The sequence below is a fragment of the Macaca mulatta genome, chromosome 16 (assembly GCF_049350105.2).
Source record: "Macaca mulatta isolate MMU2019108-1 chromosome 16, T2T-MMU8v2.0, whole genome shotgun sequence".
NCBI classification, from domain to species: Eukaryota; Metazoa; Chordata; class Mammalia; order Primates; family Cercopithecidae; genus Macaca; species Macaca mulatta.
The window spans coordinates 50,441,368-50,665,220 of NC_133421.1; the positions used below are offsets into that span (position 1 = coordinate 50,441,368).

The 223,853-nt window shown below is 44.8% G+C and overlaps 1 protein-coding gene, 4 long non-coding RNA genes and 1 other non-coding gene across 12 annotated transcripts; 3 read left to right on the forward strand and 3 right to left on the reverse strand.

Annotated features, from left to right (window-relative positions):
- The first annotated feature begins 14,483 nt into the window (after window positions 1-14,483).
- Window positions 14,484-14,624, forward strand: LOC114673362 (U4 spliceosomal RNA). The gene has a single exon (XR_003724068.1). It is a non-coding gene; the product is annotated as a U4 spliceosomal RNA (small nuclear RNA).
- A 10,408-nt stretch (window positions 14,625-25,032) lies between these two features.
- LOC106994073 (uncharacterized) lies at window positions 25,033-123,818 on the forward strand. 3 transcript variants are annotated; one of them, XR_013406410.1, is made up of 8 exons: window positions 25,033-25,444; window positions 47,787-47,902; window positions 54,585-54,773; window positions 55,753-55,890; window positions 98,676-98,805; window positions 101,131-101,153; window positions 117,988-118,202; window positions 120,520-123,818. It is a non-coding gene; the product is annotated as an uncharacterized LOC106994073 (long non-coding RNA). The 3 variants fall into 3 exon arrangements; XR_013406409.1 differs by lacking the exons at window positions 25,033-25,444; window positions 101,131-101,153; window positions 117,988-118,202 and adding an exon at window positions 30,383-30,473 and having other exon boundaries at window positions 122,060-122,632; XR_013406408.1 differs by lacking the exons at window positions 25,033-25,444; window positions 47,787-47,902; window positions 101,131-101,153; window positions 117,988-118,202 and adding an exon at window positions 54,387-54,495 and having other exon boundaries at window positions 122,060-122,814.
- Window positions 123,819-131,892: 8,074 nt separating this feature from the next.
- Window positions 131,893-139,337, reverse strand: LOC144335508 (uncharacterized). The gene is made up of 3 exons (XR_013406418.1): window positions 138,679-139,337; window positions 135,939-137,357; window positions 131,893-132,030 (listed from the first exon to the last, which is right to left on the reverse strand). It is a non-coding gene; the product is annotated as an uncharacterized LOC144335508 (long non-coding RNA).
- A 12,751-nt stretch (window positions 139,338-152,088) lies between these two features.
- YPEL2 (yippee like 2) lies at window positions 152,089-218,616 on the reverse strand. 5 transcript variants are annotated; one of them, XR_013406407.1, is made up of 6 exons: window positions 218,447-218,616; window positions 198,481-198,794; window positions 163,757-163,800; window positions 162,662-162,770; window positions 156,437-156,822; window positions 152,089-155,179 (listed from the first exon to the last, which is right to left on the reverse strand). XR_013406407.1 is itself a non-coding variant. In XM_015119122.3 (5 exons), exons 2-5 carry the CDS (start codon window positions 198,595-198,597, stop codon window positions 156,733-156,735), a joined length of 360 nt encoding a protein of 119 aa, XP_014974608.1. In that variant the 5' UTR covers window positions 198,598-198,794; window positions 218,447-218,616; the 3' UTR covers window positions 156,360-156,732. The 5 variants fall into 5 exon arrangements, 4 of the variants coding, with proteins under 4 accessions (XP_014974608.1, XP_028692088.1, XP_028692090.1 ...); XM_015119122.3 differs by lacking the exon at window positions 152,089-155,179 and having other exon boundaries at window positions 156,360-156,822; XM_028836255.2 differs by lacking the exon at window positions 152,089-155,179 and having other exon boundaries at window positions 156,360-156,822; window positions 217,884-218,524.
- LOC144335501 (uncharacterized) lies at window positions 165,015-193,054 on the forward strand. Its single transcript, XR_013406411.1, has 2 exons — window positions 165,015-165,314; window positions 192,870-193,054. It is a non-coding gene; the product is annotated as an uncharacterized LOC144335501 (long non-coding RNA).
- On the reverse strand, window positions 174,652-187,839 carry LOC144335505 (uncharacterized). The gene is made up of 3 exons (XR_013406415.1): window positions 186,114-187,839; window positions 175,369-176,336; window positions 174,652-174,724 (listed from the first exon to the last, which is right to left on the reverse strand). It is a non-coding gene; the product is annotated as an uncharacterized LOC144335505 (long non-coding RNA).
- Window positions 218,617-223,853: the final 5,237 nt, after the last annotated feature.

Genomic DNA, 223,853 nt, shown 5'->3' on the forward strand with positions numbered 1-223,853 from the left:
GTACCTGTAATCCCAGCTACTCAGGAGGCTGAGGCAGGAGAATTGTTTGAGTCCGGGAGGCAGAGTTTGCAGAGGCAGAGGTTGTAGTGAGCCGAGATTGCACCACTGCACTCCAGCCTGAGCAGCAAGAGTGAGACTTCATCTCAAAAATAAATAAATAATAGGCCGGGCGCGGTGGCTCAAGCCTGTAATCCCAGCACTTTGGGAGGCCGAGACGGGCGGATCACGAGGTCAGGAGATCGAGACCATCCTGGCTAACACCGTGAAACCCTGTCTCTACTAAAAAATACAAAAAACTAGCCGGGCGCGGTGGCGGGCGCCTGTAGTCCCAGCTACTTGGAAGGCTGAGGCAGGAGAATGGCGTGAACCCGGGAGGCGGAGCTTGCAGTGAGCCGAGATCTGGCCACTGCACTCCAGCCTGGGTGACAGAGCAAGACTCCGTCTCAAAAAAAATAAAAAATAAAACTAAAATTAAAATAAATAAATTAATACTCTAAGTTGAGAGTGTTTTTGAAAAGGTGAAACCAAATTACTATAATAACAGGAAGAATGGGAGGAATAAAGTTTCTCAGATTGTATGTTGTTCAAAAGAGGCTGACAATATCTTAGACCAAGTTGAGCCACACATGTTATAAATTTAAGAGTAACCATTGATTGAATAAAAGAAAGTGATATTGTTTTTATAAATAAAAAAAGCAAAAGTAAGTTCTTGTTAATTTTACCACTGTGAGGAAAATATACTTGATAACTATGAACTTCCCACCAAAGGGAAAGTATACAAGGAAAAATGGATGAAACAAACAAGAAAAATTTTAAGCTTCTATGTAATTACAATGAGGAAAAGATTGATTTCAAAATTGTGTAAGCCTGTAAGAAAATAGCAAGCTTTGTTTACTGATACTTTTTTCTACATCACATAAAACTTTATGTTATAAACCTGAAACCCCACTTTTTCTATCAGAGAAACTCCTTTATAATCCATAATAAGTAAAGGTTAATTTTTAAACACAAGTTTCAAGTCAGTAGAGGTGAAAAATAAATCAGTAACTCAATAGAAGGTAGGAAAGTATAAAAAAAAGTAAAGAAAATACATAGTAGATAAAGAACATTAAATAAAAGGCAGTAGAAATAAATTACTTTTGCAACTTTACTGACAAAATAGAGAACTTATTTCTACTGTATAAATAACTTAGAGATATGTGAAGGAGTGAAGAATGTGCCATCCCCAAATATGCCAGATTGGTATAGTAATTATTTCAAGTTGAAAACAGTTGAGAAATTGTAATTTCAGAAAGGGTGAGCTGACCTGTCTCTTCCTCTATGCAGCAAGAGATACAGATTCCTCTGGGAGGGGCACCCTGTCCATACCAGGGCAAGAAAACCCTTATCACCAGAGACTTAGAATTGGAGGCTGCAGGCCAGTCACAGTGGCTCACACCTGTAATCCCAGCACTTTGGAAGGTCCAGGCGGGCAGATCGCCTGAAGTCAGGAGTTCAAGACCAGACTGGCCAACATGGTGAAACCCCATCTCTACTAAAAATACAAAAATTAACTGCGCGTGGTGGCAGGCGCCTGTAGTCCCAGCTACTTGGAAGGCTAAGGCAGGAGAATCGCTTAAACCTTGGAGGCGGATGCTACAGTGAGCGAGATCGCATCACTGCACTCCAGCCTAGGGTGTAGAGCGAAACTCCACTTCAAAAAAAAAAAAAAAAACCAAAAAGAATTGGAGGCTGCAACGGACCTGCATAAATGTACTTGACGAAGTAAACCTTATCTTCCACCTGTTGCACATCCTCCATACATCTCCTAGTAACTTCCCTAGAAAATTTACTGCCCCTGGCCGGGTATTCTTTGTCCTGTCATTTCTTTTCAAACGTATCATTTTTTGTCTAAAAATACAAAAGCATCTTGCTTTGGCTACTTATTCAGACTTCACGCTCTTGTGAATATCACCATGTACATGTAGAACTAATACAATTTGTATGCTTTTCCCTTGTTAATCTGCCGGGTGTCAGTTTGGTTTCCAGATCTAAAGAGGTCACTAAGAGCAAAGGGGGGTTGATCTCTGGCTCCCCTAAACATGCACTCTGGTATAGAGACAAATTTGATCCTGAGACCCCCACATAGATGTGAGGCTCTTCCTCTCCTTGCCATTCTAGATTACAAATCCTTCTATATAACTAGACGTTGTTTTGAAGAGAAGCAGAGGGAAGCAAGAAGAAATGTGAAAGATTCTGCATTTACCCAAAAGAAAATGTGTTATTCAAAAGTGATCATTTATTTATTTACTTTATTTTTATTTATTTTTTGAGACAAGGTCTCAGTCACTCAGGCTGGAGTGCAGTGGCACAGTCATAGCTCACTATAGCCTTGAACTCCTGGACTCAAGCAATCCTCCTGCCTCAGCCTCCTGAGTAGCTGGGACGACAGGTGTGTACCACCACACCCAGGTAATTTTTAAATTTTTTTGTAGAAACGGGAGCTTGCTATGTTTCCCAGGCTGGTCTTGAACTCCTGGCCTCAAGCCATTTTCCTTCCTTGGTCTCCCAAAGCACTGGGATTACGTAGAGAAGTAAGCCACCACACAGGGCCAAAATAAACTATTTAAACTAAAAAAGGTTGTTGCCTGGAATTGACAAGTTTAATGTTTGGTTGGTTTTTATCCTCTCATTAGAGCACAAAGTGGAAGCTTGCAAGGAAAAATTAGGTCCATGATAGAAATTAAAAAGTAGTATTTTCTTTGCACATTAGAATTATAATGTGGGTAAATGTTTGACCCCACTATAAACATTTTTGTAGGATTATTTTTGCACACTGTGTTTTTCCTCCTGGTGTTAATATTTTTCTGCAATTTGCATGTGTTACCCCTTTTGAAATTAATTGTAGTCCCCATTGTATAGACCAAGGAGCCACCAAAGGCTTTGTCCACTCTGGAAATGGCAGGTGTAAAGCATAAAGCAAGGGGCAGAAAGGGTAAGAATAGACCCAGTTCTTTGCAATCACAAGAAAGTGTCCACCCAGCCATTCTGCCCTTTTTAATTTGTTCCTTTCCTCGGATCTAAATGCACTGACAATTAGGACCATAGAAAACCATATGCATCGTGACCACCATTACTCACTGCCCTGACCATTCCCCTGGGTAACACAGAACATTTAATAGGCCTGTCCCAGCATCTGATAACAAAGGAAAAACATATGGCAGATCACGATAATGATTTTGTGTCTTTCTGTAATGATGAAAGAAAAACCTGATCCTGCATAATAATCGCTTTGTTATTCATAGAACTTAAATGGCATTTCCTCATGAATTTTAATGTGCTATCCATTTTCTCACTACTTATCCCGACAATTCTTTGTGAGCCTTTGCAGAACATTATTCTCTTATCTCTGTCTTTCTTACAGTGATGTAATTATTCTGTCTAAACTATAAGACTTTAGGATGTCTTTTTGCTGCATTGGTCACACAGGGCTGGTCTAGGTTGCCATAAATAATCTGAAAAGATCAAGCTGTGAACTTAGGATTTCTGCACTTCTGTTTCCTGTACGCATGTTACTTAATTTTAAAGAGTTTACTTTTTAAAAATTATCTGGAAATCCTGTAATCATAAATTTGTGCCTTTTAAAATAAATTATAATTAATTAGTGGCACTCATGAATCTTTTGTTTACTATTCTAAAAGTTCAGGGAGCATTTGCAATATTTTTTCTTCCTTATTCTTCTTTAGTGGGCATAATTCATATTGAAATTCAGTCCCATATTATGTGTAGACAGAGTAATCTCAAAATTATATATGACTAGACTAGATTTTTAGCTATTTAAGGACATAAACTGAGTCTTACTTATCTTTGTGTTCTATGAAGTATCTATCCAGCTCAAGGACTTCTAAATAGAAGGCCCTCATAAATAGTTGCTTAGAAAGTAAAAAGTATCGTTTGCAGACAACAAATCAGTGGTTGCCAGGGGCTGAGGGTAGAAGGAGAAAATTGCTTTCAAAGAGTTACAAGGGAACTTTTTACAGTGAGAGAAATATTCTACATATTGATTGTGATGCTGATTACGGTGTGCATTTGTCAAAAATTACACACTGAAAATTGGTGAATTTAATTACATGTAAATTATATTTAATTATGCATAATTATAATTAATTTATGCCTTAATAAAGCTGATTAAGGCAGAGATCTTGTGATGACATCATTATTTCCTTATAGGAAATAACTAACAACAAATGTTATTAACAAATAACTACCACTTTCTTTTTTTTTTTTTTTTTTTTTTTTTGAGACGGAGTCTCGCGCTGTGTCACCCAGGCTGGAGTGCAGTGGTGCGATCTCGGCTCACTGCAAGCTCCGCCTCCCAGGTTCACGCCAGTTCTCCTGCCTCAGCCTCCGAGTAGCTGGGACTACAGGCGCCCGCCACCTCGCCCGGCTAGTTTTTTGTATTTTTAGTAGAGACGGGGTTTCACCATGTTAGCCAGGATGGTCTCGATCTCCTGACCTCGTGATCCACCCGCCTCGGCCTCCCAAAGTGCTGGGATTACAGGCTTGAGCCACCGCGCCCGGCCCACTTTCTTTACATGAATGAATAACCTGGTTTCAGATCAACCTTAAAAATTCTTAATGTCTTGATTGAATGACCAACAATTTATTAAATATTACCATGTATCTGGTCCTGTACTAGATTATTTATTTATTTATTTTATTATTTATTTTTTGAGACAGGGTCTCACTCCGTCACCCAGGCTGGAGTGCAATGGTGCCATCTCAGCTCACTGCATCCTCAACCTCCCAGGCTCAAGCATCCTCCCGCCTCAGCCTCCTAAGTAGCTGGGACTACAGGCACACATGCCCAGCTAACTTCTATATTTTTTGTAGAGATGGAGTTTCACCATATTAGCCAGGCTGGTCTCAAACTCTTTGGTTCAAGTGATCTGCCCACCTCGGCCTCCCAAAGTGCTGGGATTATAGGCATGAGCCACGGCAACTGGTTCTCTTTTCTTGTGCCAATAAATGCTGTCAAGTGATTATTGTTTCTGATTTTTACAGGAATAACAATTTTACACTTAGGCTCTGAGAGGTTAGGTAAGCTTGTCTAAGTCCAGATATTTTATTTTTTTAAAAAATCAGCTGGGCACGGTGGCTCACGCCTGTAATCCCAGCATTTTGGGAAGCCGAGGCTGGCAGATCACCTGAGGTTGGGAGTTTGAGACCAACCTAACCAACATGGAGAAACTCCGTGTCTACTAAAAATACAAAATTAGTCGGGCATGGTGGTGCATGCCTGTAATCCCAGCTATCTGGGAGGCTGAGGCAGGAGAATTGCCTAAACCCTGGAGGCGGAGGTTGTGGTGAGCTGAGATCACGCCATTGCTCTCTAGCCTGGGCAACAAGAGTGAAACTCTGTCTCAACAACAACAATAACAAAAAATCAGTGCATGCAAGAATATGGTTTCAAAGAGGCTAAACTAGCTGGATGTGGTGACTCCTGCCTATAATCCTAGCTACTCCAGAGGCTGAAGCAGAAGGATGGCTTAAGCCCAAAACTTCAAGGCTGCAGTGAGTTATGATTCTGCTACTGCACTCCAGTCTGGGTGACAGAGGGAGACCCTGTCTCTAAAAAAAAGAATACTACAGCTACACTAAATATGTATTTGTGATTAGCAATTTTGAGGAGTCAGGTGATTTTCTCCAAAACGTACCCATGGTAATAAAAATAAAAATTTTAATTCAACAAATAACTATTTACTTTGTGACGGGACTGTACTAGATATTTCAAGGACTATCATGCTAAAAATATGTAGACTTTGCTTTCAAAGCGTATACCACATTAGTCAGGCACCATGGCACATGCCTGTAGTCCCAGCTACTTGGCAGGCTAAGGCAGAAGAATCCCTTGAGCCCAGGAGTTTGAGACCAGCCTGGGCAACATAGCAAGACTGCCTCTTAAAAAAAAAATCATATGCCAAATTAAATGGGTATGAGATGTGCAAATAAATAGCAATAATATCAGACAAAGTGTAGGGCTAGAATAAGACTAGAAGTAATTTTGGGCAGGGTGCACTGGCTCACACCTATAATCCCAGCACTTTGGGAAGCAGAGGCAGGCAGATCTCTTTTTTTTTTAAAGACGGAGTCTCGTTCTGTTGCCCAGGCTGGAGTGCAGTGGTGCAATCTCGGCTCACTGCAAGCTCCGCCTCCCGGGTTCATGTCATTCTCCTGCCTCAGCCTCCTGAGTAGCTGTAACTACAGGCATCCGCCACCACTCTTGGCTAAATATATATATATATTTTTTTTTTTGTGTGTGTGTGTGTGTGTGTTTTTAGTAGAGATGGGGTTTCACCATGTTAGCAGAGGCAGACAAATCTCTTGAGGTCAGGAGTTGAAGACCAGCCTGGGCAACATAGACCTCGTCTCTATTAAAAAAAGAAAAAAGAAAAAAAAAAGTAATTTTGCATTCAAGAAGGAAGACGTGCCTTCAACTTCGGCTAAATTGACTAACCAGCCAGAAAGAAGAATTTAGGAGAGATTCAGCTTAGATGCTTTTGTGATTAACAAAAAAAGAAGAAGGAAAGGCAAAAACTTTTCTTCTTCTCTTGCTCTATGTATTTATTCTCAATTCAAAGCGAATCTGACAAACAACCTATGAGTATACATGGTTAAAGTAGATGCTATTTCTTAGACTTCTACACTGATACTTCCCTCATTCTGATCTCTGCTTAAGTTTCTTTCCCAGAGAAGCCTTTCCTGATGATGCTACCTAAAAGAGTATCTCATCACTCTTTATGCGTTCTTCTTTATTTTTCTTTTTTTTCTTTTTTTTTTTTTGAGACAGAGTCTCGCTCTGTTGCCCAGGCTGGAGTGCAGTGGCACGATCTCAGCTCACTGCAAGCTCTGCCTCCCAGGTTCACACCATTCTCCTACCTCAGCCTCCCAAAGTAGCTGGGACTACAGGCGCCCACCACCACGCCCGGCTAATTTTTTGTATTTTTGGTAGAGACAGGGTTTCACCATGTTAGCCAGGATGGTCTCGATCTCCTGACCTCGTGATCCGCCCACCTCGGCCTCCCAAAGTGCTGGGATTACAGACATGAGCCACCACACCCAGCCTATTTTTCTTCTAATCGTTGATTACTATTTGATTATATATACATATACACACTTTGTTTTGTTTTTTTCTTTTTGAGACGGAGTCTCATTCTGTCACCCAGGCTGGAGTGCAGTGGCACGATCTCAGCTCACTGCAACCTCTGCCTCCCGGGTTCCAACGATTCTCCTGCCTCAGCCTCCCGAGCAGCTGGGATTACAGGTGCATGCCACCGTGCCTGGATACTTTTTGTATTTTTAATAGAGATGGGGTTTTGCCATGTTGGCCAGGCTGGTCGAACTTCTGACTTCAAGGTATCTGCCCACTTTGGCCTCCCAAAGTGCTGGGATTACAGGCATGAGCCACCGTGCCTGACCAATATTAAATATTTTTTTATTTATCGTTTGTCTCCCCACATTGTTTTTATGCTCCTTTCAGAAGGATCCATATGTCTTGTTCACTGTTGTGTCTCCAGCACTTAGATTAGTACTTGGCAGTCTGTTGAATGAATTAATTAATTTTACAAAAGGGTCTTTCTGACTACAACAACTCATCTCCAAGTATTCCAGTCTTCACTTGAAGTTCTACCATTTTTTCATTTTATGGTTATTTGACTTTTGCTACAGATTAATATCTTAACTATATCGAAGTAGGCCGGGCGCGGTGGCTCAAGCCTGTAATCCCAGCACTTTGGGAGGCCGAGACGGGTGGATCACGAGGTCAGGAGATCGAGACCATCCTGGTGAACATGGTGAAACCCCGTCTCTACTAAAAAATACAAAAAACTAGCCGGGCGAGGTGGCGGCGCCTGTAGTCCCAGCTACTCGGAGGCTGAGGCAGGAGAATGGCGTGAACCCGGGAGGCGGAGCTTGCAGTGAGCTGAGATCCGGCCACTGCAACTCCAGCCCGGGAGACAGAGCGAGACTCCGTCTCAAAAAAAAAAAAAAAAAAAAACTATATCGAAGTAGAAATATACATTTTTGAAGCAAGGTACATGAAAGAAGATTTGAACCCTAAGACATGCCTGTGGTTTCATGTAATCTTTCTGAAAGTGAATTGTTTCAGAATACTTCCCTCTTCTCTCGGCTGCAGCCTGGGTTCCCTGGAAAACAGAACCTGAAAAAACGCTCATAGAGCTCATTTTTATTGTATGTAAGGAGAGGAAAGAAGAAGAGTACCATCCTAGAGAAGGAAGAATCAGGGCTACAGCTTCTCAAAGAAACACAACTGGCTGCCTGATCAAATGGGAACATCTCTGGAATGGCTGTATGGGTCTCAATAATCTGTTGGAGGACACAGAAGAAGAGTAAATAACTCATCTCCCATGAGTCATTACCTGACTTCTCCAAGAAGCCACTAGGGAAGCCAGAGCCTGCATACATTCAGTCATGAGAAACTAGGTTCCGAAAACTGCTGCTGCAGCCCAGTTCTCACCCCCAAGAGGTTGCCTCTCCCTATTCCTTTGGTTGTAAAGCCCTGGACTCAGCTACCATCTCCTAATACTCCTCTGGCAAGGAAGAAAGCCAAGTGACCGAGATCCTGGGAGGAAGACGGAGTCAAGCAGATCAAGGAGGGCATTTTTGTTTGTTTGTTTTCTTTTTGTTTGTTTGTTTTGAGATGGAGTCTCACACTGTCGCCCAGGCTGGATTGCAGTGGCTCTCCGTTCACTGCAATTTCCACCTCCCGGGTTTAAACAATTCTGTCTCAGCTTCCCGAGTAGCTGGGACTACAGGCATGTGCCGCCATGCCTGGCTAATTTTTGTATTTAGTAGAGATGGGGTTTCACTATGTTGGCCAGGATGGTCTTGATCTCCTAACCTCGTGATCCAACCGCCTCCACCTCCCAAAGTGCTGGGATTACAGGCATGAGCCACTGCGCCCTGCCAAGGAGGGCATTTATAAACACATCCCATCCCCAGAAATTATTCAGGGCAATTATTTCTAGCAACCAAAGCCCAGGCACATGTGTGACATATGGATACATGTAGATTGTCTCCAAGTGCTCACTCTTCGGTGATATTTTTAGTATAAATTCCCTAATTCTACACCTCGTTTCTTCTAAATGCCTACATTTTCTTCCAAAGTAGTACGTTTATTTTTGTTTTTTAACTTTGAAAATTTTGTTCAGCAATTTGAAATGATGAAAAACCCTATGCATGGTAAAGTTATGCTTGAATATCCTTTCTTATATCGATTTGGCATCATTAATTCATTCAACAAATATTTAGTGAGCACCTACTATATTGTAGGTACTATATTAAGCGCTAATACTACTACCGTGAATAAAACAGACACACATTCCTGGATCCCTGAAGCCTACATTTTAGTGAAAGGAATCACAATAAACAATGTAAACAAAATATGTATATTATGTTGGATGATTATAAGCGTTAGGGAAAAAAATAAAGAAGGGTGATTTTCTTTTTGATTCAGTGATCTTTTGAATAGACAATCCATAAAAGCCTTCAGGGAGAGGGGAAGAAGATGTAAATGGGGCATTTAGGGAATGAAGTGTTCTGTAGGATTAGAACTCTGAGTTAGGCCTGTGACCAGGGAGTAAGGAAGTAGCATGGAAGATGTAGAGCATGGTGGTGGACACAACTTTTCATAACTTTCTCCAAGGAAGTAATAGGCAAGACACATGACACAGAGCAATGTCTCTGTGTGAGATACAATTGCTATTAACTCAGCTTTACTCCACAGATTATAGGAAGTACACACTACAGAGAGCTGGATTCTATCAGTTATACAGAAGGAAAATACACGTTTTTTTCTATATAACTGATGAAGCCGCCTAATAACTCTAAATTACTCTTCATGCATACAGCATGAGGTGTAAAGCTACAGAACTGGAGTGAGATACTGAGAAGCAATACTTAATTCTCCAAGATTTCCTGAAGTATGTGCTGCACCAAGTTTTATGTTCCTTCTCTACAAATACTAGAAACAGAGCTATCATTTCCAAGCAGGGCACCTGAAATGCCCTTAATCATGAGAAGAACTTGGAAAACCTATAAAGGACCCATATTGTTGGTGACCAAGAGAGCTGAGGGGAAGAATTCTCATGTGGTAAATATCAGGTTACTCTCCTAGGTGGAGATGAAGGACTTTTCAGAGAATCAGACAGTAGATGTCAGTCATTGATGACCTGTTTGATGTGGACATCTAGAAATGAGTATCTTCAAGGAAGACATCATGTAAGCTGAATAGGTATTTGATCCCAGAATGGTAGAGCTGAATGGTCTTAACCAAACTAGATGATCAACTCTCATGATGCCAGGCTCAGAGTAAAGTTTGGAGTCCCGGAAGCCAAAGAGTACAAACATTAAAGTTTACTCTCTTAGACCACTGTGTAGATAATTCATTTCCTAATGAAGGATCTCATTTGTTCATGTATTCAAATAATCATAAGTGCTTACAAATTACCAGTGCCAGGTACTTTGCTAGGTGTTGGAAAGACAAAGGTAAGCAAAAATTGACATGTGTCTTGCCCTTACAGAGTTTAGTTATAACTATAATTCTAACAAGGGCAATTAAGGAAAGCTTGAGACGGTGCTGTGGCTCATGCCTGTAATGGTAGCACTTTGGAGGCCGAATCAGGGGAATCGCTTGACCTCAGGAATTTGAGACCAGCCTGGGCAACATAATGAGACTTCTCTACAAAAAAATTTTTAAAAATCGACCAAGCATGGGGTGCATGCCCATAGTCCCAGCTACTCAGGAGGCTGAGGTGTGAGGATTGCTGGAGCCCGGGAGATTGAGACAGCCGTGGGCCATGATTGCACCACTGAACTCCAACCTGGGCAACAGAGCAAGATCCTGTCTCAAAAAAAAAAGAAAAAGAAAAAGAAAAAAGATTGAGAGAGAGAGAGACAGACTAAGGATTAAAGTTTTTTTTTAAAGTCATTAGTAATTTTGATTTTTATTCAAAGATCAGTTGCAAATCTATTACAGGTTTTTAAGTAGGAGATTTGAATTTTGAAAGGATCACTCTGGATGTTCATGGAGAGAAGATTGCAGATGGATAGGAGGGGTTCACAGACACCATTTAGGAGGCTGTTGTGGCAGTTTCAGGCAAGAGATAACAGTTGCTTTGACCAGGGAAGTAAGCCACTTACTCAGCAGAATTGCTTTTGAAGTGAACTTTATAATCAGCATTGTTCTTCAGCCTCCATCTCTTTCCCACCACTCCCCCGTCTACTTTGTGTTTGTTGTTGTTTTGTTTGTTTGTTTGTTTGAGGCTCCCAGGCTGTAGTGCAGTGGCACTATCTTGGCTCACTGCACTTCCGCTTCCTGGGTTGAAGTGGTTCTCCTGCCTCAGCCTCCTGAGTAGCTGGGACTACAGGCACATGCCACGCCCAGCTAATTTTTGTATTTTTAGTAGAAACGAGGTTTCGCCATGTTGACCAGGCTGGTCTCAAACTCCTGGCCTCAAGGGATCCGCCAGCCTTGGCCTCCCAAAAATGCTGGGATTACAGGCGTGAGCCACCATGCCTGGTTCCCCATCCACTTTTAAAACTTGTTTATGAGGCCGGGCGCGGTGGCTCAAGCCTGTAATCCCAGCACTTTGGGAGGCCGAGACGGGCGGATCACGAGGTCAGGAGATCGAGACCATCCTGGCTAACACGGTGAAACCCCGTCTCTACTAAAAAATACAAAAAACTAGCCGGGCGAGGTGGCGGGCGCCTGTAGTCCCAGCTACTCGGGAGGCTGAGGCCGGAGAATGGCGTAAACCCAGGAGGCGGAGCTTGCAGTGAGCTGAGATCCGGCCACTGCACTCCAGCCTGGGTGACAGAGCGAGACTCCGTCTCAAAAAAAAAAAAAAAACTTGTTTATGGCCGGGCACGGTGGCTCACGCGTAATCCCAGCACTTTGGGAGGTCGAGATGGGCGATCACCTGAGGTCAGGAGTTCAAGACCAGCCTGATCAACATGGTGAAAACCGTCTCTACTAAAAATACAAAATTAACTAGGCATGGTGGCATATGCCTGTAATCCCAGCTACTCGGTAGGCTGAGGCAGGAGAATCGCTTGAACCTGGGAGGGGGAGGTGGAGGTTGCAGTGAGCCGAGATCGCGCCATTGAACTCCAGCCTGGGCAACAAGAGTGAAACTCTGTCTCAAAAAAAAAAAACCAACCAACCAGACAAACAAACAAAAAAACTTGTTTACAAGGACATCCAGCCCTTACCACTGTGAGGTCACAGCCCGCAAAACACAGATTACTGGCCGGGCGCGGTGGCTCACATCTGTAATCCCAGCACTTTGGGAGGCCAAGGCGGGTGGATCACGAGGTCAGGAGTTCGAGACCATCCTGGCTAACATGGTGAAACCCCGTCTCTACTAAAATTACAAAAAAAAATTAGCCAGGCGTGGTGGCGTGCGCCTGTAGTCCCAGCTACTTGGGAAGCTGAGGCACGAGAATGGCGTGAACCCGGGAGGCGGAGCGGAGCTTGCAGTGAGCTGAGATTGTGCCACTGCACTCCAGCCTGGGCGACAGAGCAAGGCTCTGTCTCAAAAAAAAAACAAAAAAACAAAAAAACAAAAAAAAACACAGATTACTAAAGGTTTTTAAATGTCTTTGTCTCCATTTTGTACTGATTCCAATAGATGCTCTCTACAAGCATCCACACATTCTATGAGGTCATTTCAGGCTAATGTGTGTTCCTTGAACAGCACTTTATTGCTCTAAATAAAAAAATTGAAAGAACATAACATATTTTGTAAGAACTTAAATGGAAGGTATTGCCCTCTTTTCTGAGAAACTCTTTAAGGAAAAATCCTGCTTTCTATTCAGTCATATAAACCACCTGCTTACTATGGACACTGTACAGCTGTACGAACTGAGGCTGCAATGGTAAAAAATAAAAATAAATGAAAAATTTAAAAAACAGCCCTTGCTCTCACAGATCTTATATTCTAGAATGGGAGGAAATTATAATAAAATACATTAAGCACTATAGGATATGAAGTATAGGAGACTAAGGAGACAGGATAACTAAATTCAATATGCTATCCAAGATTAGATCCTAGAACAGAAAGGGGACATTAGTGAAAAAAATTAGTGAAAGCTGAATAAAGTCTGTATTTAACAGTATCATAACTGTGTTCATAACTTAGTTTTGATCATGGTGCCATGGTTATGTAACATGTTAACATTAGGGAAGCTGGATGAGGGGTACATGGAGCTCTGTGTACCATCTTTGTAGCTCTTCTTTAAATCAAAAATCATTTCAAAATTAAATATGTAGTAGAAGAAGGAGAAGGGGAAGAAGAAAGAACAAGAACAAGAAGAAGGAAAAAGAAAGAAGAGGAGGAGGAGGAAGAAGAAGAAGAATAGGATGAGGAGGAGGAAGAGGAAGAAGAAGAAAGGGAAGAGGAAGAAGAAAGAAGAAAAGAAGAAAAAGAGAAAGAGGAGGAGGAGGAGGAAGAAGAAGAATAGGATGAGGAGGAGGAAGAGGAAGAAGAAGAAACGGAAGAGGAAGAAGAAAAAAGAAAGAAGAAGAAAAAGAGAAAGAGGAGGAGGAGGAAGAAGAAGAGGAGGAGGAGGAGGGGGAAGAAGGAAAAGGGAAGAAATAATAATAATAATACAGGATGATTTGGGAGCTCCTAGCAGGGCACTCAACCTAATCTGGGGGTGGGAAAGGCTGTCTGGGGAAGGGATGTTTAAGCTGAGAACTGAAGGACAAATAGGAATTAACCAGACAAGAGATATTGAAAAAGACATCCAGAAATAGTATGTAGAATGTTTACAGTGCCAGAAGCAAGAGAAAGCATGACAAATTATAGATATTAAATAAAATTAAGTATGGCTAGAGCTTAGAATAGGGTGGGAAATGGAAAGGAGAGGAGTGATAGAAGATAAACCCAGAGTGGTAGGACACCAAGTGCCTTAAAAATCATGTTGAGAAATTTAGAGTCTAAGGACAATTTCAAGAAGAAATAAAAATGACTAATAAATATATATATTTTAAAACCTTCTTTACTGGTAGTCAAATAAATGGAAATTAAAATAATTGGATAATATTTTAAATTACTCAATTCCCAAATATTTTAAAATTATAGTATTCTTTGCCTCCAAGAGTATGAAAAAGAATTTCTTACATTCTGCTGATAATATTAATATTTCTGGAATGCTATTTGGCAATTTAAATACAAAGTTCCAACAACAATGTTCATATCCCTTTATCCCTTCAGTTTTATGTCTGGGATGTTATTTTAAGGAAATAGCCAGAAATATATTTTTAATTAATGTAAAAAGATGTTTCTCATCATTATTTATAACAGTACAAAATTTAAAACAAAATTTTAAAAATTTAAAATTTAAAACAAAATAGGGACATAGTTAAATAAATGGTTATGTTTCCATATGATGAAATAGTATGTATTAAAAATAACATTTACAGCTTTGTGCAGTGGCAGTATTGTAGCCAATGAGGTTTATCCGAGGTGCGATTATTGCTAATTGAAAACTTTTCCCAATACCCCACCATAATGACTTGAAATATAGTTGGCATTGGCAATTTTTGACAGTCTCTATGGAGACTGAACATAAAAAAGAAAAAAAGACAGATTACAAATATAATGTACATATTATGTATAATATATATCTTACATGTATATGTTAAGTGTATATATAATTTGTGTGTGTGTGTGCATCATCTGTAGACAGAACTGGCTGTGTAATTTGCAGGGCCCAGTGCAAAATGAAAATGCAGTTCAAAATTATTAAGAATTTTAAGAAAGCAACAACAGAACCTCAAATCAAGTGTAGAACCTTTTTGAATAGGGGCCCTGTGTGACTTCACAGGTTGTACGCCCTTGTAACTGGCCCTGTCCCTAGAAAAAAAGATGAAAGTAAATATCCCAAAATGTCAATAGGGATTATCTTTGGTTTGGGGATTACTGATGATTTTTATTTCATGAATTTAAACTTTTTCACAATAGACATCTTTTATAATCAGGAAAAAAAAACCAGTCTGTATCTTTTTTTAAAAAAAGTCCCAAGTTACACTAAAAGCAGCACTACAATGAATTACATTATATTTTGCTTTTAGGTTCTTTTAAATATCCCTTTTGGGCCACTGCGAATAACAAACTCTATTTTTAAAGTTTCTATAATGTGTTTTTAAGTCACTGTAGAGAATAGAGCAGGATATAAAAATGAAATCAGTTCTTTGCTAAGTTTAAAAAAAAGCAAGCACAAGTTGAACTACAAATAACACATTTCCATCTATTTTTGTCCCATATAGAATTAGCTATTTGGTTGGACATTGAACATTTGCTTGAATGGTGTAATGCTGAAAATTCCTTCTCTAGCCTCCTTAGACCTATATTCATATAATTGGCAGCCCACACTGGCAAAAAGAAGGCCTGCACCTGCAAGAGGCCTATTGCATCCTCGTCCAATGAAGGATTTAGCAATATTTTTTTATTTTAATTTTTATTTATTTGTTTTTGAAATGAGGTCTCACTCTTTCACCTAGGCTGGAGTGCAGTGGCATGATCTTGGCTCACTGTGACCTCCGCCTCCTGGGCTCAAGCAATTCTCCCACCTCAGCCTCCTGAGTAGCTCGAACTACAGGCGCCCACCACCATGCCGGGCTAATTTTTGTATGTTTTTGTAGAGATGGGGTTTCACCATGTTGCCCAGGCTGTTTTTTTAATGAAGAAAAGTTGTGTCTGAAAGGCAATAAAAGACCCCTTAAATAAGAGCATTAAGTGACTTAAAAAATCATACAGATAGGCTGAGCACAGTGGCTCATGCCTGTAATCTCAGCACTTTGGGAGGCCAAGGTGGGCAGATCACTTGAGGTCAGGAGTTCAAGACCAGCCTGGCCAACATGGCGAAACCCTGTCTCTACTAAAAATACAAAAATTAGCTGGGCTTGGTAGCGGGCACCTGTAATCCCAGATACTAGGGAGGCTAAGGCAGGAGAATTACTTGAACCCAGGAGGCAGAGGTTGCAGTGAGCCGAGTTTGTGCCGCTGCATTCCTGCCTGGGCCTGGGCAACTGAGCAAGACTCCGTCTAAAAAAAAAAAAATGTACAGATGGTATCTGCAATGTGAGAAAGAAAAGAAATTTTTTATCTGAGAAATGCAAGCTCTGCTTTAAATTATCAGGCCCAGAGCACTGAAATGTGACAAGAGTCACGCTTCACTCCCCCTTGAGCTAGGTAATCACTTCATGAAGCTACTTGCTATTTGGGCTCTAGATTTACTGACCCCAAGTAGCTATAAATTAACCTAACAATGCCATACGCTGGACACCATAACTCATACTCTATAGTTCAGCAATGTATATTGCCAATCATTAATCAATATTATTTCTATAAACCAATGAAAATTCCTCACAAACAACTTTTGTCGTCACCCCCTCTCTTGATTCATTATTTTTCTTTAAAAGCGTAAGCCTCTCCTTTGTTCTCTGGAGCACTTCCCAAGGTAACTACGAAGTATTTCCAGGCTGCAGTCCTCAACCTTGGCCCAAATAAGCTCTCTATATTAATTTTGCCTCAGTTTCTTTCTTTAGGTAGACAAATGCATTCTTTTAGAAGTTACATAGAGAAGCCTTAACAAGTTGAGCTGCTAATGACATAACTAGCAAGTTTGGCACAAATGAAAGCCAAGACAAATCATTTAATACTTTTAGTGCCCCCAAAGGACAATCTGCCTAGTTACACAGGATTGTCCCTGCAGACCTCTTGAATACAGGCTTCATATACACACACACACACACAGGCTTCATATATATACACACACACACACACAGGCTTCATATATACACACACACACACACACAGGCTTCATATATATACACACACACACACACAGGCTTCATATATATATATACACACACACACACACACAGGCTTCATATATATATATACACACACACACACACAGGCTTCATATATATATATACACACACACACACACAGGCTTCATATATATATATATACACACACACACACACAGGCTTCATATATATATACACACACACACACAGGCTTCATATATATATACACACACACACACAGGCTTCATATATATATATACACACACACACACACACACAGGCTTCATATATATACACACACACACACACACAGGCTTCATATATATATATACACACACACACACAGGCTTCATATATATACACACACACACACACACACAGGCTTCATATATATATACACACACACACACAGGCTTCATATATACACACACACACACACACAGGCTTCATATATATATACACACACACACACACACACAGGCTTCATATATACACACACACACACACACACACAGGCTTCATATATATATATACACACACACACACACACAGGCTTCATATATATATATACACACACACACACACACGCTTATAAATATAAGTTATACATATAAAACAAAACTATATATACATCGTTTTGTTTTGTTTTTTGAGACAGGGTCTTGCTCTGTCACCGTAGCTGGAGTGCAGTGGCACAACCCAGGTTCACTGCAGCTTCAACTAACTGGGCCCAGGTGATCCTCCCAACTCAGCCTCCCAAGTAGCTGGGACTACAGGCACACACCCACCTCGGCCTCCCAGAGTGCTGGGATTACAGGGGTAAGCCACCACACCCAGTCTTTTCAGTATAATTTGTATTGTTTTGCACTAATGCACTACTGTTTTACGCACTCAATCTGCTGCCTCACTTTGTGTAATCTCCAACAGAAGAAATATGAAAAAGAAAAAGAAAAATGATTATTTGTCATCCCTTCCGCTTTCCCATATTCTATTAATTGTGTATCCTAAAGAAAAGCTTTTCTTTAGAGTATTTACTGAGGAAGTAGAGATGCAAACTGAATAACCCAGAAGGGGGTCACTTGTTTCACTTCAGAAAAGGGAAGAGACCTACAGGGGAAGATAATGGGGAAAAATAGGAGAGGGAGAGGAAGTATGAGAGTCAAAGACAGGGAGGGAGGCTGAACAGATTTGAGAGAAAGAAGACAGAGGCCGGGAATGGTGGCTCACACCTGTAATCCCAGCACTTTCAGAGGTTAAGGTGGGCGGATCACTTAAGTTCAGGAGTTCGAGATCAGCCTGGGCAACATGATGAAACCCCATCTGTACAACAAATACAAATTTAGCTGGGCATGGTGGTGCACATCTGTGCTCCCACCTACTCAGGAGGCTGAGGTAGGAGGATCATTTGAGCCCAGGAGGCAGGGATTGTAGAGAGCTAAGATCATGCCACTGCACTCCAGCCTGGGTGACAGAGCGAGATACCATCTCAAAAAAAAAAAAAAAAAGAAAGAGAGATTGAGAGAGAGAGAAAGGTGTGTGGCTCTCTCTCTAGGGAGAGAGAAATGCTTCAGGTAAGAATTGTTTGTTTGTTTGTTTGCTTTGAGACAGAGTTTCAGTCTTGTTGCCGAGGCTGGAGTGCAGTGGCATGACCTCGGCTCACTGCAACCTCCACCTCCAAGGTTCAAGCGATTCTCCTGCTTCAACCTCCCAAGTAGTTGGGATTACAGGCATGTGCCACCATGCCCAGCTAATTTTTTGTATTTTTAGTAGAGACGGAGTTTCTCCATGTTGGTCAGGCCAGTCTCAAACACCCAACCTCAGGTGATCCGCCTGCCACGGCCTCCCAAAGTGCTGGCGTCACAGGTGTGAGCCACCGCGCCTTGCCTCAGGTAAGAATTTAAAAGGTGCTGCTAGTGGTGTATTTCATAACTTCCTCTTCTGTCTCCCTTGAAACCTTCAGTAAAAATATTCGTTACTCTCCAGTGTTTTTGTAGTGGAATTTGCATTGTTTGGATGAGATGACATTTGAGAGTGGCCTTCCTAGGGAATCACAGAGTGCCGAGGAGGCTCAGGTACATTCACATTACAGATCAGAGAGGGGAAAGGAAGGACTCCATTCTTTCGTGTTTATTTGTCACAGACAAAGAGGAGATGCACACTCATTTGTGTTTAAATTCATCTAGTCTGCAAATGTGCACACATTTAAATTTAATTCATTCACTTATTACTCATCAGCTTAACAAATATCACTACAGCTCCCATTGTTTGCCAGGTACTGTGCTAAGTTGTTCCTAGGGATAAACACCAAGTAATACAAACCTGCTTGCTGTCTTATTGTAGCTTACAGTTTAACACTATATAGTCTAGTGTAAGCACAAGACCCAAAAGAAGTTATGAATAAATATAGTGTGTAAAGATACTATAATGTATGTTGTTGTTGCTGTTATTTTTAAAAAAGCAAAACTGTCCGGGTGTGGTGGCTCATCCCTGTAATCGCAGGATTTTGGGAGGCCAAGGCGGGTGGATCACCAAAAGTCAGGAGCCTGACCAACATGGTGAAACCCCGTCTCTACTAAAAATACAAAAATTAGCCAGGCATGGTGGTGGGCGCCTGTAATCCCAGCTACTTAGGAGGCTGAGGCAGGAGAATCACATGAACCCAGGAGGCAGAGGTTGCAGTGAGCTGAGACCACGCCATTGCACTCCAGCCTGGGCAACGAGAATGAAACTGTCTCTAGGCCGGGCGCGGTGGCTCACGCCTGTAATCCCAACACTTTGGGAGGCCGAGGCGGGCGGATCACGAGGTCAGGAGATCGAGACCATCCTGGCTAACACAGTGAAACCCTGTCTCTACTAAAAATACAAAAAATTAGCCAGGTGTGGTGGCGGGTGTCTGTAGTCCCAGCTACTGGGGAGGCTGAGGCAGGAGAATGGCCTGAACCCAGGAGGCAGAGCTTGCAGTGAGCTGAGATCGCGTCACTGCACTGCAGCCTGGGTGACAGAGCGAGACTCTGTCTCAAAAAAAAAAAAAAAAAAAATTAAACTTTGTCTCAAAAGTAAATAAATAAGTAAATAAAAATTAAAAAATAAAAAAGCAAAACTTTTTCAGGCAATTTAGTTATAAGCAAATTACAATGTTTTGTTACAATCTGACTGCAAGAAAAAGGCCTCTAGCAGACCAATCCAAAGATTCACTCTTGGCAGAAATATTTTATAGGAAAACAGAAAGGTTAATCACTTTCAGATTAGATACAAAAGAATGTTTGTTTAAGGTCACTCTATCCGGTTAAATGGCCGGGTGATTGGTTTTCCCAGAACAAGTTGTAATTTAAAGTTCAGAAAAATTCCTTAAGTAATTTATCAGGAATGCAATTCTCTCCCCAGAAGGAGCTTGTGAATTGTATTCCAAAAAATATTCCATCCCAGTCCGGGTTTGGAACAATTTTTCTCCTATTGAATATTTTAAAATATATTTCTACAAGATGGTTCAATGTACTTCTTCAACTCAATTTTTAGCAGCAAATACGTGTCATTTCCTTATGTCAGTCCATATTTAAAACATAGTAATTGTTCCTTGCAGTTGTGAAACAAACAAAGAGTTGAGATGGAGAATCCAAATGGAAGCCCTGGTTTAAATAGAACGGACTGGGAAGACCTCTCTGAAGGGGTAAGTTTGAGTTGTGGAAGTCATATTTAAGTTGAGGTCTAAAGGGAGACAAAGAAGCTACTCAAGTGAGATGATAAGGAAACATATTTCACAGGGAAACAGCTTATACAGAGGCCCTTAGGAAAGAAAAGTGACTTTGAAGATGGTGTTACCTAAGGAAACCAACACAGAAGGTTGAAACTGATGCAGACAATTCAGAGATGGGTTCTGATTGGTCCATTCTGATGGGTTTTCTCTTCAAACCAACCCTTCCAGGTACAGTACTAAGAGTAGTACGGGAAGAATTAGGATGAGGTACTATTAGCAGAGGAAAGGGGATCAGAACCCAAGAAATGGGGAGGAGGAGGGAGTGACTCTCCTTAATATTTCCATATCCACAGACAAAAAGGAGACTTTTAGAAATAGATTCCCTGGCGGTCCACAGTGCACTATCCTTGCCTGCTCCTCTTTCAGGGAAAGATGAGTGACTTTCCTGATTGGTGACATCAGGACAAGTCATTAGAAGCAGGAACCAGGAGCCGGGCATTGAAAAGGGGGCTTGCTGTCTCACATACGCTTGCTATTGCTATCTCTTCTGCAGTGCCAGGGTTTATGAAACAGATCTTGATCCTATGCACCACTGGCTTAAGGAGTGTCTTCCTGGCAGAGCCAACTCTTTTTAAAGATAGATTGGAAAGCCTGGATGTGAATAGAATTAGTGAAAGCCCTACTTCAGCTTTGGGCTTAAGCCACATTGCTTCAACACAAGTTATAAGGAAACTCTTCCCAGATCTGCTTTCGGAGGGGTGGGATAGAGCTTGAAGGGAAAGAAAAAGAAGAGCTTAGCCCTCAGATCCCTAACATGTGGATTTTGGTTAGATATGTGAATTTCTTTCTTTCTTTTTTTTTTAAGCTGGAGTCTTGCTGTGTCGCCCAGGCTGGAGTTCAGTGGAGAGATCTTGGATCACTGCAACCTCCGCCTCCCAGGTTCAAACAGTTCTCCTGTCTCAGCCTCCTGAGTAGCTCGGACTACAGGTGCACCCCACCACACTAGGCTAATTTTTGTATTTTAAGTAGAGACCAGGTTTCACCATATTGGTCAGGTGGATCTCGAACTACTGACCTCAGGTGATCCACCCACCTAGGCCCCCCAAAGTGCTGGGATTACAGACGTGAGCCACTGTGCCTGGCCAGATATGTGAATTTCTTGAAATACGGGGCTATATTAGTTGGGACTCTTCATTATAAGGACAAAAATTCAACTCAAAGTAGCTTAAGCAAAGCAAAAAAAAAAAAAAAAAAGTGGTTTATTGGCTTACATACTGGGAAGGACAGGGTTGTGTGTGTCATTACGACTTTCTGCCTCTTCTTTGTCATCTCTACTTGGCTTGACTTCGTTCCCTGATTTCTTGGTGCCTTCAAGCTTTCTTCAGGATGACTTCAAAGGTCGGGGAAGATAGCTCCAGTATAGCCTAAGTACCTCAGCTTTTCTCTCCAAACATGTACACATCAAATCCTAGGGAAAGTCTATGGATCAAATGGGTAAGAGTTAGTTCCCACATAGTAAGGGGCACTCAATTATCAAAATAAGGGGAGGAAAAGGGCTGGACACTGTGGCTCATGCTTGTAATCCCAGCACTTTGGGAGGCCAAGACAGGCGGATCATTTGAGGCCAGAAGTTCAAGACTAGCCTGGCCAATATGGTGAAACCCCATCTCTACTAAAAATACAAAAATAAGCCAAGCATGTGGTGTGTGCCTGTAATCCCAGCTACTTGAGAGGCTGAGGCACAAGAATCACTTGAACCCAGGAGGCAGAGGTTGCAGTGAGCTGAGATCATGCCACTGGACTCCAGCCTGTGTGACAGAGTGAGATTCTGTATCAAAAAAAAAAAAAAAAAAAAAAAAAAGGTGGTGATGGGGGTGGGGTAGGGAGGAGAAAACAGATGCTGAAGAGACAAAAATGACAAAATTTGGAATAATAAAGGAAGTTAAGGATAAATTGTCTTACAAGAGCAGCACAAAAGAAGTGTAAAAATCATATGCTTTACTCTTCCAGCACCCAGTTAAAATACTCTTCCTAAAGAGTAATTTTTTTCATGAAATGAAACTCAGGTTATTGAGAAACTGCAGCAGGATGAGAAATAATCTTGCTTTCCTCAGAGGTGTAGAGAAGGGCAAGAACTGGAAGAGTTCCTCCACCAAGGTAAAATAGGCATGGAAAGGGACAGCAATGGGCACAGGTATCGGGGAGGGTAAATCGACTTTGGGCAGGTACAGCAAGAGACATTAGGTAACAATCCAAGAAAAGTCAGTACCCATAGCCTGGGCAACATGGAGAAACCCTGTCTCTACAAAAAATACAAAAACTAGCCGGGTGTGGTGGTTCAAGCCTGTGGTCCCAGCTACTCAGGAGGCTGAGGTGGGAGGATCTCCTGAACCCAGGTAGGTCAAGGCTGCAGTGAGCCGAGATCGAGTCATTGCACTGCTGCCTGGGCAACAGAGTGTGACTCTGGCAAAAAAAAAAAAAAAAAAAAAAAAAAGAAAGAAAGAAAAAAAGAAAAAAAAAAGGCCAGTCTCAGTGGCTCACACCTGTAATCCCACCACTTTGGGAGGCCAAGGTGGGTGGATCACCTGAGGTCAGGAGTTCAAGACCAGTCTGGCCAACATGGCGATACCCCGTCTCTACTAAAAATACAAAAATTAGCTGGGTGTGGTGACACATGCCCATAATCCCACCTATCAGGAGGCTGAGGCAGGAGAATCGCTTGAACCCGGGAGGCAGAGGTTGCAGTGAGCTGAGATCGCACCACTGCACTCCAGCCTGGGTGACAGAGCAAGACACCATCTCAAAAAAAAAAAGAAAGAAAGGAAGGAAGAAAAGTCAGTACCCGTCATCTCAATACAAAGAAGATGGAATGTCTCAGATGGTAGAGGTTAAGTGTTCCCCTGCATAGATCTCCAAATATGGAAAGTTATCTGTCAGATATTTAGGCTGAAGTTGTGGAGCACACCTTCTGTCCCTAGGTATGATAAGAATAGAGACTGATAAGAACAAGGCAGGCCTCCAGGTCTAGAGAAAGTGTGGTTCTCAGTAGGTTTCTAAGTCAGGGATCCAGGCACAGGGAACAGACAGGGATGTAGTTACAAAAACTGGTTACCAGAAGGCCTGGTCTTGGAGACAAGTAGGAAGTCCAGTTATTGGAGCGTGTCAGAGCTAGTCTAGCAATGAGTATGACTTTGTGTGCCAAATCTCTGGATGATGGACATGAGTGCCCTCCTGGGGCTGAGATTTGTTTTAGGGGCCGGAAGGTTGGTATCTGTTGGGAGATGAAGGATATAGAAGTAGGGAGTTAGACAGATTCTGACAGACACAAGGAAAGATTTTACCATGCAAGTTGAATAGCATGTATTTTGATCAGATCAATTCTGAAGCTATAAAGTACAATAAACGAGATGTTTTAAAAATAAGAGGCTGGGCGTGATGGCTCACACCTGTAATCCCAGCACTTTGGGAGGCTGAGGCGGGTGGATCACTTGAGCCTGGGAGTTCAAGACCAGCCTAGGCAACATGGCGAAACCCAGTATCTACTGAAAATACAAAAATTTAGGCAGGCATGGTGGTGCATGCTTGTAGTCCCAGCTGCTCTGGAGGCTGAAGTGGAAGGATTGCTTAAGCCTGGGAGGTCAAGGCTGCGGTGGGCTGTGATCATGCCACTGCACTCCAGCCTGGTCAACAGAGTGAGATCCTGTCTCAAAAAAAAAAAAAAAAAAAAAAGAGGAAGAATCCACATCTAATTTGAAACACCCAGAGCTGTGGGAGTATCATGACGAGCGCAAGAAGTACAATATTGGGGCACATTTAGATAAGGATAATTTGTATTATTGATTTGTATTCATCTCTAAGATGTGCCTCTCACTGTGAAGTTCCATGGATAAAGATTTGGCTTCAGTTTCTGTCTGGAAACCTGGCACCATTTACTTACAAATTAAAAATACAAGTGAATCATTTACATATCTCCTAGAAACCAAAGAGTTTGTATGTTATACCTCAAGTAATTTGGATAATGCTGTGGGTTGCGTTTTTTTTCTTTTTTAAATTATAATTAAGCCATCCATCACTTCAAGGTGATAATTTTCTCAAGTATGCTCTTCTTAAAACGATTGCATTTTATTTAGTATGTTATAGCGTGAGGAATTTTGACTCCTAGGGAAAATCTCATGTAAGTGATCATCTGTTATTTTGAGGGGAGATGATGGGGAGGAGTCTTTTCTGATCCTCTTCTTTTGAAAGTTATCACCCTCCCACTCTATGGGATTTAGGTGGGTCTGTCAGATACATGGGTTTAAATCCAGAACCTGCTTGATTCCCAACTTCTGTATCCTTTCTCTCCCCACAGATACCAACCATCTGGCCCTAAAACAAATCTCATCAGTTTATGAACCAAGCAGCCCAATCAGAGTGCCTAATTCTCCCTACCACACAATTGGTCAAGGAGGAAGCAAGTGACATAATCTAAATTCTTTCCAAAGATGGATGCAAATGCTAGGAAAGCAAGAGTTGAATTGCTAGCCATGAGGAAAACGTAAGCCTGAGCTGTTTGCTGGTCATCTTTGCTTCCATATGGAGACAGCCTGCGTGGAAAGGAAGCCACACAGAGAAAACAGAAGAGCAGTGAAGAGAAAGGTAAAAGGAGAGATCCCATGACATGATTTGCACTCTTAGATCCAGTTATGCCTGAAGCAGGACCCACCCCTTGGACTTCCCATTTCCAGGAGCCTATGCATTCTCTGTTGCTAAAACTAGATTGAGTTGAGTTTCTATCACCTACAAGTTGACAGAAAATATCAACAATCCAGCCACATGGAGCCTCAAGGCAGTACCACTAACCCTGGTCACCACACAAATACTGACCAGAGGTAAGCATTATTAGCTTCTGCTTTGTTGGAGGAACATTTGAGAGTCTATTTTGTGTTATGTAATTTTACTTTTTGCCTCCAATGTCTACTTGTTGCAATTGCATGCAGTGAAGGAACACAAAATAGACTGAATAATAAACAGGTTTCATTTTAATTTAGCACCAAGGAGTTAATATCAAGCCACAAAACTTTAGACGTTAACTTGCTTTGCTAATCATTTTTGATGACAATATTTTGAAAGAATTTAGTTCACATATGTGCTTGCAAATAAGGTGTAATCTTGCAAGATATTCAAGATTGCTCTGTCATTGGTCGTGAATGAAAAAGGTTTCTCTGTATCATTGGGCATTTGAAAGAATGTATAAAAAGTGCAGGATGTCTCCTTACTGGTATATAATGTTTCCAACTTTGCTGTTGTAGAGTTCAAAGCCAGTCTGACTCTTGATCCTTAAATACATGTTTTTTCTCCTCTCCAGAAGCTTTGAAGATCCCTTTGTCTCTGATGTTCTGAAGTTTCACAGTCGTGTGTGTTGGCATGAGTCTTTCCCCATTCTTGTTCTGAGTGGATCCTTACACTCCGGAAATTGATTTCTTGCAGAACTATTTATTGACGGTCTATTGTGTGTCTGGTTCTATTTTATGCAATGATCAAACATACAAAATCCTTGCCATGGAGGATTTCACATTATAGGCAGATATTGGACAACCTGCGGTGATCCAATAGCTTCCTTATTTTTTTTTTCTCTTCCATTTCCACCTTCTTGTCTTTTCTTTCTTCTTTCTAAAAGAGTCTTCATCTTCCAACTTCTTTATTAAAGTTTTTGCTCCTGCTATGTGTTCAGTTTCCAAGGGCTCTGTATTATTTCATAAGTGCGTATCTTCTCTTATCTCTCTGAAGACGTCTCTAACAGTTTTACTATTTATTTATTTTACTTCTTGCTTTATCTCAATACCTCTACATTTTGTTGTCCTGTTCATTTGATTGGTCTCTGTTTTTTAATGATAAGAACTTTCTTTCTCACCTATTTGTATTTAGGGGGCTACAGAACTGAGAACGTACTGACAGCTCTGTTGAGAGTATGGGATTTGTGAACTGGGCTTCATTAGTAAAGTGACTGGGCAAAACTTAAATTTCACTGAGGTTTTCCTCCCTCCATATTGTCTTATCTATAGTTAGTTGCCAGTGTTTATACATGATATTCTAGCCTCAAGGTGGATTTACTCTAAAATTTATTTTACTCAAGCTTGACACAGAATGTTTTAAATTTTTGTTTGTTTGTTTGTTTTTTGAGACTAAGTATCTGTCATCCAGGCTGGAGTATAGTGGCACCATCTTGGCTCACTGCAACCTCCGCCTCCTGGATTCAAGCAATTCCCTTACCTTAGCCTCCCAAACAGCTGGGATTACAGGCACTCGCCACCATGCCTGGCTAAATTTTTTTGTATTTTTAGTAGAGATGGAGTTTTGCCACGATGGCCAGGCTGCACTTGAACTCCTGACCACAGGTGATCTGCCCACCTTGGCCTCCCGAAGTGCTGGGACTGCAGATGTGAGCCACCATGCCCAGCCTTTAAATTTTTATTCTACATAATAAAATCAAATTACAGAGCAGCTGCCTGGTACAATTTGTATAAAAAACTTATATTTGGGCCAGGCATGGTGGCTCACACCCGTAATCCTAGCACTTTGGGAGGCCGAGGTGGGAGGATCACTTGAGGTCAGGACTTTGAGACTATCTTGGCCAACATGGCAAAACCCCATCTCTACTAAAAATACAAAAATTAGCCAGACATGGTGGCACACGCCTGTAATCCCAGCTACTTGGAAGGCTGAGGCAGAATTGCTGGAACCCAGGAGGTGGAGGTTGCAGGGAGCTGAGATCGTACCACTGCATTCCAGTCTGGGCGACAGAGCAAGACTCTGTCTTGAAAAAACAAACAAACAAAACAAACAAAAACCACTTATATTTGGAAAGTAAAAAAACAAAACAAAACAAAGCAAAACAAACAAACAAAAAAAACAAGACTTTATTGCAGAGCTGCCCAACAGGTATGCCACAAGCAAGTTATGAATGTTCCAAGGTATGGACCCCTTCCCTTGGGTCAATAAGGTAAGAAAGTACATGTGTAACAACCAGCTCTCCAGGAAAAAAGCCTTGATTTGTAGCATTTGTTAATTTTATCTTACTTTTTAGAGATAGAGTCTTATTATGTTGCCTAGGCTGGCCTCAAACTCCTGGGCTCAAGTGATCCTCCTGCCTCAGCCTCCCAAAGTGCTGGGATTATAGAGGTGAGCCATTGGGCCCAGCCTGCATTCAATAATTGTTTTTATTTCCGTTGTGTAAGTACTCCTACCACGGACAATTTCAGACTGCCAACAAGCTGTCATTAAATTCAGATTGGGGAAGATATATGTACACAGTTGGCTCTTGGGAGCTGGTAGGAGCTGGCTCCAGCACATTTCTGAACACTTAAACTCTCGGGAGTGCTGGTGGATGTCTCAGGTGAGCAGTGCCTGCCCTGGGTTATTGCCTTCTGCTGAGAACAGTCTTGTCAATTTACCCCAATGTGCTGTTCAACTATTATCATTCATATATATATATATATATATATATTTTTTTTTTTTTTTTCTCATGACATGAGAAAGGCTGGGAAGCCCTGCTCCATTGGATTTGTTTTTTTTTGTTTGTTTTTTGTTTTTGTTCTTTCTTTTTTGAGACAGAGTCTCGCTTTGTCACCCAGGCTGGAGTATAGTGACACAATCTCAGCTCACTGCAACCTCTGCCTCCTGGGTTCAAGCGATTCTCCTGCCTCAGCCTCCCGAGTAGCTGGGATTACAGGCATGTGCCACCACGCCTGTAATTTTTGTATTTTTGTATTTTTAGTAGAGACAGGGTTTTGCCATGTTGGCCTTGCTGGTTTCGAACTCCTGACCTCAGGTGATCAGTCCGCCTCAACCTCCCAAAGTGCTGGGATTACAGGCATGAGCCACCATGCCTGGTTGGATTTGTTTATTTCTAAAATATTGTATGTTTTATGCAATTCATAATTGCACATGCAATTCAATTCACTAAAATATATTAATATTTTCTTACAAGTGTATAGATGATATTACTTTTGTGGCCATACAAGAAGTTTCTTGAAGTTCAAACAACAATTCATATAGAATATTCGACAACCCTGTTTTTCTGGATAAAGCTTGAAACCGTGGAGAAATGAAACATCATCCTACCCTCAGAGAGCACACAGTCTAGGAAAAATGATTCCATTTGAAATAATTCAAATACATTTTAAGCTCAGTAGGTTTATTAATATTAGGCAACAATAAATGACTGCTTAGTATTCTTCATTTTATCCTTTAAAAATTTTGGCATTTTGATTTTTCTTTATTAAAAAATATACTTTAAAAATTAGGGAAAATGTCTTTTAACCTCACTGAATAAAAGAAAATAATTGAAACTTTAATTTTCATTTTAAAAGTAATTACATGCAGTGATAGCCTAATTTTGATGGCATGGTAGTTAACAGACAGCTGCTTTTATTTTAAATGGAATTGCATTTTTAACAGAAACTACTCTCATTGTTTGCTTTCATCTTCTAAATAGGAAAGCCAATTTGAGGGTTGAATATTTATCTGGTGCGTTTGATGGAGCCAATTAAGATAATTCAGGTTAATAGAAAAAAAAAATTTAATATGTTTCTCACTTAGCTGATTCATAAAGTTGACAATGACTTCTATCTACAACAGCTATTCCAAAAAAGTCTGTGATAAATTCAGCCTTCTTCTTAAAGGAAAAACAAAATACTGTAAATTTTACTCAAAACTCATATTTTTAAACTTCATTAATTGTACACAATAAATTGAAGTGACAATATTTATATAATATAGAGTTCAAGATTATCTTCTCAGCATGTATGAAGATTGATTATGATGTTTCATTATAGCTATGCACCTACTTACATTAAAAATTAATGTATCACAGCAGTGTCTTTCAGGCAGTAGTTAAAATAAAAAGAAATACTTCACTAGATAGGATAAATACTAACAAGAGGTTACTGCAGACCCCAAAGTGCAACTTTTTTTTTTTTTTGAGATGGAGTCTCGCTCTGTTGCCCAGGCTGGAGTTCAGTGGCGTGAACTTGGCTCACTGCAACCTCTGCCTCCCAGGTTCAAGCGATTCTCCTGCCTCAGCCTCCCGAGTAGCTGGGACTACAGGCGCACACCACCACGCCCAGCTAATTTCGTATTTTTAGTAGAGACAGGGTTTCACCATGTTGTCCAGGATGGTCTCGATCTCTTGACCTCGTGATCCATCTGCCTCAGCTTCCCAAAGTGCTGGGATTACAGGCGTGAGCCGCTGCACCTGGCCTGATGATTGGGTATCTTAATTTTTACCTGGGAGGCTAGAGTCACTCGTGTGACTACAACAGGGTGGGTATTTGGTTATTTTTGTGATTGTTTAATGTGTTTGTCTGTGTTCATGTTCAGATTGAGTAAGTTGCAATCTTGTTATTGTCTTGTTCCACCATGGTGACAGAGTGACCTTGTATGATTATCGTTGTTATTCTGTGAAAACTGCTTATCTTGCGTGAGGGAACACTACAGACTAGTTAGCTGCCAGCTGCAGGCTGTCAGGGTCATCTTGTTGTTTATCACATTCTCAATCAGCTATTAAGCTTGGACTCTGACATGTGCTTGTTTCCACAGAGGACTTTAGGAAACCCAGGTCACAACGTGTGACCAAAAATTGGGAAGAGGGATAGTTCCCCTGTTTCCGTAGAGTTTCCATGCAATGACTTTGAGAGTTTGCTGCTTCAGGAATGCTCTGGGCCTGATGGCAGCATCCTCTTCAGGGCTGGGGTCAGGGGGTGAAAGGGAGCTGCTGCCCTCCAGTGGCTGTCTGGGAAATTACATCAGTGACTGTTCCCTCAACTCACGGTTAGATTTTCTGGGAACTTCCCTGAACATGGCGAGGCAGAGCAGAAGGAAAGAAGATTTGCCTGGGAGTAAAAGCCAGCAAGTTTTCAGGTATTACTGTTAATATGGCCCCGTTAGTACTCTCAACTTGGTGAAGCCTGGAAAAATGTGGATTATGTGACTGTAGGTCTTGGGTAATTATATATTGTGTTGCTTTTATAATCAGAGAAGGTATCTGTTGAAGATAGAAGAATAAGAACTTAAATATTTGTGGCCAGGCCGGGTGGCTCATGCCTGTAATCCCAGCACTTTTGGAGGCCAAGGTGGGAGGATTGCTTGAGGCTAGGAGTTTCAGACCAGCCTGGGCAACAAAGCAAAACTCCACCTCTAAGGAAATTCTTTTTTAAAAATTAGATGGACATGGTGATGCATATCTGTAGTGCTCGCTACTTGGTAGGCTGAGGCAGAAGGATCTCTTAAACCCAGGAGTTCAAGGCTGTAGTGAGCTATGATCATTCCACTGGACTCCAGCCTGGATGACGGAGCAAGACCTTGCCTCTCTATAAAAGGACCATGCAACTTAGAAATACAGCACAATTAAAGATAAGAGGGTTAGAAAAGTCTTTAATATCAAGGGTTACATAAATAAAGATTAAAATTTCACTTAAGTTGGAAAGGATGCTGAGAAATTGGAATCATTCTGCATTGCTAATGGGTGTGTAAAAATGTGAAGCTGCTGTGGAAAACTATGTCAGTTTCTCAAAAAATTAAACACAGAATTACCATATGATCCAGCAATTTCACTTCTAGGTATATGCCCCAAAAAATTGAGAACAGGGATTCAAACCGATATTTGTACATCTGTGTTCATGGAGGCATTACTCACGGTAGCCAAAAAGTGGAAATAATCAAAATGTCCATCGACAGATGAATGGATAAATAAAATGTGGTATATCTATTCAATAGAATATTATTCTGCATTTTCAGAGGAAGAAAATTCTGGTACATACTACAACATGGATGAGTCTTGAAGACATTACGCTAAGTGAAATAAGCATAAACAAAAGGACAAATAGTGTATGATTTCATTTCTATGCGCTACCTAGCACGGTTGAATTCATAGAGACAGGAAGTAGTATGGTGGCTGTCAGGGGTTGGGGAGGGGAGAATAGAGAGTTACTGTTTAATGGGCACGGAGTTTCTGTTTGGGAAAATGAAGGAAGTTCTGGAGATGGGTGGTGGTGACGGTTGCACAACAATGTAAGTGCACTTAATAACACTAAAGTGTACACTTACAAATGATTAATATGGTAAATTGTATGTTTTGTATATTTTACCACAATTAAAACAACAAAAACAAAGACAAAAAAACCTGATTCTGAGCCCTAAGCCAAACCAATTGAGTTGGGAAGAACAAAGGGGGAGCAAGGGAGCAGGGTCTGAGTGTAGGCTTTTTAAAAAGCTTCTCAGCCAGGCACGGTGGCTCATGCCTGTAATCCCAACATTTTGGGAGGCAGAAGTGGGTGGATCACCTGAGGTCGGGAGTTCAAGACCAGCCTGACTAACATGGAAAAACCCCGTCTCTACTAAAAATACAAAATTAGCTGAGCGTGGTGGATAACGCCCGTAATCCCAGCTACACGGGAGGCTGAGGCAGGAGAATCGCTTGAATCTGGGAGGTGGAGGTTGCAGTGAGCTGAGACTATGCCATTGCACTCCAGCCTGGGCAACAAGAGTGAGACTCTGTCTCAAAAAAAAAAAAAAAGAAAAGAAAAAAGCTTCTCAGGTAATCCTCCCATGCATAATGAAAATAGAGAACCCCTGACCCAGGTGATGTCTAAGATCCTGTTTTACTTCAGCGGTCCATGATTCTAAGTAAAATGACCCAGCAAGACTGCCAACATTTTGCCCAGTTTCATAAATAAAAGTAGCAGCTTCGTTTGACAAATTGTCTGAATCCAAGTTGCTAATGAACGTACACTGCTTTTTTTCTAAGCTATTTTTTTCTGCTTATTAATTTTACTTCTTTTCCTAAAATGAATTGATCTTTTCCACAAAGTTTCATTTGACAGATGTACAAGTTTCCACTCAAATCAGACTTTTATATGCAACAACAGATTCTGACATACGTTGTTCTTATAGAGAGAGGATGCGGTATGTCTACATTCAGCAAGATGTTTCTTTGCCAAAGCTAATCTGTTTTGAAGCCTGGCATTTCTGTTTTACTTGTCACAAATATCCAAATATGTTTTTTACCCAAGGCTTTATTTTACAGTAATACTTTCGAATAATTTTTTTTCTTGATAAGTTCTTGTAAAATAATTGATTAGTAAGCATTAAAAGCACTGAGAAAGTGTTCAATAATGAACATTTGAAGTGACATGACGGAAGAAAAACATAGGTTAGTTTTCCAGAAGTTTAATTGTTTTATAAAATAGTTGTTTTGAAATATTTCATTGTCCTTATGCAATAATCACAGAATGTTGAGAAAGTCTACAAAATCAGGGCTAAGTCAAATTAAAGATGAAATGGAAATTATTTTTAAATGTTTCATATCTAAAATGAGAGAATTGATGCATGTGAAATAAAAAGTAATAGCTTTCCATTCTAGGAGATTTTTTAAATGTACATAACATATACATCTTCTAATGAGTTTCTTTGCATTTTCTAATGAGTTTTGAGTAAAAATTATTCTTAGCAAAACAAGCTTAATTGAATTCAAGCTTCTAGAAGTCAATATTTAAAACTTTTTGCCTTTCTCTGTTAGAATTCTGACTTGAAAATTTCACTTTAAAACACATAAGTTCTCAGTGAACTACGTGGCTTAAATGTGCTTTATCCCGACGATCGCTATGGAATTATTGAATCAATTTGCACTAACAAAGGAGCATATTTTTGTGCTTTTTTTTTTTTTTTTTTGAGACGGAGTCTCGCTCTGTCACCCAGGCTGGAGTGCAGTGGCCGGATCTCAGCTCACTGCAAGCTTCGCCTCCCGGGTTCACGCCATTCTCCTGCCTCAGCCTCCCGAGTAGCTGGGACTACAGGCGCCCGCCACCTCGCCCAGCTAGTTTTTTGTATTTTTTAGTAGAGACGGGGTTTCACCGTGTTAGCCAGGATGGTCTCGATCTCCCGACCTCGTGATCCGCCCGTCTCAGCCTCCCAAAGTGCTGGGATTACAGGCTTGAGCCACCGCGCCCGGCCTTGTGCTTTTAAACCACATCAGATACTGGATTCAGACAAGGCATTTATTCTTGAAATCAGTTCAGAGCAGTCAAAAGTCCTGATAATGAAATGTATGATTTATCTGCTTCCTGTCCTGGAAGGAAAAAAAGGTGTGGTTTCAAAGAATAAACACAGTATTCGCTCTCTCAATCTCTTTCTTTTTCTTTCAAAAAAAAATTTATTGAACATTTATGTGCCTTTGCTCACTCCTATGTATACAAAAAGAATATATCACATTCTTTGCCTTCAAAGAGCTCACAATGACATGGAGGAAGCAGACAAATAAACATATAATATGCAATGATAAGCCTAAACAAATAAATACATACTATGCGTATATGCACTGTGATTAGATGCACATGGTATTTCAGAAGCACAGAAGAGAGGTACCTATACTGGGAAGAGAGAAAGGGAAGGACGCAGAGAAGGCTTCCCTGGAGCAGGGCGCATCTGAGCATGTGCTATTTCTTTGAATTAATATAGAGAGTTTCTTATAATTTGTGATTAAAAAGCACAAAATATACTTTTTTTTTTTTTTTTGGAGGCAGACTCTCACTCTGTCACCCAGGCTGGAGTGCAGTGGTGTGATCTGGGCCTCAGCCTCCTGAGTATCTGGGATTATAGGCGTGCACCACCCTGCCTGGCTAATTTTTGTATTTTTAGTAGTTTTAGTAATTTTTGTAATTTTGTATTTTTAGTATTTTTGTATTTTTAGTAGAAACGGGGTTTCACCATGTTGGTCAGGCTGGTCTTGACCTCCTGACCTTGTGATCCACCCGCCTTGGCCTCCCATAGTGCTGGGATTACAGGCATGAGCCATCCTGCCCGGCCAACATACTTTTAATGTATTTTGGGGTTTCACTATTTTACATTTAAACATTAAGATCTGGTTTTGTATAGAAAGCATTTAGTCTTACAAAAACAAAGTAGAATGTCCTCTTTGGTTTGAACAGAAAAGGTCTCAAGAAGGAAACGACAGCCGCTCCAGTCTTTCTCAGCCATTGCCTGTGAGGCCCACCTCTCTATCTGGGCTCTCTCGTTTTGATTCCCTTCACTAAAATTACCACCCCTGTTCCCAGCAGTGTGGCAAATGCCCTTTTGCTGAGAACCAGAGAAACAAGTCTCCCGTTCCTCCATGATACCCCACTGAGTCTCGTCTAAAATTTAAAAATAATTAATTTCAGTAAATAGGCCGAGCACAGTGGCTCATGCCTATAACCCAGCACTTTGCAACACTGAAGAGGGCAGATCGCTTGAGCCCAGGAGTTCAAGACCAGCCTGGGCAACATGGTGAAACCCTGTGTCTACAAAAAATACAAAAATTAGGGAGGCATGGTGGTGCACACCTGTGGTTGTAGTTACTTGGGAGGCTGAGGTGGGAGGACCGCTTGATCCTAGGAGGTTGAGGCTGCACCACTGCACTACAGCCTGGGTGACAGAGAGACCCTGTCTCAAAAAAAAAAAAGTCAGTAAATATAAATATAATAATATATTATAGTATGCAATATATAAATATATACTAATGTATAAATATATAAAATATATATGATATGATAATATATAAAATAGAAATAAGAACCAAGGCAGTCTAAAAAGCATCTCCATCGATCTATATTTCTTCACATGGCATTCCAGGATTTTCATAGCCTGGCCCTCGCTTTCTCTCCAGCCTTATCCCTTGCTATTTCTCATTGTATATTTTGCACTTCCACAGTGTCTGATTGCTCTCAGTGTCCTAAATAGGTCAATGCTTGCTCATACTTTCACACCTTGGAACACAAGGATAGGGTCCCCTGCTGGGGTGTGAAATAACTTCTGTTCCTGCACCTCCTCTTCAGCTGTCACCTTCTCTGTGAGGCCATCCTTAACTTCCCAGGCTGAGTAGACACCCCACCTTAGGTTTCTTGAGCATTTGGGCACACACCTTTACATCTATGCTTCCCAGACTTTCCTGAATATACAACTCAACTATAGTGTTAGTTAAAAAACAGATTCTGGGCCGGGTGCCATGGCTCATGCCTGTAATCCCAGCACTTTGGGAGGCTGAGGCAGGCGGATCACAAGGTCAAGAGATGGAGACCATACTGGCCAACATGGTGAAACCCTGTCTCTACTAAAAATACAAAAAAAAAAAAAAAAAAAAATTAGCTGGGTGTGGTGGCACGCCTGTAGTCTCAGCTACTCAGGAGGCTGAGGCAGGAAAATCGCTTGAATCCGGAAGACAGAGGTTGGAGTGAGCAGAGATTGCGCCATTGCACTCCAGCCTGACAACTGAGTGAAACTCCGTCTCAAAACAAAAACCAAAACACAGATTCTATAACCCCAGAATTTCCATGGCAGAAGTCTGGCAAGTTAAGTTCCATATTTAACAAGCGGTCCTGGGGATTCCCATCATGAGAAAAGTTTTGAAAACATTGCTCTGTGTCATGGCACTTCTCATATTGCATTACAACTATTTGAATTACTGGACTCTTAATAACCTGTGACCTGCATCTGTTCATTATTGTATTCCTAGTCCCAAGACAACGCCCAACTCATGGAAGGAAGCACAATTTGAATGAATGAAAATTTGAATGTGTATGTTTAATTTATTTATTCATTTTTATTTTATTTTGAGACAGAGTCTCACTCTGTCACACAAGTTGGAGTGCAATGGCATAATCTCAGCTCACTGCAACCTCCGCCTCTTGAGTTCAAATGATTTTCATGCCTCAGCCTCCTAAGTAGCTGGGACTACAGGAATGAGCCACCACTGCCAGCTAATGTTTGCATTTTTAGTAGAGATGGGGTTTCCTGATGTTGCCCAGGCTGGTCTCAAACTCCTGGGCTCAAGCAATTCTTCCACCTCAGCCTCCCAAAGTACTGGGATTACAGGCGGAGCCACTGCACCCAGTAAGTTGCTCTAAACTCTGTTTGTTCCTCTTTCTTAGCACCTCAACTAGCGACTTCTTTTCCAGTATCCAGATGCTTCACCTCACCAAAAGCTCACCAGTGGTAGGATTATGACTCAGTTTTCTTTGTATGAAGAGAACGTTAATAGTTCCTACTTCATGAGTTTTTTTTTGTGAGAAGTAAATGGAATAATATATGTAAAACACTTAGCACAATGTCTAATATTAGGAAGTGCTAAATAAATGAGGTAATAATAATGACAAAGACCAGTCAGAGTCACTTGGGAGCTGTCATTCCCCTTGTGAAGCCAAAGTACAAAAAAGGAGCCCACAAAGTGATGCTTTCAGCCATCTTGAAGGATACACTGGAAGATTTAAAAACCCTTTCTAGCTGATCACGGTGGCTCACGCCTGTAATCCAGCACTTTGGGAGGCTGAGGCGTACTGATTGCTTGAGCCCAGGAGTTCAAGACCAGCCTGGGCAACATGGTGAAACCCCATCTCCACTAAAAAGACAAAAATTAGCAGGGGAAGGTGGTGCCTGCCTGTAGTCCCAGCTACTCGGGAGGCTGAGGTGGGAGGATTGCTTGAGCCCAGGAGGTGGAGGTTGCAGTGAGCTAAGATGGCATCACTGCTCTCCAGCCTCCGTGACAGGGTGAGACCCTGTCTCAAAAAATAAATAAATAAAATACAAACCCTTTCTTCTGTTGCCAAATTTCAACATCCTTTCTGATTCAGCCTCTCTTCCCCATCACTGTAATAACCCACATTTCATGGCAAAAAATAGTATTATCAAGAGAGACAAGAAGAGTTGGCACACAAATACAAACTTTGTTCCTACCTGGAAGAGTTTGTTCTTGGAGATTTTCTCTAAATATTTGTCTTTTGAGTTCTTAGCTTCTTATAATGTTTAGTACCTTCCCATAACCATAAACACTGATTTCCAAAGGATTAGAACTTTAATCACCATCTTGACATCTCCCCACAATGTCCGGTACCAATACATCAATACCAGAATGTCATTGTTTCTGTGCTAGGGGAAAGATGATGGCCAAGTATTCTGGGTCCAAAATGAATGCAGGTTATTGACTCTGTTTAACAAAGAAATGCAAAATGACAGAAGGCTGCATTGTTGCCTAATCCTGGACAATAAAGAAGAAACATTAACCCAAGAGATTTGGCCGCATGCCCAGGCTGCTTAAGTGCTAATTCACAATAGCTCTCTGCTCTGACTGCACCCCCTTTTAATCTCCTCACACAGCACAATTTTCCCCTGCTAAAGGCCGATCTCCTTGAAAATATAATCTTTACCTACTTTAAACTGCCAAGATCCTTTAGGAGCTTCCTAGTTAACCTTTTGACGTTGACACTTCACAACATATTTGCAGAGTCTTTCCAAGCCTAGGCATCTGCTCCAGGCTACTCTGGTGCCTTCTGTAAGATTCAGATCAGAATGCCTAGGAGAAGATCTAGGTCTAGGGGGAGTCGTCTCCCCAAAGTATATCTATCTATCTTACTACATTATAATGTAATGAGATTTGAAATGTAGAATCTATAATAAGACACGAGGTTCTTTTTAAAAGCCTGAAAGCCAGCTGGGCAGGGTGGGTAATGCCTCTAATCCCAGCACTTTGGGAGGCCGAGGTGGGCGGATCGCTTGAGGTCAGGAGTTCAAGACCAGCCTGGCCAACATGGTGAAACCCCGTCTCTACTAAAAATACAAAAATTAGCCAGGCGTGGTGTCACATGCCTGTAATTCCACCTACTCGGAGGCTGAGGGAGGATAATCGCTTGAAGCCAGGAGGCAGAGGTTGCAGTGAGCCGAGATTGCACCACTGCACTCCAGCCTAGGGAACAGAGTGAGACTTTTTCTCAAAAACAAAACAAAGCAAAAGCCTAAAAGCCATTACATTTTATTTATTTATTTATTTATTTATTTATTTATTTATTATCTTTTTTGAGACAGAGTTTTGCTCTTGTTTCCCAGGCTGGAATGCAGTGGCATGATCTTGGCTCACCACAACCTCTGCCTCCCAGGTTCCAGTGATTCTCCTGTCTCAGCCTTCCGAGTAGCTGGGATTACAGGCATGTGCCATCACACCCGGCTATTTTTATATTTTCAGTAGAGACGGGGTTTCACCATGTTGGCCAGGCTGGTCTCGAACTCCCGACCTCAGGCGATCTGCCTGCCTCAGCCTCCCAAAGTGCTGGGATTACAGGCGTGAGCTACCGTGTCTGGCCAGCCATTACATTTTAATGTGAAACCACCATAATAGCAACACTATTCTGAATATGTTACCATCCTTATCCCATCTTGAGACACACTCAAGTGCTTTTAGTTGGAAATGCAGCTAACTAGAAACATTTCCTTTTTTCTGATATTTAAAGTTGTGAGACTGAATTTAGACAGAGTATAGACAGAGAAAAGACATAATAAATCACTTCTCAAATAAATGAAACTTCCTATATCAAATGACTTAATTATCTGCATTCAATTTGTCTGCCATTGTGTGGTCTGGCTCATGTGACCCTTCCAGATTTACAAAGCATTTATTGAATGCCCGTTATGTACTGGACATGGTTCTGGGTAGAATCTCAAATGTTATCTTATTATTATCCATCATCTTTTAAGCATAAGGAAACAAAAGTTTAGTGAGTTTAAATACCTTGTCAGATTCTGAACATAATTCAAAACTGGTGCTACACCATTACTTCCTCTACCAAAATATAAAAAAGCAAGGTATCTTTGTACAAAGAGGAATTGAGAAATAAAATTTCCTCTTCTTTGTTTTCATAATTTTCTTTCTTTTTTTTTAAAGACAGTGTTTTCGCTCTTGTTGCCCAGGCTGGAGTGCAATGGCTCAATCTTGGCCCACTGCAACCTCTGCCTCCTGGGTTCAAGTGATTCTCCTGCCTCAGCCTCCCGAATAGCTGAGATTACAGGCTTGTGCCACCACGCCTGGCTAATTTTTTGTATTTAGTAGAGACAGGGTTTCACCATGTTGGTCAAGCTGGTCTTGAACTCCTGACCTCAGGTGATCCACCTGCCTCAGCCTCCCAAAGTGCTGGGATTATAGGCATGGACCACCATACCTGGCCTGTTTTCATAATTTTTTCATTCAAGAATTTTTTTTTTTCTTTGAGAGACAGTCTTGCTCTGTCACCCAGGCTGGAGTGCGGTGGCACAATCTCGGCTCACTGCAACCTCTGCCTCCTGGGTTCAAGCAATTTTCCTGCCTCAGCTTCCCAAGTAGCTGGGACTACAGGCGTGCACCACCACATCCAGCTAATTTTTGTATTTTTTAGTAGAGACGGGGTTTCAGTATATGTTGGCCAGGCTGATCTCGAACTCCTGACTTCAAGTGATCTGCCCACCTCGGCCTCCCAAAGTGTTGGGATTACAGGCGTGAGCCACCGTGCTGGCCCATTTGAGAATATTTATTGAACACTTATTATATGCCAGGTACTGTCCTAGACAATAGAAATGGAGTAGCAAATGAAATAGAATGTCACAGAGCTTACAGAGCTTACATAAGAATGGGAGCAGACAGAAAATAAGCAAATGTCAACAGGTAGTATATAAATAAGATAGCGGTAAGTGTTAAAAGCTCCACATTGCTCAATCTAGTAATAAATTTCCTGTCCTCATTTTTCTTGTCCCAGAAATCAGCACCTAGCGCACCTCGTACACAGCTGATCACTCCCTCCTTGATGCATTTTCTTCACTATATACAGCGGCAGCTACCCCAATGGCTGTTCTTTCTTAGTCTGCCTTATTGGTTCCTCCTTATCTTCCTGACCTCTAAACATGGGAGTCCCAGGACTTGGCCCTTATATCTATTCTCTATCTATACACATAGATATTTCATTCAGTCTTGCAGTTTTATTTTATTTTATTTTGTTTTGAGACAGAATCTCGCTTGGTCATCCAGGCTGGAGTACAATGGCATGATCATAGCTCACTGTAACCTCAAACTCCTGGGCTTGAGTGATCCTCCCGCCTCAGCCTCCCAAAGCACTGGCATTACAAGTGTGAGCCACTGCACTGGGCCTCATTCAATCTCACAGCTTTAAATACTATCATGCACTAATGAGTCCCAAATATATATTTCTATCCTAGTCCTCTCCTCTGAATGTCTGAGTGTCAGACCTTGGATATCTAATAGGTATCTAATAAGTAACAAAAAAGAACTGGCCAGGCACAGTGGCTAACACCTGTAATTCCAGCATTTTGGGAGGCCGAGGCAGGTGGATCACTTGAGGTCAGGAGTTCGAGACCTGCCTGGCTAACATGGTGAAACCCCATCTCTACTCAAAATACAAAAACTTAGCCGGCTGTGGTGGCATGTGCCTATAATCCCAGCTACTCACGAGGCTGAGGCAGGAGAATCACTTGAACCCAGTAGGCGGAGGTTGCAGTGAGCCGAGATCATGCCACTGCACTCCAGCCTGGGCAAGAGAGCGAGACTCTGTCTCAAAAAAAAAAAAAAAGAAAAGGACTGAAACTTTATCCCAAACTTCCAGTTGCTTAGGACAAAAACTGTGGAGTCATCCTTGACTCTTCTCTTTCTTTCATCCCAAAATCCAATTTATCAGCAAATCCTCTTTATTCAGCAATCAAAATATACCTCTTATCTGTCCGCCACTCTTCATTTCCACTGCTACCACCCTGCCCTAGCCACCAACATCTCTCATCCAGATCATTGCAATATTCTCCTCCCTGTATTCCTGGCTTCTGCCCTTGCCCCCTCCATTCAACAACCAAATTAATTCTTTTAAAATATTTTAGCACATGTCATTTCAAAAAGAAAAAAACCTGCCCAGTGGATTCCCATCTATGTTGAGTAAAACCATAAAGCTCCAATGTCTGTGAAGGGCTTGGATGGTTTGAACTTGTTACTTCTCTGAACTCATCTTCCATCCCACCTTCCTTCCCACTACACTTTTAACACTCTGAGTTTTTTGTTTTGTTTTGTTTTGTTTTTCTTTTTGTTTTAGTTGAGGCAGGGTCTCACTCTGCTGCCCAGGGTGGAGTGCAGTGGTACCATCATGACTCACTGTAAGCTCGAACTCCTGAGCTCAAGTCATCCTCCCACCTCAGCCTCACAAGTAGCTGGGACCACAGGTATAGGCCACTGTCTCCAGCTAATTTTTAAATTTGTTGTAAAGACAGAATCTTGCCCCGTTGCCGGGGCTGGTCGTGAGCTCCTGGGCTCAAGTGATCCTCCTGCCTCAGTCTCACAAAGTGCTGGGATTACAGGTGTGAGCCACCATGCCTGGCCACATTTAACACTTTGGCCTCACTGTGCTGTAAGCATCCACTCCACTCAGGGCCTTTGAATTTTCTGTTTCCTCTTGCTGGAACCCTGCAACCACTCATGGCTTACTCTCTCACATATTTTAGGTCTCTTCTGAAAGTTACCATATCTGTGAGATGTTCCCTGAATCCCTTATAACACTTCCTTCCCCTTGTCCAGCGTACAGAACTTTTCATAACTGATTCACAATATATCTATTTACTTTTTCTCCTTCTTCTTTTCTTCTCACTAGAATGTCAGTTTCTTTTCTTCTTTTTTTTTTTTTTTTTTTTTCTGAGATGGAGTCTCACTGTGTCACTTAAGCTGTAGGGCAGTGGCATGATCTCGGCTCACTGCAACCTCCACCTCCCAGGTTCAAGTGATTCCCTGCCTCAGCCTCCCGAGAAGCTGTGATTACAGCCCCGTGCCACCATGTTCAGCTAATTTTTGTATTTTTTTTAGTAAACACAGGGTTTCACCATGTTGGCCAGGCTGGTCTCAAACTCCCAACCTCAGGTGATCTGCCCACCTCAGCCTCCCAAAGTGCTGGGATTACAGGCGTGAGCCACCACGCCCAGCTGAGAATGTCAGTTTCAAATGCGAATCTAGGCCCACAGGGTGTTGTCTGTCTTATTGACTGCTGTTTTCCTACACTTGGATGATACCTAGCACACTGAAGGTATTGAATATTGACTGACTGAATGATTCATGGCTAGGAGTTAGTTTCAAGTAATAGAAATCCCAGCTGCAACTATTTAAAGCAGCATTCCCCAACCTTTTTGGCACCAGGGACCCGTTTTGTGGAAGACGATTTTTCCATGGACCATAAGGGATGGTTTCTGGATGAAACTGTACTGTACTGTTGGCAGTACAGTTAGTACATCAAGCATTAGTTAGATTCTCGTTAGTAGCCTGCAACTTAGATCCCTCGCATACTCAGTTCACAATAGGGTTCGTGCTCCAATGAGAATCTAATGCCGCTGCTGATGTGACAGGAGGCGGAGCTCAGGCGGCCATGCTCGCTCCTGTTTGCTTGCCACTCACCTCCTGCTGTGCTGCCCTGTTCCTAACAGGCTGTGGACTAGTCCATGCGTAGAGGTTGAGAACACCTGATTTTTTTTTTTTTTTTGAGACAAAGTCATACTCTGTTGCCCGGGCTGGAGTGCAATCTCGGCTCTTGCAAGTCTGCCTCCCAGGTTCAAGCAATTCTCCTGTCTCAGCCTCCTGAGTAGCCAGGATTATAGGCATGCACCACCATACCCAGCTAATTTTGTATTTTGAGTAGAAACGGGGTTTCTCCATGTTGTTCAGGCTGGCCTCAAATTCCTGACCTCAGATGATCCACCCACCTTGGCCTCCCACAGTGCTGGGATTACAGGCGTGAGCCACCACACCCGGCCAAGGACACCTGATTTAAAGGAAGAAAAAGGAATTTATTGGCTTGTGGAACTATCAAAGAACAAAATTTCAACAAATCAAGTTTAAAGACTCTTTTGTTGGTAATTCATGAATTGGGCAGCATTTCTTCTATAAAATACAAAGGCACCCTGAGGAGCTGAGCAGAGGAGCTGGGCTTTACAGGCAGAAGAGGCAGAAGAAAGCAGAAACAAGGAATAAAAAGCAGTTTGGTTGTTTCAAAGTCACTTTTCTTATAGGATTAAAGCAGAAGGGACTTCCTTATCATGCTGGCCCAGGTTGATGGGGCCTCTTTGGATTGGTTGCTGTGAATCTTCCTTTTCTTTGGAAAACTGATCCACTTCTAAGTTCAGTTTGACTACGTAACAGCTAGCGTGAGTGACTCCATTCTGGCTTGGTCTGATATGTTGGGGCCCAGTGCAGGAGCTCAGTCCAAACCAATGGCCTCACTGTAAGTTTTACTTAACAGAACTAAAAAGCCAAGGAATATACAGGCTTCAGGTATACCTGGAGTCGGGGCTCAAATGATGTTACCAGGACCACTGCTCTGCTGATGTCTCTGTTTTTCCTGCCTCTATTCTAGCTTTATTCTGAGGCATACTTTCATTTTATGGGAGGCAGATTGTAACCAGTAGTGGCAGATGGTTTATGACCTTATAGAGCTACAGGCAGAAAAAAAGAAAGCTTTTCATTGCCATCAATATAAAGTTAAGTCCAAGCTGGGCTTGGTGGCTCACACCTGTAATCCCAACACTTTGGGAGACCAGGGCAGGTGGATCACTTGAGCCCAGGAGTTTGAGACCAGCCTGGGCAACATGGTGAAACTCTGTCTCTACAAAAATTAGCTGGGTAGGGGGGCGTGCACCTGTAGTCCTAGATACTCAGGAGGCTGAGGCAGGAGGATCAATTGAGCCTGAAAGCTCCAGGCTGCAGTGAGCCATAATCACACCACTGTACTCCAGCCTGGGTGACAGAGCCAAGACCTTGTCTCAAAAATAAAATAAAATAAAACAATATAGCCGGGCGCGGTGGCTCAAGCCTGTAATCCCAGCACTTTGGGAGGCCGAGGCGGGCAGATCACGAGGTCAGGAGATCGAGACCATCCTGGCTAACCTGGTGAAACCCCGTCTCTACTAAAAAATACAAAAAACTAGCCGGGCGACGTGGCGGGCGCCTGTAGTCCCAGCTACTCGGGAGGCTGAGGCAGGAGAATGGCGTAAACCCAGGAGGCGGAGCTTGCAGTGAGCTGAGATCCGGCCACTGCACTCCAGCCTGGGCGGCAGAGCGAGACTCCGTATCAAAAAAAAAAACAAAAAAAACACAACAATATAAGTTAAGTCCTGGGCCCGACATGAATTGGCCTGAATTGTAACATGTCTCCTCTCCCCAAAACCCATCACTGTGGCTGGGAATGCCATGATCTGATTATCCAGGTGCCATGCACATGCCCCCTCCCAGAGCTGAGGGTGGAACCAACATGGCAGAATTCCATGGATGAAAACCATGATGCTGCCAGTTGACTAAAGTTTGATAGATGCTGAGTCAACAAATAATGAGTGTCCGTTAGATCACCTATTGCTCACATTAGGCAGTCTCTAGTCTCTAAAGTAGCCACACAGCAGAATCACAGTGGTACCAAAACCAAAGGAGAGCCCAGCCTAGCTGCTGGAATGGGAATCCACAGGAAAACTGCAGCCTGGCTTTGCTGAAACGGGTCAGCCACAGTGCATTTTCAGTGTTGGCAGTACAGCCTAAGGATGTGACAAGATCCTCACAAGGTGACTCACAGCCACATGACATTTCTAAATGTGAGGAGAAAAGCTGAATGTCCCGATTGTGGCCATCAACTTATTGCCTCTTTGAGGATAAAGTAATTCCCAGCTTTGGTTTCCTCCTCAGGAAACTGCAACTGGTAATACCTACCTTGTGAGTTATTGCAAAGATTAAAGAGGGGATCATGAGAAAATAGTGTTATAGCACCTGGAAGAGAACAGTCATCTAATAAAAGTTAGTTTCCTTTCCCCAGACTTAACTACTCTGCTCTATTTTAATATAATGTATGCGAGTCATGTGTTTATGACATGCTAAACAGGCAACGGTTATAGGGCACTGACGAAGGGTTGGCCAATGGTCTAAGGACTTTATATTCAATAATCCATTTAATTTTTGGTTCCTCCCCACAAGTCTTTGGGGAAGAAAACATTATCCCCATTTTAGGAGATGTCCTGAAAGGTTGAATAACTCACCCACGGTCACACAGCTAGTTCGTGGCAGAAATTATTTCAAACGCAGGCATTCTGACTGTAGGGCAGATGCTCTAAACCAGGACACCATACAGCCTCGTCCTGAGAACATCTATTTCTTCCACTCTGAGCTGTTTGTCTTATGTCTCCTGTCAAAGGACGCCACACAAACCAGCACTTAATAAATGTGTGAATTTTGCCCTGGCAGATGGTAGAGGAAGGAGTAAAGATGCAGAGGGAAGTGGACACGTTGGAATAGATATTTTCTGTGAGGCCAGAAGACCTCCAGAGGATTATGCTACACACATAGGCCCAGAGCTTATGCTTCACTTGCCAAGGCCATCAGGAATACTCCAGGGAGAAGGTGCCAGCATCAGTGAGAAGTTCAGTGCTAGCAAGGGCTGTGGGTAGGAGATGCTGTCACAGAGCTTGGTTCATGGATAGCAATGAGCATGGTGGGCTCCTGAAGCAAGAGGCCAGAGGGCAGCACTTAACCTCTAGAAGCCAGAGGGTTGTAATTATAGTAATGACCAGCAAAGCAGAATGGCAGCCAAGGGAGCTTGATCCAAAGAGAGTTGTGGAGATAGTTCACAGAGTATGGTGTCCCAAAGGACAAAGTCAATGACCAGTCAATGGGGATGCTGCTTAATATGCACCATCAAAAGAAAGCAAGAATGAGGCTGGGTGCGGTGGCTCACGCCTATAATCCCAGCACTTTGGGAGGCCAAGGCAGGCGGATTGCCTGAGGTCAGGAGTTTGAGACCAGCTTGGCCAACATGGTGAAACCCTGTCTCTACTAAAAATACAAAAATTAGCCGGGCATGGTGGCAGGCACCTGTAATCCCAGCTACTCGGAAGGCTGAGTCAGGAGAATTGCTTGAGTCCGGGAGGAGGAGGTTGCAGTGAGCCAAGATAGCGCCACTGCACTCCAGCCTGGGCAACAGAGTGAGACTCCGTCTTAAAAAATAATAATAATAATAAATAAATAAATAAATAAATAAAAGCAAGAATGGAGGAGCAGGAGGCTGCAAGAGGTTGCCCTAATGAAACGTCATGGTTGGGGAAACAGCAAGAGTTCCATTTGAACTATAAAATATGGCTCCTGCCCTGGCATTTTGAATTCTTTGTGACCATGAATCAGCAGGTAAGAAGAGTTGCCTTCTTGGCAAGGGTAATTGCTCCTGATTAGCAGGAGGAGTTTGTGTTGCTATTACAAGTGGGGGCAATGAAGAATACGTAGAGAACTCATGCAGTCCACTTGGGTGCTTTATGATACTCCCTGGCCCAACTGAGAACATACATGGATGAGTACAGCAACCTCAGCTTGAGATAAGTATGGTTACCAGTGGTTTCATTCAAAAATGAAAGTTTTGTCACACCACCAGCAAGTCACTGAGACCACTAGAGATGGTAACTGAGAGAGAGTAAATTTGGAATGGATAGTGGAGAAGGGAGAGGATAAGTATCAGTTGCAATCCCAAGATCAACTGCTGTGACAAGGGGTATAGTTCATCCCACTGATCTGCCTCTTTTAAGTTTATCTGCAAGAAGAGAGGCACACTGGAACCCTGGAGGAGCTGTTCCCTAAATGGGACGGGAGTTGCATGGTGCACGGGGTGGACCATGGTAGTTGTGAAGACACACCACTTGGCTCTCCGTTCAAGAAATAACTTCCATTCAGCTGCAAGGAGAGTGGTTAGTTGACAGCCTCCAACTGCAGCAGCTTCAGACCACCTCAGTTTTCAAGCTAAGGCCACACTCTTCCTGAACCGTCTCCAGATAATAACCAAACATAGTGGAAGTACTAGGGGCTGGCTATTTCTGGCCAAAGCGGATATCTTCCAATCGGCAGTCTTTGCTCTGGTGTTTCCCATTGAGTTGGCCAAAACTGTCAGGTGTGCATTGTATTCTGAGGTGCTCCTGTTCAATCCTGTTTCTTCCCCACTTTTTTTTTTTTTTTTTTAATGAGACAGAGTTTCGCTTTTGTCGCCCAGGCTGGAGTGCAATGGCGCGATCTCAGCTCATTGCAACCTCTGCCTCCGAGGTTCAAGTGATTCTCCTGCCTCAGCCTTCTGAGTAGCTGGGATTACAGGCATGTGCCACCATACCTGGCTAATTTTGTATTTTTAGTAGAGATGGGCTTTCACTATATTGGTCAGCCTGGTCTCGAACTCCCAACCTCAGGTGATTTGCCCCCCTCGGCCTCCCAAAGTGCTGGGATTACAGAGTGAGCCACCGCGCCCAGACTCTTCCCCACCTTTTTTGTTTGTTTGTTTTTCACAAGTATCAGATTAATATCATGGCCCAAAGGCTTTATCTGTCCAAGCTGCTGATTCTCCCTTTTTTCTTTAACAGGCTTTTCACCTGAATCAACTGTTTGTGTTCTTCACTCGGTCTCCTCACCTGCTTCCTGGAAGACCTAGCTGACACAGATGGTTACAAGAAATGATTTCCTCCCTATAAAACTTTAGGTAAATAAACTCTCTGAGCTTCACTTTTCTCCCTGTGGAAGAAGCATATTATTAACTCTCTCGCTGGGTAGTTGGGAGGCTTAAATATATAAATTTTAGATTTTTATGAGAATTAAATAAGGGAATGTGTGTGAGATGTTTTGCAAACAACCTTGCACATAGTAAATTCAATAACTTATTCAAATGGAAGAGATAAAGGCAGCCATGTGTGGAACTTACTCGTTTTCTTTACTCCTGATGGATATGGCCGTTTGCCTAGCACTGGAGAAGCGTTATTTTTTCCCCATTGCTATTAACATCTTTGCCTGCAGTGAGAAAAGAAGTAATGGTTATGCCAAACCAAGAAGATGAGAATAGACTTTAAGTACAAGCGATTGTAGTGGTTTTTTAAAATATATATATAGTATATAATATTTAAAATATATATATACATATATATTTGCTGATAATATTTAAAAATATATATACATATATATATACATTTTGAGATAGGGTCTTGCTCTGTCTCCCAGGCTGGATGGAGTGCAGTGGCATGACCACAGCTCACTGCAGCCTCAAGCTTCCAGGCTCAAGTGATCCTCCGAGGTTAGCCTCCCAAGTAGCTGGGACTACAAGTGCATGCTACCATGCCCAACTAGTTTTTAAATTTTTTTGCAAAGACGGGGCCTTGCTATGTTCCCAGGGCTGGTCTTGAACTCCTGGGCTCAAGTGATCCTCCTACTATGGCCTCCCAAAGTGCTGGGATTACAGGCATGAGCCACTGTGCTCAGTTATATATTTTTAAATGATATAATAATGACAATGAAAATTTCAGTTGGAGATTGAATTGTGATTATGTAACCAAATGATTTAAATCCGCAATGTTAAAACAGGAAGAACACTATATATTTTCCATATCTGAAGATTCTATTACAAGATTGGGTAATTTATTCTTCTGCAATGAATTTTGATGTAGTATTCACAAGTCCATAACCAAGATATATTTTAGTTTTCAATAATATATGGTTTCCTTTTTAAATCACAACGTTTCATTTGATTTCATTCTCATGTATAAAAATGTACACATCACTTTGGGCTAAGTTTTCAGCAAAGGTAGAAAGAAGTGGAATACCATTAGGAACTTTATCCAAATGCTTCGAAGAGCATAGCTCAGCAAAAAAAAAAATTTCCCCATCTAGGGGCTATAAACTGCCTATGATAAGGTTTGTACTGAGTTTAAGTCACATCCGAAGTACATTTATGGTACAGGCATTTATTAAAGTATTTATTACTTCCTCTAGCAAGCCCTTCAGCTAGTGGAATTTTAAGACATGTAACCTGGAGGATTGACTTAATTATATTCTGTATTTGATTTTAATGGAGAAACTAATCATTACAGTGCATGAAACTACGAGACAGAAATAATCATCCTTTAGGAGAGAGGCTAAGCTTTTTATGTTTAATTTGGTAATTTTCTGATAGCCACACCATTTTCTGCACCTGTTGTTTAAAAAATTAATTTGGAAGAAATTTCCTTACTGTAGGTGGACAATTTGAAAATGAAAAATTCTTACCCTGTGAATTTCTCACCCGGAGCACTTTAACTTTTCCACCAAGCATGTCCCCCTCCCTTCAACTCAAATCAATGAATTAACAAGTTTGAATGCACATGCTCTTCCTGAAAAAAAAAAAAAAAAATTTTTTTTTTGTTATCTCTGTTGGTCTTGCCAATTAGAATAAGAAGACTGCTCTTTCTGTTTCTTAGAATATCATCCTAAATTTCTGTTTCAACCACTGTCCTAATAACTTCCCTGAATGATCAGTTGGATATAAAATCATAAAGACATACCTGGTTTGGAATAATAACCACATTTCCCCCACTCTTCTACTTTAAAAAGACGTTAGACCTTAACATCATATAATCCACATATTCCATACCTAGTCATTAGTTGCTCTTCACAAAAGTAAAGTCATGTCACTCATGTAATATTTCTTTCTGTTCCACTGCTCCTGCCTGCAAGTGTTTAGAAGCTCTTCCTATCCCTGTCCTTGCTTCCAACATTGCACACATTTTCTTCTCGTGCTTAAAAATAAATGTCAAGTTCTTGATCTTTTGTTAAAGATTCATTGCCAAAGATGGTTTCACAGCAGGAGCCTTCCTAGGGAGAGAGTTGGCTCACATTCCTGCTAAGAATGTAACCTGGGAATGATGGAAAAATAATTATAATCAATGTCAGAGAGCATATGGGTTTCTACCGAGAAGCCTGCCAAGTAGGACCTGCACTAATCCTTTCCATCCATTATCAGCCAGTTGACTCTAACAGACAAATTCCTCATATTTGGATAAATGAAAGTCCAAATCTCACACATATTTCTCCCACATCTGAGAGGTTTCTGAGTGAAACCAGTGAATGCCTTGCATTTCTGAAGGTTAGTTTCCATAAAACTACATTATTGTGTTTTCTTGTCTGTAAATGTGGGATTGCCTTATTTCTACTGCATCCTTTAATGTGGGTGACCCTCTAAGGTCAGTACACACATAGTGAAAGACATGAGGCCATTCTAATATGTACATTGAAAAGAACCACATTTTAAAAGCTTTGTGGTGATGTGTGTTTCGGCTGGATACACCCCAACAGTATGTGTCGTGTTTTTAAAAGAGGAATTATGCTGAGTTAATTAAGTGGAAGCAGAAACACCTGGTGCATATCATTATGGAATAAGGCTCTGGGTGATTTAATTAAGATCTTTATGGTTACCAAGTGGCTTTCCAAGTATTTTTCCACTGAACTTATATTTTACTTTACCTTCCACCCTGCTTCTCTTCAGATATATGCCAGGTGGTATATAGTTTTTTTTTTTGTTTGTTTGTTTTTTTTTTTTTTTTGGTGAGACAGTCTAGCTCTGTTGGCCAGGCTGGAGTGCAGTAGTGTGATCTCGGCTCACTGCAACTCCTGCCTCTCAGGTTCAAGCAATTCTCATGCCTCAGCTTCCCAAGGAGCTGGGATTACAGGCGCATGCCACCAAGCCAAGCTAATTTTTGTATTTTTAGTACAGACAGGGTTTCACCATGTTGTCCAGGCTAGTCTGGAACTCCTGGCCTCAAGTGATCCACCCATCTTGGCCTCCCAAAGTGCTGGGACTACAGGCGTGAGCCACTGTGCCTGGCCAGTATATAGTTCCTTTTAGGAGAGAATTTTCTCTCTGTAGAATCTCTGAATATGGGAAACCAGACATGAATTTGAATTCTCCTTATAAGCCTCTGTGATTCAAGGATTAGAGCAACTTGCCTCTTTTCTATATAGCGGAAAGATAAAATTCAGTCCATCCTAAACCAACATTCTTTTATTTTCTAAGCATCAATAAATCAATAAACACAATAAATATATTGTATGCCTTCTTGTTAAAAAAATGCAGAGTAGACAAAGCGGGGCATTCTAATTTAGAGTAGATGATTCTTCCAATATTTAGAACACTTCCAGCAAGGAGAAAAATGAACTGGAAATGAGGTTGCTGTTTGCTAGTATGGAACCCCATTCATAGATCTAGCACTCAACACAGACACAATAAATTGGGCAGTGGCCTCTCAGTCCTCTCTGCTCCAGTGGAAATATTCAGTATGGCTGTCCAGCTCTCAAGTCATATGCTAAAACAAAGATTTTAAAAGATGAGTTGTATATTGATATTGTGATGCCACTCCGCCATATAACTTGGCCCCAGATCCCACTGCTAAAGTTGTAAAAATGAAATGATTTTTGGCTGGGAACAGTGGTCGCATCTGTAATCCCAGAACTTTGGGAGGCGGAGGCAGGTGGATCACTTGAGCCCAGGAGTTTGAGACCAACCTGGGCAACACGGTGAAACCCTATATCTATTTAAAAGAAAAGAAAAAAAAAAAAAAAAAAGAGGCTGGGCTCAGTGGCTGAAATCTGTAATCCCAGCACTTTGGGAGGCTGAGACAGGTGGATCACTTGAGCCCAGGAGTTTGAGAGCAGCCTGGCCAACATAGTGAAACCCCTCTCTACTAAAAATATAAAAATTAGCTGGGCGTGGTGCTGCGTGCCTATAGTCCCAGCTACTCGGGAGGCTGAGGCAGGAGAATCGCTTGAACCTGGGAGGCAGAGGTTACAGTGAGCTGAAATCATGCCACTGCACTCCAGCCTGGTGACAGAGTGAGACTCTGAATCAAAATAATAATAATAATAATAATAATAATAATGATGAAAGAAAAGAAAGAAAGAAAACAAATCATCGACCCCAATGCTGCATTATCAGCTTTCAGGAAGACTTGTATTTTACTTCTTATTCACCCCCGCTCCCACCTCACCAGCATGTATCTGTAAAACCTATGAAAACTTCAAGGTGACCAATACCCCTAAAATACGCCTGGGTGCAATTCTGTATTTGTAGAGTAAAATGAGTCAGATATGGACATCCTCACACAGCAACTGATCAGAGGAGGATGAAAACCAGAACTCAAAGACTTAAAGCATTTTTAACTGAGAAAAAAAATTCTAGCTATATCTCTGCAACTGGTTTGACAGAACCTAGAAATCAAATTTGGCAAATACTGGTCCCATGTATTTTGTGAGGATACTATTTATATCATCAAAAGACTCCATAGTTTGTTTGATGTGGTGGCCAAATAAGATTATAGAAGTTTTCTTTTTCTTGAGTAGGCTGTACTGTGCTTATTAATAATAAAAACACTTCACCCCCTTGTTCGGTATAAAGGCAGGCTCTAATGCCCTAGTGAATTGTGTCGTCAGGTTTATTAGTAAGTTGTTTATTTAGAAATCAAAATTCTATAAACCCAGTGGTATAAATGGTAGTTAAATTCCAAGCATAAGTCCCAAATCAGATTGACTTCTAAGTCATGGGAGCAAAACCAAGGCTGAGTTCCAGCTGCTGGGAGTGAACACCTGTGCCAGTTCTTCTCCATTTATCACCTGCTCAGTGCTCTGGAAGGCCGGCTTCCTACAGACTGATTTGTTCACCTGGGCTTCCTTGCTGGCTGGCTTTCAGTTGGCTTCAGTCAAGAAGGGGCACAGACTAGAAATAGGAGACGAGATAAGGTGGGGTAGTTCTTCATCTGTTCCTCTCCTGCTTAGCTGCCAGCAACCTGGCAATGGCTATGTCCCTCCAAGACTACATTTCTAGGTGGGAAGCCTCTTCCACAGCCCCAGCTCTTACTGGGCTCTGGGAATATGGTTCCCTCCCTTTGGCCCCCAGTCTTGGGGGTATAACAACTCCTTGCTCTTGCTCCTCTCAGGTATCTGAACAGGATGTTTTATTTTTTTGAGACAGAGTCTCGCTCTGTCGCCCAGGCTGGAGTGCAGTGGCCGGATCTCAGCTCACTGCAAGCTCCGCCTCCCGGGTCTACATCATTCTCCTGCCTCAGCCTCCCGAGTAGCTGGGACTACAGGCGTCTGCCACCTCGCCCGGCTAGTTTTTTGTATTTTTTTAGTAGAGGCGGGGTTTCGCTGTGTTAGCCAAGCTGGTCTCAATCTCCTGACCTCGTGATCCGCCTGTCTCGGCCTCCCAAAGTGCTGGGATTACAGGCTTGAGCCACCGTGCCCGGCCGTGTTGGTTTTCTTAACCCTGTCCTTGCCTCAGAGAATAATCTCTTCATTACAGTTTCTTCATTTGTGCCATCTCAGGAGAATTTCATTCATCAAGATCCTGACCAGCTGGGCGTGGTGGCTCACACCTATAATTCCAGCACTTTGGGAGGCTGAGATGAGGAGTTTGAGACCAGCCTGGCCAACATGGTGAAACCCCGTCTCTATTAAAAATACAAAAATTAGCTGGGCGTCGTGGCTTGAGCCTGTAATCTCAGCTACTTGAGAGGCTGAGGCAGGAGAATCACTTGAACCTGGGAGGTGGAGTTTGCAGTGAGCCGAGATAGCGCCACTGCACTCCAGCTTGGGTGACAGAGTGAGACTCCATCTTAAAAAAAAAAAAAAAAAAAAAAAAAGGCCCTGACCAAAAGAGTGAAGGAGGAAAAAGAGGAAAAAAATATTTCATGTTTCTTTCCTGAGTGCAGGAATCCCTGGTGGAATTTCAGACAGGATAATTCATGAATCTAACAGGTATTAATCATGTTCCTCTTATATGCCATTCATAATGAATAAAGTAGATCTAGTTCCTGCCCTCAACAATAAACACACACATGAATAACCAAAATAGGTACATGTTTTGGAAAATCTTATGTAGAAAATAAACAGGGTGCACTGACAGAGAGTCACTCATGGGGGAGAGCAGTTTTGGATAGGGTGGTCAGGGAAGGCCTCGCTGAGGAGGTGCCATTTAGCTGAGACCTCAGGGTTGAGAAGGAAACAGCCACCGTACAAAGATCAGGCAAAGCACAGGGAACATGTATTCCAGGCAGAAGGAGCTGAAGGTGTAAAGGCTTGGAGGTGGGAAAAGAGCTTTGTGGGAAAACCAGGACGTATGGCAGCTGTTTGACTTTGGAGGAAACAAAAGACATATTTGCAAGCCACATGGAGAGTGGAAGGAATACAAATGTGACTGGAGGAGGGGCCAGGTGGAGAGTGGGAGAGACGAAGCTGGACAGGAGCTCAGAGAACGCAGGGCAGGCCCTGTAGGCCAAGGTGAAGACGATGGTTTTTATTCCAAGTATAGTGGGAAGCCAAGAAGAGTTTTAAAGAGCAGAGTCATACAATCTGGTTTATCTTTTTAGAAGATCGCGCTTGCTGCTCTGTGAAGAAGGACTGGGCGAAAAACAAATAGAATCAGGGAGAACAGTCCGAGGGTGATCAAAATAATCCAGACGGAAGACGACTACGTTTTAGTCTGAAGTGGTGGGAGTGGTGATGGAGAAGAGCAGACGTCTGCGAGTTTTATTTTGGAGATAGAGCCACAGGACTTGGTAAGGATTGGGCATGCGGGGAGGCAAGGGGAAGGGAAGAGTCAGGGAAGCCTCCCAGGTTGCTGACTTGGGCCTCTATCTGGAGGGTGAAGCTGTTTATGGAGAGGAGGAAGACTAGGGGAGGAATAAGGATGGAAAGATTTTTTTTTTTTTTTTTTTTTTTTTTTTGAGATGGAGTCTCGCGCTGTGTCACCCAGGCTGGAGTGCAGTGGCGCGATCTCGGCTCACTGCAAGCTCCGCCTCCCAGGTTCACGCCATTCTCCTGCCTCAGCCTCCGAGTAGCTGGGACTACAGGCGCCCACCGCCACGCCCGGCTAGTTTTTTGTATTTTTAGTAGAGACGGGGTTTCACCATGTTAGCCAGGATGGTCTCGATCTCCTGACCTCGTGATCCACCCGCCTCGGCCTCCCAAAGTGCTGGGATTACAGGCTTGAGCCACCGCGCCCGGCCATGGATGGAAAGATTTTTAAGATGAAGATGTCCACGAGACATCCAGGGAAATATCAAGCCGGCAGATGGCTGCCTGAACCTGGAGCCCAGTTGACAAGTTTGAGCTGGAGGATCTTTTTTTCTAATCTGTTAGTGGTCAAGTAGGCATCTCAGGTCAACCCGGCTTATGCCAAAAGAGACCTCCATGAGGTCTGTATGAACCTGTTAAAACTCTATTCGGGGCTTAGACATGAAGCCCCACTTAGTAAAAAGCATCCCTATACCCTGCTTTGTCATAAGTGCACATATTTTCTTTGAAGAAAAGGATTGCTAGTCAAAAACAAGATTTGAGAATTCCTAGGTCCCTGACTAAATACTGTCATAATCTTGCCCCTCGAGTTCCAATTTTAACATTACTTTATGGTATATTTAAAGAGCAAGCCCCAGAGTCCAGTTGGAGTGACAGACAATAATGTCCTCATGGGGAGACATAGGCCCATAGTAAGAGATAAGGTTCCAAAGCTTTTCCTTCTGGCTGTCATGGCAACAGCAGCAAGAGCTCTGGAGGTGGGAAGGAGGACAAGGAGGAGAGAGGAGCAACCAGAAGCTGTGGTGGCTGTTAGTCTGCAGAGAATAATTCAAGACAGATATTTGCAAGCTGCATGGAGCACAAGCCCTGTACATCCAGGTTAGTTGTAAGTATACAGTTTGTAAGTGGACAATTTATTCATTTTAAGAACCAGAGATACACATAAAAGCTTTGTCAGACTAGGGGGCTAGGAGTACATCATACATCTGTTTTATCCCTTGTACTCAGTGTACTGCCTGGGGCTCCATGTACTTGAATAAATGAACAAATGAGGTCTCAAAAGAAGAGTCACTACCCTGCTTATTTCATATGGGTTCAAAAGTTGCCAGGTGGATAGAGACTTTGGATAAAGATTTTAGTTTACATCAGAACCATATGCATATGGTGGTCAGTGATTACAGAGTGACAAGCCTGAAAAGAAAACTAGCCCCCAAGCCAAAAGCCCGACTTGGTCGGGGGTGGGACGCAGGTCTCGTTCTCCGAGACTGAAGCTGAAATTATTCACTAACCATGGATAAGTTATATAATTGTATACTTCCCATCAGGATCCAGTTTATGATAGATTTTGGACTACTTTTTTTTTTTTGAGACAGAATCTCGCTCTGTTGCTCAGGCTGTAGTGCAGTGGGGTGATCTTGTCTCACTGCAACCTCCGCCTCCCAGGTTCAAGTGATTCTCCTACCTCAGCCTCCCAAGTAGCTGGGACTACAGGCGTGTGCCACTATGCCCCGCTACTTTTTTATTATTATTATTTTTAATAGAGATGGGGTTTCACCATATTGGCCAGGCTGGTCTCAAACTCGCGGCCTCATGTGATCCTACTGCCTCGGACTCCCAAAGTGCTGGGATTACAGGTGCGAGCTGACACGCCCGGCCTGGACTAGATTCTTGAGGTGATTAAATATCATCTATAACTGGGAATGTAACAAAGGCTGTGGAAGTAAGGAAAGGTGATGGTGTGATAAAAGAATACAGACAAAAGGGCATGGATTCCTGCCTACCCTAAAAACAAGGAGACTTGAGGAGTTAAACTTTGTTCAAGAGAGTTTAGTATATCTGATGCTCATAAATATCCAGATATTTGAAAAAGAAAATCCCCAGTGCTGTGGACCCTTGGAGAGCCTATGTCAAATATCCCTCAAGACCTTTCATGTGTCTTTGCTCTAATTCTGTACTCACCAAGCAATCAATATTTTCATCACTAATTCTGTTTCTTTATATGCTGACAAGGATACCCTGAATAAAAAACATGCATATCTGATAATAGGAAAAGTACATTCCCCTCTCCTAATTGCACTGATAATAAAATTCAGACACCTGATTATCAAGGTCTTCCAGCCCTCCTGATTTGCCTCTGATGACCTCTGTGATCTCAGCTGCTGTCACTCTTCCCTGTGGCACTAGGCTCTAGTCACCATGGCCTTCTTTCCATTCCTGCAATACCATAGATATCGCGCTCAGTCTTCCCCTTCCAGTTTCACCTGCCAGCCCTGCTCTTCCCCCGATATTCTCATGCTTGGTTACCTCTTACCTGCCCATCAGATCTTAGTTCAAATGTCACCTCCTCAGAGAGATCTCTGTGCCCATTGTTGCAACCTTTCCCCATTTTACCTCCCCTAATGGTCACTTTCTATCCCTTAGCCTGTTTTCTGTTTCACTAAATAATATCTTATTTGTGTACTTCCTTATTATCTGATTCTCTCCATTGGAATACAAGTCCAACGCCACTGTAGCCCCAGCACTTGGCAAAGACTCAAGACTCAACAAGCATTTGTTTAATGAATGGAATGTGGGAAAGAATAAAATATGAGCTGCTATAGATGAGAGAGAGGAGATACAAATAGGGACCACATATGAGGTAAACAGAACCTTCCCATGCTCCCATACTGTGACTTTTATAACACACCACTCATTGCTAATACAGCTCATGCATGTAGCTTGTCTGTCTGTGTATGTCCCTTTACCCCTACCCTACTTTGTTATTATTATTATTATTATTATTATTATTCTTTTGATAGAGACAAGGTCTCACTCTGCCAACCAGGCTTGAGTACAATGACATGATCATAGCTCACCGCAGCCTCAAACTCCTGGGCTCAAAGGATCCTCCTGCCTTGGCCTCCCAAGTAGCTGGGACTTCCAGCATGCACCACCATGCCTCGCTAATTTTTAAATTTTTTGTTGAGATGGGGTCTCACTATGTTGCCCAGGCTGGTCTCAAATGCCTGGCCTCAAGTGATCCTCCCACCTCAGCCTCCCAAAGTGTTGGGATTACCGTGAGCCACTGTACCTGGTTCTACTTCACTTTAGACTGTGAACAACTTGAGGACGAGGACCATCTTGTTCATGTTGGCATCCCCATGGCCACATAAATGTCTGTGGCACCCTTTAATGCCCCTCTGATGGAAATGGGAAGTTCAGAGACAATTTTGAGGTTTCCTACTGGGTGAGCTTGGCTTAACTGGCTGGGTGAGAGCCTGCCAGAATGAGCAGTTTTTATAAGACGAAAGAAAAAAGATGTGCGTGGGTAGTGATAGCACCAAAAGATAGCTTTGGGTGGGTCCGTTAGCCCTTCCTCCTCTGTAATCTCCATCAGCATCCTCCAGATCTAAAAAGATTCCAGGGAATTGCCTCAAGCTTCCCCCATTGTGCTGCCCTGATTGCCCCCAGATTGCTGCCCTGAGCTTTTCCTGGCTAAAAATACCATAGCCTCACCTACCACCAGGGATAGGGTTAAAAACATAAAAATAAAAATAAAGGGCCGGGCGCGGTGGCTCAAGCCTGTAATCCCAGCACTTTGGGAGGCCGAGACGGGCGGATCACGAGGTCAGGAGATCGAGACCATCCTGGCTAACACAGTGAAACCCCGTCTCTACTAAAAAATACAAAAAAGTAGCCGGGCGAGGTGGCGGGCACCTGTAGTCCCAGCTACTCAGGAGGCTGAGACAGGAGAATGGCGTAGACCCGGGAGGCGGAGCTTGCAGTGAGCTGAGATCCGGCCACTGCACTCCAGCCTGGGCAACAGAGCGAGACTCCGTCTCCAAAAAAATAAAAATAAAAATAAATAAATAAATAAATAAAAATAAAGAAGGAAATGCCAGAGCCATCCCTGTACATAAAAGTTAGACAGGGCTGTGTGCGGTAGCTCACACTTGTAATCCCAACACTTTGGAAGGCCAAGGTGGGAGGATCACGAGGTCAGGAGTTCGAGACAAGCCTGGCCAACATGGTGAAACCCCATCTCTACTAAAAATACAAAAAAAAAAAAAAAAAAAAAAGCCAGGCATGGTGGCATGCGCCTATAATCGCAGCTACTCAGGAGGCTGAGGCAGGAGAATTGCTTGTACCCGGGCGGTGAGGTTGCAGTGAGCTAAGATCACATCATTGCACTCCAGCCTGGGTGACAGAGTGAGACTCTGTCTCAAAAAAAAAAAAAAAAAAAAAAAGAAACAGCTCTCACTTGACCAAAGTCCAGAAACGGACTTAAGAAGACAGGCCAGCTGAAAACAAGGGTGCACAAAAGAGCACCAGTGAGAACCAGCATTCAACAAGGAGTGACTGGAAAGAACTGTTTAACGTTTCAAACATTGCCAGCTGAGTAACATGAGAGCGAACTCGTTATTTAGCTCAACTATATATAGTTTGCATCCTGGAATCCACTCATACTCATACTATATATAGTAGAGTTTTATGCGTGCACTTGAATTGATTGTGTGTGCTGGACTGGACTGAAGTGTTCCTGTGGTGCCAGAAATGAAGAGAAAATGGAAATCTTCCATGGGCCTATGGGTATGTTCATTACCACTGTTGCCATTTTCACAAACGTGTGACGGTGGCAGAAAGCTAATTGAGACCAGCCATGGAATAACAGGGCAGAAACTGGCTAAGGAATACTTTGGTTTGAGAATTTCTCTTGGAAAGATGCCTCCTTTCCATCTATTCCTTGTGGAGTATTTAAAGACTGCCTATGGTCATTGATCAGAAATAATACATATTAAAAGAAAGTTTCAAGGTCTAAATAATACCGAGGTGTTATACCAAAAAAAAAAAAAAAACCCACAAAAATAATTTATTGTCGGGTCTAACTCAACAAAACAGTTCTATCAAACTACTCATCATTCCCTGGCTCCTAAACTTCAGTTTTTGGAATATAAGCACTTTTCATGAACTTCTGCTTTTTCTTGATTAGAACAGCAATTTTTCTGACCTGCTTTGAAAAGTACAGTGTACTCTGGATAGCCCATTTCAGGCCAAAAAAATCCCTTATTTTAAATCAGGAGTCTCAAATCTCTTTTGAAAAGCTGCTTTTTTAGGTCAGGCGCAGTGGCTCATGACTGTAATCCCAGCACTTTGAGAGACTGAGGCGGGTGGATTACTTAAGGCCAGGGGTTCAAGACCAGCTTGGCCAACATGGTGAAACCCCCATCTCTACAAAAAATGCAAAAATTAAGCAGGCATGGTGGCTCATGCCTGTAGTCTCAGCTACTTGGGAGGCTGAGGCAGGAGGATCACTTGAGCCTGTGATGCAAAGGTTGCAGTGAGCCGTGATAGTCCATTGCACTCCAGCTTGAGAACATGGTAGTGTTTTTTGGTTGTTTTTTGTTTTGTTTTGTTTTGTTTTTGCGATGGAGTCTCACTCTATCGCCCAGGCTGGAGTGTAGTGGCTGCAATCTCGGCTCACTGCAACCTCTGCCTCCTGGGTTCAAGCGATTCTCCTGCCTCAGCCTCCTGAGTAGCTGGAATTACAGGCACCCGTCACCATGCCTGACTAATTTTTGCATTTTTAGTAGAGATAAGGTTTTGCCCTGTTGGCCAGGGTGGTCTCGAACTCCTGACCTCAGGTGATCCGCCAGCCTTGGCCTCTGAAAGTGCTGGGATTACAGGCGTGAGCGACCATGCTCAGCCAAGAGTAGTGTTTTTACTGTCCAATATCTAACATCCCTTCCTGACAATATACCCCAGTTTCACTTTTCTACCTATGCACTTCAAATGAAGCACTTCACTCCTGTACCCACAGTGGGGCACGTAACCCAGACTAGGCCAATGATGGCATGCTCTGTTTGGCGACAGTGATTGATGAGATGGGCAAAGGATTCAAACTGGGCCAATCAAAGCCCGTAAGACTCAATTCTGGAACTTTTATGGAAGCTATTAGAGGAAAAGTGGATCTTTCTTCTGTAATTGGTTGTCGTAATGTTGATAGCCTGTAGCTGCTGGTGACCACTGGCAGGGTCTGAGAACAGAACCAACTCTGAGGAAGCAGAGCTGTGGACTGGATCCTAGTGTTCTCTAGCTTAATTCCTGAGTCAAGCTGTGCCTGAAGGTCTAGGCCTGGACTTTTCAGTTTACCTCAATCAATTCCCTTTCTTTGCTTAATCAGTTGGGGTTGAGTTTTCTGACACCTGCATCAGATGCACGTGGAGCTTGCAGGAAAATGTGGTGCTTGAGGAGGAGAGGATTCACTGGGTTGAGAATTCATGGAGCCGGTGGGAGCAATTGGCATGAGGGTCTACCAGGAAAGGCCTAGAGATAGCTCTATGGATCTCAGTCTACTGATTGAAGATCCTGATCTTCCAAGTAATTTTTATTTTAATTGTGTGTTTCATGATTCAAAAATCAAAACTAAATAGGAAGGTATACACAAATAGGTTCCATTCCTTCCTTTGCCCCTCTTTCCTCCATGGGTAACAATTCTTGTTTTTTGGTCTATTCTTCAGTGTTTCTTTATGCATCTACACTCAAATATGAATATATTTTTAAAAGATACTATGCTTTGCTCTGTTCTACATGCATTTTGTTTCTTCAATATATGTTCATTCAAAGAGTATCCTTCCTTGAAACTCTATAGTGCCTTTGAATATTCCTGGTCACCTGCCACATAATACTTCAGGTGGCTCAGAGCCTCATCTATCAAGCCCTACCACTTCTCTGCTCTGTTACCCTAGAGACACCTTGGTTTAATACTGGAGAATCCTATTTCAGTGGTGTCACAGAACTACAATCAAGCAGCTAAAATATGGATGTGACTGTAAGTTAAAAAAAGAGAAACACATTTAGAAAGTCTAATATGAATAATACTAACAAATAGAGACTATTACAAGGGGAAGGGAATTGCTACAAAAATTAAAAAGCTATGAAAAAAAATCTAAATTTTTGGCCAAAGAGAGATTAACATTGACGGACAGGTACATTGGCAAATATCCCAGAAAGAAGAGTACTGTATTAATTGCCACCAAATGATCTATGATTTTGAATTCAGTCAAAATTCAGTCCTCTTAGTTGGGCAAAAATCCCTGATCAAAGCAATGCACTGACCCACATGCTTTTAACATTCACAGATGTCTTACTGACCCTTTCAACAGACTGACTTAAACAGGGCTTAGATCCGGCCTGACAGCCTTGGAACTGAAAACGCAGGATAATTCACTTAGGGCAATGTGAAAGAGAACATTTCAAACTGAGCCTACACGGTGGAAGATCTAAAATTAGTCTTTTTCTTAAAAGTTATATTCAGCCTTTAGTATGCGAGAAAATATCTAAAAATAGGAATTTCAGTGAAACGATGGAGTGAAAATGAAAGGTAATCTACAGATACACGTAAGATTCACTGCAGACAGACTTGATAATTCACCCTATTCTGTTAGGCATTTGGCATTTGGATGGACTGAGCCCAGTGCTTGGCATGGCCTGGTTGCTGACTACGTCTTTGTGGGTGAATGAACACACGAATGTCTCTGCATATTTTCCCGTAATACGTAGGGGCAAACCACCATCTGTAGATGATAACTTCGTGTGTTTGGGTTCTTATGCAAGGGCTTCTTAGCTGTATTTGAGAGGAAAAAACTATTGTAAGAAAAGGAAATTGCCATTGGATCTCATTTTTCTGGCCACGTTTTTTTTCTTATATTACAAAACTGTGTATTGATACACCTAGGAGAGGTTGATGTTTTCTCTGGATTTGGTTAGATTTTAAATGAGTTACATAAACATATTTCTATTTTTATGGTCTCATGCAGGTCTTAATTAGAAGTAAATGAGTCAGGGATTATGTTCTTTTATCCTATAATAAATTAGTGTTTATTTTTTCCTTTCCTTTTGATCTTCTGAAATTCTAACTAGGGAGTTAGAAGACTCAGGAGAAAAACATTTTTAAATTTTTTTTTTTTTTTTTTTTTTTTTTTTTTTGAGACGGAGTCTCCCGCTGTCGCCCAGGCTGGAGTGCAGTGGCGCGATCTCGGCTCACTGCAAGCTCCGCCTCCCGGGTTCACGCCATTCTCCTGCCTCAGCTGGGACTACAGGCGCCCACAACCGCGCCCGGCTAATTTTTTTTTTGTATTTTTAGTAGAGACGGGGTTTCACCGTGGTCTCGATCTCCTGACCTTGTGATCCGCCCGCCTCGGCCTCCCAAAGTGCTGGGATTACAGGCGTGAGCCACCGCGCCCGGCCCCATTTTTAAATTTTTGATAAATATATTTGCCATTTGTGTTTTACCAAGCTACAAAACCCAAGGAATAAATAAAAACGCAAAGCAGACATTTTCAAAGAAAATAAGCCTTATAACAATATATTGCAGTTTCTGTAAATCATAGCCTTAAAAATTAGGGTTAAAGTTTTATCTTTTTGGTCTGAAAAATGAAATACTTGTTTGTTGTACAGATGATACTGTGAATGCATTTCCAGATGCTAGGATCTTGGGAACAATTGTGGAACATACTTTATTATATAATATGTGCTATTTTTAATTAAGATATGTGGTTTATGGTATTGCCAAATTGCAATAACTTTATTTTGGGTGCAATAAGGCAATCAAATAACATGCATTTTGGAGCTAATGCTATTATTCTAAGAAAGCACATTTACAAGGGTTAATTCAGCATTAAACTTATTCCAGTCATAAATCCATAGACTCAAAATGTGATTTAGCTCATGGATTTACACTTGTAAAATAAGCAAGGTTTTAATTAAAAGTCAATAGATTATGTCTAAGCATCAATGAATTTTTTTGCCCTCGGGCATAAACCATTTCTATATTAGGTAGCCTAATAGAAAACACTTTACTTTCAAGGTTTTATTTCTTCACCAACACACCATGTGTGAAACAATCCATTCTTGGCACAATATATTATACAATGTAGCTTGATTATTTACATATGTTTCTGCCATTTACAAAACCCATACTGTCCTCAGAAGGTAGTACAGAGTATATTAGGCTACAGACTACAAACAACAGAAAAATAAGTTGGTCCACAATTTGAATAGACTAGAATGTGTAACCAAGGAACAATGGAGACACTCCTTGTTTGTGGCTTTTTTAGAATGTAGTAAACAACTGTCTTTCAGGATGGGCCACCAACCAAAAATTGTAACAAAACAAAATCTTAAGGAAGCCTTGCAGAAGAGAAACTAGTGCATTAGATGAGCAATCCAAAGAGAAAAAATAGAGACAATGAAATGTGCAAGAAGGTTTGGCCATGAGAAATCAGAACTTTATGTTTACTTAACTAATCCAAGTCTGATTCTGTTATGATGCAGACCTAACAATCTAAAAACAAGTACCAGATCTAAAACCACATGGATCTAAAAACAACTACAGCAATTAAAACCTTCCACTCTATTTCTTCTCTCCTTTTTTTTTTTTTGAGATGGAATTTCACTGTTGTCACCCAGGCTGGAGTGCAATGGCACGATCTTGGCTCACTGCAACCTCTGCCTCCCAGGTTCACACTATTTTTCTGCCTCAGCCTCCCAAGTAGCTGGGATTACAGGTGTCCACCACCACACCCAGCTAATATTTTGTATTTTTAGTAGAGACGTGGTTTCACCATGTTGGCCAGGCTGGTCTCAAACTCCTGACCTCAGGTGATCCACCCACCTTGACCTCCCGTAGTGCTGGGATTATAGGCGTGAGCCACCACGCCCAGTCTATTTCTTCTCTCCTAACAGCTAACTGTGCCTTTACTGAGGTTCCACTTCATCATACTTTGCTCATCAAGGATCTTTGATTCACTTTTACTCTTTACTGATTTAATTGACAATGATGGTGTTATAAATATCAAATTATTCTTCATGAAATTATCTACTTTATAATGACTAAATGTCATCATTAAATTCTAAATCCACTTCCCTTATAAAAATGTCTTTGTGGAATGAGTCATATTTCTTTCACTGTTTCTTAGAGCTTCTTATCAGGCATAATTTAAAAAATAGTATCAGGGCACAGATCTGCTAGGTCTCCAATCATTTTACTGGGCATTTAAGTCTAATACTGCATTGTGTTAGGGCATGCAAATACATGCAAATACTGTTGCATTTGTGTTAGGGCTGTTTGTACTGGACCTGAGGTTTTATGAAGCAGCCAATGCGGGATTAAATTTAGTTTAGGTTAGGTTTTTAGTCACTGGCTATCATAATATACGTTTTCTTTTTTCTTTCTTTTTTTTTTTTTTTTGAGACGGAGTCTCGCTTTGTCGCCCAGGCTGGAGGGCAGTGACAGGATCACGTCTCACTGCAAGCTCTGCCTCCCGGGTTCATGACATTCTCCTGCCTCAGCCTCCCGTGTAGCTGGAACTACAGGCGCCCACCACCACGCTCAGCTAATTTTTTTGTATTTTTAGTAGAGACAGAGTTTCACTGTGTTAGCCAGGATGGTCTTGATCTCCCGACCTCGTGATCCACCCGTCTCAGCCTCCCAAAGTGCTGGGATTACAGGCATGAGCCACTGCACCCGGCCCTTTTTTTTTTTTTTTTTTTTGAGACAGAGCCTTGCTCTGTCGCCCAGGTTGGAGTGCAGTGGTGCAATCTTGGCTCACTGCAACCTCCACCTCCCAGGTTCAAGCAATTCTCCTGTCTCAGCCTCCTGAGTAGCTGGGACTATAGTCTCATGCCACCACACCCAGCTAATTTTTGTATTTTTAATAGAGACGGGGTTTCACCATATTGGTCAGGCTGGTCTCGAACTCCTGACCTCAAGCGATCCACCCACCTGGGTCTCCCAAAGTGCTGGGATTATAGGCGTGAGCCATTGTGCCCAGACTTACATTTTCTACTATGTGCATATTTCTGTACATTTCTATAACATCATGTTTTTGCTAACTTTGTGGAATTTGCAAATCTAATTATTTCAGAGAATTTTTTAAATCCTTAAAACAAGATTAAATCACTTACATTTAAAAATATAATACATATATTTTTAAACAAATATATACATTATACCCTCTTTGTAGAGAGAAGGAATAACTCCAAACTAAATTCAAATAGATGTGGACATTTCTTTCCCCAGATTCAGTTACTTAAAACAGAGAACTCTTTGTGTAGTTCTCATGGTAAAGGAGAAGTCCTAATGATCAATATTCCACAGAATTCTATCCAACCAACCTGTGTTGAGTTGCCTTTTTTGGGAATGTTGTTTGCATAGTTTAGGCAAAAAAAAAGAGGTAATGTCCAGAAAGCAGCAATGGGAGAGGAAATAAATTCCTGTAATGTTAAGTTCGTATACATGCACTCTAATGATTTAAACATTACCCAGCACACGTGCTGGTCAGCTCAAGTTGCTAAATAAATATAGGTCCCAGGAGGTTAATAAGCCTACCTGTCACCTTTGGAGAACTCTTGTTACAGGTCAACCATTTCCTCTTCCTGTCCCTACCTCTCAATAAGTGACTTCTGTTTTACATTATCCAGAGTAGCAAAGTCCAACTTAAGTAAAACTTCACGGTTGTTGTTGTTTGTTTCTTTTGAGATGGAGTCTTGCTCTGTCACCAGCCTGGATTGCAGTGGCGAGATCTTGGCTCACTGCAACCTTTGCCTCCTGGGTTCAAGCAATTCTCCTGCCTCAGCCTCCCGATTAGCTGGGATTACAGGCATGCGCCACCACACCCAGCTAATTTTTGTATTTTTAGTAGAGATGGGGTTTCACCTTGTTGGGCAGGATGGTCTCAATCTTTTGACCTCATGATCCACCCACCTCGGCCTCCCAAAGCGCTGGGATTACAGGGATGAGCCACCGCACCCGGCCAACATCATGGTTCTTAATGAGAAGAGTTTCAAACGGCTTCATAGTTAGCTTTCCGTGAACAGCCAGGACTAAAGAGCTGTTACTGAAATAGCTGTATTTTCTTTATAACCAGTTCTTGCCCTGGGACTAAATCATGTTTGGTTAAGGATACTAAATTGAGACAGGCTCCTTCATTTAAAAAAAGAAAAAAAGATTAGGACAAGTTCTGCAATGTTTTTGTAATAATTCAAACCGAAAGCAAATGTTCCATTTTTCAGCCATACAAAAAAGAACGAGTGTATACTTCATCTTATTTATTTTTCAAGTTATTGCCAAGAAAAGACAGTTCTTTACACAAACCTATCTGGACTTAGAGGTAAAAGAAAATGGACTCAGTACTTGTCTTAAGAAGAAGGACGCTGTGGACCCAAAACAAAGGAGATTGAGAGGAAATGGCAAAAATGTTACTCACTCAGACCTGAAGGGGCAATCCCTGATTTGAGATGCTTTAGAATATCTTTAGAATATGTACTTTTTTAAAAAAAAAAAAAAAGAATATTCTGGTAGTGTTTACCTTTTTATACTTTTCTCCTTTGAAACCTGGCACTCTCAAATCCAATTACTGTGGTGATGATGATGATGATGATGATGATGATGATGATTTGAGACGGAATTTTGCTCTTGTCTCCCAGGCTGGAGTGCAATGGTGTGCTCTCTACTCACTGCGACCTCTGCCTCCTGGGTTCAGGCGATTCTCCTGTCTCAGCCTCCCCAGTAGCTGGGATTACAGGTGTCTGCCACCACGCCTGGCTAATTTTTGTATTTTTATTAGAGATGGGGTTTCACCATGTTGGCCAAACTGCTGAGATTAATGGCGTGAGCCACCATGCCGGCCTATTATTATTATTATTATTATTTTAGTGGCATGGTCTCGCTCTGTTGCCCAGGCTGGAGTCCAGTGGCGTGATCATGGCTCACTGCAGCCTTGATCTCCTGGGCTCGAGCGATCCTTCCACCTTAGCCTCTCAAGTAACTGGGACAATAAGCGTGCACCACCATACTCTGCTCATTTTTACGTTTTTTTGTAGAGATGTTGGGGTGGGGGTCTCACCATGTTGCCCAGGCTGGTCTTGAACTCCTTACCTCAAGTGATCCTCCCACCTTGGCCAATTATTATTTTTATTCTCACTCCTGGACAGCTATACATGTCTCCCATTACCTTCCCTCCACCTCTCATACGATATGGCTTCCTAGCTCTTCCTTGATCTCTTCATTTTACCCTTCTTTCCTCTTTCTTACCTTTCCTCCTGAAGACGCTTATTACTAAGCAGTGTTTCCAGGTCGTCTGTCATGTCCCAAGCACACATCTTAGGATCGCCTCAGGCTTTTCCTTTCCTCTGTCCACCATGGGCAGCCATGTGCTTGCTGCCCAGTCCTGTGATTCATGAATTCCTCTTAACCTACTCTGTCCCTTTTCAAATGATAAAGGCGCTCTACGGCTGAAAACACATCCAACTAGAATGAACATGAAAACTGGTCAAAGAAAGAGCCTTCATTTCCCCTTCTCGTGTTTAGGAGGAAATACATGATGTGAGTCTACATCTGTGTTAGCTCGCTTAGTTTATACAGTTCGTTCAAAAAAGAGTTTTGATTCTTGGCACTGCCACTTACTGTCTGGGTGATCTTGGACAATTTACTTAACCAGATGCCTGAAATCCTTTCTGGAACAAGGCAATGCTTTAAATAAATGAACTCGCTCAAACTTAATTTCCTAATTATGGAGGAAATCTAGCATAGAGATTAAAAGCATAGGCTCTGGACTTAACTCTAGTTGGGTGGGAGTCCTGGACTTTCCAGTGACTTGATAGGTGGCCTTAGTTTCCTCATTTGTGAAGTAGGTCAAATAATTATGCAGTATCAACCTAATAAGGTTGTGGTGAGCACTGGATGAGAAATGCATAGAAAGCTAAAACAGTGCCTAGCAGTGCATAAATGTTAACTATTACTATCACGAAGGCTGTTATTCTTAATATGGTACCATTGGGCTGGGCACGGTGGCTCACGCCTGTAATCCCAGCACTTTGGGAGGCTGAGGCGGGTAAATCACCTGAAGTCAGGAGTTCACAACCAGCCTGGCCAACATGGTGAAACCCCATCTCTACTAAAAATACAAAAAATTAGCCAGGTGTGGTGGCACGTGCCTGTAATCCCAGCTACTTGGGAGGCTGAGGCAGAAGCATCGCTTGAACCCGGGAGGTGGAGGTTGCAGTGAGCCAACATCACACCATTGCACTCCAGTCTGGGCAACAAGAGTGAAACTCTGTCTCAAAAAAAAAAAAATAGGGTACCATCATGACAATTAAAAGCTCACTGGCGGCCGGGTGCGGTGGCTCACACCTGTAATCCCAGCACTTTGGGAGGCTGAGGCGGGTGGATCATGAGGTCAGGAGATGAAGACCATCCTGGCTAACACGGTGAAAGCCCGTCTCTACTAAAAATACAAAAAGAAAATTAGCTGGGTGTGGTAGTGGGTGCCTGTAATCCCAGCTACCCAGGAGGCTGAGGCAGGAGAATGGTGTGAACCCGGGAGGCAGAGCTTGCAGTGAGCCAAGATTGCGCCACTTCACTCCAGCCTGGGCAACAGAGTGAGACTCTTGTCTCATAAAAAAAAAAAATGCTCACAGACTGTATTGTAAAGTTAAAAGTGAGATACCATACTTCTAATCACCAGGTCTATAGAAGAGTTTTTAAAAATGTGAGAGATACCATTTTATGGAAATAATCTATATCAAAATAATTTCAAGCACATTTAAATAATGAGTCTACTTTGTTAACACTCTCTCTTTAGTTTTTGATTTTCTGATTTTATTTTATTGTTCATTTATTAATTTACTAATTTATTTATGTTTTAGAGAGCAGGGTCTCTAAATGACCATAGCTCATTGCAGCCTTGAACTCCTGGGCTCAAGCGATCCTTCTGTCTCATGCTGCAGGCATACGCCACCATGCCTGGCTGATTTTTTGTAGAGATGAGGTCTCACTATGTTATCCAGGCTGGTTTTGAAATCCTGGCCTCCAGCAATTCTCCCTCCTCAGCTTCCAGAAGTGCTGGGATGACAGGTATAAACCACCTTGCCTGGCCTTTTCTGATTTTAGAAGTGAAAACACGCTTGCTTGCCAAAGATTTAAGTTCTTTTGAACTTTAAAAATACATATATAGGTCAGGCACTGTGACTCACACAGGTAATTCCAGCACTTTGGGAGGCCAGGGCAGGCAGATTGCTTTAGTCCAGGAGTTTGAGCCCAGCCTAGAAGCGTGGCGAAACTCTGTCTCTGCAAAAGACACAAAAATTAGCTGGGTGTAATTATGCATGCTTTGGTCCCAGGTTCTTGGGGAATTGAGGGGGAGGATCGCTTGAGCCCAGGAAGTTGAAGCTACAGTGAGCTGAGATCGCATCACTGCACTCCAGCCTGGGTGACAAAGTGAGACCCTGTCCTCCCCTCCTCCAGAAAACAAAACAAAACAAAAAATGCATACACATATATGCTGAGTGTGGTGATTCATGTCTCTCATCCCAACACTTTGAGAGGTCAAGGCAGAAGGATCTCTTGAGCCCAGAAGTTCAAGACCAGCCTGAACAACATAGCAAGACCTCGTCTCTACCAAAAAAAAAAAAAAAAATTAGCCAGTTGTGGTGGCAGGTGCCTGTAGTCCTACCTACTTAGGAGGCTGAAGCTGGAGGATTGCTTAAGCCCAAGAGTTTGAGGCTGCAGTGAGCCATGACTGCACCACTGCACTCCATCCTGGGTGACACAGCGAAAGACCCCGTCTCTTAAGAAAAAAAATTACAGGCTGGGAGCCATGGCTCACACCTGTAATTCCAGCATTTTGGGAGGCTGAGGTGGGCAGATCACTTGAGGTCAGGAGTTCAAGATGAGCCTGGCCAACAAGGTGAAACCCGTCTTTACTAAAAAATATATAAGAATTACACAGGAGCATTGTTTGAACCTGGAGGGAGGCGAAAGTTGCAGTGAGCCGAGATCATGCCACCACTGCACTCCAGCCTGGGCAGCAGAGTGAGACTCCATCTCAAAAAAAAAAACAAAAAACAAACCATATGTATATTAATTTTTTAAAACTAGGGTCAAATACTGTTTATAGCCTACCTTTTTCATTTAACAATACAAAATGGACATGTATCCATGTAAACAAATGGGAGTCTACAACATAATTTCTAATGGCTATAAAGCACTTCAACATATGGTTATATCATCATTTATTTAACACATTTCCTATTGTTGGCAATTAGGACATCTCCAATTTTGCTACTGTAAATAAATAATAAAATAAACAACTATCTTTATTTTTGCTCACTCAATCGATTATTTTCCTTAGAAAAAAATCTTAAATGTGTTTCTCGATTAAAGAGTATGTACAAAAAAAAAAAAAAAGAAAAGAAAGAAACAAAGAAAGAAAAAGATTTGGTATGTTATCTAATTGACTCCCAGAAAAAGCAGGAGCAATTTATTTGCAACAGTGGTGCATGGGAGCACCTATTTACACACTTCTGCCTCAACAACAGGTCTTAGTAAACATTGTCTTTGCCAGTCTGGCTGCACTGATTCAGTCAAAGAGTTGCCATGTAACCCAAGCTTGGCCAAACTCCCTCCAGGACTTTGAATCTTGTTTGGAGTGACACAGAGATGGAAGAAACCATAGGGTTGAGCAGTGGGTGAGCAGTTCCTATTACCAAGACATTCTGGAAGTGCCCGGTCATGTTCTGTCTTCTTCGGTCTCCTTAACCTCTCCCATTCCTATTACTCTGTGAGGTCCTCACAGCTTTCCAATAAATTTCCTTTTTTTTTGGTAGCTAGACTTAGTTTTTGTAGCTGGTAATCAAACAGAAATACCAAGTTGGTTGTTGAATATGCAAGTCTGGGGCTCAGCCAGGGGGTAGCCTGGGCAAGAGATGTAGATTTGGGAGACACTAACAGTGCTATAACTGATAAACGTACTGAAGAGAATATGAACTCCAGAAGGAGATGAAGTTCTTTTTTTTTTTTTTTTCTGAGATGGAGTCTCACTCTGTCGCCAGGCTGGAGTGCAATGGCACAATCTCGGCTCACTGCAACCCCCGCCTCCCAGGGTTCAAGCGATTCTCCTAGCTACTTAGCCTCCGGAGTAGCTAGGACTACAGGCACGTGCCACCACATCTGTTAATTTTTGTATTTTTTGTAGAGACGGGGTTTCACCATGTTGACCAGGATGGTCTTGATCTCTTGACCTTGTGATCTGCCCGCCTGGGCCTCCCAAAGTGCTGGGATTACAGGCGTGAGCCACCATGCCCGGCTGAAGTTTTCTTTCTAATTCCTTTTGTTGTTGCTGTTGTTTGAGATGGGGTCTCACTCTGTTGCTCAGGCTGCAGTGCAGTGGTGCAATCTCGGCCCACTACAACCTCAGCCTCCTGGGTTCAAGCAATTCTCCTATCTCAGCCTCCCAAGTTGGGATTACAGGCACCTGCCACCATACCCAGTTAATTTTTGTATTTTTTTAGTAGAAACGGGGTTTCACCATGTTGGCCAGGCTGGTCTGGAACTCCTGATCTCAAGTGATTCACCTGCCTCAGACTCCCAAAGTGCTGGGATTACAGTTGTGAGCCACCGCCCCCAGCCCCTCCTTCTAATTCCTAACCTAGTTCTTAGTAAAGTACTATATATATATTTTAAAGACATGATCTTGCTCTGTTGCCTAGGCTGGAGTGTGGTGGCCCAATCATAGCTCACTGGAATCTCAAACTCCTAGGCTCGAGGGATCCTCCCGCCCCAGTCTCCCAAGTAGGTGGGACTATAGGTGTGCACTACCACACCTGGATAGTACTAATTTCTTTAGAACAAGTTTGATTTTGTATTTATTTTGCTGCCTTAGGAAACTATCAGAGGAAGCAAACTAACCATATTGGTTGACTTAAATAGCGTAGATGTGTTTATTTATTTATTTATTTATTTTGTTTTGTTCTGTTTTGGTAGATGTGTTTTATATTGGAAAAAATACACACATGCATTCATAGGATAAACTTCGTAAAACTGTTTTTTGTTTTTTTAATAAAACCACGTCAGGCAAACAACATTTTTGAACTAGAGCCCAGGTTCAAATTAGTCTGTCTTAGGCCTGTATTCTCACAGTATCACCTAGCAAAGACATTAATACTTCATTTGATTTAGATCTTCTCATTTCCATTCTGAAAAGAAAGCCCAAACTCCAAAATATCAGTCCAGAAATGTACCCTAAGAATCCCAAACAGTATTGTGCAGAATAATATATTTTATTTGTTTTGAAGCAGTTTTGCCATGGAACTACCGGGAATGTAATGCCAGTTTCCTCAATATTTATATGCTCAAATGAACAGAATTCAGTATCATATATGGTAGTTACTGAAGAAAAAGATCTTCTCTTCTGAAAAGATGAAAAACCATGAAAAGAGTGTCATAGTGCTGACTCTATTAAGCCTGCAAAAGCATGAAGAGGGTTGGGAGAAGGAGCAATTAGAAAGTCAGGTGGCCTAATCTGGTTATACCATGCCTAAATTTGGATAAATGAGTGCCCTTAAATGATCTAAGAACAGTGCTTGGCAACTAGCAATAGTTCCTGGGTCAAATATATGTTGAAAGAATGAATGTTTGTTAGTTATTAATAAATAAGAAATGTTTAAATAAAAGTTTGCATATAAGTGAAAACCCAGGTAAGATAAACATCTGCCTACTTGTTATTGATTAGAAAAGTCTTGGCGATGCACTATGGCTCACATCTGTAATCCCAGAGCTTTAGGAGGCCAAAGTGGAAGGATCACTTGAGGCCAGGACTTTGAGGTCAGACTGGGCAACATACGGAGGCCCTATTTTTACAAAAAATGGGAAAAAAATAGAAGTGACAAGTCTCTTTCCACACCTCAATTTATGAGTGAGAATATAAATATCCAGAGAGATTAATGACATTTTCAGTCACAATGTTAATACTTTTGAAAAATGAAAAGCAATTTTATTGTTCTGTATATCCTTAATTTTGGTTCTTATAGTTGATCATGGTTTCAGTTACTATTGCTGCATAAAAAATTACCCCAAAACATAGTGGTGTAAAAAAAAACTGTTTTTGTTTTTTGTGGGTTTTTTTTTTTTTTTTTTTGAGAAAAGGTTTTGCTCTGTCACCCAGGCTGGAGTGCAGTGGCCTGATCATAGCTCAGTGCAGGCTCAACCTCCTGGTCTCAAGCAATCCTCCTGCCTCAGCCTCCTGAGTAGCCAGGACTACAGGTGCATGCCACAATATACAGCTAATTTTTTATTTTTTGTAGAGACGAAGTCTCACTGTTATGTCGGCTGGTCTCACACTCCTGAGGTCAAGTGATCCTCCCACTTTGACCTCCCAAAGTGCTGGGATTACAGGAGTGAGCCGCCACACCCAGTCAAACAAAACCACTTTATTTTGCTCATGATTTTGACAGTCAGGAAATTAGGAAGAGCACTGATGGGCAGTTTGGTCTCGGGATCTCTCAGGTGGCTGCAGTCAGATGCTGGCTGGAGCTGCAGTTGCTTGAAGGCGACATTGGGCTGCACATCCAAGATGGCTCCCTGCCTTGGCTGGCAGCTAGTTGATGCAGGCTATTGGCTGGGAGCTCAGCTTGAACTATCTCCTGGATTGCATACACATGGCTTCTCTAGCAGGTGGTCTCAAGGTTGTCAGACTTCTTACATGGTGGCTGACTTCCCACAGGACAAGGGTCCCAAGAAAACCAGGAGGAAGCTGCAGCACCTTTAATGACCCAACCTCAGAAGTCACACACCAGCACTTCCTCTGTACTATATTAGGCAGAGCAATCACAAGATTCAAAAGGAGAGGACATAGAGCCCACTGCTTAATGGGATGAGTGTCAAAGAACTTGGGGACCATTGTCCTAAAACCACCACAGCCAGGTTGAGCATTTTTTGGCATAGGTAGCCCATGCTTTAGAAGAGCTAATTTAGTTTGCGGTATAACTATCTCTAGATTACATTTTTAAACTTTTTATTATGGAGACTTTCAAACATATATTAAAGCAAGCAGAATGGTATAATGAACCCCTGTGTGCCATTTCTCAGCTTCAATAATGATCAACTTTGTTTCGTCTGTACCTCCACCTGCTTGCCCCGTCTCAAACTCCCCTATTATTCTGATGTAAAGATAATACATCATATTTATTTATCTGTAATTATTTCAGTACATGTCTTTAAAAGATAAGGATTTTTTAAATAGTTGGATTAGTTATAAACAAGAATTGCTTAATATGATCAAATTTAGTTGGCACTTAAATTTTCAATGTCTCAAAAATGTCATTTTTTTTTTTTTTTTTTTTTTTGAGATGAAGTCTCGCTCTGTCATGCAGGCTGGAGTGCAGTCGTGCGATCTCAGCTCACTGCAAGCTCTGCCTCCTGGGTTCACACCATTCTCCCGCCTCAGCCTCCCGGGTAGCTGGGACTACAGGCGTGTGTCACCATGCCTGGCTAATTTTTTGTATTTTTAGTGGAGACGGGGTTTCACTGTGTTAACCAGGATGGTCTCAATCTCCTGACCTCGTGATCTGCCCACCTCAGCCTCCCAAAGTGCTGAGATTACAGGCGTGAGCCACTGCACCTGGCCACAAATGTCATAATTTTATATTTGTTTGAGTCATGATCAAAATAAGGCCCACATATTGCAATTTGTCAATTTATCTTTAAAGTCTCTTTAAGGCTGGCTGCAGTGACTCATGTCTGTAATCCCAATATTTTGGGTTACTGAGGTGGGAGGATCATTTGAGCCCAGGAATTCGAGACCAGCCTGGGTAACTAAATAGTGAGACCCTGTCTCTAAATATTAAAAAAAAAAAAAAAAAGAAAAGAAAAAAGAAAAAAAGAAAAATTAGCTGGGCATGGTGGGCCTGTGGTCCCAGCTACTCAGGAGGCTGAGGTGGGACGATTGCTTGAGCCCAGTAGGTTGAGGCTGCAATGAGCCATGATTGCACCACTGCACTCCAGCCTGGGTGACACAGTGAGACCCTGTCTTAAAAAAATATATATATATATAATTATACAGGCCGGGCACAGTGGTGCCTATAGTCCCAGCACTTTGGGAGGCCAATGTAGGAGGATCACTTGAGCCCAGGAGTCTGAGACTAGCCTGGGCAACATAGGGAAACCCCATCTCCTCAAGAAATACAAAAATTAGCCACGCTTGGTGGTGCACGCCTATAAGGAGACTGAGGCAGGAGGATCACTTGAGCCCTGGAAGTTGAGGCTGCAGTGAGCCATGATTGGGACACTACACTCCAGCCTGGGTTACGGTGAGACCTTGTTTCAAAAAAAAAAAAAAAAAATTACAAAATGGTGTTATTTTAGGCTGGACATGATGGCTCATGCCTGTAATCCCAGCACTTTGGGAGGTTCAGGCAGGTGGATCACCTGAAGCCAGGAGTTCAAGACCAGCCTGGGCAACATGGTGAAACTGCATCTCTACTAAAAATACAAAAATTAGCTGGGAATGGTGGTGGGTACCTGTAATCCCAGCTACTCAGGAGGCTAAGGCGGGAGGATCGCTTGAACCCCGGAGGCGGAGGTTCCAGTGGGCCGAGACTGTGCCACTGCACTCCAACCTGGGTGACAGAGCGAGGTCCATTTCAAAGAAAAAAAGGTGTTGTTTTAACTCAAACATTCTTTTTTTTTTTTTTTTTTTTTTTTTTGAGACGGAGTCTTGCTCTGTCGCCCAGGCTGGAGTGCAGTGGCCGGATCTCAGCTCACTGCAAGCTCCGCCTCCCGGGTTTACGCCATTCTCCTGCCTCAGCCTCCCGAGTAGCTGGGACTACAGGCGTCCGCCACCTCGCCTGGCTAGTTTTTTGTATTTTTAGTAGAGACGGGGTTTCACCATGTTAGCCAGGATGGTCTCGATCTCCTGACCTTGTGATCCGCCCGTCTCGGCCTCCCAAAGTGCTGGGATTACAGGAACTCAAACATTCTTACTTGTTGGATGGAAGAGTTTAATAAAGAGAAAATTTGGCCGGGCACAGTGGCTCAAAGCTGTAATCCCAGCACTTTGGGAGGCCGAGACGGGCGGATCACGAGGTCAGGAGATCAAGACCATCCTGGCTAACCCGGTGAAACCCCGCCTCTACTAAAAAATACAAAAAACTAGCCGGGCGAGGTGGCGGGCGCCTGTAGTCCCAGCTACTCGGGAGGCTGAGGCAGGAGAATGGCGTGAACCCGGGAGGCGGAGCTTGCAGTGAGCTGAGATCCTGCCACTGCGCTTCAGGCTGGGCAACAGAGCGAGACTCCGTCTCAAAAAATAAATAAATAAATAAATAAATAAATAAAGAGAAAATTTTCCTCAATTTTCCTCATCTGTAAGTTTGTTACTCAAGGATACAGTTAGAACACAAAAAGTTGAACGGCAGCATTATGCTTGGTTTGCTCTCTTTAGTTTCCAATTGTTGAAACAATGAGTTCGTAGATTACTTTAAAAAATCAAATAGGGATTTACTTTGAAAAAAAAACAAACTTTAGAAGGTATAGTTAAACACTGGGGTGTGTGTGTGTGTGTTTCAGTTGGTTTTGTTTTCTACATTTTAATGACTCATAAAAATAAAAAGCTAGGAATTCTCAGACTGTCAGTTGCATGCAGCTCTTGAGAGCACTCTGCCCAGACAGAACAAAGGAAGGTTCTGGAAGAGTTCCAGGAAAACTATGGAAATTACATGTGTGAATATTGGGGAGACATTGTGATATGTAAGTGACAGAGGTATTGAAATGCTTGGGGAAAAACTGGATGGGTTCATGGGCAAATAGGAAAATGAAAAAACATGGCAATTTTTTTTTTTTTTGAGACGGAGTTTCACTCTTGTTGCCCAGGCTGGAGTGCAGTGGCACAATATTGGCTCACTGAAACCTCTGCCTCCCAGGTTCTAGCAATTCTCCTACCTCAGCCTCCCGAGTAGCTGGGATTACAGGCATGCACCACCATACCCGGCTAATTTTGTATTTTTAGTAGAGACAGGGGTTTCTCCATGTTGGTCTCGAACTCCCAACCTCAGGTGATCCGCCTGCCTCGGCCTCCCAAAGGCTAGGATTACGGGCATGAGCCACCACACCCGGCCAAAACATGGCAATTTTTAATATAGGAAAAATTAAAATACAAGAAAGGAGGTGTGGTTGAAAATAGAATACTCTTTAATACTGTTTGATTTGGTTGTCAACAATATTTGCTTGGCCATAATAATATAAACACTGACTTTGAATATAACATAAAATGTCAATATGCTTAGGTAGAAAAAGAGATATAAGATGTTGATATGCTTACGTAGGGAAGGTGGAAGAAAGGGAAGTGGAAAAGGTGATATGGAAAAGGGAAACCCTCATCTATGATGGTGGGAAATCAATAGATTATACCTCAAATCTATCAGCTAAGAAGTTAAATAAAAACATATTATTTAGAAAGCAGTTATAAATGTTAGAAGGAACAGCTGAGAGTTGAGGTGATTGTCTCGAGAGAGTAGAAATGTATAGGGATCAGGCAGGGAACTGATTTTTTTTTTAAATTAGAAATCTTTAGGCAATGCTACCCTTTTATACTATTGTGTACAGTCATGCACTGCTTAATGATGGGGAGACATTCTGAGCAATGTGTCGCTGGGCGATTTCAACATTGTGTGAACATTGTAAAGTTTACTTACACAAACCTAGATGCTATAGTATAGTGTACTATACACATAGGCTATATGGTATAGCCTATTGCTCCTGGGTTACAAATCCGTACAGCATGTTACTGTATCGAATACTGCAGGCAATCGTAACATAATGGTAAGTGTTTGTGTATCTAAACATATCTAAACATGGAAAAGATGCAGTAAAAATATGGCATTATAATTGTATGAGGCCACTGTTATATATGCAGTTCCTCATTGCCCCAAACCTCATTATGCAGCACATGACATTACATGTATAAAAACAGAAATTAACCTGAAGGCTGGGTGCAGTGGTTCACACCTATAATCCCAGCACTTTGGGAAGCTGAGGTGGGTGGATCAGTTAAGCTTAGGAGTTCAAGACCAGCCTGGGCGGCATGGCGAAACCTCTTCTCAACAACAACAACAAAAAGTACGTGGGTGTGGTGCATGCCTGTAGTCCCAGCTACTTGGGAGGCCAAGGCAGGAGGATCAATTGAGCCCAGGAGATCGAGGCTGCAGCGAACAGTGATCACGCCACTGCACTCTCGCCTGGGCAAGACCCTGTCTCAAAAAAAAAAAAAAAAGAAAGAAAGAAATTAACCCTAAAATACAGGGCTACATTTTCTGTTCAATGTGAAAAATGTAGAAAAAGGAGAGCTACAAAGTAAAGATTACTCTAAGGTCAGAAAAAAAAACACACAAATGTTTCAGCTTGTATTTTACATGTGGATTTAATGATGATCTCTTTTCACCAGATGGACTTAACAGTGATTTCCTACCACTTTAAAAACCAGGATCATTTTTTTTTTCTACTTCTAGTGCGTTCTCAGTCATAATCACTAGCTTTCATTTCACCTCTTCACAGATTATTCAAAGTCACTTCATTTTATAATCTCATTCTTAACCCTAAGCATGATTTCAAACTAAATCCTTTCCTGGAAATGACCTATATTTCCATTGATCTCACTGGACTACCCCAGGCCATTACGGAATAGTGGTTAAGGACTTGGAGCTCTGGAATCCAACAGACCTGGTTCCATCCCCACTGGGCCACCTGGGGATTAGATGACTTCAGGAAAGTTGCTCTCTATAGATGCCTCAATTTCTTCCTTCATCTGTTCATGGAGGTAGTAAGAGCACCTATCTCACAGGTGCAAGGATTAGAAGAGGTAGTATCGGTAAACAGAGTAACACTTCCAAATAAAGACCGAGCTAGTGTGCATTCAGGGGCACCTCTGCTAACTCTCATCTAGAGAAATTCAATGCAGTGTATTCCTGAGCAGGTGAACTGGAGAAGTTGGTTTACAGAATGCCTGTGAGGGACCAGCTCATGGTAGGCACTGGAGGTATCAAAGATGAGTAAGACACGTCCGCGTCCTTCAAGAGGCCTAAGACCAGAGCCGGGCGCGGACAATAGTCCCCCCAATTATTCGTGGTTTTGTTTTCCCAGATTTTAGTTACTCATGGTCAACAGGGGTCTGAAAATATTAAATGGAAAATTCCAGAAATAAATAATGCATCAGATGTTTTAAATTGTGTCACTCTGAGTAGCATGATAAAAGCTTGTGCTGGCTGGGCACAGTGGCTCATGCCTGTAATCCCAGCACTTTGGGAGGCCGAGGTGGGTAGATCACGAGGTCAGGAGATCGAGACCATCCTGGCTAACACGGTGAAACCCCGTCTCTACTAAAAATACAAAAAATTAGCCGGGCATGGTGGTGGGCGCCTGTAGTCCCAGCTACTCAGGAGGCTGAGGCAGGAGAATGATGTGAACCTGGGAGGCGGAGCTTGCAGTGAGCCGAGATCGCGCCACTGAACACCAGACTGGGAGAGACAGCGAGACTCAGTCTAAAAAAAAAAAAGTAAAGAAAAGCTTGTGCTGTCCTGCCCTATCCCACCAGGAACATGAATCATCCCTCCGTCCAGCGTATCCAGGCTGATAGGCTCCCCGCCCTGTTAGTCACTTAGTAGCCCTCTTGGTTATTGGTTATCAGATCAACTGTCATGCTATCACAGTGCTTGTGTTCAAGTAACCTTTATTTTACTAATAATGGCCCTAAAGTGCAAGAGTAGGGAGGCAGTTGATTTGTGCAAGGGCATTTGAAAGGCAATTGTAGACTCTTCCCCTAGTGCCACAAAGGGAAACTCTTTTTTTTTTTTTTTTTTTTTTGAGACGGAGTTTTGCTCTTGTTGCCCAGGCTGGAGTACAATGGTGTGATCTTGGCTCACCACAACCTCTGCCTCTCTGGTTCAAGCGATTCTCCTGCCTCAGCCTCCCGAGTCACTGGGATTACAGGCATGTGCCACCATGCCTGGCTAATTTTGTATTTTTAGTAGAGACAGGTTTTCTCCATGTTGGTCAGGCTGGTCTCGAACTCCTGACCTCAGGTGATCCGCCCATGTTGGCCTACCAAAGTGCCGGGATTATAGGTGTGAGCCATCACACCCAGCTGAGAAACTCTTTTGTAAAGCAGATGTCCCTTCCCAACAATGGAATAAAGACATGAAATTTACCACCACAGTAGCAGGGATAGTGATTGCAGTGGTGAATCTTGCAATGGGTAAGAGCTGGTAAGCTCACCATAGACAGAAGCAAATGTCTCCTGAGCTCCATCCCACACTTGAATGGACACATGGATGATAATAGCACAGTGCTGGCCAGGCAAGACAAACACGAAGAATACAACCAAGTGGGAAAGTCTGGTAGATGCTAAAGGAGCAAAGTAGTTGTGTAATGAAAAATTAACCTGCCCCAAAGAGAGGTCTGGCCATTGTCCATGGCTACCAAGAGGTGATCTCTAGACCCCTGGAATGTCCTGCCTTATAGGACTGTTTTTGTTTACTTACAGGCTTTGGCCATTGGGCAGTCTAACTGTGATTTATGATGAAGGCTTTGGGTCATGTCACATCAGTTCTGATCTCTGGAAAGAACTAGATACCAAAATTTGTTATAATTGAATTCCCATAAAAACTCTGAACACCAAAGTTGTAGGTGACCTTCTCACGTTGCAATACAGAAGGTCTCTGACTTAGGATGGTTTGACTTAGATTTTTTGACTTTATGGTGATGCAAAACTGTCACAATTTCTATGCAGTATTCAGTATTTAATAAATCACATGAGATATTCACCACCTTATTACAAAACAGGCCTTACATTAGATGATTTTGCCCAAATATAGGCTAATATAAGCATTCTGAACACAATTAAGGTAGGCTAGGCAAAGCTGTGATGTTCCATAGTTTAGGTGTATTAAATGCATTTTCGATTTGCAATATTTTCAATGAGTTCATCGAGAGGTAATTCCATTGTTAAGTCAAAGGGCATCTGTACTATGTATTATCATACATTATGGTCAAGACTCCATGATTCCATGGGGAGATGATAACCAGAAGCTCCTCAAGTGGATATCATTTGAAATCTGCTCTTGCATCTCTTCCCTTGGCTGATTAGAGTTTATATTCTTTGCTATAATAAAATGGTAACCGTAAGTATAGCACTTCCTGAGTTCTGTGAATCATTCTATGAGGGGGGTTTTGAAAACCTCTGAGTCTGTAGCCTGATAGTCTGAAGTGAGGGTGGTCCTGCAAATCCACAAATTTGTGGCTGGCGTCTGCAGTGAAGGCAGGCTTGCAGAGACTGTTCCCTCCAGCTGAACAGTTAACTAAACTCCAGTGCAGCAGCTCAGCACTGGGGAGCTGCCAGAACAGAAGGACCACATGGGAATGGGAGGCCCTTGTAGGTGAGTGTCAGGCCCTGCTTAACTCTCCAAACTCTGCCGTGCCCTCTCCTCACATTTGTAACCACTGAGTACCCACCTCAGGCTTAGCACCTCTTTCCCACAGCTCCAAGTCTCAGAGACCAATGCTGACCTTAGATTGCAGGCGTTTAAGGAACACTGATCTGGCTGGGCTGGGCATGGTGGCTCACACCTATAATCCCAGCACTTTGGGAGGCCAAGGTGGGCGGATCACCTGAGGTTAGGTGTTCGAGACCAGCCTGGCCAATGTGGTGAAACCCCATCTCTACTAAAAACACAAAAATTAGCCAGGCGTGGTGGCATGCACCTATAATTCCAGCTACTCGGGAGACTGAGGTGGGAGAATCGCTTGAACCCAGGAGGTGGAGGTTGCAGTGAGCCGAGATTGTGCCACTGCACTTCAGCCTGGGCAACAGAGCAACACTCTGTCTCAAAAAAAAAAAAAAAAAAAAAAAGCACTGATCCAATGCTCTGGGACTCAAATCACTATGCTGGCTGGAAAACAGGGAGAAGAGTAGCATGGGAGTTCAGGCTAAAGCCTTCAGCAGTACACAGACCTGGTATAGCAGTCACAGTCTTACTAGAAAGACCATAAGTCAAGAAGGATTTATTATAGAGAGGCTTCCTGCAAAAGATGGGTACTGGACAACCACAAAAGATAGAGCAGTAGCAGCCCTAGATTCAAACACACAAAAAAGGAAATGGAGAAGATTGTATAGAGAGAGCCACTTTGTGGCACTGCAAGCCAAAAGCACCCTCTCCTTTCTTCCCTCTTGTCTGTGGGGCTCTCCACTAACAGACCCAACTGGTGCTAGTGGGGAAAGGGAGGCTGTTGATGCAGCTCATAAGATCAGCCTCTGTGGTGGAGAAGGATGGCAAGCTCAGCTGGAGGGATAAATGGAAGGTATTCAGCGCCTGGGTTCAAATCCTTGTTACCTACTGGCCGTGTGATCTTCAACGTGTCACATGAGTCCTCCATCTATAAAACTGAGTGCTTTGGTAAGTAGGCAAGGACCAAAGGAGGGAAGGCACATGAAGTGCTTGCTGTAGCACCTGCTTCATAGGAAGGGCTCAGTGTCCAGCCGACAGTAATACTAGGTTTGCTGCTCTGCCTCTGGCTCCATGCCCAGCTATAATAACTGGGCTTCCAACTTGCTCCTGAAACACAGTTACCCCCAGTATCCCATTCTGATAATTGGATCCAGATTATTTTCATTGTGCCAGAGGCCCCCCTGTCTTGCTATTTGCTTAATCCAGGGGTCTCCTAGGAATGGCACCTTGCTGCTTGCTTGTAGGTAACCATGGAAACTGGCTGCCTTTGTCAGATAAAAGGCAAGTTGGTAACAGCCTGAATGGTGATGGGGAGAGAGGCTGAGAACAAAGATTTTTATGAGTCATGTTAAGCAAAATCCATGCTCCAGACTTGAGGTGAAATATTTTCATCCCTCAAGAGAGTTAGTACCCAGTTCTACATTGGGAACCCTCTCCCTTAAACCACATTGAACATAGGACACACACTATCTACACCCTGCAAGGTGGAGTGTAAGGTCCCTATACTACTCTGCCTGCTGACTTCCGATGAGCTCTGCATACCCACGAGCTCTGCTGGAGCCGTTTTTATTGAAAAGCTGCAGATCTGCCTCCTCTGAAGCCTGGGTTCAGGAAACCAGGACTAGATTGGCCAGAAGCAGACTGGAACAGGCCTACGGTTTTAGAGAAAAGAGGTCCATTTGTTTTCTAGGGCTGCTGTAAGAAAATACCACAAACTGGGCCGGGCGTGGTGGCTCACACCTGTAATCCCAGCACTTTGGGAGGCCGAGGCGGGCAGATCACGAGGTCAGGAGTTCGAGACCAGCCTGGCCAACATAGTGAAACCCCATCTCTACTAAAAATACAAAAAATTAGCCGGGCGTGGTAGTGGGCACCTGTAATCCCAGCTACTCAGGAGGCTGAGGCAGGAGAATCGCTTGAACCTGAGAGGCAGAGGTTGCAGTGAGCCAAGATCACACCACTGCACTCCAGCCTGGGCGACAGTGCAAGACTCTGTCTCAAAAAAAAAAAAAAAAAAAAAAAAAGAAAGAAAGAAAAGACCACAAACTGAGTGTCCTCAACAACAGAAATGTACTGTCTCACAGTTCTAGAGGTCAGAAGTCCAAGGTCAAGGTGTCAGCCGGGTTGGTTCCTTCTGAGAGCTGTGAGATCGAATCTGTTCCATGCCTCTCCCCTCGCTTCTGGTGGCTTGATGGCAATCTTTGGCATTCCTCAGCATGTAGAACCATCACCCTGATCTCAGCTTGGTTTTCACACAACCTCCTCCCTGTGTGTGTATCTCTGTTTCCAAATTTCCCTTTTTTAAAAAGAAATTATCTATTTATTTTGAGACAGGGTTGTAAGACTGGCTAATTTTTGTATTTTTGGTAGAGTCAGGATTTCGCCATGTTGGCCAGGCTGGTCTCAAACTCTAGGGCTCAAGCGATCCACCCGCCTTGGCCTCCCAAAGTGCTGGGATTACAGGTGTGAGCCGCCGCGCCTGGCCCAAATTTCCCTTCTTATAGGTATACCAATTATATAGGATTAAAGCCCACCTGAATGACATCATCTTAACTGCATACATCTGTAACAACCCTGTTTGCAAGTGAGGTCACATTCTGAGGTACTGGGCCTTAGGACTTCAACATAAGAATTTGGGGAAGACACAATTTAACCCATAACAGGGGGGAAAAGAGGAGAAAGTCTACCCTATGACATCTATCCTGGCTCTTAAATATTGACCCTTCTTGAATTCTCAACCCAGTGCTACCTTGTTATCAGAAAGCCTCTGATATTCTACGTTGTGCCTTTTGCCCTATGACATCTAGTCCTGGCCCTCTACCTGTCCACTTCGGCAATCTAATTCTATCTAGTTCCAGCCCTCACTGCTGGACAGGCATCTCAGTATCCCCTTTCTGCCAGTATTTGTTCTGCCAGCCATAGGAGACTTCCTCCGAGTTGAGCATGTTCCCCTTAGAACTGGCCTTGCCTCCAGCTGGGCACAGTGGCTCACACCTGTAATCCTAGCACTTTATGAGGCCGAGACGGGTGGATCACCTGAAGTCTGGAGTTCAAGACCAGCCTGGCCAACAGGGCGAAACCCCATCTGTACTAAAAATACAAAAATTAGCTGAGCATGGTGGCGGGCGCCTATAATCCCAGCTACTCAGGAGGCCGAGGCAAGAGAATCGCTGGAATCCAGGAGGCAGAGGTTGGGGTGAGCTGAGACTGTGCCACTGCACTCCAGCCTGCTGGGCGACAGAATGAGACTTCGTCACAAAAAAGAAAAGAAAAGAAAAGAAAAGAACTGGCCTTGACTCACAGGGTGCAGCTAATCCAAGTCCTTGTTTGTTTAGTTCTGCCCCAACCTCTGCAGGGGCCAAACCCAGCTGCACCCTAAGGGAAGCCAGTGGGGTTTGAAATGCAGGGTTTGAAGTGCCTGGAAGTAGGGACAATAAGCAGGTATTTAGAGGCAGACAGGCAGGGTTCAGAGCTGGATAGAAGCAGGCTGCAACGTGGCACAGGGGCAGGGCTAGAGTGCAGCCTAGTGGATCCAAGGGTGTTTACTCTTGGCTCTATTTCTACTGCCCCTTGTATGGATGATCCAGGCCCACAAGGTTGGACATGGTGGCCACAGGAAGGTCTGCAGGTGAGTCTTGCCCAGAGTAAAGCAGGAACAGTCTGGGGGTGGTTAGAAGCATCAAGTTTGCTCACTGAGCCTCAATTTCTGCATCCATAAAATAAGACCTTTAACAAAACTCATCTGATGGGATTTTTGTGAGGATTAAATGAGTAATGAATATATAGCCTTTTCTTTCTTTTTTAAACATTTGTTTTATTTATTTATTTATTGGAGATGAGGTCTTACTCTGTCGCCCAGGCTGGAGTGCAGTGGCACCATCTTGGCTCACTCTGGGCTCAGGTAATTCTCCCACCTCACCTTCCCAAGCAGCTGGGATTATAGGCATGTGCCACCACGCCCGACTAATGTTTATTTGTTTGTTTTTGTAGAAATGGAATTTTGCCATGTTGCCCAGGCTGGTCTTGAACTCTTGGACTCAAGCCATATGCCTCTGCCTCCCAAAGTGCTGGAATTACAGGCGTAAGCTACTGTGTCCAGCCAATATATGGCCTTAACTCAGGGCCTGGTACAAAGTAAGCATTCAAAGCTGGGTGTAGTGGTTCATGTCTGTAGTCCCAGCTACTCAGGAGGCTCATTGGAGCCCAGGAGTTTGCGGATACAGGGAGCTATGATTGCACCACCGCACTCCAACCCGGACGACAGAGGAAGACCTCTGTCTCTACAAAAAAACAAAGTAACTGTTCAGCACATGTTAGCCATGGTGATCATCATGACCCCTTAACACACAGTATTTTATCGCCTCCACAGTTTCACGATATTGGTTATCAGGTAGTTTCTGGGTATGACAGAATAAAGCAGTTGCTCCTTTCTTGTTGAAATACTGTACTCACACAAAATTAAACAGCCTCTCGGGAAAATGATGGCACTTCTTTGAGATATTTCTTCTTCTTCTTCTTTTTTTTTTTTTTTTTGAGACAGAGTTTAGCTCTTGTTGCCCAGGCTGGAGTGCAATGGCACAATCTCGGCTCACCACAACCTCCGCCTCCCAGGTTCAAGAGATTCTCCTGCCTCAGCCTCCCGAGTAGCTGGGATTATAGGCATGCGCCACCACAGCCGGCTAATTTTGTATTTTTAGTAGAGATGGAGTTTCTCCATGTTGGTCAGGCTGGTCTCGAATTCCTGACCTCAGGTGATCCGCCCGCGTCGGCCTCCCAAAGTGCTGGGATTACAGGCTTGAGCCACCGTGCCTGGCTTCTTTGGGATATTTCTCGGTGTTCTTGGATTATGACCACTGATCCAGGATAGGAGCTATCAATGTGCAATTTACTTTGTGTGTGTGTGTGTGTGTGTGTGTGTGTGTGTGTGTGTGTGTGTGTGTGAGAGACAGTGTCTCACTGTGTCACCCAGGCGGGAGTACAGTGGCACGATCTTGGTTCACTGCAACCCCTGCCTCCCAGGTTCAAATGATTCTCCTGCCTTAGGCTCCTGAGTAGCTGGGATAACCGGTGCTCACCACCACGCCCAGCTAATTTTTGTATTTTTAGTAGAGGTGGGTTTTCTTTTTTTTGTTTTTTTTTGAGAGGGAGTTTCACTTTGTCACCCAGGCTAGAGTGCAGTGGCGCAATCTTGGCTCACTGCAACTTCCGCCTCCCAGGTTCAAGCAAGTCTTCTGCTCAGCCTCCCGAGTAGCTGGAACTACAGGTATGTGCCACCATGCCCAGCTATGTTTTGTATTTTTAGTAGAGATGGGGTTTCACCATATTGGCCAGGCTGGTCCCGAACTCCTGACCTCGTGACCTGCCCACCTCGGGCTCCCAACGTGCTGGTATTACAGACGTGAGCCACCATGCCTGGCCTACCTTAGTACTTTAAGCAGCTTACTGCCACGTGTAGATATCTTTTCTTTCCTCCCCAGGAAGAGGAGGGGTTTGTGGATTCCTGATTTTTTTTTTTTTTTTTTTTTTTTTTTTGAGACAGAGTTTCACTCTTGTCACTCAGGCTGGAGTGCAATGGCATGATCTCGGCTCACCGCAACCTCCACCTCCTGCGTTCAAGCGATTCTCCTGCCTCAGCCTCCCAAGTAGCTGGGACTACAGGCACACGCTCCCAAACCCAGCTAATTTTTTGTGTTTTTTTTTTAGTAGAGATGGGATTTCACGATGTTGGCTGGGCTGGTCTCAAACTCCTGACCTCAGGTGATCCACCCGCCTCAACCTCCCAAAGTGCTGGAATTATAGGTGTGTGCCACCACACCCGGCATTTTTTTTTTATTTTTTATTTTTTTATTTTTTTGAGACAGGGTCTTGCTGTGTCTCCCAGGCTGGAATGCACTGGTGCAGTCTTGGCTCACTGCAACCTCCACATCCCAGGCTCAAGTGATCCACACACCTCAGCCTCCCCAGTAGCTGGGACCACAGGCATGCACCGCTATGTCCAGCTAATTTTTGTATTTTTGGGTTTCGCCATATTGCCTAGCCTGATCTAGAACTCCTGGACTCAAACAATCCTTTTTCTCAGCCTCCCAAAGTGCTGGGATTACAGGCATGAGCTACTGTGACCAGCCGGTTCCCAAGATTTTAACATTGGGCTAAAACTAGGTCCTCTAAGTGCTAGCAATTATCCTTCACACTTCCAAAATTAGCTCAAAAATGCCCACGCTCTTAAGAACAGGGTCAGGAGCACCTGACCATTTTGGAGAGATAATTTCCTCAGATGAGAAGCCACAGAAGTAGTCATTATGTGCATCCCCTCCTGCCCCATCTTAGAAGCCAAGTATGATTTAATGTATTTTAGGAACTAAAGTTCAAAATGTGAATTTCCGTGTAGAAAAAAAAATCTGTCAGAAAGCACTTAGGAAAAGGCATGGCAGTCAGATCAAATAGTGTTCAAAAATCTGTCCTTGGCCCTCTTTTCTGATTTTCCTTGACAATGTCATTCAAACTCGAGCTTGTGATAGAGGATCACTCCCCTGCCTGTGGCAGCAGCCTCGCCCCATCTCTGGAGAGCTGGGTTCCAAGTCTCTACCGCCCACTGGAGATCCACCTGTAACACTGTGAAATCAACATATCTCAGAGGGAAGAGACCATGTCTCTGCTCTTCCAGCCAACCCTACCTCCTTATGTCTTGCCTGGGACCCCTACTTGCATTCATGTTACTACCATCCTATTGGTCATCTAGGCTTGAAAACACTAAGTCCGTGATTTTTAACCTTTTTTTTTTTTTTTTTTCTTGAGATAAGGTCTGACTCTATCACCCAGGCTGGAGTGCAGTGGTGCAATCTCAGCTCACTGCAACTTCTGCTTCCCGGGCTCAAGCCATTCTCCCATCTCAGCCTCCCGAGTAGCTGGCACTACAATACAAGCACGTGCCACGACACCTGGCTAATTTTTTAATTTTTTGTAGAGATAGGGTTTTGCCATATTGCCCAGGCTGGCCTCAAACTTGTGAGCTTAAACAACCCACTTGCCTCAGCCTCCCAAAATGCTGGGATTATAGGCTCCAGCCACCATACCCGGGCTTCCTTAGCCTTTGTTGAAATCTCAGACACCTTTGAGGTTGGATGGGAGGTATGGACTCTCCCCAGGAAAAGCAGCATTCACACAAATATTCGCTCAAAATTTCAGGAGGTCTTTAGGCTCCCCTAGCTAAGCAATCTTGATTACTCTTTTATTTCCTAATAATACCTGCTCAAAAACCTTCAGTGGCTCCCCACTATTCATAAAATATGTCCATGTTTCTTAACTTAGAGCAAACCACGATCTGACTGCAGCTTCTCTTTCTAAAATAAATGGGTTAGGCTGGGCACTGTGGCTCACACCTATAATCCCATCACTTTGGGAGGCTGAGGTGAGTGGATCATTCGAGATGAGAAGTTCAAGACCAACCTGGCCTATATGGTGAAACCCCATCTCTACTAAAAATACAAAAATGTGCTGGGTGTGGTGGTGCATGCCTGTAATCCCAGCTACTGGGGAGACTGAGGCAGGAGAATCGCTTGAACCCAGGAGGCAGAGGTTGTGGTGAGCCGAGATCGCACCACTGCACTCCAGCTTGGGTAACAGAACGAAGCTCCATCTCGAAAATTAAAATAAAACAAAACAAAACAAAACAAAACAAAATAAAACAAAACAAAATGAAATAAAATAAAACAAAATAAAATAAAACAAAACAAAACAAAATAAAATACAATAGTTAACACGTGCAAAACCCGGTAATGGCACCAGGTGAACTGTGGAAGTGTTAGCTATTACTGCAGTTGTGTCCTGTGTTTCAGCCCACCTAATGTCTCACTTGTCCCTTTACCTTTGCATGTCCTGTGTTCGCTCCCTCTGTGTCTTTTTATTCTCTCCCTGCCAATCACGTGTCCCAGTATCCCTAAGTCCCCCAGCCTTCTCAGATCAGTTTCCTTAACTGGAACCCCCATCCTATAGGAAACTCGATCTCTTCTTCAATATTTCTGAACCCACCCAGGGCTATTTCACCTTCTCCAGAAGTAAGCATTCAGTATATGTTAGCTGAATGGTAAGTGGTCATCATGACCATCATAGCTAACCCGTGCCCAATGCTTACTTCTGGGGTTTATCTCCTGCTATGAATACCTGTCCTGGCTTTTTCTCCAGAGACTCTGGCTGTTGCACAGCTGTGGGAACCCCCAACTCCTTGTCACCAAAAACATGAACACAGCCTCCCCCTCATCTCCCCCACTATGCTGTGTTATTGTATGTAACCTGGCAGCCAGAGCCATCTTTTTAAAATGTCATAAATCAGCTTGTCATTCGTCTAATCAGAACCTTTTAATAGCTTCCCATCATACGTAGAATAAAATCCAAATCCCTTCTTTAGCAGCAAACCATATATCTTCTTGCACCTAGGGAAAGATTTAGGTTTTATGGGTCCTGGAACTTACACAATTTATGGAGGGAGGAGCCTCTTTACGAAAAAATAAAATAAAATCACAAATATTCCTACTTTTATTTTTATTTATTTTAAATTTTTTTTTTTTTTTTTTTTTGAGACAGAATCTAACTCTGTTGCCCAGGCTGGAGTGCAGTGGTGCGATCTCAGCTCACTGCAACCTCTGTCTCCTAGGCTCAAGCGATTCTCCTGCCTCAGTCTCCCGAGTAGCTGGGATTACAGGTGCACACCACCACACCCAGCTAATTTTTATATTTTTAGTAGAGACAGGGTTTCGCCATTTTGGTCAGGCTGGTCTCTCTTGAACTCAGGTGATCCGCCCACTTCAGCCTCCCAAAGTGCTGAGATTACAGGTGTCAGCCACTGCGCCCAGCCTAAACACAAGTAAAAAACTAAATTGAAAATGAATACTTAGGCCGGGCGCAGTGGCTCACACCTGTAATCCCAGCACTTTAGGAGGCCGAGGCGGGTGGACACGAGGTCAGGAGATTGAGGCCATCCTGGCTAACAGGGTGAAACCCCGTCTCTGCTGAAAAAATACAAAAAAAAATAGCCGGGCGTGGTGGTGGGCACCTGTAGTCCCAGCTGCTCGGGAGGCAGAGGCAGGAGAATGGCGTGAACCCGGGAGGCAGAACTTGCAGTGAGCCAAGATCGCACTCCTGCACTCCAGCCCGGGCGACAGAGCGAGACACCGTCTCAAAAACAAAAAGAAAAAACAAAATGAATATTTAGCTGGGCGCAGTGGCTTACGCCTGTAATCCTAGCACTTTGGGAGCCTGAGTTGGGAAGATTGCTTAAGCCTAGGAGTTCGAGACCAGCCTGGGCAATGCAGGGAGACCCCGTCTCAAATAAAAAGCAAATAAATTAGTTGACTATAGTGGTATGTCCCTGTAGTCCCAGCAACTGGGGAGGCTGAGGCAGGGGTATCCCTTGAACTTGGGAGATCCAGGCTGCAGATCTCCCAGGCTACAGTGAACTATGATTGTGCCACTGCATCCCAGCCTGGGCAACGAGCTAGACCCTGTCTCAAAAAAAAAAAAAAGGGAAGAAAAGAAAGAAAATGAATATTTGTTTAGAATCCAAGAAGAAACCACAGTAAATTTCACATTTTCAAAAACTTGCAAAAAAACACCAAGTTTAGGAAAATAACTATAATTATATATTTATTACTATATTATATATTTGTTACTACATATATATGTATATAATTTTTTTTAAATGAGACGGGGTCTTGAACTCCTGGGCTCAAGCAATCCTCCCACCTCAGCCGACCAAAGTGATGGGATTACAGGTGTGAGCCACTGCACACAGCCCAAAATATATTTTTTATGAATTAACTTATTAACACAACTAGAATACTTTTTTTTTTTTTTTTTGAGACGGAGTCTCCCGCTGTCACCCAGGCTGGAGTGCAGTGGCCGGATCTCAGCTCACTGCAAGCTCCGCCTCCCAGGTTCACGCCATTCTCCTGCCTCAGCCTCCCGAGTAGCTGGGACTACAGGCGCCCGCCACCTCGCCCGGCTAGTTTTTTGTATTTTTTAGTAGAGACGGGGTTTCACCGTGTTAACCAGGATGGTCTCAATCTCCCGACCTCGTGATCCGCCCGTCTCGGCCTCCCAAAGTGCTGGGATTACAGGCTTGAGCCACCGCGCCCGGCCTTAGAATACTTTTTGCTACATTTTTTGGCTACATAGTCTTTGTCTCTTCATATGACAATTTAAAATATCTTTTTTTTTTTTTTGTAGCTTACTGCAACATCAAACTTACGGGCTCAAGTGATCCTCCTGTCTCAGCCTCTTGAGTAGCTGGGATTACAGGCACATGCCACCACGCCTGGCTAATTTTTGTATTTTTAGTAGAGACGGGGTTTCACCATGTTGGCCAGGCTGGTTTCAAACTCCTGACCTCGTGATCCGCCTGCCTTGGCCTCCCAGAGTGCTGGGATTACAGGCGTGAGCCACTGTGCCCAGCCTTCACCCTGTCTTATGGTGCTTATATTCTACTAATTTTTAATCTGAAAGTTTTACAGTTTCCTAATAAATAAATGTAAAAATTTCAAAACAAGGTACCCTTCATATTCAAGTCAGGAGTCTGTGGCTTCTTGCTTTTCGGTTGACATGTTACAAAATGTCATTTCATTCGCTTCATGGGTAAAAATCAACCTCCTTGTGTTCCAGTGCATGTTCCCAGCCTCCCCCACGGGGTGCTGCAGCCACCTGGCCATTGAGTTCTTTGAGCAAGCCAAGCTTCTTCCAGCCTTGGGGCCTTTGTACTGATTGAGATCTTTCCCTAGAATGCTCTTTCCTCCAGATTTTTACTTACCTAGCTGCTGATTACCATTCAGACCTCAAATGGTGAAAGTTCTGGGATTACAGGTGTGAGCCACCTCTTCAGAGAGGCCTTTCCTGGCCATCCTGGTCTTAAGTAGCCACCAGTGCTATTATATCAACCTACCTGAAAGCTTTACAATGCAATTGTTGCTATCTATCATCTGTTTATCTTTCTGTTTCCCTCGCTAGAATGTAAGCCCACAAGAACAGAAATCTGATCAGTTTTTTGGTTTTTTTTTTTCTGAGATGGAGTCTTGCTCTGTCACCCAGGCTAGAGTGGCAGTGGAACAATCTCGGCTCACTGCAACCTCTGTCTCCTGGGTTCAAGCGATTCTCCTACCTCAGCCTCCCAAGTAGCTGGGATTACAGGTGCACACCACCATGCCCAGCTAATTTTTGTATTTGTGGTAGAGACGAGGTTTCACCATGTTGGCCAGGCTGGTCTCAAACTCCTGACCTCAAGTGATCCGCCCACCTCGGCCCCCCAAAGTGCTGGGATTACAGGCGTGAGCCACTGTGCCCGGCCTATTTTGGATAACATAAGTGTTTAACAGGTACCGCCATTGCTGAAGTCGTTGGCTCCTCCTGCCATGGGGAATTTAGTAGCTGGCCCGCTCTTCTTGACCCACAACAGGTTGCCCTTTGCTGACTTCTCTTTTTTCATAGAATTTCATTGCCTCCTTCCTCCTTTCAGTTCTAAGCCTCCTGAACTTCTGTTCTGAGGCCCGCCCAAAGGACATAAATATCATTTTACATTGCAACAACATCTGTCTCAAGAAAGACAGATTCATTGGCTTCTCCAGAGGAATTCAGCTTCCTCTAGACTTCTACTTTCCCTCTCTTCCCTAGGGCTTGCTTTTCAAAACCAAAAGACCCATCCATGATTTCTCCTACAACAGGAGGAATTCTGTAGCATCCCTCATAATGTGAAAACTGTTGCCATCAATTTTTTTTAATACAAGTAGTAATTTTTCCTTCCTTTGACACTTATTTCTGCACATCCAATTTTTTCCTCCAGTCTCTCCAGTCCCAAGTGTGAGGACTACCTTTTCCACAAGGCCTTTCCCAACTTTCCAAGTCAAAAATCAATCTTTTCTTGAACTTCAATTGTACTTTTTCTGTATGTGCCTTATAATACTCACTACTTTCCATATTATGTTTCTTTATATACATATCTTATCTCCCCTGTAACATTTTAAACTCCTTCAGGTTAAGATCCGTGTTTGTTTGATAGGGCACAGTGACTTGAAAACAGTGGATGCTGCCTTTAGGGTTAATCTTGACCATCTAGAAGATCTCAAGGATACCCCTAAATAGTGCTAGGATATTCTCAGCCGACACAGTTTCCACTTCCTGGATAAATGAAACTGGGATGATCTTGGAAAACAGTTTCTCTTGTGAGTGGGACAAGTGATTTTAATCTCCTCACCATTACTTAGTGTTTTTTTTGTTTTGTTTTGTTTTGTTTTGTTTTGAGACGGAGTCTCGCTCTGTCACCCGGGCTGGAGTGCAGTGGCTGGATCTCAGCTCACTGCAAGCTCCGCCTCCCGGGTTTACGCCATTCTCCTGCCTCAGCCTCTCGAGTAGCTGGGACTACAGGCGCCCGCCACCTCGCCCAGCTAGTTTTTTGTATTTTTTTAGTAGAGACGGGGTTTCACCATGTTAGCCAGGATGGTCTCGATCTCCTGACCTCGTGATCCGCCCGCCTCGGCCTCCCAAAGTGCTGGGATTACAGGCTTGAGCCACCGCGCCCGGCCTACTTAGTGTTAAAAGATACCCTTCAGAATTGGAAGCCAGCTATAGAGAAGATCTGCTGGTGAACAAGTGTTTTTTAATTTATTTTTATGTGTGTGTATGTGTGAGACAGGGTCTCACTCTGTTGCCCAGGCTGGAGTGCAGTGGCATGATCACAGCTTACTGCAGCCTGGACCTCCCTGGGCTTAAGGGATCCACCAATCTCAGCCTCCTGAGTAGCTGGGATTACAGGTGCATGCCACCATGCCCAGCTAATTTTTGTATTTTTAGTAGAGACAGGGTTTTACCATGTTGCTCAGGCTGGTCTCAAACTCCTGACCTCAAGCAATTCACCTGCCTCTGCCTCGTAAAGTGCTGGGATTACAGGCATGAACCACCAAGACTGGCCTATATATATTTTAATGACATTAAAATTTATTAACAAAGGAGATTCACTTCATCATTTTTGTACTAGAGTGGGAACTTAAGAAAATGGATATAGGATGGGAATATCATTAAATACTAAGCAAAATAACCCTGGAAAGTAGAATGTCTATATAGATTACTGGAACAGGAGTTAAAGAGAAGAAACCCAGTATTTGCTCAGATAGAGATATGCAGAATAAATAATAATGAGGAGGAAGAGGAAAAGAAGTATTTATTGAGTTATTTGTATGTGCTGGGTACTACAGGTACATTATCTCATTAATCCAGCAAGTGTTAAGAGACTGAATGTTTGTGTCTCCTCAAAATTCATATGTCGAACTCTAAACCCCCAATGTGATGGTATTAGGAGGAGGGCCTTTTGGAGGTGATTGGGTGATGAGGGTAGTGAGATTACCTCATCATGAATGAGATTAGTGCCCTTAGCAAAGAGACCCAGAGATCTCTCCAGCCCTCTTTCTGCCATATGAGGACACAAGCAGAGGTCAGCAGGCTGCAACCCAGAAGAGGGCCCTGCCCAGAGCCTGACCCTGCTGGTACCCTGATCTCAGACTTCTCGCCTCCAGAACTGTGAGAAATAACACTGTTGCTTCTAAGCCACCGAGTCTATGGTAGTTTCCATAGCAGCCTGAACCAAGACAGGTAGGAAATATTCATTACACAGGTCACTAAATAGAGATGACTCAGAATGTACGTCATGCAGCTGGAATTCAAACCCAGTCCTGTCTATTTCCAGGGCACAAGTTCGTAAGTGCTCAATGGGCAAACCATGTTAGAAAGGAGTGGGCTCCCTGAAACTAAAGACGCCAGGACAGGTCAAAGTCCCTCTCCCTAGCACTCCTGCCAGCAGCTGCAGGCATCCCAATCCCCCTGCTTAGCCTCCCCAAAGAGCAAAGCTCACTGCACGCCTAGGAGAGTGGGGGCAGGGAGAGGCGTCACCACCAAGGCTGAGAGAGAAGAAAGGGACCTCACTGTATTCACAGTGTTAGGTGATGTTGGCTGGAATTGTTTGCCTTCGCCTCTAGCTGGAAAAATTGAATTTGCAGGCAGAGCTATTTTACAATATGCAGCTGTGTGCCAGGAACAGTACTATTGAGTCATGATGATGCAAAACAGCCCAGTTTTACCAAATGTTTTAGATTCTGTTTCTTTTCTTTTTCTTTTTTTTTTTTTTTTTTTTTGAGACGGAGTTTCACTCTTGTCACCCAGGCTGGAGTGCAATGGCACAATCTTGGCTCAGTGCAACCTCCGCCTCCCAAGTTCAAGCAATTCTCCTGCCTCAGCCTCCCGAGTAGCTGGGATTACAGGCGACTGCCACCACGCCTAGCTAATTTTTGTATTTTTAGTAGAGATGGGGTTTCACCACGTTGGCCAGGCTGGTCTCGAACTCCTGACCTCAGGTGATCCGCCCACCTCGATCTCCCAAAGTGGTGGGATTACAGGCGTGAGCCACCATGCCTGGTCTAGGTTCTGTTTCTGTTGTGACATTCTCACTAAGAGCCAGACACTGTGCTAAGAGTGATACGTGCCTTATCTCATGTAATCTTTACAATAGCCCTTGTGACACCAGGGTTGTGTTAACTGATAAACAACTAAACTTTAGAGAGATTAAGGAATTGTCCCCTGGGTCTTGCCGCTAGAAAAGCACATTTAGCAGGGAGTGGTGGCTCGTGCCTGTAGTCACAGCTACTCTGGAGGCTGAGGAGGATGATCTCTTGAACCCAGGAATTTGAGTACATCTTAGGCAACATAGTGACAACCTGTCTCTTAAAAAAAAAAGAAAGAAAAAAAAAAAAGAAAAAAAGGCCAGGCGCGGTGCTTCACGCCTGTAATCCCAGCACTTTGGGAGGCCGAGACGGGCAGATCACGAGGTCAGGAGATCAAGACCATCCTGGTTAACACAATGAAACCCCGTCTCTACTAAAAAAATACCAAAAAATTAGCCGGGTGAGGTCGTGGGTGCCTGTAGTCCCAACTACTTGGGAGGCTGAGGCAGGAGAATGGCGTGAACCCAGGAGGCGGAGTTTGCAGTGAGCTGAGATCACAACACTGCACTCCAGCCTGGGCGATAAAGCAAGACTCCATCTCCAAAAAAAAAAAGAAAAGGAAAAAAAATGTAGCAAGCGGAAGCCAGGTCTATTAGGAATTTTATTGCTCTCTCTGCTAACTCCTCATGAAGTTGTAACTCACCATAATCTCTGTCAAAACAGCTCATGTGATCCAGCTTAGAAATATCCAGCCATTGATGCTGGGTGTGGTGGCTCATACCTGTAATTCCAGCACTTTGGGAAGCTGAGCTGGGTGGATCACTTGAGGTTAGGTGTTCGAGACCAACCTAGCCAACATGGTGAAACCCCGTCTCTACTAAAATACAAAAATTAGCCAGGCGTGGTGGTGTCCGTCTGTAGTCCCAGCTCCTTGGGAGGCTGAGGTATGAGAATCATTTGAACCCAGAGGCAGAGGTTGCCGTGAGCCAAAATTGTGCCACTGCAGTCCAGCCTGGGCAACAGAGGAAGACTCTGCCTCAAAAAAAAGAAAAGAAAAGAAAAGAATAAAAAAAGAAATATCCAGCACAGGCTGGGCACAGTAGCTCACACCTATAATCCCAGCACTTTGGGAGGCCAAGGCAGGAGGATCACTTGAGGCCAGAAGTTCAAGACCAACCTGGGCAACATAGCAAGACCCTGTCTCTACAAAAATAAAACATTAGCTAGGCGTGGTGGTGTGTGCCTGTAGCCCTAGCTACTATGGAGGCTGAAGTGGGAGGATAGCTTAAGCCCAGGAGGTTGAGGCTGCAGTGAGCCACCGATTGCGTCACTGCACTCCAGACTGGGTGACAGAACGAGACCCAGTCTAAAAAAAAAGAAAAATAAAATCCCAGCTACTGTCTTTGTACCTAACAAAGTGTTTTCTACATAGAAACTGAATTGAAGCTTAGGCAACTGAGCAAGACCCTGTCTCAAAAAAATAAACAACTTTTTGGTAGCTTAAATAGTATGAAAAAAAGGAAACTGGCCAGGCGTGATGGCTCACGCCTGTAATCCCAACATTTTGGGAGGCCGAGGAGGGTGGATCACCTGAGGTCAGGAGTTCTAGACCAGCCTGGCCAACATGGTGAAACCCCGTCTCTACTAAAAATACAAAAATTAGCCGGGCACGGTGGCACATGCCTGTAATCCCAGCTACTTGGGAAGCTGAGGCAGGAGAATCGCTTGAACCCGGGAGGCAGAGGTTGCAGTGAACTGAGATTGCACCATCACACTCCAGCCTGGGGGACAAGAGCGAGACTTCGTCTCAAAAAAAAAAAAAAAAAAAAAAACCAGAAAAGAAACTAAATTGAATTAAAAGATGCTGACAGATCTCTTTAATTATAGATGACAATGTGATCGTTCACAAGCACATTGAAAAATTCACACCATGGAAAAGAACTAAAGTCCCATCCTAATTCATCAGAGCCTTCTGTTTCCTGTAACAAAGAAGAACTCACAAGATCGGGATTCCAAGGTGATGCGTTTTTCTCTAAAAGTACAAATGAGTCAGATGCTGTAATTGCTGCTGGAGATAGTAGTTAGGTAGGCATGTCTGGCTTCGTGAACAGCATCCTCCTCAATGCTTCCCCTGCAGTGATGAGGAAAGAGAGTCTCAGCTGCTTGCTTTGGCTCCCCCTATATCCCAGCTGCTAACGCAGTCCCTGGCAGGTATGAAGCTCTAGGTAAATCTGTGTGGAAGGTCATTGGGCTGTTCTCAGGGTACTGGGACTGGGAAAAGCAACTCATATTTATCGAGCACCCACCATGCATGAGTACTATGCTAAGTGATGGGGGTACAAAGGTGCATTCAGGACACCTACACCATTTTTTGCAGGGCCCAGTGCAGAATGAAAATGAGGGGCACCTAGATTTTATTCAGACACCGTAGTATTAAAAATTTCAAGACAGTGACAGCAGGGCATTGAACCAAGTGTGGGGTTCTTCTGCTCATAGGGTCTTGTGAGACTGCACAGCTTACATGATCGGAAAGTTGGCCCTGTGTGAAATGTGTGTGTGTGTGTGTGTGTGTGTGTGTGTGTGTGTGTATATATATATATTTTTTTTTTTTTTTTTGTAGAGATGGGGTTTTGCTATGCTGCCCAGATTGGTCTCAAACTCATGGCCTCAAACAGTCCTCCCTCCTTGGCCTCTCAAAATGCTGGTATTACAGACATGAGCCACAGTGCCTGGCCTATTTTTGATTTTTATTATTACTATTATTTAATTAATTAATTTATTTATTTGGAAACAGAGTCTCGTTCTGTCACCCAGGCTGGAGTGCAGTGGCGCAATCTCGGCTCACTGCAAGCTCCGCCTCCCAGGTTCATGCCATTCTCCTGCCTCAGCCTCCCGAGTAGCTGGAACTACAGGCACCTGCCACCACACCTGGCTAATTTTTTGTATTTTTAGTAGAGACGGAGTTTCACTGTGTTAGCCAGGATGGTCTCAATCTCCTGACCTCATGATCCACCCACCTCGGCCTCCCAAAGTGCTGGGATTACAGGTGTGAGCCACCACACCCAGCCTATTATTACTATTATTTTTAGGGACTGGGTCTCAGTCTGTCACCCAGGCTGGCGTGCAGTGACATGATCATAGTTCACTGCAGTCTCTAACTTCTGGGCTCAAGCGATCCTCCCACCTCAGCCTCCCATGTAGCTGGGACTATAGGCGTGCATCACCACACCGGGCTATCCCTGGATGAATTAGAAAGTTTCTGTCGTCATTGCCAGGCGCAGTGTGTGCAACCAGTACCACGATACATTTTAGAGCATTTTATCACTCCCAAAAGCAACCCCATACCCATTAGCAGTCACACCCATTTTCCTTCATTTCTCCCACTCCCTGGAAACCACTCATCTACTTTCTGTCTCCATGGATTTGCCTGTTCTGGACATTTCATATAAGTGGAATGACACAATATTCTTTTGTGACTGTCTTCTTTCATTTAGCATAATATTTTCAAGGTTCATCCATGTTGTAGCATCAGTATTCTATTTCTTTTTGTTACCAAATAATATTCCACTGCATGGATATACTGCATTTTATGTATCCATTCACCAGCTGATGAACATTTGGGTTGTTTCCACTTTTTGACTATTAAAAATAATGCCGCAGCCAGGCACAATGGCTCATGCCTGTAATCCCAGCACTTTGGGAGGCTGAAACAGGAGGACTGCTTGAGTCCAAGAGTTTGAGACCAGCCAAGGCAATATAATGAGACTCCATCTCTATAAAAAATAAAAAATTAGTCAGGCTTGGGGCCGGGCACGGTGGCTGGCACCTGTAATCCCAGCACTTTGGGAGGCCAAGGCGGGTGGATCACCTGAGGTCAGGGGGTTGAGACCAGCCTCACCAACATGATGAAACCCCATCTCTCCTAAAAATACAAATATGAGCCTGGTGTGCTGGTGCACACCTGTAGTCCCAGCTACTTGGGAGGCTGAGGCAGGAGAATCGCTCGAACCTGGGAGGCGGAGGTTGCAGTGAGCCGAGATCATGCCACTGCACTCCAGCCTGGGTGACAGAGTGAGACTCTGTCTCCAAAAAAAGAAAATTAGTTGGACTCAATGATGCGGGCCTGTATTCTCAGCTACTTGGGAGGCTGAGGTGGGAGGATTGTTTGAACCCAGGAGGTCAGTCAAGACTGCAGTAAGCCACAATTGCACCACTGCACTCCGGCCTGGACGACAGAGCAAGACATTGTCTCAAATAAATAATAATAATAATGCTGCTATGAACATCCACGTCAAGTTTTTGTGTGGGCAAGTTTTTATTTCTTTTTCAGGTATATATCCAGGAGTGGAAGTGCTGAATTACATGGTATGTTAGTCCGTTTGTATTGCTATAAAGAAATAACTGTGGCTGGGTAATTTATAAAGAAAAAGGGTTTATTTTGGCTCATCGTCCTGCATGCTGTACAGGAAGCATGGTGCCGAAGCTGGCGAGGGCCTCAGGGAGCTTATGATCATGGCAGGGGTGAAGGAGGAGCAGGCACGTCATGCAGTGAAAGAAGAAGCAAGGGCTGGAGAAGTGCCATGCTCCCCCAAACAACCAGATCTTGAGTGAACTCATAGAGTGAGAACTCGCTCATTACTGTGAAAACAGCACCAGGCCATTTATGAAGGATCTGACCCCATGACCCAAACACCTCCAGTTAAGGAGGGCCTTCCAATCACCTCCCAACATTGGAGGTCACATTTCAACGTGAGATTTAGAGAGGACAAAACATCCAAACCATACCGTATGGTCACTCCATGTTATTGTATTTTTTTAAATAAGAACTTCATTGAGATAGAATTCATTTACCATGAAATACACCCTCTTGAAATGTACAATTCAGTGGTTTTTAATATATTTACCACGTTGTGCAACCATTATTATCTAATTCTAGATCATTTTCCTCACCCACCCCTGCAAAAAAAAAAAAATTCCCCATACCCCTGAGGCAGTCAATTCCCATTCCCCACTTCCCGCATGACCTGGCAATCACTCATCTATTTTCTGTCTTTATGGATTTGCGCCAACACCAGCACAGTCGGGGAAACCCTAACCCAGCGGCGCTAGAGGAATTAAAGACACACACACAATACGGAGGTGTGAAGTGGGAAATCAGGGGTCTCACAGCCTTCAGAGCTGAGAGCCCCAAACGGAGATTTACCCACGTATTTATTAACAGCAAGCCAGTCATTAGCATTGCTTCTATAAATATTCGATTAACTAAAAGTATCCCTTATGGGAAACGAAGGGATGGGCCGAATTAAAGGAATAGGTTGGGCTAGTTAACTGCAGCAGGAGCATGTCCTTAAGGCACAGATGGCTCATGCTATTGTTTGTGGCTTAAGAATGCCTTTAAGCAGTTTTCCACCCTGGGCAGGCCAGGTGTTCCTCGACCTTATTCTGGTAAACCCACAACCTTCCAGCATGGGCGTTACGGCCATCATGAACATGTCACAGTGCTGCAGAGATTTTGTTTATGGCCAGTTTTGGGGACAGTTTATGGCCAGATTTGGGGGGCTTGTTCCCAACAGATTTGCCTATTCCAGACATTTCAGAGAAATGGAGTCATAAAATATGTGACCTTTTGGCCAGGCGTGGTGGCTCACGCCTGTAATACCAGCACTTTGGGAGGCCGAGGCTAGTGGATCACCTGAGGTCAGGAGTTTGAGACCAGCCTGGCCAATATGGCAAAACCCCATCTCTACTAAAAATACAAAAATTAGCAGGGTGTGGTGGCACGTGCCTGTAGTCCCAGCTACTCAGGAGGCTGAGGCAGGACAATCGCTTGAACCCAGGAGGCAGAGGTTGCAGTGAGCCGAGATCATGCCATTGTATTCCAGCCTGGGTGACAGAGTAAGACTCCGTCTCAAAAAAAATAATAATAATTTTTTAAAAAAAAGAATATGTGACCTTTTGTGTCTAGCTTCTTTCACTTAGCATAATATTTCCAAGATTCATCCATGTTGAAGCATATATATATGTGTGTATGTATAATGTCCTTTTTATAGATGAGGCAATCAGGACTCTTGGAAGCTAAATGATTTACTCAAAGTCACACAAGTGGCAAGTGGCAGTATTAAGGTGACCAACCCATCCCAGTTCACCCAGGACTATCCCAATTTTAACACTGAAAGTCCCATATCATGGGAAACCCCTTAGTCCTGGGCAAACCAGGAGACCTGGTCACCCTAGTTGGGATTCAGTAAAAGATAAAAGAGAACCAGTGTATTCCTAGTGAGGATTCAGAATTGGCGTGCCTGAAACGCACACCAATTGTGAACACTAACTAGGAATACTTGAAATGGCTTTGTGTGATTAAAAGGTGCAGTACTCTTCAGGTGAAACCAAACCAGCGTATCCTAAAATAAGAGAAAATTTGGACATTATCTCAATATCCCCCAAATCAATCTCTGAGCTTCTTTCATTTATTTACCTAAGTCTCCACTTTAGTATTTCCCAAATTGTCCCCTAACTCCTACTCGACTGTTTTTTCCCACAATTTATTTACTTATTATGTTTATTGTATCTGTCTGTCTCTCCCCACCAGGATATAGGCCTCACAGGACCAGAGATCTCTGTTTTGTTCATTCAAGTATCCTAATTGCCTAAAAATTTGAGTGTGGCTTGTAGTAGGCCACACTCAAATAATCTTTACTGAATAATGCTTATGTGACACTTAGAGCTTGTGTCAGAATGTCTAGCTAGTACGTCTTAATATCTCCCAGAAGAATAACAGTTACAATAAAATTCCAAGGCATAGTATGAAGTTTCTCTTTTTGGAAAGTTTTACGCTTCCAAACAAGCTGGAATAATAGTTCAATAAACATCCTAAACCTTTTACATATATTTACCAATCATTAACATTTCACTACATTTTCTGCTACACACATGTGCACACACACAGCACACTTTTTTTGTTTTTTGAGATGGAGTCTCGCTCTGTCACCTGGGCTGGAGTGCAGTGGCACGATCTTGGCTCACTGCAACCTGACAGGGTTTCACTACGTTGGCCAGGCTGGTCTCGAACGCCTGACCTCGTGATCCACCTGCCTTGGCCTCCCAAAGTGCTGGGATGACAGGCATGAGCCACCGTGCCTGGCCAGCACAGTTTTTTAAAGGTAGGATGCAGCTGTCATGACACCTCACCCCTAAATATCTCATTATGGATCTCCTAGGAAAAGGTCATTCTAGTAAATAACCACAATAGCACTCACTACAATCAGACTAAGAGATTTAACATCAATTCAAGAAGATAATTTAATATACTATCTCCAGTGATCTTAAAAATGTCTAGCAGGCTTTCCTCCTCCCATCCAGGATCTACTCGAGGTTTACATATAGTATCTGGTTATCTCCTTGGTCTCTCTTAGTCTCAAAAAATCCCCACCTGTTGGTGTTTTCCATGACATTGAAGTTTTTGAGAATCCAGGCCAGTTAGCTTGCAGATTTTTCCAGATTCTGAATTTCCTTAATTGTTCCCTTATGTTTATTTGCAGGTTAAACAATCCCAGCAGAATTCTACATAGAGGTGTTGTGTGTCTTTTAGTGCATTATAACAGGAGGCCATCCATTGCTTTACTATTAGTGAAGCCAAGTGTGATTGCTTGGTTAAGAGGGTATTCACCAGATCTGTCCGTGGTAAAGATACATTTTTCCCTTTGAATTTATTAATTTTTTATTTTGAGGTGGAGTCTCGCTCTATTGCCCAGGCTGGAGTGCTGGAGTGCAGTGGCACGATCTCGGCTCACTGCAACATCCACCTCCTGGGTTCAAGCAATTCTCCTGCCTCAGACTCCCAAGTAGCTGGGATTACAGGCATGCGCCACCACAGCTGGTTAATGTTTGTATTTTTAGTAGAGATGGGGTTTCACCATGTTAGCAAGGCTGGTCTCGAACTCCCTCAGGTGATCCGCCCACCTCAGCCTCCCAAAGTGCTGGGATTACAGGCGTGAGCCACCGTGCCCAGCCTGAATTTATTAATTGATCTGTGAGGTACAACTTTGGAACCATGTAATTATCATATTCCCCAACATCCTTTCACTCAATTATTTTATCATTGATAATAACCAGACTGAATCAATTATTACATTGGCAGTTACAAACTCAAATTCTATCATTTGACTATATTTATTAGCTGGCATGCTTCTGAATCACTGTGAATTCATAGAGCTTTTTTTTTTTTTTATTTCATTTAACAGGTTATAATCCATTATTTTTTGATGTACAAAATACATCAAATTGTCCTAACTTTGGCAAGTGGGAACTCTGATGTTTGAAAGATCTTTATAATCATCTAATGTATATGTCACAAAACATGATGAGTTTGGAGGACATAAAACTCTAAAATGTAGCTGGGTGCAGTGTCTCGCACCTGTAATCTCAGCACTTCGGGAGGCTGAGGCAGGCGGATCACATGAGGTCAGGAGTTCAAGACCAGTGTGGGCAACATGGTGAAACCCCATCTCTACTAAAAATACAAAAACTACCCTGGTATGGTGGTGGGCACCTGTAACCTCAGCTATTCAAGAGGCTGAGGAAGGAGAATCACTTGAATTCGGGAGGTGGAGGTTGCAGTGAGCCAAGATCATGCCACTGCACTCCAGCCTGGGCAACAGAGCAAGACTCTATCTCAAAAAGAAATTTAAAAACTCTAAAATGTAGACTATAGTCATATATATTTGTAATTTATTTTCATTTATATATTTTTTTGAGACAGGGTCTCGCTCTGTCCCCCAGGCTGGAGTACAGTGGCACCATCTTGGCTCACTGCAGCCTCCACCCCCTGGGCTCAAGCAATCCTCCCACCTCAGCCTCCCAAGTAGCAGGGACTACAGGCACATGCCACCATCTCAGGCTAATTTTGTATTTTTTGTAGAGATAAGGTTTCACCACATTGCCCAGGCTGGTCTTGAACTCCTGGGCTCAGGCAATCCTCCGGCCTTGACCTCCGAAAGTGCTGGGATTACAGGTGTGAGTCACCATGCTCGGCCCTATTTATATATTTTAAAAAACATTTTGGATAGTTTGTTGGCATAAAATGTTTGCTACCTGAAACAAGTTCAAAAAAATCTGTTGACAATCCCTTTGATTTTCTTAGAAGATGTATTATAGAACATTTTCTTTGAACTCGATGTTGATGTGTTGTAATAAGACTTCTTCCTAAGAAACTCAATGGATTTTGATCTTTATATGTTATTTGAGTTTGTAACAAGATTTTAAATAACTTTAACCTCAACTTTTTAAAGTGGCCCAGGAAGAGTTGGGGAGTTAATACAACTGCATTGCGTGTCAGATCGCTGTTGCATTTTCATTTCCTGAGCAATGTTGATGGACTGTGAAAATAGGAGAAAACTCTATAGAGCCCCAAATAGAAAGGCTTGGTTTAGGCTGCAGGTAATAGAAAACCAGATAACAATGGTTTTACTCCATGGAGACTATATTTCTTCTCATGTAATAAGAAACCCAAAGGTATTCTACTCAGGGCTAGTGGAGCTGCTCAATGATATCATTAAAGCTTCCTCTTTCTCTCCACTCCACCATCCTTAGTTTGTTGTTTTTGTCCTTGTGGTCACAAAATGGCTGCTGAACCTCTAAGCTATTGCATCTGTGTTCTAGGTCAGGAAGAAGAGGGAAGGGTCATGAGGCCAAATGGAATCATCCCTATTAAGAAACTTTTTCAGAAGCTCTAAGCAGATACTTCTGTTTATAGCTTTTGGCTAGAATTGGAGCACATGCCCCCTTACTTGCAAAGGAGTCTCTAGTAGAAGAAAACAAAGGAGAAAGGGGCTACAGCCAGGCATGGTGACTCATGCCTGTAATCCCAGCACTTTGGGAGGCCAAGGTGGGTGAATCACGAGGTCAGGAGTTCGAGACCAGCCTGGCCAAGATGGCAAAACCCCGTCTCTACTAAAAATACAAAAATTAGCTGAGTGTGGTGGTGGGCGCCTGTAATCCCAGCTACTCGGGAGGCTGAAGCAGGAGGATCACTTGAACCCATGAGGCAGAGGTTGCAGTGAGTCAAGATCGTGCTACTGCATTCCAGCCTGGACGACAGAGCAAGACTTCATCTCAAAAAAAAAAAAGAGAGAGAAAAGGGAGACTACAAATAGCTTTTTGATACCCAGTAAGACAGTATCTTCCACAGTCATGTAAATAGCAAGGTATCCTTAGTTGACGTTTCAGGAAAAAGAGATATAAAGAAGTTAACATGGTCGTAGTCCGTGTGTCTGCTACTCATAAAGCAAAATCACTGGAACATGTTCTATGTACTACTACTTCATTGGGAATGTAAAGATTGAAATTATATACTGCCAGTCAGGCAGAGTGGCTCATGCCTGTAATCCCAGCACTTTGAGAAGTTGAGGCTGGTGGATCACCTGAGGTCACGAGTTTGAGACCAGTCTGGCCAACATGGTGAAATCCTGCCTCTACCAAAAATACAAAAATTAGCCGGTCATGGTGGCGGGCACCTGTAGTCCCAGCTACTTGGGAGGCTGAGGCAGGAGGATCGCTTGAACCAAGGAGGTGGAGGTTGCAGTGAGCCAAGATCCCACCATTGTGCTCCAGCCTGGGTGACAGAGCAAGACTCTGTCTTCAAAAAATAAATAAATAAACAATAAAATAAATAAAATAAAATGATATACTGCTTCATTTGCTCTCTTTAGAACACATTTTTGAAAGCTCCAAGTTGGAAGTTCTAGGACTCTGGACAATCAAGTGTACTCAGCTTCATGTTGCCTCTTCACTACAGTTTCTTTTCTGTTTTTTTGTTTGTTTGTTTTTTGAGACAGACTCTCTGTCACCCAGACTGGAGTGCAGTGGCTCAATCTCAGCTCACTGCGACCTCATCTCAGGTTCAAGCAATTCTCCTGCCTCAGCCTCCCGAGTAGCTGGGACTATAGGCGCATGCCACCATGCCCAGCTATTTTAAAATTTATTTTATTTTATTTTGTTGTGTTTTTAGCAGAGACAGGGGTTTCACCATGTTGACTAGGCTGGTCTGGAACTCCTGACCTCTGTTGATCTGCCCACCTCGGTCTCCTAAAGTGCTGGGAATACAGGCATGAGCCACTGTGCCTGGCCTCTTTTTTTTTTTTTTTTTTTTTTTTTTTTTTTGAGACAGGGTCTTGCTCTGTCACCCAGGCTGGAGTGCAGTGGCGCAATCTTGGCTCACTGCAACCTCTGCCTCCCAGACTCAAGCAATCCTCCCACCTGAGCCTCCTAAGTAGCTGGGACTACAGGTGCGAGCCACACAACAGTTTCAAGTCCAATCAAAACACAGAGGAATTGAACCACTCCACTGAAGTAACTATTTCAGTCAGAAATATGTTCTTGGCCAGCCATGGTGACTCACCCACCACTATGGGAGGCCAGGGCAGGAGGATCAATTGAGCCCAGAAGTTTGAGACCAGCCTGGGCAACATGGCAAAACCCTGTCTCTACAAACAATACAAAATTAGCCCGTCGTGGTGATGCATGCCTGTAGTCCCAGCTACTTGGAAGCCTGAGGGGAGGATCGCTTGAGTCCAGGAGGTTGAGGCTGCAGTGAGCCATAATGCTGCACTCCAGCGGGGGGGACAGGGTGAGACCCTGTCTCAAAAAAAAAAAAAAAAAAAATCAGTGTTGTCACTCAAAATATAACTTAAAAACCATAGCGATATTACTCTAATTCCTTGTCTTAACAGGCAAAATATAAACATGTAAATTTTTTTTTTTTTTGAGATGGAGTCTGGCTCTGTCGCCCAGGCTGGAGTGCAGTGGCCGGATCTCAGCTCACTGCAAGCTCCGCCTCCCGGGTTTACGCCATTCTCCCGCCTCAGCCTCCCGAGTAGCTGGGACTACAGGCGCCCACCACCTCGCCCCGCTAGTTTTTTTGTATTTTTTAGTAGAGACGGGGTTTCACCGTGTTCGCCAGCATGGTCTCAATCTCCTGACCTCGTGATCCGCCTGTCTCGGCCTCCCAAAGTGCTGGGATTACAGGCTTGAGCCACCGCGCCCGGCCGTAAATTTTTAAAAATAAAACTGTTGCATTAGGCTACAAGCTCTCTTACATCTTCTACATCTGAGATTGGCAAACTATGGCTTACAGGCCAAATTTGGACTGCTGCCTGTTGTAAATAAAGTTTTATTAGAACACAGCCATATCCATTGGTTTATGTATTGTCTAAGGCTGCTTTGTGACTACAAAGGCAGATCTGAGTAGTTGTGATGGAGACTGAATGGACCTCAAAGCCTAAAATACCTACTATCTGGGCTGGGCATCATAGCTCATAACTGTAATCTCAGCACTTTGGGAGGCCAAGGTGGGTGGATCACCTGAGGTCAGGAGTTCAAGACCAGCCTGGCCAACATGGTGAAACCCCGTCTCTACTAAAAATACAAAAATTAGCCTGGCGTGGTGGCGGGCACCTGTAATCCCAGCTATTCAGGAGGCTGAGGCAGGAGAATCGCTTGAACCCGTAAGGTGGAGGTTGCAGTGAGCTGAGATGGTACCACTATACTCCAGCCGGGGGCACAGACTGGGACTCGGTCTCAAAAAACAAAGAAAGTAAAATACTATCTGACACTTTTTATAGAAAAAGTTTTATTTATCTTTTTAAATTTTCATTTATTTATTATTTATTTATTTATTTAAGACAGAGTCTCACTCTGTTGCCCAGGCTGGAGGGCAGTGGCACGATCTCAGCTCACTGCAACCTCTGCCTCCCAGGTTCAAGCAATTCGCCCTGCCTCAGCCTCCCAAGTAGCTGGGATTACAGGTGCCTATCACCATGCCTAGCTGATTTTTTTTCTTTTTTCATTTTTTCTTTTGTATTTTTAGTAGAGACGGGGTTTCACCATGTTGGCCAGACTGGTCACAAACACCTGACCTCAGGTGATTCACCTGCCTTAGCCTCCCAAAGTGTTGGGAATACAGGTGTGAACCACGGCACCCGGCCTATTTATTTATTTATTTTTAAGACAGGGTCTTGCTCTGTCATCCAGGCTAGAGTGCAATGGCACCATCACGGCTCATTGCAGCTTTAATCTCCTGGGCTCAAGTAGTCTTCCTGCCTCAGCCTCCCAAGTAGCTGGAACTACAGGCATACCCCACCACATCCAGCTAATTTTTTAAATTTTTTGTAAGATGAAGATGAAGAGATGGAGTCTTCCTGTGTTGCCCAGGCTCTTCTCGAACTCCTGGGCTCAAACAACCCTCCCACCTCGGCCTCCTAAACTGCTGGGATTACAGGTGTGAACCACGGCACCCGGCCTATTTATCTTTACTTTGCATATATTAGGTGCTCAATAAATGTTTCATGATTTATTGAACGAATATATTGGAGCTTTCCAGTTGGACATAAAAAATTAACAAACTAGCTCTTTATATACATTTCTAGGCACGATAGTCAATTTTAACAAATCATAACACAAAGCATTTTACAGTTCCCCAATTTACCTGGCATTTGCTCGTTTCCTTGTCATTTGTTATTTAGAAGAAGACCACATGCCTTGAAAAAATCGTGTTAGTGCTTTAGCATTCCAGATTGCAAAATCCTGTGTATTCAGGTTTTCAAAGAGTTGGCCTTTGAGCTAAATATGTCTCATTGATATGTTTTATTTTGCTCACAGAGTACTGTTGTTTGTTTTTAAGCAACATTAGCTGCCAACATTTAAAAATAAGGTGACTTCACATAATAATCCAAGTTTCCCGCTTCTCCTGAAAATTTGAAAGATCTAGCAATGTGGGTACACGGTTTGGTTAGGCCCATAATCACCTGGGCCTGGTTGCTTCTGCTTCCTTAGATGGAGTGAGTACTCTCTTGTTTACCACAGTCCCCACCACTCCCAACAGCCTTACCTCTGGCTGCTTCCATCCAGGTACCATATCTGTGTGGCCTTTCTATAGACATTTGTATTTCGGATCCTTAATCTAGGGGAGTATAATTTGCTACAAAGGCCCCTGAACTGCAACAGTAGCTGAAAACCATATATTTGCTTCATTTTCCAGACTTGAAAACAGATTTGTCCGTCTAAAGACAAAACAGGAAAGAATGACAATGCTATTAAGATGATGACTTTCATTCCAGCTAAAAGGCAACTTCATCCTCCCACCCCCTCTTTCCTTTTTCAAACAAGCCTGAGGACTTCACCCTCTTGCCTTTCCGTTATTCAGCTCCTTCCACCCACTCCATCTCCTGGTGTTGTTTACCTCAAACCCTGGGGTACTGCCTCTCTCCAGTTCTCTGCTTCCTTGCTGACCTTAAAAACAACCTTGGTCATTTTTGTTTTTAGAGTTTTACTGCTAATCGCTGCAGCGAAACAGACAGGAAATAACAGTACAGAGGAAATTATAAAGTTTAGAAGACCTTGTAGTTCTTAGTCATAGTCCCTGATTCCCTTAAAGCGGTGGCACCTGGAAGTGCATTATTTTTAGTCTCTCCTGTTAGCTGGTGGATGGAGAAGAGAAAGGAAGAGTCTACCCTGCCTTGATAGAAGAGGAACCACTAGGTGGCAGCACAGGGCGTGTCTTTTCAGGTCTTTCTGCAACAGGCAGGCGGATGTGAGGCACCAAATTTTCTAGGAAGGGAGAACTTAGTACCATATCCTGGCAAGCATTTGGGCTGAGACCAATGGGATAATACAAGTCAGCCAAGAGACTCCAGTCACATTGTGCTGTCAAGTAGCCAGCGGTGGAATTCTTGTCTCTTGGGCTTTCTCCTGATAAGTTGGCTGTTAGTTAACCTGTTGGGGCTGCTAGGAATCTTCCAGCCCAATACCTTCATTTAACAGATAAGTAAACCAAGGTCCTGAGAGATCTGACTCTCCTTTTTTTTTTTTTTTTTTTTTTTTTTGTGAGACAAGGTTTTCCTCTGTCACCCAGGCTGGGGTGCAGTGAGGCAATCATAGCTCACTACAGCCCTCAACTCCCAGGCCCAAGAACCTCAGCCTCCTGAGTAGCTGGGACCACAGGCGTGCACCACCAGGCCCAGCTATTTTTAAAAATTTTTGTAGAGATGGGGGGCAGTCTTGCCATGTTGCTCAGGCTGGTCTCAAACTCCTGGCCTCAAGCGATCTTCCCAGCTCAGCTTCCAAGGTGTTAGGATTACAGGTGTGAGCCATGGCACCTGGCCTTGACTTTCCTCTTGTTGATGTCATGCTAGGAATCCAGCCAAGTGTCTTTCTGGTTTCATTAGTGCCAGCTTATCCTTCTGGTCTGTGCCTCCCAGTTAAAAAGCATTTATTGGCTAGGATCATGCCTGTAATTCCAACACTTCAGGAGGCTGAGGTGGGAGGATCACTTGAGCCCAGGGGTTTGAGACAAGCCTGGGTAACATAGTGAGACCCTATCTCTATTTAAAAAGAAAATAGAAAAACATTTATTGAAGTCATTTAGTATGGTTCAAGACTAATTTTCCTAGCTTCAGAGGTGAAACTAAGAGGGAATTCTTTGCCTCCGATGAAGTGGGACTTTCCACAGGAAACAGAGGCTTACCAGGCACAGGAAAATAAAAGCTTTATGTGTGCTTCCAGCTACCTAACCCACCTGGGGGAAAAGCTAAGGCCCCTGGTCCAGAAGGGGGTGTTACAGCTGTCAGCACTCTATGAAGGCTAGACTGTTTTCCCTTTTTATGGGATCAGCTGGTGTAATTGTGGCATTTATCAAGAGAATCCTAGCATTGCAGGGCTAGGCCATGCATACCCAAAATAACTCACCAATCTTCTCAAATTACATTAGTAAAACTATTTGTATTCCTAGATTTAAATGCGAATCCAAACAACTGCACTATAACAAAAGCATGTCCTCAGGCTTCAGTTAATTTAGGGGGCAGTCTAGTGATCAAAGAGGAAATGCCTTATTGCAAGGTAGAATTTGCTTGAAGGGCTTGGGCCTCAGAAGGGAATTTTAATTTTCCTAAAATACTACCGAAAGTCTTGCTTGCTTATGTTGAAGCACTATTCTGGGAGTTACAAAGCCTTGCCACTCAAAAGTGTGGTCCTCCAACCAATAGCCACACTGAGGTTGGCAATGCAGAATCTAGCCAGGCATGGTGATACACGCCTGTAGTCTCAGCTCCTTTGAGAAGCTGATGTGGAAGGGTTGCGTGAGCCCAGGAGTTCGTGGTTGCAGCTGTGACTGCACCACTGCACTCCAGCCTGGGCAGCAGAGCAAAACTCCATTTAGAAAAAAAAAGGAAAGAAAGAAAACGAAGGAAGGAAGGAAAGAAAAGGAAGAAAGAAAGAGAGAGAAGAAACAAAGAAAGAAAGATAAGGAAATGCAGGATCTCAGGTCCAACCCATTCCTACTAAATCAACTCTGAATTTTAATAAGAAGCGTTTAACATTAATAAACATGTAACAGTTAACATTAATAAGCATATAACATATAACAGTAATAAGCATTTAACGTGCTTGTTAAAGTTTAAGCAGCAGTGCTTTAGGATATCCAAGAGAAAAGGCCAAGAACAACAGCAACCAATCAAACCATACCCTTTCTCCTCCCAAACAGTCCCCACCTTAAGGAGCTCGTAGACTGGTTTAGGAACACAAACCACACATATGGAAAGTGGTATGAAAATGATCATTAGGTGGCTCACGCCTGTAATCCCAGCACTTTTGGGAGGCCAAGGCGGGTGGATCACGAGGGCAGGAGATCGAGACCATCCCAGCTAACACGGTGAAACCCCGTCTCTACTAAACACACACAAACACACACACACAAAGAAAAAATAAAAAAAAGAAGGATGTCATTAATGCCGTGTGGGCTCCCCTAGGACATGTAGGACACACACATTTGGAGAGGGTGCAAAAGAATGATTACAGTTAAGAGGCCTGGTGCGGTGACTCACGCCTGTAATACCAGCACTTTGGGAGGCGGAGGCAGGCAGATCACTTGAGGCCAGGAGTTTGAGACCAGCCTGATTAACATGGTGAAAACCCATCTCTACTAAAAATACAAGAATTAGCCAGGCGTGCTGGCGTACACCTGTAATCTCAGCTACTCAGGAGGCTGAGGCAGGAGAATCGCTTGAACCCAGGAGGCAAAGGTTGCAGTGAGCCCAGATAGGACCAGTGCACTCCAGTGCATTCTGCCTGGATGACAGAATGAGACTCTGTCTCAAAAAAGGAAAAAAAAAAAAAAAAAGACTGATTATAGTTAAGGGGGTCAGACTGGGCAGTCTTCCTGCAGGTGGTGAGATTTTCCTTGGCTCTTGAATAAGGTGATAAGCATGTATTAATGGAGATGGAAAGGACAGAGAAGGGCATTGCAAGTGGACAGATCAGGACAAATCTGGGAGGAGGCAAATTGTAAATTCTAGACAGTGGCCTACAAATACTTAATTCTTTTATGCATGTTCCCAGACTTTCATTACATCCTTGCAGGTACACACATGTCACACATTAATGGGGCTGCACACACATGTTATTTTGTCGCATGTTACATTTTAGTCAGTGGTTCTCATGGGACTTCTTCAGATGTGTTCACCCACATACAGACTTTTTTCTTTGGGTTCGTACAGGCAGGTCTTCACCTCTTCCTCTCTTGTGTCTTCAGCTGTGTTTTCTAGCTATTCTTTCTAATCCGGTGGAAGGAAATCCCTTACATGTGCATTCTCCTGAATTGCTAGAGCCTTTCTTAACAGTGGTGCAAATCTCTGTAAAGCTCTTAATCAGATCTCATAAACGATTAGCCCAAATGCGTTTTCAGTTTCTAAAGTTAATCATCCTCGAGGGCCAGGAGTTAACATGAAAATGGGGAACTTGCGGTTGTTCCCCTGTCTTAACATCCAGATTTCATTTGCAAAGTAAAAGTCATTACACAGAAGATGAAATCAAGAGTCTCAGCGCATATTTTCCAAATGAGGTGGTGTGATTGTATCCTCCTCATCCTTGCACATATGTGGCAACCTAAAGAGTTGTCCCGGAGGTGAAACAGTGGGATGAAGTGAAGACTGTCAGAGCAGCCCCCTGGCCACCTGAGGGGAAGCACACAAGGGGAGCTGACCCCACAGCTTCCTGAAGCAACACCAGGAAATGAGACTCGGGATCATTTGGGAGGACATAACACCCTTTATACAGTTCTTTAGAAGAGTTTACCCAGGCTGGCTATGGTGGCTCTTGCCTGTAATCCCAGCACCTCTGCAGGCTGAGGCAAGAGGATTGCATGAGCCCAGTTCAACACCAACCTTGGCAACACAGGGAGACCCTGTCTCTGCAATTTTGTTAATTAGCCAGGCATGTTGGCACACGCCTGTGGTCCTAGCTACTTCGTAGGCTGAGGCAGGAGGATTGCTTGGGCCCGGAAGACAGGCTGCAGTGATGCAGTGAGCCAAGATCATGCTACCTGGATGACAGAGCAAACCCCTGTCTCAAAACAAAACAAAAGGAATAGTTCACCCATAAGCTGAGAGCCTCTTCCCTTGTCTGAGCCTTGCTGTGGGTTGCTGAAATCAGCGTGGAGCACTGGGTCTGTTGGGGTGGTGTATGCTCATCGGCTTCAGGGCTGTAGATTCCTTTGCCCAGCAACACCCTGGCAAGGATAGTGTTGACTGCCCAACAGCAGCCAAGTGTTCATCTCTGTCAGGGCCTATCGGCAAGCAGCTTGTCACCAGCTGCCCAGCACACCCGGAAGAAAATGGTTCCTGTGTTCACACAGATAATTTGGGTTGATAGGAATAGCCTCAGGGGAAGACAATGGTGTCACCAAATCAATACTTGTGCTTTACAAATTAAAGTCTTGGCTCTGGCCCTGAGTTTATATTCAGGAGGGCACGACTCCCGGACAGAGACTAACTGCAACAGACATTTTGCTCCCAACAACAGCGAATTATCTTTTCTTCATAAGGAGTCAACTAGAGACTTGATATATTAAAGAAAATCCATTGAGGTTCATGCCCATAATCCCAGCACTTTGGGAGGCCGAGGTGGGTGGATCGCTTGAGCTCAGGACTTTGAGACCAGCTTGGGCAACATGGTAAAACCCTGTCTCTGCTTAAAAAAAACAAAAAAAAAAAGCAGCATATATATATATATATATATATATATATATATATTAGGTTGTCTTTCGCTGTCTTCATTTGCACACTGTGCTTATATATATATATATATATATAGAGAGAGAGAGAGAGAGAGAGAAAGAGAGACAGACAGAGAGAGACAGAGAAAATCCATTGAGAGCATCCATTAACTGTGAATTTATGTTTGTTGTGGCATCTCTCTAGAAAATAACGTTGGTAAGCTAGAAGAGGGGACCTGCATGCTGGCATAAATGAAGATTTCTACACTCATGTTTGTAGCAGCATTATTCACAAAAGCCAAAAGGTGGGAGCCAATCAAGTGTCCATTGATGGTAAACAAAATATGGTAGATACAGCAAAATATTCAACTTCAAAAGGAAGGAAATTTCAACATATGCTACAACATGAAAGAAACTTGACAACCTTATGCTAAGTGAAATAACATAGTCACAGAAAAGCAAGTACAGTATGATTCCACTTTGATGCAGTACCTAGAGTAGTCAAGTTCATAGAGACAGAAAGTACAATGGTGGGCCAGGCACGATGGCTCATGCCTGTAACCCCAGCACTTTGAGAGGCTAAGGCAGGCGGATCACGAGGTGAGGAGATCAAGACCATCCTGGCTAACACGGTGAAACCCCGTCTCTACTAAAAACACAAAAAAAATTAGCCAGGCGTGGTGGTGGGTGCCTGTAGTCCCAGCTACTCTGGAGGCTGAGGCAGGAGAATGGCGTGAACCCGGGAGGCGGAGCTTGCAGTGAGCTGAGATCGTGCCACTGCACTCCAGCCTGGGAGACAGAGCGAGACTCCATCTCAAAAAAAAAAAAAAGTAGAATGGTGGTTGCCAGGGGCTGGAGGGAGGGGGTAATGGGGAGTTATTGTTTAACATGTACAGAGTTTCCGTTTGGGAAGATGAAAACACTAGAGATGATGTAATGATGAATGCACAACAGTGTGAATGTCTTTAATGCCACTGAACGGTACACTTAAAAATGGTTAAAATGGTAAATTTACGTTATGTACATAAAAAAAAAAAAAGAATGATTCTTTTATTCATCAGCCAGAGAGCAAGTCTTGTATTTAAATGGATCACAACATCGTGGGCTCTGTGGAGATTTCTTAGAAATGTACAGTAGAGTAGAAAAGGTTTAGCCTCTGGTTGAGTTTGCTTTTGGACATATATTAGTAATCATAGAGGCTGACAAACTGATTACTCATCAATCAGTCATGCAAAACAAAACACAGACTGCAACACAGTGCCCTAAGTTTTACCAACTAGGCAGTTTTCCTATCTTGTAGATCAGGGCTTTTCAAACTTGAATGTGCATGGAATCACCCAGGCATCTTGTTTAAAATGCAGTTTTGGATTCAGTATGTTTGGGGTGGAGCTTCAGATTTCTGTCTGTACAACCAGTTCCCAGGGGATGCTGATTCTACTGGTCCAGGGACCCAGTTTCAAGCAGCAAGAGTGTAGACCTCTTTGTAATTAAGATTCCTTTCTTTGCTTGTTTGGCCAGAAAAAAAAGGTTCCTGTCCACACCTTGGAGGTAACAGCCTCCTCATTAAAATCGAACACAGGCATCTCCAGATTCAGACGGAAGAAAAGTCTGTGGGAGATAGGAATTATTCCTGGGATCCTCTCGTTTTGTTACTTACTGCCATCAAAAGTCAGGTTTCAGGGATCAGCTCCATCTTTTTCTCCACCAAACCATGGACATACTGTAAATAAATCCCTTGCACTTATTCTCTTTAGGTATAGACCAGATCAGCTGCAATTTCAAAAGAAAGAAAGAGAGAAAGAGAGAGAGAAAGAGAGAAAGAAAGAAAGAAAGAAAGAAAGAAAGAAAGAAAGAAAGAAAGAAAGAAAGAAAGAAAGAAAAGAAGAAGAAGGGAAGGAACGAAGGAAGGGAAGAAAAGAAAGAAAGAGAGAGAGAGAGAGAATGGGAAATAAGAAAAATATGAGAAGCAAAGGACTTCCTTTGAAGTCCTCTAACATAATCATTCAGCATCTCCTCATTGCTTTTAGGCTCAAGCTCCGAATCCTTAGAAGGGCTTCTGGGGTCTGATGAGGTACCTGCCCACCCGACTCATCTCTCACTCTTCCCCTCCTTGTACTCTGTGTTCAGTCATACTGAATTTTTTTTTTTTTTTTCTCACAGTTGTTGTCTCTTTGATCTGGAAGCTTGTCCCTCCTGTAACACCTGGCAGGCATTGTCTCTTCTGGAAAGACTTGACACCACTGCCCTCGTTTGCTGCCCTCTGAGTTAGGTTGTCTTTCGCTGTCTTCATTTGCACACTGTGCTTACCTCTGGCACAGCACTTCTCAATACATTTCCATTGTATTCCCCTGTCTATGTCCCCCACTGAACTGTGAGCTCCTTGAGGGATGGAAAGATGTCTTTTGCCCCTAGCACAGTGTCTCGAATATATGAGGTGCTCAACACTGAAAGAATGGGCAAAAGGCCGGGCGCGGTGGCTCAAGCCTGTAATCCCAGCACTTTGGGAGGCCGAGACGGGCAGATCACGAGGTCAGGAGTTCGAGACCATCCTGGCTAACACGGTGAAACCCCGTCTCTACTAAAAAATACAAAAAACTAGCCGGGCGAGGTGGCGGGCGCCTGTAGTCCCAGCTACTCGGGAGGCTGAGGCAGGAGAATGGCGTAAAAACCTGGGAGGCAGAGCTTGCAGTGAGCTGAGATCCGGCCCCTGCACTCCAGCCTGGGCGACAGAGCGAGACTCCGTCTCAAAAAAAAAAAAATACAAAAAAAAAATACAAAAAATTTTCTGGGCATGGTGGCATGTGCCTCTAGTCCCAGCTACTCGGGAGGCTAAGGCATGAGAATTGCTTGAACCTGGGAGGCAGAGGTTGCAGTGAGCCACAGTCACTGCACTCCAGCCTGGGCAACAGAATGAGGAATAAGAAAGAGGAGGAGGAGGAGGAGGAAGAAGAAGAAGGAAGAGGAGGAGGAGGAAAGGGGGAAGGAGGAGGGGAAGGGGGAGGGGGAGGAAGAGGAGGAAGAAATTGCTTAGTTCCTAAAATACCATGATGTTGCCCTCAGAAAGACTTTCGTAAAGGCCAAACACATTGACACCAATTTCTGTGTTCCAGCAACTGCAACTGAACTCCTCTGTTCTGATAAATTATATTACCCCAGCTTCCTCATTTTATATTGCTGACCATGTATCTTCTCCTGAAGACTAAATATAAAGAAATACACAAGGCGATAGTAGTTATTTTTAATGGAATTTGAGGAAAGGTAGAATCTCTTTTAATATTGTACGGTTTTTATTGCTAATTTGACCCTAAAATAACACTTTAAAATTGCGATGTTTCCAGATTTGAGGTCTCTGGGCATCTAGCAGTTACTAGCAGTCTCCAAATTGGTACATCTATATGTCTATCTATAGATCATGGCACAGATACTGCCTGCTTTATACAAAGTACTGTGCCAGGAGTTCCTACTGTCACAGGCTTTGCTCTTTAATGGGGAAATGTCACAAATGCTACACTAGAATTCTCAGCAGCTCTGACCTACTTGACTGCCTCCTCCTTCTCTTGTCTCCTGTGCCTTCTAAGATGTTGGTCTCTGCCAGTTCTCCTGGCTGTTCTGGACACCTCTTTTTACTTTCCTTTTCTGGCTCCCCTTTGATCAATCCATTTATATTAGTGCTCTGTAGGGTCTGTGCTGGTGTCTCTTATCTTCTCACTTTCCAGCTGTACTTGGTGGGTATATGCCCTTTATGTCCGTAGCCTTGGCACCTATTTATTCCCAGCTCAGTGTCTAGCCTCCAGCTCTCTCATTAACTCTAGACAGAGATTTCCAACTGCCAGTGGGGCTTGTCCACTTGAATGTTGTGCGGGTATCTTAAACACAGCATGTCGTTATCCTGTCTTTATCTTTCCTCCTATTCTTCTATACCCTACTGTGGTTAATGACACCTTTGTTTCCTCAGCTGCATGGGCTACTGGCTTCTAAGTCATTCTTTTATTTATTTATTTGAGACAGGGTCTCACTCTGCCACCCAGGCTGGAGTGCAGTGGCTCAATCATTGTGCACCACAGCATCAACCTCCTGGGCTCAGGTGATCCTCCCACCTCAGCCTCCTGTGTATCTGGGACTCCAGGCATGTGCCACCAAGCCTGGCTAATTTTTTGCTTTTTTTTTTTTTTTTTTTGTAGAAATGAGGTTTCAGCCATGTTTCCCAGGTTGGCCTTGATTCCTGGGATCAAAGGACCCACCCACCTCAGCCTCCGAAAGTGTTGGGATTACAGGTGTGAGCTGCCACACCCAGCCCCAAGTCATTCTTAATGCCTTCTTTCCCTACATCATCTTCCTTCCAACCAATAACCAAGCCTTGTTGATTTAATCTCTTAGTTCTTCCTTGAACCCATTCTGTTCCCTCTTTTTCTTTTTTTTTTTTTTTTTTTTTGAGACGGAGTCTTACTCTGTCGCCCAGGCTGGAGTGCAGTGGCCGGATCTCAGCTCACTGCAAGCTCCGCCTCCCGGGTTTACGCCATTCTCCTGCCTCAGCCTCCCGAGTAGCTGGGACTACAGGCGCCCACCACCTCGCCCGGCTAGTTTTTTGTATTTTTTAGTAGAGACGGGGTTTCACTGTGTTAGCCAGGATGGTCTCGATCTCCTGACCTCGTGATCCGCCCGTCTCGGCCTCCCAAAGTGCTGGGATTACAGGCTTGAGCCACCGCGCCCGGCCTGTTCCCTCTTTTTCAATCATCAAGATGTTACCACTTTTCACCTAGATTAGTGAAATAGCCTCCCTGTTGATTTCTTGGCCTCCAGTCCTTCCCCACTACTACTCTGCCTTCAGACTGCTGCCAGAACGTCTTTCAAAGCCCAGATTTGATCTTGCCAATCATTTACCTAAAATTCTTCAACAAACCCTTTTGTCTACACAGTTCAAAGCCCATAGCAAGATCTGTGAAGCTCTATGTGACTTACCTTTTAGCCCACTTACGTTTTCAGCCTCCTCTGCTGACACTCTCCCTACATACCCAAAGATCCCCATATACCAAACCACTCAGCATTTCCTCACACACCATTCTGGCTCCTCTTTCAGGGGCTTTCCAGCTACTTTGGAAATTCAGCCTAGGAAACTCCTGTTATTGTCAAGATCCACTCAAATATCACTTCCTTTGGGAAGACTTCACCTCCAAGCACTCAGGGCGTATTTCTATTATAGCACCTCTCATGTTAGATTATATATATTTTTTCTTTTAGAGACAAGGTCTTATTGTGTCACTCAGGCTAGAATGCAATGGCACAATCATAGAGTACCACAATTTCCAACTCCTGTCCTCAAGTAATCCTCCCACCTCGACCTCCCAAAGTGTAGAAGCCACTGTGCTCAGGCTATAATTATGTTTTATATGCCTCCTACCCTCCTAGACTGAGCTACAGAAACCATGTCTCACTCTATTTTGTATACTGGCCCTTGGCACAATACTTAGCACATATCAAGCCTTGCATCAATGTTCAATGAGTAACCAAATAATTGAATGAATAAATAACCCACTGTGATACAAGTTAGAATAAGAGCAGTAGGCAAGTTGCACATAAACTGCTGCTGTAGGGCATTCAGAGGACTGGGTCACATTTCTTTCAGCAACCAAACAAGACTTCATATAATTGATTGCCATCTCTCCATTTACCCCTATATCTTTGTTTATGACTTAACACAAAGTCGGTTCATTCCATCCCAGGTATAGCCCACTTCTTCTCCAGCCTCCACCCAAATACTGAAACTAGTTTTCTCTTTTCTGTCTCTTGTATAATAGATCTTTAGTTCATTTTAGCTTTGCATATAACTTTTATAATAATTTACCTATTTATAAAGGGAGGTCCCTTCTTTATTCTAAGAAGGATTTTTTTTTTTTTTTGAGATGGAGTCTCACTCAGTCGCCCAGGCTGGAGTGCAGTGGCGCGATCTCGGCTCACTGCAAGCTCCACCTCCCAGGTTCATGCTATTCTCCTGCTTCAGCCTCCCAAGTAGCTGGGACTATAGGTGCACGCCACCACGCCCGGCTAATTTTTTGCATTTTTAGTAGAGACAGGGTTTCACCCTGTTAGCCAGGATGGTCTTGATCTCCTGACCTCGTGATCCGACTGCCTCGGCCTCCCAAAGTGCTGGGATTACAGGCTTGAGCCACCGCGCCCGGCCTCTAAGAAGGATTTAAGTGCCTGCCTCATAACTGATTGTCTGTTTTTATTATAGCTTCTTGTATAGAAGATACCCCAAAAAATGTTTGCTGAATGAAGAAATAAAGGATTGCTCAGGCACCACTGGCACTTCAACTTGCTTAGCAAGTACTCATGCCTCTTAAGAACTGGCCAAGGGCCGGGTGTGGTGGCTCACGCCTGTAATTCCAGCATTTTGGGATGCCAAGGTGGGCAGATCACAAGGTCAGAAGTTCAAGACCAGCATGGCCAACATGGTGAAACTCCATCTCTACTAAAAATACAAAAACTTAGCCAGGCGTGGTGGCGTGTGTCTGTAATCCCAGCTACTCAGGAGGCTGAGGCACAAGAATCGCTTGAACCCAGGAGGAGGAGGTTGCAGTGAGCCGAGATCATGCCATTGGACTCCAGCCTGGGCAGCAGGGCAAGACTCTGTCTCGAAAAAAAAAAAAAAAAAGAACTGGCCGAGGTCTTAACTGGAGCACTCTCTCTACCCTGCATGTTTGACGGCATTTCTGTCCATTTTCAATCTATTTTGGTTATATGTTTTTCACACAGGTCTGTGAAACTTAGAACACCGAAGGCCTGTGCATCTTCATGGCTCACAGCTCATGCTGTGTTGACTTGTCCCGCTGTGGTTAATGTTTAGTCCCTAAACCATCAGCTGAATGTCCTTAAATCTGAAAGAATAATGAACACACGCCAACAGACAGCTTAGGTTTATTTGGTGACTTGCACCAGGTACTTTGTGAATATCATCTCAGTCATCCTTTTAGCATCTCTCTCAGGCACATACTATCCTCTGTGGTGGCTCATGCCTGTAATCCCAGCCCTTTGGGAGGCCGAGGCGGGCAGATCACTTGAGGCCAGGAGTTCGAGACCAGCCTGGCCAACATGGTGAAACCCCATCTCTACCAAAAATACAAAAATTAGCCAGGTATGGTGGCATGCACCTGTAATCCCAGCTACTCGGGAGGCTGAGGCAGGAGAATCATTTGAACCCAGGAGGCAGAGGTGGCAGTGAGCCGAGATTGCACTATTGCCCTTTAGCCTGGGTGACAGAGTGAGACTCCATCTCAAACGAATAAATATGTAAGTAAGGGAAAAGCGATCACACAGCAGAATACAACCTAAGGGTAACTACTGAAGGGACAGATCAAGGAGCAAAGTCTACCATGTATCAACCTCTACAATGTCCCCAAGGGTCAGCTGTGTATAGGGACCCACACAGAATTTGGAATCCAAATACATCTCTGGATCTCCAGGCCTGTGTTTCACTCTCCAGGTAGTAATGAGATGTCTCCATTTTCTGCAGGCTGAATGATTCCCTCAGAGCAGAAGTATAAGTTTATTTATTGTTTTTCCTTCTATCATAAACAGTTATCGGTTGTGGCCCTTTCTCCCTTCCAAATAGATGCCCAAATTTTTGGAATTGGAAAGAGCCCAAGTCTTCCATATCAGGGGGTGGGCCCCACTGGGTGTGAGCCAATCAGCGTCTTCTGTCCTGTGAGCTCCTGATTTACGCTGGTCTATAACCTGAGATGGCCTCCTCAGGATGGACCCCCAGGGATTGCTGGAACTTGGACTCTTGTCAGCCTGGTAAATGGTATGTCTTAGATCTGCTGCAGCCGTCGTGGAAAGCTTGAAGCTGCCAGGAGAGAGGGGTTCCAACATGTGGTGGCTAAAGAATGAATCCAACTCAGAGGAAGCAGAGCCAAGAAATGGATCCATGCCGTTTGAATCTTGGATCAAATTGTGCCTGGATCTCCAGTGAGACAATAAATTCCTGTATTACTCAAGCCTATTTGAGGTTGTTTTCTTTCACTTGAAACATTAAACTTTTAAATTGATACACCCTAGTTAAATTATAAACTGTGTGACAGTAGAGAGTGTGTCTCCCTCTCTTTTTTCTTTCTTTCTTTTTTTTTTTTTTTTTTTTGTTGCTTTGAAACAGAGTTTCACTACTGTCGCCCAGGCTGGAGTGCAGTGGTGTGATCTTGGCTCACTGCAACCTCCACCTCCTGGGTTCAAGTGATTCTTGTTCCTCCGCTTCCCGAGTAGCTGGGACCACAGGTATCTGCCACCCCGCCCAGCTGATATTTTGTATTTTTGGTAGAAATGGGGTTTCACTATGTTGGCCAGGCTGGTCTCAAACTCCTGACCTCAAGTGACCAACTAGCTCGGCCTCCCAAAGTGCTGGGATTACAGGCGTGAGCCACCGCGCCCGGCCCAAGACTGTGTTTCTCTTGATCACCTATGTGTTCCCTGGCACATAGTAAGGATTCAATAAATAACTTTTGAATGGATGCATTTTAGCTGCAAGGAACACCCATGAACTCTCTTTACTCAGCTGACAGCAAGGAATCTGGTGTTCTGTAAGAAAGTGACGATGTGGATCTAGAAGTCGGACCTTACCCCAACACTGGCATTTTCCTAATCACAGGAAATCTTCCAGTAAATACGTTGGGGTCTTTGAGGAGGCCCCAAAATAGCAGTCTGCTCCCTTCTCTGTGAATTTTGAATTGAATCAGAAGATAGCAGCAAGCTAGACAAGGACCAAAAATAACCTTTTCTACTGATAAAGCTGATATTAGAGAACGTGGCTTATATCATCAGACAAACGAGCTTCCCGATACTCAACTTCAGAATTAGGCAGACTTGGCAGCTTGGTGACAGGCAGCTGAGCTGGAATGGGCCTCCTCTTCCCACCCCGCGGGAGCGAAGCTTGCTCCCAAGAAGAAAAGAAGAGAGGATGATATAAGGCACAGTTCCTCCTTCCAAACTCACCAGTCATATTAAACCACTCCTCCTTCTCAGGGAAGAGGGGGCAGGCGGAGAGAAGCCAGGAGTGTTTGGACTCCTTTCAGAAGAAAGAAAACATCAGGAGTGGGAAGACCCAGTCTCCCTCCCTCACACACACCACGTGTGATTTGGTCAGGTCAATTGATTCTACTTTGTTTTCAATCAAAATGGGCGATATTTCCAAGTGGTGGGATATGTTTGCTGTCTAAAATATAGAATAGCTCCATAGAATAACTCACACATCACAGAATCAAGCTCCCCAAGGAGTTGGAGATCTTCATTTGAAATTATGCAAAATTCAAAAGAAGAAACAAGAGCTCACGACGAAATTACACAATCAGGGGCACTAGGTGGCAATAAGCCTTTTGCTCTCTCACCATGCCCATCAAAGGCATTTCAAGAGCACTGAAAGCTCACACACTTCCCACGCCGGCTGTCAGTTTCTTTCTGGATGATCTCAGAGCCACACAGAGCATTCTTAGTCACTGGGAGAACAGAACCAAAGCTTAACTCCTTGGTGGCACCAGGGGAAGTGGCACTTCGAGTTGGATTCCAGGAAATCCAGGGAAACACTTGACACAGGAAGTCTGTGACCACGTTCCCAGTTTCCCCAGTGTCAAGGCTGGGGCCATGAGCATTGTTCAAAACACTCAGGCCTGCATTGTGTCTGTCTACCACATGCTTTTGGTTTTACTCCCCAGGGCACTTTTTCCTGTTTCTGTTTTTTGGTTTTGCTTTTTAAGGTAAACATGTACCATCTAGGCTTCAAGAAACGTCCTTGAATAACCATCGTTTGCCGATTTGAAGGTTGGTACACAAACTACCAGCTGAATTGGACAATCATAACCCCCCAAATGAGGCAAAAGTACATTTAACATTCAACACGGGTTTTCCTAAAAGTGGTATTGGCTGTTTAATGTGACTGAGCCTGGTGAGAACCAGGATGCCCTGAACTCAGCAGGATCCCCTCAACTCAGCAGGATCCCCTCTGTTCTTGCTGCCAAGACAAAGTTTTGCTCTAATCTTAAGTAGCTTGCTGGTGGGCTATTTGCTGGAGGTCACTAAGTAGACTTTGCTGGCCAGCCCTGGGAGAGAACCCAGGCTGACAAAGGAAACCTCGAACACAGCAAGATTGAGACAATATGTTCCCATCCTCTCTTCTCAAATGTAAAGCTATTTTCTCATCTATTACCTGCCCCTATTTTTACCATGAGAAGCTCTCCAATGCCACTTTAGCTATCGATAATTGGCAGTGAGTTTTGCAATTAACAGCTGCCCAGAATCAATTCCAAGGATGCGCAACTGAAACCGCTTTTAAAAAGGCAGAGTTGGGGATTGCTCTGCTGCCTACCTGACCTCCAATCCTTTTTCTTACCCATACAAACCATCTGCTGGAAGAATCTGAAACTTGAACCACGTACCTAAATGCCCAGTTCTGGGTATGGGGTAGATATTTGAGAAATATTTCGATTGATTGATGTGTACCCGGGGGAAGGGTACGGGCAGCTCCACAAGGAGTTGCTGTGTAATTCACAGTGAAGAGTGGCTCTCCTGCTGACTCAAAACTCCTTTCTTATTTCAGACCAAAGACTCCAGGGACAGGTTTGGGTAAGAAACCTGGCCTCAGGGAAAAGCATATGAAGCCTGTTCATTCCCCAGAAGAGAAGAAATAGAGAGAATTGCTCACCGTGATGGGCGCATCTCAGCTTTGCAAGTTTATCGTCCTCATGATAAACTTGAGGGGCACCAGCAAGGGGCCTTCTATGAGGCTGAACTTCCCACTCACCCGTGCCTGTTAGAGACATGACCCAAGGCTTTGGGAGCTTTCTCGCAGCTTCTGCTTAAATGGTGGCAAGGAGGGAGCCAGTCCTTTCACCATGACCTCTAAATGACGCCAGTGCTGAAGGCTGTGGGGCCTTCGATCGCTCGAAAACTAGGAGACTTAAATATTTTTAGAGACATGCTGTCATCTGGGCAGCCTTAAGTGGATGTTTTCTCTGTCTTTCTTCAGAACTAGTGGGTTTGCAAGAAACCCTCCCAGGGCAGCAGTCTTAGAGGAAGTGCCTGCTAATGCAAGAAGGAGGGCAAGGGGGACAGCCAGCTGGAGCCTGGAGCTGCTCATGCTCTTGGAACCCTCGGCGGGCGCAGGCGGGGATTTACGGACCTGCCTTTTCCCTCATCATTCCGCAGGAAGCTTCTTTAAATGAGCCTCAGCCCAGCAGCTCTCATGGGGCCTGGTGTTTATAGTGGAGACCAAGATAACAGAACCGTGGAGGTGCCAGCCCTGGATACCGACCCCACAGTCCAGAATCATCAACTGGGCCCCAGGGCAAATTGTGTTCTGTTTTCTCTGTGCAAGATGCCAGAATGCTCCTGCCTCGAAGAGGTTGACTCTGTTGTCAGCTGTGGGAAAAAACAGCCAGAGTTGCTATTTACACCCTGAACTGAAAGCTGGGTAAAAATAGCGCTAGCAGCTTGGTCCAGCTTCAAACCCCACTGCAGAGAGATTATTTTTGGAAGAGAAGATTTTCCTCCCCACCCACAGATCTGAAAATGGTCACCTCCCCGGAAGAAAGGAGGAGAGATGATCCCACGCAAAGGTGAAACCTACCCCCTTCCCACTTTCCCTGCCCAGGACAGCACATCAAGAGACGACGAGAAAAGCCCTCCCCTGACAGCAGGTCAGGCCCAGCACAGCCCTGCAGCTGACCTAGTTCAAGGTACAGTGAGAATTAATTAACTTTGACTAAGTGAGAGGAGGCAGCTTTCTGAACCTGGATGCTGCGCCATCCTGTTGCTTATGTGGCTAAAAGCAGAAAAAAATAATTGACCAAAAGAGTATGCAAGACCCCAGAACAATAGCTCAGAGCCTGACGGTCAGGAAATGACTCTCCAGCACTCCCGCTCTCGATAGGCCACGATGGCTGTAAAATGATGAATAAATTCCTAAAAGCCTGGTCTGGTCCTGCTTCTGTGTTGAGAACCCCTAGCAGCTGGGGGCTGAAAATTCTTCCCTCAGCTACTTGCTAGAGCTCAGGACCCAGTGTGTGGAGTTCTGGAACCTCCTTCAGGTTCAGGAGGTGATCCACATGACAATCAGTGGAAGAAAAGTCATTCCTTAATAGCATGCCCTTTATTCTGTAAAAAGATATTTTATAGGTACATATAAGTATGTAGATTATGCTGTCTTAGAACTCTAAAAAGATATACACATGTGGATAGTTCTTAACAGGTAAAACTATATTAAGACTGTGTGAAAAACAGCAGAGAAAAATACCAGATCCATGGTGTCATGAAATTGTTCTATAATCTGAAAGCGCCCAGGCTGCCCAGAGCTGAAACCAAGAGGTGCTTAATAAGTATTTTTAGGGAGGAAGAGAAAACACCTCCCACATCCTACCTCCATCCGAACCTCCTTCTACGGAGATCCAGGAACGAAAATGAATCTTCCAGTTTGAGAAGACATACCTCGGCAACCCCACCCACCTGAAAGAAACGCAAGAGAATGACGTAGTGCTCCCCCAACCTCTTAGCACCCCTACCCAACACACGCCAGAGCTTCGCCACCCTGGCCTCAGTGTGAGCACTTGGGTAGCGACAAAGTCGGGGACACCTGGGTCTAGGTGGAAGTGGTACAGATGGGCTTGTGCCTGGGGCACAAGGGCAGCTCATGCCTGGCTTTTTCCTCCGGTGGCACACAGACTGAGGTTTTATTCCCATCGTTGTTACCTGTTAGCTGTGTGACCAACTCACTTCACCTTTTTGAAATCTGTTTGCCTCGCTAGCTAAGAGGGCTGATACCACCCACGTCCTGGGGTTGGTGAGAACGAGCCGAAGCCGCATGCATGAGGGCTGTTTGGTGGCTGCTGCAGAGTGAGGGTATTGTGCATCCAGGGGCAGTCCTGTTTCCTCCAGGGCATATCCTGAGCCAGATTCAGGGATCTGTCCTGCTTCCAGCTACCTGACGATGGGGAGCCTGCCAGACGGCTAAAGTCTGAACTCTCTGAGAAATGCATGGCATTGACAGAAATTGCTAAAAATGTCCTTTTCGCCCACAGTGTGAGGCCCTCCTGCACCCTGCCCTTCATTTACTGTGGTCCTTCACCTGAAATGAAAATGGTCACCTCCAAGGAGCCAGAAACAGAATCTCCCTATTTGGGTGTCTCTGCCAATGGGTTGTCCAGCCAGCTAAGGGCTGGCTCAGCACTGGCTTCTCAGCTGAGGGAGGTCACGGAAATGGAGTCCCAGGGCCCCTTTCCAAGTCTCATCTACCCATGACATCGGGAGGGAAGAGCTGCCGCTCTGCTGAGTCATAGCTATTTAAGCTATCAGTACTCAAGGGCTCGGAGACTCCCCAAGGACCTGGGAAAGACAGCTCAATATCCCTTTGATCAGGACTGCTTTGGGTTTCTATTTCCAAAGTTGAGAGATCCAGATAATGCTGACTCCTGCCCAGGGACGAAGTGAGCTCAGGTCTCTCTCACTGACCTCCTGCTGAGAATTGTAGGCCAAGGTGGCCAGGCTCTCCTTTCCAGCCTAAGTCAGCTTCCTTCTGAGTCAGCTTTCTTCACCTCCCTATTAATAGCCACTGCTTTGGCTGACTCCATGCACAGTATGATTACAGTTTAAGAATACATCTCAAACCAGGAAGCAGTCACCTTCCTGGAGCTGGGCTGTGGAGGGCCCCGAGCGGAGGCTCCATCCCAGAAAGCAGAGGCCAGAGCAGCTGCAGAGAGGCTGGGGAGACAAAGTCATTGGCCTGCAAGACAAGTCACTGCTTTGGGGGTTCTGTCTCACTGAACTTTCCTTTGTTTAGGGCAGGAGACATGGACGCAGGCTAACTTTTATTTTATTCTTACCGATATTCTTGGGCAGGACTGAAAAAGTGTGGCTATATTATCCAATTATGCAGACCCCTCAGCTCACTGGAACGGCCAGTTCTAGACCAAACTGGGGTTAGCCCCTACCAGCGTCACCTTTTCTCCGTCAGGACGGTAACAAAGTGGCCTACTTAAAGAAGCTCAGGGCCGGGTGCAGTGGCTCACGCCTGTAATCCCAGCACTTTGGGAAGCCAAGGTGGCGGATCACGGATCACCTGAGGTCAGGAGTTCAGGACCAGCCTGGCCAACATGGTGAAACCCCATTGTTACAAAAATACAAAAATTAGCTGGGCATGATGGTGGGTGCCTGTAATCCCAGCTACTTGGGAGGCTGAGGTGGGAGAATCACTTGAACCCAGGAGGCACAGGTTGCAGTGAGCCAAGATCGTGCCATTGCACTCCAGCCTGGGCAATACAGTGAGACTCCGTCTCAAAAAAAAAAAAAAAAAGAAGAAGAAGAAGAAGGCTCAGATTGCCCAGATGGGATGGGATGCTGAGAACAGATTGAGTCCCAGCAAAAAAAATAAATAATATTTTTTACTCCACCCCTCTTCCCTTCCTATGTTTCTCCCCAGGAAAAGCAAACAAGCTAAATGTGCTTTAGCATTAGATCATACTGAGAAGCAATGAAGTCAGGCCACCCTGTAATTTGTTCCAGCCTTCCCATCCCTCGTGGCCCCTGAATGGGCAGAACATATGGGTTTAGGAGCCAGACATCCTGGATTCAAATTCTCACTTAACCTCTGAGCTAAGAGGGCTTAGTAAATTTATTCCACTTTTCTGAACCCCCATCTTCTTATGTATATAAAGGGATAATAATGTATCCTGAAATGATTTTAATGCAAATGAAATGAGACAACTTTGAAAAGTATGCCAAGTACTGTGCCTGGAATATAGCAGGTGATCAATAAACTATCTTAATTTTCTTTTCAAAAATATAAAATATGGGGAAATGTGAGGATAAGCCAAGACCATCTAAACCCCTCACACTGGTGGGGAAACATGACCAGCATCTCTAAACTGCAGGCCCATGATGTAAACATCTCTGGTATGAGGGCCCAAGAGAACAAGCAGAATGTTGTTTCTCTCCTCTGGATTCATACCATTCAGAAGTTCCAAACAGCGGCCCAATCTGGACCACGATGGGTTCCGCTAAAGCCAAAGTGAGGCGTCTCCTGGCTCCATTTATCTTCCCTACTAACAGTTCTCAGAAGTCTCACAGTTCATAGGCCAGGCACGGTGGGTCATGCCTGTAATCCCAGCACTTTGGGCCGAGGCGGGCAGATCACCTGAGGTCAGGAGTTTGAGACCAGCCTGGCAAACATGGCGAAACACCATCTCTACTAAAATTACAAAAATTAGCTGGGTGTGGTAGCAGGCGCCTATAGTCCCAGCTACTGGGGAGGCTGAGGCAGGAGAATCGTTTGAACCCAGGAGGTGGAGGTTGCAGTGAGCCGAGATCGCACCACTGGACTCCAGCCTGGGTGACAAAAGGGGACTCTGTCTCAAAAAAAAAAAAAAAAAAAGAAAAAGAAAAAAAAGTCCCACAGTTCATAAACAAAACGATGGCACCAAGAAAAATATGGGCAAGCCAAGGGTACAGAAGGGCTTCCATGAGGCGGGGTGCTTATCTATATTTCAAGGTCCCCCTTAAAAGAACCAGGTCAGCCAGGCCTCTGGGTGAACCCTGCTATTAGGAAGGCCAAAGGAGAAACAATATATCATGGGTGCCCTGTTTTTCAACCTGCTGAGAAATAACCTGCCCCCAGACACCTGATTATTAGCTGACAAATAATGGTCTCTTTAGCCCAGTCCCAGTTGGTGTCCCTCAGCAGCCTGCAAGTCCAGTGGGGTGGGGGCAGGGTCGGACTTTGTTCTTGCCACAGCTCTCTTCCCTCTTGCTTGCCAAGAGCTCACATATATCTGATGGGAGCCAACCAGCACTGCTGGCAGCACAAAGTGGGGCCAGCCCCCCCGTGACCTCCCCTCACCCAACATTGCCCCCAGCTGACTAGGGGCTTCAGTGGCAGAGGAGAGAGCGGGCACTGAATTGACTTGGGCTCACTGCCATAGAGGCAGCCCAGAATTCCCCTCACCTCAGTAGGGAAGAGAGTGGTCCTCATGTCCTTTGTGTTAAGTCTAGCCTGGAGTCTACCTACACGCAGGTATGGAGGGGATGAGAACACTGTCTTTTCTTTTTTTTTTTTTTTTTTTTGAGATGGGGTCTCACTCTGTCGCCCAGGTTGGGGTGCAGTGGTGCAAACACTCACTGCAGCCTTGACCTCCCTGGGCTCTGGTGATCCTCCCACCTCAGCCTCCTGAGTAGCTGAGTCTACAGGAGCATGCATGGATAATTTTTAAAATTTTTTTGTAGAGACAGGGTTTCGCCACATTACCCAGATTAGTCTCAAACTCCTGGCCTCAAGTGATCCTCCCCGCTCAGCCTTCCAAAGTGCTGGGATTACGGGCATGAGCCACCACACCCGGCCTACACCGTCACTTATTTACATGCCACAAAGACCGCCCAATTTAAGGATCAGCTACCCTAACACCATTCACTCCTGCCGTCACTCAGCAAATAGTTTTTGAACACTTACCTTGTGCCAGCACTGTTCTAGGTTCTGAATGCACATTGCTGAATAAAACAAGACTGTGTCTGCCCTAGGGGAAGAGCCAGACAAAGAACTTGAAAATGAATACATAAATAATTGCAAAGTGTGAGCAATGTTATTGAGAGAAGTACTTGGGGACAGTGATAGAGAATAACTGATAGGGAGGGGAAGGTGTCTGATTTAGATTAGAAGGTGAGGCAGGACCTCTCTGAGGAGGTGACATTTAAGGACTTGGGATTTCCTCTTTCTGCTCAGTTAAAAGTTCTCTCAATGAAAGGCTCTGAGAAGAATGAAAAGGTACTTCAGCCAGAGGTGCAGTAAAAAGCATTCTGGGGGGCTGGGCGCAGTGGCTCATGCCTGTAATCCCAGCACTTTGGGAGGCCGGGGCGGGTGGATCACAAGGTCAGGAGATCGAGACCACACTGTGAATGGTGAAACCCCGTCTCTACTAAAAATACAAAAAATTAGCCGGGCGCGGTGGCAGGCACCTGTAGTCCCAGCTACTAGGGAGGCTGAGGCAGGACAATGGCGTGAACTTGGGAGGCGGAGCTTGCAGTGAGCCGAGATTGCACCACTGCACTCCAGCCTCAGCGACTAAGCTTGACTCCATCTCAAAAAAAAAAAAAAAAAAAAAAAAAAAAGCATTCTGGGAACTGGGCGTGGTGGCTCACCTCTGTAATCCTAGCATTTTCGGAGGCTGAGGCAGGAGCATTGCTTGAGCTCAGGAGTTCAAGGCCAGCTTGGGCAACATGGTGAAACCCCATCTCTACAAAATATACAAAAATTAGCTTGGAGTGGTGGCACCCACCTGTGGTCCCAGCTCTTGGGGAGGCTGAGGAGGGAGGATCACCTGAGCGCAGGAGGTTGAGGCTGCAGTGAGCCGATATCACATCACTGCACTCCGGCCTGAGTGAGAGTGAGACCCTGTTCCAAAAAAACCAGCATTCTGGAAGGAGAGCAGGGGCTACAGAACCCTTGTCCAAGTCTCCTGCTATGGATGCATTTACCCTTTCTGCCCCACACTCAGCATCCATCTTTCCTCCTTCCCAGGGCCTTTCTAGCACCTTGTCCTGTCCCCTAGCATGTTCTCTTCCCTGTGAAGACATTGCTCTTCCTTGTATGACATCTGTTATGGACACACTGTCTTTGAAAACACTTTTTTTTTTTTAGATGGAGTCTCACTCTGTCACCAGGCAGGAATGCAGTAGCGCAAACTCTGCTCACTGCAACCTCTGCCTCCTGGGTTCAAGCAATTCTTCTGCCTCAGCCTCCCAAGCAGCTGGGATTACAGATGTCTGCCACCACACCCAGCTAATTTTTGTATTTTTAGTAGAGACAGGGTTTCACCATGTTGGCCAGGATGGTCTCGATCTCCTGACCTCATGATCCACCCGCCTCGGCCTCCCAAAGTGCTGGGATTACAGGTGTGAGCCACCGGGCCCAACCTGAAAACACTTTTCTCTAGAGACCCTACAGTCCTGCCCTTGAATCTCTGCAAGTCAAATAGCTCTGATCTGTAGGAGATAAAACTCGCCATTCCTGCTGGGCCAGCAGGCTAATTACAGAATCTGCTTTCTATAACTCTTTATCTCAGGACTGTTTTCCCAAATTAGCATTAGCTAGGTAGCTATCAGGCCATCTGCCCCCTGAGTTAAGGAGTTGGCCTCTAGATTGTTGTGAAAGCAGCCCAGACATTGTAGCCAAACAGAGCTGGGATGAATCCTAGCTCCTTCCTTATCAGCTTTGTGAGTTTAGGCAAGTCACTGGGCTTCTCTGGGCCTCGGGTTCCTTACATGCAAGATTAGGAGGAGGATAGCACCTGCTCCCGCAGAGCTGGCACAGCAGTTAGCTAGGAGGCATGCAAGATGGATGGAAGTCATATGTACTCCACAAATGGGAGTCTTTGCTGTGACACCAACTATAAAACAATCTGAGTAGAATTTTTTTTTTTTTTTTTTTTTTTTTTTTTTTTTTTTTTTTGAGACGGAGTCTCACGCTGTTGCCCAGGCTGGAGTGCAGTGGCGTGATCTCGGCTCACTGCAAGCTCCGCCTCCCGGGTTCCCGCCATTCTCCTGCCTCAGCCTCCTGAGTAGCTGGGACTACAGGCGCCCGCCACCGCGCCCGGCTAATTTTTTGTATTTTTAGTAGAGACGAGGTTTCACTGTGGTCTCGATCTCCTGACCTTGTGATCCGCCCGCCTCGGCCTCCCAAAGTGCTGGGATTACAGGCTTGAGCCACCGCGCCCGGCCAATCTGAGTAGAATTTTGGCAGTGCGTTTTATGAAGGTGACTGATTGCTCCGTTAAGAATGGTGGCCAGGTTTCCATTTCAGAAACCATTTGGCCACAGGAGCTCCCTTTTTAAAAATTTTTTTTGAGACGAGTCTCACTCTGTCGCCCCAAGGCTAGAGTGCGGTGGCAAGATCTCGGCTCGCTGCAGCCGCCGCCTCCTGGGTTCAAGCCATTCTCCTGCCTCAGCCTCCCGAGTAGCTGGGACTATAAGCGCACGCCACCACGCCTGGCTAATTTTTGTATTTTTAGTAGAGACGAGGTTTCACCATGTTGGCCAGGCTGGTCACGAACTCCTGACCTCAAGTGATCCGCTCACTTCGGCCTCCCAAAGTGCTGGGATTACAGGCGTGAGCCACCGCACCCAGCTGACAGGAGCTCTTTAGTCTGGGGATTGCTAAGAACCGGGTGAAAGGAGAACACTTCGGGACCTGAGAAAAGGCATGGCTCCCAGAATCCCAGATTGCTAAGAATTCTGAGAAAAGTCTAGTCCAAATTTTTACTATCAGGCAGGATTGAATTTAAATCTCAGATATGGGTAAGCATATTTCCAGAACTTACAATGAAATAAAAAATAAATCTCAGACAGATGGAAATATTTCCCATACACAGTTGAGCAGCCATCACAAATGCTGCCATGGCTGTACTACATGATAAGATACTTTATTGTAATTACTTCACTCAGTCATTTAATTATCAATTCAAAAACATATTTACGGCTGGGTGCGGTGGCTCATGCTTGTAATCCCAACACTTTGGGAGGCGGATGTGGGCGGATCACCTGAGGTCAGGAATTTGAGACCAGCCTGACCAACATGGAGAAACCCTGTCTCTACTAAAAATACAAAATTAGCCAGGCATGGTGGCGCATGCCCGTAATCCCAGCTACTCGGGAGGCTGAGGCAGGAGAATCACTTGAACCCAAGAGGCGGAAGTTGCGGTGAGTCGAGATTGCACCATTGCACTCCAGCCTGGACAACAAGAGTGAAACTCCGTTTCATAAAAACAAAAACAAAAACAAATAAAAAATACATATTTACGGGGCACCTACTATGTACCACGTACTTACTATTCAAGGCATGTGGGATATACAGGCACCGAGACAAGGTCTTATTCCTTGTGGAAACCACAAAAAAAAAAAAAGAGAGGAAGAGAAAGAAAAAGGAAAGGGCTGGGTGCAGTGGCTCACTCTTGTAATCCCAGCACTTTGGAAGACCAAGGTGGGCAGATCACTTAAGCTCAAATGCTCGAGACCAGGCTGAGCAACATAGATGAGACCCTGTCTCTATAAGAAATACAAAAATTGGCACCTGTAGTCCCAGGTACTTGGGAGGCTGAGATGGGAGGATCACCTGAGCCCAGGAGGTTGAGACTGCAGTGATCCAGGATTGTACTACTGCACTCCAGCCTGGGTAAAAGAGTGAGACCCTGTCTGAAAAAAAAAAAAAAAAAAAAGAAGAAGAAGAGGAAAGGAAGGAAATGGTGATAAGTGATATGAAGAAAATAAAACAAGGTAATAGATAAACAGTGACCAGAGGAGGAAAGGGTGAGGTGGGGCTAGAAAAGGCTGACATTTGAGCAGAGACCTGGTGGGTGAGAAAAAGCCAGACATGAGAGAATTCAAGGAAAAACCATCCTAAGCGAGGATACCTCAGTACAAAGTCCCTGAGCAGAAATAAGCTTGATGTGTTCAAGGCACAGAAAGAATGTCCAGGCGCTTGTGGTCACGAGGCTGCGGGTGGCAGACAGAATATGTAGGACCTTGAAGACTTTGAGTTTTATTCTGATTGCAGAGGAGCAGCGAGGTCTGGTTTATACTTTGAAAAGCTCACTGTGGCTATTCTTGGAAATGTACTATAAGCGGCGTGAGTGGAAGTGAGGAGACCAGGTAAGGAGGTTATTACTGGAGTTCAGGCAAGACGTGGTGGCTTGAACCAGGCTGTAGCATTGGAGATGATGAAAGCCCGTCAGATTTGAGACCTCTTTTGGGGGTAGAGCTAACAGGACTTGCCTAGGGGTTAGATATGGGTGAGGGGTATTGACAGAGAGGAATCAAAGCTGACTCCTGGATTTTGAGCCTAGTAAACTGGGAGGATGGTGATGCTGTTAAATTAGATGGGATTGTTGGGAGAGATTACTTATTCCATGTCTTCCTCCTCCTCTGGAGAACCTGGAGCTATTCAGAAGCACCATTCATTACTTCCATGGCTAAAAAGTACTACAAATCTTAGTCGTGGACCTTGAGGATCAGCTCACAATGTTCTCAGTACTGCAGCCTTCTCCAGGAGTCTGCCCTCAGCCTAGAGCACATCCAAGCGATGACCCAGGCCAGGAACCTGGGACCCAGCCTAGAGCCCTCCCTTCCTCTCAGTAAACGATAAAAACAGAAAAGTAGCTGAGCACTTCCTGTGCCAGACACTGTGCTAAGCACATGGATCTCATTTGATTTTTGCCACAACCCTGTGCTGTAGGTGCCATTATTATCCCCATTTTACTAATGGAGAGACTTAAGGCTAAGCAACTTGATCAAGTTCGCTGTTCTCTGCTAGGAAGTGTTGGGTGGAGCCATAGCCTGTGAGTTCACCAAGCCACCACCTCGTGGTGAAACAACCCTTGACTCCCATGGCTCGGCCTTCCTTATCTGTCTCTTCCTCGCTGTCCCCACGGCCACTGCCCTGGGTTAGGCATTTCTCTTTTTCTCACCTGCAATATTGCTACATCCTCCTTAATCACCTCCCTGCCTCCATCCAGCCTCTATGCCTCTCTCTAGTCCTTCCTTCCATAACTGTCCGAGTGGAAACGTGATGTGTATCTGACAATGTCACGCTTCTGCTCAAAAATCTTTTTTCCCTCCACCCCATAAGGAAGGAAACAAGCTTGAAATTCTTTAATGGCTTCTTGATGCCTATGAGTTAAAACCTAAACACCGGCCGGGCGCGGTGGTTTACGCCTGTAATCCCAGCACTTTGGGAGGCCGAGGCGGGCGGATCACGAGGTCAGGAGATCGAGACCATCCTGGCTAACACGGTGAAACCCCGTCTCTACTAAAAATGCAAAAAATTAGCCGGGCGAGGCGGCGGGCGCCTGTAGTCCCAGCTGCTCAGGAGGCTGAGGCAGGAGAATGGCGTGAACCCGGGAGGCGGAGCTTGCAGTGAGCCGAGATCGCGCCATTGCACTCCAGCCTGGGCGACTAAGCGAGACTCTGTCTCAAAAAAAAAATAAAAAATAAAAAATAAAAATAAAAATAAAACCTAAACACCTTACAAGGCCCTTCAAGACCTGGCACCAACCTCCTGTGTGGCCTGATCCTCTCTCCTGCTGTTTCCCTTGAACTCTGTGTTCCAGGCATACCAGATGCACGTGAAGTCTCAGGTCTGAGGACTGGGCCAGATGTGCCCTCTGCCCACAATGCCTCTTCCTTTTCTCTTCTGTGCAATCCCTGGGCATTTGCACACACACGTGTTACACACACACTATGTTCATTTGGTGATTCCCACAAATTCTTTGAGACTCAGCTCCGAAGATGTCCCCTGGGAAGCCCTTCCTCACACTCACGATCAGATGTGGGCACCTCTTCCTCTGACACCACCCCTTCAGACCTCTGATGAAGCAAATTATTTTCTATTGTAATTTTCTCTTTACAAACTGTCCCTCTTAGAGAATATAAGGTCTGTGAGGGCAGGAACCATAGTTATGTTGTGACTGTTGTATCCTCAACATCTGCACATGTTCATAAATATTTGTTTTTTTATTTTGTTATTTACTTTTTTCTTTTTTTTTTTTTTTTTTGAGACGGAGTCTCGCTCTGTCGCCCAGACTGGAGTGCAGTGGCGCGATCTCGGCTCACTGCAAGCTCCGCCTCCCGGGTTCACGCCATTCTCCTGCCTCAGCCTCCGGAGTAGCTGGGACTACAGGCGCCCGCCACCACGCCCGGCTAATTTCTTTTTGTATTTTTAGTAGAGACGGGGTTTCACCTTGTTAGCCAGGATGGTCTCGATCTCCTGACCTCGTGATCCGCCCGCCTCGGCCTCCCAAAGTGCTGGGATTACAGGCTTGAGCCACCGCGCCCGGCCACTTTTTTCTTTTTTTGAGACGGAATTTTGCCCTTGTTGCCCAGGCTGGAGTGCAATGGCATGATTTCAGCTCACCGCAACCTCCACCTCCCAGGTTCAAACGATTCTCCTGCCTCAGCCTCCCGAGTAGCTGGGATTACAGGCGCCTGCCGCCGTACCCAGCTAATTTTTGTATTTTTAGTAGAGACAGTGTTTTGTCATGTTGTGCAGGCTGGTCTCGAACTCCTGATCTCAGGTGATCCACCCACCTCAGCCTCCCAAAGTACTGGGATTACAAGCGTGAGTCACTGTGCCCAGCCTAATATTTGTTAAATGAATAAATAAATGGCTTCTTGAAATGAATTGATCTTCAAAGTAGATTCTGAAATCTTGGAAACACTTTGTCCTCACATTTTCCCTTTGTTGGACTTATTTCCCTGGGGATTTTTGCTATAGTGGGGCTTGGGTTGGAGGTTGAATATATAGTGGCTAAAATGTAGACTCCAGGCTGACCATGGTGGTTTACATCTGTAATCCCAGTGCTTTAGGAAGCTGAAGCAGGAGGATTTCTTGAGCCCAGGAGTTCGAGGCTGCAGTGGACTATGATTGCACCACTGCAATCCAGCCTGGGCAACAGAGCAAGACCCTGTCTCTTGAAAAAAAAGAAAAAAAAAGAACTCAGCATCTCAGCCTCTGTTTTATTTATTGTAAAACTGAGTTAATAATAGAACCTACCTTAGAGGGTTAATATGAAGGCTAATGAAAAAGTACATGTGGGCTGGGCACAGTGGCTCATGCCTGTAATCCTAGCACTTTGGGAGGCGGAGGCGGGTGGATTGCCTGAGCTCAGGAGTTGGAGAGCAGTCTAGGCAACATGGTGAAAACCAGTCTCTACAAAAATACAAAAACTAGCCAGGCATGGTGGTGTGTGCCTGTAGTTCCAGCTGCTTGGGAGGCTGAGGCACGAGAATTGCTTGAATTTGGGAGGCGGAGGTTGCAGTGAGCCAGGATCACACCACTGCACTCCAGCCTAGGTGACAGAGCAAGACTCTGTCTCAAAAAAAAAAAAAAACAAAAAGTACATGTGGAACATTTGGTGTCTGGCACAGAGTGAGTGCTCAATACATATGAGCTATTATTAGCAGCTATTTTCCTGACAGCTTCACTTGACCCCATTGTGTCACCATCACTTTTTGAACCAAATGTCTGGAGTCTGGTTCTCCAACACGGGCACTCGATTTCAGCAGGCTTTACATTTGCCATCGTACTGGGTCACCCTGGATACTAGGCCTTGGGGGAAATGGATCCAGATGGTGTCTAAAACTCGGAATAGCCTTTTGCTTGTAAGTCATGATTTATTGCCTAGAAAGAAAAAGTAAGCATTACCCACGAGTCAACAGATTACCTGAATTCTTCAAAAGTCCCACCAGTCTGTTCCCTGCTGCCGCTCGCTCTTTCTCAAATTTGGTCAAACAGAGGTGATTGGTGATTGGTGCAGCAATTTCTCCTTGGAGGAAAGGAAGTGGGACGCACAGACCCTCAGAGTAAACCGCCAGATGTTTTGCTCCTTCCGTTGGCTACACAGGGGTGTATAAGAAAGCAGCTCTGGGTAGACAGAGACCCCAGTGTGACAGTCCCATACACGGCTGGAAGAAATGCCTTTCTTTCAATACTCAGGCAGAAGGAGGAGGCTGTAGTCTCCATTCAGGCTTGAGATTTATAGATGCTGAGTTAAGCAGCCTCTTTGAGAGGTCATAATAGGGTCCCTGGAGCCTTGAACTAAATAGCCCAGATTATAAATTGCGAGATTGGCCAGACACGGTGGCTCACATCTGTAATCCCAGCACTTTGGGAGGCCAACATAGGTGGATGGCTTGAGCTCAAAAGTTCAAGTCCAGCCTGGGTAACATGGCGAAACCCTGTCTCTACCAAAAATACAGAAAATTAGCCAGGTGTGGTGGTGCACATCTGTGGTTTCAGCTACTCAGGAGGCTGAGGTGGTCAGGGAGGCGGAGGTTGCAGTGAGCCAAAATCGTGCCACTGCACTCCAGTCTGGATGACAGAGTGAGACCCCATCTCAAAATAGATAGATAAATAAATAGCAAATGTGTATGCTAATGAAGTGAGTGAGGAGTGACATGACTTAAAGTAACAAAATGATTCCTCAAAAGGATTAAATGACTCTTCATGTCAAATGACTTTTTTTTTTTTCTTTTGAGATGGAGTTTTGCTCTTGTTGCCCAGGCTGGAGTGCAATGGCAATGGCAAGATCTCGGCTCACCGCAACCTCCACCTTCCAGGTTCAAGCGATTTTCCTGCCTCAGCCTCCAGAGTAGCTGGGATTACAGGCACCCACCACCACGCCTGGCTAATTTTGTGTGCCAGCCTCAGATGGTCTACCCGCCTCAGCCTCCCAAAGTGCTGGGATTACAGGCGTGAGCCACCGCACCTGGCCTTTTTTTTTTTGAGATGGAGTCTCACTCTGTGGCCTAGGCTGGAATGCAGTGGCGCGATCTCGGCTCACTGCAGCCTCTGCCCCACAGGTTCAAGCAATTCTCCTGCCTCGCAATTCTCCTGCCTCAGCCTCCCGTGTAGCTGGGATTACAGGTGCACGCCGCCATGCCCGGCTAATTTCTGTATGTTTAGTAGAGATGGGGTTTCACCATGTTGGCCAAGATGGTCTTGATCTCCTGACTTTGTGATCCACCTGCCTCAGCCTCCCAAAGTGCTGGGATTACAGGCGTGAGCCACCGCACCCAGCCATCAAATGACGTTTTAGAGCCATTAAGAAATAACGTAATTTTGGGTCAGGGGTGAGGTCTTCGTTTAAATGTGCAATCTTTTTTTTTTTTTTTTTTTTTTTTGAGACAGCGTTTTGCTCTTGTTGCCCAGGCTGGAGTGCAGTGGTGCAATCTCAGCTCACAGCAACCTCGGCCTCCCAGGTTCAAGCAATTCTCGTGCCTCAGCTTCACAGATGAGAATACAGCTATTCCCTGCATAGCTGGGAATACAGGCATGCATCACCATGCCTGACTAATTTTTGTATTTTTAGTAGAGACAAGGTTTCACCATGTTGGCCAGGCTGGTCTGGAACCCCTGGCCTCATGTGATTCACCTACCTGGTCTCTCAAAGTGCTGGGATTACAGGCATGAGTCACCGCACTTGGCCTAGTTTCTTATAAATTTAAACCTCTGCCTTACCATATGACCCAGCAACTCCACTCTTAGAAATTTACCCAAGAGAAATGAAAATACAGGCACAATATCCACAAAACTCTGTTCACAAATGTTTATAGCAGGTTTTTCAGAATAGCCAGAAACTGGAAACAAAACAAATGTCCATCAACTGGTGAACATATGATGGCATATCCGTACAATGGAATACTATTCAGCAATGAAAGGAACAACCTACTGATCCACGCAACATTATGGATGAATCTCTAAAGCATTACAGTAAGTGAAAGAAGCCAGACTCAAAACTCTTTGTATGGCATTCTGAAAAAGGCAAACCATAGGAACAGAAAACAGGATTGTCAGGGGCTGGGGCTGGAGGAGAGAGGTGATCACAAAGGGGACATGAGGAATTTTTTGAGGTGATGAAAATAGTCTCTATCTTGACTGTGGTGCATGACAGGTATACATGATTGTATTCATTTGTCAGAACTAGTACAACTGTACACCTTTAAAATTATTTGTTTAGAGACCAGGTCTCACTCCATCACCCAGGCTGGAGTGCAGTGGTGCAGAGCCCGGAACTCCTGAACTCAAGTGATCCTCCAGCCTCAGCCTCCCCAGTAGCTAGGACTACACGTGTGAGCTACCACACCCAGCTGATTTTTAAAATTATTTTTGTAGAGACAGGGTCTTGTTATGTTGCCCAAGCTGGTCTCAAACTCCCGGCCCTGAGCGATCCTTTCACCCTGGTCTCCCAAAGTGCTGGAATTACAGGGGTGACCCACGGCACCCACCTTTTTTTCAAAGGTGAATTTTACTGTTTGTAAATTATATCTGATTTGAAAAAAATATGTGTATCTATCTCTCTGGCTTTTGAGTTTCACAATCCTAGGCCATCAAGGGTAAGAAAAAAAAAAACTCTCAGTAAGAGCAAAGTACTTGGGAGAAAACACCACAAATGAAAGCCATGTTTCCCCACCTCCATCTCTCACTTGAAAGGAAAGAGATTCCCTAGAGCAAAGAACGAGGAATGAGAGAGATTAGTGGGGCCTGGAGATGAAGAGGCTGGTCCTAAAGCGACCCCACTGAAAGTTTTGCAGTCCATGTTCGCTGACTGTGCAGCCTCTGACTTCGTGGGCTCATCCATTGCTTGCATCCAGGCACTACTTGTGAGGACTTCCTTTGGGCAACAGAGAGCACACGACCCTCTGACCAGCCAGCTGAAGGGATTCGTGTTTGTGCTCCCAAGACTTTGCTCAGCTCCCTGTCCGACATAGCCCATGTGGAGAAATCTGCCTCTTTGCTACTCCATGAGTAACTGCTAATCTCCCCATTCTTCCCGCCACTTGTACTTACGTTGGACTGAATGGAATCATTTGAGGACCTTCCTTGCCCCACAACACTGGTTGTAGAAAACATCTTTCTACATGCTTTACTTATGTTTCCTGTCCTCTAAGCTTCTCTCTCATTTACCTTAGGGTTTCCAGTGGAATAAGGTAAAAGCTAAAGCAATCTTTCCTTTCTCTCACATATGTTCAATAAATATCACAAGTTTTCTTTTGGGTTAGAGTTGAAAGGAAGAATTCTTTGGATAGTCGAGCATCCGTATATCCACTTGATTGTTCCTTCATCGAACCTTCACTGAACCTTTAGTCTGGGTAGCTGTAAAGAAAGAGTCTGAACTGGGCACAGTGGCTCACATCTGAAATCCCAGTGGGAGGCGGAGGTGGGAGGATCACTTGAACCCAGGAGGTCAAGGCCACAGTGAGCTATGAACATGCCACTGAATTCCAGGCTGGGCAACAGAACAAGACCCTGTCTCTAAAAAGAAGATTCTGGGTCCCTGCCCTCAAGAAAGGGCTAGGGAGGGACATAGATAATACAACTCAATAAGGACCATAGCAGAGACCTGGGCCACGTGCTACAGGGACCCAGTGGAAGAGGGGCCATGGTGGCAAGGCCCATAGGAAGCCTTTCTAGAACTTTACTTTCTAGTCCAACCAGTAACTGCTGTGGCAACTCAGAGCTTTCCTTCACTGGGCAACTACCCACTCCCCTTGTTACATAAGCATTCCCAGGCGGGACTGAGAAAACTTCCTAAGGGCAGAGACCTTGTCTGTTTATCCCTAGTATAAAGCGTAGCTCATAAATATTTGTTAAAAGAATGTGTGAGTGATTGTCTTTGGGGATATTTAGCATTTGCCAAATTCCCTGGAAAGAAATATAAAATAAAACATGTTTAGAAAATACATGCTGGGAGCTAAATGATGAGAACTTAGAACACAAAGAAGGAAACAGACACTGGGGTATACTTGAGGGTGGAGGATGGGAGTGGGAGCGGAGCAGAAAAGACAACAATTGGGTACTGGGCTTAATTCCTGGGTGGTGAAATAATCTATACAACAAACCCTTGTAACATGAATTTGCCTATGTAACAAACCTTCACATGTACTCCTGAACCTAAAGTTAAAAAAAAAAGAAAGTACATGTGAAAAAAGGGATCATTATCATCCATGATATTGAGAATCCTTCTCCTCTGTGCAGTGTTTCACATGCATTTGCTTTTTCTTTTTTTTTTTTTTGAGATAGAGTCTCGCTCTGTCACCTAGGCTGGAGTACAGTGGCCGGATCTCAGCTCACTGCAAGCTCCGCCTCCCGGGTTTACGCCATTCTCCTGCCTCAGCCTCCCGAGTAGCTGGGACTACAGGCGCCCGCCACCTCACCCGGCTAGTTTTTTTGTATTTTTAGTAGAGACGGGGTTTCACCGTGTTAGCCCGGATGGTCTTGATCTCCTGACCTCGTGATCCGCCCGTCTCGGCCTCCCAAAGTGCTGGGATTACAGGCTTGAGCCACCGCGCCCGGCCAGTGCTTTTTCTTTTTTTTTGAGATGGAGTCTTGCTCTGTCGCCCAGGCTGGAGTGCAGTGGTGCAATCTCGGCTCACTGCAACCTCTGCCTCCCAGGTTCCAGCGATTCTCCTGCCTCACCCTCCCAAGTAGCTGGGATTACAGGCATATGTCACCACGCCCAGCTAATTTTTTTGTATTTTTAGTAGAGACAGGGTTTCATCATGTTGGCCAGGATAGTCTCAAACTCCTAACCTCAGGTGATCCACCCATCTCAGCCTCCCAAAGTGCTGGGTTTACAGGCATGAGTCACTGTGCCCAGCTTTCACATGCATTTTCTACTTTGAGTAACATAAATCCATGCCTTGCCCTCACAGTACTGAAGCAAAAATCATGACCATTTCTTCAGCTCTACAGTGCCAGGCTTTCTCTTTCTCTCTTTCTCTTTCATGATCTCAGTCCTCACGTAACTTTTTTTTTTTTTTTGAAATAAGGTCTTGCTCTCTTGCCCAGGCTGGAGTGCAATGGCACAATCACAGCTCACTGCAGCCTTAACCTCCCAGGCTCAAGCAGTCCTCCCACCTCAGCCCCCCAATTAGCTGGAACTACAGGTGCACACCGCCATGCCTGGCTAATTTTTTAATTTTTTTGTAGAGACAGGGTCTCACTATGTTACTCAGGCCGGTCTCAAACTCCTGGACTCAAACAATCCACTCACCTCGGCCTCCCAAAGTGCTGAGATTACAGGCATGAGCCACTGTGCCCGGCCTGTAACCCCTTTTTATAGATGGGTCAGCTGAGTCTCAGAAGGTAACTGATCTGGCCAGGTGTGGTGGCTTTCACCTTTAACCCCAGTACTTTGGGAGACCAATCTGGGAGGATCGTTTGATACCTGGGAAACATAGTGAGACTCTATCTCTACAAAAATAAAAATACAAAAATTAGCTGGTTGTGGTGGTGCAGGCCTGTAGTCCCAGCTACTTGGGAGGCCAAGATGGATTGCTTGAGCCCAGGAGATTGAGGCTGCAATGAGTTATGACAACGCCATGGCACTCCAGTGGCCTGGATGACGGACCAAGATCCTATCTCTTAAAAAAAAAAAAAAAAAAAAAAAAAAAAGGAAGGTAACTGACCTATCCACGGTCACACACGGTCACACATCTAACTAGCAACAGAGCTAGGTCTGACTCTGGTGCCTGAGGTTTAAACCACATGACTGTGTGTCTCATGCCCACTGGCAGAAAAAACTTTTGTAGGCATTCTCGACCAGGTGCGGTGGCTCATGCCTGTAATCCCAGCACCATGGGAGGCTGAGGCAGGTGGATCACCTGAGGTCGGGAGTTCGAGACCAGCCTGACCAACATGGTGAAACCCCATCTCTACTAAAAATGCAAAAATTAGCTGGGCATGGTGGCGCACATCTGTAATCCCAGCTACTTAGGAGGCTGAGGCGGAGAATTGCTTGAATCCGGGAGGCAGAGGTTGCAGTGAGCTGAGATCGTGCCATTGCACTCCAGCCTGGATGACACAGTGAGACTCCGTCTCCAAAAATAGCAATAATAACGATAATAATAATAATAATAATAATATGGGCATTCTCATGTTGAGTTCTGCTGCCTTGTTGCACTGCTTGCTTTAAGCAAGCCTCCATCAGGCTATACCTGGGTTTACCCAAGGCAAGAGGAAATGTCTGATGCACTGGACTCAGCAAGTCCATGTCAGTAACTTCTGAGAGAACGCTGACCTTTTCTTTGCAGGATGACTACCCACTCTCCCTTGTTAAACAAAAACTCCCAAAGAGGTCCCTCCTACAGCAAGGGCTCCAGGAGGTCAGCGGCTCTCTTTTCCCTCCAGCCTCCTCTCTCAGATGGCTGAGAGTTCTCACCAGTAAACTATTTCTTTTAGAATATCATTGAGATCTAAAACAAAATGAAATCTGAACCTTGGGTATGTTTCATCACCATGGAAACAGCTTCAAGCCTGAGTGCCTCCAAGAGATATGGGTGCAGTTCTTCCAGCTGCCCTGGAAATAAGTGGCTGAGAACTGGGCAGTGCCGAAACAAGGTCCTGTTGAATTAGCGGCAGTTTTAGTAATAACCACAACAGGTTCAACATAGGATTAGGTCATCAGCAGCAGCAGTATCAACCTGTATTTTCAATTTTCAACAGTGTGCTGGCTTGGTCAAGAACCAGCCAAACGAATGACAGCACAGATCATCCTGTCTACTTTGGGAAGGGATGTTTTAAACTCTATTAAGGTGGTGCAAAGAATGTGGTAGGAAAAAATATATAAACAGTAATAAATTTTAAGAACATTCTGTAGAAGCATTTTCGCTTCTGGGAATGGGAAACTAATATTTCCCCAAGAGGCTTCATTATTAAAGCCATAAATAAAACATCCCTGATTGGACTGCTTGGATGCTTTGCTTGCATGGCCTTGCTCTGGCGAAGTGGCTCAGAATTTGAGGCAGACACGTCCAGGGGAAGCTGGGGAGGCGAGTGAATTCGACAGCATTGGGCCTCCTCCTCTCCAGCACGTTGCCTGCACACCAGACGAGTGAGTGCAGGGATAATGAGCGCATTTTGCTGTATTGAAGACCACCAGAGAGGGTTAGCATAAAATTCAAGGATGATTTTTCTAGCTGATGCCCCGCTACCTTTCTTCTTTCCATAAACATACGCTCTCTCCTCTAGAAGTAAAGGCAAGTAGTATGGTGCAAGGACTACTAGCTTCGTTGCCTAACAGGGCTGCTGCTTATTAGGCCCAGTAACCATGATTACTTAACTTCTCTGCGTGTCAGTCCCCTGTATAGAGGTGGGCTTAGAGGGATAAGTGTTGAATCCTAAATATCCTATGTGCTCACAGTGTTCACCATAGTGAGTTCCAATCAATCAGTAAAAAGACAAGTGACACTTGCTGAGGCCCATTTGTGCTGGGCACTTTATGGCTGTCATTATATTTGACCTCACAGTAACTTATGTGGTTGCTGGTATTCCCTATTTACAGATGATGGAAATGAAACCTCATAATTGCAGCGACTTTCTCAAAGTGAAGATTGTGTAAACGTGCAGCGAGGCTTCAAATCCATCTGTGCAACCCCAAAGCCAAGGTTCTTTCCACTTGACTGTGTTGATTTCTGAGCTCATGAGCTCGGGATAAATCATTATTTTAATTGAAAATAAATATAACTCGCTGGGCACGGTGGCTCACGCCTATAATCCCAGCACTTTGGGAGGCTGAAGCGGGCAGATCACCTGAGGTCAGGAGTTCGAGACCAGCCTGACCAACATGGAGAAACCCTGTCTCTACTAAAAATACAAGATTAGCCAGGCATGGTGGCACATGCCTATAATCCCAGCTACTTGGGAGGCTAAGGCACGAGAATTGCATGAACCAGGGAGGTGGAGATTGCGGTGACCCAAGATCGTGCCATTGCACTCTAGCCTGGGCAACAAGAGCAAAACTCAGTCTCAAAAAATGTACGTATAATTATTTATCATCGGGAATTACAGGTACCTTATATGCAACATGAACTTTGAATCCTTGGCTTGGTCCAAGCTGCCCTGCAGAATTACCTCTGAAGGGCTCCATGGAGATGTTATCAGTGTTAGAATACCTTAGTCACTTTCACGTGGGCAAGGGTTGGGATTTTTTTTTAATCTTTTAAAATCATTCTGAGCAAGTGAAAACATTTTTTCCCCTCAAAAGAAATGTAAGGCTGGGGATGGTGGCACATGCCTGTAATCCCAGCACTTTGGGAGGCTGAGGAGGGTGGCTCACTTGAGGCCAGGAGTTCGAGAGGCCAGGAGGTGGAGGCTGCAGTGAGCCTTGATCGTGCTGCCTGTGCAACCAGAGATCCTGCCTCCAAAAAAGAAAAAGAAATATAAAAGCATAGTGCCACAACCAAAAGGGCTGAACTCCTATAAAATAAAGGTATAATACAACCCAACCATCCCTCAGTTCTAAGCTCTGTGTTTCCAGTGCTTGAAAGGCCAGGATTTCCATTTTATATGTTAAAAAAAAAAAAAAAAAGAATAAAACATGAGCGAACAAAATAGCCATGACATTTTGGGTGTGCGCTCAGATCTGCCAGGAAGTTTCCTTCTGGTAGATGTTCATGGCAGGCTGGGGCCACAGATAGGGTGTGGGCTTCACAGAATCAGAACAAGAGTGAAAATCCTCGCTTTTCCACAGGCATGCTATCATACTTCTTGAACCTCAGTTTCTTCTTCTGTGAAATGGGGGGATTATTGTGTGAACTAAACAAATAATGTGCATAAAGAACAAATATAATATTCTTCATCCCACTCTCAATTCAAAATAGACTTGTGCCATGTGTGATAACAATCATCTTCTTCTTGAATACTTTGTGCCCGACACTGGGCTGAGCCTTTTCTACAGATTATCTAAGGGAAATCAGTATTTGAGCTCAGTTGCTCTAGCTCCAGAGCCTACCCTGTGCCCTGCTCTAGGACATGAGCCACTTATTGGCTTCAGATGAAAGGCTTTGAGCAATTGCTTCAGCAGAAAGCAGGTGCCTGTCAGGGTCCAGTGGTCCCGTGTGAGGGTCCTGGCTGATGTGGCAAGTGACTTGGCCCAAAGTGGGGAGGCCCTTGCATAATAATCCCTCATCCTCTCACACTGCAAAATTAGTACCACAGCTTTCTGCTCTCTTGGTTTCCCTACTAGACTAGGCATATAATAGATGTCTGAAAAAAATGCTTGTAGGGTAAATAAATGCAAATAAACTGAACCATTTCCCTATGCAGGAAGCATTTTATGCTTAACTTCTTCATTCTACTCTTAAACATACTGACATGGTTAAACAGATTTTTTTTAAAAGCTGTTAATTCTCCGCCATCCAATTCAAGGCCCATCAGGCATTTATTCAGCACCTATTATTAATGTAGACGGCCAAGGATTACATATGTAATCCATTAGAGAGTATTAAAAACAACAACAAAGCCTAGTGTAAAAATATTGAGCTATGAAATACATAATACTTTCCAGGTAGCATTGACTTTTGTAGCTGTTTTGTTTATGTGAATTTTCTAATTTGAATTCCCTGAGCTCTTATTAAGCAGTCAGGGTGGGCAGACTGGGAAAGTGTCATGTGAAGCAACATCAGAATTAACATGGCAACATGCCGAAACCGCAGCTCTACAAAAAAATACAAAAATTAGCTGGGTGTGGTGGTGTGCACCTGTGGTCCCAGCTACTCGGGAGGCTGAGGCAGGAAGATCACTTGAGCCCAGGAGGTGGAGGCTGCAGTTAACAGAGGTTGCAGCACTGCATTCCACCCTGGGTGACAGAGCCGGACCCTATCTCGAAGAAAAAAAAAGACTTAACAACGCTAAAATTTGGAATATGGTTTAGTAATGAGACCTTACAAGACCTCAATTTCATTATCTACAAAATGGGGATAGTGTCCTCTCCCCTCCCTTTCTCCCAGGAGGGAAATAAGAGCTTGAAAGAATGAGGACCCAAAGCTGGCTTGAGATTGGTTGTCTCAAGCACATTCTTTTTTCTCTCGTCCTTCTCTGCAAAAGGCAAACAAGAATGAAATGATAACAGGCACATCCACTGAAGCAAAACAGGTCACTGGAAGAAGATAATATACTGAAGGACAAATAAAAGTCAACTGTAGCTGTGCCCAGAATGGGTAGTTGAAAATATGTGGGAGGGAGAGAAGGCATGTCCTTTTTTATAAAAGATCTTTTTTTTTTTTTTGAGACAGAGTCTCACGCTGTTGCCCAGGCTGGAGTGCAGTGGCGCGATCTCGGCTCACTGCAAGTTCCGCCTCCCAGGTTCCCGCCATTCTCCTGCCTCAGCCTCCTGAGTAGCTGGGACTACAGGCGCCCGCCACCGCGCCCGGCTAATTTTTTGTATTTTTAGTAGAGACGGGGTTTCACTGTGGTCTCGATCTCCTGACCTTGTGATCCGCCCGCCTCGGCCTCCCAAAGTGCTGGGATTACAGGCTTGAGCCACCGCGCCCGGCCTTTTTTTTTTTTTTTTTTTTTTAAGACAGGGTCTCATTCTGTCACCCAGGCTGGCGTCTGGTGGCACAATTGCGCCTCACTGCAGCCTCAACTTTCTGGGATCAAGCAATCCTCCCACCTCAGCCTCACGCACCACCATGCCTGGCTAATTTTTTTATATAGATGGGGTCTCACTATGTTGCCCCGGCTGGTCTTAAAACTCCTGGACTCAAGCCATCCTTCTGCCTTGGCCTCCCAAAGTGCTGGGATTATGAGCATGAGCCACAGTGCCTGGCCATAGAAAGGCTTTAAAAATATTAGCAATGTGAAACATGCACACTTGTGTGGTTTTAGTATCTTCTTTGCCATTCCGGCTGCCTGTAAAAGATGGGTACTCCATAAGATATGGAAGCAAGCTTTTGAAAAGGTACTTTAAGATACAGTATAAAATGATAAGCTGGGCGCGGTGGCTCACACCTGTAATCCCAGCACTTTGGGAGGCCGACTTGGGCAGATCACTTGAGATTAGGAGTTCGAGACCAGCCTGGCCAATATGGCAAAATCCCATCTCTACTACAAATACAAAAATTAGTCGGGCATGGTGGCACGCACCTATAATCCTAGCTACTCAGGAGGCTGAGTCAAGAGAATCACTTGAACCCAGGAGGAGGAAGTTGCAGTGAGCTGAGATTGTGCCACTGCGCTCCAGCCTGCACGACAGAGTCTCAAAAGAATAAAAATGAAAATAAAAAATAAAATGATGATGCCGAGACAAAATTGTTCAGCTTATGTTAAATGAAGGCACCAGCTCACAAAATTTACTTACAGCAACTGGATATACAAGACAATGTGTGCATATGGATCGGACTGGAGGAAGAGTACTTGGCAAACAAAAACAGTTTACTTATTAGGATGATAGAACTGCCTTGCCCAGTGCCTGGAATCAAACACATGTTTACCAAATATTGTTGATAATAAAAATAAAAATAAAATAATAAAAATGAGAAAATCTGATATGCCATATAACTGTGAATACTGGTCTCTGTTAGCCAATCATTCAGAGATAATACCACCCCTTTTTGACATAATTTTGTTATTTTACTTCTTTTTTTCCCCTTTACTTCATGCAATACTATTTCCAAAGAAATTGGTGTCATCAGAAAGGTCTGCAGAGTCTATGAATATGGGGCTTAGTACACGGAACTGGATAAAGGTCACTCATGCATTTCTGATATCTAAAGCCAGGAGAAGCATTTGCAGATAGGCATGAGACTGGCTGTTTATTCATTAGTTGGCTGACTGTCCTTGGGAAAAACAAGCCCTTAGGATCTCAGACAGATCTGTGACTGGGTTTAGATAGGCCTTTAAATACTTTAATATGAAATGTCAAGATCAAACACACTGGGTCAACGAAGACAGATGAGCTCTTCAAAGAGTTAATATTTGAAAACTTTTATTTTCTCAAATGAGCACCAACACAGATTGGAAATATGACAGAAACAATGCACTTTTCTCTAATACTGAATCACTATGTACAAATACGGGAAAAGGTGAAGACAAATTATTTGAAAACAATTACCTTTGTTATAGAAGCATAGTGACCTGAAAAATGCCACCAAAGAAAATAAAAACCCAAACCCAACAAACACAGTTTGTAAACACAAGCATAATAGACAGATTCTGTATTGGAAGATAGTCTCTGCAGGCTGGGAAAGGGACCGACTCCCACTGTCACCAAAATGTTATACAAAAACATATGGGCAGATAGAATTTGGTAACATGAGAATAGCTTTCAGTTTCTTCTTGGCTTTACCTTTTACTGCCAGTAGATTTCATATCTATTTTAATTAAAAAAATTAAATATCTCTTTCCTCTATCTAGACAACTAGTATATTTTCTCATTTGAGGCAGATTCCTTTAAAATATGTAAGTTGATTGTGTTCAAGATTTGATTTCTCAGCCTCTTTCTGAACCTGAGGCAATCTGACCTTAAAAAAAAAAAAGCTGTTTATCACTAAGATATGTGTATTATTTTATTAATGTTCTTTTAATCCAAACCAGTTAATGTTTAACATGATGTGGCTTCTAAAACAGCTGGAGCCCTGCGATACGTGATTAATACACTCTCATCTCAGTTAGAAGCACAGATTTGACTGTGCTCCATCATCACAAACAACAGATCTCCTTTACAGTCTGTAAAAGCTGAGCACACAAAGCAAGAAAAAGGAGCAAACCTGCAACAGCTCCATGCTCAGGAAAACAAAAAATCCTCGTGGGTTCTGCTGTTGGTCCACTCAAAAACAGAAATAACCAGAGAAAAAGAAGAAAAACTGTATGTGCCCGAAGTGTAAACTGTAGTTACAGTGTCCCCACTCGAGAAAACAGGAGGCACAATTGAAAGTGCTTTTTACACACACGCGCGCGCGCACACGCACAACCAAAAACGTGATTCTGATTTGTTGGAAATTCTTCCAACAGGAAGAATCACTGTAAGTTGTTACTACTAAATTTACTTGGTTTTATTTATTTTCTTTTCTAGTCAATACTGATGCAAGAAAATATTTCAATTCTCAACCTGATTAATGTACTGCAGAGTCTGTTCCACTGGGGAAAAAATGCAGAGAGGCATTGCTTTAAAGCCTTGATCCAGATTAAAGTGATAGAGACCTTAAAAAAAAAAAAACAAAATAAAAAACCGAAAACGTGTATTGGTGATCACTGTTTCCCTTAAAATATACTTCATGAAATGCAAAGGAAACCATAAAATTTAAAATGAAAATAAAAAGTGCTCTCAGGGGATCTGAGAAAACAGCACCAAATATATTATTTAAAAAATTAAATATTATTTACAAAAGTATATTTTACAAGCAACTGTTTCTTTTATATATATCCACTTGAAAATCTCTTTCTAAAGGGTCATCTCTTTTGCACACACTGATCCACCAGTAAAAATGCACTCTAGCCTATCCTCGTGAACTCAGGAAGAACACTCAGTCAGGTCCAGCTGACAGCTTGTGGGTATCGAGTTTGGCTGTATTTGATTCATGTCAAATCAATCCATCAGCAGCCTGAGACTAATGTCCCGGGTCCCGAGGGGTCTGGGTCTACTCCAGGGTGGCCAAGGTCGTATGACCTAGGGTGGCACAGGGGAGATGGAGCTAGAGAGTCTGCTGGCTGGACTTCAGTTCCAAACGAAGGCAGCTGCTGGCTGAGGTATAGAACTTCATGCTTTTCCCTTTCTCAAGTCTCCTTACTCTGTCTCCACTCCCCACACCCCGCCCCCAGACTTCACCAACAAACTCCAATTCCCCCAACCCACCTGGGGTGAATGAATGAGGTCTTTGGTTACGCTCTAAGTCAATAATTTGGTGAGGAAATTAAAGAATGAACTGACTGAGGCCATGAGTTAATTTAGCATCTCCATAGCTCAGCTGTGGCCTCTCCAAGGCTGCTCAATGTTAGATAGACAACCCATGAACAGAGCGAATGTTGTAAGAAGCACTTTTGGTTTCACTGACACAAAGGGAAAGCCTAATGAGTTTTTTTCCCCTGTAGTTACGGAAAAACCAACACTCTACTCAGCTCTCTCACAGCAAGTATGGCACCTTGCACCCACTGGAGGCTCACTGGATAGTCATCGAAAAAAAAAAAAACACTCAGAACCAGGGTCTGACTGGAGCCTGCTCTGATCCATGCAACAGTCAAAGGCCTCATCCCCAAGGAAGAACAGTGGCACATTGGTCTTCTTCTCTGCCCCCCTGGAAACTTGAGGGCACCCCATGTCTAGCTGATGTCACCACATTCCATTTTCAGTTTGAAAGACAAAACACCTACCCCATGGTTAACCCCCATTTTCTTCCTATGGGAAAGACTATCAATAAATAGCCAGGACAATCCCTGAGGAAAGGGTCTAAGGAAAATCCATGAAGGAAGACTTTCCCTGAGGAGGGGAAGGGAGAGAGGGGAAATCCATGGCTTCTGTGCCGGGAAGCCGGCTTAGGAATGTGAAAGTTGAAAAACGATTTCATTGAGAACTTGGGCCTGTGAGCCAGAGAAACTGTTCTTCTGGGAGCAGAAATTCCATATTTCTTCTGAACCTCAGTCTACCTTGCAGTAAAGTGGGAAGAACAACTTGACCTCCCAGGGCTGTGAAAGCACTGGAAAGATCTGGACAGAAGCCTTGGGGAACAAAAGTCAATTTCTAAGAATCCATTTGTCTTACAGGGGCTCTCTCCTGAGAATCCTGGAGCTATCCTGGTTTCTGTCAGTCCTGCCACCTGCCCCTGGCAGGGCAAGCCCACACCTGTCTTGGGGCTCCCATTCCACCATCAGTGCGTGGAGACACACAAAAAACCATTTCCACCAAGGACGCGCTCCGAACAGAAATTGGTTCTGCTGCAGATGTGATTCTGAAAAGCTCCTGGGCTGTTGGCTGCTTTCATCTCAGTTCATCGCTTTACGGAGTCTCTCCATCAACTCATTCTTTTGTGAGACTTTTAGGGTGAATTTTCCAAGAGGGTCGGCCTACTTGGAGAAGGAGATGCTGAGAATTACCTAACACGCACAATAATATATTCAGTCTAGGAAATGAAACGAACCTAGTTAAGTGAGTTTCAGTCGTATACTGTGGACTGGCTGAATTGCTGTAGAACAGACTTCACAGTGTTGATTAAATGTAACAAACTCCTCTTTCTCTTAGGGCCTTACAGGGATGCTCTCCACTTCCCTAATCGAAGGATGTTTGGATGTGGGGAAAGGGTAATATCGGATTTGGGCAGAACTCCTCCCTGCTGCTGGACCACATTGACAGCAGATTTCTCTCCGTGCAAGACATTCAGACCTAAGTGGGGCAATTAGGGGCATGAGGAATCTACCAGCCAGGTTATTACTAAGCTCAGAGCCTGGGGCCCACGCTTTCTACAGTCTACAGTAACAGGACTGGAGAAACACACCTGAAACTCTATGAACAAGAAATTGTCGATCCCACGGAAGCCACTATAAAACCAAAGAGGAAAGATGGACCAAACCTGAACTGGTTCCAATCTAAACCCCTCCAGGGATTACCCCTACCCAGTCCCCTCCCTCACCACACTCCTCTTATGAGGGGTCAGAAGGAAGGGCAGTAAGAATTGCTAATTGATCCTACTTTTTATTTCTCTGGCTCAATATCTGAGCCATTTCTTCAGAGCTCCCAAACTGCAGCCCCTTTGTGCCCTGCTCTCCTCAATTACTGATTTTACTTGGTTGCTGGTCAAAGCCTTTGGGATATTTGGATGTTAAGCCCATTGCAAATGACAGTCCCCTCACACCTTATCTACGGTGCCTAAAGAGGCAAAGATGATGATTGCCCAGAGACTGAGTGAGGCACCAGAGTCATCGCACCCACCGGGCCACTGCCCAAGTCACTCACTGCTGCCAGAACACTCGCCCACTCAGCCCAGGAGCACCAGGCCCTTCCCCGCCGACTAGAATCAGGGCCACATCTTTGTGCTCATTTGCTAACCTGGCACATTTGGTGTCAGGAACAGAAGCTTCTGGTCAGAGAGAATGCAGTCATGAGGTATTTTTTTTTCTCTTTGTCCTTTTAGTCAAGTCAATTATTTCAAGCCTAAGTTATCAGGTCTCCAGGAGTAGCGTAATTTTGTTCCTACCTCCACCCTTCCACCCCTTCTCCGCACCAGGACCCTTAAGAGTTTCCCTTTCCCTCTTCCTCACGCCCCCATGCCACTGCTCTCCTGACAAGAGGCCGTCAGGCAGCTCTCCCACGGGCCCTGGGGCCCTTACCAAGGTGGGCTGCCGCCATGCGGTCAAGGATCTGTTCCTTTTGTTGTTTTGTTTTCAGCCAAAACTAGAACAGAGAGAAGCCAGGATCAACTCACAAACAGATACAAAGCAAAGAGACAGAGAGACAGCGATTTAGAGGCCGGTCACCAGAAAGATGGCGTCAGGGTGGGAGGATGCCCCAGATGGCAAGGCCCCTAAATGGATGGAACCAAGTGTCAGTCACTCTCTCACGCTTGGGAAGAATGTTCGGTTGAATGGCGTTCACGTGGACACTGGGTTGGGTAGATGCTGTCCAATCAGTCCCAGCCATTGTCCTTGATCATGTGTGCTAGTTCAATGATGTATTTGCCTTCTTTATATTTCTGGCTGCTTTCAAAAGCATGTTCCTAGGAAATACAGAGGAAGAGAAGAGATACTGAACGACCGAAGACAAGAAAATGATTTTTTTTTTTTGAGGTGGAGTCTCACTCTGTCACCCAGGCTGGAGTGCAATGACACAATCTCAGCTCACTGCAACCTCCGCCTCCCAGGTTCGAGCGATTCTCTTGCCTCAGCCTCCAAAGCAGATAGGATAACAGGCACCCGCCACCATGCCTGGCTAATTTTTGTATTTTTAGTAAAGAGGGGGTTTCACCATGTTGGCCAGGCTGGTCTCTAACTCCTGAGCTCAGGTGATCCACCCACCTTGGCCTCCCTCATACCTTCTGGGATTACAGACATAAGCCACTGCACCCGGCCAAGGAAATGACTTTTGTAACAGAAAAGCAGGGGCGGATGACAGGTATCAGCATCACCGTGGTCTGGTCCCAGCTTTACCCTGACTCAGTGAGATGATTCCTAACCCTCAAGTGCTTTATGTCCCCCTCGCTTAGCTGCAGAACTGAGGCAACACCAGGACTTTCACAACATTACAACAGAATTTTCCAGGAGCTTTGCTCATTTAAGTCTTTGCAATGTCACCCCCTCAGTAAGGTCTTCCCCAACTACCCTACTTAAAATCCAACTTCCACTCCAGTACTCCCTTTCTGCCTTCTGCCCCAACCCCTGCTTTAGTTTTCTCCGCTGTACTTCTCACTTCTGAACATACATTATAATTTGCATTTCTATTTTGTTTATTCTCTGTCTCCCATGACTACAATATAAACTTCATTCTGTGCATAGACTTTCATATTTAGTTCATGGCTGTAGCCTTAGAAGACTGCCTGGCACATAATAGAATTTCAATACATAATTGCTGAATGAATTAGTACATTTACATATATATATAAATCTTGGTTTCTGGTGCTAACGGAAGTTTGCCCTGTGGAGAGATCCATAAAGTTTCTGTGTCATTCCTGCTAGTTTCTAAGAACACAGGAAAGCCTGGTTCTAATTTTAAATTGTACTTGTTAGGCTTAGAGATGACAGGGAGAGGAACAAAATACTCAAGAGGCCAGACAGGTCTCCTTTTCAATCGGTCTTTCTTGCTGCTTCTATGTCAGATGTGTGGAGACAGGAGCTGTATAAACTCCAGGCCAGAGAACCTGGCAGCCCTCAAGCCCCACCCAACTGCCAGCCCCCCAGAGGAAGAATGTCATACTAACCACCTGGCAGGTGACTTTTCTAAACCCACAGCACTGTGGGCTCTCCCAGCGAATAAACCCCCCCAAAAGAAGTCCTGCAGAGGCAGAGGATAAAGGGCTCTTTTGTTTGCAGAGATACACGCGTAAGAACATCTTGGTGTATTCTCAGAAAAACACTGGTCATCTGTGTCTCAGCTCCATATGCACAAGCAGTGGACATCAGCCCTTCCCGGAGCCCCCAGAATTAGTAAGGAATTGAGGCGTACCCTTGGGGGTTCTGGGTCACAGTTGTATCAACTGTGTTTTCTGTTCTAGAGCTCATGGGCTTTGAATTTCAGAACAAGAGCTCACGCACACCACAGCAGCAATTTCCCTGACACTTCATTATTCCCTGTCTCTGTGCACACACACGCACACATGCGTGTATACGCACGACAGAGAAATGTGTTTTGGGAATAAGGTCCATTGTTCCACACTAATGTGTTTGGGCGGGAAGGAGGAGAAAGCAAAACTAAGAAAATGAGTTTCCCATTACAGAAAAAAAAAATTTCGGCTGGGCGTGGTGGCTCACACCCATAATCCTAACCCTTTGAGATGAGGCAGGAAGATTGCTTGAGGCCAGTTTGAGACCAGCCTGGGGAACATGACAAAACCTCATCTCTACCAAAAAAAAAATTCAAAAATCGGCTGGGTGTGATATCATGCACCTGTAGTCCCAACTACTTGTGAGGCTGAGGCAGGAGGATCATCTGGGCCCAGGAGGTTGAGGCTGCCGTGAGCAAGACTGCACCACTGCACTCCAGCCTGGGGCCTGTCTCAAAAAAATAAAATAAAATAAAATAAAATAGAACTGGGAGATTCACACCTACTTCACAGAGGTAACAATGGGGTGGCTCACGCCTATAATCCCAGAACTTTGGGAGATCAAGGTGGGTGGATCACCTGTGGTCAGGAGTTTGAGACCAGCCTGACCAACATGGTGAACCCACGTGTCTACTAAAAATACAAAAAATTTAGGGCTGGGCGCAGTGGCTCATGCCTGTAATCCCAGCACTTTGAAAGGCCAAGGCGGGCGGATCACGAGGTCAGGAGTTCGAGACCAGCCTGACCAACATGGTGAAACCCCATCTCTACTAAAAATACAAAAAAATTAGCCAGGCATGGTGGCACATGCCTGTAATCCCAGCTATTCTGGGGGCTGAGGCAGGTCCTGTTTGAACCCGGGAGGTGGAGGTTGCAAGTGAGCCAAGATCACACCATTGCACTCCAGCCTGGGTGACAGAGCGAGACTCCATCTCAAAAAAAAAAAAAAAAAAAAAAAAAAGGAAGGTTCCCTGGGCTTGCACATAGGAGGTGACGGATGCATATTTGGGGTCCTTGCTGTGCTGTGCACATCCCAGTGCTTGTCAGGCTGTTTGATCTGTTTTCACGTTGGTTTTCCTCCTGAGCTGCCATCATGACTGTCAGCGCTTTGAGGGCAGGCACTGGATCTTGTCAATTTTTTTGGTATTTAGTCAAAGGCTTTTGATAAACCTTTGTCAAAAGCATGAATCGTTTTATCTGAACCTCAAGCATGGAGCAAAACCAACCAACTCAGGCTTGTCGTGTATCTTCAATCCAGCACATCTTCAGGGCAGTAAGACAGCCAAGAGGCTGGGAAACACGGGAAGGGGAGAACTTTTCTGCACTTGATCTTAGCCAAAAGGCCGAGAAGCAATGAAGAACATTTCTGGATAATCACAAGCAGAACTGTGTCTCCCACCCCAGATCACCCAGAGGGGGCCCATGACTGTACAGAGGGAACAGAATGGCCAAGTCCAGCTTCTCCCACAGGAACAACCAAGTCAACCATAGGAAGCTGTGGCTAACCCGTCTTGGCACCACACAACACACTGTCTAGGTTTTTTTTTTAATTTTGGGACAGAGTCTCACTCTGTCGCCCAGGCTGGAGTGCAACGGCATGATCTCGGCTCAACGTAACCTCCGCCTCCTGGGTTCAAGCAATTCTCCTGCCTCAGACTCCTGAGTAGCTGGGATTACAGGTACCCACCACCACGCCTGGCTAACTTTTGTATTTTTGGTAGAGATGGAGTTTTACTATATGTTGGCCAGGCTGGTCTCAAACTCCTGACCGCAGGTGATCCACCCACCTTGGACTCCCAAACTGCTGGGGTTACAGGCCTGAGCTACTGTGCCTGGCCCCATTTTTGTTTGTAATCCTGAACATTTCCAGAGAATGGGGAAAATGGAATCTGAAGGCAGTGCTACCAGGCTCCACTGCAGATTCCACCTGGGGCAGTTTTTTGTTTTGTTTTGTTTTTTTAATGATTTCCACAATTTCAAACTATTTCAATGGAATCATAATTCTGTGCCTGGCATCTATTGCTCACATTATTTTATATGTGTATAAATATATTTTTTCTCCCAAAAGATGTTATTTTTAGAGCAGCATTAGGGTCACAGCAAAACTGAGCAGAAAGTACAGAGATTTCCCACATACCCGCTTACCCACCTCCAGATTCCCCCACTATCAAAATCCCACACCAGATTGGAACATTTGTTACAATGGATGAACCTACATTGACATACCATTAGCACTCTGCGGCAGGTTTGACAACTCCTTCAGGCTCCTTCAGAAGCCAGAGGCAGTTCATGAGCCATATGACAGGATAGGGAATTTGAGACATTTTACATGGACTAAATTGCCTTCCCAGAGACAGGAAGACCAACTTTTCACTATCTTCACAATGACAGGGAGGGCAAGAATAGAAAGAATTGTGCAATGCATGGATGTACACATGCAGGCTGAAAAATTCTGCCAATAATAATAACAATAACAATTTAAGTAAATTTTCACTGACATATGCTCTATGCAAGGTGAAGACCTAAGTATTTTACAGGCATGATCCTATTTAACACTCAAACCAACTCTGTAAGTATGAGGAAACTTAGCATAGAAGCTAAGTAGCTTGTCCAAGGACACACAGACAAATAAGTCATGGAGCCCAAATTTGAACCTCACTCTAGCTGCCTAGATGGTTCTTAACCGCTAGCTAGAGGGATTATAGGGGCAGTGTCTATGGTTATGTGGTGACCCCAGCGCATGTTAGAACAATCAGTCCCTAGTGTTGAAGCAGATCCTGGTCCTTCTCTCCTCTCACTCTGGCAAAGGACTGCTCACTTTTCCTAGGCCCCAAAGGGGCCTTAACATTTTTTGCTGAGTTAAACAATGAAAGAATAATTGTCCATTTGGGAGACGTCCAGCCATGACTACATCTGACAGTGGATGTTAATTAAGGCAGTTTTCAATAATGACTTGCTCAGGGCCTGGGGCCTAGGTGTTTTAGGAATATTTATTGGGTTCTTGATCAGGCATGGTGGCTCATGCCTATAATTCCAGCACTTTGGGAGGCCAATTTGGGAAGACTACTTGAGCTCAGGAGTTTGAGGTCAGCCTGAGCAACATAGTGAGACCCTATCTCTATTTATTAAAAAATAAATTTGTTGACCAGGCACGGTAGCTCACACCTGTAATCCCAGCACTTTGGGAGGCTGAGGCTGGTGCATCACCTGAGGTCAGGAGTTCGAGACCAGCCTGGCCAACATGGTGAAATCCTGTCTCTACTAAAAATACAAAAAATAAGCCAGGTGTGGTGGCGCATGCCTGTAATCCCAGCTACCTGGCAGGCTGAGGCAGGAGAATTGCTTGAATCCGGAAGGCGGAGGTTGCAGTGAGCCGAGATCGCGCCATTGCACTCCAGCCTGGGTGACAGAGCGAAACTGTCTCAAAATAAAATAAAATAAAATAAACAAAATAAAATAAAATAAATTTGTTTAATATTTAAAAAAGAGCATGGGCTCTGTGTCAGAATACTACTACATGGTCACCTCCTTTGAGAATGAAAAATTTGGCCGGGCGCGGTGGCTCAAGCCTGTAATCCCAGCACTTTGGGAGGCCGAGGCGGGTGGATCACGAGGTCAGGAGATCGAGACTATCCTGGCTAACACGGTGAAACCCCGTCTCTACTAAAAATACAAAAAACTAGCTGGGCGTGGTGGCGGGCGCCTGTAGTCTCAGCTACTCGGGAGGCTGAGGCAGGAGAATGGCGTGAACCCGGGAGGCGGAGCTTGCAGTGAGCCGAGATCACGCCACTGCACTCCAGCCTGGGAGACACAGCGAGACTCCGTCTCAAAAAAAAAAAAAGAATGAAAAATTTAGAAATAAAAAATAAATAACAGAATATTACATGGATTCCTATCCTGGTGTGGCTATTAAATGGCTAGATTGCCTTGGACATATTCTTAACCTCCGTAAGTCTCAGTATCCCTATCCATAAAATAGAGGTGAAGACAGCACCTAACCTCTAAGGCTGCTGATGTATGGCTGGCATATAGTGAGCTGTCAAGAAAGGTTATATGCCATTACTATTATTATTTATTAAATCGAAAGGGGTGTGTGTCTCAGGGGTAGTTGTGAAGGAATGAATAGGAGGAGAGAAATATATCAACAGAAAGGAAAGAATGAGCGTGGTAGACAGGTGACTATCCTGGTCTAAGACAATCCCACAAGGCCATGGAAAGTCAGTAGAAGAAAGTGTTCTTCTGGCATAGGCTCTTGCAATTCCCTTCCAGCCCTCTAGCAACCAGACTCTTTTATACTCACGTATTTCCAGCCCAGAGTGGTTTTGCAGTTTTCACAGTAAATGTCTGCGACTGCATGCAGTCCTGTTAGCAACACTCGCTCTTCTGCAGGCCCACAGCCCACATTAACTCTATGTTGAGGCACAAAAAGAGAGAGTGGGTAGTCAGTGACATGCACATCAGTCATTCAAGCTGAGCTTCCAGCAAAAATTAACTGGGCAAGGCTGCCCCAAAGGGAGCCAACCCTGAGCTGAGCGGGTCTAAACCGATCTCCAAAAGGTGGCCACAGGGAAATATCTCAGCTGGAAGGAATTTCAGATCTGCAAGTTCTAGTGGAGTGGGTCTACAGAAATAATCTTTATGGTTGAGAGTTTGCTTAAAATTGTAATTTGTCTAACAAATACTTCCAATCTGTGACTTAGGGGGACAAGCTGACAGCCACACTGTGAAGTCCACAGCCATAGGCACAGGTCCTCACAGCTTACTGAGGACTGAATGAAGCTGATGCCACACATGGCAGCACACAGTGGTCCTCATACAGGAATGAGTGATCCCTGGGTGCTGAATAGGCTCTACTCCTTCACAGGGTGCCCAGCTCAAGCCACAGGCCAGATTTCCATTTTTACAGTTTATCAGGCTTATGTGGGCTTCACCTTCCCTTCCCAGGCAAGAGGTGATAAACCTGGTGCCCAGGAATGGCTGAGGGCCCTGGAAACTACACATCCGCCCGAAGTGGGCCTTCCTTCCTCCTTAGGTCCCATGGCAGATCTTGGTGTCTTATTCACCCCTATTCTCTTCCCCAGTGACCTATCTCAGATCTCATTATGAGCCCTCCATGTTGAGGCTCTCAGAATCTCCTCAGCTTCTTCCCTGTGGGACTACAGTCCTCTGATGTGCCCTCTGAGGGGAGTGTAGTGAATATATTATTTTTAGCCAGAGATGTTGGCAAGAAATGTTCCCCAAAGGTAACTGACTACCAATTGTGGAGAGTAATGCTCCACGGAGTTTTACTGTGGCAGAGAGGGCAGGGTTCATTGTTTAATCATCATCAAGGATTGCTTTTTCCCAGCCCTTGAATCTGCACCCCACAAGGAATGTACCATTCAGAGGCACTCACACTGAGTTAAAGAGGTATGCTCGTCCTTGACTTCCTTGGAACGACTGAAACGCAAGAAAACAAATCGATAGTTAGACATCCATTTCACCACCCGTTTGGGAAACCAACCCCAATCGCAATAAGCATGACCTTCCAGGACTGACACAGCAAAAGGGAGTACTGAGCCAGTTAATGGTGCCGCTGGCAGATGGCGTGGGGGCGGAGAAGATGGCAGAATAAACAGAGCCACAAAGCTTGATCTGGCCCACTGGACTGTTTTCACTAGCCCAGGTGAGAAAATAAAAAAAACCCAAACCCACCATGTCATTAAAAACTTCTTCCCTCCTGACATTGCCTGATACAATTAATTCACCTGAGATCATTAATCCTCATTGGCATTCCTGGTCCCACTTGATTTCAGCCATCTGTGCTGGCCACAGCTTTCCCAGGCTGGCCCAGGCATGGAAACCACCACAAGCTCTTTTGCTTGGCTTCTTGGTCCAGCCCTAACAAAGGCAGCAAAAAATCCCCAACCCAAGAATAAACTATCCAACCCACACTCATCGCTTGTCATGCCTTCTAGAAGATTCTAAGGACAGTTTACAATCCTAAATGGGAGCATAGGAGCTCTTTTGAGATGTAAGCAACTCGATCTCTGCATCACAGAAACGCTCAGGAAGCAGCAATTCCACTTTAACCTCTAGCTTTACACAGGGGTTTCTTTCTTCTGGCTGGAGGGAGGCACGCAACAGGAGCAACAGGAGCCAGAGCCTGCCATGCAATCTGGCATCTGCTTTCATTAACACAGGCCCTGTCCATGTTTTCCCTCTCTGGTTACACTGAGAAGCCTGCCTGACATGAGCCAGCCATGTTCTGCACTGCTGCCTGCATTTTTAATGTGGCCTAACAACGGTGTCCTGAATTTAATATCTTAGTCTGCCCCGAAAAGCAACCACCAAAACAAGGAGGTGAGTGGCTAACAGATGACCAGCGGGTAGGTGAGCACCAGACAGGACTCAGATTAGCACGCGAGACAACCATTTTTGTCAGATATGCAGGACGTCAGATATCAGTGCTGCAGGCCAGTGTGAAAGATAAAATTCTTTTTTTTTTTTTTTGAGATGGAGTCTTGCTCTGTCACCCAGACCAGAATGCAGTGGTGTGATCTCGGCTCACTGCACCTCCATCTCCTGAGTTCAAGCAATTGTCCTGCCTCATGGGTGTCCTGTCATGGGTGGCACCCAATGATACCCATGTTCTGGACTCTTCATGTTCCCTGCATTTCCTTTTTCTTTCTTTCCTTTTTCTCCCCTCCAAGATAGAGAGTCTCACTCTGTCACCCAGGCTGGAGTGCAGTGGTGTGACCGTGACTCACTGCAGCCTCCACCTTCTGGGCTCAAGCGATCCTCCTGCCTGAGCCTCCTGAGTAACTGGGACCAAAGGTGCATACCACCATAACCAGCTATTAAAAAAAAAAATTATAGAGACAGGGTGTTGCCATGTTACCCAGATTGGTCTTGAACTCCTAGGCTCAAGCAATCCGCCTGCCTCAGCTTTCCAAAGTGTTGGGATTACAGGCGTGAGCCACTGCACCCAGCCTGTTTGCCTTTGTCTTTAGCATCCTGGATTGAAATCATCTGTTTATTTATCTCACTCCCTCAGTAGACTGTGAGCTCCCTGAAGGCGTGCGCCATGTCTTCAATCTGTCTCTGAATGCCCAACACATAAGCACGTGCATCTGGCACACAATAGTCATTTATTAAATATTCTGAGTCAATTACATTGTCTCTAGTTTCTTTCGTTTTCTATAAACAACTTTACTGAACTATAAGTGACATAATAAATGTTATATATTTGAAGTGTACTATTGGATGAGTTTTAATATCTGTCTATATCTGTGAAACCATCACCGCAATCAAGATTAAACTGCCCATCACACCCAAACATCTCCTCATATCCCTCTGAATCCTCCCCTCTGAATCCTCTTACCACTTATAGATCCATAGGTGATTACAGTTTTCTGTCACTATAATTTATATTTTCTGGAATCTTTTTTTGAGACAAGGTCTCACTCTGTCACCCAGGATGGAGTGTAGAGGCACGATCATGGCTCACTGCAGCCTTGATCTCCTGGGCTCAAGTGATCCTTCTGCCTCAACCTCCCGAGTAGCTGGGACTACAGGGGTGCACCACCGTGCCTAGCTAATTTTGGAATTTTTGTAGAGATGGAATCTTGCCATGTTGCCCAAGCTGGTCTCCTGAGCTCAAGTGATCCACCCAATCTGCCTGCCTTGGCCTCCCAAAGTGCTGGGATTACAGATGTGAGTCACCACGTCCAGTCCAGAATTTTTTTAAACAAACAAAATGTATTTTCATTTACAGTGTATATGTGTTTGACTTTTTTCACTCAGCACAATTCTTTTAGGATTCATCCATGTTGAACATATCAACAATTTATTCCCTTTTTGCTGCTGAGTAGTATTCTATTCTATGGATATCACAGTTCTTTTTGGTTTGGTTTTAATAAGAGATTTGAACTGGCTGATCTTCAAATCCCCTTCTAGCTTCAAAATTATATTCTCTTATTATTCCATGGTCCTAAGTTACAGGTAATTTGGAATGTCATCCTCTAAGAAACATTTGCTAAGACCTTCAAGTTCAGAGCTTAGAAGAAGGTGGCTATTGAGAAACAAATCCCAGAAGAAAGCAGACAGGAAAGTAACAGGAAGCAACAGAGCTTCACCATTAATGACAGAGAAAGGCTTTGAATAATGCATTCACTTCTTTCTCACCCCTGGATCACTGACTCTCTGCCAGACACAATTAGAAATACAGGGAGACAGGCAACACTGTGAGACTTACCAGGGCAGCGGTATCCCAGCCAGGTGTGCAAGACAATCCCCCAGACAACCCTTTTCTCCAGGGCAGTGAGGAAACACTAGCTCATTTTATATATTTTATCTTTAAAAAATAAGTTTTGCTAAACGGTTACAATACATGGATTGCCACTAGGCCTTCCCTGGACTGGCATGTGTCCTGTATGTATAGGTATCTGGAAGGAAGGGGCTCCACTGTGGGGGTCAGAGGTGACAAAGGTGTTCTTCTTCTGCCTCTGCTTTCAGCATACTGTGAATACTATTGTTTCTGTGAATAAGGCTAATCTTATTTTTTTGAAAAACAAGATCATTAAATAACAGGATCTTTGCAATGTTTTGCATATGAGATGGAGTACTACAAAGGGGTTCACTTATGGTAAAGTACCTGAACCCTGTGCTATAGAGAGAACTGGCTTTTGTCAATATTTTTACATTATTTTTGTGGCTAAAAAATGATATGCTTGTACAAAAATTAATTTGAAATGGAGGATATTCAGAAGAAAATCTCTGTGACCTTGTGTTAGAAGAGAGTTCTTAGATACACCAGAAACACAATCTATAAAAGAGAAAAAAACTGATACACTGAACTTCATCAGAATCAGTCCACATCAAAATGGTTAAATATTTTTTCTTTAACTGACAAAACCAAGTGTTGGCATGAGTATGTAGCAACTGGAACTCTCAAACATTGCAGAACAGTACAGAAACTTTGGAAATGAGGCTGGCAATTTCACTTACCCAAGTGAAACGAAAGCCTATGTTCACACAAAAACCTGTATGAGAGTGTTTTTAACAGCTTAATTCATAATCGCCCCAAACTGGAAACAACCTAAATGTCTCAAATGGTAACTGGGTAAGTAGACTGGTATATCCATATAACACTATTCTGTAATAAAGAGGAACAAACTATTGATATACAGAACAACATGGATGAATCTGAAACACATTACGCTAAGAAGATTGGTAAAAAGAATGTTTAACTGTAAGAGTTAGTAAGAGAGATGGAATTGATCTGTTATCTTGGTAACAGAAGAACGGTACTCTTAGGCCCTATAACAAAAGAAAGTCTTTTTTTTTTTTTTTTTTTGAGAGGGAGTCTCGCGCTGTCGCCCAGGCTGGAGTGCTGTGGCCGGATCTCAGCTCACTGCAAGCTCCGCCTCCCGGGTTTTGCGCCATTCTCCTGCCTCAGCCTCCCGAGTAGCTGGGACTACAGGCGCCCGCCACCTCACCCGGCTATTTTTTTGTATTTTTTAGTAGAGACGGGGTTTCACTGTGTTAGCCAGGATGGTCTCGATCTCCTGACCTCGTGATCCGCCCGTCTCGGCCTCCCAAAGTGCTGGGATTACAGGCTTGAGCCACCGCGCCCGGCCAAAAGAAAGTCTTATAATCACTATTAGACTATATATTTATAAGACTATAAAACTAAATAGACTGTAAGACGCCCAGGTCCTAAGACTTATCTATGTTAAAACTCATATGACTCATATTCAAAGAGTGAATTTTACTGTATGTAAATTAAAAATTTTTTTAATTAATAAATTTGTAAAATAATAAGTCATTTCTAAAATCTATGCCTGCACACTCTATTCCTGTATCTGTACAATTAGGAATTGTAAGCAATTCCCTAATCTATTTAAAACTATTCCAAACAAAGAGTTTCAGAGGGGTTTGAACCCTTGTTCATTTTCATATTTTTTAATTCTTTTTTTAAAATTATGTTTGTGAAGGATAATTCTGAAATATAGTAAAAATACTTTTCAGTGCTAGGTGTGATGGCTCATGCCTATAATCCCAGCACTATGGGAGGCCGAGGCAGGAGGACCACTTGAGGTCAGGAGTTTGAGACCAGTTGGTCAACACAGTGAGACCTCATCTTTACAGAAAAAACCCAAAACCAAAACCAAAAAACCACTTTTCTTGAGAGTTTTCAAGAACAACCCTCTCATTAGAATAGGTCTTTTGAATTACTGTATCAGAAAGTGATCAACCAAGATTTTTTTAAAGGAGTATATCCAATCACATATACCTTCAGTAAAATTTAAAACAATTTTATAATTATTTTCTTTCATCCATTTAAATTATATAAATGTTCATTAAAAATTGTATGCTTACAATGTACGTATTACATGGCAGCACACATATGTATGTAATTTATAAATAAGTATATACATATTAGGAGTTTATGCTCAAATACTTTACTGATAGGGGTATGTCATTTTAAAAGTGTGAAGGCCAATGTTCTGGGGGTTCCTGTCTGCTTCCAGGCTGGTCCTAAGAGTCACTTTCTCTGGCCTGACACAGATTAGAATTCCTAGAGAGAGTTGGGGTGGGGGAGGGCACGTGGCAGAGCAGAGAAATGCCAGCCAGGCCCCGAGGCACCTCCAATGGCTTCCTCCAGGCCTGGTTTGAGAGAGTCTGCTGGGAGAGGTCCACATGTACAAAGGGTACTGAACCCCCTCTCAGGGCTGTCCTGGTGGCCATAGCCACTCAGGTTCCCGTGAGGAGCAGTATCGATGAACCTCTGATTCCTCAGCCTGGCACTCGGGATCAGCTGTGTTTTTTGAGGCAGAGCTCTGGAAGACTTTTCCATCATGGGTTCCATTCTGGGGCCCCTGCCAAGTCAACAATTATGATGAGAAAAACAGCCATGGAGAACAACAAGCTTCTTGCAGATAGACACAGACAAGAATAGCCCCAGCTGGGTTACTGGATCCTGTGGGGCCCAGCCCTGCCTGGCACGGCCTGGCACTCCCTGGAGTGAGGGTGGTACCGAAGGTGGGGAGACAGAAAGGAAGTTAAGGAAGCAATTAGAATAAAGCAAACAGAATTTCAGACCAGGAGATGCCAAACAGACTGTCAGACATATTTGTTTGCTGTCATTACTGCCAGGCAACAAGGCAGCTCTTTTCCATGTTGTGTATCAACCAAGGCTGGTGTGCAGGCCTCCAGGAAAGGGTTTTTGTTTTGTTTTTTAAGCCGCACAAAACTTTTCTTCTGTCCTTTAAAGTAAAGTAATAGTTCCAGGCCCAGCCCTTCCAGCCAGCTCAAAGGAATGGAAAGGGCTTTGAGTTTCCTGTTTAGTAGCCAAAACCACGGATTTTGGGCCCCTTTGCAAGTCTGGAAGGCAGAAACTCCTTTTAAAAGTAGGAGAACCACAGAAAAATGAATATTCTGGATTGAAGCGGGAGGCAGCAACAGAGCAAACGTGTGAGTTTCTTCCCCCGGTGACAGATACAGGTCCTCACCTTGGAGTCCTATTCACTTGAACAGGCTTCTCCCTACATGAAGGGTCCAGCAGAGGGGCAGAGCCTCTCATACTTCGGCCCCCTTCTCTCTCTAGGAAGATCAACCAACCATTAGCCACCGAGCATATCCCTCAGGAGGTGCACAGAGATCGGGGAAGCAGACGCCCACCTGCCTCACCAGCTGACACCTGGGAACTAGGTGACCCCTTGCATATCTGCACAGGGTAAGAGGATCTAGTCTTGGCATCAGAAGATTCAGGTTCAAGTCCTGGCTTTACAACTTCAACTTATTAGTCACCTGACCCTGAAAGAGTTAATTAACCTCTGAGCTGCCACATCTTTTTCATCTGTAAGTAGAAACCATGTCCATTTCCTAGGGTTGCTGAGAACAGTAAGTAAATGAAGCACAGAGTAAAAAGACCCTACCTCTCCTCTTTGGTCTTTTCAGGAGCCTGGAGGAGAGAGATGAAAACGTTGACTCTAACCTACTTGGTTCTTCAAACCTCTTTCTTTGGTGACTTTGGTCTCCCTCTTTCTCTATTATGCCAAAAGGCAAGGCTTCCCCCACTTTGCAATTTGATGACTCCATCAAAATGGAGGGATGGAACTGAAGCTCCCCATGAGACTTTTCCAGTTACAATCTTCTGTGAATCCACCTCTCTTAAAGCACCTGGCACTTGCTTCCTCAACTTACCACTCATACACAGTGTTACCTGCACAAGCTTCAGAGTCATATTGCCAGGGTACAAGTCCTGGTTGTGCTATATACTAGCTATGTTACTACCTTGAACAAGCTCATTAACCTCTCTGAGCCACAATTTTCTAGTCTGTAAAACAGGCACAATAAAATAGCTCTCACTCACACCAGATTTGTATAAGAGATAAGTTAGGGCTGGCCGTGGTGGCTCATGCTTGTAATCCTAGCACTTTGGGAGGCCGAGGAGGGCAGATCACTTGAGGTCAGGAGTTCAAGACCAGCCTAGCCAATACGGCGAAACCCCGACTTTACTAAAAATACAAAAATTAGCTGGGTGTGGTGATGCATGCCTGTAATCCCAGCTACGTGGGAGGCTGAGACAAGAGAATCACTTGAACCTAGGAGGCAAAGGTCGTCGAGATGGCGCCACTGCACTCCAGCCTGGGAGACACAGAAAGACTCCATCTCAAAAAAAAAAAAAAAAAAGAAGTTAGATATTGTTTATCAAGTGCTTCATAAACTTCAAGACTCTATATACTTCGTTACTGTTAGAATGTTTCTATTATATAGCTTTAAACAAAATTCATTAGGCTGGGCGTGGTGGCTGAAGCCTGTAATCCCAGCACTTTTCCCAGCACTTTGGGAGGCTGAGGCAGGCGGATCACTTGAGGTCAGGAGTTCGAGACCAGCCTGGCCAACATGGCAAAACCCGGTCTCCACCAAAAATGGAAAAATTAGCCAGGCATGGTGGCGCATGCCTGTAATCCCAGCTACTCGGGAGGCTGGGGCAGGAAAATCACGTGAACCTGGGAGGTGGAGGTTATAGTAAGCCAAGGTCACACTACTGCACTCCACATTGGGTGACAGAGTGAGACGCTGTCAAAACAAAACAAAACAAAACAAAAACCCCAAACTTATTGATGTGCTGAGTTCAAAGAAAACCAACAAAAAAACTTATTGGTACAAACATAAACTTGAGCTTTTAAAAATTGAGATGTAATTCACATTACCATCACCCTTTTAAAGTAGACAATTCAGTGGTTCTTATATTCACAAGGTCACGCAACTATCACCACTATCTATTTCCAGAACATTGTCACACTCCAAAAAGAAATCACACACCATTAGCCATCAGCCTCCATCTCCCTTGCCTCCAGCCTCTGGCAACCATAAATCTACTTGCTGTCTCTATGGATTTGCTCAAGGCACTATACATTTCAACCCCTTATAGTACTTTTAGGTGTCTCAGTGAGAAGGCATCAGAAGTGTTCAGGTGCGGATACAAAGGAGGATTAGTAAAACCTTTGCCCTTGGAGTGTTGGCTAAACCCCAACAACTCAACAGATCTCACATTCTGTAGGGAAGGGTCAGATCAGTCCTTTTTCCATTCTTTTCTCCAACCATGGTTAGGCTTGGTGAGATTTCCTATATTGGGTCAAAGTAAGCCATAGGCTCCATTCCAAAGAGTTGGAACCCAAGCAAAACAGTCCTAGATCCTGTTTGGATTTCAGCCTTGAGGATGCATATAGAGAAAGTGAGAGGGGTGATGATAAAGAACAAAGTTTAAAACTTCCAGAATTAGAACCCGAGTGCAACTGAAAGAAGCTGTGAACATTTAGGTAAGAGGAAAGACTGAAGGGGATTTATTCCATCTTCTCTGCAATAAGAACAAGAGGAAATAGACGGAAATGAGAGACTTGAGTTAATTATAAAGGAAGAACTTCCTGACTCTATTTGTCTTCCACATGGGGACATAGGTCACCAGTAAAGACTAGAATAGAACAAAGCCACTGTATATGCTTATGATTTTAAAAAGACTGTCACATACCTGTCTAGGAACCTTTGAGATGGGGGTAAAAAGCCGAGGGGCGAAAGGATGGCTTTCTTAAGGCCCCTCCTCCTGTGGCTTTGAGCTATGGTAGTCTCCATTCACTCACACATTCCCTCAACAGATGGAGGGAGGGGCAGGGAAGCCACTGGCTCTAAAGGAGGAAATATCTGCTGTGTGGAGTCATAAAATTCCAAGAGCATGGGAACATTCACATGCTTGGAACTGCAAAAACAAAAGGTGGTGAGGGGGCCTGGGTGCTGGTGTTTTATTGATGAAAGGGAGAGATTCAGCCAGGCACGGTGGCTCACACCTGTAATCCTAGCACTGTGGGAGGCTGAGGTGGGTGGATCACCTGAGGTCAGGGAGTTCAAGATGAGCCTGGCCAACATGGTGAAACTTCGTCTCTACCAAAAAATACCAAAAAATTAGCTGGGCATGGTGGTGTGCACCTATAATCCCAGCTACTCGGGAGACTGAGGCATGAGAATTGCTTGAGGTGGAGGTTGCAGTGAACTGAGATCACGCCATTGCACACCAGCCTGGATAACAGAGTGAGACCTTGTCTCAAAAAAATAAAAATAAAAATAAAAATAAAGGAGGAGACTCTGGGATTTAAGCCATTTAATGATCAGACTTTTCAAATTCCCTTCCTGTTGACCTACATGAACGGGCCCTTTTAGAGTCCTTTTAGGAGTCTCAGTGACAAGGTATCAGAAGTATTTAGGGGAACTAAGCCACTTTCAGGGATGGGCCTAGGGAATGGGGCAGAGAGAGATCCTATAAGATCTGTTGCCTCATGGTGTCGTGTTGCCTGATATTCAAGGGAAAGGATGCAGGCTTTGGAGCCTGAGAGGGACTGGACCCAGCCCTCACTAGCTGTGTAACCTTGGGCCAGTCACTTAATCCTTCTGAGCCTCAGGGTTCTCTACAGAAGGGAGAAACATATTGCCGATTCAATAACGCCCTATTCCAGAGGGACACGGTGAAGATGAAACGATTGTGCATTAAATGATTGTGTGTATAGTAAGTACCAAATGTGGCTCATAAAAAGCATTTAATAAATGTGTTTCCCTTCACACCAGCACAGGCTTTAAAATGGGAGCTGCGTAACTAGTCTGGAGGGGCCAGGCTGTTCAGTCAGAGCTCCCCAGACTCTTCCAAATCCCCCTATAGCTTAGACCCCATAAGTTCCTCTCCCACACCTCTTCCAACTGTCCTAAGGGCTTCAAATGGGGCTTGGGCAGTGTGGTTGTTCTCTGCTGAACCAGGAGCAGGATAAACCTCTCTAGTCTGTGGCATGGGGTTAGAACAGCAGATGCCAAGGTAAACATGCAGCCAGTGGGAAAGCGGATGCTGCCAGCTCTCAGCGTCCTGCAGAGAAGGAGTGAGGCATGGGAAGCAATGCCTCACCCAGAAAGATGGAGAGTAGGGGATGACCATGATCAGATATCCCCATCCTCTACAGAAGAGAGGCCAACATGTCATCCTCACCAGGTCTGTTTAGGGAGTCTAGCTTCTGAGTTAGACACTAAGGGTGGTGCCAGGACACGATGGCAGTCAGTCATTAAGAGCTGGGCCCAAGGCCGGGCGCGGTGGCTCAAGCTTGTAATCCCAGCACTTTGGGAGGCCGAGACGGGCGGATCATGAGGTCAGCAGATCGAGACCATCCTGGCTAACACAGTGAAACCCCGTCTCTACTAAAAAATACAAAAAAACTAGCCGGGCGAGGTGGCGGGCGCCTGTAGTCCCAGCTACTCGGGAGGCTGAGGCAGGAGAATGGCGTGAACCCGGGAGGCGGAGCTTGCAGTGAGCTGAGATCCGACCACTGCACTCCAGTCCGGCAACAGCACGAGACTCCGTCTCAAAAAAAAAAAAAAAAAAAAAGAGCTGGGCCCTCTTCAGTTCAAATATAAGCCAGAATCGTCAGGAGGGCTGAAATATGGGAGCTCAAATGTCTCTCAAAGCATTGGGCCCTTGAAAACAATTGTTAGAGTTAAAAATGATATGTAAATTAATATGCCTAGGAAGAACAAATACCAATTTCCTTACTTATGTTTCAGTTTGCATTCCTGATCCCAAAGCCAAATGGGCATAAATGAAAATGTTCTTATATTCAAAGGCTGCCTGTAAGGTCAGTGAGCAAAGCCTACCGACCCCCAAAGTAAGACTTCCTTTGTAACCAATCTAGGCAAAGAAGGCCTGAGAAAGCCGCCCTCCACAACGGAAGCCGCATGCTGCAGAGGGGATTGCTTTGAAAATATTCTCTCTTTTTCTTTTCTTTTTTTTTTTTTGAGATGATGTCTTGATCTTGTTGCCCAGGCCGACATGCACTGGCGTGATCTGGGCTCACTGCAACCTCTGTCTCCCAGGTTCAAGCGATTCTCCTGCCTCGGCCTCCCGAGCAGCTGGGATTACAGGCATGCACCACCATGCCCAGCTACTTTCTAATAAGCAATCACTACAGTGAAATTAGACTTTGTAGATGAGACTGAGGTAGCTCATAAAAGTGAGTTAGAAATTATGAAATAATAGTTATGGCTCACACTCATATGATAACTACCATGTATCAGGCAGGATTCAAACAGTAACTCCAAGCAAAGTAACTTAATCCTCTCAACAAAAAACAATGAAAATCAGGTAGGTACAATCATTCTTCCCACCTTACAGATGAGAAAAGTAAGGCAAAGACAGGCTAGGAAATATGCCTAAGGTCCAACAATCTGGCCGGACGCTGTGGCTCACACCTATAATCCCAGCACTTTGGGAAGCTGAGGTGGGCAGATCACCTGAGGTCAGGAGATTCTGACCAGTCTGCCAACATGGTGAAACCCCGTCTCTACCAAACATACAAACATTAGCCGGATGTGGTGGTGGGTGCCTGTAATCCAGCTACTAGAGAGGTTGAGGCAGGAGAATCGCTTGAACCTGGGAGACAGAGGTTGCAGTGAGCCCAGATCACGCCACTGCATGCCAGCCTGGGCGACAGAGAGAGACTCCATCTCAAAAAACAACAACAGCAACAACAAAACAAACCCACAATTAACAAATGATGACAGAGGTCCAGGCAGTGTGGCTCTAAAGTCCAGGGAAGAATGAAATGAAGATGGGGTCATGAAGGTGCCATCCAAATGACTTCCTAAAATGAAGGGAGCCTAAACAGAATGAGACTAGAACTGACAGGTATACAGTATGCCAGAAAATGCAAAACACTTTCACATGTGAACTGATAAAACCGCCAAGACAGACGAGGACACTGAAGCCCAGCGCTGTTTAAGAAACTTCTCCAGTTTCACACAGCTTGTAAGTCAAGGTCAGAACTTTAAACCCACAGCTTTTGACTCTAAGTCCCAAAATTTTTCTAGAGGGTATTCACTGGGAAAGTCTGTCTCTCTGATGAAGAAGGATGGATCAACCTGTCAGAAGTTATGAAAATCTCTTAGGCTATTCAAATTTCTCTGCTCTGATTCCATACTGACTTAGCAATGTCCTAAATTTAATTCTCTCGCTCAAGTGGGTTTATCTTCAACAAAGACAACATACAGTCCAAGCTTTCAGGATGATCTGCTCCACTGTAAATTAATGCATTAGAATTGCATTTTCCCAATTAACTTCCTGTGAGTTGTGTGACTGTGAATCACTTCACCAGAGTTTGGTCACTCAAGTGAACAGATAATATTAAATTTGTACACCTACAATGCTTAAGGCTGACTGAGGACCACCGAGGGGAATACCCTCTGAGTCCCAGCCTAAAAACAGCTTTTTCATCTCAAGACTGAATGAGGCCGGGCGCGGTGGCTCAAGCCTGTAATCCCAGCACTTTGGGAGGCCGAGATGGGCGGATCACGAGGTCAGGAGATCGAGACCATCCTAGCTAACACGGTGAAACCCCGTCTCTACTAAGAAATACAAAAAACTAGCCGGGCGAGGTGGCGGGTGCCTGTAGTCCCAGCTACTCGGGAGGCTGAGGCCGGAGAATGGCGTGAACCCGGGAGGCGGAGCTTGCAGTGAGCTGAGATCCGGCCACTGCACTCCAGCCTGGGCTACAGAGCGAGACTCCGTCTCAAAAAACTGAATGAATGATTCTAATTTAAAATCTCTTGGAAACAAATAATTAAAAGCTAAGAAACTCTAAATCCCTTCTTTCTTTGGCACCAGGACCACACGGCAAAGAACTAGCAAAGAATACCAAAGAATGCTTCAGGAGTGGTAAAGAGAAATATTTAAGTAATTACAGGCCACTGGAATCTCATGCAGCGGGCTATAGTTTGGGTACAGTGGAGGATCTCAAAGGAAAACATACATACGCGACTTTATCCAGTTTTAAATACACTCACAGATACTGGGATTTGAAAGACCCCTCCCTACTCATAAAGGTCAACCATGCACCTGAAGCATGGCTCTCCCCTACATTTCTACCAAACCTCTCCTTGAATACTTGAATCAGGGGCCGAGAACTCACTACCTCCTGAGGAAGCCCATTCTACTGCCAATGACTCTGACAATGCCAAAATTCCTCATGTGAGCTGAGCTCTTTCTCCTTAGAGCTTTCTGATTCCTCCATCTTTAGATCCGTTATACTTCAGGTTATAGATTTAAAGCTCTTATCTCTCCCACATGAGGTTTTCCTTCTATGTAACTTCTCCCAGTTTAGTAGCTTGGTAGAATGAAAGAATTATGCAGTTGGATAAACTGACTAGATTCAGTTCCCAGTTCTAGCACTTCCTCTGCCATGTCCTCTTGGTTTGTTCAGCTTTCAGGTCAAAAGTTCCTCATCTGTGAAATGGGATAACAATATCCACCTTCTTCCTACCAGTCCCTTCAAATTTTCCCTATGTGGCCTGGTCTATGTTCACTATTGTTTTCTATACCTCTTTTCCATTTCATACTAAAAGGTGTTCCCTAGACACTTCCTACACTTTTCTTCTAATGCTAATCAAAGCACCAGGCCTTACTGAAACAATTAATTGGGCTCCAGGTTGCATGCATAAACCAAAGTACATAGATTTACGTGATTGTCCCTGCTGTGGCAGTTGTCCAACATCAGGCTTTCCTCTCGTGAGCGCATTAGCATATATCCACCTTCAACCATTTTATTCCAACCCTCTGGGACTGGATTTAGGAGTAGAGTTGTGTGAAACAGATCAAGGAAGAGACAATGTTACTTGAAAGGGTCATGGTGGTAAGAATTATGGTGGGGATTGAAGAACTCATAGCCGAAGAGCCTTATGAAAGAGACATGGGCATATAATTGTTAGAAGGATTTGAGCATAGGGTGCTTGCCAAAATGCAAGAGCACACACTGATGCCTCTCGGTATTCCCTCCAGAAATGGAACATAACTGGGTCAGAATATCCAGACTACCCACTCCACCCCTGCCAGGCAAGGCTAGATCATCTGCCTTCAACTAGGATGGTGTCCTCAGCTAGATCCCCGATACTCTGAACTGGGATTGCATCATCTGTGAAATGAAGGGATTGAGCAAGGTCTCTTACAAGGGTGAACATTCTGTGAGTCCATATTCTCAAGAGAATAGATGCCTCGCATATTAAATGAACATTTCTGACTCAGACTTCTCTTGTGTTTTCAAACTTCCTGTTTATCTGCGTAAAAAGCAAGTCTTTTCTGCTCATCAGATGACTGACCTTATCTGATCATTCCTTAAGACTCCCATCTTTAGACACAGAAACATAAACCCCTTCCACTTATTTGGGTGCTCAATCTTTCTTGGCCAACGCAAGTGCCCGACTTGCTGCAAAATATCAAGCATTGGAAAACAATCTCCAGAGCAAAAAAGCTTTGTGTCACACTGAAGCAATCTCTGACGGTAACAAATTAGAGGGAAACCCAAGTGTCCAATAAGAAGGGAATGGCTCAGAATGTTGTGCTAGGGCCGAATGAAGAAATACTGTGTCTCCGTGATGATAAATCAACAAATATCTAATGAACAGCCATGTCCAGAGCCTTGCTGGGCACCGCAGAGAGCACACAGCTAGTCCATCTAGCCACCTAGAAAACGGGACTAAAATACATTAAGTCTAAAGCAGTATAATTTGTGGCAATAAATTATGGTTGTTAAAGGAGTTCAGAGAAGATGGATGGGACAGGAGGAGATGAGAGCGCTGCAGGAGGGCTGATCACAGCAGAGGGCTTTCATGAAGAGGAAGTAAGGTCAAAGAGGCTGTGAGGCCTTGAAAGCCAACAGAAGCCCCCGCGACCTCCTCCATCTATAGTGATTAAGCAGCTGGAAGTGCATCTGTTTCGCGGCTAAGGACTCCTCAGTACAGTCCAGCTACATCCCCATCTCTTTCCTATAGAGAATAACAACTCGAGGAGAAATCAATGGTGGCCCTGAGATGTTTACAACATATAATAATAAAAATAGGCTGGGCACCACTGCTCACGCCTGTAATCCCAGCACTTTGGGAAGCTGAGGCAGGTGGATCACAAGGTCAGTTCGAGACCAGCCTGGCCAACATGGCGAAATCCCATCTCTACCAAAAATACAAATTAGCTGGGTGTGGTGGCACGTGCCTGTAATCCCAGCTACTGAGGAGGCTGAGGCAGGAGAATCACTTCAGCCTGGGAGGCGGAGGTTGCAGTAAGCCGAGACCATGTCATTGCACTCCAGACTGGGCAACAGAGCCCGTCTCAAAAAATTAAAAAGTAATAATAACACCACACTGTATGTTCCATGGTTTTGATACTGCCTCAGGGCATTGTCATAAGCACTATTTCCTCTCACTTCTCACAACCACCTTGGGTATGAGGAAAGGCAACAGTGGATGGGGATAGAGTCAGTCCTAAAACACACATCTTACAAAGCCCCTGCCTCTCTTAGGCATCTGCTTTGTGTGGTGAGCATTGTCCATTGTGCCCACATCTAAACACAGGGCATTCTTATCACTCTTCAATGCACAAATATTTCCTTACTGAAGGGAGTGGAGAGGGTGTGGGATCCTTAGCAGCACTGGGCAGTAAATCTGAAAGCAGAACTTGTTAGTTTCTAAACAAGGACCAGCCAGTTAGACCACAGAGTGGGTGTTTCCATGCAAATTCCAGCACTTTCATGTTGCTCCATGAACTGAGCCCAACCAGGAGAGCAAGCCATGGTTTTTGTATTTTTCTTTTTTGCAACCAGCTAAGGAGCCTTTGATTAGGCCTAGAGAGGGACTCAATTAGCATCATGGAAACAGAGGAGATTTCAGAAAGGAAAGGTCAGTCGCAAGTCTAGCATTTGCTATCAGCCATCTGCCAAGCAGGAAGTGCTACTCAGATCTATTTTTAATCATCTTCCCTAGGCTAGGGCTTCTGGGAAAATTCAGAGGCCAGGGTTATTCCAAGACAAACATTTAATTGCTACCTTTCTGTACACATTTTAAAACAGCCTCTGGGCACTCAAGACCAACTTATACACAGAGGCCCAGTTTCTGGGTCCTGTCACTCTGGTACCTACATCCAAGGTTATCTTTGGAAGCCGTGACGGGGGACCTCTCCTTGGGGACTGTCTGGGATATCAAGTAACTCCACATAATGTAATAATTCCTATAGCCAGCAGGTTTCAGATACTTGCTTTGGTTGCAAGTGACAGGAAGAGAGGAGGAGGTGGGAATTCAGGTCCAGGAGCTCATGTTCATTCCCCAAAGAAGTGAGACCAGTGAAGTGAACTGTGCAAACTTCCTCGTCACTCCCATTTTCATTTTAAGCACATTTATCACTTTAGAAAGGTAAATTAAAACCAGTTCATCCAGGCAGTAATCTCGTTTGTTACTAAAGATACTGACTGGCTAAAGAAAGGGGAGAAGTTTCATCTTAATTCCCAAGGCCCCAGCCTGTGCTGTGGCCGGTGCATCCAGGCATGAGAACATTCTGTCCACTGGCTCCTTCTCCCTCCTGTCTCGCAGCAGTGCTATGTCTCAGTTCAACGCAGCCCAAGGAATGAAACATCTCTGAGAGGTCTGGAGAGGGAGTCTGGCACAGCCAGGGCAGACTATGCAGAGACAGAGCCTGGCTCAGGCAGCCCCTGCATTCTCCAGCTCACCCAAACACAGTTTCCTCGCCTCTCCACATTTACAAACTCAGCCTCCAATTTCCATCCCAAGGTAAAGCCTGAGCATATACACGACTGTGCCCCAGCCAAGCCATGTTCCACCTGCCACTAAAGAAGTGGAGGATTGGGGACAGGCAGCTGGTCACCACCCAGTGCCTGCCCCATCCAACAGCAAGCTGCAGAGCCCACTGTGCCTGCAGACAAAGGGGCCTGCTCAGCATCCTACCCACCTCTGGACCTTCCCCCTTCCCTACTGTCAGAAGCTTATCTGTCTGCGAGCAGCCGGTGGGAAAGCTAAGCCGAAAGGGCACCTTGGCCATGGGATCTTTGCCTAAGGATGTGAAACAGGAGACTGGGTATTTGGGGCAACTTAACACCAGCCAGAGCCCAGCCAGCAGGCCAGGGAGGAAGGGACTGACTAGACAGGCATGTGCTTCACAGGAGCTCTAACTCCCCCGGCCAGGGGCTGGAATCCTCCTCCCAGTGTGCAGAACTCTACTCTAGTAAGCTGGGACACACATGCCCCTGGGGAAAATAAAACAAAAACAAAAAAACAAAAAAGGGCCACTGCACAGGGTCACTCCCCCGACCCAGTTGGACTACACATTAATTGGGGCTTCTGAGCCCTGCTGACTCTTGAGTTCCTCTTCTTGTCTGGTTTCAGCAGAGAAGGGAGTTAATCAGCAAACAGCTTAAAGGAAGGATAACTCTCTGCCCCTGCTGAGGGCCACCTGTGCCCCTCCTCTGTGTGCCATGGCTTGATGGGCCAGTAAACCCTATTGAAACAAACAGCAAAGAAACAAGCAGAAGCAATCTGAGGTGCCATGTTTGGTCCAAGTGTAAGACACCAGGAACAGGGGGTTACCTGGAGATTTCAAAGCCAAGCAGACAGCCTGAGAAGGACCAACGGAAGCACTTGTAGTGGGGTGCTGACCCTGTACTGTACCACCCTGAGAGTGAGTGTCTCCTTAGACCTTGTATCCTAGGTGGCTTGCTTCCCTCGGCCATCAGGGCCCTGATTCCACATCACTCTCAGACCCTCAGAAAAGGAATCTCTGGGGTGGGGTCTGGTGAGCTGCCTTTGTATCTCAGGTGATTCTGATGTACTGTCAGATTTGGGAATCACTGTCTAAGAATCTCCATTTTCCAATGCCTGTTTCAATTATTCTCCAAATACATAAAGACTGCAGAAGCCACTTATTTCCACCTTCGCTTGGCCCTGTTCCAAATCTCATGGCTACATCAAAGCCACTGGAACTCTGCAACTGAATTCTCTCTTTAAATTCAGAGAAAAACTCATCAACATGAGGTTGCAATTGCCAGGTTTCAATGATTTGGGGAGCCTTACTCAGGAAGCCAGGAGTGTCAGGCGAGACAGAGTGCCCAGGCCCTGCAAACCCCCAGACCTCCATGAACAAAGGCCCTCTTCTTAGAGTTATGACTGCTTGCTGTTTGCCAGTGATCTACCTGCTTGTTGTGTAGCTGAAGGCACCACCAAGGAGGGACCGGGCCTGACTATTTTTAAACGGCTATGGCATGTTATCAATGCCCACCACTCCACAACATCAACATTGTATAATCACACAAAGCTCAAGGATATATGGTTTACAGAAGCTAAAGAAGTTGATTTTCCAAAATAGGCTATGTTTTATTCTCATCTCATCTCAATAAAATCCTATTTGCTTAAAACCTTTTACCAGCTCCTCACAGCATCCAGAACTGTGTCTAAACTCCTTCGTTTGGCCTTCTAGGCCTTGCGTGATCCACCTTGACCTGCTTCCCTAAAGCACAGACTCCCCTGACTCCCCATCTGTCTTCCCTGTGGTCCCTGGACTTGGTCTTGTGTCGTGTTTCTCTGTCTCTGCTCAGAATGGACTCCTCTTTCTTGTCTTTGTTTTCTTGTCCACTTAGTAAATGCTTATAAACACTAATCTTAGTAAACATTCATCCTGCTCTTTACCCTCATAACATCTGGAACAACCACTTACAGTGAAATAATGACTGTGTTTCACTACATTTTATCACTGTTTACCTATTTGCCTTCCCCATTAGATCATAAGCTACTTAAGGGCAAGAATTTCAGGCAGGTGCACTGGTTCACGCCTGCAATCCCAGCACTTTGGCAGGCCAAGGCGGGTGGATTACTTGAGCCCAAGAATTTTAGACCACCCTGGGCAATATGGAGAAACCTCGTCTCCACAAAAAACAGAAAAATTAGCCGGGTGTGGTGGTGCACATCTGCAGTCCCAGCTACTCAGGAGGCTAAGGTGGAAGGATCACCTGAGCCTGGGAAGTTGAGGGTGCAGTGAGCTGTGACAGTGCCTTTGTACTCCAGCCTGGGCAACACAGTGAGACTCTGTCTCAAAAAAAAAAAAAAAGAAAGAAAGAAAAGAGAATTTCGTTGCATTCATTTCTGTATCCCCAGTGCTTCATACAGTAGGATTTAATATATGCAGGGTGATCAGGAAGGTTAAGTGACTTGCTCAATGCCACACTGAAAATTTAGTGCAAAGCCAAGTCTGGAGCAGAGATGGCTTGACCCTCATTCAAGGCTTTTCAAATGGTGCCACAGACTCTCCGTCAGCAGGGCCCCACACTGTTTTCCCATTACAGTGATGACACTGTAGGAAACTATGTGCCCTATCTGGCTTGATCGCCTTGTAACCTACGGTGGGAACCTGTGGGTGCTAGACGGCTAGGGCTGAAGTCTGGCCTATGGAATGGAATTCTCACCAGGGTGTCAATTAAGACCTTGTCAATTAGCACAGAGACTCAACACCTACACTCTCCATACAAGCCACCATGCTGGTTTGAGATTCCTCTTGAAATCACAGAAATCTATTTCTCCAACACCCATTTCACAACAGTCATTCTAATCATCTTACCCAGGGCTAAGTAAACCAGTCCAAGGGCCAAATTGGGCCTTTCACCTGTTTCGCAAATGAAGTTTTTCTGGAAAACATCCATGCTCATTTGTTTATATACTCTCTGTGGCTGCAGATTTGAGTGGAGACCCTGCGTACAGCAAAGCGTAAAATACTATCTGGCCTTTATAGAAAAAGTTTTGCAGACCTTTGGATGGAGCCCAAAGAACAGGGAATCAAGACTGCAAACAGCTCTTCCCTTCTACCAAGGGACTGGCTGCCCCTACTCTGAAGTTAGTGAACCAACTGGCTTTTGAATGAAGTCATTTCTTTTTTTAGCCCTGGTTACAGGCCTGGGATCCAGGAGGAGATTTTTGCCTGTCAGAGGCACACAGGGACCTGCAACACCTAGCACATGGCCTGGCACATAATGGCACTCAATTAATGTTTACTGAATAAACAAAGGCATGGGAAATCAGCCAGTCTGAGCCTTGAACAAAAGTCCATACTCCTGTCAGTTTCAAGGTGACCAGTCACACAGGTACCTGGCAGCAGCCGGGTGACCTAGATTTGTCAGACTTTATCTTATCGGCTTTCCTTTCTCCAAGCACTTGTCCCCACAATGCTCAGGGAAGGTTGGCCTCTTGTTTTTACAGAGAAAGAGATGGACAGGGAGGAACTCTCCTCCCACACCGACACACTTTGCGTTTTTTTTTTTCCTCTCCCGCTGCGGGGAGAATCAAGAAATATGGGGGCTTCGAGCTTCAAAGAGCTCCATGAAGTCTTGTTTCACCGGCTTCCTCTCTCCTCAGGTTTCCTAGCTGAATGTGTCTGGGATGAACCTTAAAGGCCCTCTCATAGTTCTACCTGTCGTCTGGAACATTTGGCATCTAAAGGGGAAAGGCCATCTGTGGATAAAGCTGGCAGCTTTCAGAAGGTCAGGAATGTAAACAGTGGGGAGAGGCCTGGTCCTGAGAACACAGACATTCCTCCAAAGATGCATCAGAGAACAGGCGGCTGCCCCACTAGGCTGGGCTAGCTCAGGCCGACTCTGCAAGGGAGGACAGGGACGTCAGGGAAACAAAAGGCTGAAAGCACTTCAGCCTCTCATGAAAATTAGGCAAGCTGAATGGAAAGCACTATGGAAATGCTGGTTTCTCAGCCGCCCTGGATAACCCTAAGGGCCAGGTTCAGGAAGGAGATATTCATTTCTCCTGCCACCAGCCGCTTTTTCAGGTGCTAGGCCTTCCGGGAACCAAAGGGTACTGGGTACAGGCTCAGTGAAGGCAAAGCTTGCATCTGTTTGTCACTGTATTCCCAGGGTCTAACATGTAAGAGGAGCTCACGCAACGTGGAATAAATGACAGGCCCAGTGCAGAAGGGTTCACTCAGGGATTTTTTGTTTTGGTGAGGAAACACTTATCTGCTTCCTCATTTATCGGCTGGGACGCTAAGGTGACAGTTAGCTTCCCAACAGATACATGAGGAAACAGAAAATTGCTCTTGGTGGAGCCAACCCTGACAGGAAGGAAAAGGAGCTCCTGGGCCCCCAAAGATAGAGAATTTTCCTTTTGATGATCACAATTTACCCCTTCAAAGACCCAAGGGTATCAAGGACTAAAGGCGAGGGGAGACCCAGCGCCACCTGCTCCGCCTCTTGACATCACTGTGGTCTGGAGGGGAGGGAGTTTACAGATTGATCAGATGTTGTTGTTTTAGCAGCAGCTGGCGGAGCCATCTCCTCCTCTCTTCCTCTCCCCCTCCTCCTCCGACTCACTGTCCAGCCAGGGAGACAGGGAAACAGCTAAAGCTCCTCTTGGCTGGGCAGCCCTTACCCCAGAGATAATACTCTGGGTCACCAGGTCAAACCCTCCTTTCAGCAGCTTTGCTGAGTGCTTTGGAAACAAAGGTTATCAGAGATTCTCTTTTGGTTTTGTTTTTTTAAGATAAAGAAAGCTGTTTCCTTCAAAACATTCCCCCACCCCCTGGCCGAAGCATCACAGAAGGAATCAAACTGACAAGCAATTCTCAGCTCCAGCTTCACTGTCCAGGCCAGGGACTTCTCTTCTAGTTGCCTGGGCTGCTGTGTCACAGCAGACTGAGGTCCTCAGGTGGGTCAGAGGCACAGTAACCACCTGACAGACTGGAAGAGAAGCAGGCAGGGACAGGCTTTTCCATTGGCATTCTAGAGAGGCCTCGCTGCTGCCTGCAGGTAAGGCCCCAGAGAGCCGTGGTGGAAGGTGCTGCTATTTCATTACCTCCTGAGACCTGCTGGTCCCCCTGGGATAAGGAACAAGCGACTCCATAATGAGAGGCCTCAAAAGACCACGGATGACAGCTGTAGGGCTCAAAGGCAACTGCTGAGACTCTCCAAAAAGAAGAGCAACTAGCAAGTGTGCCAGGCCTGTTGGGGTGCCAGGCCCTAGTTCTGTCACTTTCCATTTGGTTTTCCTTAGTGACTATTCATAGAATAACACTAGCTTCCAACATTTATTGAGCATTTGTCATATGCCAGGTCCTGTGGTGAGGACTTCACATTGATTATCGCATTTAATTTCCACAAAAATCCCAGCAGGTATCTAATATTACTATTATTCCCATTTGCCGGTGAGGCCATTAAGACGCAAAGGGGGCTGGGCGCAGTGGCTCATGCCTGTAATCCCAGCACTTTGGGAGGCCAAGGCCAGTGGATCAACTAAGGTCAGGAGTTCGAGACCAGCCTGGCCAACATGGCGAAACCCCATCTTCTACAAAAAAAAAAAAAAAACCAAAAAAAGAAAAAAGCTGGTGTGGTGGCAGGCACCTGTAATCCAGTTACTTGGGAGGCTGAATAGGAGAATAGGAGAATTGCTTCAACTCAGGAGGTGGAGGTTGCAGTGAACTGAGATCGCACCATTGCACTCCAGCCTGGGTGACAGAGCGAGACTCTGTCTCCAAAAAAAAAAAAGAAAGAAAAAAAAAGACATACATAGAGGGATTACTTAATGTACACAGTTACCAAATGAATAAGCCAAGGTTGGAACCCAGGCGGTCTGGCTCAGAGGTTATACCACGAGCTGCTATGTTATATGGCCTCATATCACCTTATGCTACTACATCAGACTCAGAAGATGCAGGGGGAAGTAGAAGGAACTTTAAAGACAGTCTAACCTATTGCACTCATTTGGATAAATGAAGAAAAGGGAGAGCCAGAGAGGTGAACAGTCTTGCCCAAGATCATAGTGCTTGACACTGTCAATCTTCCGGATGCCAGCCCTCTCCTAGGGCTTCCTCCAGCACTTACAAGCACCAGCTATGTGCACGGTGGTGTGGTGGGGGGGAGGTGGCAAAGTGCAAAATCAAGAGGCCCTTAGCTTCTCTCTGGGCTTTGGTTTCCTAAGCTGTAAAATGAGGAGTTGAACTAGAAACTCCAGGTTCAAAGGTACCTTCAGCCATAAAGTTCTGAGCATCTATGACTCCAGGACATTGAGAATCTTGTTAGGAAGCAAGACAATTATATATAAAAAGTGCATGCAACCATAACAACACAGACCATACCACAAGACAGTCATTAAAATGAACAACCAGACAGTGAGTTCCACTGACATTCAGAGCATCCTATAGACCAGGAAGACTCACTAGAAGAAAAAAAGATGTGAGCTGTTCTTCAAGAATGGGTAGAAACTGAAAAGAGAGAGAGGAGAGGAGGAGGATTCACCAAGGCAAAGGAAATGACAGGAGGGAAGAAAGGGTGGGATTTGCCACAAGGATTACTGAGTGAGACCATAAAACAGGCAAAGCCAAAAGAACCTAGGCCACATTGCCAAGTGGGAGCAAAAAGTACATGAGCAGATCTGAATCTGAACCCATCTGGCTTCTTGGTAACCTGGTAACCTATGGACTTAATTAATCCCCACCCTGAAAGGATGTTGTAAAGTGACAGAGTAAGTAAAATACCTAAAGGAGTTCCTGGCACACAGTAGGTGCTCAATCAAGAAGAAAGTGTTCTGGGTGCAGTAGCTCACGCCTGTAATCCCAGCACTTTGGGAGGCTGAGGCAGGTGGATCACTCGAGGTCAGGTCAGGAGTTTGAGACCAGCCTGGCCAACATGGTGAAACCACATCTCTACTAAAAATACAAAAATTAGCCGGGTGTGGTGGTAGGTGCCTGTAATCCCAGCTACTTGGGGGGCTGAGGCAGGAGAATTGCTCAAACCCAGAAGGCAGAGGCTGCAGTGGGAGAGATTGTGCCACTGCACAGCCTGGGCAACAGAGTGGGACTCCATCTCAAAAAAAAAAAAGTGTAAGTCTTTAGGGACCCGTGTGGTGGCTCACCTATAATCCCAACACTTCGGGATGCTGAGGTGGGAGGTCTGCTGAAGGTGAGGAGTTTGAGATCAGCCTAGGCAACATAGCGTGCGCGCGCTCTCTCTCTCTCTCTATATATATAAAAAACTAAGGAAGTATTCAATCAATAATAGCTAATAGCAGCAATGTAATTTTTCATCTTTTTTTTTTTTTCTTTTTGAGATGGAGTCTTGCTCTGTCGCCCAGGCTGGAGTGCAGTGGCCGGATCTCAGCTCACTGCAAGCTCCGCCTCCCGGGTTTATGCCATTCTCCTGCCTCAGCCTCCTGTGTAGCTGGGACTACAGGCGCCCGCCACCGCGCCCGGCTAGTTTTTTTTTTTTGTATTTTTTAGTAGAGACGGGGTTTCACCGTGTTAGCCAGGATGGTCTTGATCTCCTGACCTCATGATCCGCCCGTCTCGGCCTCCCAAAGTGCTGGGATTACAGGCTTGAGCCACCGTGCCCGGCCTAATTTTTCATCTTGTGTTTGTTACGACACCAAACAACCTTATCTGTAAAGTTCTTCTACCCTCCATGGTGAGCCTTGCTTTCCCTTGTTTCCTAAACGTCACAGGCTCTTTAAGTGCAGGACTCATCTTCTTATCCCTACCATCTAGGTATAAATGTTGTTTAAAACACAAGAATTATGGAACCGAACAAGTAGTGTATGACAGTGGATTGTAGTCAGGCCCCCAAATACAAAGAGCCAAAGTAGCAATGGTGCAGATTTACCATTCCAGAGGCCAGAGGAAGTGCCACCGCTCAAACAGAAACAGAGGGATCCTGCACCCACTCCTTGCTTCCCAGGGTGAACACCCTGATGAAAAAGAGTTTCTTTGGATTTTTGACTGGGAATACAAGCTTGATTACCAGTGTCCCTGCTGAGAGCCTAGACACTAATAATATACAAACCAGTCTTATGATTGGAACCTTATAGGCATCTGCAAACCACAGAGTTAATTTTCAGGGTACGCCTCATCGCTCAAGTCAACATTTCCTTTTGGTATTTAAAGTAACCACACAGAAAGAATCACATTTGAGCAGATTTTGTGCTCCAGCTGCCTGCAGTCTGCAGCAAAAGAAAAACAAAACATAAAGATGATTCGCCAGATTTGGTCCCAAGCAGCTCCCTTGATACTAAATTGGTGAGCAACTCTATGTGTGCCCAGATCATTAATTTTCACAGGGAGCAGGCATGACTATGGGACAGGTCTGCCTCCCATTTAAAGCATGTGACTTCCTGAACTCAATTCCCCTTGTCCATGCCTACAAATGATAAAGACAATTTTTTTAAAAACCATAGAATGCTTCTATTTCTTTGCCAAGCAGTGGTCAATGAGTATTTGCTGAATGACCACCATGTGCCTGGAACACATTCAGACCACTGCAATGGACAGACACCACTTGCCCCCTTCTAGTCTCTTCCTCACTAGTTCATCTGCCACACCATGGCAACACTGACCATTTGCTGACCACGTCATTACCTGCTTAAAAGTCTTCAGTAACAACCAACTGTCAATGGGATAACATCCTAGCTTCTATTCTTCTAATAATCTGGCTTCGACCTACACTTTCAATGTTTTCACAGTTTTTCAACCTCTACCCTAAAGAATGGCTGCTCCCTGTGTGCTCCCTGCCTCTGGCTCTTGGTTCCTGCCGCTCCTTTTATCAGCTCCTCCCCAACATTTGAGGCTTCTGCTTCCAAGCACAGTTCAATGCCACTTCTTCCACCAAGTCTTCCCAGAACTGCGTTTTCTAGACAGATGGATCTTAAAGTTTGGTTGTGTGCGTGTTTTTTTTCCTTTTCTAACCAACAGTATCTTTGGTGGAGAGCCTGATGAAAGCCATGAAACCCTCCCTAGAAAAATATACATGCCCACAGAATGACACACACAATTTCATGGAGTCCTTGAAGCCAGTCCATGGACCCAGACTGAAAGTCACTGATAAAGATCTCTATCTGAGTACTAAGTCATTCACTCAAATATTCACCGGGAACCTACCAGTCTTAGGAGCCGTGCTGCCTCTAGAGACATAAAAATGATACCACAATTTAATAAATAAATAAAGTAATAAAAAGATATTACTCGTCTCCTCAAGTAATCCACAGGCTAATGGGAAACGTGTCATCATACTGTGATAACTGTTTTAACAGAAGCATAAAAGATGAGGTAGAAACTTCAAGAAGGCATAACATGAATCTATTATCTCCCAAACTAGGATAAAAGTTCCCTGAGAAAATTTGAGGGTAGTATTATAATATCTAGAATAGTGCTATGTGCATGCACACACACACACACACACACACAGAGTACATAATTAGTATTTGTGCAAAGACAATGGAATCAATAAGATAAAAAGAGCAGGTATAGGCACAGTACCCACATACACCAGAAACTCTTGAGATACAGTTAAAATGGTCCCACTGTGGACCAACTGTGCTATACAAATTATCCCAAGCTGGGTGCGGTGGCTCACATCTGTAATCCCAGCACTTTGGCAGGCAGAGGCAGGTAGATCGCTTGAGGTTAGGAGTTTGAGACCAGCCTGGCCAACACAGTGAAACCTCATCTCTACTAAAAATACAAAAATCATCTGGGCATGGTGATGCACACCTGTAATCCCAGTTAGTCAGGTGGCTGAAGCATGAGAATTGCTTGAACCCAGGAGGTGGAGATCGCAGTGAGCCAAGATTGCACCACTGCACTCCAGCCTGGGTGACAGAGTGAGACTCTGTATCAAAAAAAGAAAAAAAACAGCCAGGTGCGGTGGCTCAAACCTGTAATCCCAGCACTTTGGGAGGCCGAGATGGGTGGATCACGAGGTCAGAAGATCGAGACCATCCTGGCTAACATGGTGAAACCCCGTCTCTACTAAAAAAATACAAAAAACTAGCCGGGCGAGGTGGCGGGCGCCTGTAGTCCCAGCTACTGGGGAGGCTGAGGCAGGAGAATGGCGTAAACCCAGGAGGTGGAGCTTGCAGTGAGCTGAGATCCGGCCACTGTACTCCAGCCTGGGCGACAGAGCGAGACTCCGTCTCAAAAAAAAAAAAAAAAAGAAAAAAAAAGAAAAAAAAAAATCCCAGCCTAATTCATGGCTCTTTTCATCCTGAACACGTTCAATCTCTGCCCCTATGGAGGAAAGGTACCATAAGATACTATACTTTATGAGCCCCAAATAGTTTATTTTCACCAAGAAACACTGTAAAGTAACCACATCCCTTTGTTTGGAGGCTTTCTGTACAGATTTGATTCACCTGCCACCCCTTCCTGTAGAACAGATACTTCTACAGGAGTATAAAAGAGCCAATGCTTCATTAGTAGGAGACAGGGCTTTCAAAGGTCACATACTTGAAGAAAAGAATTAAGTGATTTGGGTTTGGGAAATGTGATTCTCTTTTATAAAAGCCAAATGGGTAGAGCATGTGTTGAAACTGGACTTACTGGGTTGTGCTGGAACTCTTCCATTATTTGTCACTTCTGCCTTGGCTGTAGCTTAGAAGTGATGTTTAAGAAACACTGACATGGCCAGGCATGGTGGCTCACGTCTGTACTCCTAGCACTTTGGGAGGCCAAGGCAGGCAGGTAACTTGAGGTCAGGGGTTCAAGACCAGCCTGGCCAACGTGGCAAAACCCTGTCTCTATTAAAAATACAAAAATTAGCCGGGTGTGGTGGTGCATGCCTGCAATCCCAGCTACTCTGAAGGCTGAGGCAGGAGAATCTCTTGAACTCAGGAGGCGGAGGTTGCAGTGAGCCGAGATTGCACCACTGCACTCCAGCCTGGGCAACAGAGTGGACTCCATCTCAAAAAAATAAATAAAAAAGAAACACTGACATTCAACAGCAAAGTGGCAGAGGCACCCACCAGAGCTCGGGCCACAGAGCGCAGGTGTTCCCACCCTTCTGCTTCTTAGTACCACTGCTCCAGTAAAGAGCTAGGTCCCACTACTCTAGAAACAAAAGGTTTACTTTTTGAGATAGACATTTACGCCAGCAATCTGTTTATTCCTTCCTCCTAAAAAATATGAATTTTATTCGAGTATGGTTTTTGTGAAAATCATTATGTCATATATCCACTGAATATCAAAATTAGAGCTCAATTAACAAAATTAGAGCTAAAATTATCTATTTTGCAGTTAGATAAGTTCATAGAATAATTATCTTCAACAGTTACATCTCATATTGTATATATCATTTCTTTTCATCTTTATTTTTATTTTTATTTTTTTTTTTTTGAGACGGAGTCTTGCTCTGTCACCCAGGCTGGAGTGCAGTGGCCGGATCTCAGCTCACTGCAAGCTCCGCCTCCCGGGTTTACGCCGTTCTCCTGCCTCAGCCTCCCGAGTAGCTGGGACTACAGGCGCCCGCCACCTCGCCCGGCTAGTTTTTTTGTATTTTTTAGTAGAGACGGGGTTTCACCGTGTTAGCCGGGATCGTCTCTCGATCTCCTGGCCTCGTGATCCACCCGTCTCGGCCTCCCAAAGTGCTGGGATTACAGGCTTGAGCCACCGCGCCCGGCCTCATCTTTATTTTTAATTCTTGCTAACTGGCATTCTGGTCTGATTATATTGTGCATACCCTTAACGAATTATGTTGTCTGATGTGACACAGCAGCCACTAACAACACTACTAGTGATATAACTCAATGCTCACTATACTGTTTTCCAGGGCATCAGGAGAAAAAAAAGAAATGAGGGGATTTTTAGAAATTATGTTCCTATATTTATTATTTACATGAGGTTTTCAGGACATAGATAATTCCATCACGATTTTAGAGAGTAGTTTTATTGTACATTAAAAACACAAACTGGCTGGGTGCAGTGGGTCACGCCTGTAATACCAACACTTTGGGAGGCCGAGGTGGGCGGATCACTGGAGGTCAGGAGTTTGAGACCAGCCTGGCCAACATGGCAAAATCCCATCTCTACTAAAAATACAAAAACTAGCCAGGAGTGGTGATGTGCACCTGTAATGCCAGATACCTGGGAGGCTGGGAGGGAAGCAGAGGTTGCAGTGAGCCGAGATCGTACCACTGCATTCCAGCCTGGGCCACAGAGCAAGACCCCATCCACCCCCCTCAACAAAAAAAAAAAAAAAAAAAGAAAGAAAGAAAAAAAAAAGACTGGGTGCGGTGGCTCACGCCTGTAATCCCAGCACTTTGAGAGGCTGAGGTAGGAGGATTACCTGAGGTCAGGAGTTCGAGATCAGCCTGGCCAACATGGAGAAACCTCGTCTCTACTAAAAATACAGAATTAGCTGAGCGTGGAGGTGCATGTCTGTAATCCCAGCTACTCAGGAGCCTGAGGCAGGAGAATTGCTTGAACCTGGGAGGCAGAGGCTGAGGTGAGCCAAGATTGTGCCACTGTACTCCAGCCTGGACAACAAGAATGAAACTCCGTCTCAAAAAAAAAAAAAAAAAGGAAAAGAAAAACAAACAAACCAAACTGGTGAGCCATGGGAATTGAGAAACAAATCCCTGCCCTGACAGGTAGAGAGGACAGGATGGGACAGATCCCGGTACTTCCACAGCAGCACTCCCTCTGTGGCACTGCCTCCACACCACTGCACGGGGGTACTACACTACACTGGTGTAGAACACCAGGGCTCAGAGCCAGAGGTGGGAAACCAAGGGCAGAGTCTACCTCTTGGCAGCCACTAGATCAATACAAGGCTTCAGAACATCTCACTCCCTGACTCTTCTCAAAGCAATGCTGCATCTAATCTCTAGACAGGAAGGGAAAACCAAAATGTCACCACTGTAAGCCCAATGGAACCCCACAGGGAACAAAACCCACCTGCCTTCTAAATGTTCCTAACCTCAGAAAGACTGCCCAGAGCTTGCAAACAAGTCAGGCCAGGGCTCCTCACACAGAACGCTGGGGAGGGGTACGAGGTGGACGGCCCCGGTTCTGAGGCTGTGTGACCTCAGTTTGATCACTGAGTCACCCATGGCCTGTTTCCTCATGAAGAGAGGCTTGAATGAGATGATCCGTAATTCTGGAAATTCCGTATTTGTCACCAGAAGATAATCTGACCTATAGATCTCATATAACAATAACGTAAATAGTTTTGGAGACTGAGCAAAAGGTTTCCTCATCCCGCCTCCATCAGATACCCCTCTACAGCACCCTACAACTCCTTTCCTCCAGGACCCAGAGCACTAAAGCAACCGTGTGTTGGCATGAAGTCACAAGGCCCCAAAGTGGGTCTGTGATAGAATAATCCAATTTATCCTTCCTAAATGGCCTACTCCACAATGCCATTAAGGGGTTGGCAGGAGAGAGGCAAAGGGAGGATGACAGACAGAACATTTTCATACAAAAGCTTTGTGAAGACCCAGGTTTCCATAATAGATTATGTCCACTAAAATGAGTGTTTAGATTATTCTCACTAGGGCTGGCTACTAACTGTTCCAAGTGAAGCTATTATTATTTTATAACCAAAGTATATTTTTATACTAGGGCTTATATGTACCATTAGGGAAGAAACAATGTGAGCAATTCCTCATGCCAACTCAAAATACCTCTGCATGCAAACACTCCAGCATTTAGACCATAACATCCCCTAAGAAAGAAATTGTAGGATGCCTTGGCACATTCCCTAGATAGTTCTGTCATCAATTCAAAGAGCTTTTCCCTTTATCCTCTTTACCATTTTACAGAGAAAATGCCATGTTACCTTTCTTTTTTTTTGAGACGGAGTCTCGTTCTGTCGCCCAGGCTGGAGTGCAGTGGCAGGATCTCGGCTCACTGCAAGCTCCGCCTCCCGGGTTCCCGCCATTCTCCTGCCTCAGCCTCCCGAGTAGCTGCGACTACAGGCGCCCGCCACCTCGCCTGGCTAGTTTTTTTTGTATTTTTTTAGTAGAGACGGGGTTTCATTGCTTTAGCCAGGATGGTCTCGATCTCCTGACCTCGTGATCCACCCGTCTCGGCCTCCCAAAGTGCTGGGATTACAGGCTTGAGCCGCCGCGCCCGGCGCCATGTTACCTTTCTACAGACACGCTTGGCTTGCTATTACCCCTTCTCATATCCAACTCTTGTGCCTCAGGTACCAAGTGAACCCATCTTAGCCAAACTAAAACTCGTTGGTGTCAGGCAGGAATAATTCCCTCCAATCCACCCCCTTGCCTTTCTGTTCTTTTCTTTTGGACAGTAAGGCCAAGAGAAGCAAACAGACTACTTTATATTTACATAGAGGTTTGTGATTTGCAAACCACCCACACATCCATGATCTCATCTGAGCCTCATAACAATGCAATGAGATAAACCTGCTCCCCTAGTAAGGTGTATGCCTACTCCTCAGGACTGTTATTGGGATAGCACACCATGAGCACACACTAGGTGCTGGCTGCTAGAGACATCTGCTATGGTCTGAATGTCTCCCCAATATTCATATGTTGAAATGCTCACCCCAAAGATGATGGTAGGAGGAGATCAGGCCTTTGGGAGGTGATCAGGTCATCAGGCCAAAGCTCTTGTGAATGGGATTAGTGTCCTTATAACGAGGCCAGAGAGAGACCCTTCCCTTCTACTGTGTCAGATTAAGTGTGAAGGAGCTGTCTGTGAACCAGAAAGCAGGGCCTCACCAGACTGAATCTCGTGTTGTCTTGAACTTGGACTTCCCAGCCTCCAGAACTGTGAGAAATAAAGTTCTGTTGTTTACAAGCTAACTAGTCTATCATATGTTGTTTTAGCAGCCCTAATGGACTAACACAGCATTAAACATAGTAAATATTATTTTACCCATTTTATGAGCGAGAAACTGAGGCTTGGAAGTTGGACAGCTGATTGCACGTAACTAGGCCTCTAGGGATCTAGAGCAAGCTATGAAGGTAGAAAGCCTGGTACGGGATTCTTTCCGCCACCATGGCAATACAGACTCCATTTGTTTTTAAAAACTTTGTAACTCTACACTTCCATTAGGCTTAGGCACACTGATAGAAGGGAGCCTGAAGTTCCAGTCCTAGTCCCAGTTCACTGCTGGTCACACACTCAGACCTTTGTATCCCCTTCTTCATAATGAAAGCACTCATTTTTTTTCTCTTTTTTTCTTTTTCTTTCTTTCTTTTTTTTTTTTTTTTGCACCAAACGAATGTCAAGCTTTCAGATGAAAGGCCCTATTACCAGTACAAAGTATCATTTAATTACACTGCTGATCCAGCTCCAGTTATCTGCTTCCCAGCTCCTAACTCCCACTGGGCAGATTCTGAAACTGCATAGGAGATTAAGTCAAGAGAGGAGAACAGGAGAGACATTCTCTCCTTGAACTTTCTTAAATGGAAGAGGAGGGGGGGAAAATGAAAAGAAAGGCCTATTTTCCAAGGAGGAGGCTGGGGCAATGATCTTTCCATTAGGCAGACCTGCATAAGAATCTATAGATTATTTAACGCCGGGGGTGGCTGTGGAGTGAAATAAAGGAACCTTTGTGCAATGCCAGCCGCAGCTCCCTCAGCTCTCCCCACAGCCAGGCATTTCACCCAACCCTTTAAATCATCAAGCTCTAATGCACCCCATCTGTGTACCGGCCTGAGCCAATGAAACTGAAGCCTGTGCTGACTTTGGCCTGGACTTGTGAATGAGCCTTTCTGCCCCAAAAGGGACAGGAAGGACATGAGGCCAACAAAGTATTTTTTTTTTCTCATTACTTGTCTTCTCCAAGGCTCAACCTCCATCTATTCATTTATCATTTACTGAGATCTTGCTATGGGTCAGGTTCTGACCCTGAGACGTAAAGCAGATATAGGCCATGCCCAAGGACGTAGAAGAAGAGCTCAGGAGAAAGGAGTGAAGGAGGGAGGTGAAGAAGAAGGGACACTCTTGACTAAGGCACACAGCCCTGAAACACCCATACCTGCATATTCAGGGAATGTGGCTTGGTTCCGAGTGGCTAAAACAAAGTGGAGAGCTGGCTGGAGACCTAACAAAAAAGTCATGACTCTGCCAAATTGTCAAAGGCCCTGTACACTAGGCCAAAGAGATAAGACATAAATTCTGAAGGCCATTACCATCTCCACATACTCAACTTCTGCCCATTTTACAAGGCCCAGATCAAAGAACCACCTCCTCCAGCAATCCCTCCTGAACACCCACTCAAAGTAATCACTCTTCTCTGAACCTCTGATTTGACATCTTGGACAAGTTTTATGAGTTTCAGCTTCTTCATCCGCATAAAATATGACTCATGTCACCTACCTTAAAGACTTCATACGAAGGTTAAGATAACATTTATAAAGTGTCAAGCTGCAGTTTTTAGTACATAGAGGGTGCTAAAATACCTTATTGGTACCTCAATTTCTTATGATACATAGCACTGGTTCCCTGTATTAAAAAAATGATGCCTTGGCTTTCCCAGTAGATACAGGCAAATAATTTCTCTAGAGATTTCAAAAAAAAAAAAAAAAAAAAAAAAAAAACCGACAACTCACAATTCCCCTCCAACTTTGCAAACCCAATTCCAACACCCAAGAGACCAACTCCTCTCTTCTCTCACTGACACCTTCTCACATTCAAACTTCCAGACTCAAGGGGTTCCCCAAAATTCAAAGGGAAGCTGAGAAGGAAGCTAAAGGCTGGCTGAAATGTAAGCAGCGTAAAGGAGAGGAATTAACAGAACCATAAAGAAAAGAAAGTGGGGCAGATTCACAAGTCTGGCCAGAGGATAGGACTCTAAGGGGCTGTATGCTTCAAGCTCTGTGGTCACCTTAGACCCTGGAGAATAGGCTAGAATAGGGAGTTCGGTCCTCAGGCCTGATTTGAAAAGCCTTACTACTACAGATGTGGTTATTTGGGCAGCCTTCTTCACCTCCTAGGTCAAATCAGCCAGCTGGAGAGGACTGTTCTACAAGAGCTGACTAGATCCTTCATTCCTCTCTGGCTGGGGCTACCAAACCAGAGACAAAGAAAGCAACAGCCACCTTTTCCAGCAGGTCTTGTAAACAGATGAGGAACACTGATTTAAAAACAAAACAAAAAACTTCATCTGGGTCTGTGTAGAGGTGGGTTGGTTTGTTTTTACTTTAATGGTGTGAAGTCCTGGTTCTGGGTAAAGATGCTTTTGTAAGGGAAAAGTCTCCCATGATCTCTTTCTCTTTGTCGTGCAGCCTAGTAAAACCTGTTTCTCTTCCCCTGGGAATCTAGGGCCAGGAGGGAAGCAGTTCCCCTGAGAACGCTGCCTGAAGGATCCATTTCCTGAATTGCACAACTGGCATGTTGGTTTATTTACTTAATAATCCCCCAGCCCCATCTTTAGAAAGCAGCTGCCTAAGCACCTCAGGAAAAATCGGCTTCCATTCTTCTGATCATGATCAAATGTCATGCCATTATTACCTCATGTATAAGCCCTAAAGGCCCCCACAGGCCAGACGGTCTGCTCTTCAACAAGCCACTTTTGGTCCCTGCCAAAGGCCACCCACTTTAGTAACTCCACAGTCTTACAACTTCCTGGGGGGCTCTCTCTTCTTGCTAAGGAACCCCTCTTACAAGACATCCTCCTGCTTTCTTAGAATTCACCTTCTGAGCAGGGAGCACTCTTCACTCTTCGTCCGCCAACCTAAACCAAGCAAGCTGAGAGCACAAGGCTCCCATCCATCCCCAGCCCTTCCCTTTTCTGGCCTGCAAGCTGCCAGCTCCCAAAGCCTCCAACAAGGATGACACCTCATTTCCAAAATAACAAATTAAACTACTACTCTGTCCCTCCAACTCAGAGTTACTTTTCAGTTGAGCGAGACAGTCATGTGGGTCAGCCCTCCCTGTACAAAGATGGAGTACAAATATTCTTGAGAGAGCCTGTAAACCTCTGCAACCTTAAGAGCACTAAGCGCCCTCCCCAAGGTAGGCAAGGAAGGCCTGCTGGAAACATGTACCTTGGAAATTAGTTCATCATGATTGGCCAAGTGAGCTCTGCAGTGAATGCAGCTGTAGGTCCGGTGGCAGGAAGGCAGATATGCCTGGAAAGTCTTTGATCTTGTCATCTTCACCATTGGCGCTGCTGAGTGTGGGGTGAACTCTGGGGCAGCCCACGAGGCACTCCCACAGGATGGGTCGCACGGGAAACACCGGAAGACACAGGTAAAGGCCGTGGTTTGGCAGCGGGTGGGTGTGGGGCAGGCTCCACACACTGGTGATGTCTTCGGCAGAAGAACCCTCACGCGGAGGTCTAGGGCTAGTTCTCAGCAGCCTGTAACATCAAGGAAAGAGGACTGACATTGGCTGATGGAGCAGGGCTCCCTACAAAGCAAGCAGAATCCAACTGCTACCCATGAAGAAGGCAACACTTACAGGATCAAATGACCCACTTCTCTGTTCCTTGTATTATGCCCAAGATACCTAATGAATGAGAAAGAAACCACTGGAGACTCCAGTCTCGCTGCTTTTCTGGAGTGGGAAGTTCAGTATCATCCCAGCAGTTTCATTAGACACCCAGCACATGCATTATCATCATTCCCAGGCAGCCCTAGATAACATCAGGCTTGAAGATGTGCTACCACCTACAGCCCCAGGGAGAGGACTCCTCAGGGCCCCCTCTCCTGAGCCAACCAAGGCAAGTGGTTAAAGGAGAAGGAAAAGTTTAGCCTCTAGAGGTTCACCACATCCAACAGTCACACCTGGGTTTCTCATCCATTTCCAGATGTCGAGAGTCCAATGCTTGAAGCCATCACCTGCAGAGGCAGCAAACCCCACACTCCAGGCTTTGCTTTAGAGATTGAGCATGGGATATAAAGGATCAAGTTCCCAATCAGCGGGATCCCTAGTGGTAAGCCAGCTCTTTCCGAAGAAGTGATTCTCTCTGCAATACACCTCACTCAGAAGTAAATAGTACATTATTTTTTTAAACCAAATGAATGAAATCGATGGCATAATCAGAATCCTGCATCTAAAATTCACAGTAACAGTGAATTTTACCAGAATTCCTTCCCAGCCCTTTGACTTCCCATTATCCATCCCATAGTACCATACATCTTTTCTACCACAGCCTCAGCTCTTTTACTGGGAACCAAGGACACTGAGAAAGCGAGGTGGTGCCAAGGTAACTAAGTGAGCAGCGAGTCCAAATAAAGGTCTGAGGGCAGGGCCACAAGGTCTAAGACTCCTCTGCTTCTCTGTGGCTCACCTGCCTGAGGCTTCCGCACCTGCTATCCCCTGGGCTTCACTAATAGGGGTGGTGTTTCCACTTGCCTACCTCCCAGGAGAGTGGGGAGTGTTAATTAACACCTGCGTCATGCTTTGAAGATAAAATTATTTAGGGAGATGGGGAAGGAAGATAAACAAAATCAGATCTTCCTGGCTGGACTACGTCTGGGATCCATCTGGATCTTTAGAGAAAGCCTGCAATTCATCATCCTCTTTTTCCTCTAAACCTCCCTGGAACCAAATCTTCCAAAGCAAAGCTGCCGTCTTCCCTGGAATCCTTCCCACCAAAGCAGTCACTGAGGCCGCCATACTTCTGGGACACTCTATATCGTCCTGAGTGGCCAACAGCACTACCTAGCACTAGGCTGAAGGACAGTATCAGTCACCACCCCTTATTCCACAGTGAGAGCACTCCTCTTCTGCAGCCCTGAGCCAAGGAGGCTCCACATGCAAAGCGGCCAATTATATGTGAGTTATCTGACTGTTGAAGGGATTCAGATCTCCAGGGGCCAAGGTACGATGTCGCCCCTGCTCAGCCTCCCACCTCTAGTTTTAAAGATGTAAAATCAGGTTATAGTGAACATTATAGCAACACTTGAAGGAAATGGAAGTGGGAAATAATTCTCTCGGCTTTGCCTCAGAGTTAGGCCTGACCATCACAGGAGATAGGATGAAAGATACATAAACTTTTGATCCAGAACCCCTTCATCACACCCTGGGCACACTCTGAGTAGCAGGTAAGGTGAATGACAAGACAGTCCACAGAAGACCAATGCATAGTGTTACAGGTAGAAAGGTGGTAGAGCGAAGCACTCCGCTTGGAGTTTCCTGAAATACCCTCAACCTTCCTTTTTCCTTCTTTTTTGAGACAGTCTCACTCTGTCTTCCAGGCTAGAGTACAGTGGCATAATCTTGGCTCACGACAACCTCCGCCTCCCGGGTTCAAGCAATCCTCCTGCCTTAGCCTCCCAGGTAGCTAGGATTACAGGTGCCCACCACCACGTCTGGCTAATTTTTGTATTTTTAGTAGAGACGGGGTTTCACCATGTTGGCAAGACTGGTCTTGAACTCCTGACATCAGGTGATCAACCCGCCTCGGCCTCCCAAAGTGCTGGGATTACAGGTGTGAGCCACCGCACCTGGCCCTTCAACCTTTCTAATATTCCTGTTCCATTCTCAGGATAGACAGCATGTCCAGGAAAGGAAGGGGTGGTGAGTTAGAGAGTAAGGAAATAGGAAAGACAGGCAGGGGAAAACAAGCAGTAGGTTTCCCCCAGGCCAAATGCTGCTGGAGTCCACAGCCTTAGCTGCCCGCTGGGGAGCACACAGAACACCAGACCCATTCGTCTTACACAAACACAGAGGGGAGAAAAAGAAACAATGACCTGGCTGCCAGTCTGAGTTTAGAGAGCAGATACAGAGTCTGTTTTCTTAGACATGCAGACAGCTTCTAAATTATGCATTTCCCCAGAGTAGAATTATTTCTTCTCTCACTTCTCCTCTGAAGGAAACCCCCAAAAAAAGTTTACAGGTAGAAGTTTCTGGTTATGCTCAGCTTCAAATCTGAATCCCAAAACTTATTCAAAGCTACCTTCTGTGAAATAAGCATTTCTCGTTTGTATTAAATGCGAGTGTGTCACACACACACACACACACACATGCACATTCCATCCTTACCACAGCTCTGAACCTAAAAAGACAAGAGAAAAATTTACCACATAAGCAATGGCCCAGGCTGTCTGGTGCTAGAAAGGCTCTGGAAGGCCTAGACAAGAGGCCTTAACACTTCGCTGTGGCAGGGTCACTCTGCTCCCCATTGCTCTTAAATATGAATAAACAGGCATCCTAGGGAGCGGACTCAGTTCCTAAGAAGAAAAAAGGAAAAGCCAGGTGTGGTGGCTCACACCTATAATCCTAGCACTTGAAACAGGATTGCTTGAGCCCAGGATTTCAAGACCAGCCTGGACAACACGGCAAGACCTCATGTCTACAAAAAAATTAAAAAATTAGCCAGGCATGGCTAATAAAAAATTAGCATGCGCCTGTGATCCCAGCTACCTGAGAGGCTGAGGCAGGAGGATTACTTGAGCCCAGGAGGTTGAGGTTACAGTGCACAGTGTTCACTCCAACTGCATTCCAGACTGTGTCACAGAGCATTAAAAAAAAAAGAAGAAAAGAAAAAGGGAAGAAAAAGTGGCTTGCTGAAATATGAATCTTGTTCAACTGGTACAGGACAAACTAGAAGAAATGAGAGGAGGTAAGTAGAAAGCAAAGAGAAGCAGGATCAAGAAAGGCCTATAGGTCCAGGGGCAGTGGTTCACGCCTGTAGTCCCAGCACTTTGGGAGCCTGAGATGGGCGGATCATGAGGTCAAGAGATTAAGACCATCCTGGCCAATATGGTGAAACCCCATCTCTACAAAAAATACAAAAATTAGCCAGGTATGGTGGCACACACCTGTAGTCCGAGCTACCTGGGAGGCTGAGGCAGGAGAATCACTTGAGCCTGGGAGGCGGAGCTTGCAGTGAGCCGAGATCACGCCACTGAACTCCAGCCTGGCAACACAGCGAGACTCCGTCTCAAAAAAAAAGAAAAAAAAAAGGCCTGTGGGCTGAGAAAGGGGAAAGCAGGCTGCATGAGAGGAACAAGCTGAGAGGTGGGGACCAAAAACTCATCATCTGCATTGTCTTCTTCCCTTTTAAGCAAAAATTTTAAAAGCTTCTCGGGTCAATTCTCAGGAAAGAAAATTGATTTTTTTTTTTTAAGGAAGAAATTAAGAGTATGGAGTTGAACTCATTCTAATTTTTGAACTTTAGCCCCTGTTAATGGTGCTTCATGAATCCAACTCACAGAACATAACCGTGGAGTCTAAATTGATTCCCAACAATCATCAAATGAGCTTGATATTTAAAAGCCTCGGGGCACATGTGCAAATGAAACACCATTTTCAGTGAACTAATAATCCATCACGTTGGAAATTAAAGGAAGATTTGCCGCTGCCCCAGCTAGCTTACAATGAGCAGCACGGAAAGAAAATCCATGTGAGATATTACGATTAAAAACAAAGATCTTCGATACAACACCTCGAGAGCCAAATGCACACAGAGCACATGCCAACCTGGCCAGCACCACCCGCCCCCGCCTCCCTGGCCAACAGGCCTTCCCCACAAGGGAGTAATTGCCGCTGAAACTCAAAACAGAACCTTCTGAGTGCCACCAGGATGGAGGGGAGGGAGGTGGGACGCTTTCGTTAAGTGAGGATTGATGTGGAAACAAGGCTGGACCACCACATGCCGAGCCACGGAAACTGACCCGAGAAGTGGGACTCTCTACAGGAAGGACACGAGACAAGGCTGGTCCCAAGGCAGGCCTCTGTGTTGTTGTTTCCATGGGGTGTCTGAGAGGAGGTGAAGACTGGAAAAGAAGTGGGCTCTGGACTCACACAAACCAGGTCCTCTCCTTTCTAGCTGCGTGATTCAGCAAGTTACAAAAACACCCTGATCCTCAGCTTCCCCATCTCTAATAAGATCAACCTCCACAGGGTTCTACGTGTTAAGTGAGACTGTCTCAGTGCTTACACAGAGCTGGTGCACAATACACACCAAAATTTTATCTATTATTTTTAATGGCCAACGGGGGGCAAAAACAGATGCTGCTGCTTAAAAAAAAAAAGAAGAAAAAGGAGAAGGCCTGCGAGTTCAGACAGACACAGAGTTTGGGGTCCTTTGGGAACATCCTATTTTTCCTCTTTCCTATTTATGTTGAACTAGATGCCTGTGTGTAGCCAAATTCCAGCCTGCCCCTTCCATTAGGATCCTTTAACTTGTCTTCAAGCAGCTCTTTGAGATGGTACCACTGGGACATCTCCCCAAATCTAGAATTCTCTTTTCAAGATGAGACAAAGCGGCAATAACATTGGAGGAACCACACACATGTGTTAGTACTGAGGTCCTTCTAAGAGGTGCTTCCTCAGTGGCCATGCTCTCAACAGCCCAAAGGTAAGCATCTCTGACTTATACAGCCCTGGCAGGCCATTGGGCCTCTTTCCCCCTTAAATCCACCCACTGCATGCCAGCCAGTGTTGTCTATTTAAAAAGGAGATTTGACCATGTCATCACGCTTACAGCCTTCAGAAAGGCAACACAGAGCAGTGGTTAAAAAGACAGGACCGGCTGGACACAGTGGCTCACGTCGATAATCCCAACACTTTGGGAGGCTGAGGCAGAAGGACTGCTTGAGGCCAGGAGTATGAGACTAGCCTGGGCAACATAGTGAAACCCTAAAAAAAAAAAAAAAAGAAAGAACCTGGAACTAGTTGCAAATCCCAGCTCTGTCATTTACTAGCTGTGTGACCTTGGACAAATTACCGAGCCTCTCTGGGCCTCACTTTCCTCACAAAAAATAGAGACAATAATATCTACTTCATATGGCTCACGTGAAGATGAACTAAGTTAGTAGAAAAGTACTAAGCATATGTGCCTGGCATGTAGTAACCATATAACACATTCCAGGTGTGTATTACTACTGATGCCCATGCATAGCTTCGGACTCAACTCATCCTCTACACCTTATCATCCTCCATCTCCATTTATTGAAATGACATTTAAGAGTCTACCACGTGTCAGGAACTCTTTTGTTGGAGGCATGTGGCAACTTGTACCACTCCTTGTAGGTCCCCTCAATACACCACGCTTACACTCCATGCTTCCATGGTTTTGCTGATGCCACTCCTTCAGACTGATACAACCTTCCCATCTCTCCTCACAAGGCCCTTACTTGACCATTGAAACTCAGCTCAAATGTCACCTCAACACTGGGCTTAGTGGCCTCTCCTGTGTTCACCTCCATCTTAACCCTACTGAAATCGAAATTACCCTTTCCTGCCTCTGTATCCTCTACTAGAGGTAGGCTCCAAGAATCATCTTTGTACTCCATGAACTCAGCAGCACAGGGCACACAGTAGAGGCTAAACACCATCACTGAACTGAACCTCCTCTGCTTCCCACTGGCTGCCCACTGGACAGGTCCACCTACCTGCACAGGCAGCAAATGTGATGAGGACCCTCCCTCCCTCTCCAAGCAAGGAGGAAGGAGGCGAACTTACTCTGCATCCCCAGACTCCATCTAACCCAATTCTCTCCTCACCACCTCTACTCCCATCCTGTGCTGGGATGCCCAGGAAAACCACAATTCCTGGGTGCCACTCAAAGGCCTGTCATTGGCATCCATGCCTATTCTTTACATTGCTGGTCTAGGTTTAAAAACAAACAAATTAAAAACTCTTAGAAAGCCTGAAAGGGACCTTGTGCTAACTTTAAGGACAGGAGGGGGCCGGGCGCGGTGGCTCAAGCCTGTAATCCCAGCACTTTGGGAGGCCGAGGCGGGCGGATCACAAGGTCAGGAGATCGAGACCACAGTGAAACCCCGTCTCTACTAAAAATACAAAAAAAAAAATTAGCCGGGCGCGGTGGCGGGCGCCTGTAGTCCCAGCTACTCAGGAGGCTGAGGCAGGAGAATGGCGTGAACCCAGGAGGCGGAGCTTGCAGTGAGCCGAGATCGCGCCACTGCACTCCAGCCTGGGCAACAGCGTGAGACTCCGTCTCAAAAAAAAAAAAAAAAGGACAGGAGGCTAGGAACGTAACTAAGTAGCCATAGCCTGTCCCAACATCTGTGAAGAACGAAAGCAGCCCTGGCTGAATGGTGGTGGCAGCAGAAAGGAGGAGGCAAGCCACTTCTGGGAGTGGGAGACAGAAAAAAGGGAGAGGTGGAATCACGAGGGAAGGCCTTTATACTGGGAGAGTTGTCCTCCTTCCCCATCCTACTCTCCCCAGAATCCGGAGCCTAGAGCAGACAGCACAGAGAGACCTGTGCCCACCCAATGAGAGAGGTGGGCAGCAGTGCTGCCCAGCGGTTAAGAGTGCAGGATCTAGAGGTGGGTGGACTTGGATTCCATCTTAGTTCTTCTCACTAGCTACATTACCACTGGGCAAATTGCCTGAAAGGAGATAATAATAGTGCCTACCTCCTGCAGGAGACAGAAGGATCAAATGAGATAATGCAATTGGAGCATTCAGCACAGCACCCAGCACATGGTTAATACTCAATAATCCTGATTAGCTACAGTCACCCTTACCAGTGAGGGAGAAAAGGCACAGGAATTGTTCCTATTCACAAGACCAAAAGGAACAGTGTTCCTGCCCCCAGGCTGACTCAGGGTGGTTAGGAGGTTAGCGCCTAAACTAATCGACTTAAAGGTACATTGTGGTTTAAGAAGGCTTCTGTGGCTTAGCTGGGGACCTGATATTATTGCTGTCGTTCCTAACACAGACCACTCCATCACTTACTGTACTGAAAAAGTTATCTCTGTGGTCTACACTGACTGTACTAATCTCAGGACAGGGCCACTGCTGAAACTTCTCTGAAAACTCTCTATTAAAGCTGCCAAGGAGCTGATGTGCAAGACCCACAGGAAAACCATCACTTTCTAGATACCTCTTTTACAGCACTGGAACCAGGTGGGACTTCAAATCCACCCAGCTGGTAATAAAAACCAGCTTGGATACTCAAGAAACCATGCTCCTTCATAAACAAAACCAACCATTCATCTCAACGCTGGATGCAGGGTCTAGTCTTGGTTTCAGGAGGGTTATATGTCCGAGGATAATCCTACATGATCTCTAGAATTCTTTCAGCCTTTAAAGTCCTGGTTCCATGTAGTAGTGATGCTCTGCCTGCCGAATCTTGCCTCAGGGGAAAGTATCCCTCTGTCAACCTTCAAAACATCAGGTCAGTGGCGGTATTAGATTCTCACAGGAGCGCGAACCCTATTGTGAACCGTGCATGCCAGGGATCTAGGCTGTGCGCTCCTTATGAGAATCTAACTAATGCCTGATGAGCTGAGGTGGAACGGTTTCATCCCAAAACCATCCCCCACATCCGTGGAAAAATTGTCTTCAACGAAACTGGTCCCTGGTGCCAAAAGGTTGGGGACCACTGCTCTAGAGGAATGGAAGAGCCACAGAGACTTCTGGCAACGCTTCATGAATATCATTTATCATAACCAGGATTTTGAGTCAAAACTACGGGCAGTCTCCAACACGCCAAGTTCAAACACTAATACTTTTTTTTTTTTTGAGACGGAGTCTTGCTCTCTCACCCAGGCTGGAGTACAATGGCGTGATTCTGGCTCACTGCAACCGCTGCCTCCCAGGTTCAAGCAATTCTCCTGCCTCACCCTCCCGGGTAATTGGGATTACAGGCGTGTACCACTATTGCTGGCTAATTTTTTATTTTTAGTACAGATGGGGTTTCACCAAGTTGGCCAGGCTGGTCTTGAACTCCTGACGTCAGGTGGTCCACCTGCCTCAGTCTCCCAAAGTGCGGGGATTACAGGTGTGAGCCACAAACACTAATACTTTAGAATGCCAATACTATTTGGCCGTGGTGCTGCCTTCAGCTGCTTTCATCTGAAATGCTCCTTAATGGGCTTTACTGTGTTTCTCTGGATTCTTCTCCTACCTCTCTGTTTGAGCCTCTATCTCCTGGCTATTCTCCTTCCATCGTTCTTGGAAGTGCTTCTGCCAAGTGCCTCTGACTGCTTGTTCCCCTGGGCCTTCTTACCCACACCCTTTCAAGCCTTCTAAACTTGTGCCTTCTACTCCTGAACCCTTGAACCCTTTATAAAGGATGTCTCCACACTGGGCACAGTGGCTCATGCCTGTAATCCCAGCACTTTGGGAGGCTGAGGTGGGAGGATCATTTGAGCCCAGGAGCTCAAGACCAGCCTGGGCAACACAGTGAGACTGCTGTCACCTTCATTCCAATTCTGTTCCTTCTTCCAGTTGCCCAAGTAGGAAACACCCTTTACGCTTTCCCTTCTATGTCATACTTCATTTGTCCCCTAGACAGTTGGTTCTGCTTCTTAGATGCACGCTCCCATTGCCACCCTCAGTCACCAGCAGCAGCACTGTGAACCCCATCCTCTCTCATCCTGGACTACTGCGACAGCTTCCCACAGGTCTCCCTGACTCAGCTCTTACCTCTCCAGCCCATTCTAGAATTCTATTTATAAAACACAACCTGATCACACTCTCTCATGTTTCAAAACCTCCAGTGGTTTCCTAGCAGCTTACAGGATGTGGTCCAACCCTTCAGGTGGCACTAAGAGCCTGGGCCCAACTCTTCTTATATTGTCATCACCTCCCCGCCCCACTCCAAACCTTTGCTTCCTACAGATCAAGCTCAGTCGTTATCCTGTGCTCCTTACACTATTCCAGCTCCTGCAACGCCTTACCCTACCTTCTCTGCCTACCTTATTCTTCAAGGAATGAGTAAATGCCTGCTCATCCCTTAACACTCAGCTCCAGTAGGACACTAGCAGAGCTGGTGGTCCCTTCTCCCAGCACAAAAAAAGTTTTCTCTGGAATGGCATTTTATCACACTGTTCATGAGTCTCTATCCCCATCAGACTGGGAACTTCTTGCAGTCAAAGGTCCGGCCTTCCAGATCCCCCCAACCCCACCCGCAGTGGTCTCTCCAGGACTCACAGCCCCAGCATACTGGAGATCCTTGATAAATGTTAACTGAGTAAAATGAATGGCCATCAGTGAAACCACACTGCCACGTAAAGCTGGTATTTTTAAAATCGCCTTATTTAGTTTGCCACTATCCAGTACATTTAAAATATCCAATCTGGGCATTACACAGGACTCACACACCATTAATGCTCTACAAAGTTAAAAAGCCAGTAAACGCTTGTGATGCCAACTCATTTGGGCTGGCAGATGGAGTCTGAAATTCAGTAGGGCCATGAAATCATCACTCAGCTGAGCCACACCACGCGAGCCTCTGATGCTTTTACCTGGCTGCTGTCTGACAGCAGAAACGTTTCCTGCTCTGCCCTTCAGACAGGCTGTGTATGCCCTCCTTGGGTTAGCTCCCCAAGTGACCCTCCCACGTGGGCAGGGACGTCTAGACCCCTAGAGAAACTCTTAGAGTTCCAACCTAGGCGTCTTCTTCCAAGATGGTCCCCACAAAACCCCCAGGACAGTCTGAGCTGCTACCCTAGGCAAGAATGAGTCACAAAAAAATGAAGTGTCAGATTTGATTCAGGCCAAGAAGGCGAGCGATCCCTCAGCCCTGCCTTGACTATGCAGACGAGAGAGCCAAATGTACCCTCATCCTCCAGCCCCAAGAGACTGCCGCCCTTCAACACCAGTCCTTCCTTTTGTATTTGATCATGCTCAGAGATGATAACCCTGGTTAAAACAAAACAAATAGATTTTTCCCATGATCTGTGACCCAGAGAAAAATCTGGTCCATCTCTCTGTCCCCAGACAGGGTTATACTTGAAGTATAATGAAAAATAGCCATTTACAAGATCTATGAAGAAAACAAGGTCTTGGGAAATAGGGTAAGAGATACGGCCTATCTTCAGAAGTTACTGTACTAGGGAACTCTCCCCCTGGCCTCATCCAGCCCTAACCAAGTCAGGCTCCCCTATGCCACACATATAGCACTATCCATAGCGGTAATTTTACTGAGGTGATTATTTGATTGTCATCTGTGTTTCCCACACTCAAATATCTGCTGAATACACGAATGTGTTGTAGACTCTGGGCACTGTGTGACCTTGATTTCTCTTTAAACTGCTGGTCCCCCAGGGCACAGCTGGGGCCCCAATTAGCTACAAACCACCCAACCCAAATCTGCCAATACAATTCTGTTGTTCAGCTGTCAGCATGCCTTTGGCTTTCTGACTTTAATCTCCCAATTCAAATCCAAAACTCTAGACTCTGACATCTGTGGCTGGGCTCCCCGCCTTTCCGCAACGGGAATTTGGAAATTGAACTTTTTAAAAACTGAAGAGCAAAAAAGGGAAGAGGCACTTTCAAAAGGTTGATTGTATGTCTAAAGACCAAGTCATCGCCAGCCTAAAGTTGGAAGTTATTTTGTTCTGGGAATTATTAAACTGTCATCCAGTGGTGCCATTTACTGAGGGAGAGGAAAGCGGGTGGCGTGGGAAAGGGAGACTCTACAGCACATTTCTGGGTTTCTTCTCTGAATGGGAATAGCAGAAAGATTTTAACAAGAATCTAAGTCCCCCTTCCATTCTCCTTCTTAAAGGTGCTTCCACCACGTGCCTCTGATCCTTTGAGGCCCGGCAAATGCACGCAGCCTGTTCATCTTTGTAAGACGCTTTCCCGGCTCCCCCCCCCGCCGCCCCCCCCCCCGCCCCGCCCCGGCGGAGTTTCGCTCTTGTTGCCCAGGCTGGAGGGCAATGGCGCAATCTGGCTCACTGCAACCTGCGCCCCCCAGGTTCAAACAATTCTCCTGCCTCAGCCTCCTAAGCAGCCGGGATTACAGGCACCCGCCACCACGCCTGGCTATTTTTGTATTTTTAGTAGAGACAGGGTTTCGCCATGTTGGCCAGGCTGGTCTGGAACTCCGGACCTCAGGAGATCAGCCCGTCTCGGCCTCCCAAAGTGCTAGGATTACAGGCGTGAGCCACCGCGCTTGGCCTTTTTTTTTTTTTTTTTTTTTTTTTTTTTTTTTTTTGAGACAGAGTCTCGCTCTGTTGCCCAGGCTGGGGTGCAGTGGCTCAATCTCAGCTCACTGCAAGCTCCGCCTCCCGGGTTCCAGCCATTCTCCTGCCTCAGCCTCCCGAGTAGCTGGGACTACAGGCGCCGCCACCACGCCCGGCTAATTTTTTGTATTTTTAGTAGAGACGGGATTTCACAGTGTTAGTCAGGATGGTCTCCGCCCGCCTCGGCCTCCCAAAGTGCTGGGATTACAGGCGTGAGCCACCGCGGCGGCCGCCTTAATTTTTTAAAGTTCCGCAAATTGGCCGGACTTGGTTTTCAGCTCTTGTTGTACCTCCCGGCTAATGAGGTATCTTAGCTTTAAGGCTGCAGTTAAGTGTGGGGATAACATTTCCTCAAATCCTAACAGAAACAAAGAGCCCTGCGAGCACAACAAACTGCAAGCCCTATTTAAGTTAGGTTTATGTAATGCGCACGTTTATACCATTAACGTAACCAGTCCTGAAAGTTAATTCATTTCTCTCTTGTGGTCCATTTGGCAATGGGTCTATTTAGGGAGGGACCCCCAACAGACAAAGACCAAAGTGGTAAAAGCAGAAACAAAGCGGTGGGGGGGCGAGGGTGGGGGACGGGCGCACAGATACCCTGGATGACATAAGCCGGGGCAACACAAACAAAGGAAAAAGCAAAAATAGAAAGAACAAGGGGAAGGGGGCCAAAAGCCAAGGCTGCTTGGTAGCTCCTGCCAGAGGATCAACCACAACCTCAGTGGTTTCCAGACCTCAGACATGTGTGGGGTTGGCTGCTTTAGAAGAACCTGAGAAACAGGGCCGGGCGCGGTGGCTCAAGCCTGTAATCCCAGCACTTTGGGAGGCCGAGACTGGCGGATCACAAGGTCAGGAGATCGAGACCATCCTGGCTAACATGGTGAAACCCCGTCTCTACTAAAAATACAAAAAACTAGCCGGGCGAGGTGGCGGGCGCCTGTAGTCCCAGCTACTCCGGAGGCTGAGGCAGGAGAATGGCGTGAACCCGGGAGGCGGAGCTTGCAGTGAGCTGAGACCCGGCCACTGCACTCCAGCCTGGGCGACAGAGCGAGACTCCGTCTCAAAAAAAAAAAAAAAAAAAGAAAAAAAAAAGAAGAACCTGAGAAACAGGTTTTCAGGGGTTATTACTATTTTCTTGTTTTTGTTACAAATTCCCCATCCTGAAAATTCTGATTTTGTAGGCCTTTAGTGGGACGAGGAATTCTTAAGGCAGCCAGCTTCCAGAACCCCTAGAGATAGCCTCCCTCCTGGGGACACCTATGATCTGAGGCAATTAGCCATTGTGTAGCGCTCTTCACCATTACTATGAATGAAGTCACAGTCCACTCCCATGGAGTGCTCTATCTGCAGCCATGGTAGCTGAGAACTACATCCCAGCGCCCTCTTTCCCCATCTCACGGGCTTACTGAACATTCCCCATACTCTCCCTCTTATGTTCACGCCTCGGTGCCTTTACACACAACTGTTCCCCATGGAATGTTTCTGCATGTGTAAATCCGCTTCATTCTTCACCAATCCATCTCGAAAATAGGGATCAAATATTCCTGATTGGCAGGATCTGTTCCATGCCTACACTAATTTGCCCCAGGTACTCCTGAACAGAACGCCTTGAGAAAACAAAAAACAAATCACTAGAAAGGTATTTCCTAGAATTAAAAATTTCACATTGGGTAAAACAAAGCCACTTTCTCTGGTGCAACTAAACTTGGCCACAGAAGATCCTGTTTGAGCCTCAGTGGCACCCATCTGCCAAATGGATGTCAAACCTTCCTTTCCCAGTGAGAAACAGACAAAGGAACTCCAGACACTGGAGGGTAACCTCATTTGGAGCCAGCAATCCAGTTTCGAATCAAAGCCACTCAGTCTAGACACACTGCTTTTAAGACCAGGGGAGGGCTGACTGCTCTGTAGCTCAGGAAACCCAGGTGTTGCTGACCCATCTAGGTAATAGGAATGCAGGTGGCAGTGCTGCACCTCGCAAGCAGAATGCTGCTCTGCCTCGTTGCAGAGAGAAGGTAGACTCTGCCTAGAATGGAGACATGGGCTATTTAGGGTTTAGATGAGGAGCTGGTATTGTTCCAGAATGTGCAGAAGTAGGAAGAGGCCTTGGTCTGAGAAACAGAAGGTATGGTTTATAGCTTCCACTTTGCCCTAATTAGCACTATGTCTTAAATCAAGTCCTTTTTCTGTTTGAACCTCAATGTTTATATCTCTAAAATTTTAACACCTAAACAGATTTTAATGCCCAACCCAGTATATACCTAATTAATAGAAAATAAAAATTACAAGGTTAACAGTGGAAAAAAATAGGATGCAGAGCCCTACATAGTCACTAAAATCAAGCTACAGATTTGGCTCTGTACTTCCTGGTAGCCAAAGCAAAAAGAGAAATATGATGCTATAAATTTCCAGTTTCCACAAAAGATAAAGCATACCAGGTTTTCACCAGAGGCAAAGCTTTTCAGAGAAACTACGTTCTAAAAGCGTTTCTCCCATGAACTTCTTAAAGGGGGCATTGAATCTGTAGCTAGTCTTCAATATAAACCCTTATAAGAACTACAGTAACAAGTTATGTAAAGCTATTTCTGACAGACACTGAAGCTCAACTCAGTAAAAATAACAATGGAGGGGTTGACACAATGGCGCATGCAGATGGCCCAGCTTAATCAAGTCTAAAACCAAGAATGCCACAGGAGCAGATAGACAACATGTCTTCCAAAAACTTCCGTAACTATTACTTCTTCCAGGTGGATGTTGGGCAGCGGTCAGTGTGCGAATAGACGGTTTCTAAATTCCATTCCAGTTCAAATAGATGTAAGTGGCATTTTCAGTCTTCACTCACTTATAGTAAGAAGTCCTTCTCTGAACCCACCACACACTGTCCACTCCCAAATCAATGGATTGAGAATGGATTCCTCTGAGCCAGAGAGAGGGGAATCCACCTATTAATATTAGTGCTGTTATTAATAGCTAGCACTGAGTGCTTAGGTGCCAGGCTCTGTGCCTGGCTTCCCCTGCAGTCTCATTTAATCCTCCCATCAGTCCTGTGTGATGCGAACTATTATTAGTATCATTTTACAAATAAGGAACAAAGATTTAGAGAATTTTAGTAGATTGCCAAGGTCACAGAGCTAATTATCCAGGTCTTTCTGATTCCAAAGTCCAGGCTCTTAGCCCCACATATAGTGCCTCCTGGTATTAATGAAATGTGATTACTGATAGAAATGCTAACATTTGTTAGAAGAAAACAAACAGTGAGGCCTAGAATAAGGTTACTGGGGTAGATAAGAGTTGTTTATTATTAATAACAACAAAATAACAATGGAGCTTTTGGAGCCTTTGCCAACCTATAAATGGAATAAAGGAATGAAAACTATTGTGAAAAGCAGACATAGTGCAAATGAAAGTAATTCTGAGAATACTATGTTATCCCAGAAAAACAGAATTATCTTTTCCTCTTCTCTTAAACTATATTTCTTCCTCTAGAGATTCTAAACCTTGGTTCTCTTGGTCATTCATGCATTCAACCAACAAATATTTATCCAGTGTCTACTCCACACCAAGCACTTTTAGCAGTAAGCAAGACAGAAAAGCTCTCAAGCTTCCGTGTCGGCAAACAAGTAGATAATATATTTCCAGACGGTATTAAAGTGCTTTGAAGAAAATAAAGTTAAGGGGATTAAGAGAGGCTGAGGGGCAGAGAAGGGAGGAGGAGCTGTTCTAGATAACTGGTCGTCAGGAAGGAGCTCTGAGAACCAAGTGAGAGTCAGCCATGCAAAAATTTGGAGAAAGAGCCAGGCCTGGTGGCTCATGCCTGTAAACCCTTGTCAGAGGCTGAGGCAGGCAGATCACCTGAGGTCAGGAGTTCAAGACCAGCTTGGACAATATGGTGAAACTCCGTCTCCACTAAAACTACAAAAATTAGCCGGGTGTGGTGGGGTGCGCCTGTAATCCCAGCTACTTGGGAGGCTGAGGCAGAAGAATTGCCTGAACCAGGCAGGCAGAGGTTGCAGTGAGCAGATCATACCACTGCACTCCAGCCTAAGCAAGAGCAAAACCCTATCTCAAAAAAAAAAAAAAAAAAAAAAGAAAAAGAAAAAAAAGAAGAAAGAAAAGAAAAATTTGGAGAAAGAGCATCCTGGAAAGAGGTACTACCAGTAGAAAAGCCCCATGACAAAAATAAGTATGGCATGTTTCAGAAACCTCAAAAAGGTGAGCGTTTCTCAAGCAGGAAGCAGCAGAGTGGACACAGTGGAGATTGGTAAGAGATGAGGCAGAAGACAGGGGAGTAGGTGGTGCCTACAGGGAAAGGAATTAGATTATATCTGAAGGACAATTTGCCATTGGCAAATTGGCGACAAGGGAATAGCATATTCTGTTTTACTTTTTTTTTTTGAGACGGAGTCTCGCACTGTCGCCTAGGCTGGAGTGCAATGGTGCAATCTCCGCTCACTGCAACCTCCGCCTCTCAGGTTCACCTCAGCCTCCCGAGCAGCTGGGACTACAGGTGCCCGCCACCACGCCTGGCTAATTTTTTTTTTTTGTATTTTTAGTAGAGACGGGGTTTCACCGTGTTAGCCAGGATGGTCTCCATCTCCTGACCTCGTGATCCGCCCGCCTCTGCCTCCCAAAGTGCTGGGATTACAGCGTGAGTCACCACGCCCAGCCTCTGGGGTGTACTTTTAAGATCACCAGTGTTATATCCACAGCTCCCAGGTAAACAAACCCAGGCAGTACAATACTTGACAGACTCAAGTGTATCACCTTTTGTTAAGGACAATGTCACTGAAAACTAACAACTCTAAAAAATATCTTTAGCCTGCAGGGCCTGGCTGGCTTTCCATCATTACAGGCTCAAGTTGAAAATTATGCTTCTTTCTTTTCCAAAACTTTATACCTTTTTATGCTCAGGGGAATGCAGTTGTCAGAGCACCTAGTGGTTTGCGTGACAAACACTAAGGAAATGCCAAGATAATTTACAATGGGAATTGATCACATCCTCCATCTGAATCTCACTTCAACATCTCTTCCTTCTGGCTTTTCCAATCCTGGGACATCTCATCCCTTGCCATCCTTTTGTTGCTTTTTCTCCATATGCTCAAAACTAAACATTCTGAATGTGAGCTGCTTGGCCAAACTGAACATTATTAAAGGTAATTTTTAAAATCCCATGATTAATGTTCCCATAAGACACACCTTTAGCAAGAAGGGCTACGGTTGAACTTCAATTTGGATAAAGTCCTTTTTGAAGCTAAATCGTAGCTTTCATTAATTCAAATAAATGTATCCTACCAATATGTCTGGACACAATAACTAAGAGGGAAAAATCTAACCTGTGGCTGCATCAGGTGTGTGTGTGTGTTTGTGCCTGAAGGCAGAGATAACAGCATCAGAAACTGGAGGCCTAACAAGATTCACCTGCACTCAGGGACTGGGCCATTACAATGGGAAGTAACCAGGACTGGGGTAGCCCAGGAGGTATGGGAACTTGTGCCTCTTGCTAAGACCTGATGGTAGACAAAATCCTGACTCCTCACCCCCCTTCCCCTCAAATAAAAAGAGTTACCAGCCTGCCTTTCCCCCAGGCTACACAGTCTGGATACTAAACAAAATCAACCTTTTCTTTAGCTGGCCAATTGTGAATCCCCCAGGCACAATGACTATGTGGCTGCCTGCAAAACCGTTAAAAATCATTAAGACAATGAAAAATTCACATAATCTATGAACAGCACAGCAACACTCACGCAACTCATTGGCACTACTCACATCTCCAACCCCCACACACCTAGAAACATCTCCTGGTACACAACACTGTGCAGCAGCCCTCAAACAGGCTGGAGTGGAGAGCGAGGGATACCAGTCTCTTAAAGCCAACTGGTTCATGGCAGTTGAGAAGAAACAATACTGTGTCCTTAGACTTTTCAAAGCCTAAGCCAGTGTGATTGGCAGCTGAGTGATTTTGGGATTGCAGAGTATGGGGTCACATACCTGACTGCACTTCAGAGCCAAGTAAATACCTTTCACTGTTCCCTGCCTCCAGTTCCCACTAGATCAGGGGCTCTTATCAAGCACCTGCATCACAATCTCATGGGTCCCTTTGTAAAAATGCAGATTCCTGTGGCCCACTGAAAATAAACATCTGCCGAATAGCCTGACAAACTGTATTTTTAAACACGACCCAGGTCATCTTTATACACGTTTTAAGTTTGAGGACCTCTGCCCTAAAGCGATGCTTCTCAAACTGTGGGTCAGGACCTGCTTGGTCAGGAAATCAAATTAATGGGTCGTAACCAGCAGTTGATTATTTTTTAATGAAGTAGAAAAAAAAAAAAAAAACTTTAAAACAGAGCACACTGCAGGTAGAAAGGGTAATTATTGTTCTCTGAAACTTATTTCAGTTACAGACCTGTATGCACTGCAGGTCTCACTCAAAGTCTGAAAACCACGCTCCTAGAGGGAAGAAGGAAAACGGTTTTCTTGTGCATGGTGTTTATTTTCCATTTTCCACCCCTAACTCCAAGCATCTTGATTTTGGTTCAAGCACAGAAATACCAAGACAGATCCAAGAAATGCTATCATTGAATGTTAACCTGCCGCGGCAAAGCCCAGCTGAGGAAGGGGATGAGGCTCCCACTGCACTCCTGCCTGAGACCCGATCATGGAGCTGGGGACAGGGGATGGTGCCAAGGGGGAAGTCTGCACAGCTCTCCCCAGGCTGGGCCTGTTTCTGGGGAAAAGAACTTGCAGCCACTCAAAACACAGTTTAGAAGAATGAAAATGTTCCTCACCGGAGGCAAGACTCAGTCACTCACAGGCCAGGTGGCCCCCAGAGCCAGGAGAGCACGGGGGAGCAAAAACCATGTGAAATCAAGTCCCACCCCAGAGCCAGTGAGGTGGTTTACCGAACTTCTTGCACCTCTAATGCTCCGTAAGGCACAGGAAAGCTGACCGCTACCCTTCTTACCCAATGCTTTGGGACAAGGAAGAGCAAGGAAGGAAGGGCAGGGAGAAAAAGACAGCTGCCTCGTTAGCCTTCAGATTCACCAAAGGCAAGGACTCACTCAAGAGCCTCCCAAGTTGCAAGGACAGCAAAATCAGCAGAAAAGCCAGAAAGCAAAACCCCCGGAAAGCTTCGGAGCAGTTCCCTGGGGCCATTCACAGCGGCGGGACTGGAGGCCGGGAGAGGGTGCAGCTCCGCACTAAGCGGAGGAAAACGGGACACTCGCTCACCTGGCTTTTTAAACTCTCGCACAGAGGTAGCAATCTTCTGGACAAGAAGTCCAAAAGAACAGGTGTCCCCCACCCCTGCACGCCCCCAAGACCGGAGGAAAGCCCACCACTCTGGGAAAGACACCAGAGGAGGTCGGCGGCCAACTACGGTAAACTGGAAGTGGCGAAAGGTCGGGGCCGCCCCTAAGCGCCAGCTCCGGGGAGGCGCTCGCGGCAGAGGCCCCCGCGTTCCTTTGGGCAGGACTTCGCGCCCACCCCCTTGGCAAGGACACCGGGGAGGCGCCAGGACGCGGCCAGGCAGGAACTCGACTGCGGTTACCTCGGTTCGGGCCGGGGCCGACGACGCGCTCCGAGAAATTTCGACGGCGCCCAGTCCCACAGTGGGAGGCCCCCAGGGCGGTGCCCTGTGTCCAAGTGTCCCCAGGACTCTCCGAAGGAGACGCGGCGTCACGAGTGGACGGAGGGCGTCTCCAGCCCCACCCGGACCCCACGGAGTCCGAACCCGCGGGGACGACGCGGAGGAGGAAGCGGCGATCCCAGCTCCGCGCCCCCACCCCAAACCTGGCCCCGCAGACTTGCCCGGCCCCTGCCGTGCGTCTTCCACCCCGACCGGGGGTCCCGCGCCCCGGGCTCTCAGTGAGCAGCCGCGGGCCCGGCAATGTTTGTAAACAAACCGGTCACGTGGCCCGGCTGCGGCTCCCCGCCCCCGGCGCCCGCGGCCCCCACGGGGACCCCACGCGGAACCGAGAGCGCCGCACCTCCAACCCCGCGCAGGCCCGGCCGGGGGAGTCCGGGGTCCGGGGCCGGGGACCCAGAGCCCGCGCTGACAGTGCGCCCCACGCCCACGCGCGACCAGCCCGCGCCGCACTCCGGCGCACTCACCCGGCGGCAGGCGGCCCCGTCCGGCCAGCGCGGGGCTCGGCTCCGCGGCGGTGCGCAGCGGCGAAGCGCGGCCCGGATGGGGCTCGGGCTCCCGGCGCGCTCTTAAAGCCACAGTCTCCGCCACTGCCGCGGCCGCCACTCCGCATCCCTCCGGGTCCGGGCCGGGGGCTACCCCGTGACGGACGCACCCCCGCGCCTATCCCCTCGACTCAGCACATAGCAACACGCCGCGGGTTGGCCGGGCGCAGCCGCAGCCCATCCGCGCGGAGCCAATCATCAGAGGACGGAACTCCGCCCCCCGCTTCCCCGACCGCCCACTCCCCCACCCCTCGGCCCGGCCCGGCTTGGCCTGGGCGACAAGAGTGAGGCTGGTCCGGGTCCCGCCCGTCCGGGCAACTTGCCGGAGGGGCAGGGACCCATAGAGACAAAGCTGGGTGGGCTGTCAGCGCCTAGGAGGGCGCTGTTTATTTGGGTTTGGGGTTTGTCCCCAGGGCAGGGCTGGGATTCCCAGAACCTGGGTTGTATTTGGGGGCGGGGGGATTTGCAGTGCTTCTCCTTGGAGGCTCAAGATAGTCATTCCTTTCTTACTTTTTAAACCTCGCCCTAAGCCATAGCTTAAATTACCAGAAGTGGCCCTCAGGACCCGGGGCAATTGAATTTAAAACGATAGTCCCGGTTCCACCCAGCCCACCCATGCCCTGCTCAGAAGCCATGCATTTCCCCTCTTCTCTCTTTCCTGCTAGTAATTTCGGCGAATTAAAAGTACGAAAGGGGCTTAGAGGAATTGAAGACCGATCTATTGCTGCTAATTTTCCATGACTTTTAGAGGCAGATGACGATGGTTAGAGTGGGATGGTCCGAGTGACCAGAGGGGAGGAGTCCACGTTCTGGATCATTGGGGTGGTGCTTTTCAAGGAAGAGCAGGTTAAAAAATAACCTCATGGCAGTCAGGAATCCAGGGAGGCACCAGGTGGGTGGAGTGGGGCAGTTTCCCAGCAGGAAGACAGGTCAGTTTGATAAAGAATGTAGGCACGGACAAGGTGAACAGAGCAGGTTCTGCCTTTCACTCAAGACACTGGGGTTCCGCAGTTCCTCTGGGAACTCCTCGTCCAAGGAAACTAGTGATTTACTGTGCAGCTATCAGGATGTGGGGTGCTGCAGGAAGTGCAGCTGACTCCCCGCCTTCCACACACTGGTTTGCACGTACACCCAGAATGCTGGCTCACCTGCATCTCCACCCAGCTGTCTTTCAAATATGCTTGGTCAACCAAATTGTATTCAGTTAATGTCTATTGCATGTGAATCCCGTCCCCAAAGTTAGTGAAAACAACAAAACACCCCAAATACCTCAGTATTGTGGTGCTGACATATCAGCATCAGATTTGCAGTTTCAGTGTAAACAGAGGCTATGTCATGGTTCACAACTGACTAGAGAGTCTAAAAGGTGGGGGGGGGGCGGGGGGGGCGGGGAATGCTTTCAGATGGGAAGGAATCACAAACAAGAACTGTTTAGCATTTAATCCTTAATCTAAGATGTCATGGATTCTTTAGATTAGCAAGAGCTTGCTGTCTCGCCCTGATCTGCTTCTTGAGCATGTTTCTTTGTCTCTCCAGGCCTAGGTTTCCACAGTTTAAAAGAAGGAGGGTTGAAATAGGATGATCTCAAGTCCCTTCCAGCTCTGAAATTTTAAGTAGGACCAGAAAGTCATGTTTGTTATGTTTCCGCAATATTGTGCGAGCGAATATTTGTGTTGCCACATCACCACTTCCTAACAGTAGATGCTGAATTAGTTTAACACCCAGGATATTGGTACGTTATGTAACAAGACTGGTGGCTACTGTTTCTGTTTAAATAAAAGATAATGTTAGCTAAAAAAGACTAGCCTGGTACCGTGGTTTCAGAGGGAGCTCTGAGGACCCCTTCAGGCCTGCTGTGTGTATGCAGGGGACTGGAAGAGGCCCTAGACCTTAGGGCCAGGAGACAATAGAACCAGCCAGCCAACCAACAACAACAAAAGTATTAAGCCTGATCGTGCCTCCTCCAAGTCAAAAAGAGCCAAGCATTTTGAGCTGGGAAAGGAGAAGGGAGAGATGAAACAAATAGATTCAACTTCTCTTCTCTGAACCCAGAGAGGGAGAGGGGCCCTTGAACTGTCCCTCAATAAATTTTCTCAGTGCCTACTATGGACAGAATTTCCTGCTTGACTAGGATGATAGTATCTGAAAAATCTACTGAGAGGAGAGACGCTGAGGCCAATGGAGAGTTGGTGAAATGAGACAGATGTTTATCCTGGAAAGCAAAAAAGAGATGGAGAGAGAGAGAAATAAACGAATTTGTTCAAAGTCAGCCAAGGCTTAAACAAACAAACAAACAAAAACTCCTGCTGCTAAAAGTTTGAGAGATTCCTGGCTTCACAGATTATCAGTCTGCCTTTGTCAATGGAACAGTACCTCTGTCTCCTCTGTGTGAAGCCAAATTCATTCATTCCCAGAGCCTTCACGGCATATTTTCCAGCGACCTCTCACTAATCCCATCTTCCCACTATTGCCATATTGGTGCTATTGCTGCTGTGAACAGAGTCACTTTTACGTGTTCACCTTACTCAACCTCTCAACCTGCATATTATTAATTTGAAATAATTAATTACATCTTCCTTCCCCTCACCACCCAGCCACCTCCCAGTTCATCAACAGGTCCTGTCAGTTTCACTTCACAAATATGTATTTGCTCTGAACACATATGCCTCTGCTGCTGCACCCTGGTTGGAGCCACCAACATCTCTTGCCTAGAATAAGCAACAGCTTCTCAACTGATCTCCCTGCTTCCAGCCCATTCTCTGTGCAGCAGCCAGATGGTACTTCTTCTAAACAAACTCCTTCTGGTGGCCCACAGGCCCTAGTAACCAGGCCTGCCAACCTCTCTGGTCTTCCACCAACTGTCCTTTGCTCAAATTGCTGCAGTCAAGCTGGCCTTTCTTCTGTTCCTCATCCTGTCGTAGGGTGTTTGTATTTGCCATCCCCTCCACCTGGAACACCTTGTCCCCAGAAGGCTGCCTCTTCACCATTTGGTTCTGAGGTCAAATGCGGGGTGCGGTGGCTCACGCCTGTAATCCCTTTTGGACTTTGGAATGCCAGAGCAGGCAGATCACCTGAGGTCAGGAGTTCGAGACCAGCCAACATGGTGAAGCACCATCTCTACTAAAAATACAAAAATTAGTTGGGCATGGTGGCAGGCACCTGTAATCCCAGCTTCTTGGGAGGCTGAGTGAGGCAAGAGAATCGTTTGAACCCGGGAGGCAGAGGTTGCAGTGAGCCAAGATCACGCCACTGCACTCCAGCCTGGGAGACAGAGCGAGACTCTGTTTCAAAAAAAAAAAAAGCCTCCTCCAGAGAGGAGGATTGCCCATTCATACATGCCGTGCCCCCTTTCTATCATAACCCCAGTTTATTTTCTTCATAATATGTATCACTCTCTGAAATCATCTTGTTCATTTCTTTGTGCTTTTTTTTTTTTTTTTTTTTTTTTTTGGTCCCATCTAGCTCTGAAGTGTAAACTCTGTATAAACATCAGGGACCTGTCTGTCTTGCTTCCTGTTGTGTCCCAAGTGCCAAGAACAGTGACTAGCACTCAACAGATTTTTGAATGACTATCTGAACAAATGCATGAGTGTGCCTACTGCCTCATATCTTTGTCCCTGCGGTTTCTTTCACTTGGAATATTGTTCTCTCCTTTATCCCCCTTCCCCGCCCCTCAGCCCTTTCCTCTCATCCCGTCTCAAATCCATTTGCCTGATGATTCAGTCCAAAGATTGGATCAACTATCACTTCTGTGGAAGAATTTCCCGTAGCCTCCCCAGAAAAATAGTTTTTCCTCTTATTAGTACCCTACATAGTACTTTACTCAGAGCTCCATTACGTCACCCCACACTCCACACTTCCAATTAAGAGTTATCAGTTATCTCTCCTCTCTGCCAGTCCCTCTTGGGCTGGAACCTTATCAGATCATCCTTGTATTTTCAGCACCTGGCACATGGTAGGCCCTCCCTAAAGGTTTATATCTGAGTTGAATCCAGTGGGAGTCCAAGCAGAAATTGATAGGATCTGTTCTCAGAGTATACTGATCAACAGATAGCAGTCTTACTTTGTAGTATGATAACATTAAACTTGAAACTTTAGTTTGTTCTATATAAAAGGGACAAACTACATTTTAAAAAATCACAGTACAATGGAAACTTCCTGAAGGCTAGAGGCCACCAGGCTCTCACACTACATACCACCTGGGAAAATGGCCAGCTCTGCCTGTGTAGGAGAGAGAGCTGTTCCTCAGAGGTCACACCATACCCCCTCCAACCCCCACTCCAGTAAAGTCCCATGACATTGCATCACAGAAGAGGGCCTGGTGCCGTCTTCCCGCAGACACATGATGGTAACAGTGCTTTGTTTCTTTATGTACAATAAATGCTTTCTCTGATCCCCATCCAAGTCTCTTATTTTCGGTCATGAAAGTGGCTGATTCTGTGCCTTTCAGACTGTTAACAAGGGAAGGTTGTACCTTGGGCTTCTTGAATGCTTTAAAAAAACATTTGCTACCATTTATTGAGCACATATTGTGTGCAGAGCAGTTTCTCTTCCATCTAGTTATATTTAATCCTCAAAGCAACCAGCAAGATAGATATTTCCCTCATTTTAAAAAGGAGCTGATGCTCTGAAATTTGAACCCTGATCCAACTGGCTTCAAAACCTAATCATTCTTTTTCTTCTACACTGTCAAAGACTAAAACTGCTTACCTTCTGTTACCCTGAAATATCCCAATCGCCTTTACAAGAAAACAGCCAAAGATCAAACTACTCCACAAAGCGAAACCCTATGCCAATCTAAAAGATCTGGAAGCAAGAGTGGTGAGGGCTTAGCACCTCCCTCTTAACTACAGTAAAAATCATTTATTTGGTGCTTCCTATGTTTTAGAAACTGGTATAGACATGTTACATGCATTGTTTAATTTAATCTAATATTCACAACAACCACAGGTCTACATTTTTTAAGCATAATTCCAAAGTTCAAAAAGCTCTGAAAATGCAAAGTTAGTTTGACATGGCTCACTTGATGGCAAACCTTATCTGACATGAGGTCATTTCTAGTCTTTATTAATTTCACCTAGAATATCCATATGTTTCTTGTAGAAATATTGAAGTTTGAAAGAGTACAAACTCAGCCTGGCAAGTTAGTTCACGCCTCTAATCCCAGCACTTAGGGAGGCCGAGGCAGGCCAATCACTTGAGGCCAGGAGTTTGAGACCAGCCTGGCCAACATGGTGAAACCCTGTCTCTACTATTAAAAATACAAAAATTAGCCAGCATGGTGGCACATGCCTGTAATCCCAGCTATGTGGGAGGCTGAGGTAGGAGA

Bases quoted from the DNA above. Each gene is read 5' to 3' on its own strand.
- YPEL2 (XM_015119122.3), bottom strand. From the start codon at position 198,597: ATGGTGAAGATGACAAGATCAAAGACTTTCCAGGCATATCTGCCTTCC. The intron at 162,771-163,756 runs GTGAGTGCCTCT...GCCTCAACATAG, and splicing joins GCATACCTCTTTAACTCAGT to AGTTAATGTGGGCTGTGGGC. The intron at 156,823-162,661 runs GTGAGTATAAAA...TGTATTTCCTAG, and splicing joins CCACTCTGGGCTGGAAATAC to GAACATGCTTTTGAAAGCAG.